Genomic DNA, 232,098 nt, shown 5'->3' with positions numbered 1-232,098 from the left:
AGAATGTAACCTGGTCCCCAGGCGAATAGCACATAAGAAGTGTAGTGTGTGAGACCAGACCGACAGAATGAGACGCTAGCCGTCTGGACCTGGAGGTGAACCTAGCTACAAGTGGCAAGGCTGTTAGGACGATCTACATCAAGCCAGGACAGGGACTGAGGGTCAGCCAGGACAGGGACTGAGGGTCAGCCAGGACAGGGACTGAGGGTCAGCCTGCTAAGTTGAAGCGGTTATCTCTTGAGTAGCCCAATTACACCATCCACCCCCATCTTTCTGAAGTGTGCACTTGTTCCCTCAAGCACTCCCCATCAAGGATTTGAAAGCATTGGATTGGTGTGAGACATATTGCAGATACTCAGTCTTCACCAATCCAATAAATGCACTCGCCCCTAAATCCTTCAGTGTATGAGTGCACACTTTGGGGAGAAGGGGAAACATTGGAATTGGGCTAATTCCTGGCAATATGCCCCCTTTCCCTCTCCTCACCTCCCTCTCTCATCCTCCCCATTCTCTTCCTACACTAAGGCACTGTGGTGTCACACTCTTCCTTCCTCTCTCTCCCGTTACCTGGCCTAGCGTGCCAAATTTGTTCCACTTGAGAACTTGATGCTGCAACAGAGGTAAAGCTTCCCATAGTACTTTGTACGCTTCTAGGGAATCCCAACCCCTCTCATATAGCCAATCATCCTCTGCTGGCTTGTTGGAGTCGGACCTGTGTGTGTCCACATGTCTGCCTGTGTGTGCGCTTGCTCTGTCATGCATGGTGAATTAAAGTAGACACTCTGTCATGCAGTGATTTGATCCCCACACTAAACCTGGGTTTTAGATTAGGTACTGTCACCCACCAACCATGTTCTGGTATCCTCCTGGGCCAGCCACAATTTAGTACCGGGGTACTGGCCACACACACACAGGGTATTGGTCACACATGATTTAGACTAAGTGAAGGCATCGGCTATGGTGTGGTGGCAGCTTGGGGATTTAGTTTAACCAATTAAAGTAGAAAATAATGTGTCTCTTCATACTGGGATTGAGCTGGCAGATGAGGGAGGGAACATACCTTTTCCATTGCACTGTGCTGCAAATTTCAGAATGTATTTCAGAATGTATTTTGTGTAATTGTGTCATGTTGATACCAATTAAGGTTATAGATGTAACTGCCAAACTAAAGGAAACACTTGAGTAAAGGGATATAAAGTATATTGAGAGCAGGTGCTTCCACACAGGTGTGGTTCCTGAGTTAATCAAGCAATTAATGTCCCATCATGCTTAGGGTCATGTATACAAATGTCCAGTTGCCCATTACTTTGGCTAACATGGCTAGAAGTAGAGCGCTCTGACTTTGAAAGAGGGATCTCAATGGAGCATAGTGGATTTAAAGGGGACGTGTGGTTTCTGAAGGCACTGTAAATATAGGCCTATTAGATCAATGAAAGGCTATATAGGCTATAAATAAATAATCACTGATCTGACAGGTTGGGAGCCTAACGTAAAATCCCATTTTACGGCCAATGCAGATGTCTTCAAGGATGGGAGTATTCACACCCCTGAGTGAATACATGTTAAAGGCGCTACATGGACATATACAGGACATCCCGCCCCCACCTACCGTCAACCAATCATGTTAATGCAGAGCTATACCGCGCCCTCCGCATTGTTACACAATTTGAGAGGCGCACAGTGATGCGGTACAGAGCTCAATTTGGCCTCTGCGTGCCTCCAAAGGCTTCGCAATTGCGTCACAGCATCCACATGGCGCCTCCGACCATATTTTCGGATCAAGCTTAAATTGGATCGTAGTCTCTAAGAGCTATGCAACCTGGATTGTACAATATTTGCACATTATTAAAACAATTATTCAGGCTCTTTCAAGTTGGTTGTTAATCATTGTTACAGACATTTTCAAGTCTTGCCATAGATTTTCTAGCCTATTGACATCAACCGTAACTAGGCCTCTCAGGAACATTCAATGTCCTCTTGGTAAGCAACTCCAGTGCATATTTAGCCCTTGTGTTTTAGGTTATTGTCCTGCTGAAAGGTGAACGTGTCTCCCAGTGTCTTGGAAAGCAGACTGAACCAGGTTTTCCTCTAGGATTTTTCCTGTGCTTAGCCCTATTCCGTTTCTTTTTATCCACCAAAAAAACTCCCTTGCAGATGACAAGCATACCCAGACCATGATGCAGCCATCACCATGCTTGAAAATATGGAGAGTGGATTTGCCCCGAACATAATGCTTTGTATTCAGGACATAAAGATCATTTCTTTGCCACATTTTTTGCAGTTTTCTTTAGTGCCTTATTGCAAATAGGGTACATATTTTGGAATATTTTTTATTCTGTACAGGCTACCTTCTTTTCGCTCTGTCATTTAGGTTAGTATTGTGGAGTAACTACAATGTTGATCTATCCTCAGTTTTCTCCTGTCAGAGCAATTAGACTCTGTAACTGTTTTAAAGTCACCATTGGCCTCATGGTGAAATCCCTGAGTGGTTTAGGAAGGACAACTGGTACACCATCCAAAGTGTAATTAATAATGTCACCATGCTCAAAGGGATATTCAATGTCTGCTTTTTTGTTTGTTTTTACCAATCTACCAATAGGTGCCCTTCTTTGCAAGGCATTGGAAAACGTCCCTGGTCTTTGTGGTTGGATCTGTGTTTGAAATTCACTGCTCGACTGCGGATCCTTAAAGATGTGCGGGGTTCAGAGATGAGGTAGTCATTAAAAAATAATGTTCAACACGTATTATTAGTCCATGTATCTTAATGTGACTTCTTAAGCAAATAGTTACCCCTGAACATATTTAGGCTTGCCATAACATAGGGGTTGAATACTTATTGCATGCAAAAATAAATAAATAAATAAATGCAGGAGTGGTTCTTGAGTTTGCGTAAAATCCCTGCTTCATTGTTAATTCCTACCGCAATCGTTGGATAGGCCTAATTTACTTTCCACTGTAAAGTACGATTAGCCTAGGGTACTCAATCTAGTGGGTCGCTATAGGTTTATAATGGGCTGCAAAATAGAGGCGTTATAGCGAATTCGGAGGGCAGACTGGCAGGGACTCAACCCCAGGTCTCTTCGCTTTCAGTGGCTGAGGCTGGTGACAGTGCGGAGATAGTTGTTTGTTTGTGCTCATAACTCAACATGGCCGTTAGAAGAGTGTATGAGGAAACTTAGTGTGTGTGTGCGTGCTCAGTGACGCCTGTTTGAACGAGTTACTAGATAATTCGATAGATGTCCATTTGTTTGTTTTGCCCTGCTTTTATTCTAGAAATATTGGCACTTTATTCTCAAAATATTACAATCCGTCCGCAAAAAATTATCCAAGTACCACCACCTTCATTGTTTAGATATTCTTTCTCTTCACTTCGCCCTAATACTCCGTAGATGTGGGGTAAATAGGCAGGCTGCCTATTGAAATGAGCTGCACTGTATTACTGTATCCAGTAGGTGGTGATCATTGGCTCGGGGCGGACTTGAGTGAAAATGTTTGGGAACCCCTGAACTACCGTAGATCATGATGTTGTACTGAGGGATGGATTGGATTTCATCATATTTCAGTGTGGTTGGTTTCTAGCAGGGTTGTGGTCAATTCCATTTAAATGTCTGTTAAATTCCTCTAATGCTTTTCAATGAGGACAATTTAGAATCGTAATTGGAATTTAGTTTACTTTCTGAATTGAAATGGAGTTGACCCAACCCTGGTTTCTAGCCAAGTCACTCAATCTTCCTGTGTATTCTGAACAATTGTGTGTTCTGTGTTCTTCCATGTTCAACAAGGGTTGAGGAATTGGAATATATTATTGTCTTATAAGTATAATTACTGAAGATAGAAACATCTGAAAGCATTTTAATATCTCATTCAATAATAGTGTACTACAGACTGTAAAGCCGCCTACAACTCTGTCTTCTCACTCCTGGTGGTTTTAGAACAATACAGTTGGAGGGAGAGAGGAAATTACGGTTATAGAGCAGCTCATTAATAAAGGGAGTGAACTGTGTGTTTGAGCCAAAATGCTTCGCGTCTCCCACATAAATCACAATATTACTGCCCTCTCACAGAGAAATTATAAAAGCAGGGGAAGCAGCCTTCCTTTACTATGCTGAGAATGAAATGAAAGGGGGCCACAGAGTGAGTGAGTTCATTACTGTAATTTGTATAATGTTCCTAATTGGTAGAATGGGCTATATTTTTCTTAATGGCAGATTGGGCTATAGTGTATTTTTCTGCTGGGGAATTGATGACAGTGATTAATCATTTCCTTTGGCACCGAGTGGTACAGATTGGCCTGGGACTTTCATTCATTCACACTGACTGAACTCACTGTGATCCTACTCCACATGCATTCTGGTGGTGCCAATGTCTCTTAGGGGTCCTGATGTCAATCTTTGATTTTTGAAGGGTGGGGGGGGGGGGGGCTTTCATATGTCTTATGGGGGGCCCTGATTTGTTATGGGTTTACCCAGGGCCCCCTAGCCTCCCTGTCATTAGAACTATGTGTAGGGAACAGGGTCTACTCAAGGGAGTGGAACGACTCTATTTAGTATGTACGTGGGTATAAGAGGAGGAAAACCATAGAGTATTCATTCATCATCTCAATCATTTGATCTGTGTACATCAGAGACCAGAAGAGGCCAGTTAACATGATCGTTATTTACTACCCTTGAGCCTAGTCGTGACAGTTTTGTCATTTTTCTCTCTAATTAATCATATTTTTGCCTAATTAATTGTCTTGATCTTGGATTTCATGGTTACGTTCCAGACTCATTTGTTAATTGCGTGATCCCTGTGGAGCTCTGAGTAGAGAAACTATTCAGACTGTTTTTAGATTAATAGACAATGCAGCTCATGAAGTTATTTAGTGGCCGGTTTTCCAGACACAGAGGTTTTCCATTGATTGCACTTTTTAGACTAGGCTTAATCTAGGTCTGGGAAACGACCCTTTATCTAAGGGTTTATATGTAAAAAAATATATAATATATACAGTGCATCCGAAAGTATTCAGACCCCTTGACTTTTTCCACATTTTGTTACTTTACAGCCTTATTCTAAAATTGATTAAATTGTTTTTTTCCTCATCAATCTACACACAATACCCCATAATAACAACAGGTGGACCCCAATCAAGCTGTAGAAACATCTCAAGGATGGTCAATGTAAACAGGATGCACCTGAGCTCAATTTCGAGTCTCATAGCAAAGGGTCTGAATACTTATGTAAATAAGGTATTTCTGTTTTTTTATTTGTAATAATAAATAATAATAATAATATGCCATTTAGCAGACGCTTTTATCCAAAGCGACTTACAGTCATGCGTGCATACATTTTTTTTGTGTACGGGTGGTCCCGGGGATCGAACCCACTACCTTGGCGTTACAAGCGCCGTGCTCTACCAGCTGAGCTACAGAGGACCACATAAATGTTCAAAAATGTCAAACAGCCTTTTTTGTCATTATGGGGTATTGTGTCTAGGTTGATGAGGGGAAAAAACAATTTAATCAATGTTAGAATATGGCTGTAACGTAACAGAATTTGGAAAAAATCGAGGGGTCTGAATACTTTCCGAATGCACTGTATATGGTTCAGAGAATAGACCTCGGCATACATTGACAGTAAAATAATAATGCTTTTATGAAATATGTTTTAGGCTTACAGTAAAATACAGTCTCATCATTTATTGTATCCTATGTCTCCATGGTACAGAGACTCTGTTCAGAGAAAGGCCCCCTCCAGCACTGACAGTACATCAAATGTTTGGAGGGTGTTATGTTACTGTATCATGGCTAGGTCCCAAATGGCAACCTATTCCCTTTATAGTGTACTACTTTTGACCAGAGTCACAAATGGCTCTAGTCAAAAGTATTGCACTATATAGGGCATTTGGGACGCAGACTATGTTTTATTTCAGTCTGGCTGGCATGTATTCACCTTATGATTAGAATGCTATTTCTGTTCTGTTTGTGAGGAATATATCACTCTGGATGAGAAGAGCGGTACAGTCTGAAAATGTTGTGTTGTCAGTGGCGTTTTGCGGGAACCCCAACCCCAAGATCTGAGCAAGTCCAAATCCAAATCAGTCTAATTGAAATGAATGACAGTTGAGACAATCCTGATTTTACTTATGCAGGAAAATAAAATGAAGGCATGTAATGTATCAGAAATTGTGTTATAGAATGATTGTCAAACTATAATATTGTCATGTAATCATAAATACAGATTATACTGGTTTTATACACATTTTCTGTATCCTCTAGAATATATGTAAACAGACCATAAATGTCTCAATTGTATTTTCTGGGAAAGCTGAGAGTGCTATTATATGATACAATATCAGTACTTGTTGCATTTACAGTGAGGGAAAAAAGTATTTGATCCCCTGCTGATTTTGTACGTTTGCCCACTGACAAAGAAATGATCAGTCTATAATGTTAATGGTAGGTTTATTTGAACAGTGAGAGACAGAATAACAACAAAGAAATCAAGAAAAACGCATGTCAAAAATGTTATAAATTGATTTGCATTTTAATGAGGGAAATATGTATTTGACCCGCTCTCAATCAGAAATATTTCTGGCTCCCAGGTGTCTTTTATACAGGTAACGAGCTGAGATTAGGAGCACACTCTTAAAGGGAGTGCTCCTAATCTCATCTTGTTACCTGTATAAAAGACACCTGTCCACAGAAGCAATCAATCAATCAGATTCCAAACTCTCCACCATGGCCAAGACCAAAGAGCTCTCCAAGGATGTCAGGGACAAGATTGTAGACCTACACAAGGCTGGAATGGGCTACAAGACCATCGCCAAGCAGCTTGGTGAGAAGGTGACAAGAGTTGGTGCGATTATTCGCAAATGGAAGAAACACAAAATAACTGTCAATCTCCCTCGGCCTGAGGCTCCATGCAAGATCTCACCTCGTGGAGTTGCAATGATCATGAGAACGGTGAGGAATCAGCCCAGAACTACACGGGAGGATCTTGTCAATGATCTCAAGTCAGCTGGGACCATAGTCACCAAGAAAACAATTGGTAACACACTACGCCGTGAAGGACTGAAATCCTGCAGCGCCCGCATGGTCCCCCTGCTCAAGAAAGCACATATACAGGGCCGTTTGAAGTTTGCCAATGAACATCTGAATGATTCAGAGGAGAACTGGGTGAAAGTGTTGTGGTCAGATGAGACCAAAATCGAGGTATTTGGCATCAACTCAACTCGCCGTGTTTGGAGGAGGAGGAATGCTGCCTATGACCCCAAGAACACCATCCCCACCGTCAAACATGGAGGTGGAAACATTATGCTTTGGGGGTGTTTTTCTGCTAAGGGGACAGAAGAACTTCACCGCATCAAAGGGACGATGGACGGGGCCATGTACCATCAAATCTTGGGTGAGAACCTCCTTCCCTCAGCCAGGGCATTGAAAATCAGTCGTGGATGGGTATTCCAGCATGACAATGACCCAAACACACGGCCAAGGCAACAAAGGAGTGGCTCAAGAAGAAGCACATTAAGGTCCTGGAGTGGCCTAGCCAGTCTCCAGACCTTAATCCCATAGAAAATCTGTGGAGGGAGCTGAAGGGTCGAGTTGCCAAACGTCAGCCTCAAAACCTTAATGACTTGGAGAAGATCTGCAAAGAGGAGTGGAACAAAATCCCTCCTGAGATGTGTGCAAACCGGGTGGCCAACTACAAGAAACTTCTGACCTCTGTGATTGCCAACAAGGGTTTTGCCACCAACAACGCAATTATTTTTTAATAAAAAAGTAAAATAAAACAACAACAACAACAAAGTGTTGAAAAAAAGAGCAGAAGTAAAATAAAATAACAGTAGCGAGGCTATATACAGGGGGGTACCGGTGCAGAGTCGATGTGCGGGGGCACCGGATAGTTGAGGTAATATGTACATGTGGGTAGAGTTAAAGTGACTATGCATAAATAATTAACAGAGTAGCAGCAGCGTAAAAAGATGGGGTGGGGGTGGGGGGGCAGTGCAAATAGTCTGGGTAGCCATGATTAGCTGTTCAGGAGTCTTATAGCTTGGGGGTAGAAGCTGTTGAGAAGCCTTTTGGACCTAGACTTGGTGCTCCGGTACCGCTTGCCATGCGGTAGCAGAGAGAACAGTCTATGACTAGGGTGGCTGGAGTCTTTGACAATTTTGAGGGCCTTCCTCTGACACTGCCTGGTATAGAGGTCCTGGATGGCAGGAAGCTTGGCCCCAGTGATGTACTGGGCCGTACGCACTACCCTCTGTAGTGCCTTGCGGTCGGAAGGCCGAGCAGTTGCCATACCAGGCGGTGATGCAACCAGTCAGGATGATCTCGATGGTGTAGCTGTAGAACCTTTTGAGGATCTGAGGACCCATGCCAAATCTTTTCAGTCTCCTGAGGGGGAATAGGCTTTGTCGTGCCCTCTTCACGACTGTCTTGGTGTGTTTGGACCATGATAGTTCGTTGGTGATGTGGACACCAAGGAACTTGAAGCTCTCAACCTGCTCCACTACAGCCCCGTCGATGAGAATGGGGGCATGCTCAGTCCTCTTTTTTTTCCTGTAGTCCACAATCATCTCCTTTGTATTGATCACGTTGAGGGAGAGGTTGTTATCCTGGCACCACACGGCCAGGTCTCGGACCTCCTCCCTATAGGCTGTCTCATCGTTGTCGGTGATCAGGCCTACCACTGTTGTGTCGTCGGTAAACTTAATGATGGTGTTGGAGTCGTGCCTGGCCATGCAGTCATGGGTGAACAGGGAGTACAGGAGGGGACTGAGCACGCACCCCTGAGGGGCCCCCGTGTTGAGGATCAGTGTGGCAGATGTGTTGTTACCTACTCTTACCACCTGGGGGCGGCCCGTCAGGAAGTCAAGGATCCAGTTGCAGAAGGAGGTGTTTAGTCCCAGGATCCTTAGCTTAGTGATGAGCTTTGAGGGCACTATGGTGTTGAACGCTGAGCTGTAGTCAATGAATAGCATTCTCACGTAGGTGTTCCTCTTGTCCAGGTGGGAAAGGGCAGTGTGGAGTGCAATAGAGATTGCATCATCTGTGGATCTGTTGGGGCGGTATGTAAATTGGAGTGGGTCTAGGGTTTCTGGGAGAATGGTGTTGATGCGAGCCATGACCAGCCTTTCAAAGCACTTCATGGCTACAGACGTCAGTGCTACGGGTCGGTAGTCATTTAGGTAGGTTATCTTAGTGTCCTTGGGCACGGGGACTATGGTGGTCTGCTTGAAACATGTTGGTATTACAGACTCCGTCAGGGACATGTTGAAAATGTCAGTGAAGACACTTGCCAGTTGGTCAGCACATGCTTGGAGTACACGTCCTGGTAATCCGTCTGCCCTGCGGCCTTGTGAATGTTGACCTGCTTAAAAGTCTTACTCACATCGGCTACGGAGAGTGTGATCACATAGTCATCCGGAACAGCTGGTGCTCTCATGCATGCTTCAGTGTTGCTTGCCTCGAAGCGAGCATAGAAGTGGTTTAGCTCGTCTGGTAGGCTTGTGTCACTGGGCAGCTCGCGGCTGTGCTTCCCTTTGTGGTCTGTAATAGTTTTCAAGCCCTGCCACATCCGACGAGCGTCAGAGCCGGTGTAGTACGATTCAATCTTAGTCCTGTATTGACTCTTTGCCTGTTTGATGGTTCGTCGGAGGGCATAGCGGGATTTCTTATAAGCGTCCGGGTTAGAGTCCCGCTCATTGAAAGCGGCAGCTCTACCCTTTAGCTCAGTGCTGATGTTGCCTGTAATCCATGGCTTCTGGTTGGGGTATGTACGTACGGTCACTGTGGGGACGACGTCATCGATGCACTTATTGATGAAGCCAGTGACTGATGTGGTGTACTCCTCAATGCTTTCTGAAGATTCCCGGAACATGTTCCAGTCTGTGCTAGCAAAACAGTCCTGTAGCTTAGCGTCTGCGTCATCTGACCACTTTTTTTATTAACCGAGTCACTGGTGCGTCCTGCTTTAGTTTTTGCTTATAAGCAGGAATCAGGAGGATAGAGTTATGGTCAGATTTGCCAAATGGAGGGCGAGGGAGAACTTTTGTATGCGTCGCTGTGTGTGGAGTAAAGGTGGTCTAGAGTTTTTTTTCCTCTGGTTGCACATTTAACATGCTGGTAGAAATTAGGTTGAACGGATTTAAGTTTCCCTGCATTAAAGTCCCCGGCCACTAGGAGCGCTGCCTCTGGATGAGCGTTTTCCTGTTTCGTTATGGCCTTATACAGCTCATTGAGTGCAATCTTAATGCCAGCATTGGTTTGTGGTGGTAAATAGACAGCTCTGAAAAATATAGATGAGAACTCTCTTGGTAAATAGTGTGGTCTACAGCTTATCATAAGATACTCTACCTCAGGCGAGCAAAACCTTGAGACTTCCTTAGTATTTGATTTTGTGCACCAACTGTTGTTTACAAATATACACAGACCGCCACCCCTTGTCTTACTGGAGTCAGCCGTTCTATCCTGCCGATGTAGCGTATATCCCGTCAGCTGTATGTTGTCCATGTCATCGTTCAGCCACGACTCGGTGAAACATAAGATATTACCGTTTTTAATGTCGCGTTGGTAGGATAACTGTAATATTAGGTCATCTAATTTATTTTCAAATGATTGAACATTGCCTAATAGGATTGATGGAAGAGGCAGTTTACTCGCTCGCCGTCGGATCCTTACAAGGCACCCCGACCTATGTCCACGATATCTCCGTCTCTTTCTCCTGCGAATGATGGGGATTTGGGCCTTGTCGGGTGTCTGTAGGATATCCTTCGCGTCCGACTCGTTGAAGAAAAAATCTTCGTCCAATACGAGGTGAGTAATCGCTGTCCTGATATCCAGAAGCTCTTTTTGGTTATAATGAGCCAATCCTTATCCCGAAGTTACGGATCTGACTTGCCGACTTCCCTTACATATCTTGTTCTAACATGCCAGAGCCTGTTCACCTTGGAGACCTGCTGCGGATATGGGTACGGCCCGGGCGAGATTTACACCCTCTCCCCCGGATTTTCAAGGGCCAGCGAGAGCTCACCGGACTCCGCCGGAACCGCAACGCTTTCCAGGGCTTGGACCCCTCTCTCGGGGCAAACCCATTCCAGGGCGCCCTGCCCTTCACAAAGAAAATAGCTTCTCCGGGACCACCAGCTTCTCCGGGATCGGTCGCTTTACCGCACTGGACGCCTCGCGGCGCCCGTCTCCGCCACTCCTGATTCGGGGATCTGAATCCGACTCCTTTTCGATCGGCCGTTCGCCCATGTCTTAGGACCGACTGACCTATGTTCAACTGCTGTTCACATGGAACCCTTCTCCACTTCGGCCTTCAAAGTTCTTGTTTGAATATTTGCTACTACCACCAAGATTAGGCCCCTTTGCCCTAGAGCACATCGGATGTGCTCGTGTGAAACCGAGTCGAAAGCCTTTGCAAAGTCCACGAATACCACTGCTAGAGGTGTTCGTTGTATTTTACTCTGCTTGATGAGCCCCTGTAGCAACATCACGTTTTCTGAACACCCTGGGCTGGATATGAAGCCCTTTGTCGGGAATGTATCGGACAGGCTCGCGCTAGCCTGGCTGTAATAATCCTAGAGAAGAGCCTTGCCACTACTGAACCAATATTGATAGGCCTCCATCCTCCGATCTGCATCCGCTCTATGGGATCTGATGTCTTGGGTATTAAGGTAGTGCGGCACTCTTTGAAGGTCGAAGGTAGGGCCCCTGACACCAGCCACATCGAGAAAAGGCTGGCCAACTTCTCTCCCTTTGGGTCCCAACTGACCAGACTTTCTCTGGTCACTCTGTCTGGTCCCGCTGCCGTGCCCTTTTTCATTCCCCTGAGGTTTTCATATACCTCCGTTGCTGAGATCAAATGGAGGAATTCATCGTTATCAGCCCCACCCTCGGCTCGGAATTGGCCCGTTGAACAGCTTCCTTGCCCGCCACCGTTCGGCCAGAGTGAGTTCTGGCATAGGAATGGCACAGGAACCTTTAATCTCTCCGTCTAAGATTAGGGCCGCCAGTCTGGACTGGTCTTTGTCGAACAGCATCTGCTACTGACAGAAGATCGCCCTCTTTGCTTCCCCTTTCCTATTACCGCTCTTGGGCCTAAATTCTGTCTTCTCGTGCTCTCCCACAGCTTTTCCCAGCAACTTCTGCAATTCCAGTGCCGAGGACTCCATCAGTGCACGCTTCTGATATACATCCCTCAGGGAGAATGTTTTGGTCCCAATTTCGAGATCACCCTCCAGCCCCCTGGTGTCCTTGACCGCAGCTCGGAGTTTGTCACGGATCTCGCATATAGGGGGTGGTGCTTCTCCTGGACAGCCATTTCTGTTTCCTGATCGCCTCCGTGGCTTCCGCGGGACCATTGTTTACTGTCGCTGTCATTCTCAGGTGTCCTCGCTTGTACCTCACCTGGTCTCGGGTCCTCCCCGGTAGGCCCCTCGCCACCATGCTGTGGATAGCTTTATGGCCCTTGAATTGCTCATACCGGCGGATCATCTCCTGTTCCTAATTGCGGGTGTGTGGTACGCCGGGGGGGACATAGGTCGGGGTGCCTCCTCTTGCTGTTCCGTAGTGTTAAGTTCTTATCAAACAGAGTAAAAACTCAAACGGATGACTAGGAAAAGCTCAAAACAAGTTTATTCCCCACTGGGTCAAACAGCTGCAAAGACATGTTTACACAAGCACATACAGTTGAAGTCGGAAGTTTACATACACCTTAGCCAGATACATTTAAACTCAGTTTTTCACAATTCCTGACATTTAATCCTAGTAAAAATTCCCTGTTTTAGGTCAGTTAGGATCACCACTTTATTTTAAGAATGTGAAATGTCAGAATAATAGTAGAGAGAATGATTTCTTTCAATATTTCTTTCTTTCATCACATTCCCAGTGGGTCAGAAGTTTACATACACTCAATTAGTATTTGGTAGCATTGCCTTTAAATTGTTTAACTTGGGTCAAACGTTTCGCGTAGCCTTCCACAAGCTTCCCACAATAAGTTGGGTGAATTTTGGCCCATTCCTCCTGACAGAGCTGGTGTAACTGAGTCAGGTTTGTAGGCCTCCCTGCTCGCACACGCTTTTTCAGTTCTGCCCACAGATTTTCTATAGGATTGAGGTCAGGGCTTTGTGATGGCCACTCCAATTCTTTGACTTTGTTGTCCTTAAGCCATTTTGCCACAACTTTGGAAGTATGCTTGGGGTCATTGTCCATTTGGAAGACCCATTTGCGACCAAGCTTTAACTTCCTGACTGATGTCTTGAGATGTTGCTTCAATATATCCACATCATTTTCCTTCCTCATGATGCCATCTATTTTGTGAAGTGCACCAGTCCCTCCTGCAGCAAAGCACCCCCACAGCATGATGCTGCCACCTCCGTGCTTCACGGTTGGGATGATGTTCTTCGGCTTGCAAGCAGCCCCCTTTTTCCTCCAAACATAACGATGGTCATTATGGCCAAACGGTTCTATATTTGTTTCATCAGACCAGAGGACATTTCTCCAAAAAGTACGATCTTTGTCCCCATGTGCAGTTGCAAACCGTAGTCTGGCTTTTTAATGGTGGTTTTGGAGCAGTGGCTTCTTCCTTGCTGAGCGCCCTTTCAGGTTATGTCGATATAGGACTCGTTTTACTGTGGATATAGATACTTTTGTACCTGTTTCCTCCAGCATCTTCACAAGGTCCTTTGCTGTTGTTCTGGGATTGACTTGCACTTTTCGCACCAAAGTACGTTCATCCCTCGGAGACAGAACGCGTCTCCTTCCTGAGCGGTATGACGGCTGCGTGGTCCCATGGTGTTTATACTTGCGTACTATTGTTTGTACAGATGAACGTGGTACCTTCAGGCGTTTGGAAATTGCTCCCAAGGATGAACCAGACTTGTGGAGGTCTACAATTTTTCTCTGAGGTCTTGGCTGATTTCTTTTGATTTTCCCATGATGTCAAGCAAAGAGGCACTGAGTCGTCTGAAGGTAGGCCTTGAAATACATCCACAGGTACACCTCCAATTGACTCAAATGATGTCAATTAGCCTATCAGAAGCTTCTAAAGCCATGACATCATTTTCTGGAATTTTCCAAGCTGTTTAAAGGCACAGTCAACTTAGTGTACAGTGAGGGAAAAAAGTATTTGATCCCCTGCTGATTTTGCACGTTTGCCCACTGACAAAGAAATTATCAGTCTATAATTTTAATGGTAGGTTCATTTGAACAGTGAGAGACAGAATAATAACAAAGAAATCCAGAAAAACGCATGTAAAAAACGTTATAAATTGATTTGCATTTTCATGAGGGATATAAGTATTTGACTCCCTCTCAATCAGAAAGATTTCTGGCTCCCAGGTGTCTTTTATATAGGTAACGAGCTGAGATTAGGAGCACGCTCTTAAAGGGAGTGCTCCTAATCTCAGCTTGTTACCTGTATAAAAGACACCTGTTCACAGAAGCAAACTCTCCACCATGGCCAAGACCAAAGAGCTCTCCAAGGATGTCAGGGACAAGATTGTAGACCTACACAAGGCTGGAATGGGCTACAAGACCATCGCCAAGCAGCTTGGTGAGAAGGTGACAACAGTTGGTGTGATTATTCGCAAATGGAAGAAACACAAAAGAACTGTCAATCTCCCTCGGCCTGGGGCTCCATGCAAGATCTCACCTCGTGGAGTTGCAATGATCATGAGAACGGTGAGGAATCAGCCCAGAACTACACAGGAGCATCTTGTCAATGATCTCAAGGCAGCTGGGACCATAGTCACCAAGAAAACAATTGGTAACACACTACGCCGTGAAGGACTGAAATCCTGCAGCGCCCGCAAGGTCCCCCTGCTCAAGAAAGCACATATACATGCCCGTCTGACGTTTGCCAATGAACATCTGAATGATTCAGAGGAGAACTGGGTGAAAGTGTTGTGGTCAGATGAGACCAAAATCAAGCTCTTTGGCATCAACTCAACTCACCGTGTTTGGAGGAGGAGGAATGCTGCCTATGACCCCAAGAACACCATCCCCACCATCAAACATGGAGGTGGAAACATTATGCTTTGGGGGTGTTTTTCTGCTAAGGGGACAGGATAACTTCACCGCATCAAAGGGACGATGGACGGGGCCATGTACCGTCAAATCTTGGGTGAGAACCTCCTTCCCTCAGCCAGGGCATTGAAAATGGGTCGTGGATGGGTATTCCAGCATGACAATGACCCAAAACACACGGCCAAGGCAACAAAGGAGTGGCTCAAGAAGAAGCACATTAAGGTCCTGGAGTGGCCTAGCCAGTCTCCAGACCTTAATCCCATAGAAAAGGGAGCTGAAGGTTCGAGTTGCCAAATGTCAGCCTCGAAACCTTAATGACTTGGAGAAGATCTGCAAAGAGGAGTGGAACAAAATCGCTCCAGAGATGTGTGCAAACCTGGTGGCCAACTACAAGAAACGACTGACCTCTGTGATTGCCAGAAAGGGTTTTGCCACCAAGTACTAAGTCATGTTTTGCAGAGGGGTCAAATACTTATTTCCCTCGTTAAAATGCAAATCAATTTATAACATTTTTCACATGCGTTTTCCTGGATTTTTGTTGTTGTTATTCTGTCTCTCACTGTTCAAATAAACCTACCATTATAGACTGATCATGTCTTTGTCAGTGGGCAAACGTACAAAATCAGCAGGGGATCAAATACTTTTTTCCCTCACTGTATGTAAACTTCTGACCCACTGGAATTGTGATACAGTGAATTATAAGTGAAATAATCTGTCTGTAAACAATTGTTGGAAAAGGTACTTGTGTCATGCACAAAGTAGATGTCCTAACCGACTTGCCAAAACTATAGTTTGTTATCAAGGAATTTGTGGAGTGATTGAAAAACAAGTTTTAATGACTCTAACCTAAGTGTATGTAAACTTCCGACTTCAACTGTATATTTATACCCTCCTACTAGGCGGAGTCAACTCCTTGCACATCTAGACAGCCAATACATCTCTGTTGCTAGTCAGGAACTTAATTGGTTCCTCTCATTGGTGTAGCCTCCTGCTAGAACCTTCATGGGCGTGGAAATATGTGTGTGACAGGACTGACTGTTCCTCCTCACTTCATCTGACCCGATTCCTCACTCCTCGGCTGTCATACCTTATCAGTGACTGAAACCAGACTGTTGCCTTTTTCCCTTCTCCACAGGATACATGAGATTTAACAATAACATGTTCTGACAGAATGTAAACTTTCTGCACTGACATGACATAACTTGGGAAGGTTGAAAACCAGGCGGGCTGCAGCATTCTGGATAAGTTCCAGGGATTTGATGGCACAAACAGGGAGCCCAGGCAACAGCGAGTTGAAGTAGTACAGATGGGAAAGGACAAGTGTCTAGATTAGGACCTGTGTGAGGTAGGGTCATACTCTATGGATGTTGTAGAGCATGACCTGCAGGAGCAAGTAACTGCTTTGATGTTTGCAGAGAACAACAGGGTGTTGTCCAGGGTCACGCCAAGGTTATTTTGCACTCTGGGAGGGCGACACTGTGGAGTTGTCAACTGTGATGGAGAGGTCTTTGAGTGGGCAGGCCTTCCCCGGGAGGAAGAGCAGCCCCGGCTTGTCGAGGTTGAGCTTGAGGTGGTGGGCCGACATCCAAGTTGAGATATCTGCCAGGCAAACAGAGATGCGTGTTGCCACCTGGGTGTCAGAACAGGGGAAAGAGAAAAATAGTTAAGTTTCATCCGCATAGCCATGATAGGAGAGACCATGTGAGGATATGACAGAGCCGAGTGACTTGGTGTATAGAGAGAAGAGGAGAAGGCCTAGAACCGAGCCCTAGGGGACACCAGTAGTGAGAGTACGTGGTGCAGACACAGATCCTCTCCACTTCACCTGGTAGGAGCGGCCTGCCAGGTAGGATGCAGTCCATGCAATGTCCAATAAGAAATGTTAGTTTTTGAATAATTTTGTTATGGTGTGCCCCAATGAACATGTCGTGGAAATTCACCACTAAGGACTCAAACTCAATGTAAATGAATCAATCTTTATTATTACGGCCGGAGAGGTTCCCAAACTCAATTCAAGCTTGATGAAAACTCTGACAAGGGCGTTCCCTTTCAGTCCTTATATACTGCTATACAAACAAGTCATATAAGCATGATTTACATTATTCATTATTAACATTGGTTCCTGCATGTGACTGACTCCTGCATGTGACTGACCGATACCTCACAAAGTTTCTTCTCTCAAAGCTGAGACCTTGCAACTGAGATACTCGTCTACTTATTTTCCACCATAATTTGCAAATAAATTCATTAAAAATCCTACAATGTGGTTTTCTGGAGAAAAAAAATCTCATTTTGTCTGTCATAGTTGACGTGTACCTATGATGAAAATTACAGGCCTCTCTCATCTTTTTAAATGGGAGAACTTGCACAATTGGTGGCTGACTAAATACTTTTTTTCCCCCACTGTACATCAACTAGTCAAAATATAAAATCTGTTGTTTAACAAATCCACTAGGGCCTTCAAAAAGTTGGTGCTGACTTATCAGCTTAATATTCCGTACTAAAACATTTACTTCGATCCACTCCAATTATGGACAGTGTTTTAGATGACATTATCTTCTTACTTAAATCACTGGTGTTATTCACACTATTGAATTCAGAAATAATATTTATTCAATTATTCATACCTCTGTTGCAGATTTTCCCACTGTGTCCCTTACAGCCTGGGTTCAGTGAGTACCACTCACTTTCACTGGCGGCTTATCTATTGGTCCACAGGAAGGTTATCTTTAACCCAAACACCGGATAGCAGCCTCTAATTTAATATCAGTCCCAAGGCTCAATCCCTCTGTTCATCATGTGACCTTGTATTGAAACCTTAGCTTCTTCAAATTACTAAAATATTGCATTATAAGAGTGCTAACTGAAAGCCCCTAATAACATATTACCATTCACATACTGTCAACACTCATTAAATCAACTGATAGATCATGATGACCATGAATCTTTCCATTTTACACTCATTAATGTCTATTATTTTGAGTAAAGCGCCAAATTATAAAACACTCAAGACTAGAGTTTCTTTCTGGGATCAACAGTTATTATAACTGGGCTAGCACTGCCTATCAGTCTACTGTCATTGGAATGTTCTGTCCGTAAGGTTTCTGGCACCTGAGGCAGAATAGACTGGGAGGCAGTGTCAGACCCTCACTCATCCTGGGGAAGTGGTTCAATTTGCCTGCTTACGCTTTAGTTTAATATATCATTGTTTGGGATATCAATGAAAACTCTATCTGGGTTACAATACATTGTAGCATTAGGTTTAGTTAACAAGTCTCTACCTAGCAAGTTAAACGTTTGGGTGGGTGAATACAGAAAATCATGTTCAACATTCATTGGTCCTATTGAATAGGGCATGGGTTTTGTTTCAAAATGTATTACTGGGGTGGAGGAAATCCCATAAGCGTTTATAGTTTTATTGGTTAGGGGTAAGTCAAGTCCCGTACCTTTAACAAAAGTGGATGTAGTGGCTCTACCAACATAGGAATTTATTTCCCTTGTATATAATAATTTTTAGGCCAGGTTGGTCTACTTTTATCTGTGGGTATTGCTTTATTAAAGATGTTGTTTCCCCTAAGGGTTATTTTGGCTGGTTAATTTCATTTAATTATTGACGAAGCCTCTGATTTAACGTGGCGATGATATTTTGCATCAGTCCTCTTGGTTATGAGGGCACAGCAGGGCTCTCCTTCTCAAATGACCATCTACTTCTGGGCCACTACTCCGGGCCTGCGTTGGTCCCTTTGGCTCAGGACTCATCTCACCCTCTGTCAGGTTTCCGCAGTGGGGGTGGTCAGAATAACTTTCTTCTGAGGTCTTTGACCACCATGAAATCACCTGGGTACCAATAGTGCTCAGCTCCACCTGCCAGATTCGGCAAAGACTCCTTCACCCGGGGGAAAAGAGTCTTAAGGACACTGTTAAGGGTGACACGATACTCCACCATGTCTTCCTCCATTCCTTGCAGGGACAAGCTGTTCTGAGGAAAAGGTGTATTAGTCATCCTCATGGTCCGTCCAGTCAGCGCCTCGTGGGGAGAGAGGCCCATGACTGTGTGGGATCTGCCTCTCATACTCATCAGTGCCAATGGAAGTACCTTTACTCATGTCAGGCTTGTTTCTTGCAGGCATTTTCTGCAAACACAGTAAAACCTACTGTTTATTTAATTTACATTATTTAATTTACAAGATCCACCATCCCTCCTTTTGACACATGGTCTTGACCATGTGACAATTTGGCAAGGAATTGGAAAGTATAACGGGGCATGTCTGGTCCGCTCCACTCATCCAGCCATACACCCGAGGCATCCTTCTCTGATGTATCAGCTGTTGCCTGCAGAGTCATTAACAGATAAATGGTTAGTGGAAGCAGGAACTGCTGCCATCTGTAGGAGGGGGGAAACAGAAAATTAAGCAGCCAATGTAGCTGCACAGTCAGCCTGAGCGTTCCCCAGAGAAATGTTATCTGCAGAGGAGGAATGTGCCTGACACTTGATTATAGAAATAGAGGAGGGGAGTTGGACACCCTGTAACAGAGACAAAACAAGATTACTGTATGCAATCTGTTTTCCATAACGTTCCAAAATCATGCACTATACCAAACTAATATCTAACATCAGTGTAAATGTTAACAGAGCTGTCCTTTGTCTTAACACAAGCTCTACAGAGGGTAGTGCGTATGGCCCAGTAAATCACTGGGGCCAAGTTTCCTGCCATCCAGGACCTCTATACCAGGCGGTGTCAGAGGAAGGCCCTCAAAATTGTCAAAGACTCCAGCCACCCTAGTCATAGACTGTTCTCTCTGCTACCGCACGGTAAGCGGTACCGGAGCGCCAAGTCTAGGTCCAAAAGGCTTCTCAACAGCTTCTACCCCCAAGCCATAAGACTCCTGAACAGCTAATCATGGCTACCCGGACAATTTGCACTGCCCCCCCACCCCCACCCCGTCCCTCTACCCACATGTACATATTACCTCAATTACCTCGACTAGCCGGTGCCCCCGCACATTGACTCTGCACCGGTACCCCCTGTATATAGCCTCCCTACTCTTACTTTATTTTACTGCTGCTCTGTAGTTATTTGCTTAAATTTTTTTTGCTTAACACTTTATTTGTTTTATTTTGCATTGTTGGTTAAGGGCTTGTAAGTAAGCATTTCACAGTAATGTCTACACCTGTTGTATTCAGCGCATGTGGCACATTTGATTTGATTTGATTAGTGAAGCTGAACAGCTCCGCCGCCTGTGCAGATACGTGTGTGGGGAGTCGAGCACTCTCCACAGTTCCCAAAACAGTTACAACAGCATAACCAACTAATGGTTCCTCTTTTTCATTTCTCTGAGCAGACCCATCTACAAAAAACTCATAGTCCGGATTGTCTAACGGGGGGTAGGGGGGCCTCTCAAGTCCAACCTAGGGCTACAGTCAATTTCAATAGCTAAGTCACAGTCATGGTCTTCACTGGCATCTGCTGTAGCGAGAAGAGTTGAAGGGTTAAGAATTGTACATAGTTTCAGAGTAACATGGGACATTGTCAACAGAATGTTCTGATAGTCTAGCAGTCTCGCAGGTGTCAAAAGAGCCGTTCTTGCCTGTGTAATAATTGCGTGCACAGCATGGGGCACATGTACGGTTATAGGAGACATTGCCACAATATCAGAACATGCCAAAACAGCCTCAGTAGCAGCCGCTACCGATCTCAAACAGGAAACCATTCCCCTGATCACAGTATCCAGTTTTTTTGAATAATAACCAATAGGTCTAAATCCCACCCCATGATACTGTGTCAAAACTGCTGACATAAACCCACTCGTCTCCGAAACAAAGAGATGGAAGGGTTTAGTATGGTCTGGCAAACCCAAGCACGGGATAGACATTAATGTTTGTTTCAATTTTACCAAAGCCATCTCAGCCTCATCAGTCCAGACCCCAACTTCACTCACCTCCATCTTTCTCCCATAAACACAATCCTGCAGCGGTTGAACTAATTCATTGCCTCTAATCTATGTTTGGAGAGGGCACGACCCTCAGAAGTATGTCATGACCCAAATATTTAACGGAGCTCGGGCATTATTGCGTCTTACTGGGGGAAACTTTATGACCATTTTCTGCCCAAAAAAATCAACAATGCCCGAGTGTCCTCGTGACATAACTCCTCTGATTGTGAGCAAACCAACAAATCGTCAACATACTGAACCAAAATACTGCCTCCAGGAGCAACAAATGAAGAGAAGAGAAACAAAAGAAAGCATTAGCTAAATCAATTTATTGAAAAACAACAACTACCTGGAGGCACCTGGGATAAGATGTGACCGACCGGCTCAATTCAGTCTTATGTAGCAAAATTTGAAATTGTGTTATTTACATTGGATAAAGGTAGAGACTCAGAGCAAGAAAATGGTATATCATACACTACAGTTGAGGAACAATGGGAAAGTAATTCTGCTTTGAAAGTTGATAAACTTGTAAAATCACTTTTGAGAAAATGGCCCTTGAATGTTTTGGTACACATACTGGGCGGCTCTTCTTTGTCTCCACCCATTCAGCATCGTTCACACCCTCTTAAGCTTTAGCCCCACCCATCTCTTTAAGGATTCACATGTGAGGCCATGTACTAAACATCCAAAGATTTCAAGACTAAAGGCTGTTTTGTACTACGGGTGTGTTTGTAAATTTAATCTGGAGTGCTAGTGTTTTCTGGGCGTTCGTAAACTCAGTGCGTTGTCAGATTGTCCATTCGTAAATTCAGAGCGTTTTGCTCTCGGAGCATTCAAAGCGCACACTGGACGCTCTGGCCGAGGAGTAAGGTTGATTCGATCGTTCTGGCTTAACAATAGCAGTCAAGCACACAAGCTAACTGTTGGCTAGCTTGCTAGCTACTTCCAGAGAACAGCTCACTCTGACTATTTTGCTCACCCTAGCAGAGCTGGTTAGGCTGTTTTTATGTTATCCAGAGCATTGGTGACTGCAACTGTGCTGCTGGCAAAAATGTAATTAAACTTTTTTGCCAATGTTTACTGACACCGGCCATATTCAATGGGTGTTGAGCGTTCGTAAATTTGTCAGTTATTCTGTGCACTGGCCCTCTCAGACGAGAGTGCTCTGAAATCGGAGTAGATAGCCAGAGCAAATTTACCAGCTACGTCTATCGACAGTTGTCGCAGTGATATCATGAACATTCTATTGAAATGGTTACTTGCATAGTGGAGTCTTTTGTTTAGACATGTAGCTAGCTAACTAGTTAAACAATTAACCATAATCCCAACTCATAATGTTACTACCCTGCATGAATGTGCAGGGAGCTAACCAACCAGGTTCAATGTTAGCTAGCTAACATTAGGCTATAACTAGCAATGCAAATGGCTCTGAGATATGAATAATATTACTACACAGATCATACATGTAACGTCAGCTACTGAGCCAGCCAGCTAACGGTAGCTAGCTAACAGTACACTTTAGCTTGAAATGAAAATGACTTTCTGACAAAATGTGAAACATGTAATATCTGAAGATGTAGCTAGCTAGACTATTTTACCCGTATACATGGATGAACGCTTCTCCCTCTCTGTCACGGATGCCATGGTTGCCCTTAGTTTGAAGAGGTAATCCGGAGACAGGTGTTTTATACAACAGCCTTCTGTGTTCTCTTTTTGACTCCGTCTGCATATTTGCAATCAAACGCCAGAATTTTCTCCATCTCCTTAGCTATCATACTCTAATTCCACTGATATCAAAACTCGGTCCTATAACGACACAGGGCGAGACCCAGATGGAGACACAGGAGGCAGATGGTTTGAGACTCCTGATATTTATTAAAATACAAGGGGCAGGCAAAAGGCAGGTCGAGGACAGGCAGAAGTTCAATAACCAGGTCAGAGTTCAAAAGGTACATGGCGGCAGACAGGCTCGAGGTCAGGGCAGGCTGAATGGTCAGGCAGGCGGGCACAGTGTCAGGGCAGGCAGAAAAGGTTGTAACCGGGAGGACTAGAAAACAGAGACTAGGAAAAACAGGAGCACAGAAAAAACACGCTGGTAGGCTTGACGAAACAAGACGAACTGGCAACAGACAAACAGAGAACACAGTTATAAATGCACAGGGGATAATGGGGAAGATGGGTGACACCTGGAGGGGGGTGGAGACAAGCACAAAGACAGGTGAAACAGATCAAGGTGTGACAGGTCCTCCAGAAAGTGGAGAGCAACATCTATTGCAGTTCTACTACATGATAACTTTTTTAAAAAGCAGCGTGAAAAAGGATTACCTACATATACTGACAGACCAATCCAATCTCATCTCTCAGCATGTCCAGCCCACTCATTATCTCAGCCAATCATGGCTACCAGGAAGGTTGCATTCTTTTCCCCTGGCTAAACCAACTAGGCTCATAATTTAACAATTTTATTCGTATTTACAGATGGCATACATGTTTGTTGTTAAGGCACATTAAAGTTCACATGTTCCAGAAGGCATTTCTGACAAAAAAACGTTTTTTTTTAGTTTTTTTTTTAAGTGGAAGTTCAAATGGCTCTCCTGTGAAGTAGTAACGTGCGACATACGCCTAGTTTCCTGAAACGAGTCACAAATGGTAACAGTTTGTGTTAGGCACCAGGGGTGCTCTAACATGTACAACATCGTTTACTATTCTATGACCTTGCACAAAATGATAATCACCAAATAGTTTCCTAACAGGGAAAATTGGTGTGTTACATGGCGAATTCGGGCAGGGAACCAGAGCGCCTCTTTCAACTAACGCACTATGAATGGGAATGATACCCTTTTCGGCTTCTTTGCTAAGAGGGTACTGAGCTTTGCAAGGTCTGTGGGTGCTTTTTGGAACGACCACAACTGTCGCAGCTCCTTTCATGTGTCCAATGTCAGTCTTTGATATAGCCCACAGTTCTTCAGGTATATATTTTAGCCAATCAATGTGTGAATTATTGTGTAATCCCACAGGCATGGTTTCAATGGGAATTGGTTATTTTCTAGGGTTTGTCATTGCAGTAGCCCAGTATGGGGAATAGAAAGTTGCTGTTGAAGCTGACCACTTTCTTCATCCAAACACCCACCTCTTTCCATTGTGATCCAGGAGCTTTTGATAAGCTACAATGGGGAACAGAGCTTCATACAGACTCATCTTAGTATCCGTCAGCAACACTCCAGCTGCTACGAAGTCTTCCTCCTCTGTATATCCAATTCATGGACATCTCAACTCTGTTGGTATTCAGGGTCCTCTTCGCATGAGGGAACAGCAGCAGTACAATGTAGGTGTTCAGACACCTCCCAGTCAGCATGCAACGGTACCTCAACATGTTGATCATTCAGGATGGCAACAGTTCATCAGGCACGGGAAGATTCCATTTTCTCTTGATCCCAATGACAATCCTTCTTCTGTACATGCAACAGATCAATTCATTGTTTTCTTTGAGAGTGGGACAGACAGGACAGATATTTTCAACACTGAGACCGCGGCCCCTGTTTCCACCAAAAATGGAATTCCATGTTTGATAAGCTAAAACATAAATAATAGGTTTTTTTGGGTTGATAAGCTAAAATGTAAATAAGGGGTTTTTGGGTTGACAAGGTGGTCAATTTTAGCAGTTGACAGTCTTCTTCTGGTTCTTCATCATTGTCTTCTTCATTAGTTTCTTCTTCTGCTTCCACCTCATCCTATGTTTGGTAGCCCCCTCGTCCACCTCCTCTTCCAAATGGGTTGTCCACCTGCACGCCAACAGGTGGGGACGGCCACTCTCTTGGCCTTCTCCTCCTCCAGGACAGTGTCTTGAGAAATGCCCAAACTTCCCACAGTTGTAGCAGCTCCAGTCTCTCCCGCCATCAGCTCCAGCAGGGGCCCCTCTGCCACTACCTCTTCTCTGCCTCTTTTTCTCTCTGCTCGTTTGCTCTGGTTCTAGTCTTGGCTGGTTGCTTTCTGTTTTCAGCTCCAGCACCTTCTGTAGCTCCTAATCCCACGGCTCCTCCACCTGGCACAGGCCCACCCCCAAGTGGGTTATGAGGGGGTGGGAGGCCACCATCTCTTGCCTCTGGTGGAGGATTTGGCAATGGTGGATACAAGGGGGACCCCATGAAAGGGTTCCCCTTGGAGAAAGGCTAGCCAGGCTTCTTCTTTTTCTTTTGTCCTTCTCTCTCAAGTTGGCCTCTCACAGACTCCAGTTTTTCTGTGCTCAGTGTCCCATCAGCAGGGAAATCTCCATCTGTCCATCTTGTCCAGTCTTCTTTTTGGTTCACTACCCCCCTACCAATTTTTTTAGCCATTACAACACACAGCCCTTTTGGTTCCCAGCACGGATCCTCCATTCTACTCTTACTATTTCCACTTCCCATACTAAATCCTTTGTTGAACTCATCAGACAAAACTTCCAGCTAAACATGTTATCCCACACTCACACAACTCTCACACCGGGGCTAAACCCCTGTTCAGTTAATTAGTCAATCACACAATACTCACATCCACATTCACTTAGTACTATTCCCAAACACACTTAGTAATCTCCCTTATTACTCCTTATGCATCTTCAGCGGTTCGCTCTATAGTCCCATAGTCGCCATAGTCTCTACAGTATCTATACTCTCTACAGTATCTATAGTCTTGCGTATCTATAGTCTGTGTCTATAGTCTCAGTAGTCTATGTAGTCATAATTGCTATAGTCTCTATAGTCTTGCCTCTTCCTATACATATAGACTATACATATAGAATAGCACCTCTGCTATTCTCCGACCATGTAGACACTTCTCATAAATACCTACAGACAATTGTCAGTGGGGCTTTTCCTGCCCTCACTCTAGCCTCCTAAGACTAGCTGTAGCCTTCTTCTAAGGCTATGGGACCTTTCCTCATTTTTATGTTATTGGTTTTATTATAATGTTTTTAATTTTATACAAATTCATTTAAACTGACTTACTGAAATCAGTTGAGTTGTCCTTCTAGGTTTCGTAGATGTTGTGTTTCCTCCCAGAAACGTCCCACAGTGAAAGTCTGTTAGGGGTGGGTCCTCATCCTCTTTTAGTGAGAGGGGAACTTCCCAAGAATGCACCACCGGTGTTCCCTCTCAGACCTTCACTGATGGATCACGTTAAGAAGATACTCCTCTTGGTTCCCAGCACAATGTTCTGGGCGTACTGCCAATTGGTCTGAGGAGGAGATGCTGTGTACAATTCAAGGCCATGCACAATCAATCAGTCACATGCATGAACCCAACCGAGTTGGTTATTAGAAAAGCAGCATTAATGCTAAACATACAAACAAGCATAACATTTTCCCTCACAAACACAACCCAGGATGGAGCCAGTTTCTCTCCTCACATTCAGTTCTTGAAATATTCCTTCTCTGGTGATTCAATATGAACTGGGATGCTGTTGGGGGTTTTTCTACTCAGGAGATAGAGATGTAGATGTCTTGAGATCGCTGGACTCACTGAGCTCAGCAGGTCATCATGAGATGACCTTTGGTTACAGTACACACACCCATACACACAAACACAGTTGGACCAAACATTTCTGAAACAGAAGGGTAGTGACACTTTGTCTACTATAAAGGTCAGGATGTGTCTGAAGCTGAATAGTCCATCCCAAATGACACCCTATTCTCTATGGGCCCTAGTCAAAAGTAGTGCACTATTTAGGGAATAGGGTGCCATTTGGGACACAAACTGAGTCTCCATGCCTTCTCACTGTGACATCATCCCTGCTGTCCACCTCTCTACTGTCCCCTAGAGCCCCTAAACCTTCCTCACTCACCTAGCCCTCTCAACCCAGCCTCTTTCTCTGTCTCGCTCTCTCCCTCTCTCCCTCTCTCCCCCTCCTTCCATCTGACCCCTAACCCTCCTGGCCCAGCACTCTGTGGCATTTCAGAGAAGCCAGGTGGCTACCTGACTCTGACTGTTTGGTCACCTGGCCAGATCAAACCCACCTCTGGAGCCTGTCCTCATCCTCAAGGAGCCATCCCGTAACTGGCCACACCCAAGAGGAAGGAAGGCCTAGAGCCAGATGGTCTGACCAGCTGGAAGACGACCTACACAACCTGGGACTCAACACCACATCAGCCTGGGACCTGGCTTGGAACTGGACGGCATGGAGAGCCAAATATCCAGACGCTACGCTCCAAAGAGCTAGTGAAGGTGAGTGAGTGAGCGAGGTGGCAACCACTACATTTCAGCCCTCATACTTTTGGATCATCATTATTCCACATGCTATGCAGTGAATTTGGAACATTTGTACCCTAGGGGTATTCTCTCTGTGCTCTTCAGGTTGTTGAATGGCTATGGTAAACCTTTGAAATATGCTTTCCAACCTGTTATTTTCCCAGAGGGAATTCAACATAAAAGTAGAACAGAGATAGATTAAGAGAAAGATGAGATATTAAAAGATAGATACTTTGTTTTATGTCTCAAAATGACAGGTGCAAGCTGTACAAAGGTGCAACACCAAACCCTTAGTAAATGAGACCCTTGAAGTCAATATGTTCTGACAGGAAATTGCCTAAATCACTGGCTAGATAATTCCTTAGTCATCAGATCATTTATAAAAAGTTAATTCCTGTGTTTTTATAGGCCTTCCCGCTGGGCACAGACGTCAGTTCAGTGTCTAGTTTTGATTTACATTTGGTTTAGTTGTCAATGTGAATTCAATGTGAAATCAACATAACATTTCACCCTGTCATTGGATTTAGGTTAAAAGTTGGGTGAGAAAAATATGAAATTGCCTTAAGTTGATGACTTTTTGCAAATCCAATCAGTTTTCCATGTTGATTCAACGTCATCAAAATTGAATTTTGTTGTTGAAATGACGTGGAAACAACGTTGATTCAGCCAGTTTTTGCCCTGTGGGTTGTGAACCTGCTCTTTTGTGATGACAAGTTTGCCCTAAGTTCAAAGACGAATTCTATGCAAAACCTCCCTGCTTTGCGTATCAACAATATGCAAAGATCCTAAATATTCTCAACCACTGACACAGTGCCCACACAGCCTATTATTTTCCTCAATCTCCTATAGGCAACTCCAAAAGCCCGCATAGGTTGTGAAATATGAAGGTAAGACCCTACGCCTGCTCCCTAACAAAGCAGAGTGAGGGTAGGAAAGAGATGAAATGTGGATTTAAAAAAAGCATGGGCCTGGGCTCTGTTTCAAAATATAACTTATATGACAGCTGTTCAACACATTCCCATGACACAAGTTGTGTTGGAAAAATATTTGTTTTATTTAATTCTGTTATATTACATTATAGTCCTACTAGCCTATAGAATATATATGTGTGTTGACTGTGATCGGGTAGGTGTCTTGTCTGTTTAAAATAATAACAAACTATTGATTTAATTTGGATGGTGCAGCCACGGCTGCACAGACCCTTAACAGAGGCCTAACTAAAGTCAAAATATGCTATTCTATTCTTTTGAAAATACATTTTATTAGTATTTTAATGTTTCCTAGGACCTGCCTAAATGAATTAATAATGGATGTATTTTTTATGGAGTATATTTTCAATGGCTGTATTAAAATAGACGGCCACCCACATCTGCACACCACCACTACCACTAGCCTGTTGGTAAATGGGTCATATAAACCATGCCCTTTTTTTTTTACAGGCAAAATACTGTAAATCCTATGTGAAAGCAATATAACACACACACTCTGTCTGTCTGTCTCGCTCTCTTTCTCTCTCAACTCTCTCTCTTCTTCTCTCTCCCCCTCTCTCTGCCCATCTCTCCCTTTCTTCCTCAAGACACTCTCTTACACTCTTTCTATTTTTCTCTCTCTCGCTTACTCTCCTCTCTGGCTGGAATCCAAACTTGAGTTTCGGCAGGTGTAACTACTTTTCATACAAATTCTCTGATTGATCTCAATGCATGATTTACAGAAGTCATGAGTTAAGCACAAACATCTCAAGTTAGAATTTAGTGAAGCACAAACATCTAAAGTTACGATTTAGGCTTGTCTTGCTCTCTCTCTCTAAAACCACACATACACACACTCTCTCCCTCATCACACTTTCCATAATACTCTCTCCCTCTACTCCTTTTCTCCATCACTTTGTCGATCAAACTCCCTCTCTCTCGCCGTCTCTTCCTGTCTCTTCCTGTCGGTCAATGCCTGTGTATCCTTTCTATTTAGCATACATTTAATAACAAACTATATTATTAATATTAATTATACCATGAATTGGTCTCATTTGTTCATTAAGCTGATGGAATTCGCTCTGTCTCTCTTTTCTGCTGACAGCGTCCCTTTTTCCTGCAACCATCGACTTAAAGTTGTTCATTCATACTGCTTCCCCACTCCCTCTTTCCTTCTCTCCCTCTCTCCCTACGTTCCCCCCTTCTCATCTTTCTTTCATCAACATTTCCCTTCTTCTGCCAGCTGACTCATCCTTACTGTAACAAGAGGAAGAGAGACGGAGGGTAAGAAAGAGAGTAGGAAAGAAGGGGTGTATGAGGTCAAGTGAAGATAATCAGATACAGTGCCTTCGGAAAGTATTCAGACCCCTTGACTTTTTCCACATTTTGTTAGGTTACAGCCTTATTCTAAAAATGATTAAATTGTTTTTTCCCCCAATGACAAAGCAAAAACAAGTTTTTAGACGTTTTAGAAAATGTCTAAAAACAAACAAACTGAAATATCACATTTACATATGTATTCAGACCCTTTACTCAGTATTCTGTTGAAGCACCTTTGGCAGCGATTACAGCCTCGAGTCATGTTGGGTGTGACGCTACAAGCTTGGCACACCTGTATTTGGGGAGTTTCTCCCATTCTTCTCTGCAGATCATCTCAAGCTCTGTCAGGTTGGATGGGGAGCGTTGGTGCACAGCTATTTTCAGGTCTCTCCAGAGATGTTCGATCGGGTTCAAGTCCGTCTCTGGCTGGGCCACTCAAGGACATTCAGAGACTTGTCCCGAAGCCACTCCTGCTCTGGAGCAAGTTTTCATCAAGGATCTCGCTGTACTTTGCTCCGTTCATCTTTGCCTCGATCCTGACTAGTCTCCCAGTCCCTGCCGCTGAAAAACATCCCCACAGCATGATGCTGTCACCACCATGCTTCACCATAGGGATGGTGCCAGGTTTCCTCCAGACGTGACGATTGGCATTCAGGCCAAAGAGTTCAATCTTGGTTTCATCAGACCAGAGAATCTTGTTTCTCATGGTCTGAGAGTCTTTAGGTGCCTTTTGGCAAACTCCAAGCGGGCTGTCATGTGACTTTTTACTGAGGAGTGGCTTCCGTCTGGCCACTCTACCATAAAGGCCTTATTGGTGGAGTGCTGCAGAGATGGTTGCCCTTCTGGAAGGTTCTTCCATCTCCACAGAGGAACTCTAGAGCTCTGTCAGAGTGACCATCGGGTTCTTGGTCACCTCCCTGACCAAGGCCCTTCTCCCCTGATTGCTCAGTTTGGCCAGGCGGCCAGCTCTAGGAAGAGTCTTGGTGGTTCCAAACTTCTTCCATTTAAGAATGATGGAGGCCACTGTGTTCTTGGGGACCTTCAATGCTACAGAATGTTTTTGGTACACAGATATGTGCCTCGACACAATCCTGTCTCTGAGCTCTAAGGGCAATTCCTTCGACCTCATGGCTTGGTTTTTGTTCTGACATGCGCTGTCAACTGTGGGACCTTATGTAGACAGGTGTGTGTCTTTCCAAATCATGTCCAATCAATTGAATTTACCACAGGTGGACTCCAATCAAGTTGTAGAAACATCTCAAGGATGATCAATGGAAACAGGATGCACCTGTGCTCAATTTCGTGTCTCATAGCAAAGGGTCTGAATACTTATGTAAATAAGGTATTTCTGTTTTTTATTTTTAATAAAAACTTGTTTTCGCTTTGTCATTATGGGGTATTGTGTGTAGATTGCTGAGGATTTCTTTTGTTGTTAATCCATTTTAGAATAAGGCTGTAACGTAACGAAATGTGGAAAAAGTAAGGGGGTCTGAATACTTTCCCGAAGGCACTGCATGTGGATTAAAACAAATACAATTAGCTCACCAAAACAGTATGAGAGATTGTGAGGCATTGTGTGACAGACATGTGGAGTGACAGGCACTGTGTACACTGAACAAAAATATAAATGCAACATGCAACAATTTCAACAATTTTACGGGGTTACAATTCATATAAGGAAATCAATCAATTGAATATATTAATTAGGCCCTAATCTATGGATTTCACATGACTGAGAATATAGATATGCTTCTGTTGGTCACAGATACCTTTTTTTTAAATGTAGGGGCGTGGATCAGAAAACCATTCAGTATCTGGTGTGACCACCATTTGCCTCATGCAGCACGACACATCTCCTTCGCATTGAGTTGATCAGGCTGTTGATTGTGGCCTGTGGAATGTTATCCCACTCCTCTTCAATGGCCGTGCAAAGTTGCTGGATATTGCTCGATCCAGAGCTTCCCAAACATGATCAATGGGGGACATATCTGGTGAGTATGCAGGCCATGGAAGAACTGGGACATTTTCAGCTTCCAGGAATTGTGTACAGATCCTTGCGACATGGGACCATGCATTTTCATGCATGAGCAGGTAGCTTAGTGGTTAAGAGCGATGTGCCAGTAACCAAAAAGGTCGCTGGTTCTAATCCCCGAGCCGACTAGGTGAAACATCTGTCGATGTGCCCTTAAGCAAGGCACTTAACCCTAATTGCTCCTGTAAGTCGCTCTGGATACGAGTGTCTGCTAAATGACTAAAATGTAAATGTGATGGCGGCAGATGAATGGCACGACAATGGGCCTCAGGATCTCGTCACAGTATCGCTGTGCATTCAAATTGCCATTGATAAAATGCAAATGTGTCTGTAGCTTATGCCTGCCCATACCATAACCCCACCGTCACCATGGGGCACTCTGTTCACAAGGTTGACATCAGCAAACCACACGATGTCATACACGCTATCTGCCAACTGCCCGGCACAGTTGAAACCAGGATTAATCCGTGAAGAGTACACTTTTCCAGCATGCCAGTGACCGCCTTGCACACTCTTGCCTGCATCTAGCTGATATAAGGTGTAATCAGTAGTCCAACAGTTGCAAACGAGAGTTTCTTTTGGACAAATTCAGGTATGTTTATCTCCGTTTTGTTCAGTTTGCTAAATGTTTTTCAACAGAATCGGCGGAACGAATACACCCCTGATCACGCGTAAACACAGCTCACTTTCATAGCAGCCACATTGTATTCCTTCTCGCATCTATGCACCCTCCTCCTCTCACCTCTCACCTCTTCCCTTCGCTTGTGGACTTCAATGCGCGACACATTAGCTGTATGTGACCAGGCGAAAAAACCTTTCCAAGCCAAACTGCTACACACAATCGTTGTTACCATATTAGATAAAGTAAAGTCATAGTCAGCATAGCTAATAGAACTAACGCGTTAGTGAACCCGCTACAATCATGCAGTAGCGTTACAGTGTACGGTCAGTAAGCAGTTACACCGGCGGGCCCCGGTGACAAAAAATTAGTAACATCAAAAGCTTACCTTGACTTGGAAGAGTTCCAGCATTGTGTTGGAAAGCTAGCTAACATAGCATCCCTCTGTTTGAGCAGGGTGTTTCAGTAGGCTAAACTAGCTAGCTGCATTTGCTAGCTAAGTAATTGAAACTGAAAGTGAAAAAAAATGACAATCGCTCTCTCGCTCCATTTCTCTCTTGCTTCTCCTTCATTTTGCAAGAAATTAAATGTTCAAAACTGTTCAACTATCATCTTTCTCTCTCTTTGTCAACTACTCACCACATTTTATAAACTGCAGCGCTAGCTAGCTGTAGCTTATGCTTTCAGTACTAGATTAATTTTCTGATCGTTTGATTGGGTGGACAACATGTCAGTTCATGCTGCAAGAGCTCTGATAGATTGGAGAATGTCCTCCGTAAGTTGACATAATTACTGTGTAAGTCTATCGAAGGTAGTGAGAACCAAGAGCCTCCTAGGTTTTGTATTGAAGTCAATGTACCCAGAGGAGGACGGAAGCTAGCTGTCCTCTGGCTACACCATGGTGCTACCCTACAGAGTGCTGTTGAGGCTACTGCAGACCTGCTTTGCAAAATAGTGTGTTTTAATCAGTTATTTGGTGACGTGATTATATTTAGTATAGTTTTATCTAAAAAGGATACATTTTTTTTATGTTTTACTATTTGAATTGTTATGAAATTCACTGAGGAGGATGGTCTTCTCCTTCCTCCTCTGAGGATCCTCCACTGGTGGAAACCCACAGTTTCATCAGCTGTCCGGGTAGCTGGTCTCAGATGATCCCGCAGGTGAAGAAGCTGGATGTGAAGGTTCTGGGCTGGCGTGGTTACACGTGGTCTTTGGTTGTGAGGCCGGTTGGACATACTGCCAAATTCTCTAAAACAACGTTGGAGGCAGCTTATGGTAGAGAACTGAGCATTAAATTATCTGGCAACAGCTCTGGTGGACATTCCTGCAGTCAGCATGCCAATTGCACGTTCCCTCAAAACTTGAGACATCTGTGGCATTGTGTTGTGTGACAAAACTGCACATTTTAGAGTGGCCTTTTATTGTCCACAGCACAAGGTGCACCTGTGTAATGATCATGCTGTTTAATCAGCTTCTTGATATGCCACATCTGTTAGGTGGATGGATTATCTTGGCAAAGGGGAAATGCTCACTAGCAGGGATGTAAACACATTTGTGCCCAAAATTTGAGAGAAATAAGCTTTTTGTTTGTATGGAACATTTCTGGGATCTTTTATTTCAGCTCATGAAACATGGGACCAACACTTTACATGTTGTGTTTATATTTTTGTTCAGTGTAAATAAGAACCGTGAAAGTAGGCTGCAGCTTGATAAAAGGCAAAGTAAAAATCTGACAACGAAAAGGTACAGTTGAAGTCGGAAGTTTACATACACCTTAGCCAAATACATTTAAACTCAGTTTTTCACAATTCCTGACATTTAATCCTAGTAAATATTCCCTGTTTTAGGTCAGTTAGGATCTCCACTTTATTTTAAGAATGTGAAATGTCAGAATAATAATTATTTCTTTCAGCTTTTATTTCTTTCATCACATTCCCAGTGGGTCAGAAGTTTACATACAATCAATTAGTATTTGGTAGCATTGCCTTTAAATTGTTTAACTTGGGTCAAACTATTCGGGTAGCCTTCCACAAGATTCCCACAATAAGTTGGGTGAATTTTGGCCCATTCCCCCTGACAGAGCTGGTGTAACTGAGTCAGGTTTGTAGGCCTCCTTGCTTGCACACGCTTTTTCAGTTCTGCCCACAAATGTTCTATAGGATTGAGGTCAGGGCTTTGTGATGGCCACTCCAATACCTTGACTTTGTTGTCCTTAAGCCATTTTGCGACAACTTTGGAAGCATGCTTGTGGTCATTGTCCATTTGGAAGACCCATTAGCGACCAAGCTTTCACTTCCTGACTGATGTCTTGAGATGTTGCTTCAATATATCCACATAATTTTCCTTCCTCATGATGCCATCTATTTTCTGAAGTGCACCAGATATAGGACTCGTTATACTGTGGATATAGATACTATTGTACCTGTTTCCTCCAGCATCTTCACAAGGTCATTTGCTGTTGTTCTGGGATTGATTTCACACCAAAGTACATTCACCACTAGGAGACAGAAAGCGTCTCCTTCCTGAGCGGTATGACGGCTGCGTGGTCCCAGGGTGTTTATACTTGCGTACTATTGTTTGTACAGATGAACGTGGTACCTTCAGGTTGTTTGGAAATTGCTCCCAAGGATGAACCAGACTTGTGTAGATCTACAATTTTTTTTCTGAGGTCTTGGCTGATTGTTTTTTGATTTTCCCATGATGTCAAGCAAAGAGGCACTGAGTTTGAAGATAGGCCTTGAAATACAGTGGGGAAAAAAAGTATTTAGTCAGCCACCAATTGTGCCTGTAATTTTCATCATAGGTACACGTCAACTATGACAGACAAATTGAGGAAAAGAAATCCAGAAAATCACATTGTAGGATTTTTTATGAATTTATTTGCAAATTATGGTGGAAAATAAGTATTTGGTCACCTACAAACAAGCAAGATTTCTGGCTCTCACAGACCTGTAACTTCTTCTTTAAGAGGCTCCTCTGTCCTCCACTCGTTACCTGTATTAATGGCACCTGTTTGAACTTGTTATCAGTATAAAAGACACCTGTCCACAACCTCAAACAGTCACACTCCAAACTCCACTGTGGCCAAGACCAAAGAGCTGTCAAAGGACACCAGAAACAAAATTGTAGACCTGCACCAGGCTGGGAAGACTGGATCTGCAATAGGTAAGCAGCTTGGTTTGAAGAAATCAACTGTGGGAGCAATTATTAGGAAATGGAAGACATACAAGACCACTGATAATCTCCCTCGATCTGGGGCTCCACACAAGATCTCACCCCGTGGGGTCAAAATGATCACAAGAACGGTGAGCAAAAATCCCAGAACCACACGGGGGGACCTAGTGACCTCCAATTGACTCAAATGATCTCAATTAGCCTATCAGATGCTTCTAAAGCCATGACATCATTTTCTGGAATTTTCCAAGCTGTTTAAAGGCACAGTCAACTTAGTGTATGTAAACTTCTGACCCACTGGAATTGTGATACAGTGAATTATAAGTGAAATAATCTGTCTGTAAACAATTGTTGGAAAAATGACTTGTGTCATGCACAAAGTAGATGTCCTAACTGACTTGCCAAAACTATAGTTTGTTAACAAGAAATTTGTGGAGTGGTTGAAAAACGAGTTTTAATGACTCCAACCTAAGTGTATGTAAACTTCCGACTTCAACTGTATTCCTGTTGGTGTTTTCTCTATTAGCTTTCTCACTCTTTTTGTCGGTTGAGTTGTGCTGGAAATGGACCTCAAGGGTCTTTCCTGATTAAATTTAGAGCGATATGTCCAGTAGGCAGAAGAGAAGTACTCTGATTGTTTATCAGTGAAATGAGCAAAGAGACAAGAGAGACATTATCCATATTGATCTTTCTGAGCTGGACTTCCTACACGCTGTATAATGATTCTCCTGAACCACTCTGAATGAACCGCTGGACTGCCTCTCTAAACGTTACTAACGTTACATTATTCATATTATGTGTATTTTTACAACAGGGTCTTAACAGAGAATGTTCAGATTAAACGTCTGTGTAAATGGACTGTACAAAAAACTCTTATCTCATCTCTCGCTGCTGACTGAAGTTGCACATTTGTGCCAACAAATAGTACTCGGTCATTACCCTCATTATCCTTAGTGCCTAACCTATCACAAACTGAATTTCCACCCCTGCTCTGCAGCTGGCTATGTGCCAGGGTTTTGGAAATAAAAAACTGAAACCATTTTGATGTATAATAAAGGTGTATTCTGTAATTCTACAAAGGTTTCAGCCTTAGCCCTTGTCCCATCCTCATGTTTTGCCTCAGGCCTATTTTATCTCCAGGCTTTCATAATCCCAGCCTCCCCTCAGATCTCTATATATGGCTGTGTAACCTCTGGGGTTCTGTTGTACATGATCTGTGTTCTCACTGTCTGCTTCCTCCTTTGTCTGCCACTTCCTATGGGACTGGGTACATTGGCAGATGGGAAGCCTGGCACTCTGGACTGGCATCAGTGCCACAGTGGAATAACATGGAGAGCCTGGCACTCAATCAATCAATCAATCAATTAATAAAATGTATTTATAAAGCAGATGTCACAAAGTGCTATACAGAAACCTAGCCTAAAACCCCAAACAGCAAGCAATGCAGAAGCACGGTGGCTAGGAACAACTCCCTAGAAAGGCAGAAACCTAGGAAGAAACCTAGAGAGGATCCAGGCTCTGAGGGGTGGCCAGTCCCCTTCTGGCTGTGCCGGGTGGAGATTATACCAGTACATGGCCATTAAGGCCAGATTTTTCTCCAAGATGTTCAAACGTTCTTAGATGAACAGCAGGGTCAAATAATAATCACAGTGGTTGGAGAGGTTGCAACAGGTCAGTACATGTCACTTGGCTTTTCATAGCCGGGCATTTAGAGGTTGAAATAGCAGGTGCGGTAGAGAGAGAGAGAGTTGAAAACAGCAGATCTGGGACAAGGTAGCACGTCCGGTGAACAGGTCAGGGTTCCATAGCCGCAGGCAGAAGAGTGGAACTGGAGCAGCAGCACGACCAGGTGGACCGGGGACAGCAAGGAGTCATCAGGCCAGGTAGTCCTGAGATCATACTTAAATTCACACAGGACACCGGATAAGACAGGAGAATAACACCAGATATAACAGACTCGTCGCTCTGTCTCTGTCGCTCTGTCTCTGTCGCTCTGTCTCTGTCTCTGTCTCTGTCTCTGTCTCTGTCTCTCTCTCTCTCCGTCGCTCTGTCTCTGTCGCTCTGTCTCTGTCTCTGTCTCTGTCTCTGTCTCTCTCTCTCTCTCTCTCTCTGTCTCTCTCTCTGTCTCCGTCTCCTTCTCCGTCTCCGTCTCCGTCGCTCTGTCTCTCTCTCTCTTGCTCTCTGTCTCTACCTTTCTGTTCACAGTTTTCAGGACCAATGAAGAAGGAGGGGAGTAGACAGTGCTTCAGAGAAAATTCAGGTGCAGCCAAAATTCATAAGACCATCAGAAAATATAAATGTGAGGATCAGTGAAAGCCAGTTTGTTCTGCCCAGTCCTGATCAGCCCAGACTCCAGATCACAGTAAGTATCATAGTCAGACTCTTTAGTCCCCCGGTGTTGTATCACTGGTATCTCCTGACGGGTGCAGAAAAAAACTATAGAAACGTATTTTCCCACTTAGATAAATGTAGATTTTGGTCACAAAGATCCTTATCAGAGTATACAGCCAACTCGCTCTCTCCCTTCACAGTTTTCAGGATCACTGAAAATTAGGATCAGTTATGTACAGTCATACCAGACCACCCTGAGACACTGAGTATCATATTCCCCCGGGGTTGTATTACTGTTATCACCCCTCTGCCTGTCTGTTATCATGTCACAACACAGAGAGGCTTCCTACAGATTACTGAGCCACTTCCTCATGATCCCCCAATCAGCATATCTCAGAATTATTATCCCCCAATCAACATATCTCGGCATCTCCCAGCTCCACCCCTCAGCCACGCCTCCCAATCACAGATCACAGACGACAGTAATTCACAACCCATTTTCCTCCACAGATACGTTACATAACACAACAACGTTGTCTGACACTGACAACATTTCCTTTTGATTGCTTTGTTATCAATTGAAAACCCAATAGATAGTGTGTGTGTCTGTGTGTGCAATAGATGTCTTAGTAGCGACAGAAGCCAGAATCCATTAATTGTAAGAGAAAGATGGGCTCAGTCGAACATGGTAGACGTTATTAATATAAAGGGTAATTTGGGTGTCCCGTTAAAGCACCTGTATAGGGATATTAGACAGAGCATGGTGAGGAAGAGAGACAGAGAGAGACGCAGACTGTGTCCAAAATGGCACACTATTCCCTATATAGTGCCCTATGGGAGTGTCATTAGGGAGAGTGTCCTACAGGCACAGGATGAGTCTCAAATGGTTCCCTATTCCTTATGGGCTCTGGCCAAAAGTAGTGCACTATATAGGAAATAGTGTACCATTTGGGACATGAGCAGAGAATGGGATGTAGAGCAGAGTGGGTAGGGCCATAGGCTATACCACTATGCTAATAAGTGTATTGTTATGCCTGCTAGAGCTGATCTGCATGGCTGCATATAGGAAAAGGAGAGAGAGCTGCTATCTGGCAGTGGAGCAGATTGGCTAGCTGCTGGAACCCGGCAAGACTAATCCAGCTGGAGAGACTGCATACATAGGGCCAGCAGCGGAGAAGAGAAAGGAGGGGAGGATGGATGGATGTAGGGAGGGGGAGGAGGAGTAGGGGTGCACCGAGGGAATGGAGAGAGGAAGGGGGGAGCGATGGGGGGAAGAAGACATTAAAGGAATGGTCAGACTCCAACAAGAGTGAGCGAGAGAGGAGAAGAGGGAGGGATGAGGGGAGAGGCAGAGCAGAAGAAGGGTGATGTCACCTCACCTCTAGCAGGCAGCCAATGAGAGCGAGGGAGGCAGAGAGAGCGGCTGAGAGAGAGGGAGAGAGGGAGTGTTTATGAATCACTGCAGCATTAGAACAGAGAGAGGAGAGTGCACAATCAATTTGATAGAGAAGAAGAACTAGGAAGAAAAAAGGGAGGACAAGGAGTTGCCAGAGGAAAAAGAGGATCAACATCCCTGAGGCCATCTTTTAAACCTGTGGAGGTAAGAGAACACAGCCATTAGAAATACAAGATGAGAGCTAGAGAGAGAGAGAGATTAATTAGAATGCTGGCTGGGTGGAGGAGAGGTGGCTGGATGATTATATATTCATCACACCTTGGTCAAATCTGCAATTACACTCACAGCTTTACAAGATGGTAGCCTTACTAGCCTCTCTGAGGTGGCTGTGGAGAGATTCATTTGAGTCCGATTTCCAGAAGAGTAATGTCATGTGTTGTTGTGGCTATATTAGTAGTGTGTGGAGAGCAATATTAGTGGTGATGTCATTGGATAAAAGTATTAATATTTCAAGATTTCTGTTGAGATTATTGTTAAAATGGGCTAATGTGCTTATCATAATTTCTCTCAATGTTGTGGTTGTAGGTTTTGTAAGGTAGTATCTCCTTTATAGTTTACTTTTAATTAATTCGAAAATCATGATCGGTAATTGAGAAAATGAAAGTATATTGAAGAAGACATCTCGTTGAATAGTTTGAATGGATGTTATAGGGAAAAAGTATTATTGCATGTCTTTAGTACTCAGATAGTGTGTAGCATGCAACAGGGTCTGGCTTAGGTATTAATATTGAATTCAATGCTGTTGTGGAGCCTCGTTGGAGGAAATTCTAATATCGTCTGATGTTTTGATAAGATATAGATTTTATTTTACATTTTGATGATTATGTGTGATATGATACAAATTCAAAATAAGTGATGACACCATTTTTTAAATATTTTACATGTGTGGGTTATTTTGCTCACTTAGCAAGTTTTCAAAAATATGTAACATAAAAATGTAATTTCTACAAAATTCTATGTATCAGTATTGCTATGTGAGGCATTTGAACACAGTTCTTTTCATTTGTGTCCTGCATTTTTGACAGTGCATACCTCTACACATTTGTTCTAATTAATTATTATTTTGAGCAATTTTCCAGTCAACCCTGCTATTTTTGGCTTAGATCACTCTCTACCTTGCTACTTTGGCATATTTTCCACTATTGTCCTCCCCTCCCCCACCCTCCCCCACCCTCTCCTATATCTCATTGGTTTAATGTTGTTAAGCATGGCTGTGATTGAGTTGTGCTGTCATGGTATTTTCACTCCTCTGGTAGCATGCTGGTCCCAGATCTGTGTGTGTTCCTATGGGAGTTGGCTATACAGAACAAATAGATCTAGTGGTCGGGAGGATGGAGGTCTAATCTGTGGCAGGGAGCTCTCCTGATCTAGGATCCGTTTTGCCCTTCCATAAATAATATAATATGGACAGGGAGGACCTGATCGATCAGCACTCCTACTTTGTGAATAAAGGCTCTCCTGTCCTGGCTGTCCTACTGCAGTGTCTCTGTCTCTGTCTCTGTCTCTGTCTCTGTCTCTGTCTCTGTCTCTGTCTCTCTCTCTCTCTCTCTCTCTCTCTCTCTCTCTCTCTCTCTCTCTCTCTCTCTCTCTCTCTCTCTCTCTCTCTCTCTCTCTCTCTCTCTCTCTCTCTCTCTCTCTCCTCTCCCTCACTCTCTTTCTCTTGGAATAGGATGTTATCTGGGGTGGTGCTCCTGTATTCTTCCCTTTTGCTACCTTAAACTAACTACAGAGATAGAGGGAGGGAAAGGAGAGAAGAGAGAGAGAGAAATAAAGAATGAAGGATGTAGAGAGCGAGAGAGAGAGACGTTGAAAAGGAAAATATGGGTGTGGCAGTCGGGCATCTCTCCCAATACAACAGACTATACAGGTGTGCCGGTGAACAGATGCAAACATCTGGCAACGTGCCAAACATGGCAACCAGCTCTTACATCTCCATTACTACTTTAGGCAGATGAGAGGACATAGAACACATAGCAGGCAGCCCATACTAAATGCTGTGAGTCTTCTTTAGTCTCCTGGGTGTGAGCGCTGTCATGCCGTGTGAGAGAAAACACTCCCTCTCTCTGCCTTCACTCTCTTCCCCCTCCCCTCCATCTCTCCTCTCTCTCCCCTTTCTCCCCCTCTTTCTCTCTCCTCCCTCGCTCTATGCCTCAATAACCTCCAGCCTGTCCCAGCTGAGATGAGGACAGTACTGGGGACACTGCTCGGCGGCTGACAATGACTTGTTACCATCTGGACCACACACAATATGGGTCAAGATATAGCCAGGGAGGTGTGTGTGTGTGCACAGTGTGTGTGTGTCATTGTTTGCGTGTGTGTGTGTCTCCACGCTTGTGTGTGTGTGCTCTGAGGCAAAATGCACAGGAGACTGCTCCCCTGCTCCATGCTCCTGCAGCTACTGGTCGCATTATCAAACTGTTTAATGCAGTAGTCAGTGTATTGCCACTGCCGGCAGTTTGACACTCCTAGACCTAGCTGCTGTAACAGCCAGAGAGAAACAGAGTTGCTCTTTCTTACTTTCTTTCACATAGTAACAGTAACACACATGCGCGTAGCCGTCAAACATACATGCACACACCTGCACACGCACACATGCTCACACACACACACGCACGCGCACACACGCACACGCACACACACACACACACTTTCATATAGTAACAAAAACACACACAAAGCCATCAAACACACACAAACACTTTGTACACACATACACACACACACTGCTGTACAGTACAGTGTATGATTACCCTGGACTAGCTATACCGCAGCAGAATGTAATCTCCTTCTCTCTGACGCCAGCCAGGATTTAATTGAGCTGTTCTAACAGAGGGATGGATGGAGAGAGTGATTTAAGAGAGAGCAGGGAGAAATAGAGGGATGGATAGGTAGGAGGGAGGGGGGGGGGGACAGAGAGAGAGGTAAGAAAGAGGTGGTGATGGATGGCGCGAGGGAGGGAGGGATAGATTGTCTGACGAGAGAGAGAGAGATGGAGGGAGGGAGGGAGGGATCAACAGGAGGAGGAGAGAGAAAGGGGACAAGGTCACAGGGAGTATGGGCTGTAAAGATAGCAGCTAGGAAAAAGGGATAGAGGGAGGGACAGAACAACAGATGATAGGCACAATTTATATGACGTATAGATCAATATGTTAGAGAACTAGAGATGCGAGTGCCGTGGTGCATCATTTGTTCACTTTATTGCCTTGTTTACATGTATTTCTGTGCATTATTACGTTTTTTTTGTATTGACGATGGTGTTGGCCATATTCATGATTGTCACGTCTCCTCCCGTTGCTCCCCTCCGGCGCTCTGATTCGCCGGTCTACTGAGCCACCGGTCTGAGTGCACCACCTCGGCATAACACAGGAATGGAAACCCAACACACCCTAATCACCTCCAGCGCACCTGTACCTCATCACCTCCACTATTTAGACCTAGACTGTTCAGGCATTCTGTGTAATTGTTAGCGTCGTGTCGTTTACTCGCTCCTTGTTATTCTCTTTCTCATTGTTAAGTAAACCTTTACCTTGTTGATTCCTGCGTCTGCGTCCTGCCTCTTCGTATCCTCAGTACTCGTCACAGAATTACACACCTCTCACGAAAATGGATGCAGCAGGTAATCCTCCTGGAATTTCACAGCGCCTCGACCAGCACCAGCAGCAGCTTTCCCAGTTGAACGGTGCCATGCAGGAAGTGCTCCAAACTCTGCATAATCTGCCCAGCGCTCCGGTTCCACCTCAGGGAGCGGCGAGTTCACCCAGTCCACCTGTTCCCGTGCTATCACCAACTTCTGAGGGACCCCTCGCCCTACCGGAACGCTATGACGGTAAAACGACTAAATGTAGTGGCTTCCTGCTACAGGTTTCACTTTATCTGGCTCGTCAACCTGGGGCATATCCATCTGCCCATGCCAGGATAGCGCTGGTGATTTCGCTAATTGCTTTTGCTACCATGCCAGGAAAGGCGCTGGATTGGGCCACGGCAGTCTGGGAAGGAGGTGAGGCCGCGACTCTTCCCTACTCCACCTTCCTTGCTCGGTTCAGGGCGGTGTTTGATCATCCCAGCTACAACAGGGAGAGGGGCCCGCGTCCGAGTATGCTCTGAGCTTTCGCACGGTGGCGGCGTCTTCCGGCTGGAATGAGCGTGCTCTGCGCACGGCCTTCAGGAGAGGCTTACGGGAGGACATCAAGACGGATCTCGCATGTCAGGACGACGAGATGGACCTTGATACCCTCATTGCCATGTCCATCCGTCTTTACGACATGTTGAGAGACAGACGGCGTTCCCAACACCTCCTAGAGCCTCGACGCTCACCCCATCTGAGCTATGGAAGCCACCCTGCCTCGGAGTCCTCACCCATGGAGGTGGGCAGCACCCCCTACACCACCACGGATCTCCTGGCGGCTACCAATCCATGCAATATGACTCCCGTCGCCGCTCCGTGAGTGTTACGTCATCTCCTATCACAAAACCATTGTTTTTAGTTCCCATAACGGTGACTGGTTATTCCTTCTCTTCCATTTCCACTGCAATGATAGTTTCCGGATCAGCGGGGAACCTTTATAGATAGGGAGCTGGTCTCTGAATGGGGGTTGCCCACCGTGCCACTGCCTTCTCCGCTACACGTCGGATCAGGCACCATTACGCACGTCACTCTCCCCATCACCATCACCATTCTCACACTACCGGAGCACCACGAGGAGCTGTCATTCCACATCATCACGTCACCCCTTCACCGGCTTGTCTTGGGATTGCCCTGGCTCAGGCTACACAACACCACCATCAATTGGATCACCAAGAGGATCACAGCCTGGTCCACCTCATGCCGGAAGACCTGCCTGCCGGTGGTTTGTTGTTCCACATCAGTGGAGAGTCCGGATTCCGCACTCCAGCCCAACATTCCACGTGAGTATGCAGATCTCTCTGATGTCTTCTCCACATCAAAGGCTACGTGTCTCCCTCCTCACAGGACCTGGGACTGCGCCATTGACCTGCTGGAGGGACAACACCCCCCGAAGAGTCGCATTTACTCCCTTTCCATGGCGGAGACTGAGGCCATGAAAAGTATGTGGCGGAGACCCTGAAACAGGGGTTCATCAGACGCTCTACCTCTCCTGCCTCCGTCAGCTTCTTCTTCGTGGCCAAAGAAGACGGAGGACTGAGGCTGTGCATTGACTACAGGGGGGTGAACGCAGTCACCACCAAGTACCGGTACCCCCTCCCACCACCATCAAGGGCCTACAGAGCTTCCTGGGCTTCACCAATTTCTACCGGCGTTTCATCATGTCCTTCAGCTCCATAGCCGCCCCGCTCACTTCTCTCCTTAAGGGTGGGCCTCAGAAGCTGGCCTGGAACCCTGAGGCTGACGCGACCTTCAAGAGGCTGAAGGAGAGGTTCACCACAGCGCCCATCCTAAAACACCCAGATCCATTTAGTCCTTTCATCCTGGAGGTGGACGCATCTGAGGAGGGTGTGGGTGCGGTCCTCTCCCAGCAGCAAGGTAAGCCAGAGAAAATGTATCCCTGTGCCTTTTTCTCTAAAAAGCTTACCCACGCAGAGAAGAACTATGGAGTTGGAGACAGGGAGCTGTTGGTGGTGGTCCTCGCTCTGGAGGAATGGAGACACTGGCTGGAGGGCGCAGTCCATCCATTCCGGATTTACTGACCACCGGAATTTGGAGCACATACGGGCAGCGAAACGGATGAACTCTCATCAAGCCAGGTGGGCCCAATTTCTTACTCGCTTTCAGTTAATTCTATCCTACCGCCCAGGATCCCAGAATTTGAAAGCCGACGCTCTCTCCAGGATGCACCATACTGGAGAAAGGAAAGATCTGGGGGGATCCTGCCCCGTCTCTCATCGTTGCACCTGTCATTTGGGATGTGGACGAAGACATCCGCCTGGCGCTCAGGAGGACCCAGCGCCTGCCAACGCCCCTCAGGGGCGCGTGTATGTACCCACCAGTGTCCGTGACCGCCTGCTGATCTGGTCGCACACCACCCTTACGGCAGGGCACTCCGGTATTACGCAAACCCTGCATTCTCTATCACAAAAATACTGGTGGCCCACCTTGGCTACTGATGTCTCTCGCTATGTCAACTCCTGTTCCGTATGTGCCCAAATGAAGACACCTTGGAACGCCCCGGCAGGCAAACTAGTTCCTCTACCAGTGCCTCAGCGACCTTGGTCAAACCTGTCCATAGACTTTGTCACCGTCCTCCCATGTTCTGATGGCTTCACCACAGTCATGGTGGTCGTAGATCGGTTCTCAAAATCATGCAGTTTTTTGCCACTAACTGGTCTTCCTTCTGCTCTCCAGGTCGCTGAGGTCCTGTTCCAACAGGTCTTCCGGCACTATGGACTTCCGGAGGACATCGTCTCGGACCGTGGCCCCCAATTCACCTCCCGAGTGTGGAAGGCTTTCCTGAAGAAGATCGGGGCCACGGCCAGCCTCACTTCCGGGTATAGGCCTCAATCAAATGGGCAGGTGGAGCGCATGAACCAGGAGCTGGGGAGGTTTCTTCATTGCCTCTGTCATGACCGGCAGGGTGAGTGGGCAAGGTTTCTTCCCTGGGCAGAATATGCCCAGAACTCCCTCGTTCACTCCTCCATGGGGCTCACTCCCTTCCAATGTGTCCTGGGATACCAGCCGGCCCTGTCCCCTTGGACTCCCAGCCAGACCGATGCGCCCGCTGTCAACGAGTGGTTCCGCAGGGCCAGACAGGTCTGGGACGCCGCCCATGTCCGTCTCCAGAGGGCCATTCGTCGGCAGAAGGACCAAGCTGACCGCCACCGCAGTGAGGCTCCCGTATTCCAGCCTGGTGATCGTGTCTGGCTGTCCACTCAACCTCCCTCTCCGCCTGCCCTGCAAGAAACTGAGCCCCCGGTATGCTGTGAGGGACCTGCTGGACTCCAGGTTCCGTGGGGGACGGCTCCGTTACCTGGTGGACTGGGAGGGGTATGGCCTTGAGGAGAGGGGCTGGGGACGTTCTGGACCCCAACCTAATTCGGGACTTCCCCCGTCGCCGCCCTGACTGGCCCGCTCCTCGACCGGCCCGCTCCTCGACCTCGGGGTCGTCCTCATGGCTGCCGAAATCCTGCGGCGGGAGCCGCACTGTCACGTCTCCTCCCGTTGCTCCCCTCCGGCGCTCTGATTCGCCGGTCTACTGAGCCACCGGTCTGAGCGCACCACCTCAACAACACAGGAAAGGAAACCCAACGCACCCTAATCACCTCCAGCGCACCTGCATCTCATCTCATCACTACCACTATATAGCCCTGGACTGTTCAGTCATTGTTGTGTGTAACTGTTAGCGTCGTGTCGTTTACTTGCTCCTTGTTTTTCTCATTGTTAAGTAAACCTTTACCTTGTTGATTCCTGCGTCTGCGTCCTGCCTCTTCGTATCCTCCGTACTCATCACAATGATACTGAACCATGCTCTTCTCTCATTAAACCTTGAGAGATGTCATTGTGTTAGGGAAGGTGACATGTGTGCTCTCAATCTGCCAAGCAGGAGAACTCACTGGGGAGAGCAGTGTTATTTATGTGTTATTTATGCTAGCTATTAAAGCGGAGTGTTGTGCAGTGTTAGTGTTATCCTAGCTAATTTAGATGCTCCACAGTGGTGATTTTACGCTAGTTAAATGCTCTACAGTTGTACGCTAGCTAGATGCTCCAAAGCCACCTGTTATTTTGCCTCAGGCCCTACTGCCAGTCACTGCAGACCCCCAAATACACGGCTACACACATCAGCTCCCCAAATACCCATGGTAGAGCAAAATGATTACACACCATACACACGCTAGTCTAGAGCAAGAACACTACTCACACCATACACACGCTAGTCTAGAGCAAGAACACTACTCACATCATACACACGCTAGTCTAGAGCAAGAACACTACTCACACCATACACACGCTAGTCTAGAGCAAGAACACTACTCACACCATACACACGCTAGTCTAGAGCAAGAACACTACTCACACCATACACACGCTAGTCTAGAGCAAGAACACTACTCACATCATACACACGCTAGTCTAGAGCAAGAACACTACTCACACCATACACACGCTAGTCTAGAGCAAGAACACTACTCACACCATACACACGCTAGTCTAGAGCAAGAACACTACTCACACCATACACACGCTAGTCTAGAGCAAGAACACTACTCACACCATACACACGCTAGTCTAGAGCAAGAACACTACTCACATCATACACACGCTAGTCTAGAGCAAGAACACTACTCACATCATACACACGCTAGTCTAGAGCAAGAACACTACTCACACCATACACACGCTAGTCTAGAGCAAGAACACTACTCACACCATACACACGCTAGTCTAGAGCAAGAACACTACTCACATCATACACACGCTAGTCTAGAGCAAGAACACTACTCACACCATACACACGCTAGTCTAGAGCAAGAACACTACTCACACCATACACACGCTAGTCTAGAGCAAGAACACTACTCACACCATACACACGCTAGTCTAGAGCAAGAACACTACTCACACCATACACACGCTAGTCTAGAGCAAGAACACTACTCACACCATACACACGCTAGTCTAGAGCAAGAACACTACTCACACCATACACACGCTAGTCTAGAGCAAGAACACTACTCACATCATACACACGCTAGTCTAGAGCAAGAACACTACTCACACCATACACACGCTAGTCTAGAGCAAGAACACTACTCACACCATACACACGCTAGTCTAGAGCAAGAACACTACTCACACCATACACACGCTAGTCTAGAGCAAGAACACTACTCACATCATACACACGCTAGTCTAGAGCAAGAACACTACTCACACCATACACACGCTAGTCTAGAGCAAGAACACTACTCACATCATACACACGCTAGTCTAGAGCAAGAACACTACTCACATCATACACACGCTAGTCTAGAGCAAGAACACTACTCACACCATACACACGCTAGTCTAGAGCAAGAACACTACTCACACCATACACACGCTAGTCTAGAGCAAGAACACTACTCACACCATACACACGCTAGTCTAGAGCAAGAACACTACTCACACCATACACACGCTAGTCTAGAGCAAGAACACTACTCACATCATACACACGCTAGTCTAGAGCAAGAACACTACTCACACCATACACACGCTAGTCTAGAGCAAGAACACTACTCACATCATACACACGCTAGTCTAGAGCAAGAACACTACTCACATCATACACACGCTAGTCTAGAGCAAGAACACTACTCACATCATACACACGCTAGTCTAGAGCAAGAACACTACTCACACCATACACACGCTAGTCTAGAGCAAGAACACTACTCACACCATACACACGCTAGTCTAGAGCAAGAACACTACTCACACCATACACACGCTAGTCTAGAGCAAGAACACTACTCACACCATACACACGCTAGTCTAGAGCAAGAACACTACTCACACCATACACACGCTAGTCTAGAGCAAGAACACTACTCACACCATACACACGCTAGTCTAGAGCAAGAACACTACTCACACCATACACACGCTAGTCTAGAGCAAGAACACTACTCACATCATACACACGCTAGTCTAGAGCAAGAACACTACTCACATCATACACACGCTAGTCTAGAGCAAGAACACTACTCACACCATACACACGCTAGTCTAGAGCAAGAACACTACTCACACCATACACACGCTAGTCTAGAGCAAGAACACTACTCACATCATACACACGCTAGTCTAGAGCAAGAACACTACTCACACCATACACACGCTAGTCTAGAGCAAGAACACTACTCACATCATACACACGCTAGTCTAGAGCAAGAACACTACTCACATCATACACACGCTAGTCTAGAGCAAGAACACTACTCACACCATACACACGCTAGTCTAGAGCAAGAACACTACTCACATCATACACACGCTAGTCTAGAGCAAGAACACTACTCACATCATACACACGCTAGTCTAGAGCAAGAACACTACTCACACCATACACATGCTAGTCTAGAGCAAGAACACTACTCACACCATACACACGCTAGTCTAGAGCAAGAACACTACTCACACCATACACACGCTAGTCTAGAGCAAGAACACTACTCACACCATACACACGCTAGTCTAGAGCAAGAACACTACTCACATCATACACACGCTAGTCTAGAGCAAGAACACTACTCACATCATACACACGCTAGTCTAGAGCAAGAACACTACTCACACCATACACACGCTAGTCTAGAGCAAGAACACTACTCACACCATACACACGCTAGTCTAGAGCAAGAACACTACTCACATCATACACACGCTAGTCTAGAGCAAGAACACTACTCACATCATACACACGCTAGTCTAGAGCAAGAACACTACTCACACCATACACACGCTAGTCTAGAGCAAGAACACTACTCACATCATACACACGCTAGTCTAGAGCAAGAACACTACTCACATCATACACACGCTAAAGCAAAATAACTATACACCAAATACTGTACACGCTATAGCAAGATTACTTACTACCATATACAGTCTAGACATAGCATATTGTGACGGCCCTGAATTTGTCTGAACCGTCTCAGGGGCGCTTCCCCTTTAATTCCCTATTAAATAGACCACATCAGTTGAGCAAAAGTGGGTTGTGACAGTTGTGCGAATGAGGACTTGGTCAACCCTCTGTTCCGAAGCTCCTTTACTCTGTTTGTTTTGTTGTATTTAAAGTGTGCTTGGTAGCCTTGTCTCAAGGTTAACCAGGACAGGATCCACTAATTTCTTCCTTTGGACTACACATCTCAGTTGGTCTTTCTCTGCTGGAGATCTGTTGAATTGTCTGACTGACCACAACTTTGTTGCATAAGGTATTTCATTTGTTTTAGTGTGATTTATACCGTGTTGATTTATGTGGTCAGTTGTAGTTGAAGACTACTGAGATTGTATACTCTTTATGGTTATGTGGTAAAAGAGTTTGAGATTTTGATTGTATGATTGAGACTGGGTTTACGCAACACTTTATGAACGGACAAACATTGCGCAACTAAGGTCACTGGAGTTCACTGCACTCATTTAGCGGACTGGACTATTTTTTTATGTCCGAGATAATGGACATTTACCAGTGAACCAAGGTTGTTATTCTTTTGTGACTTCTATTGATTGTGTGATTATTGAGATAATACAACAAACGCAAAATAACATAAAAAAAAAAGTTATTTCTAATGTTTTACGTTTATGAAAAGTGTATTTCCATACTGACTTTTACATGAGTCCTTTGAATTGGTGTAGACTTGACAGACCGGACGGGACTCATTCCCTCACAAACAAAGAGGAGAAATCAATATTTTCTCTGGTAGGCACAACCTACCTGGTACCCCTAACAAACAATAACCTCAAGTCAAAACCGTTACAATATACAGTCTAGACCTAGACTACTACACACCATATACAGTCTAGACCTAGACTACTACACACCATATCCAGTCTAGACCTAGACTATTACACACCATATCCAGTCTAGACCTAGACTATTACACACCATATACAGTCTAGACCTAGACTACTACACACCATATACAGTCTAGACCTAGACTACTACACACCACATACAGTCTAGACCTAGACTACTACACACCATATACAGTCTAGACCTAGACTACTACACACCATATACAGTCTAGACCTAGACTACTACACACCATATCCAGTCTAGACCTAGACTACTACACACCACATACAGTCTAGACCTAGACTACTACACACCATAGACAGTCTAGACCTAGACTACTACACACCATATCCAGTCTAGACCTAGACTACTACACACCATATCCAGTCTAGACCTAGACTACTACACACAAAATACAGTCTAGACCTAGACTACTACACACCATATCCAGTCTAGACCTAGACTACTACACACCATAGACAGTCTAGACCTAGACTACTACACACCATATACAGTCTAGACCTAGACTACTACACACCATATCCAGTCTAGACCTAGACTACTACACACCATATACAGTCTAGACCTAGACTACTACACACCATATACAGTCTAGACCTAGACTACTACACACCATATCCAGTCTAGACCTAGACTACTACACACCACATACAGTCTAGACCTAGACTACTACACACCACATACAGTCTAGACCTAGACTACTACACACCATATCCAGTCTAGACCTAGACTACTACACACCATATCCAGTCTAGACCTAGACTACTACACACCATATCCAGTCTAGACCTAGACTACTACACACCATATCCAGTCTAGACCTAGACTACTACACACCACATACAGTCTAGACCTAGACTACTACACACCATATCCAGTCTAGACCTAGACTACTACACACCATATCCAGTCTAGACCTAGACTACTACACACCATATCCAGTCTAGACCTAGACTACTACACACCATATCCAGTCTAGACCTAGACTACTACACACCATATCCAGTCTAGACCTAGACTACTACACACCACATACAGTCTAGACCTAGACTACTACACACCATATCCAGTCTAGACCTAGACTACTACACACCATATCCAGTCTAGACCTAGACTACTACACACCACATACAGTCTAGACCTAGACTACTACACACCATATACAGTCTAGACCTAGACTACTACACACCACATACAGTCTAGACCTAGACTACTACACACCACATACAGTCTAGACCTAGACTACTACACACCATATACAGTCTAGACCTAGACTACTACACACCATATACAGTCTAGACCTAGACTACTACACACCATATACAGTCTAGACCTAGACTACTACACACAATATACAGTCTAGACCTAGACTACTACACACCATATCCAGTCTAGACCTAGACTACTACACACCATATACAGTCTAGACCTAGACTACTACACACCACATACAATCTAGACCTAGACTACTACACACTAGAGCATCCTGTGAGAACAAACCATTGTAAATTAAACATGAAGAGACACTCTCTCTCTCTCTCACTCTCTCACACACACAAACACAAACACAAACACAAGCAAACACATACATACACACACACAAACACACTGGTCGACAGGTAGCCTAGTGGTTGGAGCGTTGGGCCAGTAACCGAAAGGTTGCTAGATCGACTCCCGAGCTGATTTGTCGATGTGCCATTGAGCAAGGGACTTTTGCTTATGGGTTGCGGTTGATAATGGCTAACCCTGGCAATGACCCCACTCTCTGAGGGTGTTTCAGGGGGAATTTGGATATGCTAAAAACACATTTCCATTCCATATAATACACACTTGTACATGTGTGAAATAGGACAAATATCAGCACACACACACTGTCCAGGCTTCATTTGCTAAGCCTCAAAGTCTTTACCTGCTATTTTCCAGGGAATACAACATTAAAGATACAACACGGGTTAAGAGATGGAAAGAGATCTTAAGATAGCATGTAAATAAAGGCTGCAACCCAAATGCTACCCTATTCCTATTGACATTTTAGTCATTTAGCACACGCTCTAATCCAGAGCAATTTACAGTTAGTGAGTGCATACATTTTTCATACTGGCCCTCCATGGGAATCGAACCCACAACCCTGGTGTTGCAAACACCATGCTCTACCAACTGAGCTACAGGAGGCTATTTAGTGCATTACTTTTGACCAGGGCCCATAAGGAATTGGGTGCCATTTGTGACTAAACTATTTCTGTTTCATATTTTAGCTTCTCTATTAATTTTATAGCTTTTTTCTTAGTCTTTTAGTGTATTCCCCACTTGGACATACAAGTGTAAACTATACACTGACAGGTTCACTTTTAGTGACTCTGGCCCTCTGTATTTGTAGTTTTAGCACACTGCTGAGCTAAAGAGAGGCTGCTGTGAGGGTTGATGGTTGAGGTGATGGTTGTCCTGCAGTTTGTGTGTGTCTGTGTGTGATGAATGAGGCCTGTTTGATTTAGATTCTGCAGATGGGGCTAGACTAACTGACATGGTGGGTGTCAAGTGGGGGATCAGGCAGACGTGTCGGGGTGGGGTCTAGAATATGTTACTATGATTTAAGGAGTGAAGGGTCAGGCAAGGAGTGATTGAAATGCAGAGAACATGATTATAAAACCTAGAGGGAGGGAAGGAGGGAGAGAGGGAGGGAAAGGGACGAATCTAGAGAAAGAGGTGGGGCATTTTATGATGAAATAGAATAGCACACGGTAGATACTTTATTGAGAAACTGAAATAATAATGCATGAATATACACTACTGGTCAAAAGTTTTAGAACAGCTACTCATTCAAGGGCTTTTCTTTATTTTTACTATTTTCTACATTGTAAAATAATAGTGAAGACATCAAAACTATGAAATAACACATATAGAATCATGTAGTAACCAAAGAGGTGTTAAACGAATCAAAATTTATTTTATATTTGAGATTCTTCAAATAGCCACCCTTTGCCCTGATAACAGCTTTGCACACTCTTGGCATTCTCTCAACCAGCTTCACCTTGAATGCTTTTCCAGCAGTCTTGAAGGAGATTCTGTCCAGGAGATATGCAGAGCACTTGTTGACTGCTTTTCCTTCACTCTGCGGTCCGACTCATCCCAAACCATCTCAATTTGGTTGAGGTCGGGGGATTGTGGAGGCCAGGTCATCTGATGCAGCACTCCATCACTCTCCTTCTTGGTAAAATAGCCCTTACACAGCCTGGAGGTGTGTTGGGTCATTGTCCTGTTGAAAAACAAATGATAGTCCCACTAAGCCCAAACCAGATGGGATGTTGTATCGCTGCAGAATGCTGTGGTAGCCATGCTGGTTAAGTGTGCCTTGAATTCTAAATAAATCACAGACAGTGTCACCAGCAAAGCACCCCCACATCATAACACCTCCTCCTCCATGCTTTACAGTGGGAAATACACATTCGGAGATAATCCGTTCACCCACACCGCATCTCACAAAGACACGATGGTTGGAACCAAAAACCCAATTTGTAATTTAGGAGAAATGTCCATTGCTCGTGTTTCTTGGCCCAAGCAAGTCTCTTCTTCTTATTGATGTCCTTTAGTAGTGGTTTCTTTGCAGCAATTCGACCATGAAGGCCTGATTCACACAGTCTCCTCTGAACAGTTGATGTTGAGATGTGTCTGTTACTTGAACTCTGTGAAGCATTTATTTGGGCTGCAATTTCTGAGGCTGGTAACTCTAATGAACTTATCCTTTGCAGAAGATGTAACTCTGGGTCTTCCGTTCCTTTGGCGGTCCTCATGAGAGCCAGTTTCATCATAGCGCTTGATGGTTTTTGCGACTGCACTTGAAGAAACTTTCAAAGTTCTTGATATTTTCCGTATTGACTGACCTTCATGTCTTAAAGTAATGATGGACTGTTGTTTCTCTTTGCTTATTTGAGCTGTTCTTGCCATAATATGGACTTGGTCTTTTACCAAATATAACCCCCCCCCATAGTTTTGTCTTCACTGTTATTAACCCTTGAATGAGTATGTGTTCTAAAACTTTTGACCGGTTGTGTAAAATAGAGAAGGACGGGGGGGAAAAAGGAAAGATTAGTGTTATTTGAAAGGTAGTGGGTGGTTTTAAGAAGGGGAGAGTTGTCAACATCAGTTCAGTTCCTATTGAAGAAACAAGACAGTGTAGATTGTAGGTCTGTGTTTAGACCAGTACTCTATGAAGTACTACCACTACTACCACTACTACTACTACTACAACACCAACACCACCACCACCACCAAATGTCAGCCGTCACTTACCAACCCTGTTCTCTGTCCTTACACATCTAGAGGAGACCTGTCAAGTTTGCAATCCATTCCCCTCTTTTACAGGCTTTTCTCTTTTCCCTCCCTCCCTCCCTCCCTCCCTCCCTCCCTCCCTCCCTTTGTTTCTGCGCAAAGTGTGGTTTCACATGTCATGTCTGGATTCATGCATAGTCAGGTAGCAAACCAAACCAAAGCCTTCCACTCCAGGCCTTAATCAGAATAATGGCTACTTGAGATAATTATTGGTCTTCGCAGAAACGGTGACACAAAGGCCAATAAAATGAACCCAATTATACAATTGAACCATAGGCTACATCCCAAATGGCACCCTATTCCCTATTTAGTGCACTACCTTTGACCAGGGCCCATAGATTAGGACCTTGGTCAAAAGTAGTGCACTAAATAGGGGATAGGGTGCCATTTAGAACACAGACTTTAGAGATGGGGTTCAAGATTAACACCAGTGGCAAATATGGAGATTTGATTAAATTAATTTGAGTGGATTACTTTACTAAATCTCTGACAGTGGCACCCCTTTTGTGTGTGTGTGTGTGTGTGTGTGTGTTTGTGAGAGAGAGGGTAATACCCCTTGAAAAACATAGGAAATAGCCCTTTTTAACCGTTAAGCAGGAACCTCATAAAGTATTATGACTACTAAATTGAAGTCATAAGAGAAATTAATGCCTAGTATGCCTTACTTCAAACAATCAATCAATGAGAAAGCCTCGTATTCGATTAAAGCTGGAAAATGCATGAATCCTGTATTTAATCTACCAAATGATATTGTTAGGTTCTTCTCAGCTACAGACCCAGACGGAGACAGAGAAAGCTCAAACCAGATTTATTCATCCAACTGGATGCTTCAGCTGAATAGCATACTGATACAGTCACACAGTTCTTTATATACAGTAATAATAATAATAATAATATGCCATTTAGCAGACGCTTTTATCCAAAGCGACTTACAGTCGTGCGTGCATACATTTTTGTGTATGGGTGGTCCCGGGGATCGAACCCACTACCTTGGCGTTACAAGCGCCGTGCTCTACCAGCTGAGCTACAGAGGACCACAGGTACATGGAGCAAATGTCACAGTAGGATGGCCCAGGCTGGGCCGGATGGCTGTCTGGCTCTGTTCTTCCTCCTTGAGTTACAGTTCCTCTCTCTGCATTCTGTTATTCTCACTCCGCTCCCCAACTTTGACATTGAAGATCATCACATCGCTTCCCACAGAAATTAGACTGTTGGACGGTACCTCAACCACGACCCAGAGAGATGGCTTCTATTCTATTCTGCAGAAGATGTTCTAACCCCAGACAGATGGCTCCTGTCCAACCCTTATAGAATCATAGTACTCAGAGACTCCTTCTGTACTTTTACATTTGCATGTACAGCACCTTCATTTGGATGTACAGCACCCTTGACTTATTCCACATTTTGCTGTGTTACAGCCTGAATTCAAAATGGATTAAATTGATTGTTTTTCTCACCCATCTACACACAATACCCCATAATGCAAATGCAAATGTATTGCAAATGTATTGCAAATGTTATACAGAAATATCTCATTTACACAAGTATTCACACCCCTGAGTCAATACATGTTAGAATCACCATTGGCAGCGATTACAGCTGTGAGCCTTTCTGGGTAAGTCTCTAAGAGCTTTGCACAACTGGATTGTACAATATTTGCACATTATTATTTTTTAAATTCTTAAAGCTATGTCAAGTTGGTTGTTGATCATTGCTAGACAGACATTTTCGAGTCTTGGCATACATTTTCAAGCCTATTTAAGTCAAAACTGTAACTAGGCCACTCAGGAACATTTAAATGTAATCTTGGTAAGCATCTCCAGTGTATATTTTGCATGGTGTTTTAGGTTATTGTCTTGCTGAAAGGTGAATTTGTCTCCCAGTGTCTGTTGGAAAGCAAACTGAACCAGGGTTTCTTCTAGGATTTTGCCTGTGTTTAGCTCTATTCCGTTTCTTTTTATCCTAGAAAACTCCCTAGTCCTTGCCGATGACAAGCATACCCATAACATGATGCAGCCACCAAAATGCTTGAAAATATGAAGAGTGGTACTCAGTGATGTGTTGTGTTGGATTTGCCCCAAACATAACACTTTGTATTCAGGACCCAAAACATTTCAGGACACATTTTTGGGAGTTTTACTTTAGTGCCTTATTGCAAACAGGATGCATGTTTTTGAATATTTTTATTCCGTACAGGCTTCCTTCTTTTCACTCTGTCAATTAGGTTAGGATTGTGGCGTAACTACAATGTTGTTGAGCCATCCTCAGTTTTCTCCTATCACAGCCATTAAACTCTGTAACTGTTTTAAAGTCACCATTGGCCTCATGGTGAAATCCCTTAGCAGTTTCCTTCCTCTCTGGCAACTGAGTTAGGAAGGACGCCTGTATATTTGTAGTGACTGGGTGTATTGATACACCATCCAAAGTGTAATTAATAAGTTCACCATGCTCAAAGGGGTATTCAATGTCAGCTTTTTTTTTGGTTCCATTCTTTGCAAGGCATTGGAAAACATCCCTGGTATTTGTGATTGAATCTGTACTTTGAAATTCACTGCTCGACTGAGGGACCTTACAGAGAATTGTATGTGTGGGGTACAGAGATGAGGTAGCCATTCACAAATCATGTTAAACACTAATATTGCACACAGAGCAAGTCCATGAAACGTATTATGTGACTTGTTAAACACATTTTTACTCCTGAACTTACAGTATTTAGGCTTGCCATAACAAAAGGGTTGAATACTTATTGACTCAAGACATTTCAGCTTTTCATTTTTTCATTACTTTTTTTAAACATTTCTAAAAACATAATTCCACTTTGACATTATGGGGTATTGTGTGTAGGCCAGTGACACAAAATCTCAATTTAATCCGTTATAAATTCCTGCTGTAACACAGCAAAATGTGGAAAAAGTCAAGGGGTGTGAATTCTTTCAGAAGGCACTGTACATACACACAAGCTCAAACTAACCCATAACAAGATTATTACTACTGATGAGCTAATTATACAAAAAAAGGTGCTCAGGTCACTACGGTTTCTAACAATATAATAATTGGAATTGCCCATAAACATAGAGTTCCTGTAGTCTTATAAAAGGAAAGTTTCAGAACAAAAAGAGGAAAACAAGAAACAGAGAGTAATGGAGAGAGAGAAAACCACAGAGATAATAGAGGAGATGGCAGAAGAGATAAGTGGAGACAAGAGAAAGATTTAAAAAAGAGTGAAGGAACTCTGTCTCCTGTCGGCCCTTCTCTCTGTCTTTCTGAGACCCTGACCCTTCACCCCCCCCCCCCCCCCCCCCCCCTCTCTCTATTTTGCTCTGTCACTCCGAGAAAATGATGTCTTTGTCCGTGAGTCATCGTAAGAATTCCCCTCTTCCCCCCATTCCTTTCACTGCATGCTACTCCACTCAAAGAGGCTTTATGGGCCACATGCAGTATCTGACTAAAATTAGCCTGAATCGCCCCTCTGTCCTGTACAGTGTCTCACTTCTGCATGGTGGGTGGATGGAGTGTTCTGTTAACTGTAGAGGAAGTGTCTAAGTGTGTGTAAGCGTGCGTGTGTGTCACATCGTCAAAGTAAAGAAGTTTAAGAAGTGTGTGTGGGTCTCATGACTACATTACATGCCAAATACGTAATAAATGACTTCCGTCCTATTGGTATTTACACAACTCCTCAATCCTCCACTGTGTCTGTTTGACGCCAACACATATTGTACTCTATACGAGTATACTGTACTATGCATAATACTTCCTCCCATAATATATTACTGCTGCTGGCAGGCAGATATGAAGGATGTCCCTATTGTCATGTCGATGATTCAAGTGATGTGAAGAAGGGAAGTGTATTAGCACTTTGTGACATCTGCTGATGTAAAAAGGGCTTTATCAATAAATGTGATTGATTGTACAGTAGTGGGTTGTAAAAGTCTGAGTGGCAGAGCTGATCTAGGATCAGGTACCCCCTCATATTCATTAAGATCTAAAAGGCAAAACTGATCCCAGATCTGTGGGTTGTGCTGAGGCTCTGAGAGACAAGTCAGGAGACTTGGCTGTCTATGGAGCTCACTGGGAGATTGGAACAGTGTAATTTATGGAACATGACTGCTTGGCATTGAAGGACTGACCCATGAAATGACTGACACAAATTATTCACACATGTTCAAAACCACAGTGTATTCCTTTACCCTAAATTATTCTCATTCAAAGAATCATTGAATGCCACTGAGTGTAGAATCATCATGAATTTCAATGTAAGTTAAGTAGCTTGTCATCTCTTGTTTTATTGAACCTACTGTAGTCTCACATTGCCACGCTTTCTAGTCTCACATTCTATTGAACCTGAAAGCAGGATCAAGTGGAATGGATATAGCTCACATTCTCATTGAATTAAAAAATGTAACTCTATAAATAAGCTTGTAACTTCCAGTCTTGTGATTGTAGTACAAACAGTACATACTAGCGTCTCTCTCTCTTCCTCTGTCTGTATCCTATGACTACAGGAGGAGGGTAAGAGGAGCACTTTGCTGCTGTCAGTGTGTGTGAGAGAGCCACGCATTTTCCTTCCAAATGTCTGTCTGTGTGTGTGTCAGCCATGATCTATTCATTAGGCTTGGATTAGGTGGTGTAGGAGGGGATCAGTTGTATAGTGTGTATAATCCCTATACACTGGTGCTACACTGGTGCTAATTTAATCTCACCTACTGTGCCAGTCCCATTATACCAGCCACCCAGGAGGAGACAGAGGGGGGCAACACAGGACGAGAGACAGGGAGAGAGAGGGGGGGAGAGAGGAGGGGAGGGAGAGAGAGGGGGGGAGATATATATAGATAATGGTGAAAGAGAGAGAGAGACAGAGAATGGTAACCTCGGCGTCTATTCTATTTGACAGTACTGTTAAAAATTCCATGTTGATAAAACGCTCTTACATCTTCCCCAACTGCCCCGAATACTGCATGGGGGGTAGCGCATGACGAGACGAAAGAGAGGGAGGGGGCAGAGGGGGAGAGAATGACAACCAGAATGTCTATTCTATTTGACATTGAAACATTTAATGTTGATACAACAGTTCTTACAGCTTTTCTTTGTTTTGTGACTGAAAGCTGCTTGTGCATTCTGGTGCTTGGCCTGCTGTCTTGGAGTTGAGAGAGGAGATAGAAAGAGAAAAGGGGGAGGAGAGGTGGACAGGAGATGGAAAGCTTGCAGTAAGTCAGTCAGTCAGCCTCATTCTGGAGACGGAGATCGAGACAGTTGAATACATTTGAATCAATTATAGTTTGATGACATGCATGGTGCAGTGGTTTATTACTAATGCTGTAGGTAATGGCTGCTGGTGTTCTGTGTGCCGTGTTGGACCACCCACCTTAACTATGAATAACTATCCTATCCTACCTCCACTTCCCTTTACAACCACTATAAAAGTGTGTGAGTATTTGTGTGTGTGTATGTATACCTCCATCCTACCTCCACCTTCCTCTACAGCCCTCCTATAAACCGCCTCCTCTTGGTAAGGGTCACAAATCCATCTTTGGAAATCTTCTTACGGTCTACAGCATACCAAGTGCAGTTTATGTAATACACTCCAACATGCTATGTTCACCACATTATAGACATACATTATCCAGTTAATTATAGCATGCCAACTGAACACTTTGAGCACTGTGCATTAGGTCTATAACATGCCAAGCAAGTGCACTATATGAATTTATGTAATACACTCTAACAGGGAACGTTTATAGGTATATCTCCAGCTCTCATCTCATTACTTCTCTCTCATCTTCTCCTGCTTACTGTACAGTAAATGCCAGAGTGAATGAGGTCAGATAGCTACTATACAGTACCTCAGGCTGCACTGCTACCTGGGGTCAGTGGGGTTGTGTGTGTGTGTGTGTCTGTGTGCATTGCAGAGCCTTCAGACTAAAGGATGTGAGCAAGTTCAATTGGGCGTGTGGAAGTAAGGAACGGTGCAGAGGCTGAAATAATGAGGCAGTGTGTATCCTCCTATAAAGCTGTGTATGTGTGTCCCGTACCCTTGTCACCACTGCTCTGTGTGTGTGTGTGTGTGTGTGTGTGTGTGTGTGTGTGTATTCACCTATAAAACTGTCTGTTTATATCAACATCAAACTTCATCATACAGTGGGACGGAACGAAATCTGGACTTCATATTTGTGTGCAAAGTTTTGGCTAAGAAATAACTCTTGTTTGGCAAACATTATGAGGAAGCAAGGAGTTGGGGTACCGCCTCACTTAAGTGGAGCAACGGAGTCTAGATTTGAAGTCCACTCACTCACTCCTGAACTGTAGCAAGGTGACAAGGTAACTGTATACCGGAGGGAATGCAGTAGTCTGGAGAAGAGAGGAGAGGAGAGAAAAAAACAGAGGAGGAAAGTAAAGAGGAGAGGAAAGCAAGAAGAAGGAGGAGAGGAGATGGAGGCAACAAGAACTGTAGGAAGACATTCGAAGGCATGGACACAGGGAAACTGGGAAACTGTAGGGGGTCTGGGAATGTTTTCATTTCAGAGGAGAGGACAGTGGAGGAAGGCAGGGAGGCCAGGGGAGAGGAAGCCAATGAGACTAGAATTCGGGAGCAGATGGGAGAGTAGGGGGAGAGGGAGAGGAGGGCTAGACAAAGCCATCAGAGGAGGAGAGAATAGACAGAGGCCCCGGCCAATACTAACGAGCCTAATGAAGTAATTATAGAGTTAAGTAACCGGGTGACCCCGAGGCTACAGGGCTGCCGGGGTTATGGAGAGGGGAGACTGGGGGAGGAGTGTTAACTACAGGGCTGGGGTGGGGTTATGGGCGGTGGGGGTGAGGAGGGGGAGATGGGGAGAGGAGTCGCTGTGTTAATTAACTAAGCCATGGCTGGGGTGGGGAAAGGAGTGGGACAAGGGGGTGGAAGAGGGGGGGGGGGGGTCACTGTGCTAACTAAAGAATGGAAGCTCCATTACCAGTAACCTTTTAGCAGTGTGGACTGGGTTATTAGGAAGTGATCCGCTCAGGGCCTGACAAAACAGAGGGGAGAGAGAGAAAATAGTGTGGGTTGGAGATGGGGAGACAATGTGGTGGCTGGTGGGATACAGAGAGGGAGGGAGAGCGGGGGAAGAGTTGGGGAATCGGTGTGGTGGGCTATGCAGAGAAAAGAAGGGGGAAAGAGAGCACAAAGCAGACAGGTGGGAGTCGAGGGAGAGCGATGCCTGCAGCGATGGAAATGTCACAGAGCACAGAGAGGCAGAGCGGAAGGCAGAGACGCACCTGGCATCTAAACACACAGACACAGCTCCTAATGCTACTCACCTCACCTGCTTCCATTCTGGCTGTATACACAATTACACAATGACACTAATTACTGAGCAACAGAAACACCGCACAGCACTAGGAGATAAGGACAACATACTGTAGTGACTCAACTAATGATACGTCAATATTTAGCTTTTCTCTGCATGTGTCTGTCGTTTGTCTGTCTTTGTTTCCAATCTCATCACATCTCCACTCGCACTGGTGGCTTTCTCTTTCTTTCTCTCTCTCCATCTCCTTGTCTGTCTGTCTGTTTTCTGTCTAAGAGACAGTGTGACCGGTGTGTTTTATTTATGGACAGTGTGAATGGTGTTTTTATCAGCCTGTGGTGCACTAGACAACAAGCGGTAGGTAGCCTAGCGGTTAAGAGTGTTGGTCCAGTAACCGAAGGGTCGCTAGTTCAAAATCTGCCGACCGTGCCCTTGAGCCATGCACTTAAAGGAAAACTCCACCCCAAAACTGTGTTTTGGTATTTGTTTCATTAGTCCACTGTTGATATAGTCCCAAAATGTTTTGCATGTCAGCAATCAAGTTTTCAAGACAACGTTCAAAATACAGAAATCTGGCCCGTCATATGATGCAAAACTTGATTGCTGACATGCAATACATTTTGGGACTACAGTACAGCCAAAAGTTTGGACACTCCTACTCATTCCAGGGTTTTTCTTTATTTTTACTATTTTCTACATTGTAGAATAATAGTGAAGACATCAAAACTATTAAATAACACATATGGAATCATGTAGTAACCAAAAAAGTGCTCAACAAATCAAAATATATTTTATATTTGAGATTCTTCAAAGTAGCCACCCTTTGCCTTGATGACAGCTTTGCACATTCTTGGCATTCCATGACTTTTTCTTGACTATAAACATGAGCAGGAAATAACTCTGGGTAATTGGGTATAACTAGCCAAGGTCGTGATCAGGAAGAAATCCTGGCCCTATACCACTGCCCCTTGTTATTGACATTGTGCTGACTGGACATGTTAGCTGTCTCCTGGCAGTGCTTGCTGACCCATTCTCCTGTACTCTACTCCTCCTAACCTGCATGGTCAACAGGGTTCGAGCTACATTATAGCTAATCGTGACATATTCAATTGAGTTAGCAGCCATTAGAGTGCTTTTATGGTGGGTTACGCTTTCTCCCCATCTGCCCCTTCACCCAGCTGTGTGTGTGCGTGTGAGTGTGCGTGCATGTGTGTGTTCATCACCTGTGTACACAGCTGGATGAGCCCGTGTGCAGCATTCGCACGTGTGTATGTGTATGAACAGTGTCAGACCTTGTCAGCAGAACTCCTCATCTCAGGCTCATCAACTGGTCTTCAGGGAAAGGTCAGCACAGATTCCTTCTCTTTCTCTTTTTCGCTCTGTCTTACTCTCATTCTTTCTTTCTATATCTTTTTTCTCCCTCTCTCTTTCCCTCCCTCACCCTCCCTTCCCCTTTCTTTCTCTCTCTCTGTCCTCTCTATCTCTCTCTCTGTCCTCTCTCTCTGTCCTCTCTCTCTCTCTCTCTCTCTCTCTCTCTCTGTCCTCTCTCTCTCTGTCCTCTCTCTCTCTGTCCTCTCTCTCTCTCTCTCTCTCTTGCTGAGTGGGGGAATAGGAGCCTGTCATCTTTCATAAGCAAGGGACAAGAGAAAAAAAGAGGGAACAGAGGCATGTGGTGGATATAGCTGGATCTACTCAAAAGAGGCCAGATTCTGAGAGAGAGAGGCAACGAGAGGAGGAAGGATAGAGGGAAAGAGCGATAGAGAGACCTGCCTAGGCAGCCACACACTGCACGCTGAAAATGACAGGAGCGCCTGAAAGAGAGAGCCTGAAAGCCCTACTCTGTTTATTCACTGTATACACATGGGACAGGCTAAAGATACTATCTAGATCCCTTCACTGTCTGTCTAAAGTAAAAAGGACACACACAAGCACACACGCACACAGGACAACTAGAATTGCAGACAGCCGGACATGGTGGAACAGGTTTTGTCTGTTGATTCAGTTTTACACCTTTCACTAGCTGCTCTGCTGACTGGCTTTATTGAAATTGGTGTGAGAGAAGCCAAATGTCATGTGCTTGATCCTCACAACAACCGTGATGTGAGCTGTAGCTAATGTTGTGACGGAGGTGAACAGAGGGGGGATTTGCACACACACACGCACAGGGATTTGCCCGCCGCCCTCCCTGGACTAAGGCAGTGCTGCTGTGTGAAGATAACACAGTGTCTTTGATGGGGCCCAGTCTAAGGCTGCATTCCAAATGGCACCCTATTTACTACTTTTGACCAGAACCTATCACTACTTTTGACCAGAGCGTCAAAAGTAGTGCACTATGTAGGGAACAGGGGGTCACTTGGGACTCAGTCTAATGCTGTGGAAGGACAAGACTGCTTCGCCTCAAATAGATTCCCTCAGCGGTCTCTATTGGTAATGATTGAATTTGCTGCCTCGATCATCATTTACTGTACTGATGATGATAACAGATAGTATGGGCAGGGGCGCAACTTTCACTGGGGACGAGGGGGGGGGGGGGACATGTCCCCCCCACATTCAGATATTATGGTAGTTATAGGCATGCATTGATATACACACTCACACACATGTATGAGGTCACCTACAAAGCAATCGAATGGTCTGCTATGCTGTTCATGCACACCAAATTTGCGGGTGTTAAAATCTCAGTGTTGAGGTAAAAAGTGTTGTGAGTGTTATATCTGAGTGTTGATTCTAGTGGGGTCAACACCAGTGGGATTGAAATTGACCACCTGCAGTGAAGAAATGAAGAGTTATTTGAATCACAGTGGAATCAACACAGCATGGTGCTGTTACTCCGCTGTGTTGAGTTAATTTCCGTGGGAGGGTCCTCATTATCATATTTCTCAGCATGCTTTGTTGCAGGTTGATTTTTAGAACAGTTTGTTTTAATATCTATGTTTCTGCATGCACATTGATTAATTGATCTAAGATAAATAAATAACATTTTTCTAAACTAATCCAATTCTAAACTAATCTGTGCTTCTACATCTGCATTGCTTGCTGTTTGGGGTTTTAGGCTGGGTTTCTGTATAGCACTTTGTCACATCTGCTGATGTAAAAAGGGCTTTATAAATATATTTGATTGATTGATTATTGCACCTGTTACTGAGATGGTTGTTCCAGTTTATATGGTTTAGGTAGTCTTGTTTGATGAGTTCTTCACCATAGCAGTCATTCTGGATGCAGATTGTGGGGTGCTAAAAAGTTATGGCTAGATTCCAATAGCAATTACTTCACAAGCCAGCATATTACATTTACATTTACATTTTAGTCATTTAGCAGACGCTCTTATCCAGAGCGACTTACAGTTAGTGAATACACAACCCTGGCGTTGCAAACGCCATGCTCTATCAACTGAGCTACATCCCTACCGGCCATTCCCTCCCCTACCCTGGACGACGCTGGGCCAATTGTGCGCCGCCCATGAGTTTCCCGGTCGCGGCCGGCTGCGACAGAGCCTGGATTCGAACCAGGATCTCTAGTGGCACAGTTAGCACTGCGATGCAGTGCCTTAGACCACTGCGCCACTCAGGAGTCCCAATGTGTTTGAATTCAAAGTAAAACCTTTATGACCATATATTGTTGTGACTTGCAGGTCTGATATGGCCCATGAGCCAGGATTTTCAGACCACAATGTCGGGGGAAGACTAGGCCATAACTAAAGGCCTTATGAAGTGTATAATATATGGTCATAAAGGTTTTACTTTGAATTCAAACACATTCACTTAGGCACTCAATTGGTGAAGGCTTCAGGACTGAACATGTATGAATGCAACAACCATGTCTCTGTCACTTACAAACACAGTCATGGGCGGGTTACTCTAACATTCACTCGAAAGGCACCCTGAGAAATATGCAAATAAGGCTTTATACCCTAAAGTGTTACCCCCCCCTCAAAAGATAAATACATAAATACTGTAACACCACATATGTTATTCCCTAACACTGAGAAAGTATTACAGCATCAGCTCTAATAAATTGTTAATTTAAGTCGGAATTTGCAAAACCCACGGCGTTAGGGACCCAACACTCTGGGGGTGTTAGTTTAACACTATTTGAAATGGTCACATAATTTCGAAGAAAGTGTTACATTTAACTATGTGGCTGTTAAAATTCCGATCACAAATTTGCTGTGTGCTATGGAAATTCATTCTCTATAATTGCCTGGATGGATGGTGTGAGAAAAGCTCGATAGGGGTGGATGGTTGGGGTTAATATGATGTTACCTGTGATTAAAGCTCTGGATCAGCTGTTCTCTGGTCATAATGAAGATGTAATGTACTGTAGAATACAACATGCTGTTCCACAGGCTCTATGGGCAAGAAGAGATGGAGGAAGGGAGGGAGGGAGAGAGGAAGGACGGTGGGAAGGGAGGGAGAGGCGTAGAGAAGGAGAGAGGGAGTGACGTTGGGGCGGCAGGTAGCTTAGTGGGTAAGAGCGTTGTGCCAGTAACCGAAAGGTCGCTGGTTCTAATCCCCGAGCCGACTAGGTGAAAAATCTGTCGATGTGCCCTTAAGCAAGGCACTTAACCCTAATTGCTCCTGTAAGTCGCTCTGGATAAGAGCGTCTGCTAAATGACTAAAATGTAAATGTAAATGACACCGTAGGAGCTGAAGTAAGGAGTGAGTGAGCTTTGCAGTGAGGGAGTGAGAGGGGAAATGAAACGGAGAGGAGAGAGATGCTGAGAGAGCGACAGAGCAAATAGGAGATACTGTATACTGCAGATGGGAAAACATCAGATGTGAGAAAAAGGAGATCTCTCAACTCCACATAACATGAAGACAGATATTACAGAGGAGCGGAAGGAGATTGAGATGGAAAAGAAGAGCGAGGGAGATGGAGGCGATGAGAGATGAAGGTAGAGAGAAGAAGTAGAGATAGATGAACGAGGAGAGAGAGAGAGAGAGAGAGAGAGAGAGAGAGAGAGAGAGAGATACGGCGTGGGGGAAGGGTGAAATATTGCTGCATGCTGTGGCTTGAGTTGAGGGGTTGCCATGGTGATGACAGGGTGAGAAAAGGGGAGGGCGGTATTGACTCCTTGAATTGGTACACAGTGCAGAAATGCACACTGACAGTTGCGCACACAGTCACACACACACACACTAGAACAAACAGATTGAGTCATGTGATGTTGCGATACAGATCTCCACCAGCCCTCTAAGTAAACCCACACTGCCATACTTACCAACCAGTTAACAGCATCATCCTGATCCTAGCCCTGCAGCTAGTTAAGTTCACCACCATGCAAACTACCTCCCTCCTCTTTTATCCTCTCTGAACAGCATTTGAATGGCAGGCAAATCCCCTTAAACCAACTTTAGTTGTCAGATAATAACTCAAACCATATGCTCTAACGTCAGTTTAGTGGCAGTGTGTGTGCTTGCATGTGTGGTTGTGTGTGTGTGTGTGTGTGTGTAGTGGGGGGAGGGGGGGGGGGGGGGGGTGTTATTTTGTGCTGGGAAAAAAGCTGAGAGGCAGCAGAATCGTAGTGTAATATTCTGAAGATGAGTGAGAGGAGAGGCAATAGTTCTGGTGGGGCATTCTCCTCTGAGCCGTCAGACACACAAGCACGCACACGCTCACACACATTGTACTTTCCACCCATCTCTTTCCTTCCCTCCCTCCCTTCCTCTCTCCATCTTTCTCTCAATAGACCGCCTAAACAGATGTAGGATCTTAATTTGATTACCCTGTTGCTGGATAATTTTCCTGCAATGCAGGACATTTAAAACTTGTAGTGTATTTGAGGTTTTAAAAGGCTTCTGAAGTTAGACAGTTCTACTTTGAAATTTCAGACTTGATTTCCCTTAAGAAATAAAAGATCAACCCCTAGAAAAAAATGTCATTATTATAATTACGATCCACATAATAATTCACATTTCCTGTTGCTGCAGGATTATTTTCCTGCTGTAGCAATCTGGATCAAATGAAGATCCTACATCTGTAAGTGGAGTACAGTGCCTTAGGAATGTATTCAGACCCCTTGACTTTTTACACATTATGTTACGTTACAGCCTTATTCTAAAATTGATTAAATAAATAACAATTCTCAGCAATCTACACACAATACCGCATAATGACAAAGCAAAAACAGGTTTTTAGATATTTTTGCATATTTAAAAAAATATAAGAAACAGAAATACCTTATTTACATAATTATTCAGAACCTTTGTTATGATACTCAAAATTGAGGTCAGCTGCATCCTGTTTCCATTGATCATCCAGATGTTTCTACAACTTGATTGGAGTCCACCTGTGGTAAATTCAATTGATTGGACATGATTTGGAAAGGCACACACCTGTCTATATAAGGTCCCACAGTTGACAGTGCATGTCAGAACAAAAACCAAGCCATGAGGTCGAAGGAATTGTCTGTATAGCTCCGAGACAGGATTATGTCGAGGCACAGATCTGGGGAAGGGTACCAAGACATTTCTGCAGCATTGAAGGTCCCCAAGAACACAGTGGCCTCCATCATTCTTAAATGGAAGACGTTTTGAACCACCAAGACTCTTCCTAGAGCTGGCCGCCTTGCCAAACTGAGCAATCGGGGGAGAAGGGCCTTGGTCAGGGAGGTGACCAAGAACACGATGGTCACTTTGACAGAGCTCCAGAGTTCCTCTGTGGAGATGGGAGAACCTTCCAGAAGGACAACTATCTCTGCAGCACTCCACCAATCAGGCCTTTATCATAGAGTGGCCAGACGGAAGCCACTCCTCAGTAAAAGGCACACGACAGCCCGCTTGGAGTTTGCCAAAAGGCACCTGAATGACTCTGACCATAAGAAACAAGATTCTCTGGTCTGATGAAACCAAGATTGAACTCTTTGGCCTGAATGCCAAGCGTCACGTCTGGAGGAAACCTGGCCCCATCCCTACGGTGAAGCATGGTGGTGGCAGCATCATGCTGTGGGGATGTTTTTCAGCGGCAGGGACTGGGAGACTAGTCAGGATCGAGTGAAAGATGAACAGAGCAAAGTATAGAGAGATCCTTGATGAAAACCTGCTCCAGAGTGCTCAGGACCTCAGACTGGGGTGAAGGTTCACCTTCCAACAGGACAACGATCCTATGCACACAGCCAAGACAACGCAGGAGTGGCTTCGGGACAAGTCTCTGAATGTCCTTGAATGGCCCAGCCAAAGCCCGGACTTGAACCCGATCGAACATCTCTGGAGAGACCGGAAAATAGCTGTGCAGCGACGCTCCCCATTCAAACTTGAGAGTATCTTTAGAGAAGAATGGGAGAAACTCCCCAAATACAGGTGTGCCAAGCTTGTAGTGTCATACCCAAGAAGACTCAAGGCTGTAATCGCTGCCAAAGGTGCTTCAGCAAAGTACTGAGTAAAAGGTCTGAATACTTATGTAAATGTGATATTTCAGTTGTTTATTTTTAATATATTTTAAGAAATTACTAAAAATCTGTTTTTGCTTTGTCATTATGGGGTATTGTGTTTAGCCTTGTTATTTTAGAATAAGGCTGTAACATAACAAAATGTGGAAAAAGTCAAGGGGTCTGAATACTTTCTGAATGCACTGTATATCTCCTCTCTTCCTCCATTCCCTTTCCGCTTTTCCTCTCTATTCCCACCAGGCCTGTCCTATGTGATTAGATCAGGAGCACTTAAAGAGTAAATTCTGCTAATGCACTTTTAACAAAGTTAATGGGGCTAGCAAAGGAGAAGTAGTATCAGTCTGACTTGGTTAATCGCTATGCGATGATGATGAAAGTCAAGTCAGAGGAGCTTTTCTAGATATCCTCCTATTGGGTTTATTGGGCTAATGTGATTTCTGGAAATATACTGTATATACAGTGAGGGAAAAAAGTATTTGATCCCCTGCTGATTTTGTAAGTTTGCCCACTGACAAAGACATGATCAGTCTATAATTTTAATGGTAGGTTTATTTGAACAGTGAGAGACAGAATAACAACAACAAAATCCAGAAAAACGCATGTCAAAAATGTTATAAATTGATTTGCATTTTAATGAGGGAAATACGTATTTGACCCCCTCTCAATTAGAAAGATTTCTGGCTCCCAGGTGTCTTTTATACAGGTAACGAGCTGATATTAGGAGCACACTCTTAAAGGGAGTGCTCCTAATCTCAGTTTGTTACCTGTATAAAAGACACCTGTCCACAGAAGCAATCAATCAATCAGATTCCAAACTCTCCACCATGGCCAAGACCAAAGAGCTCTCCAAGGATGTCAGGGACAAGATTGTAGACCTACACAAGGCTGGAATGGGCTACAAGACCATCGCCAAGCAGCTTGGTGAGAAGGTGACAACAGTTGGTGCGATTATTCGCAAATGGAAGAAACACAAAATAACTGTCAATCTCCCTCGGCCTGGGGCTCCATGCAAGATCTCACCTCGTGGAGTTGCAATGATCATAAGAACGGTGAGGAATCAGCCCAGAACTACACGGGAGGATCTTGTCAATGATCTCAAGGCAGCTGGGACCACAGTCACCAAGAAAACAATTGGTAACACACTACGCCGTGAAGGACTGAAATCATGCAGCGCCCGCAAGGTCCCCCTGCTCAAGAAAGCACATACAGGCCCGTCTGAAGTTTGCCAATGAACATCTGAATGATTCAGAGGAGAACTGGGTGAAAGTGTTGTGGTCAGATGAGACCAAAATCGAGCTCTTTGCCATCAACTCGCCATGTTTGGAGGAGGAGGAATGCGGCCTATGACCCCAAGAACACCATCCCCACCGTCAAACATGGAGGTGGAAACATTATGCTTTGGGGGTGTTTTTCTGCTAAGGGGACAGGACAACTTCACCGCATCAAAGGGATGATGGACGGGGCCATGTACCGTCAAATCTTGGGTGAGAACCTCCTTCCCTCAGCCAGGGCATTGCAATTGGGTCATGGATGGGTATTCCAGCATGACAATGACCCAAAACACACGGCCAAGGCAACAAAGGAGTGGCTCAAGAAGAAGCACATTAAGGTCCTGGAGTGGCCTAGCCAGTCTCCAGACCTTAATCCCATAGAAAATCTGTGGAGGGAGCTGAAGGTTAGAGTTGCCAAACGTCAGCCTCGAAACCTTAATGACTTGGAGAAGATCTGCAAAGAGGAGTGGGACAAAATCCTTCCTGAGATGTGTGCAAACCTGGTGGCCAACTAAAGAAATGTCTGACCTCTGTGATTGCCAACAAGGGTTTTGCCACCAAGTACTAAGTCATGTTTTGCAGAGTGGTCAACTCAATGTATAACCTTTTTGACATGGATTTTCTGGATTTTGTTGTTGTTATTCTGTCTCTCACTGTTCAAATAAACCTACCATTAAAATTATAGACTGATCATGTCTTTGTAAGTGGGCAAACGTACAAAATCAGCAGGGGATCAAATACTTTTTTCCCTCACTGTATGGAATATGGTTGTAGGTTTTCTGACTGGAACTACTAAAATGTGATTCTAGACATTTTCAAAGGTAGGATGATTGGAAAGGGTTTATTGGGTTAATGTGATAGTTGTAGGTTTTCTGGGACTACTTTATCTAATGTCATTCTAGAGATTATTAAAGGCAGGATCGGGATTCTTTGAAATAGTAATATAATATAGGCTAATAGTTTTTCTGGAAGTACTGTAATACGTTTAATTTTAGATTGTAGTTTAAGGAAGGGTGGGTGATTTTCTGGTCCTATCAATCTGCCCTGATCAGTATCTCTTCCATTTTGTGTCTCAAATCATCAAGGTAGTTAAATAGGGATAGTAATAATGTGATATCATATCCCTGACTGGATCCGCTTTCAGTTTATATTGCATCATCTCCTGTGTGTGCCTGCATACGTTGGTGCACGTCCGCGCGTGTGAGTTTGTGTATGTGTGTCACATAGACGGGCATGCCCATGCGCTGCACAGCCTGTCCATGCATGTCATTTTCCCGGTAGTTTGGCCACTGAGCCTCCATGCAAATGTTATGGAAAAGCTTTCCTCCTCCTGACCTTGTCCTACCTACAGCTCATTTCCATGTGGTGGTTGAGGGGGAATTGACTGCGATTAAGGCTAAGCTAGCAAGACCTGGCAAATGTTTCCAACATACGTACGTCCAAGAGTTAAGCTGGAGGGGAAGCTTATGCTTGACAATGAGCTGTGTGAAATAGAGTAGTAGCTTAAGGTCATATGAAGCACAAAAAAAGCAAAAAAAACATTCATGCTGAATAAATTCTCCCCCCAAAATGTCTAAAGAAAAAACAACACTTAATGGAAGATCAAAATGCATAAATACATCTATTATTTTCTATTTAACCTTTATGCAGTGCTTTCGGAAAGTATTCAGACCCCTTGACTTTTTCGTTACAGCCTTATTCTAAAAATGGATGAAATTGTTTTTTTTCTTCATCAATCTAGTCACAATACCCCATAATGACAAAGCAAAAACATGTTTATTTTTATTTTTTACATAAGTATTCCAACCCTTTACTCAGTACTTTGTTGAAGCACCTTTGGCAGCGATTACAGCCTTGAGTCTTGTTTGGTATGATGCTACAAGCTTGGCACACCTGTATTTGGGGTGTTTCTCCCATTCTTCTCTGCAGATCCTCACAAGCTCTGTCAGGTTGGATGGGGACCGTTGCTCCACAGCTATTTTCAGGTCTCTCCAGAGATGTTCGATCGGGTTCAAGTCCGGCCTCTGGCTGGGCCACTCAAGGACATTCAGAGACTTGTCCCGAAGCCACTCCTGCGTTGTCTTGGCTGTGTGCTTAGGGTCGTTGTCCTATTAACCTTCGCCCCAGTCTGAGGTCCTGAGAGCTCTAGAGCAGGTTTTCATCAAGGATCTCTTGTACTTAGCTCCGTTCATCTTTCCCTCGATCCTGACTAGTCTCCCAGTCCCTGCCACTGAAAAACATCCCCACAACATGATGCTGCCACCACCATGCTCCAACGTAGGGATGGTGCCAGGTTTCCTCCAGACGTGACGCTTGGCATTCAGGCCAAAGAGTTCAATCTTGGTTTCATCAGACCAGAGAATCTTGTTTCTCATGGTCTGAGAGTCCTTTAGGTGCCTTTTGGCAAACTCCAAGCGGGCTGTCATGTGCCTTTTACTGAGGAGTGGCTTCCGTCTGGCCACTCTACCATAACGGCCTTATTGGTGGAGTGCTGCAGAGATGGTTGTCATTCTGGAAGGTTCTCCCATCTCCACAGAGGAACTCTGGAGCTCTGTCAGAGTGACCATCACATCAAATCAAATCTTATTTGCCACATGCGCCGAATACAACATGTGTAGACCTTACAGTGAAATGCTTACAAGCCCTTAACCAACAATGCAGTTTTAAGAAAAAAAAGTGTTAAGGTAAAAATAGATTAGTAAAAAATAGAGTAGCAGTAAAATATAATAGCAGAAGGGAGGCTATATACAGGGGGTACCGGTACAGAGTCAATGTGCGGGGGCATCAGGTTCTTGGTCACCTCCTTGACCAAGGCCCTTCTCCCCCGATTGCTCAGTTTTGCCGGGCGGCCAGCTCTAGGAAGAGTTTTGGTGGTTCCAAACTTCTTCCATTTAAGAATCATGGAGGCCACTGTGTTCTTGGGGACCTCCAATACTGCAGACATTTTTTGGTACCCTTCCCCAGATCTGTGCCTCGACACAATCCTGTCTCGGAGGTCTACGGACAACTCTTTCGACCTACCTCATGGCTTGGTTTTTGCCCTGACATGCGCTGTTAACTGTGGGACCTTATATAGACAAGTGTGTGCCTTTCCAAATCATGTCCAATCAATTGAATTTACCACAGGTGGACTCCAGTCAAGTTGTAGAAACATCTCAAGGATGATCAATGGAAACAGGATGCACCTGAGCTCAAATTCAAGTCTCATAGCAAAGGGTCTGAATTCTTATGTAAATAAGGTGTTTCTGTTTTTTATTTGTAATACATTTGCAAAAATTTATAAAAACCTGTTTTCGCTTTGTCATTATGGGGTATTGTGTGTAGATTGATGAGGGGAAAATGTAAATAATTTCCAATTTAGAATAAGGCTGTAACGTAACAAAATGTGGAAAAAGTCAAGGGGCCTGAATACTTTCAGAATGCACTGTATTTACAGGTTAGTCCCACTGGGATTAAATATAATTTGCAAGAGAATCCTGCAGATATTCCTAGATAAAACAAAAACCCCTCCCAGTGTTTCTGCTGACAGTTGCTCTGTCTCTATATGAGTGATGTGATTATGGGGCCGCAGTGTGACATTACGTGACCTTGGTGTCTCAGAGCGTCTCAGATGGCTGACCTGTTGTGTGTAAGGGTTAAAGGCTACAGGTCACAGTCTTAAGGGGTGACATCATCTGTCACACTGCCTAGTCCTCTCCTCAGGGCGTGTCTAGCGTGGCGGTGGTCCCTGTGGAAACAAGTGTGTGCGTGTGTGCGTGCGCCTTGCGTGTCACACGAGGTGGTGGCGGTGGCAGCTGTGTGTTCCGTTCCACGCCACAGGCCACTTATCACCTGGGGACCAGGGGACCTGCCTAGACACACACACACACCATGCAACCTACACATACACACACATACTCCCTTTACGCTGAACAATGCTGGTTGTTCTCACTGCCTGCTCTCACTGCTCAGTGCTGTAGCCCCAAGTCTCAGCTAAATTAGTTCAATATACGTAAAAGGTCCTTAATCTCATGGTGATGTTGGTTACTGCTCCTGTTCTTAGGGTCTTTATTGTTGTCTATGGTATTCTGTGTGAGTGTGGTAACAATTTACTTTGACTATATATCCATAACACTTCTATTCATTACACATCTATAAGCATTTCATGAATGTGTCATTACAGGTCCAAACCGCATTATTAAAGGGTAATGAAATAGCATATCTATAGCACATTCCTGTCATGCTATGCAAGAGCTCATATTTAGGTATCTTAATAGATGCATCATTACAATGAAATAGTTTCATCATTATGGCTGTTCTTAAATGTGCTTCTGCCGTACCGGTGTTACTGAATATGCCAATAGGCCAAATCACATTACCTTGAGTGCTGTTATTTTATTTGGCTGTTGTTATGGTGTTGTAAATGACACTGTTATTTATGGTTTCGGTGTCTAGTTGGTTTAGTGTTATTCCTTCTCTCCCACTGTTGTGCTGTCTGTCCGGCTGATGTTAGTACTAACACTGTGAGATACTGTGAAGCTGATGTCAGCTATTCTCCCTGGCCTACTCTGACAGATACTGTCTACTGATTCTACCTCTAGCTCCTCCTCTCTTCTCATCCCTCACTCTTCTCCTCCTCTCCTCTCAACCCTCACTCTTCTCCTCCTCTCCCCTAAACCCTCACTCTTCTCCTCCTCTCCTCTCAACCCTCACTCTTCTCCTCCTCCTCTCAACCCTCACTCTTCTCCTCCTCTCCTCTCAACCCTCACTCTTCTCCTCCTCTCCTCTCAACCTTCACTCTTCTTCTCCCATAGTCTTTTCTCTCCTCTCATGGATAGTCCTCTAATCTCTTTATAATCTCTCACTCTGAGAGATGGAGGGATTGGACAGAGACACACAGGGATCAACCCCCAACCCTGTGTATCAGCAAACAATGGGTGTGTGTGTCTTTTAAAAATGGAATAAAAAACAGAATCGAAGTTCATAGTTTCCTTCTGAACGAGACAAACAACAACGCTGTTTGCTCCGACCGAGAAGGAGGAGGAGAAGAGGAGAGGGGGAGGTAGGGAGAGACAGAAGGAGAGTAGAGGGTGGATGAGCGAGGGAGATGGGGAGCGACAGGAGGAGAGGTAGAGAAAGCGGGAAGGAAGGAGAGAGAGAGAGAAGGTCACTGGTAATGGTTTTTCTGCTTAATTTCATAATGTCATGATTGCTCCCATTTACCCAGGCTAATGTTGACAAAGGCCCAGGCGTTATGATGAGGCCTGTTTTGTTCAGTGTGCCACCTCCTCGGGCCTGGCCTATCTGTAGGTCTCATTATTGCTTGTTATGGCTTGTTATTGGCTACTGGATGTGTTGGATGTTCTGTAGGCCACCATCTCTCTGTACTGTACATCTTGGCCTATGACTGTACATATTAATGGCCTATCTCTACCCCTCGTTATGGGTTTCTGTATGGCCTCTAGAGTACATAATGTATCTCTACACCTTGTTATGGGCCACTGAATAGATCATACATGTATCTCTATGGCCTACTATATCTGTTGTATGGAGCTTTACATATTCCCTATTTAAAATGGTGTATGTACTGTAGTAGTCTACCTGGTTCATTGTATTTATCCCATTCAGTGTGTAGGTCATGTAGATTAGTTTCCCGTCCGATCATATGAGCAGCCATTTAGTCTGGATGTGCTTGCTGGATGAATGTTTTGCAGAGTGTGTATGTGTGTGTGTTGTGCCTCATCTCCATGGCAGCTAGGGTGTGTCAGTCTGCAATTAGGGAGCGTGTCCTACGGCACAGTAAACATCCCAAATGGCACCCTATTCCATACAAAGGGTATTACTTTTGACCAGGGCCCATAGGGTGCTAGTCAAAAGAAGTGCACTATTTAGGGAACATGGTGCCATTTGGGACGCAGCCACAGTGTCTCTCTGATGATGACACTAACGAAGCAAGCTAACGAGACCCACATGCTGTATGTGTGTGTGTGTCTAGTCTACTAAGAGGCTGGAAAATGTCTGGCTTGTTCGATGCCTTGACAGCTTTTTATTTTGCCTCCACATCCCATGCATTTTATTCACAGTATGCATGTTTATTAAGCTCTTCCCCAGTTTTTATAAGCACAACAATTTGTCTGGTTTTTCCCACACACATTCATTCTTCAATCTATTTTCTGATCCATATTATAGTAACCTCGGAGATGACTGATTATCTTATTCTTAGTATCTAAACCTGCCAACTACGCCAAATGGAATCTTTGGCCTGTCACATGATCAATTATCACTCTAGAGCCCAGACCGATAATCTCACCAATACAATCCAGTCAATTTGAGCCAAAGAAAGTGTGCGACTAATAGGCTACCAGAGATCAAAGGATGTAGGTGTCCATCTACAGGACTCTCCATCATCTGACCAGAGGATTATCTGACCTGGTGACTGGCTGACTGACACGTTGATAGCTGATCTACTGATACACATCAGGCCTACACAGAAACACAGCTAGGGATTAAGATGCACTCTATTACATGGAGACACAGTACACAGTATAACATATACATTGAGTGTACAAAACATTATGAACACCTGCTCTTTCCATACCATAGACGGAAATCTATGATCCCTTATTGATGTCACTTGCTAAATCCATTTCAATCAGTGTAGATGAAGGGGAGGAGACAGGTTAAATAACGATTTTTAAGCCTTGAGACAATTGAGACATGGATTGTGTATTTGTGCTATTCAGAGGGGGAATGGGCAAGACAAAATATTGAAGTGCCTTTGAACGGGGTATGGTAGTTGGGCCCCGTGTAGCTCAGTTGGTAGAGCATGGCGCTTGCAACGCCAGGGTTGTGGGTTCGATTCCCACGGGGGGCCAGTATGAAAAAAAAAAAATTTATGCACTCACTAACTGTACGTCGCTCTGGATAAGAGCGTCTGCTAAATGACTAAAATGACTTTGTGTCAAGAACTGCAACGCTGCTGGGATTTTCACGCTCAAACAGTTTTCCGTGTATATCGAATGGTCCACCACCTAACGTACATCCAGCCAACTTGACACAACTGTGGGAAGTCAACTTTCAACACCTTGTAGAGTCCATGCCCCAACGAATTGAGGCTGTTCTGTGGGAAAAAGGGGGGAGTGCAACTCAATACTAGGAAGGTGTTCTTAATGTTTTGTACACTCAGTGTATACTGATACACAGAGACACACACACAGAGTACAGAGAAACATGATACACTAGCTAATACACATATAGACATGGAGGGAACATGATAGACACTATTACACTCAACCCAGGTCTTTTATGCAATCTAATGATTGTTATGGGCCCTGGACTTTTATGAGCCCATAGTTGAAACATGATTTATTTAGGATTTCTTTTTTCAATGTCTTTTTTTCAAAATTTCTTGGTTGATTGATTAATTGACTTGTTTCTAGATGTTTTTTTTCTTCTTTCTTTCTTTTTTCTTTCTTCCCTTGTTCCTTTCCTTTCTTCTTCTTCTCTCCCATCAGGCCGTGCTCAACATGTATCCCCCCTCCTCTCCTCGTCCACCCCATCCACATGTACAACCCTACTCTCCTCTACCCTTCTCCTTTCCTCTCTCTTCCCCCTTCCTTTCATCCTACTCTCCTCTCCTCCTTTCTGAAGCCCACTGTTTTCGTAACGAGTCCACTCCTTCAGTTTAATTATTCATCCCTTTTTATTCTCTCCATTCCTCTGTTCGTCCTATTGTGTCTTGAGGGGGAAAACATCAATAAATAAACAAACCTGCCGGCAGTTGCTTCCTCCCTCTGCAGTAAAGACAGACAGTATAGACTATAGGATGGAGGGAGGGAGGGAGAGGGAGCGAGAGGGAGAGAGAAACTATAGAAGAAGGGAGTGAGTTGGGGAGAGGTAAAAGAGACTGAAAGAGTGTGTGTGTCTTTGTGTGCTTGCATGCACATGTGACTATAAGTGATAACTGCTAACCGTGAGGGAGCATGTTGGTTGTCCGTACGTGTGTATGAATAACTGAATTTCTATGTGTAGTCAGGAGGGGGGATGCTGTTGCTATGTGGAGAGACCCCGTTGTCATGACAATGTGGATGGAGTGGGCTGAAGTGGGCTGAAGTGGGTCCCACCTGACAACCTTTATTTTCTCCAGCTTTTTGTCACTCCTATATTAGCCCTGAACCCTGACAAGCCAGAGGGAGGGAGGGAGGGAGAGGGGGTACAGGCTTTTAGAGAGGAGAGGGGGATTGTGAGGGAGAGGGAGATACTTAGAGGAGAGAGAAAAATAGAGAGAGTGTATATCACACTGTATGACATCTAACAGCAGTGACTGGAATGCCAATTGAATGTGTGTTGAGCTTCTAACTGTGTTATTTATATCTACACAACTGTTGGTCTGTCAATTTGTAGATAAGCTTCTATGTGTCATTTAGAGTGTTATTTTTTGCTTGTAACCTTTCATTTACATTTAACCGTCACCCCTGCTGTTCTTCAGCCATATGTTATACTGGCTTTTAAATGCAGAGCAAAGCACAGGCATATTAGAGAGATATTGGTTTCGGTTCTTCATGTCGTAAAGAAACCCCCTTTCCAATAAAGTTGGATGATATTGAATGAATCAGTTATATTTGCCTTTTGTCCAAGGCAATTTGGTCAGAGGAGTTTATTACTTTGAAGGGTCAGAGCAGAGCAAAGTGTTGAATATAGACAGAGGATGGAGAGATGGATGGAGGATGGGAGGGGTGAAAATTGTATTGTGAAGGCAAGGAAGGGGGGAGTGAAAATAAAAACATTTTTAAGCCTAGTGTCACGTATCTCGGGGGTTGATAGTGGTAGAAGAGGAGAGGAGAGAAAGATTGATAAAAAGGTGACAAGAAAATCGGCACTCATCTCTCTTTGACGGGTTCTATTATAGTGCTAAACTGAAGAACAGATAGTGTGTATTCCTTACATAGTGCACTACTTTTGACCAGAGCCATATGGGCCCTGGTCAAAAGTAGTGCACTATAAAGGGAATAGGGTGCCATTTAGGTCCACAATCCTCATACAAAACCTTGGAGTAGATCTGATCCATTAATGTTATCTCCTTTCATTAGTATTGCACGCATGCATGCACACACACACACATGTACGCATCCACATGCATACACACACCCACCACAGGAGGTTGGTGGCACTTTAATTGGGGAGGAAGGGCTCGTGGTAATGGCTGGAGCGGAATCAGTGGAATGGTATCAAATACATCAAACACATGGTTTAAATGGGTTTGAGGCCATTCATTCCGGACATTATTATGAGCCGTCCTCCCCTCAGCAGCCTCCTGTGACTCACACACACAGTAAGACATGACAAACAGAGTAGTAGTAACCATCATTTCCGCCATGCCACAGAAGGAGTAGAAACAGGTAGCAAGGTGATACAAGTATTATTTCACCAGGCTGAGAGCTCTGAGAGTAGCCTCACTGCAACAGTCTCATGTATTAAAAATGACCCTGCCAGAGAGCGGGAGAGAGAGAGAGAGGGAGAGAGCGAAAGAGCGAGACAGAGAGAAACAGACAGATGGGAGAGTGGCAAGTACAGTATAGGCGATCGGTCTAGGACTAAACCAAATATATGGTGAATATATTAATGTGGGTGAATTTGGGGCAAATTCATCCCTGCCAGACAGACGGGGAGAGAGATGGAGGCAGCTACAGTATAGGTGATCGGTCTGGGTCTGGGGACCAAACCAAATAAATGGTGAACCGAACGCCGCTGGTGAATATGAATTATGAATTTGGGTGAATTTGGGGCAAATTGACGCGACAAGAAGGAGAAGGTGATAAATAATTTACTCTACAGGGGGTCCCTGAATTACTGTAGCCCCCACCCCATGTGGTCCCGAGTCCCCCCCTCCTCTCCTCTCCTCTTCCACCCATCCACAAGATGTCCCATTTCCGTCCCCCCTTCCTCTCCTCTCCTCCTCCTCTCCTCTCCTCTCATCCTCCACCCCATCCACAACATGTTCCGTGTCCGTAACCCTCCTCTCCTATTTTGCCCTGTCGGTTGACCCCCTAATCGCTCCATCACTCTCTCTGCTCTCATTGTCTGATGAGTGAAACCTGTTCACTGTCCATCTCTCTCTCTCTCTCTCTCCACCGTCTAATCCTCTCTTTCTCTCTGATTCTAAATCCCTTCTTCACACTCTGTCCTTCTCTCTGTCTCTTTCGCTCTCTTGATTTTCCAGACAGACAGACCCTAAGGCAAGGAGGGGGTAAAGGGGGGCAGGTAGTCCTTTATTTTATCCCCCCTTCCGTTCCCTCTCCTCCCTCCTACCCCCCTACACATCTTCACACAGCTTGAGGTGGTAAATATTTAAAGAGAAGCCATGACAGGACACAGGACCTGCAAACACACACACACACACACACACACACGTGTAGACACAGGGGCACACACACACACATGTGTAGACACAGGGGCACACACACATACACACACAAAAGTGGAATACAATAAGACATTACGGTTAGGTACTGGACCTGACTCTATATTTTTTCAAATATGCTATTTAAGTTGTTTTTGTGTTGAAATAGGCTACCTGAATCAGCTGTATTATTTTTCAGCCAATTTAATTTTGTAGAATGCCCTCAAGAATTAGTTTATTAATGATATCTGGCACAGTATAACCACAGCAACAGCTTTTCTGCCAGTAACAAATAAACCAGGGAAGAAATGTTTCATGAATATATTCATATTGTGGAGCTAACAAAAATGTTATCTCAACTATTAAACACTCAATCATTTTTGGGAGGCTGAGCTGTTGTATTGTAGAATATGTGTTATTGCTGTAATACACAGAATATGAAGGACTCAAATGGCTCCATCCTGTGTTCCCCTCCCTCCCTGCAGGTTGACGTTTATTGTCATGAATCTTGCCCTGTAGGCAGAACTGAGCAATTTCCGCTAGATGGGCCAGCTGCTATCGTAAAAATTCATGAAAACAAAAATTTGCTTTTTGGTTAGGGTTAGGCATTAGGGTTAGTTGTGTGGTTAGGGTTAGGTTTAAAATCAGATTTTATGACTTTGTGGCTGTGCCAGCTAGTGACCACTCTGCAGAGCTGCCTCCAGGGCAAGATTCATGACAATAAATACCAACCTGCCCCTCCTGCCCTCCTTTCTCCCTCCTCCATCCATCCTGTCTTTGATAAGAGGGCTGTTGAACATGCTTCAGTCCTGTCAATACTGCTTCAATACCCAGAGAGCCCATCAACAGGCCGGCAGGGCCAACAGGCTCCCACTGAGTGTAGCTACCAGCTGCTTACTAACATGAATCACTGGCTTTTACAGCAGAGAGGTGCCATTTCAGATATCATGTATGACAGAGTGAACACACAGACAGAAACTTGATGCAGTTGGAGCCAGAGCTACAATTAAACAGGCGTACAATATATTATTATTATAATGCATCAAATAGCACGAATAGGCCTAAACATTGTCACTTGCTTTGGCATACATTATCTGTTGCTTTTGTGTGCAGGGCTGGCCATAAATCCCTAAAATATTTTGCAGATAGCAGCTATTTTGAACAAGGCTTGCAATGACTGTGATATGTCGTTGTTTTTAGCTACCTTAGTTGAATGACTGTGTTGTTGTTTTTAGCTACCTTAGTTGAATGACTGTGTCGTTGTTTTTAGCTACCTTAGTTGAATGACTGTGTCGTTGTTTTTAGCTACCTTAGTTGAATGACTGTGTCGTTGTTTTTAGCTACCTTAGTTGAATGACTGTGTCGTTGTTTTTAGCTACCTTAGTTGAATGTGCTGACTGTAAGTTGCTCTGGATAAGAGCGTCCGCTAAATGATCAGAATGTAAATGTAGATATCACATAGCCTGTACATGCTCTCTTGCTTTGGCATTTTGATTTTGTGTTGTCCCCTCCCCTCTAGCAAAATGCCTCAATGCGCCACATCAATTATGTATCAAGCTAGCAAGTCGCCTGTTGCCTCATTGTTTGATTCACCGCTGTCCACAGCTAGCTTGTGGTCAGTTTGCCTCTAGAAGACTGTTGCTGCTCCACTCCCATACATAGTACATCTTCCTCGTCTGGTTCCTCTCTCTCTCCCTCTCTTCCTCTCTCCCTCTCTCGCTCTCTCTCGCTCACTCTCTCTCTCTCTCTCTCTCTTCTGAAAGACTATCACAGCATGATGTCTCCTTTCAGATACTGAATGAAGTTGGATCGATGATGACACCATCGGACGGGGCTGTAGGCGTTAATCATTTTTTCAAACAGCCCTTACGTGAGCCGGCTAAGGTTGCTCTATTGTCTATTGTGGTCCTGTATGGCTAGATATGACGCTTGTACCGCCAGGGTTGTGGGATCGATTCCCAGTACCACCCCTACGTAAAATGTATGCACACATGAATGTAAGTCGCTTTGGATAAAAGCATCTGCTGAATGGCATTATTATAATAAGAATAAGAATATGAATGTCCCTGCTGACTATTAAGCCTTTTATCATGACACCTCCTTTCAACTATAGATTAAATGAAGTTGGATGACACCAGACCTGATAACAGATTTCCAAACAGCCCTTTCACAGCTAAGGTTACCCAGACCTCCCAGCTGTAGTCTTTATTGTGCCTGCTGACCTCTGCCCTGAGCCAATGAGGCAGGTAACAGGGCTGAGATTGGATCAGCTGCAGCTGCAGAAAGTTAGACCGAGAGACACTGGGATTGACAGAGGTGGTGAAATCAGCCATCTGTCTGTTGTGTCAGAGTCAATCACCCCTGTGATAAGGGAAGTGACCGTACAGCCTAGACAGGGTGTGTGTGTTGTGGGAGGGGAAGGTGTGTGTGTGCGCAAGTGCGCTAGTGAGTGAGAGAAAGAGAAGGAGAGAGAAGGAGAGTGCGTCTGTCTTAGTCTGTGTGGAATCGCAGCATGTTTGGGTGGAGTGTTCAGCGTTTATCTCATTACATGGGAAGATGACACGCAACCCCTCTTTCCCTCCCATCCCTCCCCTCTGCCCCCTCCAGTTGCCCCACCTAACCCATTATAGTGTTCCTCTTTACTGCCTTTATGTACTCACTACTGTTAGGGCTCTAACTTCTGTCTGAGACCCACTGAGGCATGCCCCTTTATCTGTCTTGTCAGCCGTGTGTGTGTGTGTGTGTGTCTTTCTCAGTTTAGAGAGGTGTGTGTTAGGGTTTACTTGGCATTGAAGTGTCCTGGCGCAGCCGCGTGCAGTTCGTCGGTGGCATTAATCTTTGTGCGCTCCACTCAGCACCCTCTCAGCGACATCTTATCACATTAGCTGTGTGTCTCTGAGGATGTGTGCCTGTACTAATACCCATGGCAGTTCCAGCTCTGCTCTGTTCCATTCATCCTGTGCTAATGGAATTTGTTAAAGGCCAGTCCAGACAAACGCGCACACACACACATTTGTGAAAGGCCAGCCCAGACTAGCCCGTCTGGTAATTGGGCCCCCGATCCCCCCTATGAGAGGCACTCTGATCAGCCAGTACTAATATCTCACAGCCTGACAGAGGAGAGGTGTGCGTGTGTGCGTGTGTGTGTGTGTGTGTGTGCGTGTGTGTGTGTGTGTGTGTGTGTGTGTGTGTGCGTGTGAGTGTGGATGACAGCAGAGAGAGATCACACATTGATTGGGAGAACTGGTGTGTGATTTTGTGGCGGGAGGGGGGATTACCGTCACAGCTGTCACCTTCCATCACACCAACACACACACCTTCCTTCACCCCCTCTTTTTACCACCTTATAATCTTCCCCCTCTCCTCTCCTCTCCCTCATGAAACAGGGTTGCCCTTTTTCTTTCTCTGTCACTCTACTCTCTCCTTTCACTTCCTCTCTCTCTCTCCATCCATTCCTCTCTCTTCCTCTCCCCCTTCTCTTTACCACTCTAAAACCTTCTCTCTCTCATTCTCTCTCTCCCTCCTCTCTTCCTCCCCCTTCTCTTTACCACCCTCCAACCTCCCCCCTCTCCCCAAGGTCACCCATCAGTCTAGTTTGACGTTGCCAGTTAACAGTGGTGTGTAGAGCCAACACTCTCCTACACACCCCCCCCCCCCCACCCCCCCCCCCCCCCACACAGACCCTTCCACCCCCCCCCCCCCCCCCCCTCCCCACACAGACCCTTCCATTCCTCCCATCTCCCCCTCCTCCTGTCCCTTCTCTTCTCAAGCCACTCTGTCATTCCCTGGCTGTTGTAGCACTGACAGGTGAAGTGACTCTCTAATGGACCATTTACCCCTAATGTTATTAGTTTAAACTGGCTTATTGGTTTCACTTCTAATTTTTTTCCCTTTTTTTAGACTCAGTCTTTCTCAGTTGATTAAGATTCGCTGTGTTTGGAATCGCTGAATGGTTTTCACTCTTTCTACCCCCTTTTCCAGATATTGTTGAATCTTTCTCAGTTGATTTATTGTATTTTCTTAGTGCTTGGAATCCCTGAAATGTTTTATCTAGTCTTTTTCTTTCATTGCCAGATAATGTTGAATAGTGTCAGTGGAGAATGACAGGACGAAAAATCTGAGGACAGGCTCATTGTAATGACTGGAATGGAATTAATGGAATGGTATCAAACACACGGTTTCTGTGTGTTTGATTGATACCGTTCCATTAATTCCATTGCAGCTATTACAATGAGCCTGTCGTCTGCGTCAGTGTGGCTGACTGACATGGAGATATCCATGCCAATTAACTGACCAGCAGCCATTACTGGAGAAGATAAAAGAGAAAGAATGATAATCACTATTCCTTCATCCCTTGTTTCTCTTCCTTCCCCCTCTTTTGTCCACCATCTTCCCCCTCTCCTCTCTCCTCTCCCTCATGCAGGGTTGCCCTCTCTCTTTCTCTCCCCCCCCGTCTCCCCTCTTCCTTCACTTCCTCTCGCCCCTTCTCTTTACCACCCTCCAACCTTCCCTCTCTCCCCAAGGTCGCCCATCACTCTAGTTTGGCTTTGCCATCTAACAGTGGTGTGTAGTGCCAAAACTCTCACACACACACACACGCACACACACACACCACACACACACACACACACACACACACACACCACATACCACACACACACACCACACACACACACACACACACACACACCACACACACACACACACACCACACACACACACCACACACACACACACACACACACACAAACACCACACACACACACACACCACACACACACACACCACATACCACACACACACACCACACACACACACACACACACACACACACCACACACACACACACACACCACACACACACACCACACACACACACACACACACACACACACACAAACACCACACACACACACACACACACACACACACACACACACACACACACACACACACACACACAGTTGTGTGTAGAGCCAAAACTCTTCTTCAATACTGGCAGCTGTTCTTATCACCAATGGCCTTGTTACCAAGCCAGGCAAAATCATTCTCCCTATAATTCTCTAGCTTTTGTTTCCTCTCCCTCTATGTGTTTCCTGTCTCTGTGCCTTTCTGTTGTCATAATGTACTGTTGTACTGTAGCAAATAACAATCCAACAATCTATTGTACTTCATATTGAGCCTAGCTAAACAATCAGTCAATGTAATGTGGTGCCAGTGAAAAGAAAAGCAGGCCATGCTTTGTGGCTCTGTGTGGGCTGACTGTGCTGCTGAGGGTACAGATGGAGAGACTGTGTGGCCTCCTAGCCTCCACAACATGACTGATAGCATCTTTAACAGCTACTTATCACCATCACAATCAGGGAGGTAGTCTTGAGTCTTTCAATAGAGCTCAACCACTCAATCTAATTGATCATTTGTCAAAGAATCTTTGTCAATTAGTCATGTCTGGTTTACCACATACTTATCACCACACAACCACAGACGTAGCCACTTGAGTTCTTTACATTTGAATAGAGCTCAAAAACGTTATCTAATTACAAATGCCTTTTTAGTTAGCTATTTGTTTTCTGTCTATTATCTGATGTGACACTTCATCTATCTACCTCTGTTATCTCTGCTCCATATGGTCTCTTGGACTGTCTGTTAGTTCAGTATTGTGGTGTTGACTCCATCTGTTTCTCTGAATGACCACCGTCCCTTATGGAAGAACCAATGTAATTACCTAAATGCGCTTTTTTTTTTTTTTTACTGCTAGTTCTCTTTATAGAAATTAATATGTTTTGTCTTGCTCATCTATTTATTGTGTGTGTGCATGCGTGTGTGTGTTAGCTCTCTGCCTGGCTCTCTTTCACCACATGGTGCAGGGTAATTTGTCTCTCTTTCTGACACATGCCCCCATGCCCCTCCCTCTCCTCTCCTCCCTCCCTTCTTTTATCTTTCAGAGGGAAGACGGCAGGAGGGCGTGGACCTGAGCGAAAGAGAGAGAAAAAAAAGAGAGAGAAACAAGGGAAAAATATAGAAGAAAAGGAAGTGAAGACCGTCTGAAGACAACAGAGAAATAGAGAGAAAGGGAGAGAGAGAGGCAGATAGATACACAAGCTTGCTCGGCAGGAGTGTGTGCAGATTGCCCTCTGTGTGCGTTTTGTGTGTGTTGAGCAGGTGGGACTTTGATGGGACAGTGAGCAATGCCTCACACGCAGCGACAGCAGGTTGGCAGTAGGGGGCGACGCACCCCTCTCCTCTTCCTCCTCCCTCTCTTCTCCCTCCTCCTATCCCACACTCCCCAGCTCAGCCAAGCAGCTATACACATACCATCCAACTGTGAGTACACCTTCTTAACTTCATTCACACATCAATGTATATATACAGTCACTGCTCATAATAATGTCAAAAAATGAGAACAGACTGGATTCTATGTTCTTTCCATGGCATTTCTATCTGCATCTTTAACACTGTGGTTATGAGGTTTTGGGCGTTCAGTCTGTAGTTATACAGTGCATTCGGAAAATATTCAGACCATTTCCCTTTTTCCAAATGTTGTTACGTTACAGCCTTATTCTAAAATTGATTCAATTTGTTTTTCCCCCCTCATCAATCTACACACAATTCCCCATAATGACAAAGCAAAAACAGATTTTTAGACATTTTTGCAAATTTATTAAAAATAAAAAACGGAATAAATCAAATGTACATAAGTATTCAGACCCTTTACTCAGTACTTTGTTGAAGCACCTTTGGCAGCGATTACAGCCTTGAGTCTTCTTGGGTAGGACGCTACAAGCTTGGCACACCTGTATTTGGGGAGTTTCTCCCATTCCTCTCTGCAGATCCTCTCAAGGTCTGCCAGGTTGGATGGGGAGCATCTCTCCACAGCTATTTTCAGGTCTCTCCAGAGATGTTCGATCAGGTTCAAGTCCGGGCTCTGGCTGGGCCACTCAAGGACACTCAGAGCCTTGTCCCGAAGCCACTCCTGCATTGTCTTGGCTGTGTGCTTAGGGTCGTTATCCTTTTGGAAGGTGAACCTTCACCCCAGTCTGAGGTCCTGAGCGCTCTGGAGCAGGTTTTCATCAAGGGTCTCTCTGTACTTTGCTCCGTTCATCTTTTCCTCGATCCTGACTAGTCTCCCAGTCCCTGACGCTGAAAAACATCCCCACAGCATGATGCTGCCACCACCATGCTTCACCGTAGGGATGGTGCCAGGTTTCCTCCAGACGTGACGCTTGGCATTCAGTCCAAAGAGTTCAATCTTCATTTCATCAGACCAGAGAATCTTGTTTCTCATGGTCTGAGAGTCTTTAGGTGCCTTTTGGCAAACTCCAAGCGGGCTGTCATGTGCCTTTTACTGAGGAGTGGCTTCCGTCTGGCCACTCTACCATAAAGGCCTGATTGGTGGAGTGCTGCAGAGATGGTTGTCCTTCTGGAAGGTTCTTCCATCTCCACTGAGGAACTCTATAGCTCTGTCAGAGTGACCATCGGGTTCTTGGTCACCTCCCTGACCAAGGCCCTTCTCCCCCGATTGCTCAGTTTGGCCGGGCGGCCAGGTCTAGGAAGAGTCTTTGTGGTTCCAAACTTATTCCATTTAAGAATGATGGAGGCCACTGTGTTCTTGGGGACCTTCAATGCTGCAGAATTTTGTTGGTACCCTTCCCCAGATCTGTGCCTCGACACAATCCTGTCTCGGAGTTCTACGGACCATTCCTTCGACCTCGTGGCTTGATTCTTGCTCTGACATGCACTGTCAACTGTGAGACCCTTTATATAGACACGTGTGTACCTTTCCTAATCATGTCCAATCAATTGAATTTACCACAGGTGGACTCCAATCAAGTTGTAGAAACATCTCAAGGATGATCAACGGAAACATGATGCACCTGAGCTCAATTTCGTGTCTCATAGCAAAGGGTCTGAATACTTATGTAAATGTAATGTTTCAGTTTTTCTAAAAACCTGTTTTCGCTTTCTCATTGTGGGGTATTGTGTGTACATTGCTGAGTTTGTATTATATTTTATTTTTTAAATCTATTTTAGAATAAGGCTGTACGTTAACAAATTGTGGAAAAAGTCAAGGGGTCTGAATACTTTCCGAAGACACTGTATGCACACTGTGTCTATTTACTTTGTAATTGATTACCTCAACTCATTGATTAGTCATTCTATTCATCCGGTTTCCTTAGTGCAAATCAGATTTGGATTGGAGGGCCAGGGTAATTCAACAGGGAATTGATTTATACAACAGAAAAAGCACACACACACACACACACACACACACACACACACACAGAAGGCAGGCGATGGGTCAGAGTTGTTTCCTCCCCTCCCCCTCAACGCAATATCTAAGTATTGAAAAACAGCTGAGTTTGTGGGACTGCAGGGAAATTGATTATTCAACTCTGAGGTTGCTGAGTGTCCTACAGCTTTGCTTTAATAACAGAGTTTGAGGAAGAATTGTGTGTGCGTCCTAAATGGCACCCTATTCCCTTTATAGCGCACTTCTTTTGTCTAGAGTCCTATGGGCCCCGGTCAAAAGTAGTGCACTACATAGTGAATAGACTGCCATTTGAGACAGCGGGAGTTAGACAAATAATTGTGTTTGTTGCTGTGGCTGCTATTGTTGTTCTGTTATTCATTTAAGTCATGGATCAATGACTAACTCAGACCTTCACCCACTCTAACACACGTATCACTCCTATACACACACACACACACACTCACACACACACACACACACACACACACACACACACACACACACACACACACACACACACACACACACACACACACACACACACACACAGTCTGACAGTGATGAAAAGCAGTAAAGCTCCCCCTGAGGATGAAGATGTCAGTAAGAGAGGAGGGTTATGATGATGAAGAGAAGGAGGAAGAGGAGGGGGAGGACCAGATTATGGGGATTGTAAAGGTCAAGGTGTCTCCTGTTGAATTAATGAGTCTCTCTAATGTCACTGACACAGTCACCACAATCAATACACCACCCACATCTGAATTCATCAACAACGAAAATAACATTGTCGGACCATTGCAATCCACTAGCTTTGCACTTGACGAGCTTTGTAGCCCATGGGTGGTAACTGTTGTTTAATCATCAATTATCCCATTTTGAAATGGGGAATTTGCAGGGCAAGTGAGGAAACGTGCTGATGTTGATATGTACTGTGTGGAAGCTACGTCCAGGCACTCTGTCTGTATTTCCTGCCAGACTGTGTTGACTATCTAACAGACTTTCTCATTTTTTCACCCTCGCTCTCTTGCTGCTCTGCCGCTCTGGACTAACAGACCAAATAAGTGAATGTAAGTGCTCTACTTCCTTTTGCTTTTAACCTTATTCATGTGTGTCTATTCGTATGTATTTCTGTTTGTATAAGTGCAGCAAGAGCTGCAAGTGCAGCTGTTGCCAAAACCCTATAGTAAACACTTTCATTATGAGAAAGATTATCACGATTCCTACAAACACAGCACACGGTACAAACCCTCAGCATCGCACTGCACCTTAATAAATCTAGCATTAGCGTGTCTTCTTCACCTCAATGAGTCTATACGTGCGTAGTCTTGTTCCTTCTTGGAGGAGGTAATACCATTTGGAATTAAGAGGGAATCGAGGAAGAGAGGAACGCCTGTCTCTAAAATGGGACTAGTGTTGTCAGATCAAAGAGTGGGGCTTTAATAGACAGTATAAAAGAGAGGAGGAAATACAAACAAGTCTATAAGGGAGAGGGGAATAATAGTGGAGTGTAACCACTAAAAACAAGTGTAACCTAACTGTTCTTCTTCCAATAATGGAGCACTGCAGTGCCTGCAGCAGCTTCGACATAAATCTGATCAGCTGAAAAACTGTCTTATTACCTCTGTCACTAGGGAATCTATAATTTTAGAATCTTTTCTCTCTCTCTCTCTCTCTCTCTCTCTCTCTCTCTCTCTCTCTCTCTCTGTCACTCTCTCTCTCATCCCTCTCTTTGTCTCCCTCCCTGTCCTTGACCTTTAATCATTTGCTCCCTCCATCGCTACCTGTTTCTCCCTCTGTCTCCTTTTCCGTCTCCCCTCTCTATCCTTCCCTCCATTTCTCCCTCCATTCATTCCCTGCCCTCCTTTGCCCATTTACCTACCTAAGTTACATCATGTAAATATATCTGTGAAACTAGACCTGTCTCTTTCATTCAGAGTCAAATCAGAACCCAACCAACAAGTACCATTGACCTCTATTCCAATACAATACAATAGGACTCAGCGTGTAGAGAAAAGGATCACACTGCAAAGCTAATCGGAAAAATATATCACAAATGTCCAGGCCACACACCAAAAACCTGAACATAAAAAGCTGCCAGGAGACATAAAACCTATGGGAATATAGAATGTGTAGAATATGTTTGTGTCCCAAAAGGCACCCTATTCCCTATATAGTGCACCTCTTTTGACCAGAGACCTATAGGCCCTGGTCAAAAGTAGTGCACTACATAGGGAATAAGATGCCATTTGGGATAAAGACCATGTGCTTTAACAATAGTATACCACGCCTTAGTATGTAGGATTTTATGAGTCTGATATGAGTGGGTGTTTTATGGACGTAACAGGACAGTAAGAGAAAAGGGGAATAACTCTACTCTGATGGTCTTTTCTTCTTTAGTATCTCTTCTTGTCCCCAAGGGGCCCTCTCTTCTCTACCACGATATATTACACTAGTGTCTCCTTTGCATTCATACACACTCACTTTCCTCTCATCTCATTCCATTTTCTCTCCCTGCAGTGCTCTCTCTCTCTTTCTCTGTCTACATTTTCGTCTATTCTCGTGGGGGATTTTTAAGTGATATGAATGAATACATTCCCCATCAAGTTTCAGTAATACTTGGAAATGAAATGACTGCTATCTTTAAGTCCCTCTGTGAGACAGTGGCTGTAAGTCTGTGGGTTCTAGTCAGTGGGCTATTACCTCTGTGAGAGTGAGAATATAGGTAGCACAGTTGAGCTGTAGGGCTGTGGGCTCTAGTTAGTAGGATGTCTGTTCATGTCAGAGGAAGTCAGCACAGGGGTTATAGTACAGTGGTGGGTTGAGACGAAGCCCATTCAAACAACATATCTCTAGCTTAAACAAGGCTGTGGTTTCTAGTCAGTGCCAAGAGTGTGCAAAGCTGTCATCAAGGCAAAGGCTATTTGAAGAATCTCAAATATAAAATATTTTTTGATTTGTTTAACACTTTTTGGGTTACTACATGATTCCATATGTGTTATTTCATAGTTTTGATGTCTTCACTATTATTATACAATTTAGAAAATAGTACAAAATAAAAAACAACCCTTGAACGAGTAGGTATGTCCAAACTTTTGACTGGTACTGTACAGTGGGGAAAAAAAGTATTTAGTCAGCCACCAATTGTGCAAGTTCTCCCACTTAAAAAGATGAGAGAGGCCTGTAATTTTCATCATAGGTACACGTCAACTATGACAGACAAAATGAGATTTTTTTTCTCCAGAAAATCACATGTAGGATTTTTAATGAATTTATTTGCAAATTATGGTGGAAAATAAGTATTTGGTCAATAACAAAAGTTTCTCAATACTTTGTTATATACCCTTTGTTGGCAATGACACAGGTCAAACGTTTTCTGTAAGTCTTCACAAGGTTTTCACACACTGTTGCTGGTATTTTGGCCCATTCCTCCATGCAGATCTCCTCTAGAGCAGTGATGTTTTGGGGCTGTCGCTGGGCAACACGGACTTTCAACTCCCTCCAAAGATTTTTTATGGGGTTGAGATCTGGAGACTGGCTAGGCCACTCCAGGACCTTGAAATGCTTCTTACGAAGCCACTCCTTCGTTGCCCGGGCGGTGTGTTTGGGATCATTGTCATGCTGAAAGACCCAGCCACGTTTCATCTTCAATGCCCTTGCTGATGGAAGGAGGTTTTCATTCAAAATCTCACGATACATGGCCCCATTCATTCTTTCCTTTACACGGATCAGTCGTCCTGGTCCCTTTGCAGAAAAACAGCCCCAAAGCATGATGTTTCCACCCCCATGCTTCACAGTAGGTATGGTGTTCTTTGGATGCAACTCAGCATTCTTTGTCCTCCAAACACGACGAGTTGAGTTTTTACCAAAAAGTTATATTTTGGTTTCATCTGACCATATGACATTCTCCCAATCCTCTTCTGGATCATCCAAATGCACTCTAGCAAACTTCAGACGGGCCTGGACATGTACTGGCTTAAGCAGGGGGACACGTCTGGCACTGCAGGATTTGAGTCCCTGGCGGCGTAGTGTGTTACTGATGGTAGGCTTTGTTACTTTGGTCCCAGCTCTCTGCAGGTCATTCACTAGGTCCCCCCGTGTGGTTCTGGGATTTTTGCTCACCGTTCTTGTGATCATTTTGACCCCACGGGGTGAGATCTTGCGTGGAGCCCCAGATCGAGGGAGATTATCAGTGGTCTTGTATGTCTTCCATTTCCTAATAATTGCTCCCACAGTTGATTTCTTCAAACCAAGCTGCTTACCTATTGCAGATTCAGTCTTCCCAGCCTGGTGCAGGTCTACAATTTTGTTTCTGGTGTCCTTTGACAGCTCTTTGGTCTTGGCCATAGTGGAGTTTGGAGTGTGACTGTTTGAGGTTGTGGACAGGTGTCTTTTATACTGATAACAAGTTCAAACAGGTGCCATTAATACAGGTAACGAGTGGAGGACAGAGGAGCCTCTTAAGAAATCTTGCTTGTTTGTAGGTGACCAAATACTTATTTTCCACCATCATTTGCAAATAAATTCATTAAAAATCCTACAATGTGATTTTCTGGAAAAAAATTTCTCAATTTGTCTGTCATAGTTGATGTGTACCTATGATGAAAATTACAGGCCTCTCTCATCTTTTTAAGTGGGAGAACTTGCACAATTGGTGGCTGACTAAATACTTTTTTCCCCCACTGTATGCATGTATGTATGTACTGTATGTATGTGTGTATGTATGAACACATGCTTCTACATCTGCATTGCTTGCTGTTTGGGGTTTTAGGCGGGATTTCTGTATAGCACTTTGTGACATCTACTGATGTAAAAAGGGCTTTATAAATACATTTGATTGATTGATTGATTCCTATCCAGTTAAGAAGCCCCCAGTGATAACCACCCAGCCTGAGTCCATCACTGTGTTCGGTGCTGAAGACATCCTCCTGACCTGCGAAGCATCAGGAAACCCTCCTCCAGAGTTAGTTACTATACAATGACACTGCTTTTAACACACAAGTGTGCGCATACACACACACACACACACACACACACACTGTCTCTACAGTTTTTATCTCTGTAGTCTCATGATTTAGTTCTGGGTTCTGAGATTACCATGTCAACAATAGAATAACACGTACAAAAATAACCTATCACGCTAAACCACACTTGCCTGCAGTTTAACTGCAAAATTTTATCACTCCCCCCTCCCCCTTTTATCATTCTTAATTGTAGTTATTGATGATATGTCCCTGTATTTGTGCAGCATAGCAGATATCTGGAGATGCTATAGAGTAACATTTATTATTACATGAGAGCACAGCTCCCCACAGTCACACTAACAAGGGAGAAATTGATTTTTGCCCGCAAGGGACTGTCTCTTAAAGATGCCTTATGCATAATTTCAGCTAGTTGTTTTGAAAGTAGCGCTCATGAGCCAAAACGGGTCCCCGGAAATTGTGCACAATTGTGTAAAACGCCATCCATTTTGTACAGTATGATATGAATTTGTAAGTGCTTAAGATCCCGTTCAATTTCTTTAATGTCTCTACTTTTGCTAAGTGGAAAAAGTTCAATTTGCAGAACGAAATATTAATATCACAATTGTATAAGACTCAGTCTAAATCCCAAATGACACTCTATTCCCTATATAGTACTTTTGACCAGGGCCTATAAGGCACTATTTAGGGAACAGTGCTATTTGTGATGTAGCCTCCAACTCCCTCCCCCATGAACTCTTTCCTCTTCCTTTGTCAAACAAAGTGGAATGCAGGGTCAGGCTGTGTAAATGACACATTGTGGCTTTAACTCTTTCTTCTGTGTTGTCTGTCTCTGTCTCTGTCTCTGTCTCTGTCTCTGTCTCTGTCGCTCTGTCTCTGTCGCTCTGTCTCTGTCTCTGTCTCTGTCTCTGTCTCTGTCTCTGTCTCTGTCTCTGTCTCTGCCTCTGCCTCTGCCTCTGCCTCTGCCTCTGCCTCTGTCTCTGTCTCTCTATTAGGTTCCGTTGGAAAAAGGATGGGTTGGAATTTATCCCAGCCAATTACCCGGGCCTGTCGATGTCTCCGGGTTCCGGAACCTTCATGACAACAGGGGCAGGGTCAGAATCCATGAGCCAATACCAGGGCAAATACAGCTGCTACGCTGATAACGAGCTGGGCACGGCTGTCTCTAACGAGGTCCAGCTCATCACTGAGAGTGAGTAAACCAGAAACTCCAATCCAACATTCTAATAAGCATTCTAATGTTCTAGCAACGTTCCAGTTAGAATGCCAGCAAATTACAGTTCATGTTTTTATTATATGCTAGTGCAGATATTGGAACGGTTTGGCACTTGAACATTCTTCCTTTTTTTGCACATTAGTAGACCTAATGATTTGTATCTGCTGCTGACGATCAGTAAACTACTAATGGTCAAATCTCCCTCACAGAGAGAGAGACAAAGTAATACAGAATGAGTGACTTCAAGGTTAAGAGTGTCCAACCAACCAAAACATTTAAATCACTTCTTTCAAAATATTCCTTCACTTTAGAGGTTTTTAGTGTCAATGTGGAGATTTAAGTTGAGACCTCATGCAGAGCGCTGGTAAAAGTCTCCCTGGCTCCACATTTAATTTAGAATGGATATTATGTGAGCAAAGTTATTGGTTGCTTTATGGGCAATAACATAACAATTTATAGTACCATGGTCAGAGCCCCTATAAAGCTGAGTGTGTGTTTTATAAAGCGCTCAGCTGGTAACACACGGGACCTACTACTGAGGCTCAACGCTTATATACACTGCTCAAAAAAATAAAGGGAACACTAAAATAACACATCCTAGATCTGAATGAATGAAATAATCTTATTAAATACTTTTTTATTTACATAGTTGAATGTGCTGACAACAAAATCACACAAAAATGATCAATGGAAATCAAATGTATCAACCCATGGAGGTCTGGATTTGGAGTCACCCTCAAAATTAAAGTGAAAAACAACACTACAGGCTGATCCAACTTTGATGTAATGTCCTTAAAACAAGTCAAAATTAGGCTCAGTAGTGTGTGTGGCCTCCACGTGCCTGTATGACCTCCCTACAACGCCTGGGCATGCTCCTGATGAGGTGGCGGATGGTTTCCTGAGGGATCTCCTCCCAGACCTGGACTAAAGCATCCGGCAACTCCTGGACAGTCTGTGGTGCAACGTGGCGTTGGTAGATGGAGCGAGACATGATGTCCCAGATGGGATTCAGGTCTGGGGAACGGGCGGGCCAGTCCATAGCATCAATGCCTTCCTCTTGCAGGAACTGCTGACACACTCCAGCCACATGAGGTCTAGCATTGTTTTGCATTAGGAGGAACCCAGGGCCAACCGCACCAGCATATGGTCTCACAAGGGGTCTGAGGATCTCATCTCGGGACCTAATGGCAGTCAGGCTACCTCTGGCGAGCACATGGAGGGCTGTGCGGCCCCCCAAAGAAATGCCACCCCACACCATGACTGACCCACCGCCAAACCGGTCATGCTGGAGGCTGTTGCAGGCAGCAGAACGTTCTCCACGGCGTCTCCAGACTCTGTCACATCTGTCACATGTGCTCAGTGTGAATCTGCTTTCATCTGTGAAGAGCACAGGGCGCCAGTGGCGAATTTGCCAATCTTGGTGTTCTCTGGCAAATGCCAAACGTCCTGCACAGTGTTGGGCTGTAAGCACAACCCCCACCTGTGGACGTCGGGCCCTCATACCACCCTCATGGAGTCTGTTTCTGACCATTTGAGCAGACACATGCACATTTGTGGCCTGCTGGAGGTCATTTTGCAGGGCTCTGGCAGTGCTCCTCCTGCTCCTCCTTGCACAAAGGCGGAGGTAGCAGTCCTGCTGTTGCCCTCCTACGGCCTCCTCCACGTCTCCTGATGTACTGGCCTGTCTTCTGGTAGCGCCTCCATGCTCTGGACACCACGCTGACAGACACAGCAAACCTTCTTGCCACAGCACGCATTGATGTGCCATCCTGGATGATCTGCACTACCTGAGCCACTTGTGTGGGTTGTAGACTCCGTCTCATGCTACCACTAGAGTGAAAGCACCGCCAGCATTCAAAAGTGACCAAAACATCAGCCAGGAAGCATAGGAACTGAGAAGTGGTCTGTGGTCACCACCTGCAAAACCAGTCCTTTATTGGGGGTGTCTTGCTAATTGCCTATAATTTCCATCTGTTGTCTATTCCATTTGCAAAACAGCATGTGAAATGTATTGTCAATCACTGTTGCTTCCTAAGTGGACAGTTTGATTTCACAGAAGTGTGATTGACTTGGAGTTACATTGTGTTGTTTAAGTGTTCCCTTTATTTTTTTGAGCAGTGTACTTCTTACCTTCGCCTGAAACGCACTCACTCAAGCACACACACACACACACACACACACACACACACACACTCTCTCTCTCTCTCTCTCTCTCTCTCTCTCTCTCTCTCTCTCTCCTCTCTCTCTCTCTCTCTCTCTCTCTCTCTCTCTTTCTCACACAACAACCATAACTAAAGTAAAGAACACATCCTATCTACAATCTACCTGTATCTCCGGCTCTCTGTCTCCTGCGATCTCCTTCTCAGTTTCCCTGACAACGGTTTCCCCAGAAACAAGGTCTAGTTAATGTCATGCAGTAACAGAACGACAACATCTCTACTCTGCTAGGTCTGCTGGGAGTATTAACAATGAGAACAGAGGAAGAGAAAACACACACACACTGTGTGATGACTCACAAATAATCCAGCATCCTACTTCTGGAGCACAACACTGCAACTTGATAGCTCTTTGAAGATTTCTCATAAAATTCTTAAACTTCCTGAATTTGATGATCTATAAATAATGTCTAACTTCTCAAGTTATTCTTGTGCATTGCGTCAGTTTGCCTGTAAACAATTTGTCTGCTGCTTGCCTAAGGCAACCGGTATTTAGCATTTTAAAACTTGTTATGAGCATGTATAACACTGTTATGTAATATGCCATTTAGCAGACGCTTGTATCCAAAAGCGACTTCAAGTCGAGTGCATACATTTTTTACGTATGGGTGATCCCGGGAATCTAACCTGCTATCCTGGTGTTGCAATCGCCATGCTCTTCCAACTGAGCTACAGAGGACCAACTCTTATGTCTTAATATCAACTCATAATGATCTTGTTGTTAGCCATTTTGAGTCTGAATAATAATTGGCACATACAGTGTTATGAGTTGACAAGAAAACAGTATACGGGCTCACACATGCTTATAACAAGTACTAATGCCTTATAAATTGCTCTATGTCTCCCTTTTAGACACCCCGGCCCTCCAGAAAGAGAAGAAGGTGAAAAAGAAGGTGGAAGAAGGAGAGAGTGTGATACTGAAATGTAACACTCCCTTCAGCACTGTTCCTCCTGTCATCCACTGGATGGACAAGAGTGAGTCTCTTTCTCTCGCTCTCTCGCTCTCTCTCTCTCTCTCTCTCTCTCTCTCTCTCTCTCTCTCTCTCTCTCTCTCTCTTTCTTTCTCTCTGTCTCTGTCTCTCTCTCCTGCTCTCCCTCTCTCTCTCTCTCCATCTGTTTTTCTGATCCTTATCTGTCTTTATCTGTCTGTCTCTCCATCTGACTTTTATCTGTTTTACCCCAAGACATGCATCTGTCTGTCAGTCTGTCTCTCTCCATCTCTTTAACCATCTGATATGTGATGGTGTGTTCTTTTTGCTGAGTATAACACGAATAAACAATATTCTCTCTCTCTCTTCCTCCTCTCTTCCCCCTCCGCTCTCTCTCCCACTCTCACTCCCTCCCCCTCCAGGACTCCGTCACATTGAGCTGAATGATCGTGTGACCCAGGGCCGGGACGGGAACCTCTACTTCTCTCACGTTACAGCTGACGACAACCGTAACGACTACACCTGTAACGCCCAGTACCTCAGTGCTCGCACCATTCTCTCCAAGGAGCCCATCAGCCTCACCGTAACCACCTGTAAGTACACTGTGCCTCAGTCACCATGATAACACCTGTAACGCACAGTACCTGAGCACCCGCACCATCTTCTCCAAGGAGCCTATCACTCTGACTGTTACAACCTGTAAGAAGTAGGCGGACGTCAGTATCCATGGTAACACACTGTAGACATACCTTGGCCACCGTAGTAACACCTCAGATAGTAGTACTAGTCAATCACCGTCAATTACTACCGATAACGTCAGTCACCATGGTACAGTATGGGTTGTCTCAACCCCACTCTTTGTTAGTTACAAAGCCACTCTGACATTGATCAAATGAGACACTGATGGTACCGTAGCCCCCAGCCAAAACCACCTGGGGTATAGGAGCATGTCAGATGTCTGTAGTGTTGCCTACAGTAGTGTGGCTACTGACCGTACATGGTCAGGACAGGAGGGAGTCCCACAGCCAGCGGGGGGCTCTGTGATCTGCATAACACACTGGTAATGAGTTGCTCTACACATGCTGGGTTACAACTGTCATACACACACTGTTATTAACAGGCTAGGGCAGAGCTGCTAGCATCTGTGGCTGTGTGAGAGAGGTCAAAGAGGGGAAAGGCTTATTATGGGAACATGCCTCTGCTCTCTCTGTGTGTGTGTGTGTGTATTTGTGTGAGAGGGAGGGGTGTGTGTATGTGTGGGTGGGTGCTTGTGAGGGGAAATATGTTGTTAAGGGCTCTGATCGCCACCTGAACCCGCCAGTGGTACAGTTCAGTGTGAGTGTCTGTCTGTGTGTGTGTGTGTGTGTGTGTTGTGACTGCTGTATCAGCACCTTTGTACAGCTCTGGGCAACCTTGCAATTACTTATACATATGTATGAACCTCTCTCTGTTTCTCCCTCCCTCTCTCTCCCTCCCTCTCTCCCTTCCTCTACCCCCTCTCCCTCCCGTCCTCCCTCCCTCCCTCGATCTCCAGCTAACTCAGTGGTGCGGAACCGAAGGCCCCAGATGATGAGGCCCTCAGGGGCCCACAGCACTTACCACACCCTCCGGGGCCAGAGCCTGGATCTAGAGTGCATCGTCCAGGGCCTGTAAATCTAACCCTCTCTCTCTTTATTTCTGTGTTTGTGTGTGTGCGTGTACACGCATATATTATCTTACATCCATCAATCAATGTGAGCCTGTTTGACGTTCCTCTTCTTGACCCATCTTGCCTCTTCCTCACCCCCCTCTCTCTCTCTCTCTCTCTCTCCACCCCCCCTCCCCCTCTCTCCCCATCCCGCCCCCTCCAGCCCTACTCCTACGGTCCAGTGGGTGAGGAAGGACGGTCAGCTGTCCGAGTCTCGTACGTCCAGAGAACTGTCTGACCGCCTGCTGCGCTTCAGTAACATCTCAGAGAGCGACGGGGGAGAGTACCAGTGTTCAGCCGACAACTCACAGGGCAAGGTCACACACACCTACACCGTCAGCGTCGAAGGTACGGAATATATACTATCTAAACAGCAGAGGTTGTTGCTGTTCTGTGTGTTCTGTGAGATCAAATCAAATCAAATCAAATGTTATTTGCCACATGCGCTGAATACAACAGGTGTAGACCTTACAGTGAAATGCTTACTTACAAGCCCTTAACGAACAATGCAGTTTTATTTATATTATTATTAAGAAAAATAAGTGTTCAGTAAAGAAATAGATAAGTAAATAACAAATAATTAAAGAGCAGCAGTAAAATAAAATAACAGTTGGGAGGCTAAATACAGGGGGTACCGGTACAGAGTCAATGTGCGGGGGCACAGGTTAGTCGAGGTAATTGAGGTAATATGTACATGTGGGTAGAGTTAAAGTGACTATGCATAGTCACAGAACTGTGTTCTGTGTGTTCTGTGTGTTCTGTGTGTTTTGTGTGTTCTGTGTATTCTATGTGTTCTATGTACGTTGATTGTTACGTATGATCTTGTTGTTATTTTTGGTGTGTTTGGTGTGTTTTTGGTGTGTTTTTTTTGTAATACTATTGGGTGTTAATGCTATTTTAATCTGTGTAATACTATCATATGCTTTATCATTGCATTCTGTATACTGTTGTGTTTTATGTAGTGTGGTGTGCTGTTGTTTCTAATACAGTGGTGTGTATAATACTGTTATTGTATTGTGTGTTTTGTCATAGCTGCTCCGTACTGGACCAAGGAGCCAGTGAGCCAGCTTTATGCCCCAGGAGAGACAGTGAGACTGGACTGTCAGGCCGATGGCATTCCCTTTCCTTCTGTCGCCTGGAGCATGAATGGAAATCCCATCACAGGTCTGGAATCACACACACACACACACACACACACACACATTTGACCTATAGTATGCACTAACAAGGTTTTACTGCAAACTCAGCGTATTACACCTACTGCTGCTCTACATAAGTCAAATTTAGGGTTGGGTTGCTCATTTGAATTTCCTGTCTTTTTGCTATTGCCAACTCTAAATAATTTATTTGAAATCGAGTTTTCATATTTAATATGGCAGTCAGTATTGTGCTTTGGTAGAATGTCTTGCTGACTTGCTGTGTGTGTGTCCAGGTATAGACCTGGACCCCAGGCGTACTGTGAGAGATGGAACTCTGATTCTGAGAGATGTGGTCTTCACTGATACAGCAGTCTACCAGTGTCAGGCCCACAACAAACACGGAACCATCCTAGTCAATACCTACATATTTGTCATCGGTGAGGAGGTGCTCTATGTGTGTGTGGGGGGGGGGGGGGAGAAAATGTGTGTGGGGGGGGGGGGGGGGAGAAAATGTGTGTGTGTGTGGTGTGTGTATGTGTGTGTTCATGTATTTGCTAACAACAAGTAGGTCGCATTGATAAACCTGTTCCCCGGTATCCTGTTCCAGAGCTGCCGCCTCAGATCCTGAGTGCGGACGGACAGACGTACACCGTCATAGAGGGACAGAAGGCTGTTCTACACTGTCAGACCTTTGGGTCTCCCAGACCTAAAGTTACATGGTGAGACCCACGCCTGTATGAGTTTCTATTCTATTCTATGAAACCAGCTTATTTAATTAGATTGAGAAAATCTTCCAACAAAGAACAAATGTGTCACTCTCCTCATTGACAACCAGTCAGACAAAATCCTACCTTGGTCTGTTTAACGAACATTACAGTTCTGGCTCTCGGTTTTACACCTTCTCTGGCTGTGTTTTCTGTATAGTCATCTCTATGTATCTCTGTTTATTTCCTTTCCAGGGAGGTGGACATTGACGCTTCTCTACTGGCTGACCCCAGGGTTAACCTTCTGACCAATGGAAACCTCCAGATCACCAACGTCTCCCACGGCGAAGAGGGCATGTACACCTGCTCCATCAGCAACACCAACATGTCAATCAACGCCAAGCTGGAGGTGCTGAGTGAGTAGGCCATGAACCACACACAGGGACGCATACACACACACACGTATACATAAATGCCCACATACCGTACAGACTCATGCTGACACATTCAATCACATTCACAGCACACACATTATGCACACTAATTCTCTCTCTCTCTCTCTCTCTCTCTCTCTCTCTCTCTCTCTCTCTCTCTCTCTCTCTCTCTCTCTCTCTCTAACCCTCTATCTAATCCTGTCTCTATCTAACCCATTCTCTTTCTAACCCTCTCTCTCTCAAAGACAGGACAGTGATCCTGTCTCCTCCCGGGTCTCTGCGTGTTCAGCCTGGGAAGACGGCCATATTTACCTGCCTGGGTCAGGTGGATGCCAAACTGACCCCCCCACACATCCAGTGGAGGAGGAGTGGACACAAACTCTTCCAATCATACGCGGAGGACAAGTAAGGACATGTTTAGTCTGTTGCTGAGAAGGCTGTGTGTGTGTGTCTGTCTCTCTGTGTGTGTGAGTGTGCACTTGTTTTCCTGCCTTATCAGGACACCAATGTCCTAACATTTCACCTTAATGTCCTGAAAAGGTAGGAAAACAATACCTTTTTTAGGTTTTTCAGGTCATGAATTTGTTCAAATGCTATTTTAAGCTTAAGGGTTAGGTTTAGGGTTTTTGGGTTAGGCTTAGGTTTAGGTTTAGGGTTAAGGGTTAGGGTTAGGGTTAGGGTTAGGGTTTTTGGGGTTAGGGTTAGGTTAAGGGGAAATGGTAATGGTAAAACAAATGTACACTCCAGAAAGTCCTGTAAATTCATGAAAACACAGCTGTGTGTGTGTGTCAGCACCTGTACGGCTCTTTACGGTATTACGATATTCATATGTACGGTAAAGGTATATGTATGACGACGAGACTATAATAATGACGAGGGTAATGACAATACTGACAAAGATGTGTCCCTATATCCAGGTACACGTTTGAGGGCCCAGACCTGATCGTGGCCAACGTGCAGACAGAGGACGAGGGGGTTTACGTCTGTGAGGTCATCACAAACCTGGATATGGCTGAGGCCAGCGGATCCATCACGCTAGTCGGTATGGAAATGTCCCATTTCAATGTCATATTTCATATGTAGTATGATGTTGCCAGTGCTTCTGTACTGTACTACTATGCAGTGATGCATTAATGCTGTGTTTTTAATACATTTTCCATAGTTGGTATGGAAATGTCCCATGTGAATGTCAAAATGTTTGGTATTGTGGTAAACCTCTGTTGTGTTATATTATGCAGTAATACGTTGATGCTGTGTACAGTAGACAGTGTACTCTAGGTATAACTTACTGTATGCTGTAGTAAGTTCAGAAACATTTTCCACTACAGTTGGTATGGAAATACAAACATATGATAATGTTAACACCATGTGGCATAATGTTTCTACAGCGTTTTGTATTTCTTTCTTTCAATATGTAGTGTTAAATTGATACTGTGCTGCATGCCTCAACTGGTGCTGAACTGTTAACCCTAAATTGATTTCTCCCCCACCCCCCCACTCCAGACCGTCCGGATCCCCCCACCCAGCTCCAGATCTCTGACCCTAAAGACCTCAGCGTGACTCTCAGCTGGACCGCTGGAGATGACCACAACAGCCCTGTCATAGGTACAGACATGATACTGAATGAACACAACAGCCAACAATACACAACTGACACTAATACTAGACCTGGGTTCAAGTAGGATTTGTTTTCTTCCAAACGCTTGATTGCGCTTGCTTGGCACAATGGAACCAATGTAATAGCCCCAACATTGCAAATTGCAAACCCCGCCTATCTGTCATTCCAGGCAAGCTCAATCAAATGCTCAAAAGAATTAGCCGAAAAAAAGAAAAAAATGTTTAACCCAGGTCCGATTGATACTAGATCACTGTAATGCTTTGAACTATAAACCCATAGCTATCGTATCATGTATTTCCCCATGGGAGAGTGAGGTCATGTTTCCAATATTATTTTCACAGCTGTCCAGGGCTGGGGACAGAATGGACACTGCTGCCTGCCTTTGATAACCAGATCACTTTGAGGCTTTGCACTTTGAATTACCAACCCCATATCGTATCATATTATATTATTGTATCTCTCCTGAGAACATGAAAACGTGTTATCTCATTACATGGACTGTGATTTCTCCATTGTCACATATTACTTAATATCTTCTGCTTAGTGGCATTGTCACTGATGGCTGATGCTCTCTCCCCCCCCCCCACCCCCATCCTTCCCTCCAGAGTTTCTGGTGGTGTTTGAGGATCATGTTTCTAAGGAGCGGAGTTGGGAGGAGCTGAAAAGTGTTAGTGGGACCAAAGAGAGCGTGACCCTTGCCCTGCAGCCCTATATGTCCTACCGCTTCCGGGTCATCGCCATCAACGACATTGGGAAGAGTGACCCCAGCACGCCTTCTGACCTTCACAGCACGCCACCTCAAGGTTAGATACACCTATCAAGTGTGTTTGTGTGCGTAAAAAAAGGAAATGTCTAGTGGTTTCAACTCATGGAATCTTTACACCTGCTAGTACCTAGAATATATACACCCGCTAGTACCTAGAATATATACACCCGCTAGTACCTAGAATATATACACCCGCTAGTACCTAGAATATATACACCCGCTAGTACCTAGAATATATACACCCGCTAGTACCTAGAATATATACACCCGCTAGTACCTAGAATATATACACCCGCTAGTACCTAGAATATATACACCCGCTAGTACCTAGAATATATACACCCGCTAGTACCTAGAATATATACACCCGCTAGTACCTAGAATATATACACCCGCTAGTACCTAGAATATATACACCCGCTAGTACCTAGAATATATACACCCGCTAGTACCTAGAATATATACACCCGCTAGTACCTAGAATATATACACCCGCTAGTACCTAGAATATATACACCCGCTAGTACCTAGAATATATACACCCGCTAGTACCTAGAATATATACACCCGCTAGTACCTAGAATATATACACCCGCTAGTACCTAGAATATATACACCCGCTAGTACCTAGAATATATACACCCGCTAGTACCTAGAATATATACACCCGCTAGTACCTAGAATATATACACCCGCTAGTACCTAGAATATATACACCCGCTAGTACCTAGAATATATACACCCGCTAGTACCTAGAATATATACACCCGCTAGTACCTAGAATATATACACCCGCTAGTACCTAGAATATCTACACCCGCTAGTACCTAGAATATATACACCCGCTAGTACCTAGAATATATACACCCGCTAGTACCTAGAATATATACACCCGTTAGTACCTAGAATATATACACCCGCTAGTACCTAGAATATATACACCCGCTAGTACCTAGAATATATACACCCGCTAGTACCTAGAATATATACACCCGCTAGTACCTAGAATATATACACCCGCTAGTACCTAGAATATATACACCCGCTAGTACCTAGAATATATACACCCGCTAGTACCTAGAATATATACACCCGCTAGTACCTAGAATATATACACCCGCTAGTACCTAGAATATATACACCCGCTAGTACCTAGAATATATACACCCGCTAGTACCTAGAATATATACACCCGCTAGTACCTAGAATATATACACCCGCTAGTACCTAGAATATATACACCCGCTAGTACCTAGAATATATACACCCGCTAGTACCTAGAATATATACACCCGCTAGTACCTAGAATATATACACCCGCTAGTACCTAGAATATATACACCCGCTAGTACCTAGAATATATACACCCGCTAGTACCTAGAATATCTACACCCGCTAGTACCTAGAATATATACACCCGCTAGTACCTAGAATATATACACCCGCTAGTACCTAGAATATATACACCCGTTAGTACCTAGAATATATACACCCGCTAGTACCTAGAATATATACACCCGCTAGTACCTAGAATATATACACCCGCTAGTACCTAGAATATATACACCCGCTAGTACCTAGAATATATACACCCGCTAGTACCTAGAATATATACACCCGCTAGTACCTAGAATATATACACCCGCTAGTACCTAGAATATATACACCCGTTAGTACCTAGAATATATACACCCACTAGTACCTAGAATATATACACCCGCTAGTACCTAGAATATATACACCTGCTGTATAGTCCAGTAGATACATTTTGTTTTTAAATTAACTTAGGTATAGAAGCATTAAAATTGGCACACATGAACAAAACCTGATATAGTGCCATTTCATCAAAGCCTCAGGTCGGCATGTAGTGGTGGTGGTGAAAATGCAATTTTAGTTTTGGGTCATGGCTTCTCCTGTGATGGGTCAACATGGCCCCAAAAATATGTCGGACCTCATGGGTTTTTGAAGCAAATTTGTTCCTTATGATGAGAAACACTGATATACCAAGGTTCGTGGTTGTACATCAAACGGGGCGATGGGGCTGAGCCTTAGACTTTGAATGGTTATTATAGCACCACCTATGGGCCAATAGGTGCTGTTGGTATCTGAGTAGCAGTGTTGATATACTTTGATATTACCAATGTAGAAAACATTTTACTAATCGGGCATTGAGATATTGCGACAAAGGCAGAAGAACAATAAGAAAGAAAGAAGAATTACTTGCAATTTTGCTGCCAAAATCTATCAATGGAGATGTGTTCCAATGGTAAGTTCTGTCCCTTGATGAGAATTGTGTCCTCTCCAAAAGAAGTGTGTTTTTCATGGCCCTAATCTCCCATATACAGTGGGGTCTGAAATTATTGACACCTTTATAAAGATGAGTAAAAATTACTGTATAAAATAAATAATTCAAATACTGAGCTATATTGTATGCAAAAAAAATATATCTTTATACTAATACAATTGCTCAGAGAAAGAGATTTTGTTTAACAATGTTTTTTTTTTTTTTAAGGTAGGGATCAAAATGATTGACACCCCTGTTTTCAATAACTTTCAATACCTCACCTTGCGAGAATAATGGCACTGAGCCTTTTTCTAAAATGTTTTATGAGTTGGAGAACACATTTTGAGGGATCTTAGACCATACCTCCATACAGAATCCTGAAAACTTGTGGTTTGAATTGAAGAGGGCAGTCCAGTGCAGACAAAGGATATCCTTGCAAAGTGAGGTATTGAAAGGAATTGAAAATAGGGGTGTCAATAATTTTGACCCCTACCATTTTGAGGGGGAAAAAGTATTACTTGTGAAACAAAATCTCTTTCTCTGAGCAATTGTATTAGTATAAAATAATTGAATTTTCCAATTTTTTTAGCATACAATATTTACATTGACATTTTAGTCATTTAGCAGACGCTCTTATCCAGAGCGACCTACAGTTAGTGCATACATTTTTATACTGGAATCGAACCCACAACCCTGGCGTTGCAAATGCCATGCTCTACCAACTGAGCTACATCGGATTGGAATTATTTATTTTATACAGTCATTTTTGCTCATCTTTATCAAGGGTGTCAATAATTTCGGACCCCACTATACAGTATATAGTGAAACTAGCTCCCAACTAACTCTGAATCAAAGCTGTTCAATGGAGTTTCAGTGTTTTTGCAGTCAGAAGCATGCAGTCAGTGGAACCAGAGTTTATTTGCTCACACGGTCATATATGGACTACATCTTCCTACTAAATACATTCTCAATTTTGGTATTCCCGTTCCTGCTTACATCTAGAAAAATACTTTCATTTTCCAAGCTGTTTGAATAATGTTCAGTGGTTACTTCCTTTTGTGTTTTTTACACACACTCTTCTGAGCAGAAGAGACACTGAAGAGAGAGACACGAGGAGAAGTCTCTAATCCTGCATCTCAGTATTCCATTCCTGGATTTGAGTATGACACACTGTCCCCGGGTCATCTCTTTTAGTCTTTTTCATGTTGGCATCATTCTCGCAGCGCACTAGACAGCCGACAATGAGCCTTTTAAAGTAATGTTCCCCGACATTTGCAGAGATCACATTCACAGTAAACACTACGCATGTGGGCTCAATAACAGCACTTTAAAAGTCTGTTATAGGGATATAACACAGCTCAGATTGATTCCCGACCTTTGCCTTGTTTAGATGTAGCAACAGTGGTAAGACCCAGACAGCACAAACAGTACATGTTCTTGACCTATTGTGTCATAGAGAGTCCCAGGAGAACAAACATCAGAGTGTATAAACGACTGGACCTATACTTGGCATCATTGAAACATCAACAGGCAGTGAGAAAGACTTTCTGTACAGAGACAAAGGCGGACATATTGAGATATGATGCTGGCGGTGTGTGTCACTGTTATCCTGGGTCTTCTCCCTTTTACCTCTGAAGAACTCCTGAGATCATTGGAGCAGCGCAGCATCAATCAGACTCTGGATAAGTGGGTGTCTATTGCTGAGAGTTCAGACCGTCCTTCCTGGGAGTTCATGCTGATGTTATCACATAGTGCATGGATAGGTGTCTCTGTGCCTGTTAGTACCCAGAACAACTCCCTTGACGTCACCCAGTTCCATGACTTAAGAGGAACATGCTTCAGGATCATCTTTAACTTGACTCTGCATGACAATAACACATGGACCTCAGTGATACCTGTCTCTGTTACTGAGGTCCTCCTGACAACATGCACAGACTGTCTCCTCACCCTGCAGAGATGCACTGAGGCTGGGAAGCCCTACAACTCTCTAAAGCTCCTTGAGTAGGAGAAGGGAGCTCACTGCTGTGGAACCAACAAGTACAATAGGGTTTCTTGCAGCTTCGCTGGGATTGGCATGGGGTGTGGGGGGTCCGTTGGTAGATTTTGACCATTTGTTTTGGATTCGTCATGTCTTCCTCATTGTTAGGAAGAATTTTAGTCCAAATCGGATGTTGGGTACTATATTTATTGAATATTATCTAAATCCTATTCATTAAAATTGCAATTTTGGGTGCAATCAATTAGCTTATCGGTTTCTAACTACAGAAATGATTTCAGAACAATCTTAGTGGGTGTCATGGCTTGCTGAATTTACATGGAATGACTCACATGACAATGTCTGCTCACTGTTTTACTGCTCCCAAACATGATCTTTTAATAAAGCTTCGGTGATTCAGATGTATTTCAAGGAGGTCTCACGAGCAAAATCCTTTATTGATAGGCTTAGCTACTTGGTGAATGCATTGGGCAGCTATGCTTGGTTTTTAATCAAATTAAACAAAAAGCATTCGTTTTTTATATTTCTAAATATGAAGTTCACCGGCACAAAAAGCACATGGGCACTGTGCGTCATTGGCTGGATAGGCTGCGCTTCCATTCTCAAAATCCATGCCATTACCAACCACGTTACCGCTAAGACCTGCTTCTGGAAGGTCTTAAATCTCCCCATTTGCGCTGTCTGAAATTTGCACTTTGGTGCATGTTTTTAAGGACACAGCTCAGATATTGCCAAATGTGGTGCAATGGTTTCCTGTCATGTTTCTTAAAGGTGACACAGTAAATAATATCATATTATGTATCCTTGTAATCAGTAGACTTCAGGGAGCACTTATATAAAACAAATTTGAAAGTAAAAGGTAACTTTGTATTTAATACATAATCAAAATTTGACTGCGATTTCTTATGGTTTCTCATCATTGTTGCGATCATGAAGGAAAAAACAAAGGCCATATGATTGCTGATTAAATTAGTTCCCCAAACGAATACATATATTTTAAGCTATTTTGGGGCCACATAGATCCAACTCCGGGGAAGCCAAGAACCAAAACGAAATGCAGATAAATGCATTTTCACCATTGACCTATAGGGGCACTAGAGACCGACCTTAGGCTTACAAGTATGCCAATTTTAATGCTTCTCTACCAAAGTGAACAATATGGTCTCTTTTTTTAGCTTATCATCTGGACTAGTAGTGAATATACTGTATTATTATCTGCATGTAGACCTACAGTACTTCCTAAAATAGATTGAACATCAAAACGTTCCCTATCTGCAGGGTCAGGGAGTAACTGATTCCATGTAATCTGATTACAAAAACACTAGATGATTACTTTTAAATTCAGAAAGGATGTTTGCAAAAAAATACATTATGGCAGCTTTCTGTTTCACAATGACATTCAACTCAGCATTGAAAAAAATATGCACGTTTAAGTTTGTTCCACCTGAGTGAGTCTGACCACAAGACAGAGGCAGAGACCACTATGATGACACACCAAATGCTTTTGATGGATCATTTTTCGTCTTCTTCTAATGCCTCTTAAGGGGAAAGCAATCCAAAAGTAACTGAAAGTAATCAATTTTGGGTAATCAAAAAGTTACATTACTGATTACAATTTTGGACAGTTAACTAGTAACTGTAACGGATTACATTTAGAAAGTAACCTACCCAACCCTGCCTATCTGATTTGGGATTCCACCCCCTTCCCCTCTCCACAGCTCCAGACAACAACCCTGAGGATGTGAGGAGTGAGTCTACAGACCCAGACACCCTGGTCATCACATGGGAGGTAAGACTCTTTCTTATGTTAGACTGTTCTGGCACCTTTTACATGAATGTTCCACCGAAACTGGAAAATGTGTTGACTAAAAAATAATGGGAGAAAAATGTTGAAAAGGCAGAAAATGGTAGGCTAAACTTGTATACCTGAAGCTCATCCCAAAAAACGTTGAAATGGCAGAAAATGGTAGGCTAAACTTGTGGGCTTGTGTGTACTCCCATTCTGATTGGCTCGTGTCCCTGTCTGTCACAGGAAATGGACAGGCGTGAGTTCAACGGACCAGAGTTCCACTACAAGGTGTTCTGGAGGAGGGTACTAGGTGACGGCCCCACCTGGCACTCTAATGTCACCACTGAGCCACCGTACATCGTTACTGAAGTGGGCAACTTCTCAGCCTTCGAGATCAAAGTACAGGCTGTCAATCAGAAAGGGGCGGGACCTGAGCCAGACCCTGTCATTGGCTACTCCGGAGAGAATGGTGAGATGTTGTTTTAGAATTCTGTCTTTCTGTAATGATCTCTCTTTCTTTATCTCTCTCCCTCCCCTCTCTATATTTATTTCTTTATCTCTCTCTCTGACTCTCTCACAGACTCTCTATATTTCTCTCTTTCTGTCTCTCCCTCTCTCTCTGTCTCTCTCCCCCTCTGTCTCTCTCTCTCTCTCTCTCTCTCTCTCTCTCTCTCTCTCTCTCTCTCTCTCTCTCTCTCTCTCTCTCTCTCTCTCTCTCTCTCTCTCTCTCACGTTCCTGTTCTCATTCTCTCTCTTGTTCTCTCTCTCCTCTTTATCTCACTCTAATGACTATCAATTAGTCTATTGTGTTTAGGCCTACTGGAAAACAGTACAATAATAAGCACTCAAGTGATTATGATGCTGAGCAAGGTAATGACTGTATCTCTCTTTTCTCTTCTCTCTGTATCCCCGCCTCTCTCTCTCTCTGCATCCCCCTCCCTCCCTCCCCCCTACCTCCCTCCCTCCCTCCCTCCCTCTCTCTCTCTGCATCCCCCTCCCTCCCTCCCCCCTACCTCCCTCCCTGCATCCCCCTCCCTCCCTCCCCCCTACCTCCCTCCCTCCCTCCTTCTCTCTCTCTCTCTCCCGCTCCCTCCCTCCCTCCCTCCAGTCCCCCTGGAGGCTCCTATGGATGTGGGTGTGGTGCTACTCAACAGTACAGCCATCAGGGTAACATGGGCAGCAGTGGACAGAGATACTGTCAGAGGACACCTACTGGGATATAAGGTACTTGCAGCTCATCCATTGTTTGTCTCCAGCTCTGGCACTCAGTGGTTACATGTTTTTCTCATTTCCACCTGTGACCCCTGTAACCTCTTCCCTACTCTGTGTGTCAGATCAACATCATAAACATTACATTATGGCTACATAGAGCCTTATAACCCATTATAACCTCTTCCGTCCTGGATCTTCCTGATGAGGTTTGGCTCTAGGGGCCACTAACCGGGGCAGCATACATTACACATCATGAACATGACATTATAGCTACATAAAGCTACATAGAGCATTATTAACACTTATAACCCCTTCTATCCATCAGATCCACCTGACAAGGTTCGGCTCCAGGGGCCACCACCAGGGCCGGAGGGCCAGAGAGCCAGAGAGCAGCATGGTGGTGGAGACAGGGGCCAATGAGGAGAAGAGGGTCCTGGGGGGCCTTAGACCCTACTCCCACTACACCCTCACTGTCACTGTGTTCAACAGCAAGGGAGAGGGGCCCCCCTCTGACCCCCCCCTGTCCTTCAATACCGACGAGGGAGGTGAGAGAAAGAAGGGAGTGGGAGAAAATGAGTGGGTGGGGTGAAGGAAAGGAGAGGGAGAGGAGAGGTGGAAGGGGGGTGGTGGGAGGGAGAGGAGGGGAGGGTGGTATTTTGAGAGAGAGGTAAATGGAGCAGAAGGAGAGATGAGGGAGGGAGATGGGAAAGAATGGATAGATGAAATAGAAAAAAAGGGTCAAATAAAGCAAAGCGCCATTACATTTGGGGGGATGGAAAGAACACAAAAACAGATACTTAAACTAAAGACAAGAATGGGCTTTGATGCGTGTGTAACGGAGACAGATAGAGAGAGTGTGCACTGCAGTGGAAGCATATCTAATCAAGCCTGTCTGTGTCCCTGTCAGCTCCTGGCCCCCCCATGTCTCTCCACCTGGACAGCCCTGCAGACACGGAGATGACCCTCCACTGGACCCCCCCTGCTCAGCCCAATGGGGTTCTCAAAGGATACCTGCTGCAGTACCAACAGAGTGGGTATCTTTCTTTCTTCATCTCTCACTCTTTCTGTATATCTTTCTATCTTTGTCGTCTATGGTACCCATACCTTCATCTAGACCTTAATTATATATACTTCTCTGTCTTGTAAAAGACAATAATGCTTCTTGACGAGTCAATAGCCATCTTCTCACTGAACATCAGTGACATTGACATATTGTTGATGTATCACCAGTCACTACTGGAGATGGCTAGTGGTAGTACAATCAATATCAATCAATCAATCAATCAATAATTAGCCGTCCATACTTCAGATTCAGATCATCAATACTAAATCAATATCCCTAAGGCTAATTCAGACCAACTTAAAATGTTATAGATTAAGTCCAATGTAGACTCTCCCCCGACAGACATTTTCCCGCTCTAAGACTGCATGTGACGCTAAATCAGAGACAAACCTATAACATAATTTGATTGCCCGTGATTGGTTGGCTGTTCCTTTATCTCTTTTTGTAGTCGTGGAGAGTGATGACAGCCCGGTGCAGGTGGAGACCATAGACGACCACACGCTGACGAAATTGACCCTGAAGCAGTTGGACCCCAAGAGCCGTTACCGCTTCTACCTGAGGGGGCGCACCTCGGCCGGGGACGGAGAGCCCATCACAAGGGAGGGCGCCACTACGCTGGACGGAGGTAGTACTGCAGGAGGATTAGAATTAGATGTATTTTTTTTATTTATTGTCCATGCAATGTGGAATTTTGTAATCCGCTTCACACACATAAAAACAGACATTAAAACATTATGTTTACTGGTGTGTTTATCACAATGTAGTTATATTGTGGAGTATTAGGGGTTAAGAAATATTATTACAGCTGGTTAACACTAACAGGATGCTGCTCCATTTGTTGGTGCAAAACTGATCGTTTGAAATTGTGAAGGGAGGGTGAGAGAGCTTATAATTACCCCTTCTCAACCGTTTGCAGCTCCTCCGTCCAACATCAGCTTGTCTGTAGGAGAGAAGTCTGTTAACCTGAGCTGGGTGCCAGGCCAGAGACACAGGAGTGTGGGCTTCCAGGTCCAGTACCTCAACAAGAACAGTAAGCTACCAGCTGACCAACAGTATGCCTGTGGGAAATCCTTTTTTTCACTCCCCTGTCTGTAAGCAAGAAAAAAAATGAATATTTTGTCTATTTCCATGTGTGAACCACCCTCTAATTTTTACTGAATAAATACATAGAATGAACAGAATAAACAAATACATTATTTTGTCTCCAGGCGGTGGAAAGTGGAAGCAGTCTGAGAAGCTGAACTCGTCCCAGTCGTTCTACCAGCTGAAGGGTCTAACCCCAGGATCACAGTACCGGCTCAGATTCACCTTCAGCAACAACACCTTCTGGGAGACAGAGATCAGGACCGAGGGAGCAGGTAGACCTAGCACACACACACACACACCTAGATACACACCGCACACACACACACACCTAGATACACACCGCACACACACACACACCTAGATACACACCGCACACATGATTCACTTTTAACAATAACACCTTCTGAGAACAGAACCGAGGGAGCAGGTAGTGAGACAACACACACACACACAATGACGCAGGCAGGCAGGCAGGAACACCAGAGGAGGCTGGTGGGAGGAGCTATAGGAGGACGGGCTCATTGTATTGGCTGGAATGGAATTCATGGAACGGAGTCAAACGTGGTTTCCATATGTTTGATGTGTTTGATACCGTTCCATGTATTCCAGCCATTACTATGAGCCCATCCTCCTATAGCTCCTCCCACCAGCCTCCCCTGACTCACACACACACACACACACACACACATACATACACACACACTCCTCTGGGCCCACTGCTTGCGTCTGACAGCAACACTCTGCTGCAGCTCTATCAGTGTGAATTGCTTCTTTTTTTTGTTGATGTCCTAGATGACATAGACTAAATGGCAAAGCGTTCAGCCGCTATATGAAAAGTTCAATTAGTGGTATTTGTTTTGGGCATTGGACTGTATTCCCTACATCTCTAGTGTAATGTATGTTAGGTTACGTCCGTCCGTCCGTCCGTCCGTCTGTCTGTCTGTTAGTGTGTGTGTGGACTGAGCCCCTGTGTGTGCGCTCCAGATCCACTCTCTCTCTTCTTAATCTCTTCTCTTCCTTTCATCTTTTCTTTCATCCCCATCCCTCCCTCTCCGATCCCTCCCTCACTCTCTCTCTCTCTCTCTCTCTCTCTCTCTCTCTCTCTCTCTGTAGCAGTGGTGGATGTGCAGTCAGGTTTCGCGACTCAGGGCTGGTTCATTGGGCTCGTGAGCGCCATCGTGCTGTTGCTGCTGGTACTGCTCATCCTCTGCTTCATCAAGAGGAGCAAGGGGGGAAAGTATTCAGGTAGGTCTAAATATAGCAACATGCACCAGACAAATACCTGACAAACCAGGTCAGGTCTAACAAACCACATATACTGTAGAATGTAGTTTCTAACAAGTAGGAAGTTCTAAGAAACTACATATACCAGATAGTTTCTGAGAAACCATACATGTCAGGCAGTTTGTAACAAATGTTATTTTTTTATTATTTTATTTAACCTTTATTTTGACAGGGACGACATATTGAGACCTAGGCAACTCAGGTGTCTATACTTCAACAGAAAAGTTAGATAAGACGGAAGTTTATGAAGTAGGGCCTTGTAAACAAAATGGGAGTAATGTAGAGATCTACGGGTCTTTAGCGAATACAGGATACAGTGATGAATATCTAAACTGTCGCCTGTAACAAAATAGAGCGGCAGGTAGCTTAGTGGTTAAGAGCGTTGTGCCAGTAACCGAAAGGTCGCTCGTTCTAATCCCCGAGCCGACTAGGTGAAAAATCTGTCGATGTGCCCTTGAGCAAGGCACTTAACCCTAATTGCTCCTGTAAATCGCTCTGGATAAGAGCGTCTGCTAAATGACATAAATGTAATGTAATGTAAAACGAAGGGCGCTATGGTGGATGGCATCCAAAGGTTTAAGAGTAGTAGCAGCTGCACTTTGATGAATAATATCATCATAATCAAGAACAGATAAAAAGGTTGACTGAATAATCTGCTTCCCACTGCTTAGAGAAAGGCACACTCTGTTTCTGTAGAGAATGCCAACTTTAAATCTTAGCTTCTTAACCAGCTCATCTATGTGTTTTTTAAACGTCAAATCCATATAAATCCAAATGCCTAAGTATTTATATGCGGGAACACGTTCGATTGGAGAACCATCTAATGAGTGAACATGTAGTTCATCTGAAACATTCTTACGAGAGTTTAAAAACGACATGTATTTCGTTTTGCACTTATTAAGCATGAGTTTTAAATCAGCAAGCGATTCCTGCATAGCTATAACATCTGACTGTAGTTTTGACACAGCCAGATCAACAGTCGGGGCAATAGCATACATAATAGTATCATCCGCATATAGATTAAGTTAAACAAAATGTTACTGATTGACCAATGGTGTTTATATAAACAGTGTTTTTTATGTACTTAACCCTATCATTCACGATAGCCTGAGTTCTGTCACCAAGATAATCATGAAACCAAGAACAGGCGTCAGAGCTCAGGCGTATCGAGGACAACTTATTCAATAAAATAGCATGAACAACACTATCAAAAGCTTTTGACAGGTCCAAAACAAAGCAGCACATTTCATTTTAGTGTCTAAAGCATTGACAAGCTCATTAACAATTAAAGTGGTTGATGTAATAGTGCTATGCCCAGGCCTAAACCCGGATTGATTTACATTCAAAATACATTTATCAGATAAAAGAGAGCAAAGTTGTACATTTACCAAGGATTCGAGAATCTTAGCTAGAAAAGGAAGCCTTGAAATGGGGCGACAATTATTAAGATCACTACTATCCCTGCCCTAATGGAGTGGCAGTTATTTCCTGATAACAATGTAAAAAATTTTTTTTTTAATGGGTTATTGAGCCAACAATGATGGGCGCTGCACACTTAACCAAACCAGGATCCAATTTATCGGCCCCCTTTGGATTTCTTGTTGTCTTGGGCTCCGGAGTGGCGCAGTGGTCTAAGGCACTGCATCTCAGTGCTTGAGGCGTCACTACAGACCCCCTGGTTCGATTCCAGGCTGTTTCACAACCGGCCGTAATTGCGAGTCCCATAGGGCGGCGCACAATTGGCACAGCGTCGTCCGGGTTTGGCCGGTGTAGGCCGTCATTGTAAATAGCCTAAAAGAAAAGCTTTGACCATAATTTATCTGATCTTTCAGCAAGTTTCCCCTCTTTCAGCATCCAGCCCAATATCATTGTGAATAGGCTTAGAAGTTCACATATATCAGTCAAACAAACGATACGTAGCAGACCAGGTAGCTCTACGAAACCACAACACATGTGCTCTGCTGCTAGTTCACTGCCTGGCCAGTGTCGGTCATTACCAAACCCCCAGCCAGCTACTAGCTTAGAGAGGAGCTTTTACTGATTAATGAACAGATACTGAAATTCAATAACCTCTCTCTCTCGCTCTCAGTCAAAGATAAGGAGGAGGGTCAGGTAGACTCTGAGGCGCGCCCTATGAAGGATGAAACATTCGGAGAGTACAGGTTGGTCTATCTAATCAGATTATATATTGATTGTTACGCATTGATCATCTATTAATATATATTTACTAACTCAAGCCTGCTGATCATATCATCATTGAATATTAGCACAGAGTTAAAAGGATAGTTCATCCAAGTTACAAAATGACATTTTGGTTTCCTTACCCTGTAAGCAGTCTTTGGAAAAGGTAAGACAGCAATCCATGTTTTGGCTTTGTTTACCTGGTTGCTGTCACCAAATGCTTACCTTAAACCCAATGCAAGTCAATATCCTCCAATTTAGCATGTTTTAAATGTCATGCCAAAATCAACATGATCGCTTTGATTCCCTGATTGAAAAATTAAAAGTAGGTTTTTATCATTATACTCTTTCCCCTAATGCTTGCCCCTGCTTTTCCAGATCTCTAGAAAGGTATGATGTAAAGTGTTCTACTGTGCATGCAGCCTCTGCTACTTATTTGAAATAGTGAATGTTTTTTGTAGAGGCTCTCCTATTTCTCCTCTCATTTGCCCAATATCCCTTACCCAATACCCTTCCTGTGGCAACATGATGCAATACAAGACCTTGGTATGTCAACCACCCACAGATAGTGACAATCTCTCCCACTACCTACCTCCCACCTCCTCCCTCTCTATCTCTGTATTTTCTTTACCCATCTCTCTCTCTCTCTCTCTCTCTCTCTCTTTCGCTCGCTCTCTTTCTGCCTCTCCCTCCCTACCCCCTCTTTCTCTTCCTCTCTCTCCCCCTCCCTCTCTCCATCTCTCTTTCCATCCCTCCATCCTACAGCGATAACGAGGAGAAGCGAACAGCCAGCCAGCCGTCTCTGTGTGATGAGAGTAGGCTGTGTACCAGTGAGGACAACCTGGATGGTTACAACAACGGCAGCAGTGCTGTCACCGAGGTGAACATGGAGGACTCCCTGGTCAGCCAGTACAGCCGGCCCAGCGAAGCCACCCCGGACCCGGGTACACTGCAGGACAGCTCCCCCCTCAACCCCACCACCACCACCCCAACACCCACCACCAACGACCTGCCCAACTCGGCGGCCATTTAGATTAGACTAAAGTAAGAGGCCGCCATTTTAGATTTAAGGTTACTAAGGTTACAGGACTGTCTGTCAGACCAAAACATCTCTGTCAACAACGTGTCAACTATAACATGTCAACGATACAAACATACCCACAGCCCACACACTTCTAGCTATCTATAATACATGGGCTTATCTACTCGACTGACTTTTCCATCGATATGCTCACTGACTATGATCAATATACTACTGACCATTTGGATACATCTGTTATTCAATAGGGGAGAGTGGGGTAAATTGAGCCATTTTTTACATTCAGAATCACTCCGTCAAGGGAACTATAGTCTTCTTTCTAACAAAGATATCTACATATATTTCAGGATGTAGTGTATCTCTGGAAATAATCCAAATTAATTAATTAACATGACAGTTTTGAAAACAGCGTGTCCAAAAAAGTGGTCTCTTGTCACAGCTTACCCAGGATATTGGATATGTTGAGCCACGGGACACGGTAAATTTAAGGCACCTACAAATTCCTGTACTGAATAACAAAATGACCACTACCTTTTTAACTTCCTTTCCCAAACCCAATTCAACACAATCACAATAGTTTTTTTGTCTTTTAGTCTTTTAAAAGATGCCCTATGCAGAAATCGCTCCGCCATTTCCTGGTTGCTAAAATTCTAATAGTTCGCATAATTTCAGTTTATGGGACAAAACAAGCAAGTATAGTGTGGAGAATAGTTGTACTATCTAAACCACTGTGAATATATATTTTCCATAACCAAAAATATTGTATTTTCAGCTGTTTGAAGCTGGTGTACAAAACCAAAAGTAAAAGACGAAAAAACTAAACTTAAGCACGAGAAGCATAGAAATAGTGCACATAGAACAGATCTACCGCTTCTTACACTTGCTTTCAATGAAAATGACAGAACTCAAATTTCTATTTTGAATTTTGCCGGGTTTCCCAACAAATTACCTATTACAGCTGTAGCCCTTTCCTGCAGTCAAATGACCCAGTGGCCTCATGGGTGGAATGTTATTAATATTTTTCATCATTTTATAATTAATAAACATTATTTATTTTTTACCGCCGAAAATCCAGTGTTTCTATTTCAAATGGTTTTGTTATATTTCAGTCTTCTGTGATGTATATAAAGTGTAATATTGGGATGAAAACTCAAAATGGAATACATTTCAACTCTATATCTGACATGGTACGTCTTCTTTTTTGTAAGCTCAGAACCATGTGTGTGAGGTGTAAACTTTTGTTTCAATGTGGGTTGCTGCTCACAAGAGACACTGTGTGACCCTGATTTAGCCCACTTAAGCATCTTTTAACACCTAACAAACACTTTGTACTATTTTTGACACTTTTGACATAGGCCTTACATTACGCCTGGGAAGAAAACACTTCAATTTGCTCAACTTGCCATTGGTTCAACCATGGCTCATCTTACTCTATGGCCATTGGCTCAACTTACCCCAAGGCAAACAGTTTGAATATATTAGCCCACATAGCAACAAGCATGCACTTTCATGCTAGGTTTAGGACCTAATATTGAATCTTATAGAGACCCCAAATGATGTAAAGAACCATCTTAAAATGATCTACTTTGGTTTAGATAAAAGCATCATGAAACCTCTAACACAATAAATTCATTTGACTTGGTGAAAATCTGTTTTTTGGACCTAACTTGCTTACCACTTTTTCCATGTGCTTTCATCCTTCATAGACTCCATGAAATTGTGACCTCTTCCTATTTATTTGGTCAAGTGATAGATTTTGTGTGTGGTTTCCTAGAAACAAAGGTGGCTCAACTTACCTTTTGGCTCAAATTACCCCACTCACCCCTAATGTTATCTCTCCATTTGAGACCGGACTATTTGACCAAAGGAGTATCCTTCTTGATCAGACAGGCCGACTGACGTGAGTGACAGACAGACAGACCCACACCAGCCTAAACATGTCCTGTGACCCGTCTTTCTCTATATATTTTACAACATACCTGAGTGACAGACCTTCACATCTCCTGACTCCCCCCCTCTTTCTCTCTCACCGTCTATCAAATCATTGTGACATATTGGACTGGGAGAGACAGGATTATAAAATGATGCTAGGAAGAGAAGCCAATGTAATTTCAGGTACGATGGTACACAGACATGCAGGGAAGATGTGGATACATGGGGAGGGAATGATTGACAGACAGAGGATACAGACAGCCAAGCTAATGTGGGTTACAAATGGCAAGTCTTATAGATGTTTATTACTATCACATTTTTATATTATTTGCCATGATTTCAATGTCTTCGACAGTTGGCAACATCATCTTTTATGATTCATTTATTTTTCTACTAACTTTTTGAATACAAAAAGTCAACTTTGTTTTTAGTTGGCGATCAAGTTTTGCTTTGTATTTTCTCATTTTTATATATTGTTTTATAGATCATTGGCATATATGAGGTGATTCATATTTAGATTATTTTCTACATATTTCTACATGAATCAAGATAATCATAATTTTACCCTAGCCAGGTTTTCATAGTAAATAAATTGGGTGAAAATGCTGTATAGCATTAAGCAAATCTGTGTATTTTTGTGCATTATATCTATCTATCTATCCATATACAGTATTATAGATACAGTATGTACGTACATGTTCATTATGAGTTCCAGTGCCTACTGGCCCTCTATACAGAGCACCAGATTACATGCTTACTCTAGTCTATTCTACTTTACTCTCGCCTTTTCACCACAAGTGTGACGTCATTATTGGTATGATATTGTAATTTATGTGTAGACCTCTTTGTGTACTAGCTTTCTGTATTTATTCTGTCTGTGTCTCTTTCTACGGTGTATTAAACTATGTCCGCTGTTAAACGTTATCTTTCCCATACCTCTTCATGTCATAGTATAACATAACACTATTGCACACTGTAATGGTGTGGTGGGGAGCAGTATTTCTATATATTTACAGTTCGCAGGGAGTGAAATACACACACACACATACACACACACACACACATTCAATATTCCTTTCATGCCCTGAACAATGCACGCTGTCAATCCAAAACAGGATTACCTGATCGGCAGATTGGGATGAAAGGCAAACATGTAGATTGGTTGCTTTTTGCATCTAACGTATAGAATGTATTCTTTGTAGGCCTGGGTAGAAATAATATTTACATGCCAAAAACCCTTCTTTTTGAATTAGACAATGGCAGGAATTATGACATAAGCATTTAGAGAAAAGGAGAACAGAGGTATTGGTATGGATAAAAGAGAAGAAAGAAAAAGCTTTTTAAATGTCACTTTGAATGTAAATACAACCCAAACGATTGTTTTATTTATCAATGCGTTTGTTTGATACAAGTGTGTGGGTTTTAAAACTCTGTCTTAAGTTTACTTCAAACGTTGCAAGTAGTTTTATTGTATTTTTTTGTAATTAACCTATTAATTCATATTTTCCTGTATTGACAACTAATGACAGTGATTTGGCTGTTTTAGAAAAATAGTTAATAGATAAGAAAAATGTAAACTAAAAGGCAAAAAAAAATCCTCCCACCATTCCTTAAATGTTGCAAAACAAGATAAAAAAACTAACAAAAAAAAGAAACATTTTACATCAATAATAGTAGAAGTGCGCAAGTGAGATTTGGTTCTGTGTGCTGAGATTACATCAGTAGCTTTTGTTGTTTTAGAATATACAGTAGAATCAATGCCAACCCATTGAAAACTGAGGTTAAAATTATGTTAATGTTCATCATGTCCATAAATGTTTCCTGACTTGTAAGGGGCACTTCGCCATCATTTAAAAAAAGTGTCCCTTTAAGCATTGCAGTACAGTGAGTATCTGTGTTGAGAGTCTGTTTGTGTACCAAATGGCACCCTATTCCCTGGTCAAAATAATGTACTATATAGGGAATAGGGTGCCATTTCGGACACTCATCATGTGATGATGAGGATGGGAGGGAGGGATGCAGTGAGCTAGCTTGTGATGGAGCACAACAGGGAGTATATGCAATGTGCTGGCTCTGCCCTCACTGCTCACCCCACTCAAACTAGCCTACAGTCTACCCCGAGACAGATCCGGGTTCAAATAGGTTTTGTTTTCTTTCAAAGGAGAGTTTGATTGAGCCTGCCTGGATTGCAAGATGGGCGGAGACAAAGGTTTGCACTTTTGGGAACACTCTATTGGGTCCATTGTGCCAGAAGCACAGCTTAAGTAGCTGAGAAAAAACAAATCTTATTTGAACCCAGGTCTGACTGCAAGCCAAGCTATCATCCACTGTTACTGTTTGGATTGTCTCTGGCTTGGCAGAAAGGTAGTGGGTGCATCCGCATTGGCACCCACTTATACAGCGCACTAATTTTGACAAAATGTGTACACTATATAGGGAATAGGGTGCCAATTCAGACGCAGCCAGTGAGTCTAACTAAATGAGAGGTTTGAGTGAGCTCAGCTCCCTGTAGTTTGCTGTTAGACACACTCAGGACAAAACAAATTCTTTTTAGAAATCTATTTTCATACAGAATGATAATATTATTCTATCACGACTATGGTTTGTGTCTCAAATGGCATCTTATTCCCTTACACTGCACTACTTTTGACCAGAGCCATATAGGGCCCTGTGTTCAGGAAAATCCCTATGGGCCCTGGTCAAAAGTAAAGCACTATAGAGTGCCATTTGAGACGCAGCCTATCTAGCTGCTAACCATCTGTGTTTGTCATGGTGTGATTTCAGTAGTGTCAGGGCAAATGTTAGCTTTGAATGAGTTGGGGAATAAGTGAACTACTGAACACACAGATACGCACTCTACTGCCTGCCTTTCTAGCTACTTCTGCTTTGCTTTTCATGTGGTCAGTGAGGGGATCGTCTAAGCCAGGTTTAGTGCTAGCGTTTGCTACTTTCCCCTCTCTTACTTCATTTCCAGTTTTTTATACCTACAACATCAAATAAAAAAGTGAATAATAATTGCATATAGAAGAGAATAACAGCATCAGCTTCTTTAAGGTACGAAACGTATATGGATTTACAGTCATGGTGGAGGGATGGAAGGAATGAGGGGACGGATACTGTGTATTTCACTGCCTGAGGGGAGACCGAGTCCCTCTGTGTGGTGTGTTTGGGGTGCCATTAGCACAATGGAACTGGGGGACTGGGGGACTGGTGGGTACAGTAGTGTATTGGTAGCCTGCTCCCAGATCTGTTTGTGCTGTATAGCCAACTCCTATGGTCGTTATCATGCTAAAGTCATAGGAGTTGGCAAGACAGCACAACCAGATCTGTGACCAGGCTATTGTGTTCGTGCTAATTGGTTGAGACTGAAGTGGAGAGAGTTGGGGGGGGGGGGGGGGGGCACTGTGTGGAGTGGTGTTGTACTGTATGTTATGTGTCCAATGACATTGTAACGATCTGCATTATGAATCAGCCACTTGTAACTAAATATGTGATAATTAATTAAATAAAGAACCTTGGACTAATCGGAACCAAAAGCGGCGTCATTGGTTTGTGTCATCATTAGCATCACTCATAGCATCAATGTCTAAAGATGGTGACATGCATGTTTATCCTCAACAGATCAGAGAAATGAGATATTGATCACTACTATACAGAACAGCTAGATTGTCACGGTGTCCATTCTATACCTAAAATACAGCTCCTGAAAAGCTGCAGAAGACTGCAACATTTGACCTAGTGACTAAATCTTAGGGATCAAAAAACAAGAAAACATGTGAAGTATGACTGTATCATAAACGTTTCATTTGCTTGTTGTGTTGTGCATATCATCTAAATCTGAGATCCAGTATTGTGCGGTGAGTTTGCGTTGGTCATCTCCTCAGCGTGAGCTGCTGTTGAACTGATTAAAGTACTGGGCCGTAGGTCTGTTGGTATACAGCGTCTTGGACAGGTACTGCTGACTGGTGAGACAAGATGGAGAAAATACACTGTGAAATCTGTTTTACAACAAAAATGTCTTTTTTTTTATGTGAAAACTGGGACTTTGAATTCTTTCACCATGTACGGAATAGTATCTCTTTATACTTTGACAGTACAGTGTTTGTGTGTGTGTCTCTATTGAATATGGTTATGTGCCATGATGTTGCTCACTCGGTATGTGTAAAGAAAGAATGTAAAGATGGATGTGTGTGAGTGTGGTTGTGTGCTTACTGTTCTCGCTGCTCTCTGGCCAGCTGTTCGTTGTATCGGTCCATCTCAATCCTCTTCTCCTTCTTCAGCTCCATCACTTTCCGCTCCTCCTCTTCATCCTCTCGGGTCTGCACCATGCGCTGGATGTCCCAGGCAGCGTCTCTCTGCTTCTCAAACTCCCTCAGCCTCTAAAATGATTTGAGAAAATAGGGGAAATATGAGAAATATGATAATAAGCCTGAGGGTGAAGATCGAAGGAGAGGTTCATGATGAGATTGCTTCTTCAGGAGATGAATCAACAATGATGATTGCCTATCACAACCATAGAGATAAAACAATGTTATTTATATGATCACAACAATCAATAGAGACTCTATGAATGTGTTCTCTTTGAGCTGAATGCAGATTTTGAACTGATTTGACTTTAAAATATGCATTAGTGTCAATGGAAGATTTGCACTAAAATTAAAGTCGTTCACAAGTAGCCGAGGTTATCAGTACCTCTCCCTCTAGGCGCTGTTCATCTCTCTGCCTGCGGATGGCGCTCAGCTGAACTGGGCTCATCCCCCTCCACCTGTCCGTCAGCACCCTGGGCCCGCCCACTGGGCCTCCACCTACTTCTCTCTCTGCAGCCTTGGGACATTCTGTCAGGATGTCTGATGTCACCATGTGCCACACCTCTGCCATCTCCTCTCCCTCCTTCCTCATGCGCTCCTTCCTCTCTTTCTCTACACGCTCCACAGCCTGTGGGTGGGGGTCAAAGAGAGGGTTAGAGTTCAAGGGTCAGAAGTTAGACCAAAAGTTCCATGACCTCCTAAGAGAAGAGAGAGTTAAGGGTCACTGTCACAAGATCTGGGGAGTAGGTAGAAGTTGCACTGATACACGGTCATACACTGAGTGTACAAAACATTAGGAACACCCTCTCTTTCCATCACTTGTTAAATCCACTTCAATCAGTGTAGATGAAGGGGAGGAGACAGGTTAAAGAAGGATTTTTAAGCCTTGAGACAATTGAGACATAGATTGTGTGCCATTCAGAGGGTGACTGGGAAAGACAAAATATTTATGTGCCTTTGAACGGGGTATGGTAGTACGCACCGCTTTGAGTGTTTCAAGAACTGAAACGCTACTGGGTTTTTCACACTCAACAGTTTCCCATTCATATCAAGGATGGTACACTACACTGAGGACAACCAGCCAACTTGACACAACTGTGGGAGCATTGGAGTCAACATTGGCCAGCATCCCTGTGGAACGCTTTCGACACCTTGTAGAGTTCATGCCCTGACGAATTGAGACTGTTCTGAGGGCAAAAGGGGGTGCAACTCAATATTAGGAAGGTGTTCTTAATGTTTTGTACACTCAGTGTATATTTAGGGCTTGATTCAATCTGTATAGCGGAAGTTCATCACTATAGCGCGATTTAAATTTAAAGGCAATCTTCCTGCATTTATGGAGACTGCATTCACGGTAAACGCTGCATATGTCGGCTCGATCACACTATAGTGCTGAACTTCCACGATACAGATTGAATCAAACCTTTACTCTTCAACCTAATTGTTATGGTTAGGGTTAATCTGGTCCTAGAGAGAGCAAGGGCATTAACGTCTATCTGGAGCCAGTCAATTACTTCCTAAGAGGCTACCTGCTAAAAGGACTATGTCTGTCTGAACCACTCTGTCAGTCTGTAGTGTAGCTTAGCTACTGTGCATAAGGGGTTATTACAGTTTTTCTTTATCGCTTTGGTACTATTTTCACAAGTATGTGGTAAAATGTCACAACTCTTTGTACAAAAATCTAAACAGATCATCAAAAAGGCTGTTTTTTTCTCAACGTTAAGCACCTTTTCATTTGACTAAGTACAACACACAAAATCACACAGTAACTTTTTCACCAAACTTAAACAGTGTTTCATCTAAAAATACCTTTCATATAAAATAATTGCCTGTCACAATGCAATGCTCACAATACTTTCATATGATTCTCTTCTCATTTGTTTAAATACATTTGACCATCACTTAATCCAACTGCGCTTAATGGTTAATCACTTAACCGTTTGGTAAATCTAGAGATTTTAAACTGGTTTGTCTACTATATATGGATTTTGAGAACTACAGAAATAAAATGTGTGTTTGTAAAGTATAAACATCTAAATTACATGTATGATACATGATAACCATACATAATGAATACTCGTTATGACTAATTGATTTCACATAGTGGTAACCACAATTGGTCACCATATAAAAACACTTGCAATTTCTTTCAACATGGAGCAGGATAGACAGCAAGGGAGAGGAAGAAATCAAAGAGCTCGTGGACAAGGGGCCCGTCAGAGAGGTCAAAGAGGTGGGCATGGGCCCCATCAAAGAGGTCAAAGAGGTGGGCATGGGCCCCATCAAAGAGGCCAAAGAGGTGGGCATGGGCCCCATCAAAGAGACCAAAGAGGTGGGCATGGGCCCCATCAAAGAGGCCAAAGAGGTGGGCATGGGCCCCGTCAAAGAGGCCAAAGAGGTGGGCATGGGCCCCATCAAAGAGGCCAAAGAGGTGGGCATGGGCCCCATCAAAGAGACCAAAGAGGTGGGCATGGCCCTGTCAAAGAGGCCAAAGAGGTGGGCATGGGCCCCATCAAAGAGGTCAAAGAGGTGGGCATGGCCCTGTCAAAGAGGTGGGCATGGGCCCCATCAAAGAGGTCAAAGAGGTGGGCATGGCCCCATCAAAGAGGTCAAAGAGGTGGGCATGGCCCCGTCAAAGAGGTGGACATCAGAGAGAGGGAAGCAGACGGCAGGGAACTGTTGTGTCTGTCGATGACCATGTGGTAAACAGAGGCCTTACCATGGCAGAGGCTGACAGATTAGTTCACCCCAATATGAAAAGATCAACTGTCAATTCGATCGGGAGAACATTTCGCCAAGAAAACCGGTAAGTCTGCAGGATATGCATTATGCTTTACCATTACATTTACAGTAAATTACATTGTAATGCATGTAAATTCACAAAACATGTTACAGTATGATCTATTGACAGTATACTCTACCCTCAGAATTGACAGGAGAGCCCATGGTGGTGGCCGTGGCCGTGTGCTGACCGATCGTCCAAATTCCTGGACAACATGGGTGAAACATCTCCATGTGCGCAGCTATCTCTGAAGATGGTGTGGTAGGATGTAGGCCATTACTTGGATCCTACAACGCTGCTCACTAAATGAAATTGAGCAGGCCTGTCAAGGTGAAGGGGTCACCTATGTCATTGTGTGGGACAATGTCAGGTTCCACCATGCAGAGGTGGTTCAGGCATGGTTTCGGGCCCATCCCCGATTCGTGACCCTATACCTGCCCCCATACTCTCCTTTCCTCATCCCTATAGATTTTTTTCAGTATGGAGGTGGAAGGTGTACGATCGCCATCCCCATGAGCGTGCCACCCTCCTGGCCATGGATGAGGCATGCGACGACATCAATGCAGACCAATGTCAAGCTTGGATTCTCCATGCCAAACGTTTTTTTTTTTCCCGCGGTGCATGAACAATGAGGACATTCACTGTGATGTGAATGAGAATTTATGGCCAAATGCTTAAGAGAGGCGTGATACAAATTAATGTGTGCTAAACGTTGTTTTATTTTCATTCCTTTAATTAGGTTAATTTCATTTATTACATTTGATTACAGACAGTATATCTATGTTGCAATTATATCTGAAAAATATATATTTTCTTTGCATGAATGATTGTAGAGGATGTCTTCATTGATCACACCTTTGATTACACATTGGATAGATATCATGGAAATTCTAGATTTTCTGTCAATTTTGTTGGGTAATACAAGTATATTGCCTAATGTGAAAACTGTAATTTACAGTACTGTAGCATATTACTTTCAGCACTTCTATGGATGATTTGAAACGCATATCTTGCATTGTTTGCTATTGGATTAACTCGCAGTTAAAACGACTAAATTGAAAAGATTTCATTATGTTGTGTTTTGGTGATTAAACCAATGCTCTCATTAAATTTCACAATAAACGTATATTTTGAATCAATGATTGTGAGGTGAGAGATGTTTACAATCCAAATGAATGCACAATGACAGGTTTTGAATGAAAGACTGGCTCCGTTACAAGTGTGACCAGTTTGGAGTTTTGTGCCAAGAGTTGTGAAAATGTATCACATACTTCTGAAAATAGTACCAAAGCAATTGAAAAAAAATCTAACAGAAACCACATTGACATGAAAACCAGCGTGACCAGAAGCATTTATAATGATGCCTCCCACTGGGGAGAATCTATTCATATCAAGTCAGACAGGCAAATGAGATGAGGGAAAAAGCTTTTTAGAAAGGAGACCATCTGCCCACGCATACATCAAAGCAGTTTGTGTCGTCGTGTGTGAGCGCAAATCAGTTTACTTGCTTAGTGCCTCTAATGTGCTCATCATCTCCCCTGAGTGAGTGTGTACGCATCGCTTAATGTCTTCAATTAGTTTTGTAATTAAAATAAAAAACCATGTCACAGCTCACAGTCTCATCTGTGCATCCTTGGCTGGTGGCATGTGTGAGAGTGTGTGTCTACCCGAGCATGGTTGTAGTTGTTGAGAGCGATACGGCCAGCCCTCTTACACTCCTCTTCCAGAGCGTCTAAATGAAGAGCCCTCAGGTCCTGCAGTACCAGCTCCGTGCCTTTCAGTAGCTCTGCAACACACACACACACACACCTATTTAGTTCAGATAGTGTCCTTAAATCATCCAAATGCCTCTTGTCATGCTGCACAAACACCACTCATATACTCCCACGGTCACAGTGCGTATTCTCAGGGGGTGTTGATGGATGATGCTACTGTTTAGAGTGCAGTTATGTGTATGAGAGCGTGTTGTGTTATTTGTGTGGGTGATGTGTAGTGTAGGTGTGCATAGTGTGTATGATAGCTGTGTGTCTGTTTCACCTTTGTGTTTATTCTTCTTCTGCAGTTTCTCATTCTGTTCTCTCTGTGCTCGTAGTGCTCTCTCTGTCTGCTCCATCTGAGCTCTCCTCTTGTCATTGTCCCCAATGCCTTCTCCCTGAGTACAGCATACAACAGAGAAGCAGAAGAAGAAGACACACACACACATACACACACACACACACACACACACACACACACACACATATATACAGTACAGTATGGCCATGAAAACACACAATTAGAAAATAAGTCAAATGCTTTAAAAGAAAATTAGCTAAAATCCAGGTCAGGAGATATGCATTTCTTCCATGGCATCTTCTACAGAATGACTGTGTAAGAAATGCATTATTCATTCATTCCAACATATTTCCCAATTTCCCTTAACACTTTGATATCTTGTTGCTTATAACAGTGTCATCTGTGATACCTGGAACACTTGCATACTGGCAGGTCCCAGCTCAGACTCTGGGATGGGAATGTACAACCCGAGCGCCCCCTGCCGGAGAACATTGAGATCAGCATCCCGGGTGTCTTCTGCCCGCTGTCGGATGGCCCGGTACTGGATGAGGTCTCTGTTTAACTCTGCTCTCCTCTCCTCCTCCTCCTGCTGCTGTTGCATCAACACTTCATCTTGAGTCACTCTCAACATATCTGAAGAAAAAAAACACAGGCAATTTATGGTAAAATGCTTTCAAATTTGGTTCTTCCTCAGTTCCTCCTCTAAAACTTCAACTTGTCCCCTTGCCTTGTGCTTACCGAAGGCCCTCTCTCGCTGACTCTCCATCTGCTCCCTTTCTTTGTTCTCCACCACCTGTTGCTCCAGTGCTTTGAGATCCAGACCCATCACTCGGTGTCTGGTGTTGAAAATGTTCGCCTGGCGCGCAGCCTCTGCGGCCCGTCGGCGTTCCACTGCCACATCCGCGGAGTTGTCCACCGGCAAATCCACTTTATACATGACTCTTCTAGGTTTGTTGGATCTGTAGTAGGCAGAGAAGTTTAACAAGATATAATGATTTTGTTGCTTTGGCGATTAAACATTCATAATACTATGAAAACTTTGCCGAAAAGTACCAAAAAACAGGTGCAATTGTCATCATTCAGAGAGGTCACCTTCTTCACTCCCCTTTTGTTTAGATGATACAAAATCACCATGGTAACACCAGTGAACTAAATGTGCAACAAAAAAGTATCTAGCTAACAAGATTGATCATATCAGTTTCACTGTAATAATAATGCCATCAGTGAGTGTGAATACTTTCGATTACAATGCTATTTTGATAAATGTGAGAAATAAACAGTAACATTGTGGCGCTTTGGATACATTATAGAAGCAACATCTCGCGAGAACTAATTCACTTAGCGCGCGCTCAGAGGTCTCCAATCGTGCAGGAAGACTGTAAAATGGCGCATTGTTGTTGCAGTCGTACATTTTGAAAGCTAGCTTGCAAGCTAATCGAATTAGTTAGCCGGGCACACCAACCGATTATGCAACTTTTGCTTATTTGCATTTTTAAGTGTTTACAATTTGCTTGCATGTTTCTCGTTTGAGTTAAAAAGCTAGCTAGCATTAGCGACATTAGCTGCTAGCACAACACATATTCCTTCTTCTGTTTGCGCACAAGAGATCTGATCAAAATGGGTTATTTGAAACTAATAGAGATCGAAAACTTCAAATCTTACAAGGGCAGGCAAATCATTGGTCCCTTTCACAAGTTCACCGCGATTATTGGACCCAATGGATCCGGTAAGTGATGGCCAATTAACATTGCAAGTAGCCTAGTTAGCTAATGTCACTGTACTGCTAGGCCTAGCTAGATTGCTAGCTAATGCTAGTTTAGCCGGGTTGATTATTTGCAACATTGATGCAAATGCATGGCGGCTATACTTGTTACTTTGTCGATAACGACAGCATATGAACACTTGTATTCTATTTAATATTAGCTACATTTTTTAAATAACTGTAGCTAGCTAGCCACGGGTGCAAAACATTTGGCTATGGTCCACATTTCCTTCACTGACAGTCACCCAGTCAATGAGAACAAATGAATGAGACCTCGCAAGTAGTTGATCTAATAAACATTAGCTAGATCAATACTTTTATGTAGTCCCGGGCGCCGATCACGTGAACGTCGATTAAGGCAGCCCCCGCACCTCTCTGATTCAGAGGTATTGAGTGCAATCGGAAGACACATTTTGGTTGAATTCGTTCAGTTGTGCAACTGATTAGGTATCACCTTTTCCCAGTCCTAAGCTAGTAAGTTAGTTTACGTCCTTTTCCAAAGAAACAATATTTGCAAGACTTGAATAGTTCACTCACTGACGCCATTGAGTCCCATTCATATTCTCTCCCTCCCAGGCAAGTCTAACCTCATGGACGCCATCAGCTTTGTGTTGGCTGAGAAGACCAGCAACCTGCGTGTGAAGACCCTGAAGGACCTGATCCATGGAGCTCCCGTGGGGAAGCCAGCAGCCAACAGAGCCTTTGTGAGCATGGTGTACCACGAGGACAGTGGAGAAGAGCGCACCTTCACCAGAATCATCATTGGTATGCCACTGCTGTCTCCACATCCAGAAGTGCTCAACTGTGTGGCTGTGTCTGCTAGTTCAATGTGTAGTGTTGGTCTGAGTCTGAAATGGCACTCAAATCCCTACATAGTGCATTACTTTTGACGACGTGTCCTGGTCAAAAGTAGTGCGCTATATAGGGAATAGGGTGCCATTTTTGACACACCCTTTGTGTTCTGATCTTTGACGGATAGCCATAACTATCACCAATCTTCTCTGTGTGTCAGGCTCGTCGTCAGAGTACCGTATCAACAGTAAGGTGGTGAATCTGGCAGAGTACAGCGAGGAGCTGGAGAAACTAGGAATCCTCATCAAGGCCAGGAACTTCCTGGTCTTCCAGGTGAGAACTGATTCAAACAGTAACATACAGTTATCACAGTAATAGTCACATGCAAAAATATATAACAATTTAATTTGCATGAGTAGCTGGGTTTTCTCGATCTTTCTTCATACAAAATGTACACTATATTACACACATGCAAACAATTAGCATATTTCAGCAGAATGTGTGTAGTGCTTTCTTAAAAGTGAATAAGAACCCTAGAGACTGTTCGTCCATGGACCTCGCTTACCCTGTGTAAGACTGTTCGTAACCGCTGACCTCTATGTATTCCCCAATCAGGGTGCAGTGGAGTCCATAGCCATGAAGAACCCTAAGGAGCGTACGGCTCTGTTTGAGGAGATCTCCCGGTCTGGGGAGCTGGCTCAGGAGTACGACCGTAGGAAGAAAGAGATGGTGAAGGCTGAGGAGGACACACAGTTTAACTACCACCGCAAGAAGAACATCGCCGCTGAACGCAAAGAAGCCAAGCAGGAGAAAGAGGAGGTATGGATGACAGCCGGTCTGATAGCATTCTTCTCTTCTCACGAGAGCTCACTAACTCTCACTTCCCATCTGTAGGTAGAAGGTAATATTGAGATGGATTGATAGACTCCATTCTTTTCTTCCATTCTGCCCTACAACACATAAACCCTTCTAGTTTTTGTTTTGGTGTGATTTATACAATTGGCCCAATTTGCGAACCTTGTATGTAGTTTTCATGTATCATTCACACACTTTCTCCCTAATCCTCTCCAGGCTGAGCGTTACCAGCGTCTGAAGGATGAGGTGGTGAAGGCTCATGTCCAGATGCAGCTGTTCAAGCTGTACCACAACGACGCCGAGATCGAGAAGCTGAACCGCGAGCTATCGCACCGCAACAAGGAGATCGACAAGGACCGCAAGAAGATGGACCACGTGGAGGAGGAACTGAAGGAGAAGAAGAAAGAGCTGGGACGAATGATGAGAGACCAACAGACTGTGGAGAAAGAGATCAAGTGAGTGGGGCGGGAGGGAGAAAGGGCTTGGGAGGATGATGAGACCAGCAGCCTGTAGAGGAGGTCAAGTGAGTAGTGAGGGAGGAAGGGGAAAGAGGAATAGACCGTGAAGAAGGAGCCTAACAAGCCTAATATCTTATCCTTTTCCACTCCCCCTCTTCCTCTTCCTCCTACAGGGAGAAGGATGCTGAACTGAACCAAAAGCGTCCGCAGTACATCAAGGCCAAAGAGAACACCTCCCACAAGATAAAAAAACTGGAGGCAGCCAAGAAGTCCCTCCAGAATGCCCAGAAGCTGTACAAGAAGAGGAAGGGGGACATGGATGAGTTAGAGAAAGAACAGGGCGCTGTGGAGATGGCCCGGCAGGAGTTTGACGACCGCATGGAGGAGGAGGCCCAGAGCCAGGGACAGGACCTCACACTGGAGGAAAACCAGGTTAGAGACTGGGAGCCTATGAAGGGTAATAAGGGTCTATGTAGCTTCATAATGATCTATGAAGAGTCATAGGAGAGAGAAGCATGGAGGAGGAGGCCTAGAGCAAGGGACGGGATCTTAATCTAGAGGAAAACCAGGTTAGAGCCTATGTAGTGTCTATGAAGTGTAATAAGGGAGTTATAGGGGGTATAGTAACTTATGTAGGGCCAGATGGCCAGACAGGAGTTTGATGACCGCATGGAGGAGGCAGCACAGGGCCAGGGCCAGGACCAGGTTAGTCTATGAACGGTCATGAGGGTGTTATAAGTTAAATATGAATGGTCACAGGGAGATAGACTGGGATCCTATGAAGGGTTACAGTAGATTATCAGGCAGCACTGTGGCCTCAGTGAGGGATGTATGGGAAGGTCTCTGGTTCAGATCCCAAATCTCTCTAATAAATATGTAGGTGAATATTTAATACTCACCACCTCCCTCCTCCTCTCTCCAGGTAAAGGCCTACCACCGCCTGAAGGAGGAGGCCAGTAAGCGGGCGGCCACTCTGGCCCAGGAGCTGGAGAAGTTCAACAGAGACCAGAAGGCCGACCAGGACCGGCTCGACCTTGAGGAGAGAAAGAAAGTGGAGACTGAGGTAAAGGATGGGGAGGATGATGATGATGATGATACGGAATACAGGGTTGTGATCATTTGGGGCACGCAATGTAACAAGGTTGTGCAACGGAAAAGGTGACTGGCCAAAGAGATTAACCTTATTAATATGTTCCATCTGCAGGCCAAGATCAAGCAGAAGATCCGTGAGATAGAGGAGAACCAGAAGCGTATTGAGAAGTTGGAGGACTACATTACCACCAGCAAGCAGTCTCTGGATGAACAGAAGAGAATGGAGGAGGAGCTGACTGAGGAGGTAGAGGGGGCCAAGAAGAGGATTGATGAAATCAATCTGGAACTCAACCAGGTACTTGAACACTATCTGTCAATCAAACTATTGGTTGATACTGAAATACACTGGGAAAGTCAAAACATTTTATGTTGACATTACATGATAACTGTATAAGAATTGCTAATCTGGAAGAAGAAAAACAATCTATACATTTTTAGTTTTGCTTGTCTCCTGTGGGGTTTGCTGCTATGTAGATTGCTAGCAAATTACAAGTCCCAGGACCATGTCATATCAGTCAACATTGCCTGAGGACTTTTGACTGACATCTTGTCTCTTCCCTAGGTGATGGAGCAGCTGGGCGACGCCAGGATTGACAGACAGGAGAACAGCAGGCAGGCACGCAAAGCAGAGATTATGGAGAGCATCAAGAGACTGTATCCCGGATCTGTGGTAAGACTGCGGGCACCAACAGCTACAGAGTTTGGGCTGGGGGCTGTCAGGTGGCATAGGGCAACCACAGAGTATTAAGAAACTACGCTGGATCTGTGCAAACATTTCTGGAAGCTGCAGCTAGCATAGAGTTACCACACAGTTAGCTGTAAAGGCTAGAGGCTACCAGACAAAGGCGAGATCATGGAGAGCATCAAACTCTATCCCGAATCTGTGGCAGTACTGGGGACTGGAGGCAGAGTTAGCAATAGGACAACCACAGTTGGCTATTTGTGCTTGTCACTAGGATGCTCTCTTCTGTCTCTGTTTTACTCTCCACACAACTGCTCACTGTTCTCACTGTTCTCAGTGGTCCTCTGTAGCTCAATTGGTAGAGCATGGCGCTTGTAACGCCAGGGTAGTGGGTTCGATCCCTGGGACCACCCATACGTAAAAATGTATGCACACATGACTGTAAGTCACTTTGGATAAAAGCGTCTGCTAAATGGCATATTATTATATTATTATTCTTGTGTTCTAGACATGTTTCTTCTCTCAGAATATTGATCAGAAATATTGAAGTGATCGTGAAATGGTTTTGACATATTCCAACGCTCTCTTTCTCTCCCTGCAGTACGGCCGTCTGATCGACCTGTGTCAGCCCACTCAGAAGAAGTTTCAGATCGCTGTGACCAAGGTGCTGGGCAAGAACATGGACGCCATCATCGTGGACTCAGAGAAGACTGGCAGAGACTGCATCCAGTACATCAAGGAGCAGAGAGGAGAGCCGGAGACCTTCCTGCCCCTCGACTATCTGGAGGTACACACTGGGGAAGACTACATTTAATGGGACGGGTCACTTACATAGGGTGGAGTCTATCTTTAGATGCGCACACTTACCTCAACTATTAAGTTAGAATTTGTATCAGTCCAGTCTATTTTTCTGTGTCTCTGTGCTTGTATTAAATCAAATTTAATTTGCCACAAGCGCCGAATATAACAGGTGTAGACATTACAGTGAAATGCTTACTTACAAGCCCTTAACCAACAATGCAATTTTTAAAGAAGTGTTAAGTAAAAATAAATAAAAGCAAACCACTAAAGAGCAGCAGTAAAATAACAGTAGGGAGGTGCAGAGTCAATGTGCGGGGGCACCGGCTAGTCGAGGTAATATGTACATGTGGGTAGAGTTCAAGTGACTATGCATAAATAATAGACAGAGTAGCAGCAGTGTAAAAGGTGGGGGTGGGGGGGGCAGTGCAAATGGTCCTGGTAGCAATGATTAGCTGTTCAGGAGTCTTATGGCTTGGGGGTAGAAGCTGTTGAGAAGCCTTTTGGACCTAGACTTAGCGCTCCGGTACCGCTTGCAGTGCGGTAGCAGAGAGAACAGTCTATGACTAGGGTGGCTGGAATCTTTCGCAATTTTGAGGGCCTTCCTCTGACACTGCCTGGTATAGAGGTCCTGGATGGCAGGAAGCTTGGCCCCAGTGATGTACTGGGCCGTACGCACTACCCTCTGTAGTGCCTTGCGGTTGGAGGCCGAGCAGTTGCCATACCAGGCGGTGATGCAACCAGTCAGGATGCTCTCGATGGTGCAGCTGTAGAACTTTTTGAGGATCTGAGGACCTATGCAAAATCTTTTCAGTCTCCTGAGGGGGAATAGGCTTTGTCGTGCCCTCTTCACGACTGTCTTGGTGTGTTTGGACCTTGATAGTTCATTGGTGATGTGGACACCAAGGAACTTGAAGCTCTCCACTACAGCCCTGTCGATGAGAATGGGGGTGTGTTCAGTCCTCTTTTTTTTCCTGTAGTCCACAATCATCTCCTTTGTCTTGGTCATGTTGAGGGAGAGGTTGTTAACCTGGCACCACACGGCCAGGTCTCGGACCTCCACCCTTACCACCTGGGGGCAGCCCGTCAGGAAGTCCAGGATCCAGTTGCAGAGGGAGGTGTTTAGTCCCAGGATCCTTAGCTTAGAGATGAGCTTTGAGGGCACTATGGTGTTGAACGCTGAGCTGTAGTCAATGAACAGCATTCTCACGTAGGTGTTCCTCTTGTCCAGGTGGGAAAGGGCAGTGTGGAGTGCAATAGAGATTGCATCATCTGTGAATCTGTTGGGGCGGTATGCAAATTGGAGTGGGTCTAGGGTTTCTGGCATAATGGTGTTGATGTGAGCCATGACCAGCCTTTCAAAGCACTTCATGGCTACAGACATGAGTGCTACGGGTCGGTAGTCATTTAGGCAGGTTATCTTCGTGTTCTTGGGCACAGGGACTATGGTGGTCTGCTTGAAACATGTTGGTATTACAGACTCAGTCAGGTACATGTTGAAAATGTCAGTGAAGACACTTGCCAGTTGGTCAGCACATGCTCGAAGTACACGTCCTGGTAATCCATCTGGCCCTGCGGCCTTGTGAATGTTGACCTGCTTAAAAGTCTTACTCACATCGGCTACGGAGAACGTGATCACATAGTCATCCGGAACAGCTGGTGCTCTCATGCATGCTTCAGTGTTGCTTGCCTCGAAGCGAGCATAGAAGTGATTTAGCTCGTCTGGTAGGCTTGTCACTGGGCAGCTCGCGGTTGTGCTTCCTTTTGTAGTCTGTAATAGTTTTCAAGCCCTGCCACATCCGACGAGTGTCAGAGCCGGTTTAGTACGATTCAATCTTAGTATGGTATTGACTCTTTGCCTGTTTGATGGTTCGTCGGAGGGCATAGCGGGATTTCTTATAAGTTTACGGGTTAAGAGTCCCGCTCCTTGAAAGCGACAGCTCTACCCTTTAGCTCAGTGCGGATGTTGCCTATAATCCATGGCTTCTGGTTGGGGTATGTACGTACGGTCACTGTGGGGATGACGTCATCGATGCACTTATTGATGAAGCCAGTGACTGATGTGGTGTACTCCTCAATGCTATCTGAATAATCCCGGAACATATTCCAGTCTATGCTAGCAAAACAGTCCTGTAGCTTAGCATCTGCATCATCTGACCACTTTTTTTATTAGTCTAACTGTCTGTGTCTCTGTGTTCCAGGTGAAGCCTACAGATGAGAAGCTGCGTGAGCTGCGTGGAGCCAAGCTGGTGATAGATGTGATCCGCTACGAGCCGCCTCACATTAAGAAGGCCCTGCAGTACGCCTGTGGTAACGCACTGGTCTGTGAGAACGTAGAGGACGCTAGACGCATCGCCTTCGGAGGACCCTACAGACACAAGGTAGGAGGCACACTGATGCATTCACACACACCATACAGTGTTTTCTACAAGCACATGGAGAAGCCAGCCAAATAGAAAAAGTAGCCAGCCAGGCTCCCCTGGAAATGAAATTCTCTGTTAGTGGCCTCTGGTACATTCTAATGCTAGATTGTATTTTCTACCTGCAACTATCAGGAAATAACACTGATCAAATTTTTCCGCACTTTTACAGTGTTAGTTTCATCAGCTGTTGTACAATACAGGGTTTCCGTTTACCGGATCCATATGCGTTGGGTGCGTAACCTGATTAGGGCGTCCACCCACGGTGCTCAGAATCACATGAATTACATTTAGATTATGGTAATTCATCTTGACAGAACATGCAACTTGAGGATGCAACGGCGTGTGTCCTTTCCGAATTCCGATGCGCATTTGAAGACGTTAGAATAACTGTCCACATTTACTTTTCCTCAGCCAACGATATGGGTAATGAACAGCAAAATCACTAGTCGGTCAATCTACTATCCCCATAGTAGAAAAGTTTACCTATTCTATTGGTCAGCTTTGTCGTTTTTATGCGAGAAAAAAATTGCCTATTCCAAGCAAACTCTGGGGTAGTTGTAGGATGATAGATCCAAATTCACACAACCAGTAGGCCTAGGCTACATAAAAAATAATAATTAAAAAGTAATGTGGCTGATGCAATGGATCAGAACGCTTAGCTTAAAATGTTCATAAACTATTATTTCTTCACATAAGCTCAGCAATGCGTACAAGACAGTAGGCTACGCGCAGATGTTTGTTCCATAATGCAATTAGCGGGAAAACACCGTTGTCAAAAGCGCAACTCGCGCATGCTAGCGGTTTCATGAGACAGAGATGAAAATATCAATTTAGGAAGAGGGGAGATCTAAAGATGCAACAACTAGCATGGGTTGCTAATATTTATTTTTATTTTTTTATTTCACCTTTATTTAACCAGGTAAGCCAGTTGAGAACAAGTTCTCATTTACAACTGCGACCTGGCCAAGATAAAGCAAAGTGCAATTAAAAACAACAACACAGAGTTACATATGGGGTAAACATTTACGTCATTTAGCAGACGCTCTTATCCAGAGCGACTTACAGTTAGTGAGTGCATACATCATTTTTTATACTGGCCCCCCATGGGAATCGAACCCACAACCCTGGCGTTGCAAACGCCATGCTCTACAAACTGAGCTACATCCCTAAAAAACACAGTCAAAAAATACAACAGAAAATATATATACAGTGTGTGCAAATGTAGCAAGTTATGGAGGTAAGGCAATAAATAGGCTATAGTGCAAAATAATTACAATTAGTATTAACACTGGAATGCTAGATGTGCAAGTAGAGATACTGACTAGGATTGTGCCTTTTGGCTACTGGACAATGAAAGAAAGTTGATTTGAAAAAGAATAGAACATAAGCGAGAGGCTACTGGTTTCAATGGCATATGGAAGTCTTTATAAAATAATTGTCTCCGCGTTTGGTTTTATTTTGGCTAGGCTACTTTAAAGCAAGGTAAACATGCCTCATGTAGTCTCCTGAGTGGCGCAGTGGTCTAAGGTAGCTGTGCCACTAGAGATCCTGGTTCGAATCCAGGCTCTGTCGCAGCCGGCCGCGACCGGGAGACTCATGGGCAGCGCACAATTGGCCTAGCGTTGTCCAGGGTAGGGGAGGGAATGGCCGGCAGGGATGTAGCTCAGTTGATAGAGCATGGCGTTTGCAACGCCAGGGTTGTCGGTTCAATTCCCATGGGGGACCAGTATGAAAACAAAAATATTATATATATATATGTATTCACTAACTGTAAGTCGCTCTGGATAAGAGCGTCTGCTAAATGACTAAAATGTAAAAAAAAAAAAAAAAAAAAAAGTAGATGTAATGTAGTAAAACATTCAGGTTTCAAACAATTAAGTATATGTTTTAAAAATGCATACTGCCTCCAGCTCATTGCAAATTGGTGTGTGGTGTGCTGAAGCCTGCCTACCATTGTATGCACTTGAAGGCAGAATGGGAAGTGCACTTCAATTAGAGTTGGAAAAAAAGTGTGTAGCTATTTTTAATCGTGGCTATCAAAACTGTTTTGAACATGCAATTTCATTGTTGTGCAATGATTGGGCTTATAAAAGCACGTTTCGCAACAGGAGTTTGTAGCTATCTGCAATACAGGTATGATTTGAAGAATGAAGCAGGTGTTAAACATGGGCTTTGCTACACAGAATGCAGCAGTTTACTACTTCATTCTCTCCACTAGTCCCAACAGAATGTCTACTGGCCCGGACATATGGTGTAGGTCTTAAATGCATTGGGGTCATGCTTTCCCTCTATATTCAGCTACATTTGGTTATTATGATATGGATTAAAAAGCTATGTAATATAATTGAGCAAAGCAAGTCATTACTCTTCTTTAGAATTGCATTGTATTAATTGAATTCATTTTTGTTTCTAAAGTATGTAATTTTGAGAAGATTTGAAAATAGGATGCTGTCCCTTTTTAAGACACAAATTCCAAAAGGGAGATCGACATGGCTACAGTAGGCTAGCCAAGACGAATGCTCTTTTTGTAGCTTTCTATTTGCACACTATCAACAGTAGCCAGCATATTGCTAGTATCTTCAGTATTGAAGGTTTACTTTCATAAATCACTATCCCTATAATAAATAAGCTCAGCGAGTAGATTGATGGGAGATTATTTTTGCTCTGACAGCTCGAGTGTGCTGTGTGAAGGCCACTGAGGTATAGGCACAGGCATCCATGTACTGCTCGAGAAGTTCTGACTCACGGGAGCCTGGTGGTGCTTGAATGAACAGCCAATCATATTGCTCAAATACAAATAGCATGACATTTACGCGTGTAGTTTTCAATGGGAGACTGTAACAGAGCAGGTAAATGTTGAACTGAATCCTTGTCGGGGCAGTGACAGTCGATATCCACTGGCCCGGCACATGTTTTTACTGACCCTGGGCCATCGTTAATGTCGGACCCTGCACGCTAAAGAAAGTAAATGAATGTGCCAGAAAACAATAGGCTAAGTGGATTTAGACTCTGTCATCGCTCACTTTGTGACTGACAGGCGCCTGTCCTATCAATAGATTGCTAGAAGATGCATATGGTTCATTCTAGCGGGAGAGGGCTCGGCAGACTTTTTTCTCACTAGCGAATTGAAAAGTAGCCTAGTTAATTGAAGTGGAAAAAGTAGGCGCTAGTAGAAAACTGCATTCAGACACAAGGTACACACACACACCTTGAGTGAAAGATGTGCAAATTAACTCTTTCAATTAATTTCATTCATTCTCTTTCTCCCTCTTCATCCCTGCACTCCTCTCTTTCTGTCTACCTCCCACTCCAGACAGTGGCCCTGGACGGTACTCTGTTCCAGAAGTCTGGTGTGATCTCTGGTGGTGCTAGTGATCTGAAGGCTAAGGCCAGGCGCTGGGATGAGAAGGCTGTGGACAAACTCAAGGACAAGAAGGAGAAACTCACTGAGGAACTCAAGGTAAACAGTCACTCTGGCCACTGGGATCTTGAGCATCATATCACCATCATAACATGTTATGGCACTCAAGGTAAACCAGTCACACATCCTACTGTGATTTGGAGCATCATACCTCATAACCAATGTTCACTCTATTTTTTTCCGGCACTGAGCAAATTTCAGGTCTGCTGAGAACAAACCTGAACATTGAACATTTGGCTAAACTTCCGGTTCGTTTACTGTGAACACTGAGACTGTACCTGCTTTAAGTTAGTTTTAACACTGGTCAAGTAGACTACTGTGGCTATTTTATAATAATGTAGGCCTACCAGAGTGGCCTACCATCAAAAACAATGGAGAAATTCATCCCATAACAGTTTAACATGGAAATAGCTTTTCTATCGTTCAGCGTACAGTAGTAGCCGATGTGAAAAAAACATGCAGGGCTTGACATTAACCTGTTTATCCACTTGTCCTTCAGACAAGGAGGTGAATGAAATTTTTTGTTTTTGTTGTAAGAAACCACTTAACAAAATAAAATGTGTAATTATTCCCATACCATTATTACAGAGAATCAGACAAATTATGCTACTCTCTGCCTATTGGCTACTTAGCTTATTCAAGCCCATCTCAAAATACAATACAGCTCTTTACCCGACTCACTTGTCAAAGATTGCTAGAAATTCACACATTGTGCTCTTGTAGGAAGCAATCACTCCCCACTTGCTGACTATGATCTATAACTGGGCTAATAACTCACTAACTACCAACGGATATGAACAAATGTGCACACGTGGCTACATGTAGCGCTCGCTTTGATCTTTAAAAAACTAGCGCATCTACTCACGACCGCTCATGCTGTAAACACAGCCCAGTTCAAAGTGAATGGCACAGATCCATATATGGCAATGGTCTATTTGCATATAGGCCTACTGCAGCTCTGATTGGTTATGGCGCACCGTGTAGAGTACGGGTCTGAGTCGTGCCTGTCAATGCAATAGAATCCTACTCCGATGCATTCTGTCTAATACAATCTCTTGGATAGTTTTGCATATTAAGTCTTCATACTTTGTATTTCTTTCTTGCTATGTTGCATTGAAAGTGGATAATATTTACGTTGATTCGATCACAATTCCCACATATTAAAGGGAAATGTTGATAGTGTTAAATAACGGGGAAAACTCCAGAAAGTTGAGTGAAGTTCAATCTCGTGCTTCTCTGCGCGGGCTGATATTTCTTCTGCGTGGCAGTCCTGGGAGAGCTTAGAGGGAACATTGCTCATAACATGTTACCATACTTATAACATATATAACATGTTAATATGAAACTGAAGGACTGTCAAACATATTTTACTGAGCCTTTATCAAGCTGCAGTTGGATAAGCAACCTAATGTATTTATTAGAATGCTGTCAAGGACACAAGCATTACAAGGACAATGATGCATCTCTGAAAGGAACAGGACTACGATAACAATGGGGCATCGCTGTGAAAGGAAAAACACTACAATAATCATGATGCATCTCTCTCTGTGGGTGTAGGAGCAAATGAAGGCTAAGAGGAAGGAGGCAGAGCTGCGCCAGGTCCAGTCTCAGGCCCACGGCCTCCAGATGAGACTCAAATACTCCCAGAGCGACCTGGAGCAGACCAAGACACGACACCTCTCCCTCAACATGCAGGTATGGAGGTGTAGCAACACGGTGTCAGTTCGTTTTGTATTAGCCCTAAACCAAGGGTCTGCAACTTGTGGCTCTGGAGCTGCATGTGGCTTTTTAAGTGATGTGGTGATCTATAATTAGTCATTCAAAGTCATTAATATAGGTTTTTACTACACTGTGTGTCAGTAGGGTTTCTAGAACCCCTAGACACACACTGTTGTGATTCATTAGACTAACAAGTCCTTTTCCCACCCTCTGTAGGAGAAGTCCAAGCTGGAGAGTGAGCTGGCTAACTTTGGACCTCGCATCAACGACATCAAGAGGATCATCCAATCCCGTGAAAAGGAGGTCAATAATTTGAGAGACCGGATGAACGTTGTGGAAGATGAGGTGTTTATCGAGTTCTGTAAGGAGATTGGGGTCAGGAACATCAGAGAGTTCGAGGAGGAGAAGGTCAAGAGGCAGAACGAGATCGCCAAGAAACGGTGAGTCACTCTCCTCCATTGTGTCAATGTCAAATCAAATTGTATTTGTCACATGCGCCGAATACAACAGGTGTAGACCTTACCGTGAAATGCTTACTTAAAAGCCCTTAACCAACAATGCAGTTTTAAGAAAAATAAGAGCTAAGAAAATATTTACTAAATAAACTAAAGTAAAAAAAAAAAAAAATGAGGGTATATTCAGGGGGTACTGGTACCGAGTCAATGTGCGGGGGTACAGGTTAGTTGAGGTAATATGTACAGTACCAGTCAAAAGTTTGGACACACCCACTCATTCAAGGGTTTTTCTTTATTTTTACTATTTTCTACATTGTAGAATAATAGTGAAGACATAAACTATGAAATAACACATATGGAATCATGTACTAACCAAAAAATATTTGAGATTCTTCAAATAGCCACCCTTTGCCTTGATGACAGCTTTGCACACTCTTGGCATTCTCTCTACCAGCTTCACCTGGAATGCTTTTCCAACAGTCTTGAAGGAGTTCCCACATATGCTTAGCACTTGTTGGCTGCTTTTCCTTCACTCTGCCGTCCGACTCATCCCAAACCATCTCAACTGGGTTGAGGTCTGGGGATTGTGGAGGCCAGGTTATCTAATGGAGCACTCCATCACTCTCCTTCTTGGTTAAAAAGCCCTTACACAGCCTGGAGGTGTGTTGGATCATTGTCCTGTTGAAAAACAAATGATAGTCCTACTAAGCCCAAGCCAGATGGGATGACGTATCGCTGCAGAATGCTGTGGTAGCTATGCTGGTTAAGTGTGCCTTGAATTCTAAATAAATCACTGACAGTGTCACCAGCAAAACACCCCCACACCATAACACCTCCTCCTCCATGCTTTACAGTGGGAACTACACATGTGGAGTGTTAACCTAACAGCATCCATTTTGTGTCTGTGTGACCTTTAGGCTGGAGTTTGAAACCCAGAAGACTCGTCTGGGCATCCAGCTGGACTATGAGAAGAACCAGCTGAAGGAGGACAAGGAGAAGGTCATGATGTGGGAGCAGACCGTCAAGAAGGACGAGGCGGAGATAGAGAGACTCAAGAAGGTAAATAGAGATTAACGTAAAAGGCTTCCGAACTAAGTCGGTGTCCCTTTCACTTGAAATATGCAGTTGCACACTCCCACTCATGGATTTAACAATGGCGGAAACGCCGTCCAACCACCCTCCACCAATCCAATGCTTTTAAATCCATAACGAGGAGTGTGCAAGTGCACGCTTCAGGAGAAGGGAGGAGACTCGGGATGCAGCCTAAATTCTTAGACCGATAGCGTTAATCAAATGTGTACTTTCGTTCTTTGTTGGTGAGATTGGACGTTTTATAACTTTTTTTCTCCTTGTCTGTCTTTCCCAGGAGGAGCACCGCCACATGAAGATCATAGATGAGACCATGGCCCAGCTGCAGGACCTGAAGAACCAGCACCTCACCAAGAAGTCCGAGGTCAACGACAAGAACCACAACATGGAGGAGATACGCAAGAAACTGGGAGGAGCCAACAAGTGAGTCTTAAACCATAGACGCGCGCACACACACCAAAACCCTCATCTTCTTTTTCTGCCCATTTCTAAAAGGCAAATATTTCTTACTTACTACATTGTTCTTGTATCTGATTGAAAAAAGAACCGCTTGTAGCATTTCCATTTGTTTGTGTTCAACAATTGTGTTTGTATTTACCTTAGGGAGCTGACCCAGAAAGATGGCTACTAGTTTTGTAGCATTGCAGTTTGCGGCAGTATTGTTTGACCGGTGTGTGTTATTCCCTCAGGGAGCTGACCCAGCTGCAGAAGGAGGTGACGGCCATCGAGACCAAGCTGGAGCAGAAACGCAGCGACCGCCACAACCTGCTGCAGGCCTGTAAGATGCAGGACATCAGACTGCCGCTACGCTCTGGGACCATGGACGACATCGGCCAGGGAGAGGTACTTAACATTCTCTCTTTCTCTCCCACTCTCTCTTCGTCCCTCTTTCTCTCTCGCTCGCTCTCTGACATTATCTCGCTCTCTTGCTTTCTCTGACATCATCTCTCTCTCTCTCTCACTTTCTCTGACGTTCTCACTTTCTCTGACGTTCTCTCTCTCTCTGACATTGTTCTCTCTCTCTCTCTCTCTGACATTGTTCTCTCTCTCTCTCTCTCTGACATTGTTCTCTCTCTCTCTCTCTCTGACATTGTTCTCTCTCTCTCTCTCTGACATTGTTCTCTCTCTCTCTCTCTCTGACATTGTTCTCTCTCTCTCTCTGACATTGTTCTCTCTCTCTGACATTGTTCTCTCTGACATTGTTCTCTCTCTGTAGGGGAGCTCCCAGCAGGAGGAGTCTAGCAGCAGTCAGAGAACGTCCAGTACTGTCCTGGCTAAAGAGGCTCTCATAGAGATTGATTACAGCATCCTTTCTGAAGACCTCAAGGTAATAAATGAACACATGCGTGAACCCTGCATACTAAGGCTGTGTCTGGGAGTGTGCAAGTGCATACTTTGGGAGACGTGTGGAGAATTGGGACGCAGTTCATCTCCCCATAGACTCAGTCTCTGTATCTTTGTACATGTAAAATTGGCTGTTTCAGCCATGATTCAATACCCAGCAATGGGGTTGTTTTATGTGAGTTTGAAATGTAGTGTGAGCCCGAGGACATGAGTCACCTAACATATTTTTGTGTGTCTGCTTTCTCTCAGGACGCGCTGGCGGAGGATGAGATCAAGGCAGAGATGCACACACTGCAGCAACGTCTCAATGAGCAGCAGTCCATACTGCAGAGAATCAGCGCACCCAACATGAAGGCCATGGAGAAACTAGAGTCTGTCAGGGACAAGTTCCAGGAGACCAGCGACGGTACGGAAGAGAGATGAATTAGTTGAGAAATGTGTAGAACCCAGGCTTACACTTGAGTCTTAATGGACTAACTTACCATCTCTCTCTTGGTGAATGAATCAAATGTTACTGAAACAGGAAAGGATGTATCTACATTTCATAATGCGTTTATGATGATCTATTCTGTATTCCAGAGTTTGAGGCGGCCCGTAAGAGAGCCAAGAAGGCCAAGCAGGCGTTTGAGCAGATCAAGAAGGAGAGGTTTGACCGCTTCAACGCCTGTTTTGAGGCTGTATCCACCAACATCGATGAGATCTACAAAGCCCTGTCACGCAACAGCTCTGCCCAGGTATTATCCTTCAGAAATACTCCATAGTAGTACTGTACCATACACAAACAGGCTAAAATGTATTCCACCAAGTAAAAGTAGCTACATACTGTATTATGTGGCATTTGCATTGACATAGGGTTCATTCCATATGAAATCAATGGTCTGTTTGACTGCACCCCTTTCGATTTGAACAAAACTTTCTGTATGTTGATGGTGTGTTCCTTCATCCCAGGCCTTCCTTGGGCCGGAGAACCCAGAGGAGCCTTACCTGGATGGGATCAACTATAACTGTGTTGCCCCTGGTAAGCGGTTCAGACCCATGGACAACCTCTCTGGAGGGGAGAAGACTGTAGCTGCCCTGGCTCTGCTGTTCGCCATACACAGCTACAAGCCTGCCCCATTCTTCGTCCTGGATGAGATTGATGCTGCGTTGGACAACACCAACATTGGCAAGGTCTGTGTCTAAAACCCTGCTGCATAAACTATTATTATTGGCATGAAATACCCATATGTGATTACTATGTAATTGTCACGAAATCTCGCTATCACCACTATCAGTCTAAAATGGCACCCTATTATTTATGTAAGTGCACTAATTAAAGTAGTGCACTATATACTGTAGGGATAGGGTGGCTTGTTATTGTGATGTCTGTGTCGCCTATCCATATTATGTAGATGACTAACGACATCACTACTTGTTATGTAATTACCATGCTGTTATGTCTAATACTGTCCATCTATACAGGTGGCCAACTACATCAAGGATCAGTCAGTGAACACTCAGGCCATAGTGATCTCTCTAAAGGAAGAGTTCTACACCAAGGCTGACTCTCTCATCGGGGTCTATCCAGAGGTACACACACACACACACGGACGCAACAAAACACACACACAAACACAGATGTAACAAAACACACACACACAACACATACCCACGATCCAACACACCTATCCATAAATCCTTGTAATGCTTAGCTTTTACATAAAAACATTACTAACTAGAAGAATGTCTTGTCATTTTCTCTCACATTTGAGATAATAGAATGACTAGCCACGTATGCTAACTGTTTTCTATGACTTAAGGGCAAAACTGACAGCATCACTCTTTCCCCCCACAGCAAGGAGATTGCGTCATCAGCAAAGTGCTGACCTTTGACCTGTCTGTGTACCCTGACGCCAACCCCAACCCCAACGAGTAGGACCCCAACAAGTAGGACATCACACAGAGTAGAGGAGCAAAACGACAGGCATACCTTTTAACTCATTGGCATTTTGACATTCTGGTCGGTCAACTGAACCAGGGTCATATTCATTAGTGCTGGCAACAGAAAATGTTTTAAAACGTTTTGTAACTGTGAACAGAAATTAATGTTTCTTATTGGATAAGTCCAGCTAATCCCTACCTGTTTCTGCTCGTTTTCTTCCGTTTGGTGCCTAATGAGTATGACCCAAATCACTAGTGTCTGGATGGCAAATGTAGCTAATAATGTGTTGGTTTTATCGTGTATCAAACATCCATTAGCTCATAGATGTTGTTTGCTATCATGTTTTTGAATCATTTCTGTATTTTTGGAGTATATTAGGACTAGAGAATTTGTGCTTTTTCTGAATGGAGTGGGAGGGGGGTGAGACAATAAGTTACAGCAGCTCAAAGTAGTTATTTCTAGAAAGCTTCAACTTGAATATAATGTGCATTTATACAATTGAATCTTCATATGAGTATTTTATTTCAGGACAAGGTTATGAGGCTTAGAAAAATGGTAAAATGATTTGGAAATCATGTCTTGTTGACAATTTTGTATTTGCATCAGGCTTTGTCCCTCAGATGGTAGAAACCTGCTGACAATGATAATGTATTACATGTAACCATTAGGCTTTTCTTTTTTTTGTTGTCTTAAATGTTTTCTAATCTTTTTCCTTCCCCTTTTTTCAAATTCTTGCCTTCTGATATTTCACTGGTCAATGTAATGGATGTATCTGAAATTCTGGTCTTTTCTTCTTTGTGTTCAGCCTGCTTGGGTGTTTTTCACTTATTATGCTACTTTTTACTAATCTTTGAATTGTGTCAGGATTGGAAGACCCTTAGGTCCCATTAGGTGGCCACTTCATTCCCAGTCGGATGTCATCTGATCATTTAAATCCCCACGTCTAACTAGCCTGTATCCAAACTGAATTTTCCGGTTGTTTCACTTCTTCACGATGTGGTTCAATGTCAGCAATGGCTATGGATATTATTTATCTGCCTTCTGGCTAAGATCAAGTGTAGTATCAAGTCAGTAATAGCCATAGTTGGTTTCACCAAGAGGAATGACACTGGATGACAAAGAAAAACAACCCGTAGGAAATACCATCGCAGTGTTGGAGATGGAGAAACTGTGGAGTTTGATGTAGTTGAAGGGGAGACGTGAGCAGAGACAAATAGGACCTTGAGGCCTAAATAAAGTTAACGTTACCATGCATGAGCAAGACTGTGAGTGGTGCAACCCTAAAATATATGTGAAGTGAAACGGAACAATTCAGTTTGGATCCAGGCTACCAAGCCACCTATTGGTTTTACCAGACAGACTCTGAGCCTAAACCATGCTAAGGTTGCAAAAATCTGGTATCTTTCCCCAAATTCCCTGGAAGATACCTGGAATCAGGAGGGACCAGATTTTTTATTTTTTTCAACCCTAACCATGACCTAATAATAAGAGGTAAATCACAACTGTTTAAGTATCTTATTGGATATAAACTGCTATGAAATCATGATGAAACTCCATTAGGGCAATCCATATAGTTGTATCACCTTGTTAGATTTGCTGCTTCTTCTAAAGAGGGGAACAACTGGTGAACATCACTTTCTAAGACTATAATGATGAAAAGCAATTACTTATTGTTGGTAATATTAGGCGCATGTTCTTATCCAAACTTTATGAATTGTATCACTAAAGTGAGGGTCAATTTATAAAGGGGATAAAGTTTTATAAGTTTAGCCCTATTGACTTGGGGATGGAGTCTGCTTTAAAAGTATCCCCCTGCCTCTGTTTTAAATCTGTCCAGGGCCAATGGGAAATGTAATTATCCATTTAAGGGTATATTCTGCACAAGACCTGTTTATTCCATTGACATTGTATTGATTCCTTTCAGTTAATAAAATATACTATTTTAACTTGTGTTCTATTTTTGTTAAGTAGGTTTAACCCTTTTATAACTTTAGGTTTACTGTTCGGTGCCTGTGTTTTGCAGATATTTGCATATGTTTGTACGTTTTTGTGTTTCACTCCTGTGTTTTATAACTTTTACTCATTCCGTGAGTGTGTGTGTTTTACTTCAGGACTTTCCAGTCCGTAAGGGGGAGCGGAGTGTACGTCAGTGTACGTATGCTTTGACATTTCAAGGTAGTGCCTCTGTTTTCACGCAGCAGCAGTATAAAGGAGAGATTATTCAAACTTGACATGTCTCTCGCTGAGGCTCCCTCTACAGACTAACCATTACATTTGTCATGTTATCCTGTTTTTCAGCACCATTTGAGCAAACTCACCTGTTATGCTGATGCTTCTTGTGTTATGTTTTAAACAGCCAGCCATGTCTCAGCCACTCTCATGGTATTTCTTCCTTTGTACATTTTTATTTTTGCAGATAACCAGTGCTTGACTTGGGAAGGAGCTCACTGGAGCTGAGTACCAGCATCTCAAATGTTCTACTGCTTGAGCTCCTGCTCCTCTTATAGAATATTAGCTCAAAAGTATTGTGGATCTCCTGCACCTAAATATAAACAGTACCGGCACCCAAAATGAGTACCGGAACCTATTTCAGTCCAAGTCAAGCACTGAAGATAACAAAAAAATCAAGTAACACAATTTGATGTATATTTTTTATGTTTTATTTGTTTGTTTTGACATAAGCTCCATCTGACTGACATAAAAAATTATGTTGAAAGGCACAAATTAGAAGATGGGTATACTTGTGTAGACTTGTTATAGCAGGGTTAGAAGCTGTCCCACCCATTACTTAACCCTGCATAAATCGGACATTCTTTTTAAAGACATAAAACAGGTTACTTAGGCAGAAATGGCCAACAAGCGGATGAAGTGAAAAATACTTCCTTTAAGACCTGTTAGAGTAACTAAAGAAATAAAACAGACCCAGGGTGAATCTCAAAAGTATTTTCCTTGATTCCGTGTTGTTTCTTTGCGTCCTTCTCAAAACGTCAGATTTTCTCCAATGGTCTCCTTGCTTACTACTGACATTTTCAGGAAAAGGCAAGAAAAGAGCTCGCAAGGAATCAAGCAAAATACTTATGAGATTCTTTCCCAGACAAAAAAAGTGCAACGTTTTGTACAAAACCAGTTAATCTCCTATGTGGGCCTTCATGCTAAATCCACCATACTCCAGGTATGCTGATATGACTAACAACTCTTGCATTCATAAAACAAAATCTATAGTAACTTCAGCACCACTTAAAATCCTCAATCGCCTTATTTTCTTCTTTCTTTCAACTTCATTTTAACCTCCGGTCATTAATACATATTAATCTCATTTAATAAAATATCTCTGATTCCTTGACCTGTCAATGCTTTTAATTTGTGGTTTTATGATTTTGTTATACTTCTGTGTTTTCTATGGTTTTTACTAGATGACTTGTAGTTTTTCCATGTCTGTCTGTAATTGTGTAATGACTTGGTGCTGCCTATCTTGGCCAGGGCACGCTTGAAAAAGAGATTTCAAATCTCAATGAGCCTTTCCTGGTTAAATAAATAAATACAATCGCTGGGATATGTTAAAAAGAAAGTACAAAGTGTTTGTTAGGTGTTAAGACTGGGGTAAAATATGCTTAAAATTATTTTAAAAAACAAAAAGTTAGTGTTGAATTGTGTTTGGGAAATAAAGATAGACATGGCTTTAAAAAGGTAGTAATAATATTTCATTCAGTACAGAAATGTGTAGGTGGCTTAACCCAGGGTAAGTTGTGCCAAGAGACCACATTTTTTTGGACAAGCTACATTTTCAAAACGAATTTCCAGGGATACACAACATCCTGAAATATAGGTAGATATCTTTGTTAGAAAGGATTTATATTTCCCTTGATGCTGAATAAAAAATTGCTCCACTTACCCCACTCTCCCCTATACACTAACTTCAGTGAGTATTCAAACATTGATAATAGAATAATAACTTATAAATTAAAAGTACAAAGAAATGTCCAACACATTAAAAAAAAGAAACTTCCTCTTAAAAAAGAGCCCAAACCCCACAGTGGAAGGAGAGTGAGCACCAAGGAAACTGTATTGTACAAGTCTTGATTCAATAAAATAAGATACGTGTAAATAAAGTAAAAAGATGCTAAGTCCTTCCTTTAACAACATAAATGAAGGACGTTGCCTTTAAGAACACAAACAGTGAGGCTCATAGAGATAGAGGACTCACCTTTGTATATGCACCAGTATAGTGTGTGACAGCAGCGCCATTCAGGCTATCTCCATTTTAAAATAGCTAATTTTCTTCTTCAGTGGCTGATTGCTCCCAACCACTTTAAAATGGCGGAAGCCCTCAATGGCACTGTCCATGCTAAGATGGGTGATATCAATGCTGAGTCCTCTATCTCTATGGTGAGGCTTCATCAAAACTATTGATGTATCACAACCATTGTGTCAAATGTGTTGTGCATCAGGTGTACAACCAGAGTGTGTACTAAGCCTTTCCTTGAATCCTGGATGTTTGAGCAGGAGAGCCCCTTTTCAAAAGATGGAACTGAACCGTTCAAACACAACAGTTGCAGTTGTCCCGGATACATAGAAACTCACTCACAGGTGATCCAAAATGGCATCTTTCTTTCTCACTTCCTCTCTTCCCCTTCAGCCCTTGCCGGGACACTCGTCACCACTCTCTCCACTCACAGACTCTTGCCGTGTTCAAAACAACTGGGAATTCTCTGACTTCAGTGCGTTCAAGACAACTGGGGGAAAAAACAAGCTCCGACTGGGAAAAATTGTTTTTAACAGTCATCCAACTTGGAATTCCAAGTCGGAAACTGGCATCTTTCTAGAGCTTCGACTTTCTGACCTGAAGATCACTGACGTCATAATGTGACCTCGTTTTTTTCAGAGTTCCCATTTGTCTTGAAAGCACCATCTGTCACCAAGCACACAACACGTTATTTCAAATGTGTTTTGTGTCAGTTGTACAAATCAAATCAAGATGCATGTGTACGCATGTTGACGTTTATTGTCATGTGTCTTGTCCTGGAGGAAGAATTGAGTGATTTCTCCTTAGATAGGCCAGCTGCAAAGTCAAAATTGGCTTTTTGGTCTTAATTTAAGGTTAGGGTTAGGTTTAAAATGAGATTGTATTACTTGTTTATGCTAGCTAGTGACCACTCTGCAGCGCTGCTTCCACAACAAGATTCATGACGAAAAAATGCTAACCTGTAGTGTGTATAGGGTTTTAGGAAGAAACACAGCAGACTGGACATAGTTGTTCTGTCCAACCACTCTATGGAATGGATTATTACGTCAACAAACAGAATAACAAAGAAAGAGGTTCATGAACCTGTGCACTCTGTGATAAGTTCTTTTTTTATTTTGTGTTATTATAAATATGTCGGAACTGAGAAGATTAATATGTATTACTGTAGCAGAACATTGCTTTTCCTTTGTCGGTTAGTTTTCCATAAGAATCATGAATCTGATTCAAGAATTGAATCAGAATTGACAAGAATCAACCACAGTGGAATAACATGTTAAAACCTGAACAGCCAACCAGCTAGAGCCTAGTAACTCGGCCATCAACCCTGGTTAGTGGGCCTATTTCCTCCAGTCTCCATTGGAAACTATGGTTAGTGGATTGATCTCATCTCCATGGCAACTAATCAGGATTTGTTAACGCTGTGAGTGTGTGATGTCACCAACTACAACACAGCCTTGTCAAGTCAAGTGTCATGTCATATGTCACAAGATAACGCCACTGTCATCATGGCACTCCGATGACAGGCTCTCTACACTTTGGTGTCTGCCTCTTCCCCCATCTGGTGTTGTTTAAAGGGGGGGATTGGGCGCTTCTTTCTCTGCTCCTGGGGTTTCGGATTCAGTGCTGTAGCCCTAGAGGGCCGGGCGGGGATGGAGGGGGGTACAGGGATGGGGCTCTTCTTTCTTGTGGCAGAGGTGGCACGGCCGCTGCGCCCGTTGAGGAGGCCCAGGGCCACGTCTTCAAAGTGGGACATGGGCATGCGCAACGCCTCAGCCATTTCATTACGAGTCACCACCACAAATGAATCGTCATTGGCCAGGTCGCCAAGACCACCAACCACTAAGACCTGAGGAAGAACATGAGACGTACAATGATATGTTGTTTACTGTTACAAACATAGGGTCTGAGGGAGGAACCTGGCACAGAGGAAAAACATGGATTTACACATGTAGTTTAAATAATTGTATACTCTTGTTTGTACAACGATCTGTTAATCAGTATCAACGTACCTCTTTGATCAGCTGGTCAGCGGCAGGTGCAGAAACAGAGCCTCCTGTGGCTCCTACACCTTCCTCTGTAGCTTCCCCTTTAGCTTGGGAACAGCTGGGGAGAGACTGGCTCTCACCGTAGTTGGGGTCATAGGGGAACTACAACAACAAAGACAACACTTACAGTTAGGAGTAGGGACATTCATGGAACCATAGAATCATGGCTCAGCTAAATTCAATCCATTTTGTCTATGGCCGAGATGGGAAACTCCAGTCCTCGGGGTCCTGATTGGTGTCACACTTTTGCCCCAGCCCCAGCTAACACGCCTGACTCCAATATTTAACTAATCATGATCTTCAGTTTAGAATGCAATTAGTTTAAAATCAGCTGTGTTTGCTAGGGATGGGGAAAACGTGTGTCACCACTCAGGCCCCCGAGGACTGGAGTTGCCCATCCCTGGTCTATGGCATTCAGTGTTTAAATGGGTTGTATGGGGTCTTCAATCTGATGTGTATTATGTTACCTGAGTGATGTCTGTTCTGATTGGTTTCTCACTGATCTCAGGTAAGTGTCTGTTATCTACAGGGGACAGACAAAGAAGAACATAGTTATTGTAGGACACAAGAATTACTAAAGAGTATCCAACAGTATGTAAAATATCATGCAAGTGATGATGATCAGTAGATAATAGGATCGATTAGGTGACTAGGGCAGGGATTCAATTCATAGCGCACTAGACAGCTGACAATGTGGCTTTTAAAGCATTTTTCGCGGAGATCGCATTCACAGTAAATGCTACGCATGTCAGCTCAATTGGAAATGACCTTTGACTGTCAAGCACGCTATAACACGGCTTGTACACGGATTAAATCCCGGCCTAGGCTGATGTTGAACTGACCTGGAGAGCTGCGCTCTGTGTTCACTCTGGAATGGTGGCTGCTCACTTTTGGACTCTCCTCTCTCTCATAAGAAAACCTATACAAATTAAAAATACACTGCTCAAAAAAATAAAGGGAACACTTAAACAACACAATGTAACTCCAAGTCAATCACACTTCTGTGAAATCAAACTGTCCACTTAGGAAGCAACACTGATTGACAATAAATGTAACATGCTGTTGTGCAAATGGAATAGACAACAGGTGGAAATTATAGGCAATTAGCAAGACACCCCCAATAAAGAAGTGGTTCTACAGGTGGTGACCACAGACCACTTCTCAGTTCCTATGCTTCCTGGCTGATGTTTTGGTCACTTTTGAATGCTGGCGGTGCTTTCACTCTAGTGGTAGCATGAGACGGAGTCTACAACCCACACAAGTGGCTCAGGTAGTGCAGCTCATCCAGGATGGCACATCAATGCGAGCTGTGGCAAGAAGGTTTGCTGTGTCTATCAGCGTAGTGTCCAGAGCATGGAGGCGCTACCAGGAGACAGGCCAGTACATCAGGAGACGTGGAGGAGGCCGTAAGAGGGCAACAACCCAGCAGCAGGACCGCTACCTCCGCCTTTGTGCAAGGGGGAGCAGGAGGAGCACTGCCAAAGCCCTGCAAAATGACCTCCAGCAGGCCACAAATGTGCATGTGTCTGCTCAAACGGTCAGAAACAGACTCCATGAGGGTGGTATGAGGGACCGACGTCCACAGGTGGGGGTTGTGCTTACAGCCCAACACCGTGCAGGACGTTTGGCATTTGCCAGAGAACACCAAGATTGGCAAATTCGCCACTGGCGCCCTGTGCTCTTCACAGATGAAAGCAGGTTCACACTGAGCACATGTGACAGACGTGACAGAGTCTGGAGACGCCGTGTAGAACGTTCTGCTGACTGCAACATTCTCCAGCATGACCGGTTTGGCGGTGGGTCAGTCATGGTGTGGGGTGGCATTTCTTTGGGGGGCCGCACAGCCCTCCATGTGCTCGCCAGAGGTAGCCTGACTGCCATTAGGTACCGAGATGAGATTCTCAGACCCCTTGTGAGACCATATGCTGGTGCGGTTGGCCCTGGGTTCCTCCTAATGCAAGACAATGCTAGACCTCATGTGGCTGGAGTGTGTCAGCAGTTCCTGCAAGAGGAAGGCATTGATGCTATGGACTGGCCCGCCCGTTCCCCAGACATGAATCCAATTGAGCACATCTGGGACATCATGTCTCGCCCAGGTCTGGGAGGAGATCCCTCAGGAGACCATCCGCCACCTCATCAGGAGCATGCCCAGGCGTTGTAGGGAGGTCATACAGGCACGTGGAGGCCACACACACTACTGAGCCTCATTTTGACTTGTTTTAAGGACATTACATCAAAGTTGGATCAGCCTGTAGTGTGATTTTCCACTTTAATTTTGAGGGTGACTCCATATCCAGACCTCCATGGGTTGATAAATTTGATTTCCATTGATCATTTTTGTGTGATTTTGTTGTCAGCACATTCAACTATGTAAAGAAAAAAGTATTTAATAAGATTATTTCATTCATTCAGATCTAGGATGTGTTGTTTAAGTGTTCCCTTTATTTTTTTGAGCAGTGTATATATATAATCAGGTAAGCCATGTACCTTATACATACCAGCAAGCAAAGTGTACCCTATCACCCTAATTGTGTTTGGTGGGGGTCAGTATTGTTACTCACGCGTTGTGTTTGTTTGGGGTCAGTAACAGTACTCAATTAGCCTGGGGACGAGGGTACTCACGCGTTGTTGTTGCTGTTGTGTTTGGTGGGGGTCATGGGAAAGAACTCTGTATTGGGGAGGAAGACTGAGTCTGAGCGACTGATGGGCGACTCAGCCTCCTCGGGGCGGCTCTCTGATAAATGTAGGGGACGTTGGCTAGCCATGTGGGAGGGCAGGACACTGCTGATTTCTGTGGAGAACGGGTCTGAATGGTCCCCGAACAGACCGCCCTGGCGCTGGACAACCAAACACAAACACTGGGGTTAACATACCCTGGGCACATCTATATGTTTATCTACCCTGCTCTGATGAAAGATAAAGACTGCGGCAGGCTACATGAAATATGTGTACATATACAGTATGGTATGTTGTTATTGTTTTGAATGTCCTTTTTGTATATGGTACATTGGAACTATATTAACCATATGGGATAATAAAGTTGGCTAAACTAAAGTAAAGTGCTCCGTTGGTGTCTCACCCTGTAGATGCCTTCCTCCAGAGAGTCCTCCATGGCTCTTTCCATCTCCTCCTCATTCAGCAGGTCTCCTGAGATGGCCCTGTGGAGCTCTGGAGCTGCCTCCTCCTCTATACTCCTCAGACCAGCCTGGGGAGGGGAGGGAGGAAATGGGAGAGGGGCAAACAGAGAGGGAGGTAGAGAAAAGAGAGGGTGAGAACAACAAGGAAGACCAAGGTGAGGAGAGAAAGAAAGGGAGAGAAGATGCAAGAAAAGCAAGAGAGGATGAGAGAAAGAAAGATTAAAGTAGTGGTCGAGATGTTCGAGACAAGCAGAGGATGATTTGAGGATGATTTTTGGGAAAGTACTGTAAACAATCGAGGCCTAAAGATGGTGTGCAGAAATGATCCTTTACAACTGGTTTTGCCTGGGGACCCAAATTTGACAATGATAATTGAGTCTCGACCCAGTATTATGGACTGTTGATGATTACATTTTGTAATGTTGTATTGCAGCTGCCTTCTTGGGCAGGGTTCACTTGCAAAATAGACTCTGTCTCAATGGGCTACTATTATGGTATTAAAGAAAGTAATTACACAGCCATATTAACTGAGAAAACATTTATTATTCAAGACAATTCAAGAGAATAAGCCATTTAATTAGGCGACCAGTTCAGGAGTGGGGTGTAATACATTATCAGACTCAGAACATGACATCAAAACCAGTCCAATAATGTTAATGAACAGTAACACATACCAGTGTTTAAAACAGAAAACAAAACAATCATTAGGAAATCTTCATAATCAATTACCATGTGAATAGTTTCAATAAAATGTAATATGAATGTCAGAATTTAATAACAATAATGATCAACATAGTGTGTGTGTGTGTGTGTGTGTGTGTGTGTGTGTGTGTGTGTGTGTGTGTGTGTGTGTGTGTGTGTGTGTGTGTGTGTGTGTGTGTGTGTGTGTGTGTGTGTGTGTGTGTGTGTGTGTGTGTGTGTGTGTGTGTGTGTGTGTGTGTGTGTGGTGCCTATCAGTGAGAAAGCTGGGGGTGTTTCTTCAGTTTGATACGTTTATTGAATTCTGGGGTGATGGTTGACAGGTAAACTCGGAGGTCAAACTCAGTGCCTCTTTGCTTGACATCATGGGAAAATCAAAAGAAATCAGCCAAGACCTCAGAAAAAAATTCTTAGACCTCCACAAGTCTGGTTCATCCTTGGGAGCAATTTCCGAATGCCTGAAGGTACCACGTTCATCTGTACAAACAATAGTACGCAAGTATAAACACCATGGGACCACGCAGCCGTCATACCGCTCAGGAAGGAGACGCGTTCTGTCTCCTAGAGATGAACGTACTTTTGTGCGAAAAGTGCAAATCAGTCACAGAACAACAGCAAAGGACCTTGTGAAGATGCTGGAGGAAATAGGTACACAAGTATCTATATCTACAGTAAAACGAGTCCTATATCGACATAACCTGAAAGGCCGCTCAGCAAGCCACTGCTCCAAAACCGCCATAAAAAAGCCAGACTATGGTTTGCAACTGCACATGGGGACAAAGATCATACTTTTTGGAGAAATGTCCTCTGGTCTGATTAAACAAAAATATTACTGTTTGGCCATAATGACCATCGTTATGTTTGGAGGAAAAAGGGGGTACCTTGCAAGCCGAAGAACACCATCCCAACCGTGAAGCACGGGGGTGGCAGCATCATGCTGTCGGGGTGCTTTGCTGCAGGAGGGACTGGTGCACTTCACAAAATAGATGGCATCATGAGGAAGGAAAATTATGTGGATATATTGAAGCAACATCTCAAGACATCAGTCAGGAAGTTAAAGCTTGGTGGCAAATGGGTCTTCCAAAATGACAATGACCCCAAGCATACTTCCAAAGTTGTGGCAAAATGGCTTAAAGACAACAAAGTCAATGTATTGGAGTGGCCATCACAAAGCCCTGACCTCAATCCTATAGAACATTTGTGGGCAGAACTGAAAAGGCGTGTGCGAGCAAGGAGGCCTACAAACCTGATTCAGTTACACCAGCTCTGTCAGGAGGAATGGGCCAAAATTCACCCAACTTATTTTGGGAAGCTTGTGGAAGGCTACCCGAAACGTTTGACCAAAGTTAAACAATATAAAGGCAATGCTACCAAATACTAATTGAGTCTATGTAAACTTCTGACCCACTGGGAATGTGATGAAAGAAATAAAAGCTGAAATAAATCATTCTCTCTACTATTATTCAGACATTTCACATTCTTAAAATAAAGTGGTGATCCTAACTGACCTAAGACAGGGAATTTTTACTAGGATTAAATGTCAGGAATTGTGAAAAACTGAGTTTAAATGTATTTGGCTAAGGTGTATGTAAACTTCAGACTTCAACTGTATATATTCTTGCACAAGTCCCGTGACCCCTTAAAATCGCGACCCCCCAGTTGAGAATCACTGCTTTACAGTGTTGGTTGGGGTCAATTGGAATTGAAGTCACTCAATTTTACATTGTAAATAGACAAATGCTTTAAATAAATAGCTTCTCCTTTTCAGTTTATTGAGAAGTAGTTGAAAATAGATGCCCTTTTTTCAATTGTTGAATTGGAAATTCAGTTTACTTCCTGAATTGACTGTCTTCAATTCGAATTGACCCCAAACCTGCTGTACAACACTGCGAAGGGCCTCACCTGCATCTCTGGAGCACTCCCATTAGCACTCTTCTTGGTGGGCCGGTAGCCATAGTACTCCTCTTGACGCTTCATAAACTTACGGAAATGATCCTGGATCAGGAAGGTGGCGTAGAATTTTCCCACCGTCACCTCGTCATCTAGGACAGATCCCAATAAAACAAAGTGTCAAAACCCAAACAGAGCTTACCGGAGGCAACTGCCTATGTCGTGGTGGATGTAAATCTGTCAAAGCACCCCTGGTAAACACAATCTGGCTCGAAGGGCCATGAAAATAGGCACAGGTAGCTAGATGAAAAGTCACCTAGGAAAGATATTTGAAAGAGTCAACAGATAAGATCAACTTTTCTGACCAGGGTTCTCAGCATGCTGGTCCATTCTAGAGGCTTTTATACATGGACTTTCAGTTAGGTAGGGTTCATGTAGGGGTCACAGTGAAATGCTCACCTCCGATTGGTGGGATGACCTGGTCCAGCAGTTTCATACTGGTGCGTTTCCAGATTTTCTTTATAATGGCTCTCAACTCTTCATTAGCCTGCTCAAAGTTACCTAGTCAACATAAGCCAGGAAAAGCAAAGTATTACATCAAGGATTACATAAAAGCACATAAACATTAACATGGTATATTATTTATGGTGTGAGATGGGCGCAGTGCTAGAGACAAGACACCTTCGACACCTTCAGTCTTGATCTTGAGGGCAGTCCTGACCAGGGCAAACAGGGTGGCATTGAAGGTGACTGTGCCATCGCTGTTCAGGGGCATGTTCATGGATATTAAACGCTGTTGTCAGGGAGAAGAGGGGAATGAGAGAGAATGGACATCAGTGAGAAGATGTACTGTACACACTCTATCAGGCACAGAACCACATCCGTCAGCACAGGTGGTTGTGTTCTTGTGTTGTAGTTGCGTTCTTTACCTTACCTTATACTTGGTACATGGCAAGCAATGGCACCCATTTAAATGGCAATCCATTTCATCCAAATAACATGACTTACCTTGCAGGCTGAGCGATGCGGACAGAATTTCCCAAAGCCTAGCGGAGGCTGGATCCTTCGTAATAGTGTTACCACGTCCAGATGTTTTATACGCCCCCTGCAGGACAGGAGGACAAAATGCACTTAGACACATTGATTTACAGAGAGGAGCTATATATTAGCTTTGGGTACCAAAACTTAGAACATCAACTACATATAGATGCCATGTGAAACTCATACCAACATTAACTTATTTTGGATTGAAAGGGAATGCCATGGGACATTGTCCCTGCATTCTTGACAGAGGACCAGTCTCTCGTGACATAAATAGCTGACCAGCGCGCGCAAAGTTTGGATCTGGGTTCAGAGATGACTCACGTGGCATTCGGGTCATACTCGGCCCAGATCTTCTTGAACTCATCCAGATGATGAGGACCCAGGATGGACCAATCACGTGTCAGGTAGTCAAAGTTGTCCATGATCACAGCCACAAATAAGTTGATAATCTGAGATGGGAGAGAAAGATAACTTAAGACAACAACATAAATTACTTTCTGGAGGAGAAGAGAGGAGAGGAGAGGAGGAAGGACTACTCACCAGGAAGGCACACAGCATATAGAAGGACATAAAGTAGAAGACAGCGAAGCTGGCCCCACAGGTGTACTCCTCCCCAGGTAGGAAGTCAGACTTGGGGTCACACTTCTTGCCATACATACTGGCCACCATCACTTCCTGCCACGCCTCTCCTGTTGCACAACTGTTGGGAGAATACACAGGGCATACGATTCAGTTACACCTGACCATAGGACAACACACAGCTTCCCGTATATACTAGCCAGCATCTCTTCCAGCCACGCCTCTCCTGTAGCACAACTAGTGTATTCAATAGGCCAAATCATTACATCACAGATAGAATGGTGTTTTTACACAGTATATTTATATCTGAAAGTTCTGTTGCACCCTCCCATAGACACACAGACACCTCAGTGGTGGATATACAGTATGTGTGAACTCTGACCTTACCTCTGGCTGACTGACTCATCCTGACTCATCCCCTCTCTCGCTCTGACTGACAGACTCACCGGAAAAGCAGCAGGACAGCTTGGGGGAATGTCTGGAAGTTGTTGTTGCGGTTGATCTGTGTGCCGTCCACTAAGGCTATCTTCCCAAACACCTGAAAGGGAAGACCCAAGGGTAAGTGGACCCATAGTGTGTATGTACTTATATAATATAGATTCATAATAGTTCAGTTCACTCCTAGAAGTTGACCTGCATCCCGATGACTGCGTAGATGAAGAAGAGCATGATGATCAGGAGAGCCACGTAAGGCAGAGCCTGCAGAACAAACACACATTGAGTCATCCCAACCAGTGATATCCAGTTACATTTACTTAAACTACCATCAGTTCCATACATGGTTGCTGCAACCCAGTAGGAATTTTCTCCAAAACCAACAAGTTGGACTAGACCTTCCATTTGGGTCTAGTGTTGCCATACCCCAAGTTTTGTTCATCACTCTGCTGTTATGAACAAATGTGAGGAAGCCTGTAAATTGAGGCTAGGGAAACACTGACTGGTACTGACCTGGAAGGACTTGATGAAGGTCCACAGTAGGTTGCGGATGCCCTCTGACCTGTTTAGTAGTTTGACCAGACGCATCACACGGAACAGACGGAAGAACGTGATGGACACTCTGGCATTCTCAGAATGCTTTAGGTGAATAAAAACACATGTTCATTTTCATATCAATGGTACAATTACAGAGTAACTTTGTCAGACTAATAATTGAAAACAATACAAAAAAAATACTGTCTTACTGCAATGGCCTGCATAGGGTTTGTCTCCTGAAATATAATCAGAGATAGATCATATTAACCGCAGACATTAATGTTGCGTTAGTGGATATTTCTATGCGATAGTAAACAGACACATTACTGTAACAAAAAAAAATAGATTTAGCATAAATTGTCATTCATTTCTACAAAACTATAGGTGGGGGAAGTTATGATACACAGTTATTAATAGATACATTCAGAACTTGGTAACCCATGCAAAATACAAAAATAAACATCCAGTCTTCAAGGCTTATTGTAAATGTAGACACAAACATCAGTACTTTCTGTGTTGATGACATTAATCAGTTAGTTAGCAATATACATGTTCAGAGAAGAGCCATACAGTTACAAACCAAGTCAATAGAATACTGAGCAAATCTTAGATACAATTATATGGTAAGCAATGTCTAACCCAATGTCTAATTAGCTCCTAGTACAACAAGATGCCCCATGGGCTGGGTCCACAATCTCTCTGTAAGGACACATCTAGCTAGGGCCTCACAGGACAGCAACAGACAACTAGAGTAGTGCTCACAGTGCTCAGTGCTCAGCACACAGCAAGGCCCATGCAGATACCGATGCAGTTTAAAGTGATATTTACAGCACAACCATGGAGACAGTACAGTCCTCCACTAGAGGCCAAGGCAGTCTGGAGAGAGGGGAGAGAGAGAGGGAGAGGAGGAGGAGGAGGAGGAGGGAAATGGTGTTAGACAGGTGGATGGAGGTGAGGGAACTGGAGATGTTGATGGGTGAGGTTCAGAGTGGAGAAAACACAGGAGTGTGTTGGATGAAGAGAGAAAAAACTAAACATGGTGCTTCAACCAAGTGAAAGGAGAGGAGAGAAAAGAGACGTGAACAAGGTGATGTTCAAAATACTGTAGTATTTCCTAACATAGCTTCACTTCACTGAACTCAACCCGACGAGATGATACCGATGATGGAATATTAGTCCTTGGTGCAACATTACATCAACATGTAACATAGACATTCCAATGGCAGGGGCTGGCGATTATGTGGGGCGTGGAGGGGGTGTGTCTGACAGTGGTACTGACCAGGTCCTGCTGTGAACTAGTGCTGCTTCCCACAGCCTGCTGCTGTGGAGCCAGGAGTTTGTGTTTCTGGGTCACAGTTGTAAATAAATTGAATAAACACAATCCATCACTTTGAAATCATATCACATTGCATGGGAATGTCTTATAAAGATCACATAAGGTTCATGTTCAGTGGGGAGAAAACATTATGAAACATTTACTGTTGCAAGACGTTTTGCTACAATGTTCCCTACTGAACATGGCCAGTATCTACTATTACTGTACAACATGCATAAGTGTACAAACATGGCTGCCGTTATTCTGTGTACTCACATCCACCTCACTCAGGATGACATCGACAACACTGCCGATGACGATGAGGAAGTCAAACACGTTCCATGGGTCTCCAAAGTAGCCCTGGGATGCACAGAATACACAGGGGCATGGAGAAAAACTTTTCTAGAAAAGGAAGAACCTCCAGCATACTTAGAAAGGCCCACTAAACATTCTAAAGTAAACATTCCTGCCAGCCCAGAGCCTGGCCTGCCCCTAACCCTACCTTAGCTTTGAAGGCCATGAGTTTGAGGATCATCTCCACGGTGAAGAGGACAGTGAAGATCATGTTCAAAGTGTCAGACAGCTTGGTCACATGGTCTGACTGGTTACAGTGCTGCATGGTGGAAATTCACAACAAACCCATTGAGGAAATAGCATAACAGCAGTTTGACTATACAATACATCCAAAATATCTGCCATTAGAAACAAAGAGACAAAATACCAATTAGTGGAAAAAAGATCAGAATTGGGCAGTCAGTGTGTTGAGAACGAATAGAATAGAATGGATGTGTTCTAGATTTACCTGCATGCCGAGACACAGTGTATTGAGCATGATGAGGAAGAACATGGCATACTCAAAGTAGCAGGAGGTGACTATGTACCACACATTGTACTGATAGTGGTTCTTAGGGATGTAGCACCGCAGAGGCTTGGCCTTCAGAGCATACTGCACACACTGACGCTGAGGAGAGAGAAGATATTGGAAGTAAAGCCCAGTATCTGTTAAATAGTAATAGGACAAATGCTAACTTGAGATGTGGAGACGTAACTTGGATTTTCACACAAATCATGCATTGAGCAGTGCATGGAATATTTACATGGACATTTCTGTCAAACACACAGATCTCAAAGAGAATACTTGCAGATAAGAATACTCTGCGATGTAAAGCCTTGTGTTTCCTACAGGCTGTCGATCATAAAGAGTTAAGACTTTAGAAGACATCAATATGCTTAGTCAGCTTACCTGGTTCTTGTCGAGCTCACAGTTCTTATACTCAGACTCTCCCTGCTCCTGGAAGGTGACGATGACGAAGCCGACGAAGATGTTCATCATGAAGAAGGCGATGAGGATGAGGTAGACGATGAAGAAGATGGAGATATCCACACGGTTGTTGTAGACTGGGCCCATATCCTCCCTGTCTGAGTCTATGGCCTTATACAACAGCCTGGGAGAGGGGAGGGAGGGAGGGAGGGAACAAAGGATCCAGAGAGAGAGAGAGAGAGAGAGAAAAAAAAAGAGCAAGAGATAAAAGGAGAATTATAAAAGGAAAGAGAAAGAGAGTAAAAAAATACTTCCCTTGTTAGAGGAACTTGAAAGAGGGATACATTTAATTATGGCTATATGTCTTGCTGTACCTAGCCTAGAATCCAAACTGAATATCGCTCCGTCTCACTACTGTTTCACTTCACTGATCTAGCCTGGAACCATTCAATACAATGAAGACATGTCCAGTTCCAGGCTGAATCAGCACAGTGAAACAACAGTGAAACAGTGACACTCATACGAGAGTTGTGGTCAATTCCATTTCAACTCTGTCAATTCAGGAAGTGAACTGTAATTCCAATTTCTAAACGTTCTTCATAGAAAACCATCATGGAGAATTTCCATTTCCATTTCAGTTCCTGAATTGAATTGAGTTGAAATGGAATTGAGCCCCAACCCTGATTCAGCCAGTTCGGCTTCCAGGCTGGGTAACTCACTGTGGCCACCCTTCGAACGTGGACACGGTGAACAGAGCCAGCATGCCGTTGAGGACGTTGTCAAAGTTAAAGTCACTGTTGATCCACTCCCTGGGGGCCAACACCATCTCCTGAAGACTATTCTCCTGGTGCTTCAGGAACATACCCCTGGGGGGAGAGATGCGGTATTAGACCATCAGTGTTATATGTTTACTTTGACAATATAAGTGCTATGTCAATGAAGTTGGATTGAATTGAGAGAGAAAGGGAGGGCGGAGAGGGAAGGGAAGGAAACGAGAAAGAGGGAGAGGAGGATGGGAGGAGAGAATGGGGTTGGAGAAAAGTGAGGAATTCATATTTTTTTCAGATAATGCCCAATGGAATGAATAAGGGACAGTTAAAGAGACTGATAATAAAAGTGTCTTACTGGCACGTGACCTCCGTCATTTTGGAGGGGTCTGAGCAAGTGTAGAATTTACCCTGGAGGAGAACACAACAGAATCATGAGCTAAGTTACATAAAGTAATACACAACCTTTACAGTTCCCACTACATATTTAGAGTAATTTGAAATATGATTACTAACAACCCTTACCCTTAACCCTAACCCTAGCCCCAACCACAACCCTAACCCTAGACTTAACCACAACCCTAACCCTAGCTTCATGTCCACATCCCCGTTCAACCCTAACCCTAGCTTCATGTCCACATCCCCGTTCAACCCTAGCCCCAACCACAACCCTAACCACTGAGCTGGCTTTGACCTCAAGTGTTATGTAATAGAGCTACTACTGTACATACATTATTCAATCTCACATTGAGGAGCTGGACCCCTTAGCAGTCTAGCATATTATAAATCATAATAAAGCCACTGAGCTGTCTATGACCATGCTGTTCTCAGTGTCATATGTGAGCTATTGCATATAGCTACAACATACAGTTTGAACCGTACCTTGAAGAGCTGGACCCCTATGCAGGAGAACATGAAGTCTAGCAGCATGGTGACCAGGACGATGTTGCCGATGGTTTTGATGGCTACAAACACACACTGGACCACATGCTGTAAAAAAATAATACACATACAGGTCAGATCACCAGCTGTGTGACAATGCATTTGTATAGAAATACGTGTGTGTGTGTATGTGGTGTACAGTACCTTCAGGCCCTTGGCTCGGTTGATTGCCCTTAGAGGCCTCAGCACCCTCAACACCCTGAGAATCTTCACCACTGAGATGGCACTGGACCTACAGACCCACGACAGACACACAACAGCCTTAACAATATGCTCATCCCAGCAGGAAAAGCTGGTTGAAATGATGTAATGTATGTACACTTGTATCTCTACTGCGCTCTATTGTATCTCTACAGCGCTCTATTGTCTCTCTATTGCGCTCTATTGTATCTCTGCAGCGCTCTATTGTATCTCTACAGCGCTCTATTGTCTCTCTATTGCGCTCTATTGTATCTCTACAGCGCTCTATTTTATCTCGATTGCGCTCTATTTTATCTCTATTGCGCACTATTGTATCTCTACAGCACTCTATTGTATCTCCACAGCGCTCTATTGTATCTTTATTGCACTCTATTGCATCTCTATTGTACTCTATTGTATCTCTATTGCGCTCTATTATATCTCTACAGCGCTCTATTGTATCTCTACTGCGCTCTATTGTATCTCTACAGCACTCGATTGTATCTCTACAGCACTCTATTGTATCTCTACAGCGCTCTATTGTACCTCTACAGTGCTCTATTGTATCTCTATTGCGCTCTATTTTATCTCTATTGCGCTCTATTGTATCTCTACAGCACTCTATTGTATCTCTACAGCGCTCTATTGTATCTCTACAGAGCTCTATTGTATCTCTACAGCACTCTATTGTATCTCTACAGCACCACTCAGACAAAGAACTACACTGAGTGTACAAAACATTATGAACACCTTGCTAATATTGAGTTGCACCCCCTTTTTTCAGAACAGACTCAATTCGTCGGGGCATGTACTCTACAAGGTGTCAAAAGCGTTCCACAGGGATGCTGGCCCATGTTGACGGCAATACTTCCCACAGTGATTGAAGTGGATTTAACAGATGACATCAATAAGGGATCATAGCTTTCACCTGGATTCACCTGGTCAGTCTATGTCATGCAAAGAGCAGGTGTTTCTAATGTTTTGTCAACTCTGTGTATATCCACAAGAATAATACAGTAACACTATATATTCACTATCATCCATCAGGATAGCAACATTGCTCCACTCACTCCATTCCCATGGACAACAGAGACACGGCCACCACCAGCAGGTCCAGCATGTTGAAGGAGTTACGGCAGAAAGAGCCTGGATGTAGGAAGGCTCCGTACACCGTCATCTGGAAGGGGGAAACACTTGGGTACACTAACTGTCACCAGGGTAATGTCGTAAATATTATACAATTTCATCCAATAAGAATTTAGACCACTTTACCTTCAGCACAATCTCAATGGTGAACACAGTGGTGAAGATGATATCAGCATAAGCCAAAACCTGCAGAAAAGAGAGGGTTGATTGAGTTATCTTTGCATAGTGAAGTCATTCATAAAGCGTACATTACACCAGGGGTTCTCAAAGGGGAGTCCGAGGTACTGCAGGGGGTCTGCAGCCAGATCTCAATATATATTTTTATGAATATTACTAACAGATTAAACAACTTTTGGCTGAGGGATCCATGGAATATGTTTAAATACAATGTAATATTACTCATCTACAATTTATGTTCTTAACCCTGGGAAACATGTGCCTGGGAGGCTCACAGGGATATTGGTATCCACAGTATTCCACCAATTATAATTTTTTCAACTCAATATTATATATTTTTTTACATGAATTACTATAATTTAAGCTTTAAAACAGGAAATATTTCTCTCTGCCCCATGACAAAATGTGTAGAATTGCAGGAAATTAGCTTGAACATTTTCTCTCCGATGCTAAGACATTGGCCTTTAAAAGACTTGTCCGGCCATGCACTGCCATGGTCATAGTAAAACTCCTTGTCTGATATTTGTATCTAACTCGAGTTGTGTTCTGATTATGAGGAAACCTGATGAATTTGCTATCACAAAAGGGGTCCCCGGCCCCAACAAGATTGAGAACCCCTGCTTTACACTGTTTGTCCTTTTATGTAAAGTTTTTTTGTGTTTTACATACACTTTATTTAAAATCTGATTTGATTGTCCTTTTATGAAAAGTTTATTGATGTGTTGTTTTGAAGGGCCCTTTATTTAAAATTGTATTTTATTTGATGTGTCTGACTGAAACACATTAGAAGACACCACTTAGTAGGATGTCCAATCAAAACGCATCTTTTGACCTATGGGTAAAATAATATGTTAATGGTATAGATACTCCTCTAAGAAAACCAATTGTCTAAACTTCATGTCTCGATTATAATCCTTTCGAAAGTTATTGGAGTTTTTACCTTTGTAGGCAAAATTAGGGTGAATAATTAAATGGAGGCCAGAGAAAAAAAGTGGTCAAAAATATATATTATATATTAGTATTCACTTTTCATATTAATGTGAAATTATTGTTATTTTTAGAAGATTTCTCACAAAAACAAGCGTATCTCTGTGAAATGTCAACGTAGCACTGAGCGTACTGTAAGCTTTTTATTTCCAAAGCCTATACATTTCTTTCAGCTCGTGTCATGTTCATTTTGCTTTTTGCGACCTGCAGAAACAACTTTGCAGACAACCACAACATGTCAAATCCTCAAAAGTCGCTGCGAGAAAGTGTTGCCGCTCTGTCAACAGTGCTCGGTGCTTATTATCAACTGTGTTAGGTTACAAAATCGGACTTTTTGGATATAATTTTAATGATATGTTAGAGAAAGACCCCACTGAACAATTCAGAACATGAAGAATCATATTTGTCTTGGTAAAATGTATTTTATAAAAGAAGGAAGTGAAATTTCATCACCAAAGCATGTTTTCACCCACTCTGGGCAATAGGTGGACACCCTACACTTAGATTTCTTAGTGGAACATAGCCTGAGCACCTTATTCCTGAATGACTTGGGGTCAATGGGGTCCTCAGCGGCCAGTGATATACTACTGAGGAGGATGAAGAGCAGGATGAAGTTGGTGAAGGGGGTGGCATTGACGATCCTATGACACAGCTTACGAAACCTGACCAAGGAGAGAACACACACACACACACAAAGAAAAGACAACAACCTCAACTTACATAGTTATTGTAACATCCGACGGGAATACAAGCCCAACTTATTATTGAAACATGATTTCAATAGCTGTCTAATAACACTCTATGTCAGATACAACCCATGGTTTGTTGTTGGCCTGAATTTAATTGAATAGGGACTGTGTTGATCTGTGGGACTCACTTGTTCTCCGGTCCGAAGATAAAGAAGGAGTAGGTCTCAGGCATTGGAACCTCTTCCTCTTTCAGCTGGAGGTCAGCCATTGGTCGAGGCCGTGGGCTCTCAGGGATAGCAGGCTCCTCCTCCTCGTCATCACCTAGAACAGAGGGTGTCGTGGATAGGACAGTTGGTAGTTGGCAGTCATTAAATTATTATACAGTAAATTCATCATTTACTGTTTTTTTTAATGGTGTGCTATCCATTTTATTTTATTAAAGTAATTCAATTTATAACCAGATAATTTTTTTAAATAAGGGCTCCTCTTCAAACAAAAACACAACCATATCACTTTTAGGTTCATAAACATAAGACATACTGTAGCAATAGTCTGATTCCAAGTCTGTTTGTGCTGTCTTGCCAACTCCTATGGTTAGTGGCATTACAATGAAGTTGGCAAGACAGCACAAACAGATCTGGGATCAGGCTACTGTAGCAGGGAGAAAAGAGAGGATGTGCTCACTGCTCTGTCGAGGATGAGTACAACAACCTCAGACTACTCATATTTCCAATGCCAGGAAAATGGCTAGATAACAACAAAAACGTGTGGGAGTACAGCCTTTATAAGGCAGTGGACAGTGTGTGAAAATAGACTGGACTTAAAAGATGATGATCTTTGAGATGAGCAACTAATAATTATTATTAGGTGGGGCTATTCTTATACTGACTGTACCGCGGCCAGGATAGCAGCACTGATAGTCATTCAATCCAATGTAATGATGTCAACATCAAGCAGTAGCTTTCCTACTGCAATTAGCTATTGACTTTTAGATTCAATTGCTTATTTTTGTAAACGGTTCGATTAGCAGAAGTGAGATTCAGATGATAGTATAGTAGTGTATGTTGGGATAATTCCTGAAGCCTTGCCTGACCTATCACATACCTGGGAAGTCTGCAGGAGGGAAGGGATCCTTCACTTCATTCACGCTGGATTCAAACTCATCTACTTTCAGCTGGAATTGAAAACAATGGATACATAATGAGATAGGTTTATAAACAGCTAAAAACATAGAGATTCAGAATACAAGAGACACAGCTAACTAAATACCACACATTGACCCAGCATTAGCATATTGACAGCTTAATGGTACAGTATACAGTAGGCTATCAGTGCCATCTCAACACCTGGTTCAGGACTGAAATAGTGAAATGTAACCCTGCACCAAGACATGTGGTGTTAGATCCTGTTGGCTCAGTAGCCCTCTTTGCTGACTGACCTTAGCAGTGTTGGGAATCCCCTCTATCTTAGTTCTCTGTTCAGCCAACTTGTTAATGTTAGGGTTAGTTAACTAACCTCATACATTAACCTGCCCGGTACAGATAGATGACTCTTGAGTCAGTAGTAACTAACCTTAGCAGTGGTGGGAATCCCCTCTATCTTAGCCCTCTGTTCAGCCAGTTTCTTAGCCAGCAGAACCTTCTCCTCATCAGCCTTGTCTGGCATGTTGGCCCTGGTAGGAACAGGTGGAGAGATGGAGAATAGGGGAACATTTACTTGTAATAAAGGGTGTATAGCTAACAGCAGCAGATTAAGAAAGGAAAGGAAGGAAGATAAAGCTAAAGGAGGATAGAGAAAGTTGAGCAAACAGCAGCTAACATCCAGTACTTGACATGGGCAGGAGTTCACCGCAACTGTGTACCAGCACCACAGATTTTCTTCTGCTTGAGTTCCTGCACCCCCTATAGAATATTAGCTCAAAAGTATTGTGGAGCTCCCGTACCTAAATATAAACCGGCACCCAAAATGAGTACTGGCACCTATTTCAGTCCAAGTCAAGCACTGCTAACATCTCAAATGTATTTAGCTCTTTCTGCTAAGGTGCCAATGTGTTGAGTCGAAGGAGGGTTGTTTTGTTTACCTGAGCAGTTTCCTCCTCTTCCTCTCCTCTGCTTTGTCTTTCTGGGCGGCCGTCAGGCTCTCTGCCTCTGCCAGGTTGTCAACAGCGATGGCCAGGAACACGTTGAGGAGGATGTCTGTTCACACAGCGCTCAGGAAACAACAGCCTTGTACTTTGGTCTGCTCTTAGCTATGCCACAGTCTAGCCTTGTAATTATACAATTATTTACATCCTATAAAACAAGCCCTTTTATGTAACCAAACAGGTCACAAACTAGTCTATCCTGACAGACGGTAACAAAAATATTAATCAAGTTGGCCAGCGTGCACAGGAGATTTGGTTCTGGGTTCTGAGAATAGCCCTGAACAGCACCTTGCTTTATGTATACGTAAGTAACTTATTTTGCACAGGACACTGATGACATTATGACTACCCCTGTACTCTGTTCTATTTGATGGAGTTAATAATGAAATGAAATTCAGGAGACTTGAATACAACTCTTTAAACTAGCTGCCTTGAACGCAGCTCCAACTCAACTAGCACCAGCTGCTACTCTTTGCCAATCAGCCTCCACACCTGTACACCACTACTTAAACCTGACCAAACGAACATTCCTCCTCTTTGTTCCGTAGTTCATGTCACATTGCATGACACTGTGCGTTTCTAGCCTTATCAAGTTTTACATCCCTTCTCTTAGGTTCTTCCAAGGATCTCCTGGCTCGTCACTAGTTACCACAGACACAAAGTCATAATTATGGCTAACCCCTGCCTAGTTCTACAATTTATTTTCTTAAAATCTGATTTTGAACCTAACCTTAACCACACTGCTAACCTTACATTAAGACGAAAGTTATATTTTGTTTTCATACATTTTTATGATATAGCCAATTTTGACTTTGTGGCTGTGGTAACTAGTGACAACCGATCTCCTGAGGGTTACTGCCATCACCACAGCAGCCTACCTACCACGGCCTGATGATTATGATGATGATGATGTCAACCCGAGACTCAAACACTCCAGGGTCCACCCCCTGGATCATTCATCTACAGCCCTTGGCTTCATCTCATTCTCTGCCTGAATCCCCTCACATCCACTCCATTTCCTCAATAAATATTCTGAACCTATTTCAATGTATGGTCCTTTACTGGTGAAGTGAAGGATACAGTTTCCACAGGTGAAGAGGATGATGAAGTAGATGCTGACTAGGATGCCAGGGAAGACTGGTCCACCGTAAGCCATGATACCATTATACATGATGGAGTTCCAGTCCTCTCCTGTCAGAACCTGAGAGAAGAGGAGGAAGCCATTCAATCAATCCGTCCGTCCATCAGTCAGTCAACACATCGTGCTACAATAGAAACTACAATACCTGGAAGACACTGATGAGAGCATGGGGGAAGTTGTCAAAGTTACTGCGTCTGATCTCCTGGTCTGGGAAGTTAAACTTCCCCCCGAACACCTGCATGCCCAGCAGGGAGAAGATGACGATGAAGAGGAAGAGGAGGAGGAGCAGAGAGGCGATGGAACGGACTGAGTTTAGCAGGGAGGCAACCAGGTTACTGAGGGAGGTCCAATACCTGAGAGAGGAGAGAGTAGTGGGCTGTTATCAGAGATATACTGTACAGTGGTACTTAGGGGAAAAGTAGCTTTCAATATTTACTGACAGTGTGCTCACAAAAATAAAAAGCTACTTTGCCCCTTAGGGCCACTGTAGCGATACTAGCCTATATCAAATGTTTGATTACATTGATTATGACTATATTACTGACATCATATCATATTGTTGATCTCGTCATTTCAAATGCAATGCTTGACAAGTGCTGTTTTATTGTTGACTCATTAAACTTAGAAAGCACAGAGACGCAGCTCAATGATTGTAGGACACCAGGGAACAAACACAAAATCATACCAACAGCTGTGTCACCAAATGTTATATCTCTCTGAGGGAAGGTTATACCTAGCTAGCTAGCTCAAGATTTGATAAGGCTTGCAAGAATAGCAAATGTTTGGTTAATAAATGCTCTTCCAGTGAGGTGACTTACTTGGTGACCTTGAGCAGTCTCAGCAGGCGGATGCAGCGGAGGACAGAGATGCCGAGAGGGGACATAACGTCAGCAGTGACCAGGATGATCTCGAGGATGCCAACACTCACCACGAAGCAGTCGAATCGGTTGAACAGCGACAAGAAGTATTGAAGCAGGCCCAGAGCGTACATCTTCACAAACATCTCCAACGCAAACAGGGTCAGCAGCACCTTGTTGGCATTATCTGAGAAAGGACACAGGAACCAATGAGGACAAAGGGATAGGCAATAGGTAACCAATAAGAAATCAGGGATAGGCAAGACAAGCCCCTAAGAACTGATCCATGTTGGCACTATCTGACACCTGAGAGAATAATACAGCTAAGTCAGTGGAGGCTGGTGGGAGGAGCTATAGGAGGACGGGCTCATTGTAATGGCTGGAATGGAATCAAAGGAACGGAGTCAAACGTGGTTTCCATATATGTGATGTGTTTGATACCGTTCCATTAATTCCATTCGAGCCATTACAATGAGCCTGTCCTCCTATAGCTCCTCCCACCAGCCACCACTGATCTAAGTTATATTTATTTGTGAGTGATGGTCATCTTTTTCAAACAAGTCGGAAAATACTTCTGCTGGGAACAAGCACCCAAAGCACCCAAAGACAAAACAAAGTCATCAGCGATTGGATCGTCTCTAACCAATCAGAGTAACAAATCCAATGGCACATTTTCAAACCGCCGCTTTACCCATGTGTGTTTTGGCTCTGACCCAACCCATCGGTTTCTGGACCAATCAGACGGGCCCGAATGTGTTCATATTCGGTGAAGGGTCGGGGAGTTATTCAGATCCAGACTCATTGTGGAGTAGAAACTAACGTCCGTTGGCTTGATGTAACATTTGGCCAGAGTAAGGAGTCTCGGTTGCCAGGCAATTATTATATATATATATATATATATATATATATATATATATATATATATATATATATATATGTATTGGACCTTCTTTTTGTCCAGTTCCTGTTATTATTTTGGATGTGCGTAAAACCCCCTCCATTCATTATAGGCAAGACAGGGTGCTAAGAACTGACCCTGAGACAGCAGTATTTTAGACGTTTGAGAGCTGCTATTTCTGTACTAGAGGCTCAGGTTCTGTCTATGGGGGTAACATCAGTAAACTAAAAAAAGTCACCATATATCAGTGAGTAAAAGTAAAAGAGGTCACAGTATATATAAAGAGATAAAGACATAACAGAAACGAGATACAGTACACTAGTGTATGCTAATGTGCCGATATTCTGACCTGAGATCTGCGTAACTCAAAATTTTTGCGAAAGTCTCTTATTGACATCAATTAATGATTTAAGCGAAAGCCTGAGTTGTGGTAGTTTATCTTTACTCTGAATCGGGCCCATGCAGAACATGCTTCCTAGATTTACTAGTCAATGGCAGCATCAGTAAGAGTGTAAAACAGACCTTATAGAGTAGTGTGTGTATGAGTGTGTGTGTATGTGTGTGCATGCCTGCATGCATGAGTGTATGTGTGTGTGTGTGTGTGTGTGTGTGTGTGTGTGTGTGTGTGTGTGTGTGTGTGTGTACCTTGTAGAGTAGTAAGCATGTCTGACTGGTGGTGATGTTCACTAGCGATGGCAACAGTGTTTAGGAAGACCACCAGAATCACCGACCAATAGAATTTCTTAGATTTTACATAGACGAGACACTTCATCCTGAAGAACCGGTTCCAGCGACGAGCCAGACGACTGGGGAGAAAGGGATGAGAGAGAGAGAGGAAAGAGGGAGGAGAAATGAGAGATGAGAGGGGGAGAGAGGGAGAGGAGAGAGAGGGGGAGCGGGAAAGGAGGGAGAGATAGGAGAGGAGAGGAGAGGAGAGGAGAGGAGAGGAGAGGAGAGGAGAGGAGAGGAGAGGAGAGGAGAGGAGAGGAGAGGAGAGGAGAGGAGAGGAGAGGAGAGGAGAGGAGAGGAGAGGAGAGGAGAGGAGAGAGAGAGGAGAGGAGAGGAGAGAGAGAGAGAGAGAGGAGAGAAGGAGAGAATGAGGGAGAGTGAAGAAGGAGAGGGAGTGTGGAGTGAGGAAGGTAGAGAGAATGGTCTAAGGTCAGTCACCGTGTCTATGATCTGTAAAATAAATACTACATTTAAATGATGTATTGCTTATGTTTTTATCTCTGTACTCACTAGTAGTACACCACCTGGCTCTCGCTCTCCAGCCCTATCAGACTGTCTGTGTCTGCCTCCGTCAAAGGCAGGAGTCCTGCCAAGAATAAATAGAATATTAGGGGGAACATTAAGACACCCTACAGCCCAACCCGAGCACTCCGTTCTGCCACCTCTGGTCTCTTGGCCCTCCAACCCCTACAGGGGGTCAGCTCCCACTCTGCCCAGTCAAAGCTCTTCTTTGTCCTGGCACCCCAATAGTGGAACAAGCTTCCCCTTAACATCAGGACAGCGGAGTCCCTGCCCATCTTCCGAACATTTCTGAAACCCTACCTCTTTGAAGTGTATCTAAATAAACCCCACGGCACACCCCACCCCACTTGCCTTTTCCCACTAGCACTGACTTTGCTGTTAACTAATTTATTGAGGGAAAATGTACTTACTATGACTGTGAAATGTGGTTGTCTCATCTAGCTATCTTAAGATGAATGCCCTCATTTGTAAGTCGCTCTAGATAAGAGTGTCTGCTAAATGACTAAAATTTAAATGTTATGTTGCTCAAACCCCTGGGAACCCCCAGAACAAATCAGGCACCCTATAACAATTTAGACGTTGGACACCTCCAAGAGATGTCGGGCACCCTCAAGAGTCAATGTACAATTGGACAGTGTCAGAAGCTACCTTTCCCCTCCTGGTCGTTGTCTAGGACCTCAGCCTGAGTGATCCACTCCATGTAGCCCTTCAGGTCCTCATCCAGCTGCTGGGTCTCCCTCAACTTCTGGAACTCCCCTCGGGACTTAGCCTTCTCTCTCTCCTTTGTGAACTCTCTGGGTGTAGGGAAGAGGACAAAAAGGTACTGTAGAGAATATTAGAGAATAAAATTTCTGACGAAATACACCATAAGGTTACTAGAAGAACAGTACACTCTTAGAAAAAAGGATTCCAAAAGGGTTCTTCGGCTGTCCACATAGGAGAACGCTTTTGGGTTCCATGTAGAACCTTCTGTAGAAAGGGTTCCACATTGAACCCAAAATGGTTCTACCTGGAACCAAGAAGGATTCTTCAAAGGGTTCTCCTATGGGGACAGCCGAAGAACCCTTTTAGGTTCTAGATAGCATTTTTTTTCTAAAAGTGTAGAGTAGAGTAGAGTAGAGTAGAGGACATGATCATACCCACTGAGAACACCCAGGACCAGATTGAGTACGAAGAAGGATCCAATTAGGATCAGAGTCACGAAGTAGAGCCAGGGCCACTCGTTCCCTATGGCATCGTTCACCTGCAGGAGAACATCACTACAGCATTACTACAACGTCACTACAACATAATACACAAGTGTTTCCCAAACTCGGTCCTGGGGACCCCAAGGGGTGCACATTTTGGTTTTTGCCATAGCACTACACAGCTGATTCAAATAATCAAACATTTATGACAGGTTGATTATTTGAATCAGCTGTGTAGTGCTAGGGCAAAAACCAAAATGTGCACCCCTTGGGTTCCCCAGGACTGAGTTGTCATACAGTCATACAGTCACAAAGTAGAGCCAGGGCCACTCATTCACCTGAAGGACAACACAACATTACTACCGACTACAGTGTCACTACAGTAATACAGTAGGTTGTTTGCTACACCAAGACGAAGCTGGACTGGTCATCTATTCTAATACACTGCCTTTAATTAGGTCAATGGGAGGCAAAATAATCTGTCTGCGGAATCGCAGAAGGATTCTGTGGGGTGCTGGCACCTGACTGCATCTCATGTCCTGTGAAGTGCCTAGATGTATGGTACTCTCAGGTAATGGCACGCCACAGGACCCTGCTGTGAGTCTGCTGTCAGATGCTTCTCATGGTGAGGGGAGACTGACCCAGTAGAGCACATCGGTCCAGCCCTCCATAGTGATAGACTGGAAGACGGTGAGCATGGCGAAACCAAAGTTGTCAAAGTGGGTGATGCCGAAGTTTGGCCCCGCCCAGCCTGAACGACACTCTGTCCCGTTGAGGAGGCAGCGGCGCCCGTTACCGGCCTGGGCACAGGGGGCGGGCCTCTCGTTCTCTAATGTAGCCATGATGTCTGGAGGAGAGAGAGAGACAACAACATTTTTCATTGTGAAAGACGTTGATGTGTGGTGACCAGGGTTGGGGTCAATTCGATTTCAATTCCAATCAATTCAGAAAGTAAACCCAATTCCAATTCCAGAATTCTGGAGGAAAGGACAGAGAGCGACTCAATAACATTTTCATTGTGAAAGAATTTGATGTGTGGTGACGTGATCAGTATCTGCTGTATAGCAATCTCCTATGGCCGACAATACATTGTAAGAGTTGGCTATACAGCACTAACACATTAGCAACCAGGCTAGTGGTGCCTTGTTTACAACTCGGACCTCCATCCGAAGAGTAGAGTAGAGCTACCTGGTTGTCCAAACATTACCTGGTTGTCATAGTTGTTTGTCCTCAATGTCAGTGATTTACCTCAAATACTCTTTACTAACTACTACTTTTTGCTTACCTGTGCCGGTCCAGTAGCAGGTCTTGTGCATCTTACACTTGAAGAGCTCCAGACCTACGATGGCGTAGATGGTGACCATGAAGAAGACCAGCAGGCCGATGTGCAGCAGGGGAAGCATGGCCTTCAGGATAGAGTTCATCACCACCTGCAGGCCTGGAGGGGAACAGCAGGGAGGAGCTCACTACCTCACTACTATTTCAATAAAAAAAACATAAATATTAGCCAATGGTGTGTTAAAGAAACAGAAATGTGCGCTAAGCTAAAACCAATATTTTGAAACATAATGGAATGAGATGACATTGTGACCCGCTACTTTGTGCCTGACAAAGATATTTTGGTCGAAACATTGCACTGGAGAATCAAACAACTGAAGCATCAAACAATATGTGTGTTTGTGTGTGTGTGTGTGTGTGTGTGTGTGTGTGTGTATGTGCGTGCGTGTATGAGTGATGTGTTGGTTCTTACTGGGGACTCCTGTTACGAGACGTAGGGGCCTGAGCACCCTGAACGCTCGGAGGGCCTTCATATCGAACCCTCCTCCTTTCTCCATTTGAATGCCTGCTAGATAGTTTATGGTGTCCAGGGCGATGGTGAAGAGGCTGGGGGAGAAAAACAACAGACAGAATTAGTAACTGGTATCACTTTACTGTAGGCTCACTATCTATGCATTCAGAAAGCCTTTATAACAGCTACATAGGACATTATAGAGTGGCATACAACTAACTGAACACCACAGAGATACTAAACAATTGACTTTCTCTGTAATACTTTACCTGAAGCCAACTAAAGCCAAGCATAATGCATTATGGTGTGGTTATAATGCATTGTATGCCCCCTTTATAATCTACTGGCATAAAAAGTAATACACTGTTGTGCAGACCCGACCATACTGTGCTAGCTTGATTGGCTCCATAGGGGGCCCTCCATAGGGCTCGTCTTACCCCATGAAGACGATGACAAAGTCCAGTAAGTTCCAAGCGTTCCGTAGATAGGCTCCCTCGTGGAATATAAAGCCGTACGCTATTATCTTCAGAAAGCACTCTAACGTAAAGATCACCAGGAAGATATACTCCAGACTCTCCTGAAAGAAAAATACACAAAAACCTTGGCAATGAGACTCTTCACAAAACTCTTTATCTTTATTTATCCATTATAAAGAGACAACGGAATTTGTTCTATTTGCTGTCACAGTTGTAAACCTCACACACAACGTACACACACAACAGGTTGGGATCAGATTTGATACCCAACTCCCTGGTCTTACATCTCTCATTTTAGAAACGCGAAGAGCCCATCTGCCAGAAAAGGCCTATCGATGGCAGTTAGTTTAATAGAGGATAAAAAGCATTTCAAGGGCCACTCTGTGATATTTAGAGCGTTTTTTTTCTTCTTCATTAATGATATAAGAATATAGGAGTGGGCCTTTAAGGAAAAATGATTGGGGTCACTGAAACCTTTGACACATGGGCTGCTGTAGAATCAAACAGGCTTTAATGGTATTACATTTGCCAGCTTGTTCTCTCATGACAGCTCTGATTAGACAGGGCCTAGACAGGGTTTAAAGGGATGACGCTGACTCAGTAAGCGGGATGTATGGTGAGACTGGGTGCCATTGTAGTTCAGATGTCTGAGCTTTGTCAGATACACACACACACTGGCTCATATACTAACATACTAGCTCTCACATAAACAGTTTGCAGAGGAAAAGTATGATGTTTTGCTCAAAGGTTAGTAAGGACACAGATAAACGTATTTGACTTATCATTCATTTGAGCTGATTATGTTACTGACGATAAGTCAAATAAACATTTTATTCCCTGTGGTATTAGCTCTAGCATTGATATTGTCAGGAAGAGCAGGCGAACACACACAGAACAGCACCATGTATGGTGTCCCTCTGTCTCTATACACTGTTTTCAGCCAACCGGTCGCACGCACTGTGGTGGTCGTTAAAACAGACAGGCAGAGAAATTGTGGAACACACAACTGCACCATGACAGACTACATTTACGACATCTATTTTTTGTAGACTACATTTAGGCCTACATCTCTGTGTTGCCAATTCCCTCCTTCACAAATCACTTCCAAGGAGTTCAGTTATTTCCTGGTTCCCCTGACTGAAACAAACCGAATGGATGGATAAAATACCTATTCTAAATGTTTTCCACACTGTATGTACATATGACTGCTATGTATGTGTAGTGAAGAACAATCACAGAACTAAACCCTGCTTGCGTTACAGTTTGGCCAGGTCTCCATTGAGAAAGAGGTCTTCTGACCTCAAATGGGATGTCCTGGTTAGATAAAGGATAAATAATGGAATTATTGGAAAGTTAATTGTCTTGCATATAGCAGCATTGCAGTTGGCTCAGAGTTAATCATCCTTATTCACTGCTTATACTTATTAGTAGTCAATACTCAGATTAACTATTTGCATGTACTGTTGATCTGATCGGTCAAATGACGTCAATAACCAATGTCCTTCTACAGAATGAAACTAACACCACCGTGGTCGTTAGGACAGACACACGCTCCTCAGTCTTTCCAACAAGTCAGTTTGTCAAATTCCTGCCCTGCTAGAGCTGGCCTTGTCAACTGTAAGTGCTGTTATTGTGAAGTGGAAACGTCTAGGAGCAACAACGGCTCAGCCGCGAAGTGGTAGGCCACACAAGCTCACAGAACGGGACTGCTGAGTGCTGAAGCGAGTTCCAAACTGCCTCTGGAAGCAACGTCAGCACAAGAACTGTTCGTCGGGAGCTTCATGAAATGCGTTTCCATGGCCGAGCAGCCGCACAGAAGCCTAAGATCACCATGCACATTGCCAAGTGTCGGCTGGAGTGGTGTAAAGCTCGCCGCCATTGGACTCTGGAGCAGTGGAAACGCGTTCTCTGGCAGTCTGACAGACTAATCTGAGTTTGGCAGATGCCAGGAGAACGCTACCTGCCCGAATGCATAGTGCCAACTGTAAAGTTTGATGGAGGAATAATGGTCTGGGGCTGTTTTTCATGGTTCGGGCTAGGCCCCTTAGTTCCAGTGAAGGGAAATCTTAACGCTACAGCATACAATGACATTCTAGACAATTCTGTGCTTCCAACTTTGTGGCAACAGTTTGGGGAAGGCCCTTTCCTGTTTCAGCATGACAATGCCCCTGTGTACAAAGCGAGGTCCATACAGAAATGGTTTGTCGAGATCGGTGTGGAAGAACTTGACTGGCCTGCACAGAGCCCTGACCTCAACCCCATCGAACACCTTTGGCATGAATTGGAACGCCGACTGCGAGCCAGGCCTAATCGCCAAACTTCAGTGCCTGACCTCACTAATGCTCTTGTGACTGAATGGAAGCAAGTCCCCGAAACAATGTTCCAACATCTAGTGGAAAGCCTTCCTAGAAGAGTGGAGGCTGTTATAGCAGCAAAGGTGGGACCAACACACACACACACTTTAAAGTGAATTACACAGTAGGACAGTATGTATAAGTATCTGACTGAGTGTTTCCAATGACAGTGCTGTGCGTCCATGAGGTGATGCTGACTGTGAATGCATGTCGACCCACTTCTTCTAACAACCAGGGCGGGTGGGCTTCAGACCTGGGTTCAAGTAGTATTGGAACAGTCAGAAAACTGTAAAGCTCATCCATCTGGGACTCCAGGCAGGGCCAGCTGAGAGACGAGTCATACAGGATTAATCATGGAAGCATTAGGAGATCTAATGCCAAATCAGATCTAATGACAGGAATGGCTAGATGGATCATGCTGGGGTTGTAATCTAGGGTGATGAGATGGTTGTGTATCCTATGGATAGACAACACATCAACCGTACACTTTATGTTGGCCATGGTAGTCTTACTTTGTTGTGGTGAAAGGAGAGGGAACGTGGATCATGACAGAGTTCCATTTAGCAGATGCTTTTATCCAAACAATTTACAGCAGTGCTTGTATAATTCTTTCCGTATGGGTGACCCCAGCGGAAGTCGAACACACAATCCTGGCGCTGCAAGCATCATGCTCTACTAACTGAGCCAAGCAGGACCATGGCATAGGCACCTATGGCTAGTTTTCTTGTTGCAGAACCACGAGGAACCAGAATTAAGCAGAACTAGGGAGAACCAGGCACAGGGTTCCTGAACATGGGAGCGCTAGCTAGCTATGTGGCGCTAAGTAGCAGTTGGTGCACTGGGTGTTCCAGCTAAACATTCTATACAGTAGGAGTTGTGCCTAAGGTCAGGACTGTCTATCAGGGTCATAGACTGCCATAGACAGCCATAAAATAACGCTATATGCCACAACAGATGTAAATGTATGGGTCATGACAGTGTTATGACCACATTATGACAGGTTATTACAAGTTATGTCAGTTGTTATGACATATTATGACATGGTTATGACCGTGTCATAATGTGTTATGACGCTGGGTGTCAAGTAAAGTGTTACCGTTTCAACTAATAATTATTTAGTAACTGGTTCCACAGCCTTTTTTTGTTTACTGAACTTTTTTGTCCAAGTGTTACCTGAACAAAAACAATTGTTGGCCTAAACTTTGCTCCAACTTAAAAAAACTAAAATGATGTGTTTGCTCAACAAAAACAAGGCCGTGCAACTGGTTACACACACACACAGTGCTTTAAACATACAACGTTTATATTTGACACACATTTAGTTTATACAGTAATCATTGTTCAACCTGTCCTCACCTGGGATTTGAACTCGCAAACTCTTGGTTCACGGCATTCCAATCTTCCTGCTATGCCACCATGCCGGTGTCAATTATCAGTTAATCTGACCATTCTCTCTTCATTGATTTAATTTACTTATTTCAGTAATTTGAGTGTTTTCTGTACAGTTGTCTAATGTTGGTGGGACATATTATTCTGTTTTAATGCAACTCCTTAATCACTATGATAAATAAAATAGTTTTTCTTGAGTGTACTTTTAACAGAGTTGAGATTTACTTTGGAGTGCAAAGTGTAGTAATACAGGTGAAATCAGTCATTGACATAGACACGGTGGCGTAGCTGTAAGATTGGAATGCTGTGAACCAAGAGTTTGCAAGTTCAAATCCCAGGTGAGGACATGTTGAATATTAATAACTGTCTAAATGAACATGGACAATGTAATCATGTATGCCAACGTGTGTCAAATATGTAAGATGAAAACGTTGTATGTTAAAACACTGTCTGTGTGTATAACTACACTGAACAAAAACATAAACACAACATGTAAAGTGTTGGTCCCAAGTTTCATGAGCTGAAATAAAAGATCCTAGAAATTTTCCATATGCACAAAAGCTTATTTCTCTCTAATTTTGTGCACACATTTGTTTACATCCCTGTTAGTGAGCATTTCTCCTTTGTCAAGATAATTCATCCACTTGACAGGTGTGGCATGTCAAGAAGCTGATTAAACAGCATGATAATTACACAGGTGCACATTGTGCTGGGGACAATAAAAGGCCACTCTAAAATGTGCAGGCCACTCTAAAACATGCAATTGGCATGCTGACTGCAGGAATGTCCACCAGAGCTGTTGCCAGAAAAATTCTCTACCATAAGCCGCCTCCAACGTCGTTTTAGAGAATTTGGCAGTAACTTCAACCGGCCTCACAACCGCAGACCACGTGTATGGCGTCGTGTGGGGGCGAGCTGTTTGCTGATGTCAACGTTGTGAACAGAGCGCCCCATGGTGGCAGTGGGGTTATGGTATGGGCAGGCATAAGATATGGTCAACGAACACAATTGCATTTTATCGATGGCAATTTGAATGCACAGAGAGACCATGACAGGATCCTGAGGCCCATTGTCGTGGCATTCATCCGCCGCCATCACCTCATGTTTCATCATGATAATGCATGGCCCCATGTCGCAAGGATCTGTACACAATTCCGGGAAGCTGAAAATGTCCCAGACATGTCACCCATTGAGCATGTTTGGGATGCCCTGGATCGACATCTACAACAGCGTGTTACAGTTCCCGCCGCTTTATCCAGCAACTTTACACAGCCATTAAAGAGGAGTGGGATAACATTCCACAAGCCACAATCAACAGCCTGATTAACTCTATGCGAAGGAGAAGTGTCACGCTGCATGAGGCAAATGATGGTCACACCAGATACTGACTGGTTTTCTGATCCACACCCATACCTTTTTTTAAGGTATCTGTGACCAAAAGATGCATATCTGTATTCCCAGTCATGTGAAATCCATAGATTAGGACCTAATGAATTTATTTCAATTGACTGATTTCCTTATATGAACTGTAACTCAGTAAAATTGTTTAAATTGTTGCATGTTGCATGTTGCGTTTATATTTCTGTTTAGTATAGTTTTCTCAAGTTTGGCCAATATTTTTTGGGGTTATTCAGGTAACACTTGAACCAGAAAGTGGAGTAAACAGAAAAAAAGGCTACGGAACCAGTTACTTAAAAATAATGAGTTGAAACAACTAGATTTATTTTACAGTGCATGTTCTGTGCTTGATCTGAAAGCCTGTCTCTGATCTTTGAAGACAATCCTTACAGATATAGCCACTCGCCAGTATCATCGACTAGTTATCACTTTCAAATATTCCTTTAGAAATCCCCTAAATTATGGGGTGAGTGTATGTAAAACCCCCCTGGGTTGTGAGGTTATATATAAGTATAACCCTCCAACTCAGAACTATGGCCTGCACCGTACTCCCACACCCACAACAGTACATCAACGCACACCTCTGAGAACAGGTCTAAATATAAAGCCTCAGGACGCTCCTCAGTTCCTCAGACCAGGCTAGGGAGTGCTAACACCTGCCTAATGCCTGTCTTGCCTTACAGTCACTGAGTGTGATAAACGTTGGAGACATTAAGAGTCACCTGCTATGTAGAGTGGGATCAATTTATTCAAAATATCTGATCTACAGATATTTTATTAGGTGCTGTTGGTACTTAGCCTGGGTGCCTGTCTTATGGATTTAAGCTGGCAAGAGAGCAGTTCAGACTGGCACCCAGCCTAGTTGATACCGTAGCAGTGTTAAGATGATGAGTGGCTGTTGTCCAGTGTATGCGGATGGAAATCACATCCAGGCTAATCTTGGAACCCAGAAACAAATCTTTCCAGCTAACAGTCTGTCATGAGCGACTATATCCAAACGAATGTCACAGTCTCATTTAGCATGCTGGTGTGGCACTGTCAAAAACCAAGGCTCCAAAATATCAACCTCATTTTCTGAACATATAAAACCTCAATGTAACTTTCAGCATGTAAACTAAAACCCTCTCACTGATTCCCTTGCCTCCTTTTCAGTATGTTTACACATTTTGTGAGAAGGCAATGTCCTAAGTATAGCACTGACTTAGCTCTGGAGGCATGTTGAGGATGAGGATGGGACTCAAGGGGCTGATGTACTATAGCTGGAGCAGTTAGCTGCTGGACAGGACAGTCTGACCTTACAATGACTCAAAAGGGAAAGCACAGAGATTCCCAACTGACTATGACCAAACACTTTGTTTATTTTAAATGAGATTACTTGGATTTCAAGCAGTTTTGACATGTATTAGCCTACTAGTCATAAGCTAAGGATAGAAGGATACAGCAGTTGTTGTCCAACTGATGACCATCCGTTTGTTCAACATGCCTTAGTTGCCACAAAATACCCTCTGACTATTGCATGTTGATGTGACGTCACTCCACTGGAAAAAAATAAAAAATCTAGCCTCTTCCCAAAACAACACTACCCCAAATCAATCAGCTTTAAAATGCTCTAGCAAATGTACACTGAGTATACAAAACATTAAGAACACCTACTCTTTCCATGGCATAAACTGACAAGGCGAATCCAGGTGAAAGCTATGATCCATTATTGATGTCACCTGTTAAATCAATATTAGGAAGGTGTTCCTAATGTTTGGTATACTCAGTGTATGTTATAATTATGTTACAATCAGAACAGCTTTACACACACAAACACGCACACACACTGAAGATCAGGTCAGTAGGTTCTCACCAGGCTGGTGTTGGTAGCGTTGTTGTCGTCTTCAGGCATGGGTAGATACACAGCCAAGGCCACACAGTTGGCAAAGATGGTCAGCAGGACGATGATCTCAAACGGTCTGGAGAGGACGGCTCAGGAAGACAACAATCAGGCAGATACACACAGGGCTAATATAGAACAATATGAGACTGGACCAGACAGGAACATTGAGCTATTGAGAGATATGCTCTTGTTGTGGATTTCACTGTGATGCTTCCTGAGATAGACCTTGATGGTGAAAACAATCAGTAGATTTCAAATTTTTTGCCGTCTGCACCTGGCATTTGCATTGTCTTGATGTCAAATTAGTACTGCAATATGAGTCTACATGTGATTCTGATCATCATTTGATGACCTAATAGCCAGACAAGCATCTCTGATATCCAACAGATAAAATCTTATCAAAAGCCAGTGTGCAGCAGTGTCTGTCCTAAACAGTATCATAGCAGCAACCATGTTGAAAGCTTAGCGTGTAGTACTGACTGACTCTGACGCTGCCTGTAACCCCATCCCCTTAACCACGGTTATTATAGCAAACTAAAACTAGTCATGAAAAAACTATTTAGTAAACTGAAATAAAAAATATTGCTACAAGCAGCAATGAACGGGGTTCACAGGATGACAGAAAGGACACAAGATTACGAAGCAAGCACTCTATCATGTAAACGGGGTGGCAGATTTGAGTGTTTAAGTGAGACTGCTTATAACCTATAGGCCAATCGGTGCCATTCTTCTTATCCAAGTTATTCATGGCCTCTAGTGTCTGTGAGCCAAATTAGGAAAAAAGTTATCAATATGCTTGAGTTATTTGACCATGTCAAGAAAAAAAGTATAATCTAAGAACCCCTACAGCTTTGCTGTGAACCCCTAAACAAAAATGTTTGAAAAACTAAAACTATACTGAACCTATTATCTTTGACTCCAAAACAAACTAAAATAGCTCCCTGGGACTGCCGTGCAGAAATATCAGCCCAAAGATAGAAGCACGAGATTGAACTTCACTCAACTTTCTAGAGCAGTGGTCACCAACCGGTTGATCGCGATCTAACAGAAAACACTGCTACTCCTACTGCTCTCTCCTCGTCTGACCATGTGTTCTCGCATACCCCGAGAGCATCTGGTCAGCGGGGTGGTGGCACAGGAATCCTCATCTCTCCCAAGTGGACATTCTCTCTTTCTCCCCTGACCCATCTGTCTATCTCCTCATTTGAATTCCATGCTGTCACAGTCACTAGCCCATTCAAGCTTAACATCCTTATCATTTATTGCCCTCCAGGTTCCCTTGAAGAGTTCATCAATGAGCTTGACGCCTTGATAAGTTCCTTTCCTGAGGATGGCTCATCCCTCACAGTTCTGGGTGACTTTAACCTTCCTACGTCTACCTTTGACTAATTTCTCTCTGCCTCCTTCTTTCCACTCCTCTCCTCTTTTGACCTCACCCTCTCACCGTCCCCCCCTACTCACAAGGCAGGCAATACGCTTGACCTCATCTTTACTAGATGCTGTTCTTCTACTAATCTCACTGCAACTCCCCTCCAAGTCTCAGACCACTACTTTGTATCCTTTTCTCTCTCGCTCTCCTCCAACACTACTCACTCTGCCCCTACTCAGATGGTAATGCGCTGTCGCAACCTTCGCTCTCTCTCTCCCGCTACTCTCTCCTCTTCCATCCTATCATCTCTTCCCTCTGCTTAATCCTTCTCCCTCCAATCTCCTGATTCTGCCTCCTCAACCCTCCTCTCCTCCTTTTCTGCATCCTTTGACTCTCTATGTCCCCTATCCTCCCGGCCGGCTCGGTCCTCCCCTCCTGCTCCGTGGCTTGACGACTCATTGCGAGCTCACAGAACAGGGCTCCGGGCAGCCGAGCGGACCTGGCATCTTTTCACTCCCTCCTCTCTACATTTTCTTCCTCTGTTTCTGCTGCTAAAGCCACTTTCTACCACTCTAAATTCCAAGCATCTGCCTCTAACCCTAGGAAGCTCTTTGCCACCTTCTCCTCCCTGCTGAATCCTCCTCCCCCTCCCACTCCCTCCTCCCTCTCTGTGGATGACTTCGTCAACCATTTTGAAAAGAAGGTTGACGACATCCGATCCTCGTTTGTTAAGTCAAATGACACCGCTGGTCCTGCACACACTGCCCTACCCTATGCTTTGACTTCTTTCTCCCCTCTCTCTCCAGATGAAATCTTGTGACTTGTGACGGCCGGCCGCCCAACAACCTGCCCGCTTGACCCTATCCCCTCCTCTCTTCTCCAGACCATTTCCGGAGACCTTCTCCCTTCTCCCTTACCTCACCTCGCTCATCAACTCATCCTAGACCTTCCGTCTTCAAGAGAGCGAGAGTTGCACCCCTTCTCAAAAAACCTACACTCGATCCCTCCGATGTCAACAACTACAGACCAGTATCCCTTCTTTCTTTTCTGGGGAACGGCACCTCCGTACCTTCAGGCTCTGATCAGTCCCTACACCCAAACGAGGGCATTGCGTTCATCCACCTCTGGCCTGCTGTTCCCCCTACCTCTGCGGAAGCACAGTTCCCGCTCAGCCCAGTCAAAACTGTTCGCTGCTCTGGCACCCCAATGGTGGAACAAGCTCCCTCACGATGCCAGGACAGCGGAGTCACTCACCACCTTCCGGAGACACTTGAAACCCCACCTCTTTAAGGAATACCTGGGATAGGATAAAGTAATCCTTCTACCCCCCCTTACCCCACCCCAAAAATGTTTAAATAAATTGTAAAGTGGTTGTCCCACTGGCTATCATAAGGTGAATGCACCAATTTGTAAGTCGCTCTGGATAAGAGCGTCTGCTAAATGACGAAAATGTAAATGTAAAATGAATGGTCGATCTACAAGGTATTCCTAGTCGATCACCAAACATTTCTGTAAAAAACCCAACGATTAGCCTTTTGTTCCTATTTTTTTTATTTGTCTCTGGCTGTTGGCGATAGGTGCACCCGTTTCAGCTGCCCTGCCCGCCGGGTAGGCAAACTGTTGCCATTTTGAACCATTTAATGTGTCTGAAGGTACAAACTCTGCCTTCTCGGCGAGCCCAGAGAGCAAATCAAGTGCACTATAGGCCTATCGCTGGCCAATCGGATGGCTTAGATGGCCATGTCTGCAGTAACGTAGCAGGCATAAAAGAAAGCTACAGCAAAGGAATATTTAACTTCATGTAACAACATGAATTTGTGCATGAGGCAGAAATAACGCGGTGCGACTTGTGTTTCACCATCAGCTGTAAGACTGTGTCCCTTTTTGGTCAGTGTCAGTGGAGGAAAGGGAGAGCAGAGGGATGTTGAGAGGCGGACCCTCAGTCTGCTGCTCTCTCCCTCCGCTGAGACTGACCATCACCATCAGCCCAGTAAAATAAAAATAGAAAGCTAATTATTTAAATGTATGCTCACTCAGCTGTGCTTCACAAGTAATACAACAACGGATCTATTACCGGTGTGATCATATAGCCCACCTCAAATTCTGAAATATATATATATTTTTAAAGGCCCGAACAACGATGCATTGGCAGGACAATTCAAGCAAAGCCAATATGCGGTGATAATGTATTGGGCCTATAGCTTACTGCACAAACCTCATTGCTACAGTACTGTTTTTAATTGGTTAATGTTGCATAGTGTCACGCCCTGAGCTAGAGAACTCTTGTTGGTTGGGTCAGGGTGTGAGTTTCAGTTGAGATCTATGTATTGTATATCTATGTTTAAGTCTAGTTTTGTATTTCTATGTTTGGCCGGGTGTGATTCCCAATCAGAGGCAGCTGTCGCTCGTTGTCTCTGATTGGAGATCATACTTAGGCAGCCATGTTGCCTACCTTAGTTGTGGGATCTTGTTTGTGTTCCGGTTAGGCTTGTGGTGTTAGCCCTTAGGACCTTCACGGTTACGTTGCGTTTGTCGAGTGTTTATTTGTTCTAATAAACATGTACGCATACCACGCTGCACCTTGGTCTGACCTGTCTCTCAACGACCGTGACACATAGACTTACGTTTTTTTAAGTCATGTAAAAAAAAATCTGAGTGGTAGATCTCGGCTTGCATTTTGACTCAGTGATCTTCACTCAGAAAAGGTTGGTGATCACTGTTCTAGAGTTTTCCCTGTTAACACTATCAACGTTTCCTTTACTGTGGCAATTGTGATCGAATCAATGCAATACCGAAACAAAACGTACTATGCAAGAGATTTTGTTGTAGGCAGAACGCATCGGAGTAGGATTATATTGCATTGACACGCACTACTCAGCCCATACTATACACAGACAATTGCCATATATGGATCTGTGCCATTTACTTTGAACTGTGTTTACAGCATGAGCAGTCGTGAGTAGATGCGCTTGTTTTGAGATCAAAGCGAGAGCTGCATGTAGCCACGTGTGCACATTTGTTCATATTCTTTGCTAGTTAGTGAGTTATTAGGCCAGTTATAGATCATTTGTAGTCAGCAATAGGGGAGTGATTGCTTCCTACAAGAGCACAAAACGTATACATTTCTAGACATATTTGAAAAGCGAGTCAGTTAAAGAGCTTTTTTTTTTGTCTTAAAGGGGAAGTGTTGTATTTTGAGACAGGCTTGAATAAGCTATGTAGCCAATAAGCAGAGGGTAGCATAATTTGTCTGATTGTAATAATAGTATGCGAATAATAATGCATTTTATTTTGTAAAGTGGTTTCTTGCATTAAACAACATTTTCAGTCACCTCCTTGTCTGAAAGACAAGTGGATAAACAGGTTAATGTCAAGCCCTGCATGTTTTTTTTTTCTCATGGAATGTAGGCCTACATTGAACACCACACATTGGCTGCTATTGTAGGCTGAATGATAGAACAGCTATTTCCATGTTAAAATGTTATGGGATGCATTTTCGCCATTGTTTTTTATGGTAGGCCACTCTGGTAGGCCTACATTATGATCAAATAGCCACAGTAGTCTACATGGCCACTGTTAAAACTGTAACTTAAATCGGGTACAGCCTCAGTGTTCACAGTAAACGCGCTGTGGTAGATCAGGGGGTTGGGTCAAGATGTTTACACAGATCAGACACGGACAGAGTATGATTAGCTCAGTTTCAAGGGTGTTTATTAATAAAATAATCAAAAGAAAAGGTATCCCACATGAGATCCTCTCCAGGATACCGTCTCCAACTACACGGAAGTTACCTTACTTCCCCCAGTCCTCCTCCATGTGCTGCCCTTCTGGCAGCTTTATGGGCCTTGCACAACTGGTGAGCAATCCGCCTATAACTACTCACCAGCTCCCAATCAGCCCCAATTAGTCCTGTCCGGAGAGCCCATCGAGACCAGGCATGTCCAGCAGATGGAGCCACCACCTCGTGATGTATACTCCATCTGTTACCAGGCCTCGACGAGTCTCCCCCTGGTGGCTGACCTGCTGTACGCCACAGCACGCTGGAAGTTGCACAGAATTTTTTTTCTCTCTGTATCAGCTTTCGGCTGATGTACGTGATAGGGTGCTCCTCCCCATCGTGTATCTGGGACAGAACGGCCTCTAGTCCCGTATCACATGCATCCATCTGGACCACCATCAGCACCTGGAAATCGGGCGTTACGAGAATCGGATGGGAGCACAGCGCTTCCTTCAGACGGCTGAACGCCGCTTCTGTCTCGTCCGTCTATTTCACTGTTTTCGGGAGGCGGGCCCTGGTTAGATCGGTGAGGGGGGAAGCTATAGCCGCAAAGTTGGGGATAAACCAGCTATAGTATCCTGCCAGTCCCAGGAAGGACTTGACCTGTGTCTTGGTGCATGGAACGGGCCAGTCACGTACCGCGTGAACCTTCCTCTCCTGGGGCTTGACGTTCCCCCGTCCGATCAAATACCCCAGGTACTCCACCTCCTCGAACGCTAGCTTGCATTTCTTGGGGTTTGCGGTCAACCCGGCTTGTCTGAGCGTGTCCAGCACCGCCTGGAGGCGCGTCAGGTGCTCCTCCCAACCTTGGCTGTGGATGATGATATCATCCAGATAGGCCGCTGCGTACTGCTGGTGGGGTCGAAGCACTCTGTTCATCAGTCACTGGAATGTGGGCGGGGCTCCGTGGAGACCGAACGGGAGCACCCGGTACTGGTACAGACCGTCTGCTGTCGAGAACGCCGTCTTCTCCCGGGAGGAGGCTGCCAATGGTACCTGCCAATATCCTTTGGTCAGGTCAAGGGTGCTGATGTACAGGGCCTTTCCCAATCGGTCGATTAGCTCGTCCACCCTCGGCATGGGGTAGGTGTCGAATACGCTTATGTCGTTCACACCCCAGAAATCATTACAGAAGCGGAGGCTACCGTCCGGTTTGGGCACCAACACGATGGGGCTGCACCATGCACTGTGGGACTCTTCAACGACCCCCATCCTCAGCATAGCCTCCACTTCTTGTTTCACGGCCTTCTGTCGGGCCTCCGGAATTCGATACGGCCTCTTTCTTACCATTTTCCCCGGGCCGGGTACGGATGTGGTGTTCAATGAGGGTCGTGCGGCCCGGCATCTAGGAGAAGACCGCCGTGTTCCGATCGACAAGCTCCCGGAGCTCTTGCTTCTGGGCTAGGTCGAGGTCCTCACTGCTCGGGACCACCACTGGTACCGTTGGCGTCCTGGGTCCCGACCATAACACGGCCATGGCTGTCCTCTCGTGCCACTTCTTCAACAGGTTCACGTGGTAAATCTGTTGAGGTTTCCGTCTCCCCGGTTGCCGTACGCGGTAGTTGACAGGTCCCAGTCTCTCGACCACCTCGTATGGTCCGTGCCATGTTGCCAGGAACTTACTTTTGGCCGTGGGGATCAACACCAACACCCCGTCTCCCACCTGGAATTCTCAGGGCTGGGCTCCCCGATTGTAGACCTGGGCTTGGGCGCGTTGGGCCTTCTCCATATGTTCCCTCACGACTGGCCATATGGCTGTCATCCGCTCCCGCATCGTCTCCACGTGCTCTACCACGCTGCGTAAGGGGGTCGGTTGGGCTTCCCACGCCTCCTTGGCGAGGTCCAGTAGGCCACGTGGCCTCCTCCCGTAGAGGAGTTCAAACGGGGAAAACCCAGTGGAGGATTGTGGTACTTCTCAGATTGAGAACATTAGGTGGGGTAGCAGCTGGTCCCAGTTCTTCCCGTCCTGCTCGATGACCTTCCGCAGCATCTGTTTGAGTGTTTTGTTAAAGCGCTGGACGAGCCCATCCGTCTGCGGGTGAAAAACGGAGGTCCGGATCTGCTTGATCTGCATGAGGGCACACAACTCTTTCATGAGGTGGGACATAAACTCTGTACCTTGGTCTGTCAGGATCTCATTCGGGATGCCCACCCGGCTAAAGAGGTGGAACAGCTCCCGGGCGATTCCCTTGGATACCGCTGTCCGTAGGGGAATGGCCTCGGGATACCGGGTGGCATAGTCTACTATTACCAAGATGTACCTGTGTCCTTGTACAGTCTTTACCAGGGGTCCCACTATGTCCATGGCGATGCGTTCAAAGGGCACCCAGATGATCGGCAGGGGGACCAGAGGGTTTCGGAAGTGTGCTTTCGGGGCAGTGAGTTGACACTCCGGGCAGCTGCGACAGTAGTCTTCCACGGCCCTCCTCATCCCGGGCCAGTGGAACCGGGCGGCGACCCGTTCCCAGGTCTTCTCCATTCCCAGGTGCACCCCCAACAGGTGGGTGTGGGCCAGCTGAAGAAAGGTTCCTACGTACCGTCGGGGCAGCAACAATACCTCTCGAAGTTCCCCCTGTTGGCGCAACACCTGATACAAAAGGTTATTCTTAATTTGGAAATGGGGGTATCGCCAGTCACTCACCCCCAGAAGTAACTGTCCATCCACCGCTATCACTTGGGCTGCGGCAGCTTTCAAATTCGGATCCTCCCACTGGGCCGTCCCGAATTGTCCCCTCAGTTGACCCCCAATGGGGGTCTCGACTGGCCCCTCGAAATCGAGAAGGGGGAGGCTGGGCTCCTCCTCCAGTGGTTCCCCAGGGGGTTCGGGTTCCGGCTCCCCCTCCGACTCCGGACCCGTAGAGTCAGGTTGGTTAACCGGTGGCGTCCTGGCCGCACAGGCGAGGGGTCGTGTCCGTCAACCTTCCCCGGGACCATGGGTGCAGTTGATTCATGGTGCGCCCAACAGGAGGTGACATAGTTCATGGCGTGACCCACCTGGCCTCCAGTGCTAGCTGCTGGCGTCGACTCCTCTCGAGCAGGGCAATTCCATGCAATGTGCCCCCGGGCGCCACACTCAAAACACCTCCGTTGGTCTCCATCTACCTGGGGTCGTCGGTGGCGGGTCGGCCCTTCCCCAGCCGTCTCTCCATGGGTTTGCGGTCCCTTGGCCCTGCCGACTGTCGGTTCGGGGTATACCGTGGTGGGGTTGTCCTTCCGTCCCCTCGCACAGGTTCGCTGCCCTCTTCATGTCGTGTGGTAGTGCCCGAACGAAGCGATCCAGGACCACTTTGTCGAGGAGGGAAAGGGTGGGTACGTCGGTTAGGAGCCAGGCCCTGGTGACGCGCAGAAGGTCGCTCATCTGGGCTCGGGGGGATGCGTCGGGTACGAACCTCCAGTCGTGGAACCGTTGAGCCTGATGGGCCAGGCTGTACCCGTAGCGGCTGAGTATCTCCCATTTGAGTCCGTCGTAGTTAGCCGCCGGTTCGTCGTTCAGGTCCCAATACGGCTTTTGGGCATTCCCAGAGAGGAACGGGGCCAGCAGACTTGCCCACTTTGGCCTTGGCCATCCTTCCCGTAGCGCTGTCCATTCAAACGTACAGAGGTATGTTTCAATGTCATCGTCTTCCGTTAGCTTGATTAAAAACTGGTTGGGATGGGTTTCAGGAGACGCTCCTCCTTGCAGCTTCCTGACTTCCTCCACGAGGCGGATGTTTTGTAGTCGCTGTTCCTCCAGCGTTCGTTCCTGATCCGCCTGTTGTGCCTGTTGGGCCCGGACGAACTGAGCTATCAACTCGTCCATGCTGATGCTGTGTAAACGTCAACCCTGATCTGACCACGTTATCAAAATGCCCGCATTCTCCACCACTTGTGGCAGATCAGGGGGTTGGGTCAAGACGTTTACACAGATCAGACACGGACAAAAGAAAAGGTTAGGTCTCCCACATGAGATCCTCTCCAGGATACCGTCTCCAACTACACGGAAGTTACCTTACTTCCCCCAGTCCTCCTCCATGTGCTGCCCTTGTGGCAGCTTTATGGGCCTTGCACAGCTGGTGAGCAATCCGCCCTTAATTACCCACCAGCTCCCAATCAGCCCCAATTAGTCCTGTCCAGGGAGCCCGTCGAGACCTGCCACGTCCAGCAGATGGAGCCACCACCTCGTGATGTATACTCCATCTGTTACCAGGCCTCGACGAGTCTCCCCCTGGTGGCTGACCTGCTGTATGCCACAGCGCGCTGGAAGTTGCACAGAATTTTCACAACGTTCAAGTTTGCGCTCAGTTGACCTGAAATTTGCTCAGTGCTGAAAATGTTTTGAGGGAACATTGCTGCTAAAGTTAAAAAGCATTGGATTGGTGTAAACATTGGCGAAAGACAGTTCCCTTCCACCCTATCCCTTGCACCAGTCTAGGCGCTATTCCTTTGAAATTCAAGTCACTTCCTAACCTATGACCTGACCTGGGTAGAACGACAGCCCCCTCTCATTGAAGCCATGAAGTTCAAGGCTGACCACCATACTGCAGGCATTGTTTTCAAAAAACAGGATTGCCATTATAGTGAATTGGATCTTCGTGGTCAATCTTTGTGTAAATTAACAAAAAATAGAAGACAATCATGGTACCAATAATTGCTTCTATTACACCAGATGTATGTCCTTGAACCGATTATTTTAAAATCGTACACAGAAGAAGTTATAAGTATAATTCAGTTGCTACTGGCAGCCTGCAGTACCCCTGTCGGCCTTCTATTTGAGATACTCAATGAGAGGTGGCAGCACTGAGCTAGCCTCGAAATCTAAAGGCACAACAGATTCGAGCCAATATCTTAAGTAGTTGAACATGTTATTACTCCAATTCTGTGAAAGTGCTGAAACGAACTGACACGTTTTCATTTTCGTCAAAAACAACTTTATATAAAATGAGTGCCTTTGATTTGATAGCCTGCACATGCGCAGTTCAGCGTGAGACGACCGTTGGACCCGATTACATGTTTCTGCGCATGAGATTAGCTAGCCAACGTCGCCATGACATCACTTACAAGTGTGATCCGGGATTTCTATTGAAGAAGCAGTTTCTGCCTATCTTCATACTGTACTGTCTTTGATTTATGTCAACATAAATCTCCACCCAAGAAACGCCATTTTAGCTAACTAAAACCGACTTCCTGAGCTTCAAATGGGCCTTTGAGTCTTCACATAGGAATGCATGGTGTGACGTCATCAATCACTTTGTTCATTCATATACAGTCATTGGACCTGACCCATCATTTTATGTATTACTGTGACATCCCAAAAAACACAAAAACTATACAACACCAATGGCTTCTAGTCTCCCACGCACACTTTCTGTCCCTAACTGAAACAAAATAATATAAAAACGAAATATATTTTTTATCAAACTTAAACTAAATAAAAACTAGCAAATCAGGTCTGACAACTAACTGTAACTAAACTGAATTTCAAATAAAAATCGAAAATAACTAATAGAAACAGACCATGAATCTGCCATAGTCCTGCTCATTCCCACCTCTGGGGGAGCTATGTCTGAAATCCCCTGACAGCTCAGCAGCAGTGTCCCAGTGTGATGCCACAGGACAGCTGTACTACTGACCACCGACCCAGAATATTATCAAACCGTTTAAACACACTTAATACACACTCAAATAAGTCTGAAGTTAATGATTTGCCTATGATGAATAATTACTAAGATCAGTCTCGTGCAGGGCACATAGGAAAAGTCAATTTTACAAGTGTTGTAAAGAGTGTATATTTTTTTATTATATTTCTAGAACATTCTTCTGCTCTGAGTACCTGAGGCCTGGATTTTGTGAGCACAAAGCAATGTGTAAACAATCAAACTTGATCTTTTTACGGTTGAATGTAAGAGGATGTTTCATCCTAACAACTGACAATGCCAGAACATGTCTGCGGAAATACGAAAGTATGTGCCATCTTTAATCTATGAATAGGACATCCTGTCAGTTGGCAAATCATCTTACAAACCATATTCTATGACGTAAACAAGCAGTGGATCTAATAAATAACAATCTCCATCATCTTCACCATCAAAAGTTCTGAACTGAAGACAAGCCTTTGCCTCTGGCCAGGAGAAATAGTGTTGACGAATACTAGATGAAATCTAGATGAAATGCATATACTGTACCAATGTATAACCAGCAGGCAGCTACAGTATGTGAGACTGATCTAAAAACAGGGTGGAAACCCCAGAGTAGGAAAACATCCTTCAACAGCCTGTCTTCAGGATCAACCTAACTGTCATAGACATAGAATAACTGGAATGGGTGGAAAAGCCCCTCAGCTCAGACCATGGCAATTTGAAAGTGCACCCATGGGTAGGTACTCAACTATATGATACCGGTAGATTATATATATATGGCTAACTGTGCCCTAACATTTCAACAATGCTCTTTCCATATTAAAAGCAGCCAAGTCAGCCAGACAGACACTTATCACTAACTTAACTGGCTTCATTAACTGTTACTGACTGGTTTTTTTAAAAATAGTGCAGGGTTAACCCGTGGATAAGCACCCTGGACAGTGAAAAGACTGGGGTTACATATTTCACATAGACTCTGGGTAGGCAACCCAGACAGAGTGCATAACAAAAGTCTTAACACCTTCAACAGTTCCTCAACAGAGATTTTAAAGACGATTATAGACATGGCTGCGCTTGGGAACTAAATGCATCAGCTGGGGAGTTCCCTGTTCAACTATTCGTATGCTTTTAGCATGACAGGCAGATTGCTTTTGCATATGTACTTGGTATACAAAACATTTGGCAAGTAACACATTTAAAGTCTCTGAAGTGTCCAAAAGAGAGTGATACTGTAGAATAGAATGTTCAACCACCAAGCACATATACGTTCAGCAGAGAATATAGGTATGCCATGAGTCGAGAGCATACAGAGAGTTTAACACTCAATAAGCTACATGGAACATTTCTTCAACAGAATCAGAGCAAGAGAGCAAGAGAGCAAGAGTCAGGATTGTGTTAAAGAGCATTTTCTGTGCAATACATTTAGCATAATGGATGTCACAGTCAATGTGTGTGTGTGTGTGTGTGCGCGCGCGTGCATGCATGTGTGTGTACTGTATGGTCCCATAAAGGATACTTCCACTCTACGATGTTAATGCAGGCTTTTCTGAAGGGGTTTTGGAGGGTGAAGAAGAAGAGGGATCGGGCGGGGCGAGGGTTACCCCCCGTCGCCTGCATCTTCTTCAACTTCTCCCTCTGCTTCCTCTTTAACTCCTCTTCGTTCATGATGAACGATGTCAACGCAGCCATCGCCGGCTCACCGTTGGCCGCCATACTGTCCTCCTGTCCCGCCCGGGAGGAAGCTTCTATATCCGGGAAAGATACGTCCTCTCCTCTAATCACCACCAAATATTCCAGAAACGGAGGTATCTGCTACACAACTCTGTGTTGTGACTCCACTGTGGCCCCACTTAGTTCCAGAACTTCCACAATCCTTAGGTTCTCTATTCTGTGCTCTCTTCTCTTCTGTCTCCACCCTCTTCCCTCTCTCTCTGTCCTCCTGACTCTGTCTCTCTGTCTCAGAGCCACATGAACAGGGACAGGACAGAGTGATCCACTTGGCCCAGGGTTCTGTTAGAAGAGAAAACTACACCAGACCAGGAGAGGAAAACTTAGAGGAACTGTCTGTGAGCTGCTTGAAGAGCAGCAGTTGGCCCGGCCGCCTCCCTGATTTAAATATAGACAGCTAACGACGGACTGACTGTAGCCATGCTTGGGGATGGCTAACAGGCTGGAGGTGGAGGGTAGGGGGAATGACAGAGAGTTGGGAGGTGGCTGAGGAGGGTTTAGGGGAGTAGAGGGGTAGTTAAGGGGGTTTTGGGGGGTGAGGGGGTGGGGGACGGTGAGCACAAGGAAGGAAGGGGGAAGCAGGATCAGTCAGGGTAGAGGGGCAGGGGGTAGGGGAAGTCCTCCTGAGACAGCAGAAAAAACTGCCTGTCCCAAAGACAGACAGAGAAAGTGTGCAGCTGTCCCCCTACCGACCAGAGATCTAAAGAAGACCCTAATCTGTGAACATGAAGAAGAAGAGGAAGAGGAAAGCGGGAGGGCAGGAAGGAAGGAGGTACTTGTAGCAGCTCTAGCTGCATTGTCTGAACACATGAAAAAGAAGAGAGGAGAAAACAGGACGACGACAGGGAGGGAATTGAAGGAAAGAGGTGCAGGCTGTAGCCGCGTCTGCTCTGAACACATTAAGGAGAAGAGAAACGAGGGAGGAGAGAGGGAGGGAGGGAAAGAGTTGTGGATGTTCTTTCTTTCCTTCAGTGGCCAGGGCAGGCTGACTTGTTGTGCTTCTGTGACACAGTGCAGATGAAGGAGAGTGTTTACACCATAGTGCCAACCCAAACTAGTCTACAGTATAAACATTCTTCATCTGAACAGCACAGTAAGTGGGCAGGCAGGAACACAAAGGTTGCATACCAAATGGCACCCTACTCCCTATTTAGTGCACTACTTTTGACCAGGGGCCTGGTCAAAAGTAGTGCAATATATAGGGAATAGGGCCATTAGTGACGATTAAGAGTCTTCTCATGTTGTCATGATCTCTCTGAAGTGTTACACAACATATTTACCTGTTTACTATTGATCTCGGCACCTAGCTCTGGTCCAGGGTTTTTGTGTGTGTTTAGTGGAGGTACACACACTAACGCCCTGGACCAGAGCTACTCGCCACCCAGAACCAAATCACGCATGCTCGCTGGTCTGGCCAGTGTTGTCAGTCACCAGAGACTAGTACACCATAATGCCACAGAACCCCTCTCCAGGATAGGACAGGTGGCATGTCTAAACTGCATCAAAAGAATACTATTCACATGACTGTATATCCATTCACACAACTTAACTTGTAACTTTCATTTACCAAACAAAAAACCACAATACAACACAAAAGCATTTCATTTAAAGTTGTAAGGTTAATCATAAAGGCTGTGAAATAGCTTTTCACAAGTCCTCTAGCTACCGCAACCTTGTTAAAAAGGACTAAGCTAAGTGTTCTATTAACAAAATGTGCAATGGTTCTTTTAAGTATATTTCCCCCAGGCCCAGCTAACATAGGCTTAAATAAATTACAAAAGTATGTGCTGTGTCGCCATCTAGTGGTCACAAGTAATAAAAGCACAACAGAAGATGAGGGCTATGGCTTCAGAAAAAGGCAGCAGGCAACAACCCAAGTGACAACAAGGGGTCTAACATCATCTATAAAGACAAAAGAGTCTTCAAACTATTTTACCAAATAACTTCAACAGGATAAATATAAGCTCAACCAAGGGAACTTATTTTATTGTTTCTCAAGCATTATGTAGGACAATTACATAACACACATTCTTTCAACAGTGCAAGATATAACTGTAATAAAAACCTAATCAAACATATCAGTTGATGTCTTAAACATCAACATATAAGCCTATCATATTCACATTATGAAAACAACGTCAATTAAAAGAGTGCATTTGCATTTAAATACATCATCTAAAAATACATTAAGAAATAATAATTCAACAGACATCTTCAGCATTCCTCAACATGTATGTTTGAGGAAAAGCAGGCCAGCATGATTTCACTTTTGACTGTGAATGGAAATCTCCCCCCTGCACACGCACAGCATCAGCCCTAGCTAATAGACTGTGAGAGACAATCCACTGACTGCAACATGCCACTCTGGAATCATCCAAAGTCATTTGGCATTCCAGTAATTCCAAAAACCATTAACCAGTGATTCTACAGTTAATAACTACATTATAAAGAGCGTTACAAGACAAGCCATTCACATTCAGCTTCCTCAGGAGTTTCAATAAACTCCACCTCAGGCAGAGTCAGCCTCTCAAAACAAAGTAAGCAAAACGATTCATCACTATTACAAGGCTAATAAAGGAATAAATACTCCATTATTGTGTCTTTCAGTACAAAGGATATCATCATGAAGTGCTAAATGAACCACAAGCAGTGAGCTGGTTCTCATACAGTGCTTAAACTAAGGAATGAATATTGCTTGAAACTAGCTAATAATTAAATTAACCAATTAAGTACTGGCAATGTCAGCCTATTTCCAGTGAACTTATAATTTAGAAACATTCAGCCTAGCTACAGTATCCACTGGCTGAGATAACGTCACAACACAACAATGCTACAATGAGTGTTGATATATATATATTTTTTAAAGGTGGTTAAGCTTATTAAGACATTCAGAATCAGTCTTATTTTTTCAAGCTTATTGTTGATGCCATGATTGCAATATATCCAGTTTCATTTAACGGTAAACACTGAGTATACCAAACATTTTCCCTCAGAACAGCCTCAATTCGTCGGGGCATGGACTCTACAAGGTGTCGAAAGCGTTCCACAGGGATGCTGGCCCATGTTTACTCCAATGCTTCCCACAGTTGTGTCAGTTGGCTGGATGTCCTTTGGGTGGTGGACCATTCTTTGAAACATACGGGAAACTGTTGAGCGTGAAAAACCTAGCAGCGTTGCAGTTCTTGACACAAACCGGTGCGCCTGACACCTACTACCATACCCAGTTTAAAGGCAAAATCTTTGCCCATTCAACCTCTGAATGACACACATACACAATCCATGTCTCAATTGTCTCTTAATGTTTTGTATACTCAGTGTATGACGCAGAGATGATGATGTAACTGCAACTTGCATTATGCTGTTTTGTTCTACTCCTCATTTCGATACACATCTATCACATCTGTATTCTTTAGCTTTTGAGTTATGACAGCAACCATCATTTTGGAAACAAAGGACAATTGGGCCAGCCATCATTCCAAACAACATTACTGTACATAAACTGTCTTAAACGTGGTGGGAATGTATTGAAATGGCAAAGGAACTGAAATCCTGAACAACAACGATGTAGCTAATGACAGTACAACAGCAGCAGATGTGGACAAAGCTCAGGAGGTGACTCTAGCCTCTGATCTGAAGTCAGCCATTGGGGTTTAACTAAGCATCTTGTGTCGGTCAAAGACAGTCTTGCGCTGTTCCTGGACCTGTTTTTTCCACCGCTGCTGTGCCCCCTCTACCCTTTCCAGTACTGTGTTACTTCTGCCTCCCTGAGCAGCACTGGCACCCTCAGGCTGTGGCCGCATGTCCTGTGAGGGGAGAGAGAGACAGAGAGAGAGCACAGGACGTTACAGACAAAGGACATCACACACCTGTGTGCTTCACCTGTTGACCTTCACCGGTTGACCTCAACAAAACTTAGCGGTATCAGAGAGAACTAAATCATCAAAACATCAAGCTTAACTGATAGGTAATGTGAGTTTATGATCCCTCTGTGTGGTGACTGTGTGGAAGAGCAAAGCTGGCACTCTACAATTGATGAATGAAATAAAGCTCCTGTATATCTGACCTTCCAGAATTCAAACAGTAACGTAACTCATTAATTTGCGTGTGCTTATGTGTATTTAAAAGTTGGCCTACCTCAGAGTCCTCTTCGTTGTGAAGGGGCTGGATATAGGGGTCATGTTTACGGATCAGAGGGTCAACCAGCAGCAGGAACAACATGTAGAGTAGGAGGGAGCCCACCACTGACAGGTAGATGAGGATGGTCACCTGGGACATAGGATAGAACGCAGATTTGATTAAAGTTTGGTAGACAAAGCCTTCGGCTGCTTTGTGAAATGCAAAGGCAAACATTAAAAGATCTGCAGGAATACAAAGAGAGGAAATGATGTATTATTACAAAAAAAAGCAGAGGGAGAGGGATATTTCAAACATTATTTCTATATTATAAATATATAATTTATTATTCACATTGGCAAATACAGTATCTAAAAAGTATGTACAAATATTAAATAAAAAAATAAGAAAAGATGTGAAGTTCATAGCAGAATGTCAAATCTGTTGTCAAATTAAAGCAGAGTCTAGATATGTTTTGTTGTTGAAATTAAGGCATATATACATTTTCCAACAATGTTCTATCCTAAATATTAGGAACAAGCAAAGGCTTTGATTTCTGGTCAAACAGATGGAAAAGGGGCCTTAGAAAACATCTACCAGAAAAAGTCTTAAAAAGGTAATAAAAATACATCAAAACACATTAATGTTGAACTAAAGACCCCTGACAAACAATATCAACACTTATATTTCGTTTTGGAGAAATTATTTAAGAAACATTGCCCTGCGCCATGAAATTCCGTTACCCAAAACCCACATACAGTGCTGCTTGAAAGTATGTGAACCCTGGTCATTATTTTGCTATAAAATATGAAAATAAACATATAATCCTTATCTAAACCCCAATTCGTAATAAAGACATTCCAAGTACATGACAGAAAAAAAAAATATATATTTTCATTGTTTATTTAACAAAAGTGATTTAACAGAAACTTCTGTGAAAAAAAAATTTGAACCCCTTCAGTCAATAGCTTGTCGCACCTCCATTAGCAGCGATAACTTGGAATAAACGTCTCCTATAGCCAGTAATCAGTCTCTGACATCTATTTTGAGTAATTTCTGCCCACTCCTCCTTACAGAACTCAGCCAATTGAGTGAGGTTTGAGGGGTATCTGGCATGAACTTCCCGCTTCAGGTCCTGCCACAGCATCTCCATTGGATTTAGGTCAGGACTTTGACTTGGCCAATCCAAAACACAAATATTCTTTCTCCTGAGCCATTCTTTGGTAGATTTGCTTGAATGCTTTGGGTCGTTGTCTTGTTGGAAGACCCATTTTTGGCCCAGCTTTAGCTCCTTGACTGATGGCCTGAAGTTCTGTTCAAGAATCTCCTGGTATACCTCAGAATTCATGGTTCCCTTAATGATGTGTAGTCGTCCAGGTCCAGAGGAGGAAAAGCAGCCCCAGATCTTGACATTCCCACCACCATGCCTGACTGTTGGAATAAGGTTATTTTGGTGGTAGGCAGTGTTGGGTTTTCGCCAAACATAGCGGTGTTGATTGTGACCAAAAAGGTCAATTTTGGACTTCCAGAAACCTTCCGGTTTGTCCAGGTGGTCTCTGGCAAAGTTAAGACGGGCAGTTTGGTTCTTTTTTGACAGCAGAGGCTTCTTCCTAGCAACCCTCCCATGAATGGCATTTCGATTCAGTGTTCTTTTTATTGTTGAAGCATGCACAGTTACCTGAGATGCCACAAGGGAGGTCTGCAAATCTCTAGCTGTTATGTTTGGGGTGGCTTTTACCTGATTTATTATTGTTCTTGTGGCTCTTGGGGATATTTTGGAAGGGCGTCCACTACTTCTAGGCCGAGTTGCTGTCATGTTAAATGCTCTCCATTTATAAATTATTTGCCTCACAGTGGACTGATGGAGCTCAAATCTTTTTGAGATGATTTTATAGCCTTCCCCAGACTGATGTACTCTCACTACCCTCGTCCTGATGTCCTCTGAGATCTCCTTTCCTCTCGGCATGGTGTGCTTCGCATTCAACTGGATGGGTAACACCAAACTGACCAGGTTTCTTTTCTCTATTTATCAGGGTCCCGCCCAAACTCTTTCCTAACGATCTCTCCTTTGATTGGTTCATTTGGTAGCTAATTATTTACCCACCTGATTCTACTTACCTACTTGATTTAACCAACGCAACTTAGGGTTCACTTATTTTTGCACCTGCACTAATTCCTTTTTAATTTTGTTTTTCTACTACACACATGATTTCCTCTACACCAACACATGGTATTGGTCAATATAAACCTGTTATGTCAGATCAAAAAGACTGGTTCTGATTAAATGAAGATTTCATGGTAAAAACTGAAAATATCTGTAATTGCACAAGGGGTTCACATACTTTCAAGCAGCACTGCATCTTTAAGATATTTTCTAATTTATCTCTTTCATGAGGGAGCATAATGAAAGTTCACGGAAGTAACAAGTAAAGGTAGACCTACCAATTAGTTATAGTGTTTTTACTGACATCTATTTGTAATTAAGTGATTCAACTCAAAATTCTGTTACCAAATGAAAATGAACAAAGATATAAATGCAACATGCAACAATTTCAAATATTTGACTGAGTTACAGTTCATAAAGAAATCAGTCAATGGAAATAAATTAATTAGATATGCATTTGTTGGTCACAGATACCTTAAAATTAAAAAAAGTAAGGGCGTGGATCAGAAAACCAGTCAGTACCCATGGGGCACCACCATTTGCCTCATGCAGCGCAACATCTCCTTCGCATGGAGTTGATCAGGCTGTTGATTGTGGCCTGTGGAATGTTGTCCCATTCTTCAATGGCTGTGCGAAGTTGCTGAATATTGGCGAGAACTGGAATACGCTGTCATACACGTCGATCCAGAGCATCCCAAACATGCTCAATGGGTGACATGTCTGGTGAGTATGCAGGCCATGGAAGAACTGGCACATTTTCAGCTTCCAGGAATTGTGTACAGATCATGGCGACATGGGGGCTAGCATTATCATGCTGAAACATGAGGTGATGGCGGCAGATGAATGGCACGACAGTTGGCCTCAAGATCTTGTCACGGTATCTCTGTGCATTCAAATTGCCATCCATAAAATGCAATTGTGTTCGTTGTCCATGGGGCACTCTGTTCACAACGTTGACATCAGGAAACCGCTCGCCCACACAACGCCATACATGCTGTCTGCCATCTGCCCAGTACAGTTGAAACCGGGATTCATCCGTGAAGAGCACACTTCTCCAGCATGCCAGTGGCCATCGAAGGTGAGTATTCAGTGGTGGAAAAAGTACCCATTTAGTAAAGATACCTTAATAGAAAAATGACAAGTAAAAGTGAAAGTCACCCAGTAAAATCCTACTTGAGTAAAAGTAGTCAAAAAGTATTTGGTTTTAAAATACTTAAGTATCAAAAGTAAATGTAATTGCTAAAATATACTTAAGTATCAAAAGTAAAAGTTTTCAAATTCCTTATATTAAGCAAACCAGACGGCATGATTTTCTTGTTTATGTAATTTACGGATAGCCAGGGGCACAGTCCAACACTCAGACATAATTTACAAACAAAGCATTTGTGTTTAGTGAGTCCGCCAGATCAGATGCAGTAGGGATGACCAGGGATGTTCTCTTGATAGGTGCATGAATTAGACCATTTTCCTGTCCTGCTAGGCATTCAAAATGTAACGAGTACTTTTGGGTGTAAGGGAAAATGTATGGAGTAGAAAGCACATATCTTCTTTAGGGTAGTGGAGTAAAAGTAAAAGTTGTCAAAAATATAAATAGTAAAGTAAAGTACAGATACCCCAAAAAACAACTTAAGTATTTTTACACCACTGTGAGTATTTGCCCACTGAAGTGGGTTACGACACCGAACTGAAGTTAGGTCAAGACCCTGGTGAGGACGACGAGCACGCAGATGAGCTTCCCTGAGACGCTTTCTGACAGTTTGTGCAGAAATTCTTCGGTTGTGCAAACCCACAGTTTCATCAGCTGTCCTTGTGCTGGTCTCAGATGATCCCGCAGGTGAAGAAGCTTGATATTGAGATCCTAGACTGCGGTTGTGAGGCTGGTTGGACGTACCGCCAAATTCTCTAAAACAACATTTTTTAACCTTTGACGTAAATGATCTAAAAACACGTCAACTACGATTATTTTCATATGTTGTAGCTTGGACCCTATTTTACATCATCTAAGGGGTTTGTGTTGTGCCCGCCATCGGTTGAGATACAGCATAGTCTTGAATGCAGGGTGGGTGTCATTTCAATCATAGAAATATAATTCATAGAATGGACATATCCCTTCAGACCACAGCTGGTACATCATTGAAATGTATATTGAATAGAAATTTGTACTTCCAATTACTACCACAAAGATGACCGCCGGTCAAATGCCAACTTAAACAGGAATGTCTATTCTATGATCTATATTTCTATGATTTCAATAGGTTTCCTATGGAGGATTGACAGTATAATTTAATACAAGCAACTTATTCAAGTCAACATTCTCTGATGTGTGGACCTCCAACCATCTTTGTGCTACCAAGTTTCACTTGTATTCTTTTTTTTTTCTCAGGCAAAACATGACACCAACAGAGCAACAATTTAAGTGCCATCAACCACCGCTGATGCATGCGTGAAATCTTTATAAACACAGAGAGGGCATAGGGAAAAAACATCAGTGGTTAGTTCCCCTGAGATACAGACTACATAGTACAGGTTAGACCTACTCCATTCTAATCTTCATATCAAGTCCTGTAACGAGAGTGTACTGTATTACTTTATTGCATTTTGCATAAAGCATAAAATATATTTCCTTGACCTTCTGACTTTTTATTTATTTGTATCTACTCTTCTCTGTGAAGACTAGGGCTGGGGATTGCAAATGGAACTCATGAAACAATATTATCACAATACTTTGGTGACGATACGATATGTATAGCGATTCTCACGATTTTCAATGTATTGTGATTCAATACTGCCATTTTATTGTGGTTTGATTTTCTAAACATATTGCTCACCATGTCTGCTGCAGAGAGACAAGATAGAGCATGAGAACATTTTCTTTGATCAGTCATGGAAATAAAAGTGCTGAAAACATGTTGGCTCACTCTTTAAAAAGATGGAGAACAAGCTATAGGATGAAACATACAGGAGTTTTGGCGCAGGTACAGCTGACTGGCGCTAGCTAACGATACCTAGCAAAATTATTATTATTATTATTATTATGTATGCTGCAAACGTCAGGGTGTCGGGCTTCTAGAGGACTCTGCTGGTAATTACCCTGACCCCTATGTCAAGGTTTGATGTGGTGGCGAATCCGGTGGCATGACAGACTGGCACAATGATACTCAAAACCCATCCTGGAGTGCCGTATTTAACTTTCTGAATGTGGCATCCAGGGCTTCCCTGAAGTTTGAGATCTGGGAGAAGGACCTGAACTTCGATGACCACCTGGGAACCTGCACCACTAAGCTCCACTCTGGCACGCACAGCATAACCTGCGGTCTGAATAGTGGAACCTTCTACTACACTTACAGTTACCAGGAAGCCAGCCATAATGTACAACATTACCAGGAAGCCAGCCATAATGTACAACATTACCAGGAAGCCAGCCATAATGTACAACATTACCAGGAAGCCAGCCATAATGTACAACATTACCAGGAAGTCAGCCATAATGTACAATATCAGTTACCAGTAAGCCAGCCATAATGTATAACATTACCAGGAAGCCAGCCATAATGTACAACATCAGTTACCAGGAAGCCAGCCATACTGTACAACATCAGTTACCAGGAAGCCAGCCATAATGTACAACTTCAGTTACCAGTAAGCCAGCCATAATGTATAACATTTGGCCATCACATTACCTTAATGAAATTGTAATGAATTTTACTGATAAACATTAAGGCGTAAATAAAAAACGTGCATTTCAGTACAATGGTCTCAGTCTGGTTCTCTCATTTATCTGGCATTTACACTTTTAGAGTCGGGCCTTACGTACAGTATATGCTGTATGGATAGTCGTGAATGTATTCCTTTAGTCATGGTTTTAAACACCATGCTCCTATACCATTTCCTCTTTAGCATTACCACCAGTCAGTTTTTACCACAGTTGGGAATCTTAGGTTGCTCAGGTGTGGAAATGCTGGATTCAAAGGATAAAGCGAACCACAACTGTATTTTAAAGGTTTAATAAAATAATTGTGCACAAAGGGGGAAGACAGAAACGTTCTCCTGAGAGTCCGTAACATAATCCAAAGAACACAAGGTCGAAGGCCTTATTATAAGAGCATCCTTATCTGTTCCATTCTCCCAGTGCCAGCACATGCCATAACATAACTCAAGGCTATAAACCATCTACTAAGTGGACAATAAGTCCTTAGCAGTAACTTTCCAGACCGCCATAGCTGAGTTACAATCAGTGACCCTTAACCTCAGGAGAGTTTTTTAAGAGGCTAAGTTGTGCCTATGGGCACATGGAATTTAACCATACCCAACACCAGTTAATAGCAGTTGAAATCAACTGTGTGTGTAAGGGTCAGACTCAGTACCTTGATGGTGTTGCTGCTGCGTTCCTCATACTTGCACTCACACAGCAGGCAGTAGGCCTCCACATCATGGCCCGGCACTGGCATGGGCTCCACTACATGGAGGCAGTTACTGGGGACAGATAAATAAACATATTAGGATGGATCCAAGATGTAACAATGACATTATGGACTGGGCCAAGATGTAGTCTACATTTTTAGTTGAGCCTTTCCATGACTATGATAAACAACAAACTATTAATTTATGGTATGGAACTTGAAATCCACCACCCCTCAGCAGAACTTGTGGTCCTCTGTAGCTCAGCTGGTAGAGCACGGCGCTTGTAACGCCATGGTAGTGGGTTCGATCCCCGGGACCACCCATACACAAAAATGTATGCACGCACGACTGTAAGTCGCTTTGGATAAAAGCGTCTGCTAAATGGCATATTATTATATTATTATTATTAACTATGTGGGGATTCTTTGTGGAAGACTAGATTGTGAATTCAGCATGATGTGCATGCACATGTTATGCACTAGAAAATCCCTCACCAATCTTTCTGGGAGACATTCCTGTTGTAGATGTGTCCGGTGATGTTCCTGTAGGGTGGACAGATACACTTGCAGCGCACATCTTCAAAACTCTGTGAATATAGAGAAGATCCTTATTACTATACAGTGATATGTGCATTATCAAAAAATGGTAGCAGTATACACTAGCTTATACCAGATCTATTTGTGCTGTCTTGTTAACGCCATTACTGTGATTGTCATTTGTCACGCCAAACGTTGTAGGCAATCAGAGCAATGCAGAGCTGCAAACTCTCACGCATTGGATGTGAGACACGCATTTGACCCTCTTCTCACACTCTCACGGCACACCTCTTATATCTCACTTATTGAAAAGTACTGCTTTTATTTTTCTAATTAGTCCATTATAGTCATTGCATTAACTTTTCAACTGTGCTCCAAATTGTTTTGAAATCAGAGCATCTGCGCCTGCAATTTACCATCACGAGCAGAACCTCTATCATTGTCCTGTCTTGCCACAGCACTGTTAACCGCGGAACATTGAAGCATATGATTGGTCTAGTTATGTTAGGGATCAAGGGGATTGGATGCATGTTTTAAAGAAATGCCTCTTAAGATTAGAATAGAACTGAATGGAAAGAGAGAATGGTATCTGCTAAGTTAATAAAACTGTAAAAATAGCAGAATGGTAGCGCTCTTTTTTTGTACAATGTCAACAAAATGACTTTGCTGTTACTCCCGCCCATATTAAAGAATGCAGCCTTTTGACAGCATGTTTAATCCACACTTGCATTAGTCCCCTTGTTTGGTGATTGGCTTTTAGGCTGTGACAACGAAAAGGCAGCACAGACCTACAGTATGTTTTAGCAGGGAAGTTTGGTAGGGTGACCTGATTTGTAACTGAAAATACTTTTGTCAAACAGCTTGTGAACCCAAAAGTGTATGTTTTATTCTAGAGGGGGGACAATAAATAGAAACATAATTTGGTTTTGGTGTAAATGTATGCACTCACTAACTGTAAGTCTGCTAAATGACTAAAATTTAAAATGTAAAAATGTGTAAGGGCATATTTGTCATCTTCTCTTCAGGAGATTTTATTATCTATTTACTTTATTTAGTCTGATCAGTTGAACAATTCTCACTCTTAACAATGGGCAACAATATAGGGTAATTACTGTGCTTGTCAGCAAGAACACTACTGTTATTCCCCACACATTTTATTATTCCACTTCTTCCCAATGTTGCCAGTGTAATCCCATATGTGAAATCTGATATGCCTACTTGTGTCTTTGAAAATGTATTATATGAGGCTATGTATTTTTTCAGCCATTCATGGACAGTTTTGAATAAGTCATACAAATAAGCACTGGATATTATATGCTCCAGGAATCAAATATAATTGTTGACATTTTAGGGGGGCTTAAAAATCATAAACTCAACATATTTTGTCTATGTAGAGTAAGATGATGGCAAGGATCTTCAACTAGTAGGAATAATCCAGCAGAATATTGATATTCATTAGACTTTTCTTGAAGGTTCAGTGATTTTGAGAAATTAATTGTTATAACAAGAATATTTTTAAACAACCAGAACTTGGGAAACATCAGGGGTAGTCAACCCTCCCGGAGAGCAAGCAGGATTTTCTTTCAGCCCTATTTTAAAGAGATAGTTTACCTAAATTACAAAATACAATATGTTTGTGTCCAGCTTTCCACCTGAGAACAGGGATCAATCCCTGCATCCAACCTTCCCATTTTCCTGTCTCTCCATCTAATTTAATTACTGTCTGAATAAAGTGTCAAACCACCAAATAAATATGTAAAAAAATATTTGCATACTCATTTTACATTACATTACATTTTAGTCATTTAGCAGACGCTCTTATCCAGAGCGACTTACAGGAGCAATTAGGCCTTGCTTAAGGGCACAGACAGATTTTTCACCTAGTCAGCTCGAAGTACTCGAATACTCAAAGTAACTGTCGTCCTAAATACACCTGACCTGTGTTTTTTTTTTCTCACTCTGGTCATAGGCCTAAGCCATGTCAGAATATGTAGAATTGCAGGAAATGAGCTTTAAAACAGTACATTTTTCCTGGGGGAGGACACCCAGACCCCCGTCTAGGGGTTGTGCCATTGGGCAATGAAATTCACATAGCAAATCTCACTCAAAGCTTTCTTCAAAAGTTCGCAGCCCTGGCAATAGAATTGGCAAGCCAGTAGAAACAGATCTGGGACTCAGGCTACAATAGAATACACCAGAGTTGATAGTCCTAGTATTGACATACCTTACTAGCGTGTGCAAAGGAGATCACTTCACAGAGCAGTACAACCAGCAGGCCGAATAAAAGGGACCTGGAACTCTGTTCTCTCCTGGACGACATACTAACAGACAGACCGCCAGGTAGCAACCTCCTTAACCTGGACTGGATGAAGACCACTACCCTATATCTGGAGGAAGAGGACACACACACACACGCACCCACAAACACACTCTTTATGGCAAATGTTAGCAAGGATATGTTAGTTACGTAGCTAGATACTACATATTATTCCATTAAGTTGTCTCCCACAGGTCTTCTCTAGTTACATTTTGAAATAAACAAATTAATTTACAACTGCTGTCAACAGTCATCGGGTAGCACGCAACAGCTAGCAAGCTCTCACTAAGGGCCTATAATGGAAGCTAAGTCGAAGACATTCATGCCATTGATTTATATGTGTATGTTACAAAAGAAACATAAAAAAATACAACACCAGCGGTATATTTATTAGCTAGTAAATACGTTTAAAAACGTTCTTTATTTCCTACGCACCTGCCACAAGAAGATGACTTCCGCTTTTCTTATTCTTCAGTGGTGTTAACCGTTGTTGGCAACCAATTTTAATGGTGCATTACCGCCACCTACTGGGCTGGAATGAAAAGATGTGACGTATTAGGATCTCTGGCATTGTACAATTTGTGTACATCATTGCATGCAATTTTATTTGGAAAAAGCCTCAGTCCAGTGTGTGTAATCTATTGACAAATGTGTGTCCTCTGACTGACTAAAGTCTGTATCCTGAAATCCTCTCTCGCTCTGGTGGAATGTATAATGTAAACCCCTGTTTCTTCTTCTTGACCCGATCAATATCTCTAATCCCTGGTAATCATATCAATATCATTTAGATTAATATATAAAGATAACTTTATTCCATTACTCAACAATAAGAAAGCAGATCTAATTAAATTGAATAATCTTCCCATACATCTTACAGGTAGAATAAACCTCTTTAGAATGGCATGGCTGCCAAAGTTCTTGTATTTATTTTCGGTAATAACAATTACCCCACCGTAGACATTCTTTTAAAAAGTACATTCGGTCATAACAGACTTTATATGAGCAAATAATTTCATAGAATAAAAAGCAAAGTTTTACATCTTCCTATATCTGAGGGTGGTTTAAACCTTCCATACTTGGAATTTTATTAACTCTCTACCCAAGGCTTTTTCTTGCGACATATAGTTAAATGCACTAAAGAGGAACAATCGGTACACATTGAAGATGCACATACTCATCCCCAGAATCGTACTTGTCTATTTTCAAAGGATAAAGCTAAGAACATTAACAACTTCATAGTTAAGAACACTATAACAATATGGAAGAAAATGAAACGTATTCTACAAGAACCAATATCATGCCCTAAATACACAACCTTGGAAAGCTTTTCAGAATTCACCAATAAATTGGTCCACATGGAAAACTAAAGGCATAAAAATGGTAAATGACTTGGTAACAGAAAATACATTTATTTCCATGACAGAATTAAAAAGTAATTTTGGACTGACCAAGATATCACGAAATTTCGATGTAAAATATTTTCACAAATTCTACAGCACAACAGAAGAGTCATGTCTTATGTGTAAAACGAATTAATCAATAATCCATGCTTTCTGGGAATGCTATGAAGTGCAAAGGTTTTAATCCTTCTGTCTGCATATTTCAATATATGGCATATGGGGGTGTAATGAGATACCCAATGGGCTAGATGATTCTCCTCTCATCACTCATCTTGAAAAAAACGTATACTAAAAACTTGGAAATCAATCAATCCGCCAAAATTTACATAATGGAAAAATCTAATGAAAAATGAAATATTGAAATGGGCGACCGAGAAAAACAATGCAAATAGTCCGGGTAGCCATGATTAGCTGTTCATGAGTCTTATGGCTTGGGGTAGAAGCTGTTGAGAAGTCTTTTGGACCTAGACTTGGCACTCTGGTACCGCTTGCCATGCGGTAGCAGAGAGAACAGTTTATGACTAGGGTGGCTGGAGTCTTTGACAATTTTGAGGGCCTTCCTCTGACACCGCCTGGTATAGAGGTCCTGGATGGCAGGAAGCTTGGCCCCAGTGATGTACTGGGCCGTACGCACTACCCTCTGTAGTGCCTTGCGGTCGGAGGCCGAGCAGTTGCCATACCAGGCGGTGATGCAACCAGTCAGGATGATCTCGATGGTGCAGCTGTGTAATTTTTTGAGGATCTGAGGACCCATGCCAAATCTTTTCAATCTCCTGAGGGGGAATAGGCTTTGTCGTGCCCTCTTCACAACTGTCTTGGTGTGTTTGGACCATGATAGTTCGTTGGTGATGTGGACACCAAGGAACTTGAAGCTCTCAACCTGTTCCACTACAGCCCCGTCGATGAGAATGGGGGCGTGCTCAGTCCTCTTTTTTTTCCTGTTGTCCACAATCATCTCCTTTGTCTTGGTCACGTTGAGGGAGAGCTTGTTATCCTGGCACCACACGGCCAGGTCTCTGACCTCCTCCCTATAGGCTGTCTCATCGTTGTCGGTGATCAGGCCTACCACTGTTGTGTCGTCGGCAAACTTAATGATGGTGTTGGAGTCGTGCCTGGCCATACAGTCATGGGTGAACAGGGAGTACAGGAGGGGACTGAGCACGCACCCCTGAGGGGCCCCCGTGTTGAGGATCAGTGAGACAGATGTGTTGTTACCTACCCTTACCACCTGGGGGCAGCCCGTCAGGAAGTCCAGGATCCAGTTGCAGAGGGAGGTGTTTAGTCCCAGGATCCTTAGCTTAGTGATGAGCTTTGAGGGCACTATGGTGTTGAACGCTGAGCTGTAGTCAATGAATAGCATTCTCACGTAGGTGTTCCTCTTGTCCAGGTGGGAAAGGGCAGTGTGGAGTGCAATAGAGATTGCATCATCTGTGGATCTGTTGGGGCGGTATGCAAATTAGAGTGGGTCTAGGGTTTCTGGGAGAATGGTGTTGATGTGAGCCATGACCAGCCTTTCAAAGCACTTCATGGCTACAGACGTCAGTGCTATGGGTCGGTAGTCATTTAGGCAGGTTATCTTAGTGTCCTTGGGCACGGGGACTATGGTGGTCTGCTTGAAACATGTTGGTATTACAGACTCAGTCAGGGACATGTTGAAAATGTCTGTGAAGACACTTGCCAGTTGGTCAGCACATGCTCGGAGTACACGTCCTGGTAATACGTCTGGCCCTGCGGCCTTGTGAATGTTGACCTGCTTAAAAGTCTTACTCACATCGGCTACGGAGAGCGTGATCACATAATCATCCAGAACAGCTGGTGCTCTCATGCATGCTTCAGTGTTGCTTGCCTCGAAGCGAGCATAGAAGTGGTTTAGCTCGTCTGGAAGTCTTGTGTCACTGGGCAGCTCGCGGCTGTGCTTCCCTTTGTAGTCTGTAATAGTTTTCAAGCCCTGCCACATCCGACGAGCCAGTGTAGTACGATTCATTCTTAGTCCTGTATTGACTCTTTGCCTGTTTGATGGATCGTCGGAGGGCATAGCGGGATTTCTTATAAGCGTCCGGGTTAGAGTCCCGCTCCTTGAAAGCGGCAGCTCTACCCTTTAGCTCAGTGCGGATGTTGCCTGTAATCCATGGCTTCTGGTTGGGGTACGTACGGTCACTGTGGGGATGACATAATCGACGCACTTATTGATGAAGCCAGTGACTGATGTGGTGTACTCCTCAATGCTATCTGAAGAATCCCGGAACATATTCCAGTCTGTGCTAGCAAAACAGTCCTGTAGCTTAGCATCTGCATCATCTGACCACTTTTTTATTAACCGAGTCACTGATGCTTCCTGCTTTAATTTTTGCTTATAAGCAGGAATCAGGAGGATAGAGTTATGGTCAGATTTGCCAAATGGAGGGCGAGGGAGAGCTTTGTATGCGTCTCTGTGTGTGGAGTAAAGGTGGTCTAGAGTTTTCTTTCCTCTGGTTGCACATTTAACATGCTGGTAGAAATTAGGTAGAACGGATTTAAGTTTCCCTGCATTAAAGTCCCCGGCCACTAGGAGCGCCGCCTCTGGATGAGCATTTTCCTGTTCACTTATGGCCTTATACAGCTCATTCAGTGCAATCTTAATGCCAGCATTTGTTTGTGGTGGTAAATAGACAGCTATGAAAAATATAGATGAAAACGCTCTTGGTAAATAGTGTGGTCTACAGCTTATCATAAGATACTCTACCTCAGGCGAGCAAAACCTCGAGACTTCCTTAGTATTTGATTTTGTGCACCAGCTGTTGTTTACAAATATACACAGACCGCCACCCCTTGTCTTACCGGAGTCAGCCATTCTATCCTGCCGATGTAGCGTATAGCCCGCTAGCTGTATGTTGTCCATGTCGTCGTTCAGCCACGACTCGGTGAAACATAAGATATTACAGTTTTTAATGTCCCGTTGGTAGGATAACCGTAATCTTAGGTCATCCAATTTATTCTCAAATGATTGAACATTGGCTAATAGGATTGATGGAAGAGGCAGTTTACTCGCTCACCGTCGGATCCTTACAAGGCACCCCGACCTACGTCCACAATATCTCTGTCTCTTTCTCATGCGAATGACTGGGATTTGGGCCTTGTCGGGTGTCTTCGCGTCCGACTTGTTGAAGAAAAATTATTCATCCAATACAAGGTGAGTAATCGCTGTCCTGATATCCAGAAGCTCTTTCTGGTTATAAGAGACGATGGCAGAAACATTATGTACAGAATAAATTACAAATAACGCGGAAAAACACACATAATAGTACAATTGGTTAGAAGGCTGTAAAACGGCAGCCATCTTCTCCGGCACCATTCTATCTTGACCTGAGGACGACTGGATATGAAGACCAAAAAGGTCAAAATGCTGCACACTTCAGATTCAATACATCCGCATTGTTGGGGAGTTATATGGTTCAAGAGTGCAACCCCCTTCCCACCTTTCCTATGTCATACATGTGCTAAGTAAGTACTGAGTACAGTGGACAACGTGGTCCATTCCTGGTATCAGCCCCAGAACATTGAGTCATAATTCCCACCAATATCCTGCTTTCACTAGTCTTTCTTGCCAGACTGGGCTGTGAGAAATGAAGCTTCACCAGCTCTGCCATTATTAGCCTCTTCTCTTCAGCAGTAATCCTTCCTGTCTCCTGCACAGTGAGGGTCTTTACACCCAAAGGCTAATTGTCTATTTATGGACACCGACCTCTGCCCACTGAGGTAGACAGTCACTGGCCTTTCATCACCTGAAAGGTTAGAACAGAACACTCAGAACCAACATATTTTCATATTTTTACTTCAAAAATGTTGTACGAGTTTAGATCGTCTTTCCATTTCAAATATTTTGAATATCCACCAACAAGCAAAAGCGTATAGGACAATTGTTTTGTGCAAAAAGTAGTCAGTTTGACCACTAGGTGATGCTACAAGGCTCCAAGTCCACAGTCATCCATTGTGATATGTATACTGTATAATACGGCTCATCCCTGTAGTAGGATGCCAGAGGTATAGAGGAAGTACAGCAGCTTACAATATGCCTTGATGTCTAATGACCAGCTATTGTATGTTCTTGGAACCTCCAATTCAATCAATTGCACATGTAACCTTTACAACTGATTAAAGCACAGATATTCTCAGGACTGTTAGATATTATAATAATAATATAATAATAAGATATTGTGCCTCAATTTGGAATATAGGGCTTGCTTGACAAAATGCAAAGAAAGTATGTTAAGATTTGTTGTGAAATGAATGTTTCAATTAGAAACACAATATTGCACAAAGTAGCCTACCTTTTTCTTTCCCATTTCACTACTCTTCACTCCACCTCTCCCACTCCCTCCAGTACTACCTCTAACCATTCTTATTTTTTACTTTTACATCTTCTGCAGTGCCTTTTGTGGACTCCTCTCTTTCTCTCTATCATGTTATTGCAGAGTACACTGTTTGAGTAACAAGACAACAACACCGGTAAGTGATACTTCCCCACCGTTCGCCCCTCTCCTCTCCTCTCCTCTCCTCTCCTCTCCTCTCCTCTCCTCTCCTCTCCTCTCCTCTCCTCTCCTCTCCTCTCCTCTCCTCTCCTCTCCTCTCCTCTCCTCTCCTCTCCTCTCCTCTCCTCTCCTCTCCTCTCCTCTCAGTGATGTGCTGTGGGTAGTATCACTATTCTAATAGACACACATGATAATTATGGTGGTTGGTGCCTCGACTGTGTGTGTGCATGTGTGTGTGCGTGTGTGTGCATGTGTACGTGCTTGGGTTTCCTGATATGCCTATTCTAATAGATACACACTGTAATTACATTGGTGGCTAGGAGGCAGCAGAGAGTGGTGATCCACCAACCAGGGACAACACAAAACTATAAATCAAAACGCTATGATTCCGTCCTCCCAACTGTAGCCGATCACGCTCGGCGAGAGAGCAATCCTGCCAACCTGAGTTTGCACATTTGTCTTCATCAAGTAGTAGGGTTGTTTTGGGCCAGACTGAATTTGCTGCCAGTGCCATGGTTATCAAACATGGAGTTATTTTTGCAACAGACTGCCCATCTTAATCTTTTATTTTTATTGGCCAGTCTGAGATATGGCTTTTTCTTTGCAACTCTGCCAAAAAGGTCAGCATCCCGGAGTCACCTCTTCACTGTTGACGTTGAGACTGGTGTTTTGCGGGTACTATTTAATGAAGCTGCCAGTTGAGGACCTGTGAGGCATCTGTTTCTCAAACTAGACACTCTAATGTATTTTCTCTTGCTCAGTTGTGCACCGGGGCCTCCCACTCCTCTTTCTATTCTGGTTAGAGCCAGTTTGCGCTGTTCTGTGAAGGGAGTGGTACACAGCATTGTACGAGATCTTCCGTTTCTTGGCAATTTCTCGCATGGAATAGCCTTCATTTCTCAGAACAAGAATAGACTGACGAGTTTCAGAAGATATTTGTTTCTGGCCATTTTGAGCCTGTAATCGAACCCACAATTGCTGATGCTCCAGATACTCAACTAGTCTCAAGAAGGCCAGTTTTATTGCTTCTTTAATCAGCACAACAGTTTTCAGCTGTGCTAACATAATTGCAAAAGGGTTTTCTAATGATCAATTAGCCTTTTAAAATTATAAACTTGGATTAGCAAACATAACGTGCCATTGGAAAACAGGGCTGATGGTTGCTGATAATGGGCCTCTGTACGCCTATGTAGATATTCCATTAAAAATCAGCCATTTCCAGCTACAATATCCATTTACAACATTAACAATGTCTACACTGTATTTCTGATCATTGATGTTATTTTAATGGACAAAAAAAAAGCATTTCTTTCGAAAACAAGGACATTTCTAAGTGACCCCAACCTTTTGAACGGAAGTGTATGTATAGTACTAGTCAAAAGTTTAGACACACCTACTCATTCCAGGGTTTTTCTTTATTTTTACTATTTTCTACATTGTACAATAATAGTGAAGACATCAGAACTATGAAATAACACATATGGAATCATGTAGTAACCAAAAAAGTGTTAAACAAATTCTTCAAAGTAGCCACCCTTTGCCTTGATGACAGCTTTGCACACTCTTGGCATTCTCTCTACCAGCTTCATGAGGTAGTCACCTGGAATGCATTTAAAATTAACAGGTGTTCCTTGTTAAAAGTTATTAATTAATGCATTTGAGCCAATCAGTTGTGTTGTGACAAGGTTGGGGTGGTATTCAGAAGATAGCCCTATTTGGTAAAAGACCAAGTCCATACTATGGCAAGAACAGCTCAAATAAGCAAAGAGAAACGACAGTCCATCATTACTTTAAGACATGAAAGGTCAGTCAATGCGGAACCTTTCAAGACCTTTGAAAGCGATCCCATCTGGTTTGCGCTTAGTGGGACTATCATTTGTTTTTCAACAGGACAATGACCCAACACACCTCCAGGTTGTGTAAGGGCTATTTGACCAAGAAGGAGAGTGATGGAGTGCTGCATCAGATGACCTGGCAATCACCCGACCTCAACCCAATTGAGATGGTTTGGGATGAGTTGGACCGCAAAGTGATGGAAAAGCAGCCAACAAGTGCTCAGCATATGTGGGAACTCATTCAAGACTGTTGGAAAATAATTCCAGGTGAAGTTGGTTGAGAGATTGCCAAGAGTGTGCAAAGCTGTCATCAAGGCAAAGGGTGGCTACTTTGAAAAATCTAAAATCTTAAATATATTTTGATTTGTTTAACACTTTTTTGGTTACTACATGATTCCATGTGTGTTATTTCATAGTTGTGATGTCTTCTCTATTATTATATAATGTAGAAAATAGTAAAAATAAAGAAAAACCCTTGAATGAGTAGGTGTGTCCAAACTTTTGACTGGTAGTGTACATTTGAATGATTGATTTAAATGAAAATGGTAAAGAATTCCTGAAACCCAGGGGGATGCCACAACATGATTTTGTGAAACCCTATGGATCGAATAAGTACAGTTACTTTTTTATTTTGGTTTATATAAACTGTGAATCTGTGTAACCCGTCGATCATTCTGGGAAAGCATGAACTATAGAGGTGTTCGTGAGAAATCATTACAAATTAAAGTGCTGTTTAAGCAGCCGAAAAAAAGAAAAGCAAGAAATGTTAAAGAAAACATTTTTTCAGTCTGAGAACTACTGTTGTTCTGTTGTTTAGTCCGAGACAGCTGGTGGTATTCTCCTGCCTCATCTGAGAAGACAGCTGTCAATCACACACCCACCTAAGCCCAGGGAGAGGAGGAGGGGGAGAGGAGGAGTAGGAGGAGAGGAGGTGTCTGGTGAGTGTGGTGCCAAGAGCTAGTCCCCTGTAGCTCAGTTGGTAGAACATAGCGCTTGCAACGCCAGGGTTGTGGGTTCGTTTCCCACGGGGGGCCAGTATGAAAATGTATGCACTCACTAACTGTAAGTCGCTCTGGATAAGAGCGTCTGCTAAATGACAAAAAAAAAAAAACAAGAGGTGAGTGCACCTGAAATAGATGCAGAGGAGGTAGCAGTTCCTCCAGACTGGCCTGCCTCTAAGGGACAGAGATGCTCAGTGAGGAGACTGACTGCTGGAGCAGAGCAGGATATTCAGACAGAATTTGAAATCCTAGGAGCTGCCATGACACAGGATGGACAAACATGCACGTACGGATGTGCACACACACACACACACACACACACACACAAGGATGGACGTGAGTGTAAGGACACACAAACACACACCATCCCACCACCTCCACACATAGAGACCCTGATCCCTCCACTGTTTTCCTTAAGCAGCGTATGTTTTTGGGGGGGAACGGAACCGATTTACATGTGCAAATGTCAGTCAGTCAGCTCCCAGCAATCACAGGGGGGTGAGACTATGTCTGAATAATACAGCAGCTCAGTGCCCTGTGTTCTGGGGTCACAGCCTTCTAAAGTGATGACAGAAATCGTTCCCCAACGACAATACACATACACGGATGGACGGATGCACATGCACACACGCATGTATGTACACACTCACACATGCAGGTACACACGCTCGCATGCACATGCACGCACACACTTGCAACTCTCTCACACACACATGGATGCACGCACACACACTCTCGCGCTCTCTCGCTCTCTCTCTCTCTCTCTCTCTCTCTCTCTCTCTCTCCTCCTCTCTCTCTCTCTTTCTATCTCCGTTGGGTATCAACAATCATCCACACTGTATAAACAGTGTCCTAAACAAAAACACAACAAAACAATGACATTTTCACAGACGTCCCCCAAGTCGATGCTAATCTCTGCCTGTAAGAAACACACACACACACACACACACACACACACACACACACACACACACACACACACACACACACACACACACACACACACACACACACACATACATACACACAGAGAGAGAGAGAGAGGGGGGAGAGAGGGAGACAATAGAAACTGTCCAAATCTCCCGTTTCAGGAGAGTAGATAAAGATCATCATCAAGAGATGACAGGAGAGACATGGAGAGGTAGAGGATAGAAGGAAGAACTGATCTCTTTCTCCGTCCATCTGTAGAGACACGCTCTACCTTTCTATCAGTGTCAAGGTAAGACACCGCACATTATCGGACCAGAGCGCTCATCGCTCCTCTACACCTCAGCTGTGACCGGGACATGACAAGGATACACGGTGCTGTCCAAGAAACACAATCAACACATTTAAGCACATAAACGTGACATATTGGACACTTTATATAACATAACGCTTTATGTTATTATAATTTAACTGTATTATTCTGTGTTTTTTAATTATCATTTAGAAGAGTTGTTAGTCAGTTGTTTCCTTAAAACTACCACACTAATAAACCTATTCATTACCATAGTGTATATGCAACCATCCATCCACTTCATCCTCCTCATAAGATTTATATTGACAAATACTATTGATCGGTGAGGCTAACTCCTGTATCACACTATTATGTATCGATATGCTGTGTCTTCCTATTATAACCATGTGTACATAGATGCAAAGAGGTCAAATATGTTTAGGAAGAAGGATACTCTTCCTGTGTCTCTCAAATATCTGAAGCTTTAATGGAATGTAAAGAGAAAACAAGGGTGAATTGTGTATCCGTAATGCAATGGAACGTTTCCATGGAGATGTCAATATAGTGTTGCCTACTTAATGCAGCCTGACATACAGGATCACTAGCGATGCCTTGTAGGAAATGTACAGCATGTACTATTTTCTTCCACCATCTGCTATTGTCCCCTGTTATGTCCTGCACTTCACTGATACAGCCATCAGTGATTCTCATCCAAAGACCTTGAGTATGTTTTCAAAGGGTCCACAAAAAAGCAATGGAAGAACTGAAAATAACAAAATATCATCAGTGCGTAAAATGATATTATCAACAGCCCGAAAAGAGTCTCAGTAGGCATCAGAAAAGAAAAGGTTTAGAACCCCTGATCTAGTAAACCCAACCCAAACTGTGGAATGGACAAGTGCCTTAATGGCCAGTGGTTTGACCTGATGTTGTGGTGGTATCAAGGGCATCAGGAAGGAGAGAGGAGGACATTAAGGATTATTTGGTGATTTATGGTTAGTGCCTGTCAGGGATTTAACGATAAATTGTGGCAGCCAACAATGACACTTTCTCCTTTTTACTGTATGAACAGTACCAGTCAAAAGTTTGGACACACCTACTCATTCAAGGGTTTGTCTTTATTTTTTAAAACTATTTTCTACATTGTAGAATAATAGTGAAGACATCAAAACTATGAAATAACACATATGGAATCATGTAGTAACCAAAAAAGTGTTAAACAAATCAAAATGTATTTTATATTTGAGATTCTTCAAAGTAGCCACCCTTTGCCTTGATGACAGCTTTGCACACTCTTGGCATTCTCTCTACCAGCTTCATGAGGTAGGCACCTGGAATGCATTTCAATTAACAGGTGTGCCTTGTTAAAAGTTAATTTGTGGAATTTCTTTCCTTCTTTATGCGTTTGAGCCAATCAGTTGTGTTGTGACAAGGTAGGGGTGGTATTCAGAAGATAGCCCTATTTGGTACAAAACCAAGTCCATATTATGGCAAGAACAGCTCAAATAAGCAAAGAGAAATGACAGTCCATCATTACTTTAAGACATGAAGGTCAGTCATTAAGGAAAAATTCAAGAACATTGAACGTTTCTTCAAGTGCAGTCGCAAAAACCATCAAGCGCTATGATGAAAATGGCTCTCATGAGGACCGCCACAGGAAAGGAAGACCCAGAGTTACCTCTGCTGGTGAGGATAAGTTCATTAGAGTTAACTGCACCTCAGATTGCAGCCCAAATAAATGCTTCACAGAGTTCAAGTAACAGACACATCTCAACATCAACTGTTCAGAGGAGACTGCGTGAATCAGGCCTTCATGGTCGAATTTGCTGCAAAGAAACCACTACTAAAGGACACCAATAAGAAGAAGAGACTTGCTTGGTCCAAGAAACACAAGCAATGGACATTAGACCGGTGGAAATCTGTCCTTTGGTCTGATGAGTCCAAATTTGAGATTTTTGGTTCCAACCGTCATGTCTTTGCGAGACGCAGAGTAGGTGAACGGATGATCTCTGCATGTGTGGTTCCCACCGTGAAGCATGAAGGAGGAGGTGTGATGGTGTGGGGGTGCTTTGCTGGTGACACTGTCTGTGATTTATTTAGAATTCAAGGCACACTTAACCAGCATGGCTACCACAGCATTCTGCAGCGATACGCCATCCCATCTGGTTTGCGCTTAGTGGGACTATAATTTGTTTTTCAACAGGACAATGACCCAAAACACACCTCCAGGCTGTGTAAGGGCTATTTGACCAAGAAGGAGAATGATGGAGTGCTGCATCAGATGACCTGGCCTATTCAATCACCCGACCTCAACCCAATTGAGATGGTTTGGGATGAGTTGGACCGCAGAGTGAAGGAAAAGCAGCCAACAAGTGCTCAGCATATGTGGGAACTCCTTCAAGACTGTTGGAAAAGCATTCCTCATGAATCTGGTTGAGAGATGGCAATAATGTGCAAAGCTGTCAACAAGGCAAAGGGTGGCTACTTTGAAGAATCTAAAATATAAAATATATTTTGATTTGTTTAACACTTTTTTTGGGGTTCCTACATGATTCCATATGTGTTATTTCATAGTTTTGATGTCTTCACTATTATTCTACAATGTAGAAAATAGTAAAAATAAAGAAAAACTCTTGAATGAGTAGGTGTGTCCAAACTTTTGACTGTATATCCCTTCTCCCCCTCCTTCCTTGCCTCGTCGTCCTCTTCAGTCTCCCCCAACCGTCTTTTCCCTCCCTTCACACCAATAAGTTCATACACCGAACCAAAATAGAAATGCAACATGCAACAATTTCAAAGAGTTTACTGAGATACAGTTTACAGTGGGGAGAACAAGTATTTGATACACTGCCGATTTTGCAGGTTTTGCTACTTACAAAGCATGTAGAGGTCTGTAATTTTTATCATCGGCACACTTCAACTGTGAGAGACGGAATCTAAAACAAAAATCCAGAAAATCACATTGTATGGTTTTTAAGTAATTAATTTGCATTTTATTGCATGACATAAGTATTTGATCACCTACCAACCAGTAAGAATTCCGGCTCTCACAGACCTGTTAGTTTTTCTTTAAGAAGCCCTCCTGTACTCCACTCATTACCTGTATTAACTGCACCTGTTTGAACTCGTTACCTGTATAAAAGACACCTGTCCACACACTCAATCAAACAGACTCCAACCTCTCCACAATGGCCAAGACCAGAGAGCTGTGTAAGGACATCAGGGATAAAATTGTAGACCTGCACAAGGCTGGGATGGGCTACAGGACAATAGGCAAGCAGCTTGGTGAGAAGGCAACAACTGTTGGCGCAATTATTAGAAAATGGAAGAAGTTCAAGATGACGGTCAATCACCCTCGGTCTGGGGCTCCATGCAAGATCTCACCTCGTGGGGCATCAATGATCATGAGGAAGGTGAGGGATCAGCCCAGAACTACATGGCAGGACCTGGTCAATGACCTGAAGAGAGCTGGGACCACAGTCTCAAAGAAAACCATTAGTAACACACTACGCCGTAATGTATTAAAATCCTGCAGCGCACGCAAGGTCCCCCTGCTCAAGCCAGCGCATGTCCAGGCCCGTCTGAAGTTTGCCAATGACCATCTGGATGATCCAGAGGAGGAATGGGAGAAGGTCATGTGGTCTGATGAGACAAAAATAGAGCTTTTTGGTCTAAAATCCACTCGCCGTGTTTGGAGGAAGAAGAAGGATGAGTAGAACCCCAAGAACACCATCCCAACCGTGAAGCATGGAGGTGGAAACATCATTCTTTGGGGATGCTTTTCTGCAAAGGGGACAGGACGACTGCACCGTATTGAGGGGAGGATGGATGGGGCCATGTATCGCGAGATCTTGGCCAACAACCTCCTTCCCTCAGTAAGAGCATTGAAGATGGGTCGTGGCTGGGTCTTCCAGCATGACAACGACCCGAAACACACAGCCAGGGCAACTAAGGAGTGGCTCCGTAAGAAACATCTCAAGGTCCTGGAGTGGCCTATCCAGTCTCCAGACCTGAACCCAATAGAAAATCTTTGGAGGGAGCTGAAAGTCCATATTGCCCAGCGACAGCCCCGAAACCTGAAGGATCTGGAGAAGGTCTGTATGGAGGAGTGGGCCAAAATCCCTGCTGCAGTGTGTGCAAACCTGGTCAAGACCTACAGGAAACGTATGATCTCTGTAATTGCAAACAAAGGTTTCTGTACCAAATATTAAGTTCTGCTTTTCTGATGTATCAAATACTTATGTCATGCAATAAAATGCAAATTAATTACTTAAAAATCATACAATGTGATTTTCTGGATTTTTGTTTTAGATTCCATCTCTCACAGTTGAAGTGTACCTATGATAAAAATTACAGACCTCTACATGCTTTGTAAGTAGGAAAACCTGCAAAATCTGCAGTGTGTCAAATACTTGTTCTCCCCACTGTATATAATGTAATCAGTCAATTGAAATTAATTAATTAGGCCCTAATCTATGGATTTCACATGACTGGGAATACAGATATGCATTTGTTGGTCACATATACCTTTAAAAAAAAGTAAGGTGTGGATCAGAAAACCAGTCAGTATCTGTTGTGACCACCATTTGCCTTATGCAGGGCGACACATCTCTTTCGCATAGAGTTGATCAGCAGTCTGTTGATTGTGGGCTGTGGAATGTTGTCCCACTCCTCTTCAATGACTGTGCGAAGTTGCTGGATATTGGAGGGAACTGGAACACGCTGTCGTACACGTCGATCCAGAGCATCCCAAACATGCTGAATGGGTGACATGTCAGGTGAGTATGCAGGCCATGGAAGAACTGGGACATTTTCAGCTTCCAGGAATTGCGTACAGATCCTTACGACATGGGGCCGTGCATTATCATGCTGAAACATGAGGTGATGGTGGCGGATGAATGGCATGACAATGGGCCTCAGGATCTTGTCACGGTATCTCTGTGCATTCAAAGTGCCATCGATAAAATGCAATTGCGTTCGTTGTCCGTAGTTTACACCTGCCCGTACTATAACTGCACCGGCACCATGGGGAACTCTGTTCACAACGTTGACATCAGAAAAATGGGATTCATCCGTGAAGAGCACACTTCTCCAGCGTGCAAGTGGCCATCGAAGGTGAGCATTTTCCCACTGAATTCGGTTACAACACCAAACTGCATTCAGGTCAAGACCCTGGTGAGGATGACGAGCATGCACAGTTGAAGTCGGAAGTTTACATACACTTACAGTGGGGGAAAAAAGTATTTAGTCAGCCACCAATTGTGCAAGTTCTCCCACTTAAAAAGATGAGAGAGGCCTGTAATTTTCAACATAGGTACACGTCAACTATGACAGACAAAATGAGAAAGAAAATTCCAGAAAATCACATTGTAGGATTTTTAATGAATTTATTTGCAAATTATGGTGGAAAATAAGTATTTGGTCACCTACAAACAAGCAAGATTTCTGGCTCTCACAGACCTGTAACTTCTTCTTTAAGAGGCTCCTCTGTCCTCCACTCGTTACCTGTATTAATGGCACCTGTTTGAACTTGTTATCAGTATAAAAGACACCTGTCCACAACCTCAAACAGTCACACTCCAAACTCCACTATGGCCAAGACCAAAGAGCTGTCAAAGGACACCAGAAAAAAAATTGTAGACCTGCACCAGGCTGGGAAGACTGAATACTGCAATAGGTAAGCAGCTTGGATTGAAGAAATCAACTGTGGGAGCAATTATTAGGAAATGGAAGATATACAAGACCACTGATAATCTCCCTCGATCTGGGGCTCCACGCAAGATCTCACCCCGTGGGGTCAAAATGATCACAAGAACGGTGAGCAAAAATCCCAGAACCACACGGGGGGACCTAGTGAATGACCTGCAGAGAGCTGGGACCAAAGTAACAAAGCCTACCATCAGTAACACACTACGCCGCCAGGGACTCAAATCCTGCAGTGCCAGACGTGTCCCCCTGCTTAAGCCAGTACATGTCCAGGCCCGTCTGAAGTTTGCTAGAGTGCATTTGGATGATCCAGAAGAGGATTGGGAGAATGTCATATGGTCAGATGAAACCAAAATATAACTTTTTGGTAAAAACTCAACTCGTCGTGTTTGGAGGACAAAGAATGCTGAGTTGCATCCAAAAAACACCATACCTACTGTGAAGCATGGGGGTGGAAACATCATGCTTTGGGGCTGTTTTTCTGCAAAGGGACCAGGACGACTGATCCGTGTAAAGGAAAGAATGAATGAGGCCATGTATCGTGAGATTTTGAGTGAAAACCTCCTTCCATCAGCAAGGGCATTGAAGATGAAACGTGGCTGGGTCTTTCAGCATGACAATGATCCCAAACACACCGCCCGGGCAACGAAGGAGTGGCTTCGTAAGAAGCATTTCAAGGTCCTGCAATGGCCTAGCCAGTCTCCAGATCTCAACCCCATAGAAAATCTTTGGAGGGAGTTGAAAGTCCGTGTTGCCCAGCGACAGCCCCAAAACATCACTGCTCTAGAGGAGATCTGCATGGAGGAATGGGCCAAAATACCAGCAACAGTGTGTGAAAACCTTGTGAAGACTTACAGAAAACGTTTGACCTGTGTCATTGCCAACAAAGGGTATATAACAAAGTATTGAGAAACTTTTGTTATTGACCAAATACTTATTTTCCACCATAATTTGCAAATAAATTCATTAAAAATCCTACAATGTGATTTTCTGTAAAAAAAATCTAATTTTGTCTGTCATAGTTGACGTGTACATATGATGAAAATTACAGGCCTCTCTCATCTTTTTAAGTGGGAGAACTTGCACAATTGGTGGCTGACTAAATACTTTTTTTCCCCACTGTAGGTTGGAGTCATTAAAACGTGTTTTTCAACCACTCCACAAATTTCTTGTTAACAAACTATAGTTTTGGCAAGTTGGGTTTCTAACAATTGTTTACAGACAGATTATTTCACTTATAATTCACTGTATCACAATTCCAGTGTGTCAGAGGTTTACATACACTAAGTTGACTGTGCCTTTAAACAGCTTGGAAAATTCCAGAAAATGATGTCATGGCTTTAGAAGCTTCTGATAAGCTAATTGACATCATTTGAGTCAATTGGAGGTTTACCTGTGGATGTATTTCAAGGCCTACCTTCAAACTCAGTGCCTGTTTGCTTGACATCATTGGAAAATCAAAGCAAATCTGCCAAAACGTCAGAAATAAAATTGTAGACCTCCACAAGCCATCTCTGCCCAGGGGATGAAAACCGCCCACTCCCCCGGCCGGTCCTGGCAATAGGACCGCAGAAACCTACCCACATCCTGGTTAACTCTCTCCACCTGCCCATTACTCTCGGGGTGAAAACCTGAGGTCAGGCTGACCGAGACCCCCAGACGTTCCATGAATGCCCTCCAGACCCTCGATGTGAACTGGGGACCCCGATCAGACACTATATCCTCAGGCACCCCGTAGTGCTGGAAGACGTGGGTAAACAGGGCCTCCAAAGTCTGTAGGGCCGTAGGGAGACCGGGCAAAGGAAGGAGATGGCAGGACTTAGAAAACCAATCCACAATGACCAGGATCGTGGTGTTACCTTGTGACGGAGGAAGATCCGTCACGAAGTCCCTCGAAAGGTGTGACCACGGCCGTTGTGGAACGGGTAGGGGTTGTAATTTCCCTCTGGGCAGGTGTCTAGGTGCCTTGCACTGGGCACACACCGAGCAGGAGGAAACATAAACCCTCATGTCCTTAGCTAAAGTGGGCCACCAGTACTTCCCACTAAGACAGCGCACTGTCCGACCGATGCCAGGATGACCAGAGGAGGGTGGCGTGTGGGCCCAACAGATCAATCGATCGCGGACATCAGACGGAACGTACAGACACCCAACTGGACACTGGGTGGGAGTGGGCTCTGTACGTAACGCCCGCTCGATGTCCGCGTCAACCTCCCATACCACCGGTGCCACCAGGCAAGAAGCCGGAAGTATGGGATTGGGATACGTGGACCACTCCTCTGTGTCATACATCCGGGACAGTGCGTCTGCCTTAGCGTTCTGGGAACCTGGTCTGTAGGATAGGGTGAAAACAAAACAGGTGAAAAACATGGCCCACCTTGCCTGGCGAGGGTTCAGAGTCCTCGCCGCCCGGATGTACTCCAGATTGCGGTGGTCAGTCCAAATGAGAAAAGGGTGTTTAGCCCCCTCAAGCCAATGCCTCCACGCCTTCAGAGCCCTGACAACAGCTAACAGCTCCCAGTCCCCCACATCATAGTTTCGCTCCGCCGGGCTGAGCTTCTTTGAAAAGAAAGCACAGGGGCGGAGCTTTGGTGGCGTACCCGA

At 43.9% G+C, this 232,098-nt stretch overlaps 5 protein-coding genes across 7 annotated transcripts; 2 read left to right on the top strand and 3 right to left on the bottom strand.

The window, feature by feature from the left end:
* The first annotated feature begins 49,744 nt into the window (after positions 1 to 49,744).
* l1cama (L1 cell adhesion molecule, paralog a) lies at positions 49,745 to 121,935 on the top strand. Of its 3 annotated transcripts, none has more exons than XM_084187821.1 (28): positions 49,745 to 49,959; positions 87,155 to 87,533; positions 90,510 to 90,524; positions 94,315 to 94,417; positions 95,432 to 95,628; positions 98,721 to 98,843; positions 99,220 to 99,390; positions 100,332 to 100,446; positions 100,648 to 100,832; positions 101,517 to 101,648; positions 101,917 to 102,060; positions 102,231 to 102,342; positions 102,583 to 102,743; positions 103,007 to 103,166; positions 103,679 to 103,803; positions 104,265 to 104,366; positions 104,985 to 105,182; positions 111,144 to 111,214; positions 111,458 to 111,683; positions 112,323 to 112,438; positions 112,752 to 112,971; positions 113,334 to 113,456; positions 113,938 to 114,114; positions 114,406 to 114,519; positions 114,698 to 114,847; positions 115,692 to 115,820; positions 117,949 to 118,021; positions 118,806 to 121,935. In XM_084187821.1, exons 2-28 carry the CDS (start codon positions 87,398 to 87,400, stop codon positions 119,071 to 119,073), a joined length of 3,846 nt encoding a protein of 1,281 aa, XP_084043947.1. In that variant the 5' UTR covers positions 49,745 to 49,959; positions 87,155 to 87,397; the 3' UTR covers positions 119,074 to 121,935. The 3 variants fall into 3 exon arrangements, with proteins under 3 accessions (XP_084043947.1, XP_084043946.1, XP_084043948.1); XM_084187820.1 differs by having other exon boundaries at positions 115,689 to 115,820; XM_084187822.1 differs by lacking the exon at positions 90,510 to 90,524 and having other exon boundaries at positions 115,689 to 115,820.
* Positions 121,936 to 124,399: 2,464 nt separating this feature from the next.
* ribc1 (RIB43A domain with coiled-coils 1) lies at positions 124,400 to 131,092 on the bottom strand (the record flags this gene model as incomplete). Its single annotated transcript, XM_084187830.1, has 7 exons — positions 124,400 to 124,973; positions 125,224 to 125,390; positions 125,704 to 125,946; positions 129,768 to 129,886; positions 130,138 to 130,252; positions 130,565 to 130,788; positions 130,894 to 131,092. The coding sequence occupies 7 exons, from the start codon at positions 131,090 to 131,092 to the stop codon at positions 124,892 to 124,894; spliced, it is 1,149 nt and encodes a 382-aa protein (XP_084043956.1). The 3' UTR covers positions 124,400 to 124,891.
* Positions 131,093 to 131,498: 406 nt separating this feature from the next.
* On the top strand, positions 131,499 to 150,912 carry LOC311150379 (structural maintenance of chromosomes protein 1A). Its single transcript, XM_084187818.1, has 23 exons — positions 131,499 to 131,881; positions 132,494 to 132,682; positions 132,930 to 133,042; positions 133,325 to 133,528; positions 133,781 to 134,019; positions 134,196 to 134,454; positions 134,945 to 135,085; positions 135,227 to 135,409; positions 135,677 to 135,784; positions 136,398 to 136,583; positions 138,796 to 138,975; positions 142,331 to 142,477; positions 143,996 to 144,133; positions 144,374 to 144,597; positions 145,530 to 145,671; positions 145,979 to 146,124; positions 146,391 to 146,544; positions 146,918 to 147,028; positions 147,295 to 147,451; positions 147,625 to 147,779; positions 147,994 to 148,215; positions 148,507 to 148,614; positions 148,880 to 150,912. The coding sequence occupies exons 1-23, from the start codon at positions 131,773 to 131,775 to the stop codon at positions 148,958 to 148,960; spliced, it is 3,696 nt and encodes a 1,231-aa protein (XP_084043944.1). The 5' UTR covers positions 131,499 to 131,772; the 3' UTR covers positions 148,961 to 150,912.
* A 3,622-nt stretch (positions 150,913 to 154,534) lies between these two features.
* On the bottom strand, positions 154,535 to 200,279 carry LOC311149860 (dihydropyridine-sensitive L-type skeletal muscle calcium channel subunit alpha-1-like; the record flags this gene model as incomplete). Its single annotated transcript, XM_084187099.1, is given in 46 exon segments — positions 154,535 to 155,055; positions 155,219 to 155,356; positions 155,722 to 155,777; positions 156,059 to 156,101; positions 156,104 to 156,173; positions 157,877 to 158,091; positions 158,334 to 158,459; positions 160,993 to 161,132; positions 161,440 to 161,541; positions 161,662 to 161,773; positions 161,989 to 162,085; positions 162,346 to 162,473; positions 162,565 to 162,724; positions 163,050 to 163,141; positions 163,237 to 163,302; positions 163,552 to 163,677; positions 163,785 to 163,811; positions 164,404 to 164,451; positions 165,167 to 165,250; positions 165,393 to 165,503; positions 165,693 to 165,851; positions 166,134 to 166,335; positions 166,871 to 167,017; positions 167,277 to 167,329; positions 167,801 to 167,908; positions 168,005 to 168,092; positions 169,111 to 169,217; positions 169,313 to 169,372; positions 170,883 to 171,012; positions 171,228 to 171,360; positions 172,144 to 172,213; positions 172,612 to 172,711; positions 173,120 to 173,234; positions 174,263 to 174,383; positions 174,469 to 174,676; positions 175,142 to 175,367; positions 176,724 to 176,884; positions 177,318 to 177,393; positions 177,978 to 178,123; positions 178,469 to 178,572; positions 179,158 to 179,363; positions 179,802 to 179,954; positions 180,267 to 180,400; positions 180,743 to 180,882; positions 187,775 to 187,880; positions 200,083 to 200,279. Coding segments are annotated over 46 exon segments (5,709 nt in total). The 3' UTR covers positions 154,535 to 154,737.
* Positions 200,280 to 202,254: 1,975 nt separating this feature from the next.
* tmem9 (transmembrane protein 9) lies at positions 202,255 to 214,311 on the bottom strand. The gene is made up of 6 exons (XM_084187007.1): positions 214,261 to 214,311; positions 213,733 to 213,895; positions 211,467 to 211,558; positions 210,936 to 211,044; positions 204,429 to 204,560; positions 202,255 to 204,097 (listed from the first exon to the last, which is right to left on the bottom strand). Exons 2-6 carry the CDS (start codon positions 213,826 to 213,828, stop codon positions 203,945 to 203,947), a joined length of 582 nt encoding a protein of 193 aa, XP_084043133.1. The 5' UTR covers positions 213,829 to 213,895; positions 214,261 to 214,311; the 3' UTR covers positions 202,255 to 203,944.
* Between the last annotated feature and the right edge of the window lie 17,787 nt (positions 214,312 to 232,098).

The sequence above is a fragment of the Coregonus lavaretus genome (assembly GCF_964263955.1).
Source record: "Coregonus lavaretus genome assembly, chromosome: 22".
NCBI lineage: Eukaryota > Metazoa > Chordata > Actinopteri > Salmoniformes > Salmonidae > Coregonus > Coregonus lavaretus.
This window is presented reverse-complemented; position numbering and strand designations above follow the sequence as displayed.

Excerpts from the sequence above, each read along its gene's own strand:
- l1cama (XM_084187820.1), top strand. The coding sequence starts at position 87,398 with ATGCCTCACACGCAGCGACAGCAGGTTGGCAGTAGGGGGCGACGCACC. Across the intron at positions 113,457-113,937 it reads CCTGCTGCAGTACCAACAGA|TCGTGGAGAGTGATGACAGC; the intron begins GTGGGTATCTTT and ends CTCTTTTTGTAG. Across the intron at positions 114,115-114,405 it reads CGCCACTACGCTGGACGGAG|CTCCTCCGTCCAACATCAGC; the intron begins GTAGTACTGCAG and ends AACCGTTTGCAG.
- LOC311150379 (XM_084187818.1), top strand. The coding sequence starts at position 131,773 with ATGGGTTATTTGAAACTAATAGAGATCGAAAACTTCAAATCTTACAAG. Across the intron at positions 131,882-132,493 it reads TATTGGACCCAATGGATCCG|GCAAGTCTAACCTCATGGAC; the intron begins GTAAGTGATGGC and ends TCTCCCTCCCAG. Across the intron at positions 147,452-147,624 it reads GTTCCAGGAGACCAGCGACG|AGTTTGAGGCGGCCCGTAAG; the intron begins GTACGGAAGAGA and ends TCTGTATTCCAG.
- tmem9 (XM_084187007.1), bottom strand. The coding sequence starts at position 213,828 with ATGTCGTCCAGGAGAGAACAGAGTTCCAGGTCCCTTTTATTCGGCCTG. Across the intron at positions 211,045-211,466 it reads AATGTCTCCCAGAAAGATTG|TAACTGCCTCCATGTAGTGG; the intron begins GTGAGGGATTTT and ends ATCTGTCCCCAG. Across the intron at positions 204,561-210,935 it reads GCAGCAGCAACACCATCAAG|GTGACCATCCTCATCTACCT; the intron begins GTACTGAGTCTG and ends CCTATGTCCCAG.